The sequence below is a fragment of the Aotus nancymaae genome, unplaced genomic scaffold (assembly GCF_030222135.1).
Source record: "Aotus nancymaae isolate 86718 unplaced genomic scaffold, 86718_ANA_hifiasm-v0.15.2.pri h1tg000062l, whole genome shotgun sequence".
Taxonomy (NCBI): domain Eukaryota; kingdom Metazoa; phylum Chordata; class Mammalia; order Primates; family Aotidae; genus Aotus; species Aotus nancymaae.
The window spans coordinates 44,979,689-45,262,976 of NW_026988476.1; the positions used below are offsets into that span (position 1 = coordinate 44,979,689).

A 283,288-nucleotide genomic window follows, 5' to 3' on the forward strand; every position below is an offset into this window, starting at 1 on the left:
ACAAAGAAAACTAAGTTATGTTTTCAAAGCAAAATGTAACCATTACACATCTTCAAAATATAAAAGTAAATTGGATGAACAGTATTAGGGGAAGAAATGAGAGGAGACAAGCTAGAGGAATAAAAATGGGGGTACTGATAAGAAACCAAGAAATATTATCTATAGTAAATGGAAGAAGAGATAAAGTTACTGTCTTTAAAGTGGTAAAAATGGTCGACAGAGGCCAGGCACGGTGGCTCACGCCTGTAATCCCAGCAGTTTGGGAAGCTGAGGTGGGAGGATCACTTGAGGTCAGGAGTTCAAGACCAGCTTGGCCAACATGGTGTAACCCCATCTTTACTGAAAATACAAAAATTTGCTGGGCATGGTGGTGGGCATCTGTAATCCCAGCTACTCAGGAGGCTAAGGCAGGAGAATTGCTTGAACCGGGAAAGGGAGGTTGCAGTGAGTCCAGATGAAGCCACTGCACTCTAGCCTGGGCAACAGAGCAAGACTCATCTGAAAAAAAAAATTAGAGGCAAAAATATTGTCTATAGTTATTGATAAGGAAAATAAAACTTTGAGGGTAGAATAGTTGTACCGATAAAAATTTTGAACTACATTATTTTCTTTATATTTTACAATAATCTTAGATTGAAAGAAAAGTTGCAAAAAATAGTACAAAGATTTCCCATATGCCTTTCATTCAGATTTCCTTCATGTTACCATTTTACATAACCATACCTCAATGATGGAAACCAGGAAATTAACATCCATACACTGCTATTAACTAAACCTTAAGACCCTCTGAATTTCACTAGTGTTTTTTTCTCCCTATCATGCTTTTTCTGTGCTAGGATTCAACCCAGGAACCCATAACTCATTTAGCAGTCATATATCTTTAGTCAGCACCAATCTGGGAGAGCTATTCGGTCTTTTCTGGTCTTCCGTAACTTTGACGCTTTTGAAGAGTAAGTTATTTTGCAGACTGTTTCTCAATTGGGTTTTTCTGACGTTTTCTCCTTATTAGAGTGAGGTTATGCATTTATGGCAACAAGACCACAAGTGATGCCGTGCCCTTCTCAGTGCCTCATATCAGGTTGGGCCGTGTATGATGTCAAAATGGCTTATTGCTGTTCAAGTTAACCTTGATCACTTGGTTAAGATGGTGTCTGCAGTGTCCCTTCACTATAAAGTTACTATTTTTCCTTGATAATTAATATCTTAGGAGAGATGCATTGAGAATATGCTCATGTCTTATTTTCTCCTCACTTTTGCCCTCTTTAGCATCCATCAGTGAGTCTTCTTTGCCTAATCATGCATTTTCGATTCCTTGTTCCTCTCACATTAATTGGAATTCTTTTGTAAGGAAGAGTAGTCTACCCAATATGTGGCAATTATTTTATTTTTTTTGAGACAGAGTCTCGCTCTGTCACCAGGATGGAGTGCAATGGCACAATCTCAGCTCACTGCAACCTCTGCCTCCCAGGTTCAAGTGATTCTCCTGCCTCAGCCTCCTGAGTAGCTGGGACTACAGGGCATGTACCACCATGCCCGGCTAATCTTTGTATTTTTAGTAGAGATGAGGTTTCAACATGTTGGCAAGAATGGTCTTGATCTCTTGACCATGTGGTCTGACTGCCTTATCCTCCCAAAGTGCTGAGATTACAGGCGTGAGCCACCACACCCATCCCATATATATGGTATTTTTAATTTTTAACTTTTTGCAGAGACAGAGTCTTGCTCCGTCGCCCAGGCTAGAGTGCAGTGTTATTATCATACCTCACTGCAGCATTGAATTCATGTGCTCAAGGGATCCTCCTGCTTTAGCCTGTCAAAGTGCTGGGATTCCAGGTATTTATTTATTCAATTATTTGTTTGTATCAGTATGGACTCATGCATATTTATTTTATTCTATGGGTCACAACTTAATAATGTCATTATTTATTTTCTTGCTCAATTTGTTCCAGCTTTCTCTATCAGGAGCTCCTTCAGGTTGGTGCCTGCGTCCTTTTGATGTTCCTTTATTAGTTTCTGAGTACTTCCTTGCTTTCTGTAACCAGAAGATGTTCCAGGCTCATCTTTCATTTTTCCTGCCCCAGCCCTGGATTCAACTATTATTTTCCAAAGATACCTGGTTCCTTTTATTAGAGAATAATAGATCTATCTATCTATCTATCTGGCTATCTATCTATCTATCTTTATATGTGTTACAAACCACAAGTTCATTGTTATTCCTGCAAATCTAATCCAACACCATAGCAATCCTTCTAACCTTTCCCCTTTTAATTGGTAACTTCCTTCTGGAACCTTGAGAAATGTGACTTTCAATATCTACAGTATATTTACTTACTTTTCTATACTGGTGTATACCTACAGTCATTTCAGAATTGTTTATTAACTAGAGTACAGTATTTATATAGTTTGTCTTTGGCCTTATATTATCCAATCAAAATACTGTTTTGGTAAAGTTATTTAGGTTATTTCTTTTCTTCCTTACTCTTTTCAGTGAAGTTATTTGCAATTCAATTAATTTTTTACTATTTTATGCTACTTTGGGTTTCCCCCAATCCTCGTTGATTTTTTTTTTTGAGACAGGGTCTTGCTCTGTTGCCCAGGCTGGAGTGGAGTGGCATGATCATAGCTCATTGCCACTATAGCGTCAACCTCTGAGGCTTAAGCCATCTTCCTGCCTCATCCCCTCAAGTAGCTGGGACTACAGGTTTTCACATCACTCCTGGCTTTGTTTTTTTTTTTTTTTTTTTTTTGTAGAGACGGGGTTTTGCCATGCTGCGCAGGCTGGTTTCAAACTCCTGGACTCAAGCGATGCACCTACCTTGGCCTCCCAAGGTGTTGGGATATGAATTCCAGCCATATTAGATTCAGGGCCTACTCTACCCTAGTATGGCCTCAATTTAACTGATTATATTGGCAATCACTCCATTTTCAAATAAGGTCACATTCTGAGGTACGGGAGTTAGGACTTCAACATATTGTTTTAGGAAGGATGTAATTCAACCCATAACAGTAACCTATGTCTTTAGTTTCTGGCTTAATCTCTCTGTATTTCTTCTGAACAAACAAATTCAGTAAGTTCTTAGTTAAGGTCATTGATAGGCTCTTGGAAACTTCAACTTTAAGTGAAATGAAGTATAACAAAACCAATTTTACTATAGGCTAATTGATATAAATAAGCAAAGCTCTACACAAAATTTCTAAATTTCTAATCACAGAAACATCACCAAACTTCTAAATAAAGATCCCAAACACTTTTTTTTTTTTTTTTTTTTTTTGGAGACGGATTCTCGCTCTGTCACTCAGGCTGGTGACAGAGCAGGTGCAGCGGCACAGTCTGAGCTCACTGCAACCTCCACCTCCTGGGTTCAAGCGAATCTCATGCCTCAGCCTCCCAAGTAGCTGGGACTACAGGCATGTGCCACCACACCCAGCTAATTTTTCTGTTTTTAGTAGAGATGGGATTTCACCATGTTGGTCAGGCTGGTCTTGAACTCCAGACCACAGGTGATCCACCCACCTGGCCTCCCAAACTCCTGGGATTACAGATGTGAGCCACCACACCTAGCCTCCTAAACACTTCTAATAATAAACATTGAAATAAATGTGAGTTATATTTAGGAAAGAGGAAAACAAACAAGATAATTGCTGGGTGCAGTGGCTCACATCTGTAATCCCAGCACTTTGAGAGGTTGAGGCAGGAGGATCGCTTGGGCCCAGGAGTTCGAGACCAGCCTGGGTAACAGGGAGACCCCATCTCTATAAAAAAGAAAAAGAAACATATTAGCCAGGCATGGTGGTACATGCCTGTGGTCCCAGCCATTTGGGAGGCTGAGATAGGAGGACTGCTTGGGGCCAAGAGGTCAAGGATGCCGTGAACTCTGACAGTGTCACTGCACTGCAGCCCGAGCAAGATACTGTCTGACAAAAAAAAACATAATTATCCAACTTTTGGTGAATCGGTAAGTGATGCCAGGTTAAATCAAAGAATCCCTAAAATGGCATCATAGTGATGGTGGGTTAAATCAAAGAATATATGTTTGCAAAGGGAAATTGTAAGGAGCGCCTCCTCCCACCACACAGTACAAAAAAATCACAAATATGGTGGGCTCCCTGAGTCCTTTGACACCACATTGTTCATCAGGCATGTGTATGATTATCATCTATTTCATGAATTTTTATTTTACAAAAACTTGTCTTCATTCATTCACTCATTTTCCAACCTGCTCTTGCCAGCTCAGGATCACAGGTGGCCCAAGTCTATCCCAGCAGCTCAGGGGTCAAGGTGTCCTGGACAGGACACCATCCCATCACAGGGTGTGCACACTCACTCACTCATCCTGGCCAAGTGAGACATTCCAATTCACCTAAAGGGCACAACTTTGGGATGTGGGAGGAAAGCGGAGCATCCAAAGAAAACCCACGCTTACCTGGGGAGGATGTGCAAACTCTGGCACAAAGACCCCAGCTGGGAATTGACTTTTTTCCTCTCGAATCTTATAATGAAACAATGTTGAAGAAAAAATGTTATTCGAGGAACTGCTATACATGTATTTTTTCTTATATTCCTTATTATATGTAGGCTAGCATACTACCAGTGCTCTCTTGCATGTTATTTTTTCACTTCAGAGTATATCCTAGAATCTACTGATATCGGCTTTATACAGAGACTTTCCTCATTCTTTTTTTTTTTTTTTTGAGACGGAGTTTCGCTCTTGTTACCCAGGCTGGAGTGCAATGGCGCGATCTCGGCTCACCGCAACCTCCACCTCCTGGGTTCAGGCAATTCTCCTGCCTCAGCCTCCTGAGTAGCTGGGATTGCAGGCACGCGCCACCATGCCCAGCTAATTTTTTGTATTTTTAGTAGAGACGGGGTTTCACCATGTTGACCAGGATGGTCTCGATCTCATGACCTTGTGATCCACCCGCCTCGGCCTCCCAAAGTGCTGGGATTACAGGCGTGAGCCACCGCGCCCGGCCTCCTCGTTCTTTTATAGAGCCACTTAGTACTTTATGGATGAGCCGTAGTTTATTCAGTCAGTCTCCTATGATTGAGCATTTAGATTTGTAATAACCAGAAATGATGTAATGAATAACTTTGTGCATATGTATATTTTTCACATTGTTAGAACTATGTCTTCAAGATGATTCCTAGAAGTGGTATTGCTGGGTCAAATTGCATATATAGTTTTGTTAGGTATTGTGAAATTCTCTTTGCAGTTTGCATTTCCACCAGCAACGTGTGAGAATGCCTGTTTCCTCACAGCCCGCAGGATTATCACCATAGTTTTTTTTTTTTTGCCAATATGATAGGTGAATATCTCAGTGTGCAATTTGCATTTCTCTAATTATGAGTGAATCTGAACAGTTTTTCATATATTTGAAAAAGATCTTGCCCATTTTTCTATTAGGTTTTGGTCATTTGCCCCTTTACTTTTTAAACATCTTTATCAACGTCATAATATACCATAAAATTCACTCCTTTCAAGCGTAATGGTTTTAGTGTATTCATAGAATTCAGAATCCAAACACAATCTGAGTTTAGAACATCTTTGTTACCCGAAAAAGGAACCCTGAACTCACTCCCTATTACCTCTCATCCCTCAGCTTTATGCATTTACTGACCTACTTTCTGTCTCTATGGATTTACCTATTTTAGACATAACATATAAGTGAAGTCATACAGCATATGCTCTTTTGTGACAGACTTCTTTCACTTAGCATAACATTTTCAAGGTTCATCCACGCTGCAGTATGTACCAGTATTTCAGTCTTTTTATTGCTGAATAGTCCATTGTATGAATAGACATATTTTGTTTATTCGTTCATTAGGCAATAGACATGTGGGCAATTTCCAATTTTTGCCTATTGCTAAAAGCACCATTTAGAAAAATGTCATTTTTTGCTCTCTGATTTAGACAACAGTTTTAAAATCTACTAAATTTTTGATATGCACTCGGGCCTATTTTGGGGCTTTCTATTCTGTTTTACTGGTCTATTTATGTGGTACTATCACATTTTTAAATATAGAAGATTTATAGTATAGTATATTTTTTGCTTGATACGAAGTCTCACTCTGTCACCAGGAGTGTAGTGGCACGATCTCGGCTCTGATTCTCCTGCCTCAGCCTCCCGAGTAGCTGGGACTACAGGCATGCGCCACCAAGCCCAACTAATTTTTGTATTTTTTGTAGAGATAGGGTTTCACCACGTTGGCCAGGATGCTTTCGCTCTCTTGACCTCATAATCTGCCTGCCTTGGCCTCCCAAAGTGCTGGGATTATAGACTTGAGCCACTGCGCCTGGCCAGTACGATACCTTTTAACGTCCTATAGAGCTACCCAGCTCTTAAGCTTTTCTTGTGTTTTCCCAGCTATTCTTGGATATCTGTTTTTCCATGTAAACTTTGATATCGACTCATCTAAAAAAGTTTATTAGTGGGCCGGGCTCTGTGGCTATAATCCCAGCACTTGGAAGGCCAAGGTGGGACCATCATGACCAATGTGGAGAAACTCTGTCTATAATAAAAATGCAGAATTAGCTAGGTGTCGTGTCACATGCCTGTAATCTCAGCTACTCGGGAGGCTGAGGCAGGAGAATTGCTTGAACCCGGGAGGCGGAGGTTGTAGTGAGCTGAGATCGCACCATTGCACTCCAGCCTGGGCAACAGGAGCCAGACTCTGTCTCAAAAAAAAAAAAAAAAAAAAGCTTATTAGTATGACATTAGGTTTTAAATTAAGTTAGCAAAACTGACATCTTTATATTGTTGAGTCATCCTATGCAAGAATAGGAGCTGTCCTTCCATTTATTCAAGAAAGTTTTTGTGTCTTTCAGAAATGTCAAATTGCATTTTAAAATGTGCTTGTTTTTTAACTACTTAGGGACTGTACTGAGTTTTTTGGAACGTGATACCATGCAAACTGGATAAAATACATGTCACATTGTCTGCAGAAAAAAGACCAATATCTTAAATGCTAATCTGACTTGCATAGTAAGTAATGTTTTAAAAGCCTGTAGCCTGATTGACCAGTGCCTTTGATGAAGTTTTTATCAATCTCAGCTGTAGAAGGATGCTTTTGGCAGCCAGGAAATGCCAGAAATACAGGATTATTTTCTTTTTTGAATCTTCCTCTCTGTGCTCTGCAGGAAGCCAGATCTTTCCCACCTAAACCATAAAACTTCTTAAGATAAACAGTTTCTCTCTTCTTGAAGAGGGGGAAAGGGAGGCTGATATAACCAGTGGTGTCAGTTATCTGAGATAAAAACTGTCAGAATAAAGTGAAGGAGAAAAAGTAAGCATGTAAGTGTTTATAGCCAAGACAGAAAGCCCTTGGAATAGATCAGGCGTTGGCTATATTACAGAGAATTTACACATACACACACAACACATACACACAAGTGAGGGGATGACAGAAAAAGAAACTTATCAAGCCATAGAGAACAAATAACTGAGAAGTATAGAACAAAGACACTCAGTAAGCCACCCTAGCTAGAGAATCTTTACCAAGGCCTCCTCTGCAAATCAAGTCTGGTGTTCTGAGCCAAAAGCATCTCAGTACATTAGATTTCTAATCAGTTGTAACATTTAACTATTTAGGAAATTTTATCTATTGCTGGTATTCAAATTATTTTGAGAATACTGTTTACTGCGAGTCCTAGTTTAAAGATCTGAGAAGGCTATATGAAAAATGCAAATCTGGCTAGTCCCTACTGCCCATGAGTCCCTGGATCAGGGATGGACAGTTTGCATTTCGTTTATCTAGACTCATTGTGTCTGGAAGAGAGAAAGGAACACTGACTATATGACTGATACTCCGAACAGAGGGTTTACCTCCAAACCTCACCTGCAGGTCAGGCAGAGTAGGATTTAGGTGAGCTCATTAGTCCTAGACACAAGCTCTGAAGTTGTAGGATCAAGAGACCACCCAAAGAGGCTGACTTCCACTTGTAGATCTGCTCCTAATTTGCAGTGCAACCAAAAGCAAACCCTTGCTGTGTCTTGTTTTCCCTTTCTGAGCTCTCAGATGGGAATGATGATGTGTGCCCTACCTACATTTCTGGCATTTAGGAAGAGGAGACAACAAATGGGAAAATGCATTAAACTGAATTAAAAGTGCTATCTAAATGTAAGAGTGATTCAGTGAATTGTGTTCCAGCATTCTCCAATGTTCTAGTTAGGAAAAAAATTAACAATGAGGTAGCTTTCAAACATATTTGTCATAGAGTTAAAAAGTATCCACTCACTTCGTGGCTGAGTCACTCTTCCAACCTCTGTTGTATGCAAATTAGATCATTTTAAAAGAGCTGGGAAACCCTCTGTTCCACAAGCTGAAAAGACTTCCAAGCTCCCATAACTTGGCAGACAGGCTTCGGGTTGTGGTTGTCCCACGTGGCTGGCAGAGTGGGCTGAGGATGAGTCAAAGGAGAAAAGTTATTGTCCCTTTGGAAAAGATTTTGTAGGCTCAGAGAAGTAGTGTCTGTTATATATAACTAGGGAACCAATATAATTAAGGAAAACCTCACATTTTTGTCTGTCCCTCTTGCTGTAAACATATTTGTTCTCTGAGTTCAGGCCCATGGATAGTAAGCATCGTTTGGATAATTCGATACTTGGAAGTATTTTATGACATAGAGATTTGTGAAATAATTCTCTTACACAAAACCCCAAGTGAAATCTTATGCAGATAAAATAATTCAAACAATGACCTATGCTGTGACAAAACCATCACTGCCTACACTGGAAACTGTTCCAGCTGTTTCTCTTGGTCTGAATTGGCTCCAAGTAGACAGAGCCTAAGATAAAATGGCAATGCTGGAAATACTGGTCTAGGCCCTTGGTCTGCTATTTCAGGGATCTTTACCAACTTAGAAGTGTCCCTTTTTCTAACTTCTATCAATCCTGGAACAGCTTTTTTTTTTTTTTTTGAGACAGAGTCTTGCTCTTTCGCCCAGGTTCAACTGCAGCGGTGTGATCTTGGCTCACTGCAACCTCTGCCTCCTGGGTTCAAGCGAGTCTTTTGCCTCAGCCTCCCTAGTAGCTGGGACTACAGGCACGTGCTACCACGCCCAGCTAATTTTTGTATTTTTAGTAGGGGTTTCACCATATTGGGCAGGCTGGTCTCGAACTCCTGATCTTCTACTCTACCCTTCTAGGCCTCCTAAAGTGCTGGGATTACAGGCATGAGCCACCTCACTGGCCTGCTCTTATCTTTTACTATGAATACATGTGGGGTCAGAAGTCTTTTCCTTTGTATTAAAATTTCAGTCTTTTAAGTATGGAAGTGAAAGGCCTTATTTGCTATTAAGATAAGTTCAGTCATCAGAAAACAGGTGGGGGCATAATCGGTTCCTCTTGAATCTCACCATTCCTGCTATGGGGACCAGCCCGGAAAGGGAACGACATTTAGTCATTTAGGAGACTTTAGGGTCACTTGTTATTTGGGATACAAAGGCAGAGAGGAGGAGCTCTCTCACCTTCCTCCAGGGTCTGCTGCCTTATCTGGTCGGCCATCCTGGGGCTGCCTGGGGCTTATCCCAGGTAGTCCTTGAGACCACACAGACTCTGGTCCAATCCCCGCCATGGAACCTGCATCCCATGTCCTTCGAGCTCTTCTAGGCCTCCCTAGCTCATCTCTAGTCTCTCTTTCCTTTTCTCTAAGACTCCCTAAAGGGCCTCAGAGCCCATCCCCATTGTGCTTCTCCCTCCCCAGGGCCACCTGGTCGGCTGCAGCCTCCCCACTCCCCACCCACCCAAACTTCTTTATGGAGGTCATAGGACTGTTACCCAGCAGCGATGTTATCCACAGACACAGGGGCCAGAGCTCCCACAGCTTTCGGCCTTCTAGCACCTAGATGCCAAACTGAAGAGCAGCAAGAGGAACACTTTACAGTGCAAGGCACAGGCAGGGTCTCAGGTGAGTCTGATTGCAGAGAAATTGAGCCTCGCAAGACGGAGATTGGGAATGGGAGCCAGGTCATCAGCAGGCGTCAGGCTATGGCTGTGCACACACGTGTGCGGGTGTGGGCAGGAGTTCATCCGAGGGGAACAGGACACCAGAGAACGCTGTTGGCAATAACTCTGGATCTTGGAATACCTAACAGAGACAAAAGAAAAACCTAAAAGCTTCCTTATGGCTAGGAAAACACTTCCCATTACACTGTTTACAGTCTTCCCCCACTTACCACTTATTCTATTAAATATAAAATATATTCGAATTTGCTTATCAGAAATAACGTTTGATAATTTGATCAGCTTTCTTAGTGTGCTGCACATATATAGGGTCTCCCCAATGGCTAATGATTTGCTGATAACCTCTCTATCTCTACCCACCTTTAGATCCACAGCTGCCTGCTGGCAGCCTCCCCTCTGACGTCTCCATGATCCTGTTTCTGTTTCAGAGGCGGCACCAGCTCTCATCCAGCCGCCCCAGTTAGAGACGTAGGTGTGGGTCTACACTCATGTCTGTGCCCTTCCTGCCCTTCCCTCTCCAAAAACAAGGGCAGTTCGGCCTCCCTGCATCTCTGCATCCCAGCTTCATGCTGACTTCAGACCACCACTGTCTCTACCCTGTGTCAATGGAATGCTCGCCAAACAAATGTCTGAGCCCGGTCTTGCTGCAGCTGGAGAGAGAGAATGAGCTTTCGAAAGCGCACATCCCATCATACCACCCTCTGACTTGTAATTTTTGAATAGTTCCCCCATCGTTGATAGGATACAGATCAGATTCCTTTTGCGGTCAAATCCCTACTATTTCTCTCAAAATAATCTGCTATTTCACCCATTGAGAATAACTCACAATGGTCTCTGATGATCCCTTGTTTAATTTTACTCTTTCTTTTTCTTGGGCCACACGCACTGCTGAAAATTAGAGGGCTGGTTCCAGTTCAAAGCCTTCAGCTGGGCTGAGCTCCATCTGCAGTCTATTAACCCTTCTGATCGCATTTTGTTATTCTCCTTGCACCAGAAAAAACAAACAGATGCCTCTCCCACAGTCTATGCCTTCCCCTCAGTGTCAGAGGTTGGCTCCCAGGTGACCCCCTAGGACCTCCTCGGCAGTGGCCTTACCCTCTCAGTTGTCCTGTCTCAACACTCCTCGTGATTTCTGGCCATTTCTTTCTTTTTTTTTTTCCTTTTTAAAATTTTTGAGACAAGGTCCCACTGTGTTGCCCAGATTGACCTCGAACCCCTAGGCTCAAGCAATCCTCAAGCCTCAGCCTCCCAGGTAGCTGAGACTACTTGGCCTGCCCCACCATGCCCAGCTACCGGCTGTTACCCTCTGATAAACCACCCCGGTGCCCATCTGCCTTCTCTGTTCTGGTGATGATCTTTTAAGGTTCTAGATCCAGCACTTCATACTGGATGCTGCTTCCCAGCTCTTCCCAATGTTTGCTTCTGCCCACAGCTTCCGTGACCTTCAGTATGGAACACCTCAGTATTGTGGGGACCACCTCAGCACGGGGGGCGACTCTCAGCAAACTTCCTGCCTCTGTAGGAGATACAGTGGCACACTCAGGTGTGACTTGGGGGCTTAGCCCACCTCTACATAATCCACATCAGCCTCTTACCGGAGCCACCCCTAGTAAACATATATCCTAAGTGATAGTCATGTGCTTACAGTGGAAACACAGCTCCTCCTCCAACCAGACCACCATCCTCAAGCTTCTGAGTGTAAATATTATTTTATTTTTGGTGTAGGCGTTTTAATCTTGCTGTGCATATGTATTTTCTAAATATTCTACAATTTGTATATGTTCCATTTCAAATAAAACAGAATAAGTGATTTTAAAATTTAAAGAGGTAAAAGAAACTATAAGAAAACAGAAGCTTTAAATGAGGTGGTTTCAGCCGGGCACGGTGGCTTACACCTATAATCCCAGCACTCTGGGAGATAGAGGTGGGCAGATAACTTGTGGTCAGGAATTGGAGACCCGCTTGGCTAACATGGCAAAACCCCGTCTCTACTAAAAATACAAAAGTTAGCCAGGCATGGTGGTAGGCACCTGTAATCTCAGCTACTTGGGAGGCTGAGACATGAGAATCGCTTGAACCTGGAGGGGCAGAGGTTGCGGTGAGCTGAGATCGCCCCACTGCACTCCAGCCTGGGTGACAGAGTGAGACTCCATCTCAAAAAAAAAAAAAAAAATGAGGTGGTTTCAAAAGAAGACATTGATTTTATAAAAGAGTTAACAATTAAATACATGCCAGAGTACTGCACACACCTTTGGAGAACAGAAGACACGTAAAGTAGTTCCAATCTTCAACACCAAATAAGTTAATTAAGTCTGAGCATTGCTTCATGTTTGTTGGCCATTTGTATATTTTCTTGTGTTTTTTGCTTCACGTTTTAGGTTCCATGGTACGTGTGCAGGAAGTGCAGGTTTGTTACATAGGTAAATGTGTGCCATGTGGTTTGTTGCATAGATCAGTCTATCACTTGGTATTAAGCCCAGCATCCATTAGCTGCTCTCCCTACCCCCGGCCCCCACTGAGAGGCCTCAGTATGTGTCTCCCCAACATGTGTCCATGTGTTCTCATCATTTAGCTTCCACTTATAAGTGAAAACGTGGTGTTTGGTTTTCTGTTCCTGCATAAGTTTCCTGAGGATAATGGCTTCCAGCTCCATCCAGGTCCCTGCAAAGGACATGATCTAGTTCCTTTTTATGGCTGCATAGTATTCCATGGTGTATATGGACCACATTTTCCTTATCCAGTCTATCATTGATGGGCATTTGGGTTGATTCCATGTCTTCGTTATTGTGAATAATGCTGCAGTGAACATACGCTGGAATGTATCTTTGTAACAGAATGATTTATATTCCTTTTGGTATATATCCAGTAATGGGACTGCTGGGTCAAATGGTATGTCTGCTTCTGGGTCTCTGAGGAGTCACTATCTTCCACAATGGTTGAAATGATTTCTAAGGGTAAATTTTAAATTTCAAAAAGTGACTAAGTTAGAATGCTGTTTGAATTTCAACATTTGTCTTTCCTGGAAGAACTTCTTCCTAATCTCTGGGGTTCCCTGGAGGAAGCAAAATAATTTAGCAATACCACCAGGTGAGCCACTTGTAGCTGCATCTCAATTCCTTTACGTTGTGTGGAAGTTTGGCCTTAGGCCCACGGATTCCAATGCTGTCCAGTATGGTAGCACCAGCAATATGTGGCTATTTGAAATGTGGCCAGTCTGAATTAAGATGTGCTGTAAGCATAAGGTACACATTGGGTTTTGAAGACAGTACCAAAAATTGAAAATATCTCATTAATAATTTTATATTAATCACATGTTCAAATGATTTTTTTTTTAAGATAGCTTTTTGCTCTTGTTGCCCAGGCTGGAGTGCAATGGCACAATCTCGGCTCACTGCAAGCTCGGCCTTCTGGGTTCAAGTGATTCTCCTGCCTCAGCCTCCTGAATAGTTGGGATTACAGGTGCCCACCACCATGCTTGGCTCATTTTTTGTATTTTTAGTAGAGATGGGATTTCATCATTTGGCCAGGCTGGTCTCGAACTCCTGACCTCAGGTGATCCACCTGCCTCAGCCTCCCAAAGTGCTGGGATTATAGGCGTGAGCCACTGTGCCTGGTCTGAAATAATGTTTTGGATATACTGAGTTAAATAAAATAGATTATTATAATTAATTTTATTTCTTTTTATATTTTAAAACATGGCTACTAGAAAATTTAAAATTATGTTGCCTGCTTTATGTGACTATTAGATAGTGCTGGGCTAGTCCTAAGATACAGTTGAAGCCTCAACTGTGTCTTAATATATCTTCCAAAGGCTTGCAGTATGCACTGCATGTAACTCCCTTCCCCTACCTTGTCAATGCCTATATTAATAATTAGAGGTCTTGACAATAAATCCCAAATTCCATTTCACAGTGTCCCCAGATGCAGATGGGGCAAGTATATAGATTGAGGCCCTGGGGGAAGCACAGATATTCCAGAGTCCTAGTAGTGACAGAGTTAAGAGAGCTTTCTTTTTTCTCTTCTCACACTTCTTTTCAAGGGGTAGTCAGGAATAAACCGCTACAGAATTCCTCATAAAACCACACACCATCACCATCTATTCACAAGCATGATCCCCGTTCCAACAAACAGCAATACTAAAAAAGCAAACCCAGTTGGCTGCTATCCATTAATCACTGAGAACTTGGTTATCCCTTCAGAGGGCTAAACATAGGATATTTCACTGTCATCAAGTCTAGAAGAATATTTATGCTACACTTGGACTTAATGCCCAGTGACTGGGTATTAACAAAGTCATTAATCTGGATAGTGTTTTCAAGTCTAGCATCAGTGAAAATCCCGTTTGTTTAAACTGAGATTATCTTAGTTCACTGTGCTCATTACCTCTTATTAGTTTGAGAAAATATGCTTGAATTTCTCATTTATAAAATATTCTTGTTACAGAAAAACAACTTTCAGGAAGGCATGATGTTTGCCTTGATAGTAATTGGTTATTTTTCAGAAGAGAACTTCAGTCAGGACCTTAATAATGAATAGAGTGTAACTTATGAATCTAGAGTTATGGCTTTAATCTTTGGTTAATTTCACCAGGAGAAAAAACTTTGTTTCAGGGTTGTGTGATTGCACAGAAACTTTCACTTGCTTGGGCATCTGGAGGCCCTCCCTTGCGCTTCTCTCCAGAGATTTAAAGTAGGTCTAAACACATCTGCAGAGAATGATCACTAGCTCTAAGCTGTGAACTGCTTTCTTCCCTTCACGGCTCTAGTCTGATTTGGATCCACCTCATAATCCTGACCATGGTTTCACTGGAAAGACACCAATCCTCGCAATAAAAGGAGCAAGTATGGCTTTTCATTTCTCTTTATATAAGAAGCAAGATTATAAGGATAAGTTGAATATAATTTCAGGCCAATGCAACCTTGATGTATTGAGAAAAATACCATCAAGAGGAAAATACTGAGAGTAGTGATTTGTGAATTTATAGCTGCTGAAGTGAAATCCTACTGGCTGTTGTTAGCATTAATTTATCTAGCAGGTCTTTTATTAACAAAGAGTGGAACATGGAAGTGCACATTATAAAATGAGATATATTTAAGTGTTTTTCAAGGTTAATCTCCATAATCCTTAACTTTCCTATCCTTAACCTTTACCTTGTGTGAAAGGCAGGGTTTTCCAGGAATGATCTAGGAAATACCTCATCCTCCTAATCTATGCTGTTTATGAACGTGATAGGATCTTGGTCCCATGACTGTGTTCTGCCTATGGTACAATTATCTTTTTTGAGACTGAGTTTTGCTTTTGTCGCCCAGGCTGCAGTGCAGTGGCACGATCTTGGCTCACTGCAACCTCCGCCTCCCGGGTTCAAAAGATTTTCTGCCTCAGCCTCCCAAGTAGCTGGGATTACAGGCACGCATCACCATGCCCAGCTAATTTTTGTATTTTTAGTAGAGATGGGGTTTCGCCATGTTGGCCAGGCTGGTCTCGAACTCCTGACCTCAGGTGATTCACCCACCTCAGCTTCCCAAAGTGCTGGGATTACAGGCGTGAACCACTGCTCTCAGCTGGTACAGTCAATTTTTGAAAAGGAAGACCATTTAGGTAGGTGGGCCTGATCTATTCAAATAAATCTTGAAATGCAGAGCACTTCCTTTGTCTGGTGGCAGAAGAGGGCAGCCGAATGGGAAATGAGAGATTTGAAGCATGAGAGGCATTGTTGGCTTGAGGAGGGAGAGGGCCAATCCATGAGGAATGTGGGTGACATCCGAAAGTTAAGATTGCCCCCCAGTTGCCATCCAGCGAGAAAACAAGGACTTCAGACCTGCAGCTACTAGGAATTGGATTCTGTCAATAATCCGAAAGATCTTGAACGCAGGCAAGAGCCCAGACACCTTGATTTTGGCTTTGTGAGACCCTGAGCAGAGAACCCTAAGCTAAGACCATGTGGACTTGTGACCTACAGAACTCTGAGATAATGCACAGGTATTGTTTTTAGCTGCTAAGTTTATGGCAATTTGTTGTGCAGCCCAAGAAAACGGATACATCTTGGTAATTTGTTGGATTCCATAGCTTTTTGTTGTGGTTCATAAATCCACTGAGTTTACAAGCTGTGTGGCCTCAGGTGTATTACTTGTCCTTGAACCTATAAAACCTGTCTCACTGAGTTTTTATGAAGATTAAATGAGATCCACATAAAGTGTTTACTGCAGAACCCAGCACTCAGCAGGATCTCAATCAAGCTCTACCTCTGCTTGAATATTTATGTAGTCCACAACGTCCACCTAAATAGAGCTCCTGCACATTACTGCCGTTCCAGGCACATATGTGCTCCCAAATGGAGTCTACACGCAAACAGTATTTTAAAGCTCAAATGCATCAAATATTTGCATTGGGAAATGAACATATGAAAAAGATGTATACAAAATTGTCTTTGTCCTCAAACTGCCCAGAAGTTTGCAGGATGGAATTACGTAAACAAAGAATTGTAATGCAATGTCATCCGCACTAGTATATACCAACCGCCGAGGCCACAGCACCTTTCCACTGTGTCCAGAAAGTGGAGCAACTTATCAAGCAGACATGAGAAGTGAAACCATTCAGGCGGCACCGAAGAGTCTGCAGTGATTAGGGGCTGGAAGGACTCTGATTTGGAGGGGAACCAAGGGCGTCTGTAGTGAGGTATGATGGAAGGTGGAACTGAGACATTAGGCTGAGGATGGACTGCATTCCATGCGGACCTCCATGCTAATGGGTTTGTGCTTCCTGCTTTTGGCTCTGGGGCGCTCTTAGATTTAGTCACCTGATCAAATGTGTGTGCTAAAAAGGAAACATTGGTTGTGATGAAGATGAGTGGAACACAAACAGGAGGCTAGTGTAGTAACAGGCTTTAACTTTCAAAGAAAATACACAAAAATATCCTGAGGCTCTTTCTTCATAGTGAGGTCCTGACATTCTAATGCCTTAGTTTAATATCATTTATAAAATAAATGTCTGCCATGATGAACAGCAAAGCAAGGACTTCTTGTACAGGTGGGGCATGGTGTGGGTTAGCTGCTGCCCAGGCTGGCTAGAACAGGAAGGGTGGAAGGAGAGGGCTGTGGCCTGAGCCCTCAGTATTAAAAGCTATGGTCTGGACTGTGGCAGAAAGAAGGGGCTGGAACAGCACCTTCCTGGGCTGGCTTGAGTGGGTGGGCGTGGATTCCCTTCTAATTGAGAAACTACTTCTCATGCCTGAGAGAAAGGAGGAAAAGACACTTTGTTCTGAATTAACACTTGGTAACTCTTTTTCGCATATAAAGGACGTTATAAATAGTGGTTGGCTACAAGACTGGCTTCTTTGATTCTTTGATGAGCAGCAAGATGCCTGAAATCTAGTTCATTTATAACTATTATTTTTATTTTCTGGATATTTCACTAACAGTTAGACTTTTGGAATATGACCTTTTTGTACAGTGGAAATTGATGATCTGTAGTTGAGAGTTTATAATCATGTTAGTTCATCAGGTAATAAGTTTAGGATCATCTTGAGAATTTAACCTGTTGCTGTAAAGAACTAGACCAGAAGACATCGCCCAGAGTACTGACTTGGAAACATTTCTATTTAAAAATGAACATTGTTTTTTTTTTAATCAGAATAGAACTTTATTTGTGGACTCAAGATTTTAAAAGATGACTTTATACTTTAAAGTGTGCAATAAATTTTGATACATCAATCTTGATATATATATTTACCATATCAGAAGATTTTAAAAAGTCAAATAGTTTGTAATCAAAATGAATTGTGTTTAACTTGATACTTATATGGAATAACTTCAGCGTTATAAATAAAAAACTAAAACAAATACCATTTAAATTTGAGTTCTGATGAAATGCATTTGTAATACAATCTTATGTTAAAAATTTTTAAGCAGAGATTGTAGGCTAAAGTAATATGCTTATAATTTCTAGAAACATACAATGTCCTTTCTTTATGAAAATGATCCTACTGACTGTCCAGCAGTAGAATGCGTTTGAGACACTTTTCTATGTGGGATAAGGGGCTGCGTTGCTTGATACAGATTCCTTCCAGACCATGAGCCCCCAGTGGGAGACGAAGGGGATGAAGGTCTGCAGCTGGGGAAGGGTGGGAGTGACTCTCATCTCATTAACACCATCTTCTATGAGTCAGTTAATCATCCAAATGAGCATCAGCCAGATAAAAAGAAAGCTTCGTATCTTCTTATGCTCTGATATTTCACAAAAGTGATATTTAAACAATTGTGGCAATATCCTGTTCCTAACAAAAATAATTTTCACATTCCATTCTACATAATGAGGACATTTCCAAAATGCATTGGCCCACATTACTATTACTTTGCTGATACGAAGAAAATGAATTATGATGGTAAGATCCATATATAGACACATGTGTACCTATGTATATTTATGTATTTATTATCAGCTATGTTCATACTTCCTTGTCTCTTAGAAGTCACTTTACTTTTAAATGATTCTTTGGGAGCCTGGTCAGTTTGCACACCTGACAACACAATCTGATGGTCAGCACAAAGCACCTTCTGATTGTGTAACACTTTACAGCATACTTATCGCTTTCTCATCTTTCTAGAACTTGACAGTCTGGCATGACAATGAGGGTGGGCATGATTATTCTCATTTGACAGATGAAGAAACACGAGTCCAGAGAGGTTAAGTAAGCTGCTTCAGTTCACACAGCTGGTGAGAGATCAAACCAGAACTATACCTGGTGCCCATGCCTGACTGCTGGTTGACAGTGGTGAAGACAAAACGCAGGGTGCATTAATCTGTGAATTGCTTCCTCTAAACCATGCTGACGATGTGGTGTTTGGAAAGTCGAAAGTGGTTTTGCTACTGTCACATTTCAGATTTCTAACAGATGCTAATGAGGGCTCATCATGTTATACCCCAACAAACTTAAACCAAGAAACGGAAGTTATTTTTACAGTTCTCACAGGGTGTATATATATATAAAATATAAAATATATATATTATATATATAAAATATATAATATATATATTTAAGAAGATTCATAGCATATATTACAATTATTCCTAAATCACCAAGATACTATACTGAGAAATAGCCTTCATCTTTTTAAGACCCATTTTCTATATAATCATGCCAATATAAGGATGAAACAATATAAGTATGAAATATAAATACAGTCTTGGCACACTTATCTTTGCAGGTGCGCTGGAATCTAGAACACTTTCCCTTTTACCTCCTCCTGCTTACCCCTACTTTTGATTGTTTTACAGATTCACTGACACATCTGTAAGTTCCTTGAGGATCAAGACTCAGCCAGATTTCTCTGAAGCTGACAGATCTTACCCCAGGGCATAGCACAGCGCTATGCACATAGCGTTCAATAAACATTTGATGAATGCATGTACACGGTCTTTATGTATTTCAGTTTGGTTAAAGAAGGATTCAACCTATAGCATTTTGCCTACAGAGTTTTGGATCTGTAATAAAACATTGTCTTCATAGTAAACAGTATTTTCAAAAAGCATAAGAAATATAGTAATAAATTTAATACAAATTCTGCATTATATCAACTCTTTGGTTATTTTAAACAAATCATTTGGTTTTTTTACTCGAGTGATACTAAAAATATAAAAATGCCACTACAGAAATTAGCTTAATCTGTAAACATAATAAACCCTGTAAACATACATTTACTACATAATTGTACAAGTGTAAAGAATGACTAGTAAAGGCAAGTGCTATACACTTCATTCAGTTCTTCAAGGCATATTTAGAAATACTGCTTTGTGGATCTTTAATGTTTGAAGAAGGAATTCTTCTAACTACACTAAAATATGAAAAAGTGATGACTATACCAATGATCATAAGGATATGCAGGCAAGAGAAAGGCCTTAATACTTTTTACCCATTGCAAAAATGACTTGCCTCACATGTCTTATGAATCACCTGTTTAGTAAAAACTGCATATTAACAAAAAGCCAAATACTTTGAAAGTGAAGAAGTAAACTGTTTTTCTGCGAGTTAGTTGACTAGAAAAATAGATAACACACTTTCCAAGGTTTTCCCAAACATCTAGGCAGTAAGGTGCATAAGGCAGGTCTACAAAATAATAAATAGCTGCGAATAGCACTAAATATATTGTAGCTTATGCAATAGTATTTTTTTTTCCAAATTTCAGTTTTCCATCTCAAAATGCATCAACATTTTCACACATGACACTTATCACAACTATTTCACAGTTATAATCTCAGTAGTTTAAGAAAAAACTGCCTGGCAGATACTATACAAGAGGTAAATGTTATGGACAAAATTCACTATTTAAGTCATATGGGATTTATATCCTATTGTGTGAACTCTAAAGACAGAATGAAACAACTGTGTAAATGCAACACATTATTTAAAAGTGATTAAAATAAAATTGTCATACTATTTCTTCAAATGCTTTTCATATGATTTTCTTCAAGATCTGGGAAGAATTAATGGCCAGGTTTTAGTAGTTCCCTGGAAAATTTTAAGTCATGATTTGGCTTATAAAATTATGGCAGTAAAAACACCATAGACTGTTATTTGTAATCTAATCAACTCCATCAAAACCCTGAGTGTTTTCAATTGCCATCTGAAGTTTATCCCATAATTCTTCAAATGATTCATAAGGTGGCAAGTCCAGGCGATTAAAGCTGAAAGAACAGAGAGGAACTGGTTATCAGAGACACTGACAAAGCAAGTACCACCACAGCAAACAGCAATACTGCTCTTCGTGATGAGTACGTTCCAACACCACCAAAATAGGTCTTTTCATCAGGGCTAGAAGATGTAGGACTGGGTTCTAGGCATGGATGCTCCACACGACTCCTTGTGGAGTCCTGCCTCTACCATGTCTTCCAAATGGCTGAGTTCCTCTACCATTTCCACCTCCAAAATGGAATGTTCCAGCCCCCCTTGGGACAACCCATCACTCATCACTCAGTTTAAGTGGGCCTCTCTGACCTTCAGCTACCTGGATTTCAAGCCCCGGCCAACTTGGTAACACAACACTTGTTTGTTGGGTCAGTGTTACCGCCGCCTCCTTATCCATAATCTACACCCGCCACCATAATAACAGAGGACATTAGCCCTGCTGTAGCTAGACGAACAATCAGAGGAACCTCACTCTCTGAGGCTTTGTTCTATCAAGGTCCAAACAACTGCTTACCAGGTATGAGCTCTTGGCAGCTTTTCAGGAGTTCCCCACTGTTCAACTGTAAACAACTGTGGTCCGTTTGAACCTACCAGGAAAAATTTATTTGATTTCATTTACTCTCTATAGGGATCTCCAGGCATATCAAAATTTTTCTACTGTAGAACCTATACATACAAGGAACTAATCTGGTTTATTCATATTTTAGAGATGAGGTATCCCTCTGTCACCCAAGCCGGAGTGCAGTGGCATGATTCAAGCTCACTGTAGCCTCAAGCTCCTGGGCTCAAGCGACCCTCTTGCGTTAGCCTCCTGAGTAGCCAGGACTACAGGGGTGCACCACCATGCCTGGCTAACTTTTAAAAAATTGATTTTATAGAGATGGGGGTCTCACTATGTTGCCCAGACTGGTCTGGTCTTGAACTCCTGGCCTCAAGTGATTCTCTCAATTCAGCCTCCCAAGTGTTGGGATTACGGGCATGAGCCACCATACCCAGCCTTCTAATGTGGTTTCTTTAAACTCAAGAGATGAAGTCCTGTGCTGCATGGCTTCACTGTTCAGCCATGAAATGAGGATTCCTTGTCTATCAGTCCGTTTTTCATATCACACGTGGAGTGGCATGTCTGACAATGCTTTTGCTGTTTCCTAGCTCTGTACACACTACACTTCCATATACAATCCCCCTCATAGGTACAAAGAGTAAATAAGCATTTTCTTTCTTTTTTGAGTACCACTGAAAATAGCTTTAGTTTTTTTGAATTATATAAATGATCTGGCCGACTTTGGGCACACTACCTATGAGTTAGCCCTGCTAATTAAAAAAACAAACAAACAAACCAGAATCCCAGCACTTTGGGAGGCTGAGGCAGGTGGATCACTTGAGACCAGGAGTTCGAGACCAGCCTAGCCAATGTGGCGAAACCTCATCGCTACTAAAAATACAAAAATTAGCCAGGCGTGGTAGTACATGCCTGTGGTCCAGCTACTTGGGAAGCTGAAGCATGAGAATCTCCTGAACCCGGGTCGTGGAGGTTGCAGAGAGCTGAGATTGCACCACTGCACTCCAGCCTGGGCAACAGAGTGAGACTCTGTCTCAAAACCAAACCAAACCAAAACAAAATCCCAGAGAGTAGACAGATGGAAACCAGAGACTGGGAAGGTTGTAGCGGGTGGGGGAGTGAAGAAAGTGGGGATGACTAATTGGGACCAAAAAGTAGTTGAAAAGAATGAATAAGACCTACTATTTGCTAGCACAACAGGGTGACTACAGTAGAAAATAATTTAATTGCCGGGCGCGGTGGCTCACGCCTGTAATCCCAGCACTTTGGGAGGCCGAGGCGGGTGGATCACGAGGTCAAGAGATCGAGACCATCCTGGTCAACACGGTGAAACCCCGTCTCTAATAAAAATACCAAAAAATTAGCTGGGCATGGTGGCGCGTGCCTGTAATCCCAGCTACTCAGGAGGCTGAGGCAGGAGAATTGCCTGAACCCAGGAGGCGGAGGTTGCGGTGAGCCGAGATCACGCCATTGCACTCCAGCCTGGGTAACAAGAGCGAAACTCTGTCTCAAAAAAAAAAAAAAAAGAAAATAATTTAATTGTGCATTTAATAATAACTAAAAGTATAATTGGGTTGTTTGTTACAAAGGATAAATGCTTGAGGGGATGGATACCCCATCTACCCTGATGAGATTTTTACTCATTGCATGCCTGTATAAAAATATGTCAAGGGCTGGGCGCAGTGGCTCATGCCTGTAATTCCAGCACTTTGGAAGGCCGAGGCAGGCAAATCATGAGGTCAGGAGTTCGAGACCAGCCTGTCCAACATGGTGAAACCTTGTCTCTACTAAAATTACAAAAAATTAGCTGGGTGTAGTGGCAGGCGCCTGTAATCCCAGCTACTTGGGAGGCTGAGGCAGGAGAACCACTTGAAACCAGGAGGCAGAGGTTGCAGTGAGTTGAGATTGTGCCACTGCACTCCAGCCTGGGTGACAGAGTGAGACCCATTTCAAAAAAAAGTTGGGATTACAGGAGTGAGCCACCACGCCTAGCGGACTTAAAATACTTTTTATTGGCTATCTAATATTGCATTGTAATTTTAACATTTTGAAATAACTTCTACTTCTTTCTATAAATATATAAGAATTTATTTATTTACTTATTTATAAGAATTTATTTATTTTAACACAAACAACTCTGGCACTATGTGTGGGATATTTGCCCCAAATTTGAAACAGTGCATGAAATAATCAGTGGATGGTTATAGGCCTGGGTTACATAAAAGAAGGAAGAGGCCAGAGATGGAAAAGAGCATTTGTTTGCCCTGCCTTTATTCTCTACTAACTGGTTAAGGTAGAGAAGATAAAGGAAGGGGAGTCAGGTGAAACCATGAAAAAGAAAAAGGCTACGAAGTCCAATTAGGCAAGGAATGACTGAATGGGTTAGCGGCAAAGCTAACCACTTTGAGTGGTTACTCTAGGTAGAGAAGGAGCAGCTGCTTGATTTGTTCCGCAAACACACATTAATGAAGCTTAGCAAGCTGACCAGATTTGACATGGAGAAGGCAAGGTTTAGCAATCTCATCAGATGGCCAGCTTCTATTTACATAAAAAAATTCAGTTTAGCAAATTCCTAGGCAACAGTCCCCAACTTCTAGTCCCCAGGACGATCCTAATCTTACTCGTTGTTCTGAATTGGGCTCTCGCTTTGGCTGCATCTTTTCTAAAGATTTATTCTTGGATTCTTGGTGTCCTTAAAAACAAGTAAGTATCATTCCAATATAAACGGAGTATGAATCAATGTGAGAAAAGTTGCTGTGATCTACACCAGAAATGGCACTTTTAAACAAAACACACCTACAGTTTTATACATCAACCAGAAAACAATTTGACAGAATACATAGAAGCTTACTTTATAGAAAACTGCATTAATTATTCTGAAAATCAAGAGATATGTGCAGTCTTATGCCCAGTCCTGCTGCTTCCCCCAATAAATGAAAAACTGTAGCCTAATGAGATTCTCCACCCCTATCTTGAAAGGAAAAAGAAAAAAAAAAGATTTCATCATTAAATAAGTTTGGAAAACAATGCTTTTGTTTTCTTCTGACAGTAAAGGTTATACATAAGTCCTGAAAAAATCCATTTAACTTTGTTTAGTACAGCATTTCCTCAAAGGTATTCTACTATGACTCTTTTTTTAAAAAAAATACACTTACTAACATTCTGTGGAACTTCAAATGCTATCCTGAACTACCACATTAGAGGTCATGCTTTTTCTTTTTTTTTGAGACAGAGTCTCACTCTGTTGCCTAGGCTGGAGTACAGTGGTGGGATCTTGACTCACTGCAACCTGCACCTCCTGGGTTCAAGCAATTCTCCTGCTTCAGCTTCCTGAGTAGCTGAGACTACAGGTGCACACCACCAAGCCCAGCTAATATTTGTATTTTTTGGTAGAGATCGGGTTTCACTGTGTTGGCCAGGCTGGTCTTAAACTCCTGGCCTCAAGTGATCTGCCTGCCTTGGCCTCCCAAAGTGCTGGGATTACAGGCATGAGCCACCCCTCCCAGCCAAGGCAATGCTTTGTCTGTAACTGAAGCATACTGGGCATAGAATTTGAAGTTAAAGAACAGAAAGTGACTCAAGTCGTCTGATGATTCTAGTTTTCTCCTTTATTATCTGACTAGAAGGTGTAAATATATTTTAGCCTACTCCACTGTCTCTAATGATAACACTTTCAAAAGCTTAATTCTTTTTAAAATTAAGCTAAATGTTAGTAAATGATAAAAGCTTGAGGATTCATCAGCCATGAAAGAGACAATAGGCATCACTCCCTTTTTTAATGATCTATGGAAAATCCTTACCATATAGTTCAGCAAATCCGTTCATAGGCACCCGAGATGTGCCAGTGACAAACTGAAGTAATCTTATTCTTTTTTCTGAATCCATCATTAAAACAGCCTGAATAAGATAAAAACATAATTTAGGGAACAGCACTGAAAAAAGGGTAAACAAATAATCCTAAAACGTAAGCAATCAGAATTTAGTTAGAACATTAATAATCCCTTACTAGATTTGCATATTTCTTTTAGTTAAATTTTTGTTTATGGGTGGCTTACAAAGTTCTTGGAAACTTTATTTCTAAGGCTATATGGCAACTTTTTAGAATGGGATTATAACCTAGTAAACTAAAAACATTTATTTTCAGATATGACTCAAGGCTTTTAAAAATCATATGCTGGGTACAGTGGCTCATGCCTATAATCCCAGCATTTTGGGAGGCCGAGGCGGGTAGATCACCTGAGGCCAGGAGTTCGATACCAGGCTGGCCAACATGGTGAAACCCCATCTCTACTAAAAATACAAAAATGAGCCAGGTATGGTGGTGCAGGCCTGTAATTCCGGCTACTCGGGAAGCTGAGGCAGGAGAATTGCTTGCACCTGGGAAACAGAGGTGGCAGTGAGCTGAGACTGCGCCACTGCACTCCAGTGTGGGAGACAGAGCGAGACTCTGTATCAAAAAAAAAAAAATTATATTAACATTATTGAATGGCATACATATTTTTCTATCAGAAATTTTAAAAGAGACATCCAAGAGTCCCTAGGAATACCCTGCAGGTTATTACAAGTTCTTTCAGAGTCCCTACTTTAGTAGGAAACTAAGCAACTGTCTCTGCCTGTCATTCTACTTACTACCTTCTGGACATTTTACTTACCTAGTAATAGTTATAGACCCAGCAGGTGCATGTATACAGTACAAAATGAAAGATAATTTTTGCTGGTCTATATATTTTTCCTGTGTCAGTTATATGTAATCCACCAGTACAGTGAATCAAGAGTTGACTTAGATATAATTAAATCTATCAAAAAGTAATTTACAAAAATAGAGGTTTCCAATTACCTTCCAAAACCATTGTATAACCTGATGATTTGCGCTGTAGCCATTTTTATACTTGGTATGTTCTCTCCAGTCATTCACATCGACATCTCCCAGTCCACACATAAGAAGCTACGTGAGGAATGGCAAATCATAAACAAGGAAAATAATGGGTTCAAAATTCCTGTTTTAATATAAAATGTTAGGAATGGTGTATCTTACCTCTAGTTCATTTTCATCAAAAATTTTGATGAGATCCTGTGGTATGAGTTCAAAGAATCCCTAGAAGAAAGATGCATTTAAAAACCTGATGGGCGGGGCCAATGGCCTTTCCTATGCTTCAGCTTCTGGGTTCCAATGGAGGAATCGCACATCCACACAAGTTTCTACCACTACACAATCACGGGCTCTTCCCTGAGATCTCAATATTGGTCAGAAAATGTACATGTGCACATTCTGTTCTCTCTCATTTATTCCTCAAAGTGGCTATTTTCAAACTCTCTATGGCCAGGCGCGGCAGCTCATGCCTGTAATCCCAGCACTTTGGGAGGCCAAGGTGGGCGGATTGCTTGAGTCAAGGAATTTGAGACTAGCCTGGGAAATATGGTGAAACCCCATCTCTACAAATACAAAAATTAGCCAGGCATGGTGATGTGCACCTGTAGTCCCAGCTACTGGGGAGGTTGAGGTAGTCAAGCCTGGACGACAGACTGAGATCCTTTCTCAAAACAAGAACAACAACAAAAACCAAATTTCCCATCCTTCTCAAGTGTCCATATCACCCCTTCTTTACAGTAGATAAGTTCTATTTGGGAGAAAACAGAGGCAAGTGGCCGGGTGCGGTGGCTCACACCTGTAATCTCAGCACTTTAGGAAGCTGTGGTGGGTGGATCATGAGGTCAGGAGTTCAAGACCAGCCTGACCAACATGATGAAACCCCATCTCTACTAAAAATACAAGAAAAATTAGCCGGGTGTGGTGGCACGCACCTGTAATCCCAGCTACTCAGGAGGCTGAGGCAGGAGAATCGTTTGAACCCAGGAGGCGGAGGTTGCCGTGAGCCGAGATCGCGCCACTGCACTCCAGCCTGGGCAACGAAGTGAGACTCCGTCTCAAAAAAGAGAGAAAAGAAAAGAAAAGAGAAGCAAGTATGCATGATGGAACTCCCTCAAGCTTCTCCATCCCTGCGTCCCAACCATCACCAACACCCATCATGGCCTCCTTCCCACTGCATTGGAAGAGAGAGGTGCCACCTCCTCTTTCAGGCTAGGCCTGCACCTGTGTTTCACCTGCTCCTCAGGGAGGTCATCTTACTAGATCTCTTTCTCTTTATTGGCTTACTCTGTATGCATTAAAATTTGTTAAAACAAAGCAAGCAAACAAAAACCCTAATGACTCTTTTTCCCTTCACAGCCAAGTTCTTGGCAATGCCATGCAGTTACCAAATCCACTCACTCACCTCCCATCTAACCCTCAATCCACTGCCATCTGACCTCTACACTACAGCTTCCTTGAAATCGTTCTGGAAAAAGTCAAAGACAGCTTCGTAGCTATATCAGATAAACACTTTTGATTCCTTATCATAGTTGACTTCTTTGCAGTATGATTAAAAACATCTTTGCTACTGAAACTCTGTCTGCTCTTGATACCCTTGTCTGCCTTTGTTAATTTCCTTTGCAGTTTCCTTCCCCCTACTCCGCCCTGCCACCATGCTCTAAACTGTCTATTCATAAACCTTCCATTCAAAACAAGAGTTAAGATGCTGGTGTTCTCAGATCTCTCTCCACATGTGAGGCCATCCACTTTCACTGCCCTTTCACATTTTCCATCTTACCGAGTTCACCGCTTCACAACACATAGGCAGATAATCCCCAAATCCATACATCTCTACCCTTTAAGTCTCCCTTCCTGAATGACATTCAAATGCACAGGCAGCTCTTATCACCACCACTATCTTCATTCCCTTACCATTCCTATCTCAGTTCCCTCACCATTCCCTTAATTCCTTACCATTTCTCACCAAGATTACTGTAGCACTTTCCCGACTCTGCTGGGAAGTCTGCTACTAGTCTTGCTCTCATCTAACTCGCTCTACATAGCACTTCCAGAATGATCTAAAACGTAAATTGAATCTTGGTGTTTTATTGGTTAATAGCCTTTAATGCTACCTTCCTTCCCCGTCCTTGAAATTCAGAGAAAACTCCAAACTCTACTGATTCACACAAAGGCCTTTTATAAGCTGGTCTCTTAGCTCTGCAGGCCTATTGATCCCCTCTTGCATTCTCTCAGCCAGCATACTCAACTGCCTGTGGGTGGAGCCTACCTTATTGCCAGACTTCACACACACTGCTCCTGCTGCTTAGAACTGCATTTCCCTCCTCTCCATGGTTGGCCAACCCCTCTAGTCCTTCTTTGTCCCTTCCTTTCCCCCTCCCTGATTTGTACTTTTCTTCTGTGCTCTCCTAGCATTTATGATGCTTGCTTCTGTTCATTTCACTCTTTTTGTCTTTTCTTTTTTTGAGACAGAGTCTTGCTCCATCGCCCAGGCTGGAATGCAATGGTGCGATCTCAGCTCACTGCAACCTCTGCCTCCCAGGTTCAAGAGATTCTCCTGCCTTAGCCTCCTGAGTAGCTGCAATTACAGATGCATGCCACCATGTCCAGCTAATTTTTGTATTTTTAGTAGAGATGGTGTTTCACCATTTGGTCAGGCTGGTCTCAAACTCCTGACCTTGTAATCCGCCTGCCTCAGCCTCCCAAAGTGCTGGGATTACAGACGTGAGCCACCGTGCCTGGCCCCATTTCACTCTTTACAGAATGCGTCCCTTGAGAGCAGGACCTATGCCTTTTGGCCTGGTACAGCACCATACATACAGTATTCAATACTGAATTTATGGAAAAGTATGTGATACACACACACACACACACACACACATTTTTTAGAGACAAGGTTTCACTCTGTCACCCAGGCTTGAGTGCAGTGGTGCCATTATAGCTCATAGCTCACTGTAGTCTTGACTTCCCAGGTTCAAGTGATCCTCCATCCTCAACCTCCCAAGTAGCTGTGACCATAGGCACAAGCCACAACACAAGGCTGATTTTTAATTTTTGGTAGAGATAAGGTCTCCCTATGTTGTCCATGCTGGTCTTGAACTCCTGGGCTCAAGCGATCCTCCTGCCTCAGCCTCCTCAAGTGTTGGGATTATAGGTGTGAGCCACTACGCCCAGCCAGATACACATTTAACAGAAGATGTTAAGTTAGCTTAATAAATAAGGGCTCTGACAATCACTTATATGCCTACCAATTGGGGAAGTTTAAATAACATATTAATTTATATTATGAATAAAATATAGCCACAAAGAAAGGCAGCTATATGTCTCCACATGTAAATATCCCCAACAAATATCTGATTAAAAAAAGAAAGTAGGCTGGGCATGGTGGCTCATGCCTGTAGTCCCAGCTACTGGGGAAGCTGAGGCAGGAGAATCGCTTGAACGCAGGAGGTGGAGGGTGCAGTGGGCCAAGATCGCGCCGCTGCGCTCCAGCCTGGCAACAGAACAAGACTCTGTCTCAAAAAAAAAAAAAAAAAAAATAGAAGAAAGTAAGTCACAAAACAAAATGTATGAGGTGATCCTATTTAGAAAAACAAATATGTCACGCTATCCCTATAGCACTCTTGTTCTTTTACTGTCCTATGGTGAAGGGAATGGAATTGGGAAAACACCTGGGGGAAGGGGACCTTTCAACGTCTATTGTCTAGACTTCTTGAATGAATGAATGGAATAGTTAGTTAATACAAAAATATAATTTAGAATGATTTCACAAAACAAGCCATATACTTATTTTTCTCAGATGTGATGAGCCCTAATATTTGAAACTTATGGGTTATACTGTGAAATTATGGAAGAGCAAATAAAAGAAAATAATTACCTCTTTAAAAGCAGCCATTTGCTTCTGGATTCGGTTTACAAATCGCCACTGTATTACAAGACTAAAAAGAAACATTTCATTTTCACATGAACCAAGACAAAATTCGGAGGCACAATTATTCCAGTTAGAAGCAGAAACCAAAGACTAGCTGAGCCCAAGACAAAAGCTGAATATGAGTGCTTGCTACCGCATTGGGATAGAGGGAGAAAAAGACACAGATTCTGGCCAACGGGACAGAGGAAGATGGTAAGAGGAGTCTTTTTGGAATAAAGTATAAAATTACGTCCAATAAAATACTTACTAATAAAATACTTACTAAATATATTCCTTTTTGTTCTTATTGGTGACAACTATTTCTGATCCACCATTTTTCAACTCATGTTGGTGTGTCTAAAATTAAACACAATGCCTTGATACGTTATTTTAGTGAGAAAAATTTCTAAAGTATACATATTGTAGTTATACAAGAAACCTGGTGTTTTAAATTAAGTCCAGTCAAAAGTTAAAAGCTAAGAAAACTTAAAATATTGGTTTTACTGAAATAAATATGGAACAAGTCAAATGTCAAAGAAAGCACAAATTCTTGCTGAGAGACAGCTTTTGTTACTGGAAAATAAGTGTAAAAGTAGAGCATAGAAAAGTATTAAGCATATGTATTAACATCTAAACATTTGTTTCACAATTTATGTGCCATTTTAACTGATCAAAATTCACAAACCTGTCCAAAAAGTTCTTCATCTATGATAAACCTAAGGTCCAATTCTGTTGGGTCATTTTCAAGAATCCATCTTAGAGAATTGTAATATTCACTATCCTAGATAGGAAAAATGACAAATTTAAAATTTGTATATATAACACAACTGAAATTGCAAAAACCAGTATGCACAGGGTCTGAATAATTGGGTAAAAGACAAGAGGTCAGATGGACATCATTTGCTTAAGCATATACACATATTACAAAAAGAGTGGATGACAGGTAAGGGCAACAATAAAAATGCGTGCATCAATCAATCAATCAAGTGGTGCCTACTTAAAAGTTCAGAATCTATGTCTATGTGGAAGCAGTGGAGGCACAGATTTGATTATCCAGTTAAAGGAGTGAATCGAAAAGTTTCAGATAAAACCTAACTTCTGTGGATATTCAGGAGCACTTAGCACATTCCTCACATGCCTATGTGACTATGTGTGAAATGTTTTATTTATTTTTATTTTTTAATTTAAATTTTTTTTGAGACAGGATCTCACTCTGTCACTTAGGTTGGAGTGCAGTGGCGTGATCATCACTCACTGCAGCCTCAACCTCCTAGGCTCAAGTGATCCTCCTACTCTGGCCTCTCAAGTAGCTGGGGCTACAGGTGCGCACCACCATGCCTGGCTAATTTCTGTATTTTTATTTGTAGAGACAGAGTATCACCATGTTGGTCAGGCTGGTCTCAAACTCCTGACCTCAAGTAATCCACCCACCTCAGCCTCCCAAAGTGCTGGGATTATAGTTGTGCACTACTGTGTTCAGCCGTGTGTGTGAAATGTTTAAGTAGCTATAAGGAGGCCATTATTTATATCCAGCCAGAGTTAAAGAAATATCTCTAAATAAATATAGAGGCTCAATGAACCAACTCAAATAACTGTGCAATCTTAAGATTAATAAAGAATCACACTGTTTGTGCTATAAATATGTAACAAGAAAAGAATAAAAAATGAACTTGGTACTAAAGAAGATGCCCTAGAATTCATATGAACACACATTGTGTGAAGCTATTCAGCAGCACAGGAAACAACATGGCTATAGTCAAGGGGTTGAATCCTTGGGCTTCTGTTTCTTTCTAGGAGCCTAACCATAATGCTTTGCCTTTCGACTGCCATTTAAAAAATATACACCATTCATCATAAAACATCATATTTCAAATACTAATTCAAAAGATACGTAACTTGTATAACCTGTTGAAGTATTTAGTGGGACGTTTACTGAGATCTATAACTTGATAACTATAACTCTGAAATGCATGAAAAAACTAAGATAGGTTGATGGATAGACAGACAAGTATGTGATAAACTAAATCTAGAAAATAAGGCAATTGTGAGTAGTGGATATAGAAGTGTCCAGTGTAAAATTCCTCCAACTTTATTATACATTAGAAAATTTTCATAGTAAAATGTTGAGGAAAAAGTTCATTTGTATTTTGAAACATGATAATTTATTAATTTCCATATCATTAAAATCAACTTCTTCAAATTGCTCAAGTTGCTTGTTAAATTATACTTCCTCTATACTATAAGTGAAAAAGACATACCACAGATTCCATATCATGAAGGGTTATTGGTTTGTGAAGCATCATCTTGTAAAATGGGCGGATGAAAAAACCTTGCAAAAAACCAAATACATTTAGGATATTACCAAGTGAAAGAAAACAGGTAATTACATTGTAAAAAGTTTATACTTAGTACTAACCATCCAGCAGTTTGCCATGATAAACTGCCATTCCAGCTACCCGACCAATAAACTTGAAGTAAGAGAGGTGATCTTCGTTACACAATCCAGAGTTTGGATTTATCTGTAGGGTATAATTGTCCCTGTAAAGACAATTCCATTTAAATACTCCATTTGAAAAACTTTAATATGACAAATAATTATAAAAAAACTTCCTCTTTTAAGAATTGTTTACTACTGAACCACATTCCTCCACTGGATTTAATGGTTTTAAAAATAGTAATTTCTGCAAAGAAGTGGAAACAAACCAAATGTCCTTTGGCAGATGAATGTTTACACAAAGTTTTTTTTTTTTTTTTTGAGACGGAGTATTGCTCTGTCCCGCAGGCTGGAGTGCAATGGCATGGTCTCAGCTCACTGAAACCTCCACCTCCCAGCTTCAAGCGATTCTCCTGCCTCAGCCTCTGAGAAGCAGGGACTACAAGCACCTGCCACCACACCCGGCTAATTTTTGCACAGTTTTATGTTGGCCAGGCTGGTCTTAAAATCATGACCTCATGATCCACCCATCTAGGCCTCCTAAAGTGCTGGGATTACAGGTGTGAGACAATGTGCCCGGCCTAAACAAAGTATTATATGTAAAAATAATGGAATATTATTTAGCCTTAAAAAGGAAGGACATTCTGATATATGCTACAACATGGATGAACCTTGAAGACATCATGCTAAGTGAAATGAGCTGGTCACAAAAGGACAAATAGTGAATGATTCCACTTATGTGAGGTACCCAGAGGAGTCAAATTCATAGGGACAGAAAGTAGAATGGTGGCTGTCAGGGAATGAGGAGCACGTGCTTTCTGGGTACAGAGTTGCATTTTGGGAAGATGAAAAAAGAAAAAGTTCTAGAATTGGATGGTGCTGATGGCAAGACAACAATGTGAATGTATGTAATGACTCTAAATTGTGTATTTAAAATAGTCAAAATGATAAATTTGATGTAATGTGTATTTTACCACAACTTTTTAAAAAGTTACTTCTGAAACATTAGTTAAAATTGCCCTTTTCTGGCATGACATACATTTTCCTTGTATCACATGACTCTTACTTCTAAAACCGTGATTTTTCTTTTTCTGCATATAGTCATTGTAAAGTTACTTACGTAGCAGAATATTCAAACAACCCATAATAAGGGTTAAACATTTCCTTTGAGATCAGGAAGAACCATTCTCTGGCAACTCCTCCATAATCCAACCCCTTTTCACCATCAAACTCAATCCACAGTCGAGCTTTGAGGAAGTCTGCTCTCTTGACACCCATAATTCTCCGGTAAGAGTCCTCGAGAACAGTTGCTCGGCGAAGTTTCATTTCAAATTTGTTTGGAATGTCATTCTGAAAACCCAGAGGAGAGACTTATGGTTTAAATCAGTTCAACATAGTAAGAAACCTGTCTCTCATAAAGTTATAACATTCCCTCTACACCCTGTGTCTAAAGTCTCTTTTTCCTTATGTAATATACTCAGGGCAAACACAAGTAGGTATATTGTCTTGCTTTCCTCAATGGTATGAGAGAGTTCCTGCATTTTCTCTAATTACTTACTAATATAGACCTCTTTCTATCTGAAGGAGCTTTTTCTTTTTCTTTTTTTTGGAGAGAGCTCTGTTGTCTAGGCTGGTGTGCAGTGGCGTGAACATGGCTCACTGCAGCCTCGACCTCATGGGCTGAAGCGATCCTCTTGCCTCAGTCTCCTAAGTAACTGGACCACAGAAGCATGTCATCATGTCTGGCTATTTTTTAACGTTTTTGTACAGGTGAGGTCTTGCCATCTTGCCATCTTGCTTCAATGCTAAATTGAAGCAATTTTCCTGCCTTGGCCTTCCAAAGTGCTGGGATTACAGGGATGAGCCACAGTACCTAGCCTAAAGAAGCTATTGATGGTGATGGTAATGCCCCCATGAAGGCATTTCATTAATAGACCTTTTCATATTAAGTTCCAGTGAACACCGTTCTGTGACCTCTAGGATAGCCAATGCTGCTAGTTGTTGCCTGCCCATTTGTTCAGGGTTTTCCCTATCGCTGCCTTTCCTCCCTGGAGTCTATCCTCTTTCACTCATTAACAGATGCTAACTCTTACAGATTGCACCATATATGGTTTGGCTGGGTCCCCACCCAAATCTCATCTTGAATTGTAACTCCCACAATTCCCATGTTTCCTAGGAAGAACCCAGAGGGAGATGAATGAATTATGGGGGCGGGTCTTTCCTGCACTGTTCTCGCGGTAGTGAATGGGTCTCACGAGATCTGATGGTTTCTTTGTACAAGCTCTCTCATTGCCTGCTGCCATCCACCTAAGATATGATGTGCTTCTCCTTGCCGTCTGCCATGATTGTGAGGCCTCCTCAGCCATGTGGAACTGTCCAATAAACCTTTTTCTTTTGTACGTTGCCCGGTCTCGGGTATGTCTTTATTAGCAGCGTGAAAACAAACTAATACAGCCAGGCATGGTTCCCCTGGAATGGGGGGTTAACTCATTTAACCTTATAACAACACTAGGCAAAAGCTACTATTATTGTCTTCATTTTACACATAAAACTGAAGAAGACAACTTACGACAGTCTTAACTCCTGAGTCGGTGCTCTTAATTAATGGAGCTACATTGCCTCACTAATCTTTTGTACATTCTTTGCTTACGTGACAAATGTACGTAACTATGCTTTAGGCCCACCTTACTGTAAATTTTACGAAAGACACGTCTAAATATTTCATTCCTCAGTACTTTATGGGCAAATTTCCAGGGGAAACTAGTAAAAGAAAACATGCCATCAACATTCTGTCACCTCCAAAAGAGAAGGTTAGCTCTAAGGGAAAAAAAATTTATTCTCAATTTATTTAGAGAAAATGGGAAGCCCTATAGAGACATGATAATGTTAGCAGTTGATATAAGCAATATAAGCATGATACGAGCATTTACTCTACTGCTTATGTCATTAAAAAAATGGTTAGCTTGCAGAAAAGCACTTTTAGACTGGATACTAGGCAGCTGGAGCAGGTAAGCATTTATCAAAGGCCCACTCTGGGCCAGGTGGTATTGTAGTAGCCAAGGACGGGGAATAAAGGGAATACAAACAGGCTGTAAAATGTTGCTTCCTCAAGGAGTTTCTAATCTGGTGCATATGTGAAAAACAAGTGTAAATGCTGCTAATTCTGAGACTTAAAATATGAGGACAATTGCTGATGACAGAGATGTAAGCAGTGTTCTGCAGGGCATAAAAGACTGAGCTATTGACTTCAAATGAGGCAATCAAGAAGGCTTTGAGAGGAAGTCTTTAGACAGAGAGAAAAAGAGGGAAGGATGAACAGCATACATGAGGGGTCTGATATATTTAAAACCTAGAGAGTACAGAAGGAGATGAGTGAGGAAGGGAAAGAAAGCAGGGATTATTGTGAAAAAAATGTGAAAAAGTAGTCTGGGGCCAGAGGGTGGACAGTGTGAATGCAGTTGAGAAGAGAGTTTCTGAGCAGGGGAGCCACACGGTCAGATTGCTGGGTTCTCATAAGCTGATGGGACAGGGTATAAAGAACAGTTTTAAGGAGGAGAAACAAGAGGCACACTGGTCAGTTAAAGAGCCCTGGAAAAGCTCAGTGAGAGAAGACAAAGGGATGTGTGAAGGAACAACAGCAGTGGAAGAAGAGAGGACTACAAGAGAAACTTCCGTGTTTGAACTGAGTAGAAGACAAGTGCATGCATTCTGGAATCTTGCCCTGTGTTCAAATTCTGACTCCACCATTCACTAGGTGTGAGACTTTGGGCAGGTTACATGTCTTTTCTAAGGATTAATTTCCTCATCTATAAAATAGGAATAATAATAATGATAGCTACCCACATGGAGTTGTTTCAAGACTTAATGGGGTAATGCATTAAAAATGCTTATACAGTATCTGGCATATGGTAATTATTAGCTATCATTATTCCTAACTACGAAATGTTGAGGATAAGGAAGACGGAAAGGTTAAAGACAGCACATGGCTTTCAATCGCTGGTTTTTAATTTTTTTTTTTTTTTTTTGAGACAGAGTACTACTCTGTCATCCAGGCTGGAGTGCAGTGGTGTGATTATAGCTCAGGGCAGACTTGAACTTGCGAGGTCCAGTAATCCTCCTGCCTCAGTCTCCCAAAGTGCTGGGATTATAGGCATGAGCCCCTGCACCTGCTGTTTTTAATATTCTTTATCTCTGTTTTGGTGCTACACTTTCTGACATTCTAAGTGTTCTTGATGTTCTGCTCTTTTGCTGTGATGTGCCTAGATACAGATTTTTAAAATCCTGCTTGGGCCCTTTTATTAATGTGAGAATTCATATGCTTAGCCTTCTCCTCCTCATGATCTTGGTCCCCTCCTTCTGGAATGACTTCATGTCTTTTAACCTTTCTTTTGTATGTTTATCCCTTACATACCTTTGTTGCATTCTGGGTCATTTCCACAAAAATTAACTTCTCTCTTAATTTTCTTAATCATTAATATGATATGTCATGTTGGTTAGGAACACGGGATCTGGGGCTAGACCACTTGGCTTTTCTACTTAATCATGGGACTTGATCACATTACCTATTCTCTCTGTGCCTCAGTTTCCTCATCTGTGAAATGTGATAGTACTCCCTTCCTTACAGAGTTATTGTAGAGATTAAATGAATAACATATGTAAACTTCTAAGAATAATGCCTAGTATGCAGTGAGAGATGAATAAATATTATTGCTTTTTAAAGTATTTTTTTATATTTTGTATTTCTGTATTTTGTAGCCTGTAATGGGACTGCCTCCCATCTCTTGCTGCCTGGAAGACATTAACAATTAGATACTATAACATGTGTCAAACACTCAGAGTGGCAAAAATGGAGACGCTAATGCTTCTATTCCCCTAGCATATTCTCATTAAGAATGAAAATATTTACCAGAACAATAAATCAGCAAACATTTAAAATCCCAAAGTCTAGAAGGAGAAAAATTTCCAGGGAAATTTTGACTCAAAGTTATTCTTTCTTTCTTTTTTCTTTTTTTCCGAGACAGGGTCTCACTCTGTCACCTAGGCTGGAGTGCAGTGAAGTGATCTCAGCTCACTGCAACTTCCACCTCCTGGGTTCAAGTGATTCTCCTGCCTCAGCCTCCTGAGTAGCTGGGATTACAGGCGTGCGCCACCACGCCCAGCTAATTTTTGTATTTGAGTAGAGATGGGGTTTCACCATGTTGGCCAGGTTAGTCTCAAACTCCTGACCTCAAGTGATCCACCCACCTCAACCTCCCAAAGTGCTGGGATTACAGGCGTGAGCCACTACTCCTGGCCCAGAAAATTATTCTTAAAAACGAGTTTAGAAAGTTGATGCTATTTATGGATTTTAGTAAGGCATAAAATATTTAGTCTAAAAAACTACCATGTTTTATTTTTGTTAAAAATTTGGGTGAAATTTTGAGGTAGCCAACCCACTATCTTGAATCTTTGTGAAAGCAGGCTTCTGGCTTAGAATGCAAGAAAGTATAACCCAATATGGCCACCTAGTGGTAGTATTCCTAAAGTGCAGGCAACGGAGGACAGGATGAGCAAATTAAGAGAGGCAATAAAACTAATAGACACCAACAGAAATGAAATAGATGGGCAGATGATAAGTTTAGTTCCAAACATGTTGCATTTGTGGCTATGGGCAAAAGTGTAGTGAACATAACTGATAAGCATAAGGAGACAAGTCACAAGAGCACAGTTCCACTCATGATTGCAGGTTTAAATTATGCAGAGAGATTACATTTGAAGCTGTAGAGAATGAATGACTATTGCTGGAAAAAAACAAAGTCATAAAAAAATTCAGAGACCTCCAACACAGGAAAGATTAGCTTAGAGGATAATCGCCTGAGCCACTCTTGCTCAGATTCTACAAAGATCAAGCCCCACAAACTCCACAAGGACACCCAGGTTAGAGCTCTGGAAAGCAAATTTTAATGCCATTATTCTGTATTATAAAATGTCTTGAAAAATAAAGACATAAAGTAATTATGATCTGTAGTGATATATCACAGCTACTCAATGAGCATCCTTTTACTATGAAAAACTTTTCACTCAAAGTTGTTACAAATATAGAACAAATTCTTACTTTAAAAATACAAAAACATTTCCCTTTACTTTCCATCTATGTATTGACGACTCTTAAGTATTTTTTACAAACATCACTAACCTGCTTCTTCAACTTTCTTCGGAAGAACTCATACTTTCTTTTATAATCCCTGGAGTACGGCACTGCCTTCAGTTGAAAATTTTGGAAAAATAAAGAAGTTTAGGTTGTTTTTATTCTGGAACAATTTTTAAAGTTCCCTGCTGGGCATTTTATGAACATAAGTTAAGGGCATTAAAAGAAAAATATTGGGAAAGAAAAGTTTAATTAGAAGAAAAACAAATACAAAACTTCAAAATGTTTAATTTCTCTGTTTAAGGTAAAATTGTATTCAGCAGTTCCTATGACTGTAATTTTCATCATGCAATATTCTAAAATGTAACATGCCAGAAACAGGAAATTTCTTCCAAGTAGAGAAATATTAGAAAGAAAAATTTCCATTTCTAAAGAGACTTTCAAAGTGATTTCTCCATTAAAGGAAAAACGTGAATAGTGTACTTTTTCCTTGAACTCTGGGAAGCTGCCTTTTTTGGCCCTTATTTTAAAGGACTACATGTTGAGATACTAAATAGTAATAAAAAGACTCTATCTTCAGTTTTACTTATTTTTACGAATTAGAAAACATCTGAATAAAAATGGAAAAAGTGGCTATAAAAAACGATAAAAATTATCCTATCAAACTGACTCAATAGTACAATTATCATACACGGTAATATTTATACTTAAATGTGGATGTGTCTTTCATACAGGCATTTACAATTTTTTTTTTCTTTTTTTGGTTAGATAGAGAGTATCACTCTGTCACCCAGGTTGGAGTGTGGTGGGGCCATCTCAGCTCACTGCAACCTCCGCCTCCTGGGTTCAACCGATTCTCCTGTCTCAGCCTCTCAAGTAGCTGGGACTACAGGTGCCTGCCAACAAGCCCAGGAATTTTTTTTTTTTTTGCATTTTTAGTAGACAGAAGGTTTCACCACATTGGTCAGGCTGGTCTTGAACTCCTGACCTCAGGTGACCCACCCGCCTTGGCCTCCCAAAGTGCTGGGGTTACAGGCATGAGCTGGGCCCGATTTCTATCAAAAAGTTTAAGAATGACCCAGGAGTGGATAGGGTGCTGCTGCGTCCTCATCCAGATACACTCTCTGCTCCTCTCTGATTTGTGGAGGACTGTCATCATTTTTGTTCAGACACTGGCAGGCACCAGACTGAGCTCAGCAGCCCACACTGCCTTACCATTCTGACTGTCTGGCTCACTTGTCTCCCACAGTTATTGCACAGGGTAAGGGTAATGACGTCGTAGAATCTTTTCAAATAACGGAGACTTGGAGTATGGGAAATAGGGGAGAGGAGAGAATGGCCAATGTGCTTTCTTCTCAATGCCTGTAGGGTTATGCCCTTGACTATCTGCTCTTGAAGAGACAGGTGAGAGGACAGTCTCATCAGAGCACACTGGTACAGAGAGACTTACTGGTCCAGTTATTGCTACATTCTGCAACCGAGGATCTTCCCATTGTGTTCTTTTTATATCTGAAGGGTAGAAAAAGAAAAAAGATGTTCTTTCTCACACATAAAATTTATTATAAAAAATAACATAATGAAAAATCACATTGAACATACTGTGATTTATGTAGAAGATTCTTCCGTCTGTGTGAGTTCTCTCTTCCCATCCTGGCTATAATTAAAAATGTATTTCAATTATTTTAGGATAGGGTTTTAGATGTATAGATAGAAAAATAGCACTGATTGTATGGTTAATTTAAATTGCATATTCCATTCCATTCTTAGAAGGTATCAACATTTTAATAATAAGATTAATTATAGCTGATAAAGAACTACTATATCCCAAAATACAAAATATTTGAGATAGCCAAGTAAGAGAGGTTAGCATTTCTATACACTTACAGGTAAAGGCCCTAGATCACTGGAAGTATCAAGTGCTGTCTTTCCTCTCAGATGGGCTGGAATTTTCAATCTTGGATCTTCCTTTTGTGGTAGAGTAAAGAAAGAACAACACACACACAAATTTCAAAATAATGAAAGTGTCAGTCTATTACCATGTTTTCTAATATCAGTGGACATTTAAAATATTCTCTTGTAAAAGTCCTTTTGTATTTTATTTCCTAAATATGTGACATAATATTTTCTCCTTCTGAAATCTATCATTCTTAGGCTATAATATCAAAAGGAATAAGGATCAGTTCTCAGGGGTCACCACTAACTGGTCACCTCTTTGCCCCACTCTTTATGAAATGTGTCACTCTATAGGGTTTTTCTCTATGTAAAAACTGGTAAAAGAGTGGGGCATTAAATTGGACCACATGATATTTCTAAGCCCCAGAACATGCATTTTGGCAGCTATCTGTTCAAGTTGATTCATATTTTTGAATAACAGGAAGGTAAGCCCAAAAAGGTTATTAAAGGTCAATTCAGAATGTTAAAAATGTGAACAAAATTCAGTTTATTTGGTTTAATTTACATATGTTATTATTTTAATATTATTAATTTATTAAATAACTTTAGTATTATTTAAGGTATGCTGGTCTTTTAATAATTAATTAAAATCTATTCATCTACTGCTAATTTTGAGTAATTTTTCTAGTGGTAAGCCCCAAGCACTAAACAACTTTAAGCCTTACCTTAAAATAAAAAGCTTGTTCTACCTAGCCTCACAAGGTTTTCTGATATTAAATGAGATATGGATTCAAAAGTTCTTTGGAGCTAGAAAGCCTCATAAAAGCAAAGGATTGTTCCTACATATCTTCTTAAGCATTTATGGCTAGTGAGCTAAAAACTGGAAATAGGAAGTAAACATAAGTATCTCCATCATAATCCAAACCAATATTAAAAAGAGGGGTAAGTATGTTCCTGAATATAAATAATATTATTAAGAATTCAATACACCTTTCAATGAATACTAGAAAACATCGGTTATACTAATATACACTGAAAGATGATAAGGAACTATACATATGAGATGATTATTGTTGTTATAAATTTAAATGGAAGAGTATCAAAGTTACCCAGGTGGTGGTTTTAGTGTTGTGGTCAATAAAGAAAGGCCTCCCATTTGGTGCATGCCGGACTTCCCAGCCTTTAGGAAGGAATCCTTGCTCAGTTTCAGATGGCTGGGTCACCTGCTGGCCTGAATCACTTGTGGAAGCTTGTGACTGAGGGCCCACAGAACTCTGGCTTGATGTCAGCTGATTGGTCTCCACTGTGGCCTAGCATATTTATGAAATCATATTGTAATATTTTATAGAGAACTCACAAATAGCAGCAGTTAAAAAGGTAACTTAACCTGCAAATGCAATACACATCCTCCTTTAAAGAGACTCTAAACATTTGAGGCTCATTTTCAAATGTAGTTATGGCATATTAATATTTTCCCAACATTTTAATAATGTATTACATTTGATAACATTTTTCCAATAAGCTATTTTGTCAAACTTGATTTTAATAATAATTTATAATTTCTCAACTAATTCTCAAGCAGTGAGATAGCAGTTAACAGTCTGCTGTGGGTGCATCTGACTGAGGGAGCGAGGTCCACAAGCTCAAGCCCTAGCTGCAAGCGGAGCTCTGGTGCCTATAGTAGGAGGTTGTCTTTATTCTCCCAAAACTCATAGGATGGGGGATTCCTCATTCAAATGTCAGGCAGACAAAATGAATGACAAATATCTACCACAGAAGTGGATAACTGAAATGTAATACAGTCATATGATGGAATATTAGTAGTTAAGAGAAATCTATAAATAACAACATAGAGCTTTAAAACAATGTTAGGCAAAAAAAAGATGTAGACTTATGGGGCCACAACATCAATTAAAAAAAGTTTTTTTTTTAATTGAGCAGCACCTCATTCTATAAAATGAATGTTCCCTCGTTGCAAAATTAGAAACACAGGCATATAAACAATATTTTACTTTTTTTTTTTTTTGAGATGGCGTCTCACTGTGTCATCCAGGCTGGAGTGCAATGGTACAATCTCCGCTCACTGCAACCTGCGCCTCCTGGGTTCAAGCGATTCTCTTGCCTCAGCCTCCTGAGTAGCTGGGATTACAGGCACGTGCCACCACGCCCAGCTAATTTTTGTATTTTTAGTAGAGACAGGGTTTCACCATGTTGGTCAGGCTGGCCTTGAATTCCTGACCTCGTGATCTGCCCTCCTCACCCTCCCAAAGTGCTGGGATTATGGGTGTGAGCCACTGCACCCAGCTAATTTTAATTTACATTTTCTAAGTGCTTTAAGTATATAAAATAGGCTAGAAGAATACACAACAAATTCAAGACTGTGGTTCCCCCTGGGGAATGGAACCAAGAGCTTGGCTAAGAGAAATTTAGGTTAATCTGTAAGACTTTATTTTTAAAAATAAAATGTCTAGGAATTAATATGGTAACTTATTAATGATGGTAATTCTGAATAAAGAATATGTATATCTGCTATATTATTTTCCAGACTTTTCAGTGTTAAAAAATTTCTCAACAAGAGATACGGTAATAAGAGAAAATAAGTATTTTGCTAAACACTTAAAAGGAAATATTACAGGTGAAACTGTTGCCAAGGGTGAGGTGTTATCAGCATAAATTTCTTTGATGCCAATCACCAAGATTATGTTTTAGTTAAAATAATGATCTTAACTATTCAAATTATAAAAATACCCAAAGACCAGATTATTTGCTTTTTCCTCTTATTCTCATTTGAACTTGTTTTATATAATAACAAGTGGTAATTTGTGTGTATTAGAGATTCACAGGAAATGGTGGACACTTAGCATCAGTGTCAGAAAATAAATAATTAGAAGATGCTACAGCCAGGCACAGTGGCTCATGCCTGTAATCCCAGCACTTTGGGAGGCCAAGATGGGTGGATCACCTGAGGTCAGGAGTTTGAGATCAGTCTGGCCAACATGATGAAACGCTCTTTCTACTAAAAATACAAAAATTAGCCTGGCATGGTGGCACATGCCTGTAATCCCAGCTACTCTGGAGGCTGAGGTAGGAGAATCGCTTGAACCATGGAGGAACAGGTGCAGTGAGCCAAGATTGCACCATTGCACTCCAGTCTGGGCGACAAGAGTGAGACTCCATCTCAAAAAAAAAAAAAAAAAAAAAAGAGATGCTAGAAGTATGCAGTGTATACTATAAAGTGATGCAATAGTTTACATAGGGATGTGACAGTTTAAATCCTGTAAGAAAGTAAATTAATAGGTTGCACGGTACCTGTACAGTGGGCTTTGTCCAAGTAGTTGTTCTGGAATTGTGATCTACATAATATGATCTTCCTCTTTCATCTTGTTTTTCTTCCCAACCTGGTGGTAATCCAGATGAAGTAGGCAAAAGCTAAAGTGAAGAATAACAGAAGAATTAAATATATCAAATTTAAGAATCCTTCTATTTCCCCCAAAAGTTCCCTCAATCCCCTTGAATACTCTCAGCTCAAGCAACCACTCATCTGCTCTCTTGCTAGTTTTGCCTTTTTTAGAAATATATATATATATGTTTAAAGAGAGCACATATATATATGCTTATAAACATATATGTTTATAGTGACACCTTTTGTCACTTTCATTACAATGACAGCAATATCCTAAGAGGTTTCTCTGTTGCAAGTCTTACTTCCTTAAGTCCATTCTCCATGCTGCATGCTGCAGGTTCAGAGCATCCTGCACTGCACAGTCAGTCCTGTCCTGGAGCTGAAACCCATGACAGCACAGAAAACAATGTTTCCTGAGCACCACGACCTGCCTCTATGTCTATAGAGAGAGAGAGAAAGAGAGAGAGAGAGAGAGAGAAGCAGAGAGAGACAAAGTCTTTCTCTATTGCCCAGGCTGGAGTGCCGTGGTATGATCTTGGCTCACTGCAACCTCTGCCTCCTAGGTTCAAGCAATTCAAGTGCCTCAGCCTCCAGAGTAGCTGGGAGCACAGGCATGTGCCAACATATCCAGCTAATTTTTTTTTATTTTTAGTATTGACAGGGTTTTGCCATGTTGGCCAGGCTGGTCTTGAACTCCTGGCCTCAAGTGATCCACCTGCCTTGGCCTCCCAAAGTGCTGAGATTACAGGCATGAGCCACCATGCCTGGCCAGAAGAATTAAATATTAATAAGAAAGAATCCTTTGAAAAGCACCACATCCCTTCTTCACTACTTGCTCGCTTTAAAACAAATTATATTTTATTTTATTGAACTAAAAACCATGTATTATAATGAAAAATGGGTAAATTATACATCTTAATTTAGTGAAATAAGCCATATTTTAAATATTTTAAAGTGTGCAAAATAAAGTGTACAGTATTTCACTTGGGGAAAAAAAACCACTAGAACCAACAATAATGATGAGAGTGATAACAACCCTAATAAAATATGCCAATAACAAGCACATGCTAAGTGTTTAACACAGATGTCATTTTCTTCCCACCTGAATTTTAATGAGATGATTGCTAATATTGGCCCATTTTACTTGTGAGTAAACAGAAGCTTAAAATATGGAAGTAACTTGTTACTACACTTGATCTTAGCCAAAATGCCAAGATGTCATGGAAGTAACTTGTTAAGCGACATTGCTTGTAAGGAATGGAGCTGAGATTTGAACCCAGGTAATTTAGCAGCAGAAATCATACTTACCTGCTGCATCAGCAGTTACCCATGCTTTGTTTCTCTAAAAGCTAGGAGACGCTATTTATCATAGTTTGTTACAATTGGATAAAGAGAGGTCTGATTATTTCTAGGCTTACTTAAAATAGTTCTAAATCCAGGCTGGGTGCAATGGCTTACCCCTGTAATCCCAGCACTTTGTGGGGCTGAGGTGGGCAGATCACGTGAGGTCAGGAGGTCGAGGCTAGCCTGACCAAAATGGTGAAACCTCATCTCTACTAAAAATACAAAAAAAAATTAGCTGGGTGTGGTAGCGGGCACCTGAAATCCCAGCTATTCAGGAGGTTGAGATAGGAGAATCGCATTAACCCTAAAGGCCGAAGTTATAGTGAGCCGAGATTGCACTGTCGCACTCTAGTCTTGGCAGCAAGAGTGAAACTCCATCTCAAAAAAACAAAAATTCGCCGGGCATGGTGGTGGGCACCTGTAGTCCCAGCTACTTGGGAGGCTGAGGCAGGAGAATCGCTTGAACCCAGGAGGCGGAGGTTGCAGTGAGCCGAGATGGTGCCACTGCACTCCAGCCTGGCGACAGAACAAGATTCCTTCTCCAAAAAGAAAAGAAAAAAAGAAAAGAGTCCTAAATGTGGCCTTCCTATTGTCATTTTGAACCAGATTAACCCTGGTTTGGTGTGGCTCCCTAAGGTGGCTTACAACATAAGAACCATCACCACCAGTCTCCACACTAAAGACACCGCTAACTAGATACACAGCTCTATGTACGTTGCTGGCAGTTGTGATGAGCTGTTAGATCACAAAATGATGGATTTAAATGCTGTCCAGTTCTATAAATGTCCATCCGCTGGTGAATAGATAAATGTAGTGGATATATCTCTACAATGGAATACCATGCACTAATACAGGCATGCAATAACATAGATCTATCTGAAAAACAGCATACTAAGTGAAAGATGGTGGACACAAAAGGCTACACCCTACGACTCCCTTTACATGAGATTTCTAAAAAAGGCAAAACTATAGCGATAGAGAGCAGATGAGTGGTTGCTTGGGACTGAAAGTAGGCATAGGGATTCAGGGAACTTTTGAGGGTGACAGAAGTTTCTTAAACTTGATTGTGGTGATGTCTGCTTAACTGTATAAATTTATGAAAACTATTTATTTGCATGATCAAAAGTGGGTAGATGTTATGGTATGTAAATTATACTCCAAGAAAACTCTTAAAAAAACAAAATCAATGTACTGAGGAAAAAAAAGGCATGGAAACAACTTTTCTGGCACGTAAAATATAAATCATCTTGCGATTCTACTGCTCACCTGGTGCACCTAAAGTTGTGTCTTGGGTGAATGTCTGTGAGTCAGTGAGAACTTCCACATATGCATTGTATAAACGACATTATAAGGTGCAGTGGGAAAAATACCATGGAACTCAGCTTGAGCGGGCTCTGATCTAATGGAGGAGGCTAGACAGGGGACAGTGAGCAAGAGTAAGGCTGGCAAGGGTCGTCTTTCAATGGCATCTGTCCTCTTGTTGATGGTCAGTACTGACTATGGCAATGGATGCGCATAGGTGGGTGACCCCTCATTCCTCGGCACAGGATCTATGTCCCTCTCTTAGTGCAGGGTGTTATTTACACAGATAAACCACTTGTGGGCTCCGGATTTTGGAGCCTCTGCATTCCTGTGCTAGAACATAACCCTACTTTTTAAAGCTATCTAGATGGCCATTCAAAATTCCAGATGGTTGGGGAAGAAAATGAGAAAGCCATTCCAAGCGGGGAAATGGAATGCACACAAAATCAGAAGAGGGAGAGAATCAGGACATGGGAACAGTCTCCTTGGAAGAAAAAGCACAGACGAATGAAAGCAGCAGGAGGCTTCTGTTGGGGGAGAAGGAGGGGTAGGCTGAAGAGGCTGGGAGCCTGGGAGTTTTGCTCTGGTTTAAAAAACAAGCAGAGTGAGCTGGGCCTGGTGGGTCATGCCTATAATCTCAGCACTTTGGGAGGCCAAGGTGGGCAGATCATGAGGTCAGGAGATCGAGACCATCCTGGCCAACATGGTGAAACCCAGTCTCTACTAAAACACAAAAAATTAGCCAGGTGTGTTGGCACGCACCTGTAGTCCCAGCTACTGGGAAGGCTGAGGCAGGGGAATTCCTTGAACCTGGGAGGTGGAGGCTGCAGTGAGCCGAGATCGCGCCACTGCACTCCAGCCTGGCGACAGAGTGAGACTCCATCTCAAAAAATAATAATAAAAAAATAAAAAATAAAAATAAAATAAGTAATAAATAAATAACAAGTAGGATCTCTGGAAAAGAGAGACAAACTCAGAGTAGCGAGGCTTGTGTCAGGAAGCGGATGGAGGCAAGGTTAAGGTCCAAGCTCCCACCTAGGCTGTGGCTGGGAACAGCACTGAGCAGGAAGCAGACGCCTCAGTAGACTGACGGATGCGATACCTCAGGGAAGAAACAGACCAGGGACTGATAAACTCCAACCTGGCCACTGGGTGTGTCAACGCCAATGGACACCTGAGTGATGAAATCCTGGCTATGCTTCGGGTACAGGGCAGACATGGCTGCTGGATGCTGTGTGCATGCGCAGAGCATCAACAACTGGGTACAATGATTCTGAATTGTATGCTGCATGCAGCGACCACCTCTAGCCAGTACAGTGCTTCAACCAACAAGCCCAGATACCACCCACAGTCAGCGGCATGCAGAGACTTTGCTTTTAACATGGGAGGGACAGTTTTGCACGTTTTGTCTTTAAGGCCCTACTCTGAACATCACCACCTGGGGCCTAGATTCTGTGCTGTACAGGTTCCCTGTAAGGCAAGTGTTCACACTCAGTCTTCCAAAATAAAAATAAAAAGAGAGGCTGAGTTTTATATTTTTTATTAATTGATGGAAGAGGGTAAAACTCACCACAGGAAGTGTAGGTTGTTCCTCAAAAGTATAGGCTTGTAAGCTGCCTCTTCTGCTGGAATGATTCTTGTAAAAAACAAGACAACAGATTAAGAATACCTTGAGATTTGTGATTTGCCTTTGAGTGTCAGCTAAGGTAGTGAGGGTAAGCATGACAGGGCAGAAGAGAGAAGGCTGGCTAAGACGCAACTGTTGAGACTGCAGGCTGAGTCACCTGGTCGCTCTCAGCCCCCTAGGTGGACACCTTCACACATCCAGCTACCATGCCCTCAGTGCTGGACTGCCTCCTGGACACCTTCTCTTGAATGTCTTAACAGAAATCATTCTCAAATACACTCCCTCTATACTTTAGTTCTAGTTTTTCATTTTTTGTTTTGAGACGGAGTCTCGCTCTGTTGCCCAGCCTGAAGTGCAGTGGTGTGATCTTGGCTCACTGCAACTTCCACTTCTGGGTTCAAGCAATTCTTCTGCCTCAGCCTCCTGAGTAGCTGGGACTACAGGTGCATGCTGCCATGCCTGGCTAATTTTTGGATTTTTAGTAGAGATGGGGTTTCAGCATATTGACCAGGTTGGTCTCAAACCCCTGACCTCGTGATCCACCCACCTCAGCCTTCCAAAGTGCTGGGATTACAGGCGTGAGCCACTGCGTTTGGCCTGTAGTTCTAGTTTTAGAGTTTTAACTTCAAGTTTTCACCTTTTGTCACTTTCATTACAATGACAGCAATATCCTAAGCGGTTTCTCTGTTGCAAGTCTTACTTCCTTAAGTCCACTCTCCATGCTGCACGCTGCAGGTTCAGAGCATCCTGCACTGCACAGCCAGTCCTGTCCTGGAGCTGAAACCCATGACAGCACAGAAAACAATGTTTCCTGAGCACCACGACCTGCCTCTTCCTGACTTCTTCAGCTACTTCCCACTTTGCAATCTACCCGTTGGACATTCTGGACTACTTGTTTCCTGGAAATCTCATGTTATTTTTTTCCTTATGTTTGTATATACATGCTATTATCACTATCTGAAATATCTTAGTTTTGTTATCTAATGACATCAAAATTTACAATGCACATGCAAATTAAATCAGAAGATCTGTTGTAGTCCTGTTTATAATAGTACTGTAAACAATCTAAAGTCTTTGAATAGGAGACTGGTGAAATAACTTAAGGGTTACTTGTACGATGGAATATGCCAGAGTTTAATGATCGTTTCAATTGGTTTTTAAAGGAGTACATCTATATATACTGAAATGGTTCAATGTCTAAGAGACAGCAAGTGGAAAAAGCAAGTTACCAAAAAGCATATTTAAGATGATCTTAGGTTCAAAAATCACCTACAAATATGTGTGTATGTATGCATGTTTACGAATATATAGAAACAGTGTCTATATATGTATGCAAGTTATTTATCACCAGCAAATCAATATCATTTATTCTTTAGGTCTTTGACCACTAATAGTGACTGAGGGAGCATACATTAGGGTAAGATGGAAGATTTAATTTTATTTATTTATTTATTCAATTTTTTTTTGAGACAGAGTCTTACTCTGTTGCCCAGGCTGGAGTGCAGTTGCACGATCCTGGCTCAGTGCAACCTCCACCTCCCGGGTTGAAGTAATTCTCCTGCCTCAGCCTCCCAAGTAGCTGAGAGTACAGGCACACGCCACCACACTCAGCTAATTTTTTTGTTTTTAGTACAGACGAGGTTCTGCCATGTTGGCCAGGGTGGTCAAACTCCTGACCTCAAGTGATCTGCTTGCCTTGGCCTCCCAAAGTGCTGGGATTACAGGCATGAGCCATAATGCCTGGTCTTGTTTTATTTTATACACCTAAATACAATTTCAATTTGTAACCATAACCATACAGTGCTTTAAAAATATTTTTTTAAATAGGTAACACTCGTATATGTTATAAAATTCAAAAGGCACCTGGGTAACAATACTATACCCAGTCTCTACAAATTATTATTTTTTTAATTACTCAGGGTACAATGGCATGTGCCTGTAGTGCCAGCTACTCCAGAGGCTGAGATGGGAGAATCCCTTGAACACAGAAGTTTGAGGTTGCAGTGAGCTATGATCATGCTTCTGCCTTCCAGCCTGGGCGACAGAGTGAGACCCTATATCAAAAACACAAAAGGTACAAGCAATACATATCCTGTTCATTCTCTGTCTCTCTTCACAGGCAAGCAACATTACTAGTTTCCTGTTTAGTCCTCAAGTAATATCATACATTCCTAGCATACCAAACATATTGTTCTGTACCTTGCTGTGTTTCATTTACCAGAATCTCTTAGGGATTGTTCCATCAGACATATACAGTCAAGCCCACCTTGTTCTTTTCAGTGGCTACATAGTATTACACTGTATGGGTGCCATGTATGACTATAAGTAAAAAAAAAAAATACCAGGAGGAAAGGGAATGGGATCGCATGCGATTTATTACCAGCAAATCAATACAATTTATTCTTTTTTTTTCCTCTTGAGACAGAGTTTCTCTGTCGCCCAAGCTGGAGTGCAATGGCGTGATCCGGCTCATGCAACCTCTGCCTCCTGGGTTTGAACAGTTCTTCCAGCTCAGTCTTCCGAGCAGCTGGGATTACAGGCATGCACCACCACACCCAGCTAATTTTTGCATTTTTAGTAGTGATAAGGTTTTGCCATGTTGCCCAGGCTGGTCTTGAACTCCTGACCTCAAGCCATCTGCCCACCTTGGCCTCCCAAAGTGCTGGGATTACAGGCATGAGCCACCATGCCTGGCCTAATATAGTTTATCCTTTAGGTCTTCGACTGACCAGAACCACACCCCCATGAAAAAAATGAAATGAATGGAAGACAGGACAGACAAATAGAAGAAAGCAAGGGCAGGAGGTAGGCAGGCGGATGTACTCGTGGATATTCATATTCACATACAACTATCTACAGTGAAGGTTCTTGAAGAAGATGCTAGAGCAGAAGTTAGCAAACATTTCCTGTTAAGGTCCAGACAGTAAATACTGGCTGTGGGCCATATGGTTGCTGCCGTAACTACTCAAAATTCAGACGATGTAGTGTGAAAGCAGAGATGGGTAATACCTAAACAAATGATGTACCTATATTCCAACAGTATATTATTCATAACAGGCAGCTGCTGATTTGGCTCACTGGTTGTAGTTTGCTTGCCTCTGCACTAGAATATAAGTCACATGAAGGCAGGAGATACTGTTAATTTTACTTACTGATATAGCCCCAGTAACTAGCATATAGTACCTTGCATATATGTGATCAGCTCTCAATAAATACTAACTGAATAAAGGCAGGGTAACCTCAACTGGAAATGACAAATAGCATCCTCAGAGAATGATTTTTGCCTTCTACTGAATCTCCCTTGATGATACAGACTGTACAGCTAGCCATGAAGTTCTCACTGTGGAAGCATATGCTGGAATACTTCATTCTGAACCCTATGGAAAGCAGTTTTTACAGTGGTGGCTGAAGTGAAAATGTCATCTTATCTCTTTGTTTAGTCAAAGTACATCAGTTCTTATTCATATATACCTGTTGGTGACATCTGTGATATAATGTTAAAACTGCAGGCCAGATGCAGTGGCTCATGCCTGTAATCCCAGTACTTTGGGTGTCTGAGGTGGGTGGATCACTTGAGGCCAGGAGTTCAAGACCAGCCTGGCCAACACGGTGAAGCTCTGTCTCTACTAAAAACACAAAAATTAACTGGGTGTGGTGGTGTGCATCTGTAATCCCAGCTATTCAGGAGGCTGAGGCACGAGAATTGCTTGAACCCAGGAGGTGGAGTTTGCAGTGAGCTGAGACAGTGCAACTGCATTCCCATCTGGGTGACAGAGTGAGATGTCTCAGAAAAAAAAAAAGAAAGAAAGAAAAGAAAAACCAACTTCAGCATAACTGAGAAAGAGAAAAGTAGTCCCTAACATCCAGGAGCTGGTCTGGCACTCATAGGTAAGATCAAGACAAAATCAAGCCCACTCTGTAATCATGGCTGAATATAGACAAAACATGAACATTGTCCAAGCCACCAAGTACCAAACATTTCCCTATTCTGGCAAACGTGAGTGACTATTCTACTTTGCTAATCACAGCTTTAGCCTCACTACAGGGAAGATTTGAGATACAAAATCACAGAATTATCCCTGCCTCCTGACAGCATCTCATGTAGAGCAAAGTCCTGCTTCCTAAAACCCTCTTCAAAATCACCTAACATGAGCCCAAATCTTTTAAGTCTTTTCTAACATTCTGTTATCAAAATACCAATGGTGCATGTTCTCCTTTGCTGAAATAAATAAACCCAACTTGTTCAATGACAAATGTGTCCCTAGTGATTTCTGACTGGAGGGCACTGACATAATGGAAATTTGGATGCCTTGACTCTGGTCCATAATATTAATGGGGATATTTGAAAAATGACCATGCTGTAAAGTCCTAAGGTCCCTGACATATTATTGCATTTAAGACAAAATTTTACATAAAAGTTAGTTGTTGAATGGTATAAAATGCATAATATAAAACACTGAAACCATAAACAAATCTAAGAGCATCTTACTGAGCTGGATGCTGGCTGGCTTGTGGCTGAATTTCCAAAGATGGTGAGTCTGGCATTTAATTCTTCTGCAAGGTGAGCTGGAACATCCAAGTTACTTGATGGTGGAGGTGATGGGAAGGCCTGGCTGCTATACATGGTGGCTTCATCTTCTCTTATAATTTCCCAGTTCTAAAATGAACAGAACAAGCTTGAGCCACACATACTTTAATCTATTGCTACAGCATGTGTCTACCAAGGAGAACTAGGAAACCACTTATACCTCGGAAGACTCTCGGTTGTCAACACTTTCCGTTTCCTCGGATATTTGCCGCCTGGTGGTAAATGCACGCTGTGCTTGCAGTTGAATGTTGCCATTCTCAGCATCTGTTAGGTTGTCCCTATATTGGAAGTATAAAAAGCCATCATCTATGTCTTAAGTAGTTAAAATGATTGTCAAAGATTCTGTGATCATTGAAAAAAAATCTACATGATATCAATAAAAAAATTTATTGTTTTTGACCAAAGGCCAAAATGAGAGAGCTTCACAGATTATTTCCTTATGTTATTTTGCCATGTTATTACAAGAGAAATAGAGTTACACATACATTTTGTGAATCAGATAGTACCTTTTCTGGAAGTGGTCTTAAGCCAGGAGTAGAGTACTCCCTGCACCAATGTGATGGGCAGAATGAAAGAAGGTGTAAGGACTTTATAATTAAAAGCTTGGCCGGGCACGGTGGCTCAAGCCTGTAATCCCAGCACTTTGGGAGGCCGAGGCGGGTGGATCACGAGGTCAAGAGATCGAGACCATCCTGGTCAACATGGTGAAACCCCGTCTCTACTAATACAAAAAATTAGCTGGGCTCGGTGGCGCGTGCCTGTAATCCCAGCTACTCAGGAGGCTGAGGCAGGAGAATTGCCTGAACCCAGGAGGCGGAGATTGCGGTGAGCCGAGATCGCGCCATTGCGCTCCAGCCTGGGTATCAAGAGCGAAACTCCGTCTCAAAAAAAAAAAAAAAAAGCTTAATGATTTATGAATCACATATCTATTAGGAATGGTATCTGTTTTTGGTAATATACAGTCACAAGCCTAAAAAAGTTAACAGTAAAGATTTGTCTAGGTTAGGAGAGGTACAATAAATCAGACTGGATGGTTAATGAGGAATACAAAAATAGAAAGAATGAATAAGACCTAGCATTTGATAGTGTAACAGATGACTACAGTCAATAATAATTTAATTTTACATTTAAAAACAACCAGAAGACTATAATTGGATTGTTTGTAAGAAAAAGGATAAATACTTGAGGGGATGGATACCCCATTTTACATGATGTGATTGTTATGCCTTGCATGCCTGTATCAAAACATCTCAGGTACCCCATAAATATATATACCTACTAGGGACCCACAAAAACTTAAATAAAAAAAATCAGATTGAACACCCTTGAATATAAATAGAATAATTTATATTATTCTAGTTATTTGCATTTACTATAACCAGACTATCAGATCAAGAATTTTGTTCAAATATTTAATAATAAAATTATTGTTAATTTATTTAATGCCACATGAGCCCACGCTAGTTAGAAGACCAGTTCTTACTGTACTGCAGCTGAAGAAAGCGTAATTTTGACACCTGGTTCTAAGGGAATGCTTCAGTTTTTTTTCCCCCTAAATATTTGATTTTGGCTACCTGAAAATGACATCAGCCACAATGAAAGAAATGTGATTCTGCTCAAGTAAGGCTTGCCATAATGCTGAGGTATGCAACAGGGCAACTCTGCAGAATTTCATAGTGTCTTCAGCTTTGTAGTCTGTATGTCACTCTGTGAAGATTGATGCTTCTGTGCCATTAAGTACTTGAACTGCTGATTTGTTTTTAAAGGATTTGAGAACAGAAAATGTCTATGAAAGTGCTTGGCATATATCAGATACAAAATATCAAAGCCAAAAATTAGGAGGCTAATGAACACATTAAAAAATTACAAGTATGTTTCAAACATAAGATTAAAGGAAGCCTTCATAAGACTCTATGGAAGAAGAAATGGAAGGGGATTTGAGAAAAAAAATGAATAACGGGAGATTTTATAAGCGTATATACAGTTTTATGATAATAAAAGAAAAATATCACTGAGAAGACATAAGTTAGAATATGTGATCTGTGCATGCTGGAAGTTATGTGGACATTGAGCAGGCAGTAAAATAGGCATTTAATAAAAGACCTTTATTATTGAGTCCTTTATATTTTATAAATAATTTATATTTTAAAAATAGAGTACTGTAGAAATTAACATTTTATTATACTTTAATAACAAACTACAAAAATTCTTCAAGACTTCTAATTCAGCCTAAAAAGACAAATGTACCATTTGTGGCTACATAACAATTAAATATATATTAAAATTAAGAGGCAATTAAAAGGGTAATATCTATGAATCAAGTATTATTAAGTCATTAAAAAAAAAAGAAACAGCAGAGTTAGGACTTTTTAAGTCCTGGGCCATAAAAATCCTAGGATCCTTATAGTTTATGTATCACTATACTGTTATGAATCCATCTGAGACATGACTTCAGAGTGAAAATTAGTAGTTAAAGTATTCCCAGATTAAAATTGTAAAAGCCATCAGCACATACTGAGGGGTTGGTCTTTTCCACTGTGTTCTTCTAGATTCATGGTTTACATAGTAGGTCCTTCCAAGGATATCCTGCCTTTCTTCCCACCCTGGAGGTAGAGGAGAAGGTTCTTGTTGTTGCTGCAAATGGCAAGCAGCATCTGGTTGGTCCAAAACAACCCAGCCAGGCTGAAAAACACAATAGTAGCCATTAAGTTTATGCTTGATTTTTTTAACCTTATAAATTATATGCTAAAGGAAATTTAAAAAGATTTTTTATATTAAGTTCTAGAAATTATGCATAGACAGAATTAACAATCCTCAACTTTTAAGACCATAATATAAATATTTTATGATAATAAAGACTTTCTTGCAAAAATGATAACCATTTAATTTTTTTTTTTTTTTTTTTGTGATGGAGTTTTGCTCTTGTTACCCAGGCTGGAGTGCAATGGCGCAATCTCGGCTCACCGCAACCTCCGCCTCCTGGGTTCAGGCAATTCTCCTACCTCAGCCTCCTGAGTAGCTGGGATTACAGGCACACGCCACTATGCCCAGCTAATGTTTTGTATTTTTAGTAGAGACGGGGTTTCACCATGTTGACCAGGATGGTCTCGATCTCTTGACCTCGTGATCCACCTGCCTCCAGCCCAACCATTTAAGTTTTGTTTGAAATTGTCCAAAAATTTTTCCAAAAAAACCTTTAAAGGCAAATGCCTATAAAGTTTCCACCAGGTTCTGCCTGGGTGACAGAACCAGACCCTGTCTCAAGATAGAACAACAATAAACCAAAACTTTAAAACAAATCTATTTAAAATTTTCCTAACAAAAAATAAAAGTGAGGTGATAGATTTAATTTGCCTGATTTAGTCATTCTGCATCATAAACACACATCAAAATATCACATTGTCCTCTATAAATATATACAATTACTGTTTGTCAGTTCAAAAATGAAATTTAAAAAATTTAATAAAGGACAAAAAAATCTTTTAAATAAACAACAGTGGAAAGTTGGAAATAAAAAGCACTGAGAAATTGAGAAGCATAGTTTAAGTTACTGGTGCAATCTCAGGCTATTCTCTAAATTGTAAGCTGAATGACGGGCAAGGATTATGTGTTATTGGTCATTGTCTTTCCCGCAGAGAAAGCACCTTGCTTATGGTAGAAATCAATAACTATCTGAGACATGGAAAAAATTATTAGATAAAGGTCAAATACATAGACGGGCAAGATAGGGAAGGGCAAATGATTTTGAAATAATTGCTACAGTGAACTCTCTAGTGATGGAAAAGTCATTGTGATTCCCTTGTCTGATTTTCTCTCTCTCTCCTCTGGACCGAGGCAAGCCATTTTAGTCAAGCCATAAAACAGCCAAATAAAGATTTTTTTTTAAATGCACTGGAAGTTTGGTTTCTCAGAGACTAACAAGAGGCAAAATTAACACAAAGCCCTAGTTAAGCCTAAAGTAAGGAAGTGGTAGAAAAGAGTAGCAAGAATTAATGCTTTCATATGGGAAACCTCATAAAAGAAAAGGCAGTAGGTAAAAGATTTTATTAAATACTGACTGGTTAGGACAGCATTCGAAACTGAAATAAACTGGTGAAGAAAACTTTAAAATGCTCCCAAAGGTACACAAAGGAAGACCTTAATAATGGAAAGACATGGTCTGATCTTGGCTGGGAAGATTCAATCTCACAAAGGTGTAAATTCTTCCTAAGGTAATCTATAAATTTGCCAAGATTCCAACACAACTACATTAGGATTTAAAAAAAAATAGCCAGGCACAGTGGCTCACATCTGTAATCCCAGCATTTTGGAAGGCTGAGGTGGGTGGATGACCTGAGGTCAGGAGTTCAAGACCAGCCTGGCCAACATGGTGAAACCCCGTCTCTACTAAAAATACAAAATTAGCCTGGTGTGGTGGTGCATGCCTATAATCTCAGCTACTCAGGAGACTGAGGGAAGAGAACTGCTTGAACCTGGGAGGTGGAGGGTGCGGTGAGCCGAGATTGTACCATTGCACTCCAGCCTGGGCAACAAGAGTGAAACTCTGTCTCCCTCACCACCCCCCTGGCCAAAAAAAATAAGGCAATTCTCAAGTTCAAATAGAAATATAAACAAGCAGCAATAAGCAGCACAATTCTAAAAAAGAAGAGCAAGAAGTGAACATCAACCCTACCAGATAAAGCATATTATAAACGACAATAATTAAAGCTGTGTGGCACTGCATGCATCAACAGGCAGCTCAACAGATTTGCCCAGAAAGAGATTCAACTTTATTGGAATTTCAGCCGGGCACAGTGGCTCACGCCTGAAATCCCAGCACTTTGGGAGACCAAGGCAGGTGAGTCACTTGAGGTCAGAAGTTCCAGACCAACCTGGCCAACATGATGAAAACCCATTTCTACCAAAAATACAAAAATTAGCTGGATGTGGTGGCAGGTGCCTGTAATCCCAGCTACTCGGGAGGCTGAGGCAGGAGAATTGATTGAGCCCGGGAGGTGGAGGCTGCAGTGAGCTGAGATCGCACCACTGCACTTCAGCCTGGGTGACACAGCAGTACTCTCTCTCAAAAACAACAACAACAAACAACATTTATAGGAATTAAGAAGATGATAAAGACATTTCAAATCTGTGGCAAAATAGGCAAATTACTTACAAAACGGGCACCCATTTGGGGAAAAACTTCACTTGAATCCCTACCTCATGCCTTATATCCGGATAAGTTACAGACTGAATAATATCTAAATGTTTAAAAGTAAAACTAAAAAGTATTTCTAACAAATTTTTGGAAATTTTAGAAATACATTTTAAGAGTGGGACACTGTTCAGCATGACACCAAACTCTGAAGGCATGAAAGAGAAGATCCATAAACTTGACAACAAAACACCCAAATTTGTATATGGCCCAAACTACTAAATAACAACAAAAAACAAAATAAAACAAAAACCCACAAATAACATATAACGTAAGTAAATGACAAAGTGGCAAACGTTTTTGGTACTTTGATAATAGACACAGAATAATCTCCTTATATACACAGAGTTTCTGTTCTAGGCCTGGAGAACGGCAATACATGACTGCTATGTGACAGGCAGTGGATTGCTTAGAAGATGGAAGATAATTCTTCTATGTTGGAAGGCTAGACCTGAAAATGAGGGCTCAGGGAAAAGAGCTGGGAAGGAAAGGAATGTTTTTTGGTAGCAGGGAGAAATGGATAGGGGTTTCTGCAGCAAGGCTGATTTATTTTGGCTAGCTCTGTATAGAAGGTGAGGAGTGTTGGGGGAGGAAGATGACAGAATAAATTATTTTGGGAAAAAAGGTCTGGATGGGAATTTTTCTTTCTTTCTTCTCTCTCCTCATAGGGTCCCATTCTGTCACCCAGGTTGGAGTGCAGTGGTGCTGTCACAGGTCACTGCAGCCTTGACATCCTGAGCTCAAACAATCTTCCCACCTTAGCCTCCCGAGTAATAGGTGCGTACTACCATGCCAACCTAATTTTTTATTTTTTGTAGAGATGGGGCCTCGCTATGTTGCCCAGGCTAGTCTCAAACTCCTGGGCTCAAGCAATCCTCCTGCCTTGGTCTCCCAAAGTGCTGGGATTACCAGCATGAGCCACTGTGCCCAACCTTGCTTTTTTTCTTTTTACCTCTTTTATAAGAATTTGTATCTCTGTTTTTTTCTTTTTATGGCCCAAATTCCATTCTCTTCTTTCCCTATATGCTCTTACTTTGTCTGCCCATCCATGTTTATCTTCCTTCTTTCTTTCTTTTCCTTTGATAACATAGCATCTAGCATACCTAAAAATTAGTCTTACATATATTGAATCAGATTGTATTTTTCTGGTTTCAATCCCAAAAACATGTAAGTTAAATTTTTATATTTCACTCTTTTGAGAAAACATAAGCTTAACATTTTTTGGTTGCATATAATCAATGATTACTTTCCTTTAAGATTAATATAATTTATTAAGAAAAGAGTTCTCACTACTGCTGTAAAGGATTATAAAAATAGTGCTAGAAAAATGGTACCAAAAGAATATTTCTTTTAAAGCTTCTTAGAGATTTATGTCTTAAATGTCTGCTGATTGTATTTATATTATCTGAGTAAATTCAAGAAGAGAAAGAATAAAAATTAATTTATTAAGGGCTTTTAAAAAACGGTCTCAAGTTTGTGGAAGTACAGTTGTGCAATCAAATACTGTTTAGAATGACTGGATAGGATGCCTCTACACAGTCAATTTTTTGGACAGGATGCCTTCCTATTAAATGTGTATCAGCTGCTATTCTCTATAAAATAACTTTCTAAGTATCAATGAACCTTATTTAATTTCTAACCTCAAAGCCAATATGTAATTGCCCACAATTTAATCAAGTCAAAGAGGGTCAGAAAGAAAGCATTCAGAGGTATAACCAAGTTTACGTGTTAATTTTGTAAAACACATACAACTAACCCTAAAGTTGTAAGGGGTACAAAAATCAAATATTACATAATTATCTACTATAGCAATACTTTCTACAGAATACAGACTACCTAAGAGTCAGCTTCATTTCAATATTAAAATTGTTTTCCTTAAATAGTAGAATTTTATATATACAGTCACAAACTAGCTGTCAAAGGACTAGGCAAGACTCCTCTAGTCATTAGCTACACAGATTCATGTGTAAATAAGCACAGAGTCATGCGTTTGAATTCCTAGGGCCTTTCATAAATAAACTCCTACACGCTTACATCTCCTGAAATTATAAGGTGCACTCTGAGGGAATTCAAACATTGAGACATGCGACCGCAAAATGAAGTGAAGTAGTTCTTGCCACAGAAACCGAACTGTGAATAAGGTCCTATGATGCGTGCATGTGGGCAAAACTTGGAGCAGGTTACTAAATAATGAAATGCTGTTAAAATTTTTTAAGTTACTAAACAAATAATTTTTTTTCTTTACAGCAGATATCCTTCATTTCAAACAGAATTCCATTATGCAAGATACTCTGATACACCAAAAAACCAGGTAGAGAAACTTCCATTGAATAAATACTTGAAAACTTTAAAAAGGATTATTATATGAAAATTAGAGAAAAATAAATAAGAAAAAAGTTAATCAAGTAAGTGAAGATACAACTGAGAGGAAAACAAGTTCTTTGATCACCAAACTAAGGGCTATCTATACTCTCTGATTTGAAGAAAAAAGTTTTTTCTTGGCTCATGCCTGTAATCCCAGCACTCTGGGAAGCCGAGGTGGGTGGACAGTTTGAGGCCAGGAGTTCAAGACCAGCCTGGCCAACATAGTCAAACCCCATCTCTACTAAAACTATAAAAATTAGCCAGGCATGGTGGCACATGCCTGCAATCCCAGCTACTTGGGAGGTTGAGGCACAATAATTACTTGAACCCAGGATGCGGAGGTTGCAGTGAGCTGAGATTGCACCACGGCATTCCAGCATGGGCCATAGAGGAAGACTCTGGCTTCCTCTGGGGGGCGGGGGGGGAAGTCTTTCCTTCTGTTAAAGATTTACCTGCAAAGCAAAATCTTATTAGTGCATTTAAAGATTTCCCAGAAAGCTTTGTTGCAAATTCACTCCCTGTTCTAGAGCTTTCTCTCTCAAGGTACACAGGTATGTGAGGTAGAGCCTAGCCCCTGGGGAAGGCCCTTAGCTTTTCTTATGGAGACCTAAGCAGGCCCTCAGTCAAAGAGGCAAAAGTGTTAAGCAAGGCACCAAAAAAGACCCTCCAGAGTAATTTGGTGCCATATGCTGTGTATGTTCAGTGACTGCTGTAGATACAGTTTGGCTGTCCCCACTCAAATCTCATCTTGAACTGTAGCTCCCATAATCACCTCATGCTTTGCGGGGGACTCAGTGGGTAGGAGGTAATTGAATTATGGGGGCAAGTTTTTCCCATGCTGTTGTCAAGACAGTGAATAAGTCTCACGAGATCTGATAGTTTTATAAAGGGCAGTTCCCCGCTATATACTTTCTTGCCTGCCACCATGTATGCTGTGCCTGTGCTCCTCCTTCACCTTCCACCATGATTGTGAGGCCTCCCAGCCATGTGCAACTAAGAGTCCATTAAACCTCTTTTTCCTTATAAATTACCCAGTCTCAGGTATTTCTTCATAACAGTATGAAAATGGACTAATACAGCATTGAATAAATGATACTTCTTTATGACGATAATGTGCTTTTAAAGGGAACCTCTAAGAGCAGGTATTTTTTTGCCCCCTTTTCAAATCATAAATTTTTCAGCAGGAAGAAACCCTCAAGGTCATCTGGTGCCATCCTGTCACTCTGCAAACAAGATTCTGAGGTTCAGAAAAGTTCAATGACTCACACAGGCCTGGTTAGATAGAATGTGCAACTAGAATTCCAGTCTCCAAACCTTATCCAATTCTATTCGAAATACATACGTCCCACCTCCTATTTGATTACTCCAGATGCATGTAGCTCTACACAAATCTTGACTTGAACTTTCCTCTCCTCCTGTCATCCATGAAAATTGTTAAATACTACTTGCCCCACATACATAAAGCTCTTTATTAGATCACTTAAATTCTCCTTGCCCCCTAATTCCCCTCCTTTCCTATGAGCCCTCCCACCATAATAAAATTATCAATGGAACTAAAATTTCATAAAGCAGTTCCTAATTAGTGGAGTCTCCTCAAAATGTCCATATATTTAACTTCAAAATACTAAATTGTATTCTCACTTTAATGGAAAACATGACGTTTTAGAAAGCTTTGAAAAACTAGATTTATATTCTATTCTCTGTTTCTTAACCTTTAAGAAGGCCATCAATAATTATGGCCATTTATTCTACAGAAATATCCTTAGAGGAAAGAAACTATTAATGAATGCTTATGTGAAATAAATGTCCAAGTAAATAATTTTTATTGCACACATAACTTCATTCAATAAAGTATTGTTCTTTAGAGTATGGTAAAATAAGAAATTAAATTTTTTTAGTTTAACCAAATATTTATAAAATCTCACCTCTAATTCCTCAGCCTGTTCTGCATTATCGTCTTCTGAGCCATTGGTTTTAGGTAGATAAGTCATTTTTAGTCTCAGATAACCTTTAACTCTTGATTTGTGACTGTAGAAAAGAAAATAAATATTCATAAAAATTTAACACCAGGGAGAAAAGTATTCAATTAATAAGAGTTTAATGAACCCCCAGTAGCTAGCAGGGGGTCTACAAGGGGAGGCTCAAAGACAAGCTCCAGGGCAGAAGATATCCAGGGAAAGGAAAAGAAGGTGGAGAAAAGGAAAACATATGTAAATAAATAATTGTTAGGCTACAAAGAACATGCTAAGGAAGTTTAAGTAAATGAACAGAGACAATGTCAAAGAGAAGCTGGCCTTTGAGTTGGGTTTAGAAGATTGGGGAGGATTCTTACCTGTGACAGCAGAGGAAAAGGCATATGAGTGGAGAAGAGGGCAAGATCCAGGAAACAGATGGGAAATTTGGCATGCAATTAAGGAAATGACAGTAGTTGAGTTTGGCTGGATTAAAGGATTTATAAAGGAGACTACAGGAGGTAGGGATGGTCCAGAGGTCATACAAAATCAGAGAACTTCAGACTTTATTTTGTAAACCACTGAGCATTTTGAGATGTGCTTTAGGGGTATTAATTTGGCCATACTGTATTGGATGACAGAAGAGTAGAAGGTAAGGCCTGATAGTCGTCTGAAACCTGCTACATCTCTTTGGCAGCTGTTTGAATCTGCCACATGTCAATTTACCTAATCTATTTTTATATTGTATCACCTCTTTGAATAATTACTTGTCTAAGCTAAAGGCTGCTGCCTGCTGTAGTAATACTTTAAATCTTTTGAAAACCTGTCTTTCACAAGCTGCTGCTCCATTTTTTTTTTGAGATAGCACCTCTCTCTGTTGCCCAGGCTGGAGTGCAGTGGCTCAATCATGGTTCACTGCAGCCTCGACCTTCCAATCTCAGGTGATCTTCCCACCTCAGCCTCCCAAATAACTGAGACTACAGGCATGCGCCACTACGCCCAGCTAATTTTTGTATTTTTTTGTAGAGACAGGGTTTTATCTTGTTTCTCAGTCTTGTCAGGAATTCCTGGGTTCAAGCAATCCACCCACTTCAGCCTCCCAAAGTGCTACAATTACAGTGCTTTCATAAGTTTTTAATTTAAGGCTTAATTCTATCTATTGCCCTCACCAATTCTAGCATCCGATGATTTACTTAAGAAATCTTTGCTTGTCTCAGCTTTCTATATAGATTTTTTGGGGATGATTTTTACAGTTATCAGATATGTAGCAATTACCCTATGTCTTTCTAGACAAGAGTCCTAATCCTTTTATTCTGTCTTCAAGAGATTACCTATCCCTACTCCAAAGCCTCCCCTAATCTTTTTAGCTCTTCTCTGTATAGTTCTCATGGATTTGGCAAATTTAGTGTATCCTTTCCTGAGTAGTCAGTGAAATCCTCGATGCTTACTTCCAAGGCCACTAATGTGGCTTGTGTCTCCATATTGAAGGAGATGTGAACACTCTGACTTGTTGCTATAAAAGATGGATACAGAGAATGTGCTCAGAATATGTTTTTCTGAAAAGTTTCTCTACAGTTGTATGTTTCATGTCTTCTCAATTAGAAAATAAGCCTCAAGGTTTTGACTTAATGGGGCTCAAACAAATTTAGGAATGTAGGACATTTCCTACCTGAATAAAGTTCTTTCTGCACTTGCAGTAATATTCGGTGCAGACAGAAGCAGCAAATTGTATTTTTTAAAGACAAAGACACAAGAGAGCATTTGACAAACTGAAAAGCAGGCTACTAGGACAATCAAATAAGAAAAAACAACTTAGTTATTCTCAGTATACAGATGTCACAATCTGTCTAAAATTAAAGGACGCAAAGAGACTGATATTCCAGACATCTACAAAAATTAAATGTGACTTCCTTTATAGAAAGTAATTTTGTTTTAATATTTATATTACAAACAGTAATTAAAAAAATTTTTTTTAAGTGAAAATTTTTACTAAGTTCCAATAGTACATTTTGAAATGCATTTTATAGTTTAAGAAACAAGACAAATGCTGTCGCTTTCACAGATGTCCTTTCTCTGCTTTAGTTTGACCTTTTAGACAGTAAATCCACACACCTTTTGACTAGATTTTACTTCACAATGTAGTATAGAAGATCAAAAGGAGTTTTAGTTACAGCTTAAATTTAAATTTTTTTGGTAAACATCAAGTAATTTCATTTAGGAAAATGGAATTATAAGCATGCTATTTGGGTTTTAAATTCCAGTCTTATGTTATTTTCTCTAAATATTTGAGTCTTCTGAAATACTTTTTAAAGTAGGCAAAATATAGTTAGGTTTTTCTGAAACTGGCTTTGTGCACTTCGAGTTGGATAATGGTTTTAGATGAATTCATGTTTGTGATTTTTTAAAGCATAGTATTATGACAATATGACATAAATTTTAAGATAAAAAATAAATATAAAATAATGACACATTCTAGCCTTCTAGTCTGATAAGTATTAAGAGGACAAATCTTTCCCAAAGAAGTGTGATCACTTTCTGTATTTTCAGAATGTTTTGCAATGTACATATAGTACTTTTTAATCAGAAACAACAATGAAGCTTTTAAAAAATAATAACATTTAGAAGTAGCTTATTTATAGAAGTTTAAACCCTGAATTTCTAATGAGGCTACTGTAAGGTGTAATGAAGAGACAAAAAACTTAATATGCTTTTATTTTATATTTACTGACCTTCTTGGGTGAAGAACAAAATCCTTAAATGTATATGGTCTCTCCATTCTTGGATTTTCTGTCTAGAATAAAATAGTGGGTTTTCAAAATATATCTATAACACCAAAAGCATGTACTTTTCAAGAATCACCTAAGGCATAATTGAAGTTAGAAGTGAGAGAAAAAAAGTAGCTTTAGTTTATCCAATGCTAACTTGACAGTACTTTCACTTTTCTGCCCAGGAGGAAGTGCAGCTGGCATCACAACTTAAACGAAAATTAGCTGAGCAGGTGGGTTGTGGAGCCAAAGGAGGGCAGAAGAGAATAAGCAGAAAAAACAATATAGAGTGGCTAGTACATTGACATCTCAAAAGAATGTGGAATATGCACATGTCTGCAGGCTTGGTTAGAGCACGGAGATAATTGCAGGAGATCAAAAAAGTAAATAGCCTGGAAAGTAAAAATGGATTAAATATATCACTAAAAGCTTATGGTCTTGCACCCTGTTTAAAAAAAAAAAAGCTTATGCACTGGGAAGACTATAGAGAGCTAGTAAATATAACTCAAAAGACTGAAAACTAAGTGTTTTTTCTCTTTCTTTAAAGTTCAGCAGCTGTTAGTTTTTATTATCCTCTGCTGTTTTGCATTGTTAATTACCCAGTCTGCCTTGAAACTCTTTTCTTAAATTCTCATGACGTTATTTCACTTGGTTCTTTTCCTGTTTCCCCTTGTCTGCCTTCTCTTTCTTTTCTGATCCACTCATGTTGACTGAGGGTCAATGGATGGCCCTCAGTTCTTATGTCTTTTATAAGGAAAGCCCTTTATTCTCAGAGATTCTGCTGTTAACCTGTACAGTGATAACTCTCAATCCTTCTAGTTCCTTTTCCCTAAATAATTGATTTTTATCTCTCTGTCAGCAGTCCACTTTAAACTTTTTTTTCCTATCAAAACTCAGTATGTCCAAAAATATATTTTTTTAACATTTCAAAACAAAACGGACTTTCTTCCTCACTTTTCCACGAGATGCCACCTTTATCTTCCCAGTTCAACTTGTACTATCTTTACTTTTTGCTTATTTTCTTAGGCCTCCATGTCAGGCATGTGATTCAATAATGTTCTATTTTGCAGTGTTTCCTGAATCTGTTCTCCTTGCTATATGCTTAGTTCTGATTCTTAGTGTTTTATGTTTCTATTGTTGTAAACTATCTTAATTTTCTTCTGTGAGCTTAGGCACTCCTCACTCTAGTTATTCAGCAGAATATTTTCAAACTAATCTTTTTTACACAATGCTTTCCATGAGGTCAACAAATATCAGAAATTATTTATTTCTCACTGAGGTTCATGTATGAAAATCTTGAAAATGGAAACAGAAAATTGAAATGAGTTTTTAGAAAAGAGTATGCCTAAAATACAAAAGTAATATACATCTGATAAGTAAATTATTTACACTAACTATATTGTATATATGTAAGTATTTATTAAAAAAAATAAACACAAAAGGAAACTCATGGACACCTATACCAACCGGTAATGGATAAAGTGGAACATCCACTTGACCTAGGAAATCATCTCTTGTCTATAAGAGAAAGAAGAAAAAATATAATTAGTAATACACTCAATTTCTTTAGAAGATTTTGATGAGACAGTGCCACCATTCACAGAAAACGTAGATTTTTTTTTTTTTTAATTAAATCCTATGCAGCATTACTGGAAAATAAAATGTGGTACAACTTCTGATAATAGCAGAGTACCATATCTTAGATTAATTCTTCTGTGGATAACGATTATATTATGTGACAAAATACCAAAACAGCTATTTCAAAGTACAACAGAATGACCCAAAACAAGCAGAAACTGGAGGGAAGTCAATCCTTCAAAGAAGAAACTACACTAGGTAGGATTCAGTATTTATATGGCTTTTCCTCTAGCAGTATTCCACAGTTCACATAATGCAGACAGCCTAGAACTTAAGCTGAAATCCATACTATTACGGGCTTGAGGAGTCAGAAGGCCTAGTTTGGGGCTGACAACATATCTAGAAAAAGAGGAGAAAAATCCCAGAAAAAAAGAAGCCACCAGAGTTCCTCCAAATCTAAATATTATAAACTCTTACCCAAATCCCTAGTTTAACCCTGAACCAAACAAGTGAAAGGCAACAGCTAGAAGACTGAGAGGGCTGAGCACTGATTTCTGCTGATGTTCACCAAAAGGGAAGCAGAGTTTGGAGTTCAACTATGTTAACTAGCTGGAACAAAAATCAATACTCTTGACTGGGCACGGTGGCTCACACCTGTAACCCCAGCACTTTGGGAGGCCGAGGCAGGCAGATCACCTGAGGTAAGGTGTTTGAGATCAGCCTGGCCAACATGGTGAAATCCCATCTCTACTAAAAATACAAAAATTAGCCAGGCATGGTGGCATGTGCCTGTAATCCCAGCTACTTGGGAGGTTGAGGCAGGAGAATCGCTTGAATCCAGGAGATGGAGGATGCAGTGAGCTGAGACCGTGACGCTGCCCTCCAGCCTGGGCAACAGAGTGAGACTCCGTCTCAAAAAAAAAAAAAAAACACTCCTCAGGGAAATATAATAAAATTCATTGTCTCTATTAGTTACTATATTCATTGTCCAGCCTATAATAAAAAAAAAACCACTAGATGTGCAAAGAAATAAAAAAATGACCCAGTATCAAGAGAAAAAGTAATTAACAGAAACCAACCACAAGATGACCCAGATTGTGGAATAAGAAGACAGGGAAAATAAAGCAGCTATTATAAAGATATTCAAAGGACTTAAAAGAAAAATAAGGCCATAATGAATGAAAAGATGGGTAATCTCTGCAGTGAAATAGAAACTAAAAATGAATCAAATGTATATTTTATTTTATTTCATTTTATTTTTGAGACAGAGTCTTGCCCTGTTGCTCAGGCTAGAGTGTAGTAGTGCAATCACAGCTCATTGCAACTTCCACCTTCTGGGTTCAAGTAATTCTCCCATCTCAGCCTCCTAAGTAGCTGGGATTACAGGAGTGCACCACCATGCCTGGCTGTTTTGTTGTTGTTTTTTTTTTTTTTTGTATTTTAAGTAAAGATGGGGTTTCACCATGTTGACTAGTCTGGTCTTGAACTCCTAACCTCATGTGTTCTGCCCACCTTGGCCTACCAAAGTGCCTCCCAGAGGAGACAGCCACCTGGTGGCTAACTCCTGATATGATGCACTGAGAAATGCTTGTGCCCTTCTCAGTGCATCATATCAGGTATCAGACACCACACCTGGCCAAATATATGAAATAAATGAAAGAAAAAAATTCAGTGGATGGATTTAAAAGACGATTGAAGATGACTGGAGAAAAGTAACATGAACTTGAAGATACAGAAACAGAATTTATTTATATGAAAAATAAAGAGAACTTGAGGAAAAATTTCAAGCAGTCTGACACATTTAAAACTAGTGTTCCATAAAGGGGGATGGATAATAGGGCAGAAAAATATCTGGGGAAAAAAACAGCCAAAATATTCACACATTTACAAAAACACAAGCTGAGATAGTGAATAAAGTCAGTGAACTGAAGCAGGATAAATGTAAAGAAAACACAGGTAGGTATATCATTATTAAATGCTGAAAACAAAAGATAAACAGAAAATCCTGAAAGCAGCCTAATAAAAACAATACATTACACACAAAAGAATAAAAATACAAATAATGGTTGACTTCTCATCAAAAACAATGGAAGCCAGAAGAAAACTGAATGGTATCTATAAGTGCTGAAAGAAAAAAAGTACCAAGAATTCTATATCTAGGAAAAATTATCCATCAAAAAGAAAAGAAAAAGAAAAATACTCTTGGATAAAGTTGAGATAATTTGTCATCAGCAGACGAATTGTTGGCACTACATAATATGCTATAGGAAGTTCTTCAGGCTGAGGATAAGTGGCACCAGATAGAAATTCAGATCTAAAGATACGAGTAATAAAGAGCAAAATGGTAAACATGTGGGTAAAGTTTTTTTTTTAACTACCTTCTCAATTTCTTAAAGAACAAATTGTTATATACAGAAAAAATTAAATCGCTACACTATGGGTTTAAAAAATGCAGATGTAATGCAAATGACAACATTGTGCAAAAAATAGGTGCAATAATCACATCTATGTTGTTGCAAGACTTACATTTTATATAAAGTGGTATGATGAATAGCAGTTAATCATTAATTGACTGAAGAACTAAGAAGCCCTGAGAAGAGTTAAAATGGAATACTGCAAATATCTGACTAACCCAAAATAAGGCAGGAAAAGAGAAACAAAGAAACAGATGAGATGAACAGAAATAAACTGCACATTCTGAGTACTAAATCCAGCCATATAAATTATGACAGACTAAATAGTCCAATTAAAGACAGAGATTGTCAGGCTGAATAAAAATGCAAAACCTAACTATATGTTGCCTATAAAAGACACCTATCATTATTATTTAAAAATATTTTATTAAATATTTTTCATCTTTTTCACTTTTTTCCTTTTCTTTTTTAAAGAGACAGAGTTTTGCCATCTTACCCAGGATAGTCTCAAACTCCTAGGCCCAAGCAATCCTCCTGCCTTGGTGTCTGAAAGTGCTAGGATTATAGGTGTGAGCCACTGTGCCCAGCCAACTTCTCATTTTAAAATAATTTCAGATTAAAAAAAAATTGTAAAATAGTATGAAGAATCCTCATGTAGTTTTCATCCAGATCCCCTAAAAGTTAACTTCTTAAATAGCCATATTTTAATGATCAAACTCAGAAGTACTATTAACTACTCTAAATTCAAAATTCACCAGATGTCTGATTAATTTTAGTCCAGAGTCCAATTCAGATTCACATACTGCATTTAGTAGTCCTGTCTCTTTAGTATCTCTTAATCTGGAAAGTACCTTAGTCTTTCTTTGTCCTTCATAATCTTGACATTTTTGAGGAGTACTAAGTAGTTATAGAACATTCTTGTAATATTTCTTCATGGTTGAATTTAGATTATGTATTTTTTGCAAGAATACCATAACGGTGATGCCTGTGCCCTTCTCAGTGCATCATATCAGGAGGCACATGACACTGATTTATTGCATTACTAATGATATTAACTTCAATCATTTGGTTAAGGTGCTGTCTTCCAGGTTTCTCAATATTTTCCCCTTTGTAATTAACAGTATCTTGTGGGAAAATCCTTTGAGGTTATGTAAATAGCCCATTTCTCGTCATATTTTTGCTCACAAACTTTAGCATCCACTGATGATTCTTATCTGCAACAATGATTACTGTGGTGCTTGCCAAATGCTGACTTTCTATTTCTACCATTTCCATTATTCTTTCATATTAATTAATTATAGCTCTGCTGAAATAATTTCCCCCTTCCTCCCATTTATACATTCTGCCACTTATTTTTATCATCACAAACTTACTGATATTTATGTTATATTATAAAATATAATCCATTACTGTCACTTATTTTTTTATTCAAATTGTCCCAGATCTGGTCATTGAGAGTCACTTCAGGTTAGTTTTTTTGCATTTCTGACATCTCCTCAATTTTTTTGTGTACTTCCTTACTTTTTGGTACCACAAAACATTCCATATTCAGCATATGCTTTCCTTATCCCTGCCCAACAATCAGCCACTTCTCCAGAGAACCCTGATAAATTTTACTGGAGAATCATATTCAAATACAAAGACCTGGGTTCAAGGTGCTTATTACTTTTAGGCTCAAGAAATGACCTTTAAATGCAAATACACAGATAAATTGAAAATAAAGGTATGAAAAAAATAATCAGGTATACAGTAAGTATAAGTGGCCATAATATCAGACAAATTAGATTTCATGATGAGGAGTACTGTCACAAATAAAAAGAAACATTTCATTGAGAAAATATACTTTTTCTAAGGGAATAGAAATGTAATTAGCCTTCAAAAACTTCTCAAGGTCTTTACAAAAGTTCCATGTAGCTAACCACTTCTCTTTATTTCTAAGAAACTTGAAGTCTTAAGTGTTCAGTGTTATTTCCAATAAAGTAAATAACTAAAGAAAAAAAAAAAAGAAACATTTCATAATAATAAAGAGATCAATTCATAAAATATTACTATAAGTCAACAACATGAATCAATAATCAACAGAAAAACTATCCAATTAAAATGGGCATAAGACTTGAACAGATATTTCAAACAAGAAGATAAATGAATGGTAAATGTTATATGAAAGGATATTTATCACTATTAGTAATCAGGGAAATGCAAATTAAAATCACAATGCAGTACCAATTCAAACCCCCTGGAACAGCTAAAATAAAAAAAGTCTGACAATAACAAATATCGGTCAGGATGTGGAGCAATAAGAACTCTCTTAGAGAGTTAAACATATACCATTATATGACTAAGAAATTCTACTCCTTGTATTTTCTTGAGAATAAAAACAAATGTCCTCTAAAATACTTCTTCAAGGAAGTTCACAGAATTTCATTCATAACAGCATACGCTGGAAATAACTCAAATGTCCTTTGAAAGATGAAACTGTGGTATATGCAAGCAATATAATTAGCAATGAAATGAAATAAACTTACACACAAAATAAGATAGATAAATCTCAAAGAAAAGTTTTTTTTTTTTTTTTTTGGAGACGGAGTTTCACTCTTGTTGCTCAGGCTGGAGTGCAATCTTGGCTCACTGCAACCTCCACCTCCTGGGTTCACACGATTCCCCTGCCTCAGCCTCCTGAGTAGCTGAGATTACAGGCATGTGCCACCACACCCAGCTAAGGTTTTTGTATATTAGTAGAGAGGAGGTTTCACCATGTTGGCCAGGCTAGTCTTGACCTCCTGACCTCAGGTAATCCACCTGCCTGGGCCTCCCAAAGTGCTAGGATTATAGGCGTGAGCCACCATGTTGGCCAGTAAAGTTTGATTATAAAAAGAAGATATAAAAGAGTACATGCTGTCCTATTTAATTTACATGAACCGTAAAAGAAACAAAAATGGAAGAACTGGAAGAGTAGATGACAGCAGAGCAAGAATTAACATAATAAGTGAAAGTCCTAATACCAAACAGTAAGTATCTCCCCAACTTTTTTCTTTGTTTCACTTGGCTTCTAGAATACTGGCAGACAAATGTATATTTCTCAGGAAAGAAAATTCCTCTCTGGAACAACTAAGCAACCCAATAAGACAGATTTACAGATATTAAAACCTGGAAGTCTTTCAATAAAATGACTAATTCTCTCTGCTCACCCCAAAGTGAAGTCCACGAGTCAGTAGATGCCCATGAACAAAACCCTTCCAGTAAATACTGGAATCTTATACATTATGGACAGTTAAGGACTACTAAATATTTGGGGAAAGTTTATAACATGAAACACATAAAACACATAGCCCTAAATCAAAGAAGTGAGTCTGATGAATAAGAATCAGTCAAATTGCAAGAAAAATACTTCAGAAAAAAACATAATATTCTCAGAGATAAGAGAAGGTGAACCATCTGTCAAACAAAATAGGAGGCTGCAAAAAAGAAGCAATTAGAGGACAAGAAATATCTCTTAGAAATGAAAAATATAACTCAAATAAAAACTTCAAGATAGAGTTAGAATACAGAGTTAAAAAAATTCTCAGAAAGTAGAACTACAAGACAAAATAATAAACTATAGGAGCCTACAAATAAGGAAATGACAGGAGAAAATTTAAAAGTCAACATTGAAATAATAGGCATTCCAGAAAGAAAAGAGGAAAGGGAGGAATTTATCAAAAAAGCATTGTAAGTAACTGCTTGAACTCAAGGAAGAGAACATTAAGAATAAAAGGGTCCCGTGAATATTAAGCAAAGCGCATGAAAGAAGAAAAGACTTGCTGCAAGGCACATCATTGTGACATTTCAGAGCACAGAGATAAAGAAATTCTAAAAGCTTGGAGAGTAACAAAGTAGATAATACACAAAAGATAAAAGAGTAATTCCTCCAAAATAATGAGAGAAAAATATTTCTTAAGTCGAATTCTATACTCAGAGAAACTATCTTTTTCAATTATGATGGTAGAATAAAGACACTTTCAGATACTGGTATTTTCATTTCAGATACTGGTAATGGAGGATATGCTTCACCAAATGAGCGAGTGTGCCATGATATGGAAGATGCAGGGAATTCAAGATAGGAGAGAAGCAAAGAGGAATCTCAGAAAGACAGGGAAAGGAAGTCTCAGAATAACAGTTATATAAGACCTAGAGAGCAACCAGTGCATACTGGAGTAGGAAGACAGCTACAAGAGACATGTTTCCTAGAAGAACAGGGATAATCATATCTACTAATAGGGTTTTGTGAGAATTAAATAAGAGAATACAAACAAAGTGCTTTACATAATATCCAGCACATAGTAAGTAGTAAATGTTAGCTAACATATATTTAAAATACTGGAGTATATCATGAAATCCCTGCTCCCCTTTCCCTAGACCAGTTCGTGGACATTTCAAAGACGTATATACTAGAAAAGGAGTATGGCTGGAGACTAAGGCCTAACAGATTAGCTTAGTTTAACATCATATTCCTATTTCAGGACATGAGTTGATAATTTTTGAAATGGGCAAGTTAGCTTTTAATGATGTTTTCAAGGCTATAATGTAGTATGTCTCTTTTATTTTCTTTTTTCTTTTTCTTTTTTTGAGATGGAGTTTCACTCTTTGTCCAGGCTGGAGTGCAGTGGTGTGATCTCAGCTCACTGCAAACTCCGCATACTGGGTTCAAGCGATTCTCCTGCCTCAGGCTCCTGAGTAGCTGGGATTACAGGTGCATGCCACCACGCCTGGCTAATTTTGTATTTTTAGTAGAGACAGGGTTTCACCATGTTGACCTGGGTGGTCTGGAACTCCTGACCTCCAGTAATCCACCCGCCTTGCCCTCCCAAAGTGCTGGGATTACAGACGTGAGCCACAGCGCCCAGCTAGTATGTTTCTTTATTCCTGTTTTTATCACAGGTAGATGTTATACTTCATAAGTCTGACCTGTAAGAAGTTATAAGTGAATAAGTAAAATATAACAAAAAATAGTAAAATCTCAACCAGGGGCCAGTGTGGTGGCTAATGTTTGTAATCCCAGCTTTGAGAGGCCAAGGTGGGCAGATCACCTGAGGTTGGGAGTTTGAGACCAGCCGGACCAACATGAGGAAACACCATTTCTACTAAAAATACAAAATTAGCTGGGCGTGGTGGCACATGCCTATAATCCCAGCTACTCAGGAGGCTGAGGCAGGAGAATCGCTTGAACCCAGGAGGCGGAGGTTGAGGTGAGCGCCGAGATTGGCCACTGCATTCCAGCCTGGGTAACAAGAGCGAAACTCGGTCTCAAAAAAAAAAAACAAAAAACAAAAAACTCAACCAGGATGACTGAGGAATAAAATATTTGGGTAATTGAATTATCTAGTTAACTTAGGTTTAGGTTTAACCAGATTTAAAAAAGAAAATATTTTTCTTGGTTCAGTCTTATTAAATAGTCTTGTCCTGAGTAAACAGAATACACTGAGCATCTGTATGTTTGATGATTTGTGACCCTGCAGTGCTTAAAAAACATAGCTATGATCAACTGTCACTAGAGTAATACAGGCACAGAACAGGGTTTCTCACCTTGGGCACATCTGACAATTTGAGCCAGATAATTTTGTTGTTGAGGCTGTCTTGTGCATTGAAGGATATTTAGCAACATTCCTGGCTTCTACCCACCGTGTGTTAGTAGTACCCACCCTCCAGTTATAACAACCAAAAACATTTTCTGGCTATACCAAAGTCCCCTGGGTGGCAACATCATACTGCTACAGATTAAAACCGAATGTTCCAACAAATGTGCAAAAGTCTCTCCCTAATTTTGGTTCTTAAAAGTAACAGCTTTAGGTAGGAAGTGGAGCAACATGACCAAATAGAAGCCTCCACTGATCATCCTCCCTGTGGAAACACAAAATTTTAAAACTACACAAAAAAGTACCTTCATAAAAACCAAAAATCAGGTGAGGAATCACAGTATCTAGTTTTAACTTCACATCACTGAAAGAGGCACTGAAGAGGGCAGAAAAGAGAGTCTTCAATTGCTGACACCCACCCCCTCCACCCCTGGCAGTGGCTGCGTGGCATGGAGAATCTTGGCACTTGGGGTTGGGAGAGCTCAGAGATCGTGAAACTTTGCATCGGAACTCAGTGCTGCATTGTCATAGTGGAAAGCAACACTAGGCAGAACTCAGCCAGGGTCCGTAAAGGTAGCATTCAGACCAGCCAGAGCCAGTGGAGAAATGTCCATCCTAGTGGTTGGAACTTCAGTTCAGGCAAGCCTCACCACTGTGAGCTAAAGCACTCTGGGGTTCTAAATAAATATGAAAGATAGTTTATGCCCCAAGACCTGCAACTCCTAGGTAAGTTCTAGTGCTGTGCTGGGCTCGGAGCCAGTGAACTTGGGGGCAGGTGATCTAGTGAGCCACCAGGTGGAGTGGCTGAGGGAGTGCGTGTGCCACCCCTACTCCAACCCCAGGCAGTGCAGCATGCAGCTCTGAAAGAAACTCCTTCCTTTTGCTTGAGTAAAGAGAAGTCTGTCTTACAAACTGGATACCAGCTCAGCCATGGTAGGCTAGGACACTTGCTGACGAAAGAGCCTTGGGCCCTTAATAATCAGCAGCAGTAGCCAGATGCATACATTGTGGGCCTTAGGTGAGACTCTGAGACATATGGGTTTCAGGTGAAACCCAGCACATTCTCAGTTGTGTTGGCTATAAGGAGAGACTCGTTCTGCTTGAGAAGAGTAGAGGAAGAGTAAAGAGGACTTGGTATTAACAGTTTAGGTACCAGCTTGGCCACAGTCTGGTAAAGTACCAAGCAGGCTCTTGGGATCCCTGATGCCAAGGCTTGGTCCTTAGATGGCATTTCTGGACCTTCCCTGGGACAGAGGGTAGACCATTTCCCAGAAGGCTGAATTCCAGGCCTGGCAGCATTCACCACAAGCTGACTGAGAGCCCTGGGGCTTTGAGGAACACTGGTAGGGGCCTGCAGTACTCCCCTCAGCCCTGTGGCAGGAGTGGCCATGGGGAAACTGCCTGAGGAAAGGGAAGGGAAGAGTGGGAAGGACTTTGTCTTGTGGTTTGGGTGTCCACTTGGCTGCAGCAGAATAGAGTACCAGGTAGATTCCTAAGCTTTCTGACTCCAGGCCCTGACTTCCAGATGGCATCTCTGAATGCGCCCTGGGCCCAGGGTAACTTGTTGCCCTGAAGGGAAGGTCACAAGCCTGGCTGCCTTCACCTGATTATAGAGGCCTAGGGCCTTGGAGCAAACAGAGGTGGCAGCCAGTGAATAGTTACAGCAGGCCTTGGGTGAGACCCAGTGCTGTGCTGGCTGCAGGTCAGACCCAGTGCAGTCCCAATGGTGGTGACCACAGGGATGCTTGTGTTACTCCCTAGTAGCCTCCGAGTAGCTGGGATTACAGATGCCTGCCACCATGTTCGGTTAATGTTTGTACTTTTAGTAGAGACTGGGTTTCACCATGTTGGCCAGGCTGGTCTTGAACTCCTGACCTCAAGTGATCTACCCACCCTGGCCTTCCAAAGTGCTGGGATTACAGGCATGAGCACATGCCTGGCCCCAAGGTGGTACTTCTATGAGTGCAAGAGCCATGGCATTACTGGGCTTGGAGTGTCCCCTAACACACATATGGCCGCTGCAACCAAAACTTAGATCACAACACCCAAGTCCCTTTGAATACCTGGAAAGCCTTCCCAAGAAGGATGGGTAAAAATAAGCACAGACTATAATAAATACCTAACTTTTCAGTGTCCAGACATTGGCAAACATCCATAAGCATCAAGACCATCTAGGAAAATATGACCTCACCAAATGTGCTAAATAAAGCACCAGGGACTCATCCCAGAGAGGGAGATGTGACCTTTCAGACAGAGAATTCAAAAGAGCTGTTTTGAGGAAACCCAATGAAATTCAAGATACACAGAAAAAGAATTCAGAATCCTATAAGATAAATTTAACAAAAGATATTGGGAGAATGGAGCAGAAATTCTGGAGCTGAAAAAAGCAACTGACATATTGAATAATGCATCAGAGTCTGTTAATAGCAGAATTGATCAAGCAGAAGAAATAGTGAGTTTTATGACAGGCTATTTGAAAATTCACAGTCAGAGGAGACAAAAGAAAAATAATAAAAAACAATGAAGCACACCTATAAGATCTAGAAAATAGCCTCAAACAGGCAAATCTAAGCGTTATTGTCCCTAAAGAAGAGGTAGAGACAGAGATTGAGGTAGAAAGTTTATTCAAAGGGATAATAACAAAGAACTTTCCAAACCTAGAGAAAGATATCAAGTACAAGAAGGTTACAGAACACCAAGCAGATATGACCCAAGTAAGACTCCTCAAGATATTTATTAACCAAATTCCCACAGGTTAGGGGTAAAAAATGGATCCTAAAGCAGCAAGAGAAAAGAAACAAGTAACACATAATGGAATTCCAATACATCAGGCAGAGGAGTTTTCAGTGGAAACCTTATTACCTAGGAGATAGTGGCATGACATTTGAAAAGTGCTGAAGTAAAAAAAGTTTACCCTACAATAGTATATCTGGCGAAAATGTCCTTCAAACGTGAAGGAGAAATAAAGACTTTCATAGACCAATGAAAGCTGAGGGATTTTATCAACACCAGACCTGTGCTACAAGAAATGCTAAAGGTAGTTCTTCAGTCTGAAAGAAAATGATATTAATGAGCAATAGGAAATCGCTTGAAGGTACAAATTTCACTGGTAACAGTAAGAACACAGAAAGACATAGAATATTATAATACTGTAATTGTGGTGTGTAAACTACTCATATGTTAAGTAGAAAGACTAAAAGATGAACTAATCAAAAATAGTTAACTACAACAACTTTTTAAGATAGAGTGCAATAAGATATAAATAGAAATAACAAAAATTAAAAAGCAAGGGGACAAAGTTAAAGTATGGAGTTTTTATTAGTTTTCTCTTAGCTTGTTACTTTGTTTATGCAATCAGTGTTGTCATCAGTTTAAAATAATAATTTATAAAATATTTGCAAGCCTCTTGGTAACCTCAAATAAAAAGACATACAAAGGACACATAAAAAATTAAAAGAAAGAAATTAAAACATACCACCAGATAAAATCACTTTCACTAAAAGGAAGACAGGCAGGAAGAAAAGAAGGAAGAGACGACTACAAAACAACCAGAGAACAAATAATAAAATTGCAAAAGTAAGTCCTTAGTGAACAATAATAACACTGAATATAAACAGACTAAACTCTCTAATCAAAAGACATACAGTGGCTGCATAGATTAAAAAAACAAACCAAGACCCAACAATCTGCTGCCTACAAGAAACACATTTTACCTGTAAAGATATAAAGACTAAAAATAAAGGGATGGAAAGAGATATTCCATTAAAATGGAAATCAAAAAAGGGCATGAGTAGCTATAATTCTATCAGATAAAATAGACTTCAAGACAAAAACTATAAAAAAGACAAAGGAGGTCATTATATAATAATGGGTCAAGTCAATAACAGGATATAACAATTATAAATCTATATGTACCCAACACTGGAGGAGCACCTAGATATAAAAAGCAAATATTATTAAAGATAAAGAGATAGACCCCAATATAGTAATAGCTTGAGAATTCAACATCCCACTTTGAGCACTGGACAGATCATCCAGACAGAAAATCAACAAAGAAACATCAGACTTCATGAGCACTACAGACCAAATGGACCTAACAGATATTTATAGAACAATTCATTCAACTGCTTCAGATTACACATTATTCTCAGTGCATGGATCATTCTCAAGGATAGACCATGTATTAGGCCACAAAATAAGCCTTAAAACATTTTTAAAAATTGAAATAATTTCAACTATCTTCTTTGACCACAAAGGAGTAAAACTAGGAATAAGTAACAAAAGGAATTTTGGAAATGATACAAAAACATGGAAATTAACTAGTATGCTCCTGAATGAATGACCAGTGGGTTGATGAAGAAATTAAGAAATATATTAAAAATTTTCTTGAAACAAATGATAATGAAAGCATAACATACCAAAACCTCTGGAATACAGCGAAAGTAGTACTCAGGGGAAAGTTTATAGCTAAAAGTGCCTACACCAAAAAAGAAAAAAAAAAACTTCAAATAAACAGCTTAACAAGTACATCTTAAAGAACTAGAAAAGCAAGAGCAAACCAAACCCAAAATTAGTAGAAAAAAAGATATAATAAAGATCAGAGCAGAAATAAATGAAATTGAAATGAAGAAAACAACACAAAAGAGCAACAAAATAAAAAGTCAGTTTTTAAAAAAAGATAAACAAAATTAATAAATCTTTAGCTAGACTAAGAAAAAAAGAGAGAAAACCCAAATAAATAAAATCAGAGATGAAAATGGAGACATTACAACTGATACCACCAAAATTCAAAGGATCATCAGAGACTATGAGCAAGTATATAAAATAAATTGGAAAATCTAGAAGTAGATAAATTCCTAGACATATACAACCTATTAAGATTGAACAATGAAGAAATCCAGAACAGGACAGACCAATAACAATGAGATTGAAGCTGTAATAAAATGTCAGCAAGGAAAAGTCCAGCACCCAATGGCTTCACTGATGAATTTTATGAAACATTTAAAGAACTAATACCAATACTACTCAAACAATTGTGAAAAACAGAGGAAAAGGGAATACTTCCAAACTCATCATATGAAGCCAGTATTACCCTGAGACCAAAACAAAACAAAGACACATCCAAAAAAGAAAACTACAGGGCCACATCTCTGAGAAGTGTTGATACAAAAATCTTCAACAAAATACTAGCAAACCAAATTCAACAACCTGTTAAAAAGATCATTCATCATGATCAAGTGGATTCATTACAGGGATGCAAGGATGGTTCAAGATACGCAAATTAATCAATGTGATACATCGTATCAACAGAATGAAGTACTGATCATAAACAGAATGATCATTTCAATTGATGCTGAAAAAGTATTTGATAAATTTCAACATCATTTCACAATAAAAACCCTACAAACATGGGTATGGAGGGAATACAGCTCAACGTAACAAAAGCCATATATGACAGCCCCATAGCGAATATCATACTGAATGGAAAAAAAACTAAAATCCTTTCCTGTAACATCTGGAACATGATAGGAATGTCCACTTTCACCACTGTTATTCAATGTAGTAAGGGACATCCGAGCTACAGCAATCAGGCAAGAGAAAGAAACAAGAGGCATCCAAATTGAAAAGGAATAAGTCATATTATCCTTGTTTGCAGATGATATGATCTTACATTTGGAAAAATCTAAAAGACCATTAGAACCGATAAATAAATTCAGTAAAGTTGTATGATATATAATCAACACACAAATATCATAGCATTTCTATAGACCAACAGTAAACAATTTGTAAAAGCAATCAAGAAGGCAATTCCATTTATGATAACTACAAATAAACAACCTAGGAATTAACCGAAGAAGTGAAATATCTCTACAATTAAAACTATCAAACACTGATGAAAGAAATTGAAGAAGACATAAGAAATGGAAAGATATTTCATGTTCATGGATCAGAAGAATCAATATTGTTAAAATGTCCATACTACCCAAAGCAATCTACAGATTCAAAGCAATCCCTATCAAAATACAAATGACATTCTTCATAGAAATAGAAAACGCAATCCTGAAATTTAGACGGAACTACAAAATACCTAGAATAGCCAGAGGCATCCTAAGCAAAAAGAACAAAACTGGAGAAATCACATTACCTGACTTCAGATTATATTATAAAGCTGTTGTAACAAAAACAGCATGGTACTGGCATAAAATCAGACACACAGACCAATGGAACAGAATAGAGAACCCACAAACAAATCCATTCATCTACAGTGAATTCATATTGGATAAAGGTGCCAAGAACATCCACTGGGGAAAGGACAGGCTCTTCAATAACTGGTGCTGGGAAAACTGGATATCCACATGCAAAAGAATCAAACTAGATGCCTATTTCTCATCTTACACAAAAATCAAATCAAAATGGATTAAAGACTTAGATCTAACACCTCAAACTATGAAAGTAATAAAAGAAAACTTTGGAGAAACTCTGGAGACATTGGAGTGGGCAAAGATTTCTTCAGTAATACGCCACAGGCACAGGCAACCAGATCAAAATGTACAAATGGGATCACAACAAGTTAAAAAGCTTCTGCACAGCCCACAATAAACAATCAACAAAGTGAGGCGACAGCTCACAGATTAGGAGAAAACAGTACTACCATATAGTCTAGCAATCTCATTACCAGATATTGAAGAGACATGTGCACTTCAGTGCCGAAGAGAAATTTCAGCACTGTTTACAAAAGCCAACATTTGGAAGCAACCAAAGTGTCCATCAACAGATATATTGATAAAAAATGATACACAATGGAGTACTATTTAGCCATAAAAAGAATGAGATCTGGTCATTTGCAACAACATGGATGGAATTGAAGGTCATTATGTTAAGTGATGTAAGCCAGGCACAGAAAGACACACTTCACATGTTCTCACTTATTTGTGGGAGTTAAAACTTAAAACAATTGATCTCACTGAGATAGAGAGTAGAATGAGGTTACCAGAGGCTGGGAAGGGTGGTGGGGTGGAGGAAGTAGAGATGATTAATGGGCACACAAAAAAAATGGTATTTGATAGCACAAAAAGGTATCTATAGTGAAAAATAATTTAGTTGTATTTTTTTTTTTGGAGACAAAGTCTTGCTCTGTCACCCAGGCTGGAGTGCAGTGGTGTGATCTCAGCTAACTGCAACCTCCACCTCCCGGGTTCAAGCAATTCTTGTGCCTCAGCCTCCAGGAGTAGCTGGGATTACAGGCATATGCCACCACACCCAACTAATTGCTTGTATTTTTCAGTAGAGATTGGGTTTCATTGTTTTCTCTGGTCTTGAACTCCTGAGCTGGCAATCTGCCCACACTGGCCACTTCAAGTCTGGTCTTGAACTCTTGAGCTCAGGCAATCTGCCCACATTGGCCTTCCAAAGTGCTGGGATTACAGGAATGAGCCACCACACCCAGACTAATTGTACATTTAAAAATAACTAAAAGAGCATAATTCTACTGTTTGTAACAGAAGGGATAAATGCTTGAAAAGATGTATACTCCATTTACTCTGATGTGATTTTTACACATTGTATGCCTGTATCAAAATATCTCATGTACCCCATAAATACATATGCCTCATATGTACCCACAAAAATTAAAAATTTTAAAAAATTTATTAAGATATAATTCACATGCCATACAATTCGCCTACTTAAAGTGTACAATTCAATTTTTTTTAGTATTTTCACAGAGTTATACAACTATTAGATAATCAATTTTAGAACATTTTCATCACCCACAAAGAAAATCCATACACATCAGCACTCACTCCCCATTTCCCCACCCCTCTTTCAGTCCTAGGCAACCACCAGCCACTTTCTGTCTTTATGGATTTGCCTACTCTATATATTTCATCTAAGTGGAATTATAGAATACGTGGCCCTTTATGACTCACTTCTTTTACTTAGCATGTTTTCAAGATTCATTCACACTGTAGCATTTCTTTTTTTATTGCTGAATATTACATTTTATGGATATAACACATTTTATTTATCCATTTTTCAGTTATTGACATTTGGGTTGTTTCAACTGTTTGGTTATTATAAATAATGCTGCTATGAACATTTGAGTAAAACCTTTTGTATGAACATATGTTTTCATTTCTCTTGGATAGGTACTGAGGAATAGAATTTGCTAAAAATCTGCCAGACTGTTTCCCAAAGTTGTTTCACCATTTTACATTTCTATCATCAGTGTAAGAAGATTTCAATTTCAATTTCTCCTCACCCTTACCAACAATGGCCTGTCTTTATGACAATACCCTTCTTACTGGGTGTAAAGTAGTCATTGTGGTTTTTTTGCATTTCCCTGACAGCAAACGAGGTTGGGCATCTTTTCATGTGCTTATTGTGCTTAACTTCCTAAAATCTCTTATACATCCTCCCTACAGCTTTCATCTCCATTGGAGAGGCAGTGCCTGGTCACCGAGGGACACAAAAAAACTCATCCCCTCCCATCTCCCTAAAAAAAATCACCTGTTTTTACTGCTCCATATTCCTTGTTCATTGATTGTCTTTGTGAGCAAAAGAACAAAAATCCCACATAATGAGAATGTTCTTGTCTCAAGTTTTAAATATTTTAAATATTTCTGGCAACAGTGTCTTTTTTATTTAAAGCCAATGATCTGAAATGAGCTTCTTCACTTTTACATAAAATGAAATGATCCCAAATACTGTATTTCCAATATTGGAAGAATGAAAAAATTTTCCAAACTAAAAGTCAAGATACATAGTCTCAGAAGGAGATGGAGAATCTGAAACTGGGAACTACCCTGGAAAGTCTGGGACATATGGTTGCTATAAATATAGGACAATTAGAGGTTCTTTTTCCACTTACAAAGGAAAAGTAATAGTTTTAAATTCATTCCTATGAAGGCAAGTCAGTCTGTGATGTTCATTAATATTTCCCTAGCCAACCAATTGTTCCAAATTCTGAATATCAAGCATTTCTTTGCAAGAGTTATTTCCTATATTTGAACTACATGCAGCCTACTTCATAAAAGAAATTTGCATTTGGTAAAATATAAGTAATTTAAGAATGCCCGAAAATCTGAAAAAGAATTTAGAACACCGGGTAATTTTAAACAGGACCACAGTTTAGTAAGTAAATAATACCTTTTCTAATATTATAATGACATGAATTTCAGTTTCTTAAAACAATTTTTAGAACATAAAAAGAAAAAATATCCAAATTGCTGTTTTTGTAAAAACTTTGTTTAGAACTAAAGATGCTCTAATTTTAGGAGGACAAATGTTATTAACTTTACTTAATAAGAATAAATAGTGGCTGAATGTTATGCTTTAAGAGAATCCAATGTAATAAAAAATCAGAATTTAAAAAACAGTCAAGTTAAAGTGTCACAACTTTTAAGAATATTTTGCTTTAAAAAGAGTTTCTATTAAATATGATTTATAGGCCGGGCGCAGTGGCTCATGTCTGTAATCCTAGCACTTTGGGAGGCTGAGGCGGGTGGATCACCTGAGGTCAGGAGTTTAAGATCAGCCTGGCCAAAGTGGACAAACGCTGTCTCTACTAAAAATACAAAAATTAGCCAGGTGTGGTGGCGGGCACCTAAAATCCCAGCTACTTGGGAAGCTGAGGTAAGAGAATTGCTTGAACCCAGGGGGTGGAGGTTGCAGAGAGCCAGGATTGTACCACTTCTCTCCAGCCTGTGCAAAAGAGTGAAACTGTCTCTAAATAAATAAATAAATAAGAATTATAAATAATTTCCCAGGGCAAATCTACTGCATAAAGCAAAGGATTATAGAAAGAATAATTTCTTCACAGTCAGAGGCCAACAAGATAGCCAAGGTTTTCTGCTGTAATATCAAACTTTTTGTTTCAACCATGCTTTTTAATCACTAAAAATAAATTTTATACCTGAACATGAGATATAGCATAGTTTATGGTTTTTCAATTTTCAGACTTAGCTATCAGCACTTTTCTTTCAAGATCATTTTTTAAAAGTAAATTTAAAATATAAGTAACACATATACCAAGTACAAAATCAAAAAGAAAATAAAAGAGTTCCTACCCTCCAGCTACCCATTTCTATCCTCTGTCCTTGCAAAAGGTGATAGCTGTTTATTTTTGTGCCTGAGTATCGCTTTAGAGTTTTCTCTGACATAGTGTTCTGCATCTTGCACTCCCCTACTTCAACATTATCTCTCATACTTTGTTCACATATTAACATATATATAGATGCTTTACCTTTTTGGTGGTTACATGGTATGCCATTATATGGAATACCAAAATTTACTTAACTAGTTCCCTACTGACAATTAGATTGTCAATCTGAATTGAGACTGACAATCTAAATGATTTCAAATCTTCTGCTATCACAAAAAATGCATCAACTGATAAACTGGTATATATCATTTTGCATATATACATAAAATAATTTTTATTTTGTGTAATAATAAAGACTACAGTAAACCAACCTGAAATAGAAACAGATCTCAGTGATTCATTGGATGCTACAGAAGGAAATACTTTTCTGAGTGAGCCAAGAAGCGTATATAAATTTAAACTACCTTTCTTCAAAGATAAGATCAAGATCAAAGATTTAAGATCAAGAGCCTTACATTTATATTAATATCTTAACCATTGCCAATAACAACTGTCTTCACAGAGCTGGGTTATAATGCTCTATGCGCAAATGTCATGGTTCCTCTGTATAGATCATACAATTCTAAAAAATAGAATTGGGGCAGGCAGTAAGAAAAGAAATTGAATTTACAGCCATAAAAATGTTCAAGCCATTATTAATCATATTATTTAAATTAAGCTAAGAGATCAAGAAATACTTGAGAGATCACAGAATACCAGAACAGAATTAAAAACTGTGAAGCTGAAACAGTAAAAGTGAAATTATCTGAGAACCTCTTTGTTAAAAGTGCAGTTTAAATTTCCATTCCATTTATAAGACATTAAATTTTTTATTCAAACAGATAAAAAGTGGGTATTTTGACACAGATGACATTCACACATGAATCTCTCAGAAAAATAAACAGAACTTACATGAATGGACCATGTATAGTATTTTAAAAATAAGGAACCATATTTTTCTGCTTGCTGAATAGTATTTTTAAAATAAGGAACCATTCTGCTGATATTTTTCTGCTTGCTGAATAAAAACTGTTATTTAAAATGAACACCCTTCCTCTCAAAATCCATACTGTATGGATTCATATTACATACTATAGATAGAAAAAAGGCTCATAAAAATCACTGTAAATTTAACTTAACTGTTTTCTAAGATAAACCAACCTTACTAAATAAAATTGCATTTGTATAGCTTCTTCTTTCCTGCTTCCTTATAAACTGTGCTTTATACTCTAATCTGCTTATTTAAAACATTTTCCTAAGAAGTTCAAGATTTATTGAGTCAATCTTTTTAGTATGTCAAGGAGGAAATGGAGTTAGATAAACAATTTAATCTGTGCTATAAAATCACAGTGCTTTGGAAACTGGATATCCTTGCATAAAGCAAGCATTACATGTCTTAGGTTTGTGATTTGCTCGGCCTCTAGCCTATCTGGTAGATTTGACTCTAAGACAAAAACTGTATAGCCAGCTCTCTGTATCTGTGGATTCAACCAATCCAGGATCAAAAATATTTGAAAAGAAAAAAATAACACAATAATAAAAAATAATACAAATTAAAAAACAATACAAGTATTTACACAGCATTTACATTGTATTAGGTATTATAAGTAATCTAGAGACGACAAAGTGTATGGGAGGATGTGTATAGGTTACATGCAAATTTTATACCATTTTATTTAAGGAACTCAAGTATCTGCTCATTTGGGTGTCTGTGGGGGTTCTGAAACCAATTCCCCTGCAAATACCAAGAGATATCTGTACTTCATTTTTTGATAATAGCTTCACACTACTTGAAATTCTACAGCCCTTAGAAACCCTCATATCTTTAAAAGGGACTTTTGCCTCATAGATTGGGGTGAGGTGGAAGTCAGGAGAAACCACTTTCTAAATCAGTTTCGGTTTGAGTTATTGTCCTTTGAATTTTAGTTTCTTTGGAGTTCTCTCTGATTATCACAGACTTGCGAAAACAGATGATTTACCCTGCCAAGTTTATCTTTACACGCTTTAAAGTTTCATTCGTAATTTATTGTGAGGATTTAAAAACACAAACCATTTTTTAATATGCTACAGGAAAGAAGGAATCTGAAGCAGACAAGACATAACAGGAATCAGAGGTTGTGTCCATATCAAATATAAATAGGATTTTTAAATTATTTCCAAAGTTAATATATTTCCAACACTTTTAGAAGCAATTTATACTGTATGCTCCTAAACTAGATGACTTCTAAAGATGAGAAAAAGGTTTTGCATTTATTTCAACTTACTTTCCACCTCTAAAAAAGGGAGGGGCTCATCCCATTGTTTCAAATTTGTATTTCTGAACAAAGGAAAATAACAAGAGGACTAAGTGGATAAAGTTATAATTTAGTCAGGAAATACCCAGAGCTAGGTTACTGCTAATATGGATAAAGCTCTCCCTTTCCGAAAGAAAAGTATTCACTTTTGACTGAAAATAGAGATTCACACTTCTGAGCACCAATAAATTATGATATTAATTTTTTTCTTTTTAGAAATGTCTGCCAAGCTACTAGGGAAAGGAAAAGATAACTTTCGAAGAGATGGAAACTAATATTCTCTGGAGAATTATCTCTGCAGTTTAAATGAGAAATGAAATTAGCAGATGGCTGCTACTATTACAAAAGATATAGTGCCTTCAATTCTAAGAAACCAAGGAACTGAGCTGTGTACAATCTCGGATATTCAATTTAAAAACAAGTAAGTGTGAGAAGGTGAACTTTAAAACAGATAAACAGGAAACCATCTCTTTAAAATGGATAAAAGGAAGCTGTAGTAGCCGAGGAAAGCTGGAGGCTCTGCGTCCAACCTAATCTAGAATTTCAAGATTCAGACTGAATTTCAGTGTGTGTTAGAATCACCTGATAGACTTTTTAAAGGCAGATTGCTGGGCTATTCCCCCAGAATTTCTGATTCTGCTGATCTGGGATGATGTGTGAGAATTTGCAGTTCTCAGGTTTTACTAATGCATCTGGCCAGCAATATACCTTGAGAAACACATCTCTATTTAATGTTTGGAGAAACCAGGAGGAGTAAGCAATGATTGTTAACAGCTGAAGATAAATTAGCAGGCCATCTAGCGCTGGCCATAAAATTGGGATACATTTGGTTAAAACAAGCTCAAAAGTTTATTTCCTACAGAACTCTAGGAACTTAGATTTATTAGTGTGCATCATGGTATTCCAAGATGTAACATGTGGCATTATACAAACTTATCTGCCAATGGAATAGGTTTTATATGAGGCATCTTACAGACTGGTGAGGACCATATTTCAAAAATACTCGTCCAGAGGAAAAACTAAATTCCTTGGTGTGGGATTCTTGTTTGTTTTTTCCAATCTGCCTTGCAGCCTTCTATTCTTCTGTTAACAAGAGCCACCCAGTAGCTGCAATGATCCTATATTTTGCCCTCTCAAGCTCACTTGGCACCCTCTTTTTGGAAAGTTTATTTTTCATCTCTGCCTGTGTAAATCTTTATCTACTTGTAAGATCCAGCTCAATACCATTTTATTTTTGGTTTTATTTTTATTTATTTGAGACAGATTCTCACTCTGTTGCCCAGGCTGGAGTGCAGAGGCATGATCTTGGCTCACTGCAACCTTCACCTCCTGGGTTCAAGTGATTCCCCTGCCTCAGCCTCCCCAAGTAGCTGGCATTACAGGCGTACACCACCATGTCTAGCTAATTTTTGTATTTCTTGTAGAGAAGGGGTTTTGCCATTTTGGTTAGGCTGGTTTCAAACTCCTGGCCTCAAGTGATTCACCTGCCTCAGCCTCTCAAAATGCTGGGATTACAGGGTGAGGGACTGCGCCTGGCCTCAATGTCATTTTAATTCAAATTTACCTGATGAGACTAAATTGCTAATTTCCTCCTCTGTAATTCTACTTCATCTTGTATCGATTTTTAACATCTGTATTATAGTACTCTTGCACTCCAACCAGACTGTAAATTCCTTGAGATCAACAAATATTAGTGTCCAGCTTCTAGCGTCAGACTCCAGGTTAAGTGCAGGACGGTATTTCTGATATCACGGAGCCTCCAGTCTTGCATGGCTGACAAACATACATATAATTAAAACCTATGTAAAAACTATAAAGTACAAAATTCTATTCATGTATATAGAAATGTTAAGGAAACCTTTTTATATTTATGAATATAAGATTTATAAAAATTATCATGTTAAACATGATTGATATGGCATGGCTTAATGGAAAACTTTGCTGTATCATCTTTGTCTCACTTAATGACTCCTCTGTAAACACTGGCTATTTGGACCCGAGGAAGTGCTCTAGGATGTGGAGGTAATTTTCCAAGAAGGAAACAGGGATAGTTCTGGCATTACAAAACCACATCAGGAGTTGTGACAGGAAATACTACAATATCAAAAGAAGATGGTATCCAATTTTCTTTGACTTTTCAGGCACTAGATTCTTGAAGTCCCACTTTGTCCATTTCAAAAGGGTATGTTCAATTTGGAGCAATAACTGTGAGGGTTAAATGACCTGCTCAACTCCCTGCAGTCTGTCTTCTTCAACCTGGCCTTGAATTTAGCTTTCTGCCAGCAGTTTGACAGCCTGGTAATGTTTGGGCTCCAGACTGGTTTATTAATTCCCTGCCCATGTGTCCTCCCGGCTTTGACTGTGGCTTATGTTCCTGCATCGTTTATTGGCTTTCCTGCCCCAGGCAGTGAATTGTGTTTGCTTCAAGTTGTGGGAAGTTGTCTTCCTTATGAAGGGGTGATCCACACTTTCCCCTACGCTTTTCCCCAGCTTTCCACATCCGGTTCCTGACCTTTCCTGCCCTCTAGTGGCCACGAGCCACACTCCCATCCTCAGCTGTGGAATCTGCACATAGTAAGGTTTGATAGATTACAATATTTTATGTGAATTTCTATTATTCAAATGCCATGATATTATAACCCTGATCTTCTGTTGACATTACCGCACAAATAATAAACACATCCAAGAGAGGTGAAATCCACAACTCAAGTGGACTTAAAACTCAGATAAAACTACCCCATTTAATAGTTTAAGTATAATCTAAGAATGTTTACACAGTGTTTCAAAGGAAGGTTAAAAATAATTCCTAAGTTTTTCCATATAGTGTAAGGCCTACCAACACACTGCACATAGATGGAAGTCACTATTTAGCTCATCATTTGGTTGTTATATTTATTGCTCCAGATTCCGATTACAATCATTTTCAAAGGTAACTGAATCTAAAAGTTATAAACGACTGAACTTCATATTCAATTTTTTGCTATGTATTAAACAATATTAGCATTAGTGGGCCTGAAAAACACTGTTAACAACTCAGGCTTTATGAAGGTTTTCAGTCTATAGACTTTACTGAAGTTATCCTCCTGCAAACTTCCTTAAATCATGGCAAGCAACCTTGAAGCTTACAATCATTTCAACTCTCTGATCCTTCTTCAATAATTTCACAACATCTTATATGTGTTCTTTGTCTTCTGTGCCGTCACAGACTGCCCCATCAGAAGTTGGGATAACGTCTTCTACTCTTTTGTATTTCACAACAAAGAACTTTTCTTTTTGAGACAAGGTGTTACTCTGTTGCCCAGGCTAAATACAGTGGCACAATCGTAGCTCACTGGAACTTGAACTCCTGGGTTCAAGTGATTCTCCCACTTCATCCCCTGAGTACCTGGGACTATAGGCAAGCGCCACTACACCTAGATAATTAAAATTATTATTTATTTATTTATTTTTTATAGCCACAGGGGTGTCACTCTGTTGTCCAGGATGGTCTTGAATGTTAACATGATCCTCCAACCTCAGTCTCTTAAATGCTGGGCTTACAGGCATGAGCCACTGTGCCTGGCCAGCAAAAGACCTTTAAAAAGCAAAATCTGTTTGTTAGATTTTTAGCAGTCTTTTCCCTTTTCAACAAATAGTATTAAGCACAAATGATGGACACTGGTCAGTGAAAACAAAGATTTATTCTCAGTACAATAAACACATTGCAAGAAGTATGTGTAAAGATTGTACATATGGGCAGAGAATATTTCCAAAAAACAAACAAAGTAATTTTCTTCTTCTTCTTCTTCATAATTCTCTCTCTATCTCTTTTACAAACCTTGATACAAGACTACATTATGCAGTGGCAGAATAAAATGTTTTCTATAAAAACTTTTACTTTTTGAAATGAATAACCTTTTCTTAGTTTTTAAAAATATATTTCAGAAGTAGAAACTGATTATTCTTATAATCTGATTACCTGGTTATCTGATCAAATGTAAGTTTAGCTGATCTATAAACAGCTTTTAAGATTTTTCCCAGGATTGAAAACTCATGTAATTTTTACTGAAGACTACAACATATCAATGAAAACAGGAAAAAAGGGGATGTGGGTTACTTTGCTTAAGAAAATAACTCAACGAATCCGTTTAAAAACAATATTTTCTTGCTTAAACATTAGGGCGGGTATCAGTAGAGAAAAATAAGGCCATTGGAATGGGGTTCCACTCCTTCAGCCATAACCACCTAGTTCTACAGCTTTAGGCGCCTTCCTCAATACACTGGATCATTGTGAAAGTACAGGGGTATTAATGTCTTGCAGCTCGAGACCTAATGTTCTAGGGGAACCCTGTCCAACAGAACTTTCTGCACTGATGGAAATGTTCAGTACTACCACTGTCCAATGCAGGAGCCAGTAATCACATGTGGCTATGGAGCACTTGAAATGTGCCTACTGCAGATGAGCTTCTGAATTTTAAATCCGATTTAATTTAAGCTAATTTAAATCTCAATAGCCACACATGGCTACTGGCTACTATACTGGACTGTGGGGCTGTAAGAAATTTTTTAGTAAGAAAGTACCTTCTGGCTTTAAGATCTTCTTTTGAGTTCTTGCTATCTCTAAGATTCAGACATGTCCTCAAAGCTGAATGATGCCCCACCACGCTGCATTCAGAATCATGACGCCACTTTTTAAAAAAAACTAGTTTGACTCATCTAAGAGAAGGCTCAGAAAAGCTTTTTTAGGATGCTTCTGGACAAGAACTCATCGTAAGGAAAGGAGGAGGAACCAGGGCCCAGTGGGACACAGCAGGACTCCAAAGTGACAACAGGTGTGCTGCATATGCCTGCAAATACTGCTCCACAGGACTGGATTTGTTCAAGAGTGCATGGGAGCCATCCCTGGGAACCCCAGAAATACTGAACAGCACTTTATTGCTGCTTGGGATCTCTCTTGAGTAGAAGAGAAGAGCTAAGTCAGTGAAATTTTGCTTATAACTGTTATTTTGTATCTACTGGTCCCTGCAGGCTGGTGAAGTTTGGAAAACAGATTATATATAGTAAATAAACAGATTTGACTAGCTTGCTCCAAAATTAAGGTATCAGTATATTTCAGCAGTTTTACCACCTGTTGCTAATATTTATAAATAACACGCCAGGGTCATACCCAAATTAACTTTAGAAGGTTAAAAAATATCCTAAGAGCCAAATACATAATTACTTCCAGTAAAGGGAGAGACAGCTATAAGAGAGCTTTACAAAAGCCCTAACAGACTGACAAAATTGAGTTGCTTATATGAATCATATAAAATTGAGTTTTTATGTATGTTTCAAAGAGTAACTATATAAATGTGAAATTAGAATAGCTGAATTACTTTGCTTTTACCCTGTAAACAACTGCCAACTAAACATTTTAATATGAAGATAAAGCGACACACTAGGATATAGTTCCCATTGCAAATGAATTAATAATATTTTGTCAAAAACATGAGGCAAAAACGTTGATGATACCTAGAAGATAATCTGATTCCTAAAGATCAACAGTAAGATAAAAACCAAGCTATAATGTGGTTTTTACAAAATAAGATGTTTATTTTAATGTTTTCACATATAATAAACTCATTTAAATAAAAATAATGCTATTATTAAAAACTGGTATCTTAACTTTTTTTAATTTTTAATTTTTGTGGGTACATGATAGGTATATGCATTTATGGGGTACATGAGATGTTTTGATATAGAGATGAAATGCATAATAAGCACATCATGGAAGATGGGGTACCCATCCCCTCAAGTATTTATCCTTTGTAGTATCTTAACTCTTGAGAGCTCTGGAAATTCTTTAAAAACTGAAGAAAAAGAAGTCTACCATTTTATGTTTAGAAATTCACTCTATCAATGGGATGAGATCATCTCTGTAAGTCAAAATTTTCAGTGAGGAATTAAAGAAACAAAAGAGTTAGTTTTAGAACTACCAATTATTGGATATTTGATGTGGGGCTTGTGGCCCACGGGACTTTCTAGCTGCTCATTATTTACTCCTGTTAATTGCTGTATAATTCTTATTTCTGTCCTTCTTCAGTACATGTAGTGTTGATACTGTCCCTAGGAATATAGATAATCAAAATGTGTGAGTATAAGTAAAAAGAATTGTGGCTTAATTGTTGATAAGGCTTTGGCAATCCTGTATTCCTTTGAAAACAAACTTTGATCTTTGCTCTGGTTTCTTATGAAGAAGTGCTTCCCCAGATTTGTGGTTTGTGTATTTTTGCATGACTTTTTAATAATGTGTTCTTTTCATGCATTTCCCATTACTTAACTTTTCATCTGGATTCATAATTACCTATATGATTCTGTTTCTACATATATAAAACAATTATTATCATGTGTTACATATCATGGCACTTACAGTTTACAGTGTGCCTTCAGATACTCTCACAATATGATAAAGTAGATAATGAGAGCTACTCTTTATAGAGCATCAAGTATTTGCCAAAAATAAAAAATTTCCAGTACTTAAAACACTGCTGCAATGTTTTACACATTTCATATTATATAAATATAAAAATCAGGATTTGCAAAAGCTATAATAGGAATTAATACAGTTATTTTAACAGAGAGTATGTTTTCACCGCTGCCCAGGAATGAGTAAGGTAGCTATCCTAGATGTTTGAACCCTAAATACAGTGCGGCAATGAAGGCTGAGATAAGATGTGGTTAGATGATAAATTCCAAATCTGAACTCTAACCTCTTGGTTTTAGGTTCCAAAGGAAGGCCTCAATTATATTGGTAACACGCATATGTTATCAAAAGTTAACTGATTAAAGAAACAGAAAATCCTATAGTAAATAACCGACATGCTCCGTCCCAAAGAGAGGTAAATATAAGAAAACAGACAAATTAGACAGACACAAGTCAAAGGAGATGCATGCATCTTGAACTTTGTCAGTACTAGAATGACATATTGACTTAGAGATTTATCCAGCCAAAACAGTTTAGAATTAATGTTAATTCTGTTAACATTAACTTTGTCATGATTACATGGTGGTTTTATATACATGAAAGGTTCCTAAACATCATAGATGCATTTCAACGTGTTTATGGGTAGAACATCATGTATTTTTTTTTTTTTAAAGATGCTAGAAAAAAGAAGCGAGGAAAAGACGGATAATGTAATCAACAAAATGTTCATGTATTTTAGAACTGGATGAAGTATACATGGGGGTTCATTCTTTCTACTTTTGTGTTTGAAATTTTCCCTAATAAAAAGTTTTAAAATATTAGGGAAAAAACTAGTTTATAATAATGTAGGTAGTTTATAACATTTATTAAATAAAAAGAATATAAGATGAAATTCATAAGTTATAGGAGGCAGAACACAAAGTATGTGTTAATCAATAAAAGTAATCAGAAAAAAAAAGTAATTATAAATCACAAGTTGGAAGAAAAGGAAGGAAATATTTGAGAGTACTTAGCCAGGCATGGTGGCATGCGCCTGTAATCCCAGCTACTTGGGAGGCTGAGGCAGGAGAATCTCTTGAACCCAGGAGGTGGAGGTTGCAGTGAACCAAGATCATGCCATTGCACTCCAACCTGGGTGACAGAGTGAGACTCCATCTCAGACAAAAAAAAAAAAAAAAAGGAAAAGAAAAAAATATTTGCAAGAGAAACTGATGCTCTGGTAATGTTTAATAATAATTCCTAAACTTTGTTTTCACTCCACAACGGCGATAAGAAAACAGTTGATTACGGACTATACGTTCTTCAGAGTGTAAAAGTTATTCATCAGATTGTAGTCAGCCCAAACGGAATTTTTCCTTTAGACAACTCTTTTTATTCTTTCTGATGCTATTTTTACCAATCTTTTCCAAGCAGCTTTATCCTGTAGGAATCTCCCCCTGCCTGATGAAAGTCCTTTTGGCTAGTGGTAGTAGAAAGGTGCTTTAAAATACATAATAGAGTTGAGTTTTGGTTGAAGTATGACATTTACTAGATTTGTGATTTTCCGCAAGTCACTTAAAAATTTCTGAGCCGGGCTGGGCGCGGTGGCTCACGCCTGTAATCCCAGCACTTTGGGAGGCTGAGGCGGGTGGATCACGAGGTCAAGAGATCGAGACCATCCTGGTCAATGTGGTGAAATCCCGTCTCTACTAAAATACAAAAAATTAGCTGGGCATAGTGGCACGTGCCTGTAATCCCAGCTACTCAGGAGGCTGAGGCAGGAGAATTGCCTGAACCCAGGAGACGGAGGTTGCGGTGAGCCGAGATCGCGCCATTGCACTCCAGCCTGGGTAACAAGAGCGAAACTCCGTCTCAAAAAAAAAAAAAAAAAAAAAAATTCTGAGCCTTTCTACTTATTTCTAATATGGAGATAATCACTATCTCAGACAGTTTTCTAAAATGTGGCATATTAAATACACTACTGTTTTAAACTTTTACAAATATAAGGCTAAGAGTTTCAACAAGAATACATTGGCCGGGGGCGGTGGCTCACATCTGTAATCCCAACACTTTGGGAGGTCAAGGCGGGCGGACCACCTGAGGTCAGGAGTTCGAGACCAGCCTGGCCAACATGGTGAAACTCCATCTCTACTAAAAGTACAAAAATTAGCCAGGTGTGGTGGCGTGTACCTGTAATTCCAGCTGCTCGGGAGGCCAAGGCAGGAGAATCGCTTGAACCTGGGAGCCAGAGGTTGCAGTGAGCCAAGATCATGGCACCGCACTCCAGCCTGGGCGACACAGACTGTCTCAAAAAAATAAATGAATAAAAAATAAACAAAAATTTAAAATTAAAGAAAGGGAGAAACTTGGAAGAAATCATTCAAGAAGTAGATTAAGGAGGCAAAGAAATAGAAAACAGGAGAGAAAAGAAAACTTTAAGGTCAATCCAGGAAGTGCAAACTTTGAGTAACAGGAATTCTAGGAATACAGAACACAGAGAAAAAGACAGAAAATGTTCAAAGAAATAATATCTGACTTTTAAAATAGGCATGTGTTACCTTGATAAAAGGTAAAAATTAATTAAAACCAATACAGGCAGTCAAATAGCTCAATGTTTAGGTGTTCACCTGCCTGAAGTAGGTATATAAATATTATTATATATTATACTATATTGTTGTACAGTTGTTTTCTATGGATTATGCTGTTTTCTCATTTCAGTTATAATCTATTCAAATCCAGGAAGAATATTTGCGACTTACGGCAGGCACATATTCTATTTCTGATAAATACTTGCTAACCTCATTTGCTTTGAAGATGACTTGAGTTTCCAGTAAGCTCTGCGACTCTTTAAGAAGGTTCAGTCTTTCAGCCTTGTTACAAAAGTAAAGGTCATTCCTAGCTGAAACAGTTACTTAAAACCCCAGGAACTACTCTGAGAATCCCAGCTCTTACATCAACTCTAGAGGAAAGTCATTTTATAAAACAATGATAAATTGAAAGCTAGTAAAATGGCCTTTGTCTGAATACCCTTAAAGATCTCTGTCCATTCAATCTTCTTTTTAGAAAACTTAATCTAAGCCTCTATCCAGACACATAGTTATACGGTACCAGTTAGTGGAATATGTAGGCTATGAATCAGACTCCACTGTGGAAACTAATCCTTGAGTCACGATCATAATATTCCACTGGCATTCACCCCAGGGACAAGGTATTCATTTAAGAGTGCCACTCTTCCATGCAAAGGATGAAGCTTCAAGTAGCTCCCACTCATCATCACAGTCATCCCTCAAATATCCTAGTTTGGTTATCTGTTTGTGCAAGGCCGTGTGGTCACCCTCACCTATCAGGATTCTGCAGTCATCTCTACCCCATTCCAAAGGGTCCCTAACTTTATTCATTAATTTAATAAATACTTATTGAGTGTCTATTTTGAGCTAGTCATTTTCTCTATTCTAGGGATATAGCAGTGAATAAGACAAAAAGTCCCTAATTTAGGGAACCGTATTCTAGTAAATTTGAGCCCAGAAAAAAAATTTGCTTAATCCATTCTCCAGAATCCTTCTCTAATCAAGTCTAGTGAATTCGCATTTGCCTGCCTGCTTGTCTGCCTACTTATTGCCATATCTCCATCTTTAACTTTTTTTCTGCTGCACGTGCACTTGGTATCTGAAGTATTATTGATGTTTTCACTGAATTACTCATAATAATAGCCTTAATAATGGCATTTCAGGGACTGAATGGATTCTTCAACTTTGAACTGTATTACTGTTCTCATCAAAGAATGGCCTTAAGACTTACTTCTCAAAGTGTGTTTGGGGAATAAGCAGCATTGGTATGATCTGTCAGAAACACAGAAATCTCAGGCCCCCACTGAGACCTACTGAACCAGAACCAGAATCTGCATTTTAATAAGATCGCCATGTTATTTACATGCACGTGAGAATTAGAAAATCACTGGTCCAGCTGACATCTTAATATAGCCATTCCCTAATTCCTTAATAAAGCATTAGAGGGCAGCCTACAAGTCAGACACAGCAGTGCACCTGTAGTCCCAGCTACACAGGAAGCTGAGGCAAGAGGATTGATCGCTTTTGCCCAGGAGTTCAAATCCAGCTTGTGCAACATAATGAGACCTCAATATAAAAAAAAAAAATTGAGAGGAAAATAAAAGGAAGAAATCCTGGATAATATTATTTTAGATATATCTGTACTTAACTTCAGGTATAGCTATACTCAACTAAACTTAGTTAAAACTGAATTTAAAGACATTGTGTACTATCCTATCAACATCTTGCTTGGGTAATGTATTTTTCTACTAAGGTAATCAAAAGTGTTTCATATTGTTGTGGTTTTATAACACCTCTAAGTTAAGAGAAGGCCTACTCTCTTTTACCCCAGCAGACATCCTAGAGCCTAACTAGAAATGCCATAAATTTACTTACTTGTTCAAAGTGTTCTTTATTATGACTTGCCCATGAATCAAGCTACAAGGTACACATACCCACTAGCTGGTTGCTCTTCTAAGCCCTCAGTTCTGCTGCTCTTGTTCTATTCCAACAGTTTGCTTCAATCTTAGTGTGGGTAAAATTGCTTTTCAAAAATTGCTCCCATGTTGAGAGTCCTTCTCAAAACACCTCATTGACCTGGGACAAATCTGCTCATCCCTTGTTTTGAAATTCTTATATCTCTAAGTATCTGTCTTCTTCTGATCACGATCTTCCAATTTTACACAAGGAACAAAGGATATTGACCCAGATGTGTGAGCAAAACTTCGGATATTTCCAGGATATGCTGACAAGACAATTGGTTCTCTTTCTCAGCACTCACTTGCTCCTTCTGCTAACCACCTTCCTGACCTCAGCACATTGCCTGGCCTCACCCAGAGACTCTGCCAAGCCCCTTCTGCCTACACAGACTCTTGTCCTGGCTTCTCCTGGTCTGTCTTGCTTTCCTGTCTTCCTGATGTAAAGGGAGAGTGGATACAGAGGATGAGGCCTCACAACCGCTAGCACATGGTAGGCTCCACAGCTTGGAAGAAGCCAGTGACATACATAGAGTTGCCTATTCTCCAAGCAGTTTCTGGGAACAGGCCTTAAAACCTTGACTTGTTTTCTGCATGGAAGCTCGATTTTGTTTTGTCTTATTTTTGGTGGTAGAGAGGGGACTGAGAAAGTTAGACTAATGCTGTCCAAAATGAGTTATGAATATTCATAAGTGATTTCAGGTTTTCACTTGTAATTTTCTGTTTCCTTCATTTGATTTTGCTGAATCTCCATTTCAGTTTTTACTGACAATACTCACTTATTCTATAGTTCCAAGGTGAAAGAACAGAAGACTATAACCTTTTTTTTTTCCTCCAGGAAAAAGAGACTGTGTTCTCCCTGTGACAGGGAGTTTGTCTTATACATCTTATATCCAGTTCACATGTGCCTTCTGCATAACAATCACTAAATATTCCTTGCCTATGCTATCTCATGCTTATTTTATAACACCAAGCAAGCAACCTATGCTGGCTGTTTCTGCTTCCTTATCTGTTTCATTGTTTCTTCAACCTAGCTTTTAACCCTGCACACTCCTGAGCCTACTCTTGCTAACGGACCTCCTATCTGCCACATCCAGTGGATACGTATGTCTGCTGTCCTCCTTTCCTTGCCCTTCACCCATGCCTCCATGCTCTCTTGGCTTCCATAGTGGCTCTTCCTTAGTCTCCTCTTTATCCCTACTTCTTCCACCTCACCAAAGTTGGTGGTCCCCAGAATTATAATTTACCCTCCCTTCTCATCTCACTGTATGTTTTCCTCATCTGAGGCTTTGACTTGTATGTGTTCATTCTTATCTGAGGCTTTGACCATACTCCTAACTCACAATCAACATTTCCAACTCTCACTTCTCTCCTGAGCCTTGGTCCTGTATTTCCAACTGCCCTACTTGAAAGGAGCACTACCAGGGCAGCCTCTGAGGCACATAAACTTATTATGTGATTTCGTCTTCACCCTCCCAATCTGGCCCCTCTCTTGAATTCTCCATCTTAGTTCATGACATCACTGTTAACCTAGTCATCCAAGTTAGGAAAACTTTAATTCATTTATAATCCATGACACCATGAAAAATTATCTTCTAAAAACTTTAAAGAGAGCACTTCACACTCTCAAACGAAGACTTCCCTTGCCCCACTACTGACTATCAGCAGAAGACCAGCTTCTTTGTCTTCAGCATAAAGCGCCAGGCCTAATGGGACTCCAGCCCACTTCTGGCAGATCACCTCCTCCTGCATCCCCAGGTCACCCTATGCTTGAGTCCCAGTGGACTATTTACAGTGTGAGAATCTTTCACATCTCTAGCCTAGCACATGCTGCTGCTGCTGCTGCTACCTACAGCAGTGATTCTCAACAGGGGACAATTTTGCCCCTAGAGGACATGTGGCAATGTCTGGAGACACTTTTTGACTGTCATACTGGGAGAAAGGGGTGTTACCAGCATTTAGTGGATGGAGGCCAACATGCTGTTAAATATCCTACAGTGCACAGGATAGCCCTCACTACAAAAATGTCCAGCCCAATATAATAATGCCGAGATGGAGAATCCCTGCCCTAGAATCTCTTCGATTTCTCTGCCTGATGAACTCCAGTTCACCTATCAAGATTCGGTTCAAAAGTCACCTCCTCTAGGAAACCTTCCTCTGCCAACCAGGTCCTCTCTCCAGAAAAACAATGTCACATCTTTCTACTTTCTCATACACAACTCTATTTAGTACATCACATATTAGACTGAAAATTTTTATGTTTACCAGCATGTCCCTATTACTAGAATGGGAGCTCCCCTAAATAGAGACTGTATTTTATTCATCTTTTATTTTCAGTGCTTGGGACAATGCCTGGCACTCAAATGTGTACTGGATGAATTAATTAAACAAGACACATCTACAGAGAATACAAAATATTTTCAGGCAAACAATTCAGCATTCTGAACCTCTCTGAAATGAATGATTCCTCTATTCTAAAAAACATACATGTACAAATATACCTTTTTCACCAACTTTCTAAAACTGTCATTAACATTGTTCCATCACATTTTAGAATATTTATAAATTACGCTGGTTTTTATAAGGGCTGCTTAAAATAAATTTAACAAAATCTCTCTAAATATTCTGCTAAACTTAGTAAAATGGGGATTGGAAAATAATGGAACATTAAAATAAGCATACATTTAAAACACCTATTTTAGGAAGAATTAAATAAGAAAATATTGAAATGTATAATCTTGAGATTAATGTTAAAGGCTTTGAAATAATTAAGACATAAGTTTATTATGGTTCTACTGTACTAGGCATAAGCAATTTACTTATTTAGAATTAAGTTGCAGGTAATAAAAACTTTTATAACAAAAAGAAAAAACATAAAAATATTTCTAATAAAAATATGCATATAAGCAAAGAATGGAAGACATTTAAACTTGGGCAAAACGCTAATGCACATTAAAAAGAAGGTACTGAAATCTCTGAGCATACTGATAACATAACACAGGAGATTCAGAACCAAACAGATGGGGGAAAATAAAATAACAGTAGAGAAAACTAACTATAGATTTAGAAATCTGAAGGGCAATAATTTTTATAACTGTATATGAAGTACCTTAGCTCCTTAACCTGCTTCTTGATTGAACTGACAAACTATTACACATACTGTTAAAATATCAAATATTTATTTTCAGATCAAAAGTCATTATATAGCCTTTACAAAAGTAATACTGTATTTCAAAAAGCATATATAATAAACATATGCCAGTTGCTGTTACCTTGTTTGCTATGCCTGAAATAAACATTATTATGCAGACAGACTACAAAGTCTCATCTTCACTCTAAGCTGTAAACACAGAACACAGCCAGTGTCTCAGATACAGGTAAAGTTCTCCCTAGATTTAAAAAATTAGTCATTAATGAGCTGTTGATTATAGAAAGCTAGAAACTCAATTTTATACTGCTAGAGACTGGGAGCTAAACATATAAGAAAAGAATTTGTAGACTCTCAGTGATTTAGAAACCAGGGTCTCTGACCAAAGCAGTGATTTAATTTCACGGCTGCTCAGTACAGATAGCTGACATTACTAAATGCTACTCTAATATCAACTTGTTAAATGTGAATCCAGACTCAGCATATCAGAATACTAACCCAGACTAACTGGAGTCATGGGAAATATTTTGGGAGCTGTTTATTTATAAATGAGTTACAATATACCACTATAATTAGATTAATATATAATTATTGATAAACACAGGATTATTTCTAAAATCCATTATTGTTGCCACTGCTATATTTAGAAAAAGCAACACTAGAATCTTCTTCATAAAATAAGCCCTTGATTTATCAATTAGATCTATTTAGATCTAGTAAACAGTAAATTTAACTGTCACTATATTCTTTATAATGCTTTTATAAAGAGAAATATAATAAATATTAAAAGAGGGGACAATTTAAAGCTTCAGCAAACTGCACACTTCTGAACTATTTTATAATCCAATCATCTACCAAAAGATAGAATCTGCACAGTTATACATTTGATTGTCACAAAAAAAAATTTAAGGTAGCTTACCTAAGTATAACTAAAACCAATAAAAATGTATGTTTTTAACAACGCAAAAGGCATTTGATCCACATTTCATTAAAAAACACATTTAAAATACTGTTTCAAAAGCATCCACAACAAACTATAATTATTACTACAAAACAAACTATTTCAAGATATTTCTGTAAATATTTTGACATGAATTACTCCTTTCAGGTTATTTCATTAAGTGTAAAATAAATTTATAAGTAGCATTAATTTAATCAGCAAACTATTAATATGTTTCTTTTCAGTGCCACTTCTTTTTTCTTTTAGGAGAGGAAAGCAGTTGAATGGATTATAAAATATAGATCAGAATTTGAAATCTGATTTTTTTTATCCTCAGTAAAGTAGTGGCTTACATTAACATCTGGGCATTGGTAACAATTATTGTATTTCCCAGATTTCAGAAGAGAGAAAATAAACTAGCGGTTACTATATTATTCACCTAAATCTATTTATCCAAAAGTTTTTTTAAAAAAATGTTTAATATACATATTGTTACAAAAACACAGATAAACAGATATGGTCCCCACCCCCCAAACTATTATGTACTGTCATGTAGAATCACTTTAGTTAGAAAATTTTTAAATTTCCTGGAATCTGGTAAAACATTCCAAATACAGAAATTTAAAAAATCTATTTCAGTTCAAACCATTTTAAATACTTTGGAAAGGCCAAATTACATAAAGAACTCTTGGCAAAGATTCATAAGAGTTAAATTACTAATAAAATAAAGCTGAATTGTCAAAAAAACAAATAAAAAGGTAAATAGAAAATTATGGGAAATGCCTAGCAATTTAAACAAAATTCAAAAAGATTAAAACTTAGAATTCAATATTGTTGAAAGAGTGAGTTACATTTTAGAAGGCAGTATTAACTTGTGGCTAAAGAAAAAATAGGGTGGAAACAAAATTCCTGTGGTTAAGGGTATATACAAACGCAAATGCCATTTATTTTTCTTCTGCTTTAAACATGCAGCATAATAGTTTTTATGAATGATCTTAGAAATACATGTATTTTAGAGATATAGTTCCTCTATGACCATTTAAAACAAGATCTTCACATTTTGATATGGGTTTTTGTTTAATATTTTAAATAAGCATTCTAAATTTTACTCTATTTCATAATGATTAAGAAGGAGAGAAAACAAAACGATCATTCTGAAAATAGGAATAAAATACTGAGTTACACAATAGAATACTACACCATTTAAAGAAAAAATATGCCAAGACAAAATGCTATAAAATAGATTGTTATTCAAAGTTTGTTTTTATGTTACAGAAAAGTTTTACAGCTTAAATCACTTAGGAAGATTTTTAAAAATACACATTTTGTACATTGGTAAAATAACAAACAGAGTAAAAAACTACGCATAGGGTTCTTGAGATTTACAAATATAAAATTCAAGACTACAAAGTACATGCTAGCTAAGGACTGGGAAAATATATAAAATTGCTTAGTTGTAATAAATTTTATCCAAATATTTCATTAAGTTATTCTCATATAAATTAACATTTACCAAGACCAAAGGAAACTTACCTTACAAGAATTAGACAGTTCATTTGTGCAATCTCTGTTGCTGTCTCTTGATAAATTATCAACTTTACCTTCATTTCCAGATGCAAACTTTATGAGTAACTGAGATGGTCCCCCTTTAGAACAATTGTGCTTAAGGCTGGATAGACAGGAAATATTTGGATAAGCTCCTCCCAGTGAAATACTTCTTTGTAAAATACCATGATTTTTGTTCATCTGTGAATCTGGTCTTTCCAATTCTCCATTGATATTTATTTGATAATCAATGTTTTGGGAGGATGGCAAACATGCAGATGTCTTATGCATGAGCTTAATATACTCGGAATCAGAATGAAGCTTAATTTCTGACATTTCTGGTTTATAATCGCCATTTGTTGTTCCACAATCTAATGTAGTTGCTTTTTGTTGGGTGAAATGCACTGAAACACAAGAATATCCTTCAGATGACTTTTCACAGGCAGTCTGTTTGGGAGTATTATTCAAAATAACAATTTTCTTTTGTAACAAGCCCTTCCTGTGAAGCGGCCGTATGTCTCTTACTTCTCCGGGGGTACAAACTGTTTTAGATAACCGAAGTCCATTGACAGCTGTTGAAAGAAATCCTTTAGCACCAGTGCCATCCTCATTATGTGCAATTTCATTAGGAGAAATAATAAACTGGTGTGAAGTTTGATAGGATCCTTTGCTCAGAAGAGTACATGGACTTGTTGGAGAAGTCGGTGGCGTATCTGAAGGACTCCTGGGAAAAATGACTAAGGAGGAGCAACGTTTTAGAGGAATTTTTGTGTTCCTGCTCACTGGCAATTTCATAATCTCTAACCCATGTTCCAAGTCATCCTGGACAAACGGATCTGTACTTGTACTTCTTGAAAAAATTTCACATGGAGTAGTATTCCTGTTTGGTACACTTCTATTGGAGGTGCTGTCAGAAGATAAATTTCCACCCAAAAATGTATCATCACTTGGTGGAAAAGTATAACTACTACTGTCACTGATGACACTGTTAGTGTATGAACCTCCACTTGTGATACTTGTACATGACCCAAAATCACTACCATTGCTGCTGTAGGACCCATTATCACTGGCTGAAAAGTTACTAAGGCTACCACTACAAATGGCAGGACTGCTTAAAAGGTTACCATCATTCACAGCATTCAATTCATTATCAGCCACAACACTGCTGTAAACACCATCCTTCAAGATACAAGTAAATGAAGAATCATCACTGTCAGCTAAGACATTGCTAGACTGAAGACATCCACTGTACCTTGTGGGCTGTAGTGAAATCTGCAGACAGCTGCTCTTTTTATTAACATTTTCAGATGAAGGAACGGATGATCTTTCTTGAGACTGAACGTTTCTCTTTATTAACGGAGCTAGTGCAGTCTGTCTGGGAGTCAGCTTCATTTGAACAATGTTAGATGCTGAAATCCGTGTTGGTCTTTTGAAGCACATGTGAACATGGCTATCCAAGTCATCTCCGGAGGTTTCTGACAAAGGATAAGTATTGCTTCTTCTGGCTGCAAAGTGCAATCGTAAGCTCTGTGCCATTTGTTCTCATTTCCAAACATGTTAAAGGCTGAAAGTCATAACAAATATCTCTGTCCGTAGACAGGCTAGAAGCAGCTGCATTGCATCAAAAGAAAAAAATCATTTGTGGTGCCTAAAAGAGCTATTAAGTAGTAGTCTTTATCCTAAGTAAAACATTAGATACCAGATATCATAGAAATAAAAAGACGGCCCATTCCTGAGACTGACGTTTCCAAAATGTCTTGAATCGCTTGTAGTCAAAATGCCTTCACTTACAAAGCACTTGATTTCCAGCGACCTTTAAGCTGAGCTCAGCTGCAGCACACTGACTCAAACACAGCCAACCTTGTTTCAATTATACCTTCTCCAATTTGCATGAATGAGTAACACAAGAACAACAATCTTCTAACATTTCAAGCTGAAGCAGTATTTTTTCACCCTAGCTCTACTAAATGAACATTTAACTATGTGAATCGCAGTGCCTATACTTTCTCCAGCCGACTTTGACCACTAATATTTTTACCCATAGGTATAGAATTACAGGAAGTTGGTAGGAACGGAACCCCATGTAATTAAGCATCAAATCAAAGATTGAATTTCCAAATAGTAACCATACTAGGAATCTAGTCAAGTTATAAGGACTGTTAATTTTTTTTTTTAATGAGTGAATTCAAACAGTTGTATAATTTTAGAAATACTAAAACTTTGGGATGAATTAAAACTTTAGCACTACATCAAACAGATAGACATTTTAGCTTTCAAAGTGCTAGTTATATAAAAAGTGAAAGCTTAAGGGCAGAACTACAAAATTAGCCTAGTAATACTATTGCAAAAATGAAGCATAGGTTCAAGAAAAAATAGGTTAAGAGAAGCTTAAATAAAAGAAGCTGTCACTAAGCATTTTCTTCTGTAATTTTAAGGCCTTTTCCAGCCAAGTAGAACAGTCTTTAAATGATGCCATTTATATTTTGACTATGAAAACTCTGCCAAGAAATAGCCTAAGCAAACACTCCATTAAAAATATATGCAGATTAGGAAAAAAAAAAATTTACCCCAAGATAGTTTGAACACACAGGATATTTTATTCCACTGTCTCTGCAATTCATTCACTTAAGAGAATGTGGAGTTAAGTAAAGAAGTCAAAAAAGGATTTAACACATCGAATAAACATATCTCAATGCCAATTCTGTTCTGAAAAACTCTAAGAGCTCTTTGCTGGCCCCTGCTGGTGCTCTGAAACAATCAATTTAGCTGTTTGATATCTATAAAGAAATACAAACCATGCTGCACATTTCTTTATATAAACAAAGTACATACTTGTTTACATTTTTGAGAACTTGCCCTGCCCTGAGGTGGAATTACTTACCAGTGCTGATAAAGCTCCCACAGTAGAGAACAGTGGACTGTTTGTCCTTTTAGAGGTTGTGATTTTGTATATATATATTTTTTGCTTTGTATTTATTTAACCTTTACTTTATTTTCAGTTTACTAGGCAATAAAAGTTTAATATTTTAATTTCTCTCCCAAATGTCATAGACCAAGGTTGGTATTCTATTTGAAAGAAATAAATTTATTTTTAAATAATACTCTGGGGTATATTTAAACCCCTTACATAAATTTTATAGCTGGAACTCCAGTAATAAATATATACTGGCTCATTCATAGGAAAGTAAAAGGTAAAATAGTTCAGTTGTTTATACCACATGGTATCACACCCAAGTTGTATTTTTCTAAGTAAGATTGTTTTCCTTAGTAAAAGCAAATATGTAAAACATACACTCATACTTTGTTAAAAAAATTGCTAAAGAGAGATCTGTTTTCAATCAGAATTTTCTGAACAGATTTTTAATCAATTAAGACACAACAAAATAGAAATATCTTGCCAATAAATAATCCTAAGCAAACATGCCATTAAAAATATATGCAGATTAGAAAAAAAGTCTACCCCAAGATAGTCTGAATTTGAATTTACTGAATTACAGTTGACTAGAATGAACTAGCACTGTGTTTTAGGATGTATATAATAGTTGGAACTTAGTAATTCAATTATTATGTTATTTTGGTTTTGTATAACTTATATTCTTTATGATTTTATAGACTTCAGTCAATATTCCATTAACTTCTTTCTGTTTTAAATAAGGAGAAGTCCTGTTTTACTCTGCCTTCAAATGGCTTCAGCTTTCTTTCTGGGATAAAGTGAGGGGTCTAATAATAACTCAAAGAATGAATATCTTCTAATACGCTAATCAAAAAAATCTAATTATTCATGCCTGTAGCCTAAAACTTCCAGGAAATAAGAAAAGCTCCTCTGATTACTAACATATAAAACAATAAACTCCAAGTATTTGGCCAGATTAATGTCTTCTCTTTGGTAAGCTTCACTGTAAGCATCAGTTCCCTGTCCTCTAACTAGATTTTAACTTTCCAGAGTGCACAGACCATAACTACACATTTCTTGTGATCCTCCTGAGCTTGTCCTGGGCACAAAGTAAGCACCAAAAGACACCAGATAGAAGGCTGGATGGATAGATGGATGGTGTCACCACAGTCACTCTGAATGCCTAATACTTTCTTTCAGGATTGTCGTTGTTGTTGAAGTTGATCCAGCTGCCACTTCTAAAGAAATATCAAAAAGTATTGCAGGTGGACAAGAAGGAATGGTGTGTGAAAAATTTACAGAGAGGGTTTCAGCCACGGAAAAGTGGGGTAAGAGGATCACATGCACTTCCTAGCACTCTAGTCTGCGTTTAAATTCTAGGGAAACTGAAAAGTTTGCATTGCTGGCTGAGGTCTGAAATTGCATAGGATCCATACTGCTATTACAGCAGTTGCATAGGAAATCAGGGAACCTGCTATAAAATGCAGTCCCTCAGTCCAGAAAATATCAAAACAGGATTATAACCCTAACCTTAAGTGTGGAAGAACTGGAGGGACATGGCAGCCCTCATCTGGAAAGAATCCATCCAAGTCCTGTATAGAATTTCATATTCTGGAATGAAACAGATAATGTCTTAGGACTGAAGCTAAGAACTCCACATTCTGAGCTGATGGTTACTGATCATTTCCACAGGAAAAAAAGAGACTATCTACATGGTATGGATAGGCTCTGGGTAATCTTAATCACCGACTGAACTCTGAAGGCCAAAGTCTGCTGTGGTGGTTAATTGTATTTATCAACTTTGATAGGTTATGGTACCCAGTTGTTTGGTCAAACACCAGTACAGATATTGCCATGAAGACATTTAGACATGATTAGCATTTAAATTAGTAGATTTTAAGTACAGCACATTACCCTCCACAATGTGTAGGGGTCTCATCCAATCAGTTGAAGGCTTTAAGAAGAAACAATTCTGCCTCAAGACTACAATGTAGAAACCCTGCCTAAGTTCTCAGCTTCCTGGTCTGCCCTGCAGATTTCAGACTTAAGTCTTATATATATGGAAATATATATATATATTCATATATTACACATAATTTCACATATAAAATACACGAAAAATAAATAATACATAAAATACATAATATAAACATAATTTATTGTTTCAGTTTCTCTGGAGAACCTTGACTAATACAACTGCTAAACGCAAGAAGCACAGGGTCTCCACCCAGAATATAGGTGGCTCCTAAAACCGGTGGCTGAATGTGTACAGGTGTATGTCTTAGACTGGTGACACAGTGCTAACTTTTGCTTTGGTGGGTAGAATTGTTTTTTAGGGCACATCATTCTGAAATGTTCTGTCATTATTGCCGCCACCACCACCACCACCATGACCATAATGAAATGACCATTTTATAACCCTCAAGTCTTAAAATTGGCTGGAAAGAAAGTGACATAAGCCTACTTTTTCTTGAAAGCAAATATCACTTATATTGGAAACGTTTTCCAGATGACTAAAGTTGTTCCTGCTTAATATTATACTTGTGTTCTTCACCCTGCATTTTCAAAGAGAATTTGCTAGGAAAATGGTACGTTTTAAATTTAGTTGTGAGTGCCTTAGCAGAATAAAGATGGGAAGACATTTACAACACAGATCACTTGTTGCTATACAGTCAGGTCTGTTTCTCCACCAATGCCTAAAGTTTCTATAACATCTCAGGTCATGGCTATACCTCTGTTATCTGCTAAGACTAGCAACAAATCAAAGGATGAGAATGAGACACACCACACTGTTCTAATTATCTATGGCTCTTTGTTTTGCTGGTAAACCGAGTATTTCCCATGCATAGAAGAGCATCTAACAAAGTAGATATACTCAATGTTATGTCTTAGCTAACACAAGATATACCACATCAGAGAGCTACAAACGTGTAATGAATGTTAAATAACACTTTATATTTTCATAGTCATTGTCTATGTATTTTCCAAGTATTTTCATAGTCATTGTCTCATTTTATCCTCACAATATGCTTATGAGGTAGGAAGGGCAAATACTGTTGCCCTCGTTTTATAAACATGAGAAGGTATTTTTAGAAGGATTGAATAATTTGTTTAGGGTTACAAACTAGTGCCACAAATGAGAGGCATTATAATAGAATTTCTGAGTCCTTGGTGTGGAAATTTATAATATCTTTCTTTTCCCCCTGAGATGGAGTCTCACTCTGTTGCCCAGGCTGGAATCCAGTGGCATGATCTCAGCTTACTGCAACCTCCACCACCTGGGCTCAAGCAGTTCTCATGCCTCAGCCTCCAGAGTAGCTGGGACTACAGGTGTGTGCAACCACACATGGCTAATTTTTGTATTTTTAGTAGAGACGGGGTTTTACCATGTTGGCCAGGCTGGTCTCGAACTCCTGACTTCAAGAGTTCACTTGACCTCAGGAATACCTCCTGATGTGCCTGCCTCAGCCTGTCAAAGTGCTGAGATTACAAGCGTTATAATATCTTGATTAATGTATTCTTTGTTTTTTCCTTTAATTAAAAGTTTTTAATTTTTTTTCATAGTTATCCATCTATAAATATTCAACTGTTAATATCAAAAGCAATGCTTTTTTCTTCCAACCTATTATGACACACTTTATAGTATTATATACACAGTAAATGCTCAAGGAATGTTAATTCACTGATCAGTGTTTGACAAACAGCAATTCTGGCAATTAAGAAAGAGTCATACTAATACTAAAGTCACTGGCAAAGTGAACCAGACAATTAAGCATGGCGGAAAGCACAGATGTGTGCCATCCCTCCTTGTGGACAACATGCAAATAATGCAAAAGAAATAGTTCACCAGTAATACACCCAACCATCAGGCAGAATTCACACTGGTATCAGTAGCAACAAGAAAAATAACAGTAATAACATGATCTAGCAATTCAACTCTAAAACACAGCTCTTAGAGATACACTCAGACATGTACGCAAGGAGACATAAAAATGTTTATCAATTGGTAACAGCAAAATACTGGAAGTGACACTAATATCTATTAAGGAGGATAAATACATAAATTATAGCATTATGACATTTGCAGAGGATAGAAAACTATGCATCACTGAAAGGTGTCATCACAGATCTCACATATATAACGCTAAGAAAAAAACGCACATCAGAGGAATCCCTATAGAGAAATGCTATTTTTATAAATTCAAAAATATGCAAAATAAACAATGTGTTTTTTTTTTTTTTTTTTTTTGAGAAACAGTTTTGCTCTTATTGCCCAGGCTGGAGTACAATCGCATGATCTTGGCTCACTGCAATCTCTGCCTCCTGGGTTCAAGCAATTCTCCTACCTCAGCCTCCCAAATAGTTGGGACTACAGGCACCTGCCATCACAGCCAACTAATTCTTGTATTTTTAGTAGAGATGGAATTTCACCATGTTGGCCAGACTGGTCTTGAACTCCTGACCTCAGGTGATCCATGTGCCTCAGCCACCCATAGTTCTGGGATTACAAGCATGAGCCACCACACCTGGCCAACAATGTGTTTTTTAGGCATATATATATATTTGATAAAAGTATTTAAAAAAGCAAAGAATGATAAATACAAAATTGAGGACAGTGGCTACTACTTGTGGAGGAAGAAAAGATGCTACTAAGGAAGGATTTAGGGAGAGTTTCAACGATTTTGGTAATGTTCTAGTTTTTAAGCTGAGTATAGTGTATACATATTTGTGTTATTATTTAAAACATTTATACAACCCCATTCAAAAGTGGGCAAAGGATATGAACAGACACTTTTCAAAAGAAGACATATGAATCCAACAAACATATGAAAAAATGCTCAACATCACTGGTCATTAGAGAAATGCAAATCAAAACCACATTGAGATACCATCTCACGCCAGTTAGAATGGTGATCATTAAAAAATCTGGAGACAACAGATGTTGGAGAGGATGTGGAGAAATAGGAATACTCTTACACTGTTGGTGGGAGTGTAAATTAGTCCAACCATTGTGGAAGACAGTGTAGCGATTTCTCAAGGATCTAGAAATAGAAAGTGCATTTGACCCAGCAATCCCATTACTGGGTATATACCCAAAGAACTATAAATTGTTCTACTATAAAGACACATGCACACGTATGTTCATTGCAGCCCTGAGTACAATAGCAAAGACCTGGAACCAACCCAAATGCCCATCAATGATAAACTGGACAAAGAAAATGTGGCACATATACACCGTGGAATACTATGCAGCCATAAAAAATGATGAGTTCCTGTCCTTTGTAGGGACTTGGATGAATCTGTAAACCATCATTCTCAGCAAACTGACACAAGAACAGAAAGCCAAACTCCGCATACTCTCACTCATAGGTGGGTGTCGAATAATGAGAACATGTGGACTCAGGGAGAGGAACATCACACACTGGGGGCAGTTGAGGGGGGCAGAGAGAGACAGTAGCGGGGTGGGGAGGAATAACATGGAGAGAAATGCCAGATATAGTATGCACCTCAAGTAAAATTAAAATTAAAATTAAAAAAAAAATTTATATTATGTGGGCTTCTTTGTATGTATATTTCATGATTTAAAAACAAAACACACACACAAACTCCACCAATACGAAGTGTAATTTGTTTCTAACCAGAAGGAACGAGTCTGGCCTACATGGTGAAACCCCGTCTCTACTAAAAACACAAAAATTAGCTGAGTGTGGTGGCGGGTGCCTGTAATCCCAGCTACTCGGAAGGCTGTGGCAGGACAATCGCTTGAACCCGGGAGGTAGAGGTTGCAGTGAGCCGAGATTGCGCCACTGCACTGCAGCCTGGGCAACAGACTGAGACTCTGTCAAAAAAGAAAGAAAGAAAAGAAAAAGAAAAACAGATCTATAGAGACAGAGGGGAAAAAAAGGAAAACAGTTTATATTTTTTTAAAAAAAGCAAAACCAGAGACAGAAAACAAATAGCTCGGTAACTAACCATATTTGATAATCAAATCAGCAACATCTGTCGCTCAGCCTTAATAATTAGATTGCTAGTCACTGATAGTCTCCTTTGGCAGCAACAATTTTTGCTTATTATGATGCTTATTAAGGATTTCATTGGCAATATCTTCAGTTACTAGTATAATTATCATTTCTTGAGGGCAAAAAAATATGAATGTAGTTTAACAATAAAAACAGGCTTTTTAAAAAAAGCTAGTTTCTTTGTTAGCTAAAAAAGGAACAAAACGGTTTAATTTTTCTGTTGCTTATAACTGATAAGCTTTGCACACATAACATTGTTTCTATACTTATCTGTTCAAATCTTACAGGTTTAAAATAAAAATGTAAGATGCAAAGAAAAGGGTTTGAGATTGGATCCTCAGAGACAAAATTAGGAAAAGGCTAGGACTTCAAGATAGTCTTCAGGAATTCAGAAATCAGAACAATTATTTTATAAAAAGAACATAAGGTTTAAGTTTGCTTTTTGTCTCTCTAAGAGCTGGCCATCCTTGAGAGGACTTTATTTGCCCATTCCTCATCAGTATAAAGAGGACAGATTTCCTCTGTAGAAGAGTGGAGATGAGAAAGTAGATAGGGTGTCCACTAGAGACAGATAACCCTAAGAAAGGCCACTGCAGTGAGGAGGCGCAACTGAAGGATATCTGGGCAAAGGTTCCCAGAGCCATGGACCAGGAACCAGGGGTCATGGGTGACTGAGACGGAAGGCAGGACAAAGGGGTCAGCTTTCTGTCCTCTCCTGCCACAAGAGGTCTTGAGTAACCTTATAGTATGTTGACAATCAGAAGAAGTGCTTGGGAGGAGAACAGAAGGGTAGCAAGTAGCACCAGGAGGAAAAAAACAAATTCTGTGTCCCTCACTATTTTGCCCAGAGTCTCCATAACCACCCTCAACCCATCTCTCAAATCCCAGACTGCTTACTCACTTCCCCCCGCTGCTCTCCTTAAACGTACTCTTACATCATTATTTCACACAAGCACAGTATAACTTACCAATCGATTTTCATCAAATACTTCAAAAAGAAGCCGGTGCTGCTGAGGATGGACCTAAGAAAGAAAAACACAGTCTTTATTTAAAAACAAGTAAACATCAACCCATAGATACTGAGAAATAAATGCTTAAAGATGTTGCCATTTGACCAGGCACTGTGGCTCACGCCTGTAATCCCAGCACTTTGGGAGGCCAAAGTGGGTGGATCAACTGAGGTCAGGACTTCGAGACCAGCTGGTCAACATGGTGAAACCCCATCTCTACTAAAAATATAAATATTAGCCAGGTGTGGTGGTGGGCACCTGTAATCCCAGCTACTCAGGAGGCCAAGGCCGGAGAATCGCTTAAACCTGAGAGGTGGTGACTGCAGTGAGTCAAGATTATGCCATTTCATTCCAGCCTGGGTAACAAAGCGAGACTCCAACTCAAGAAAGACAACACAAAACAGACAAACCAAAAGATGTTGCCATTTGCGAATTCCTACTATTTGGAATGTATTTTAAATTACATGAAATAAGAGCAGACTAGTCATGTGTCACTCATTTTCTACTAGTTTCACAATAACAACAAAGTGGATTTGGTTGTTTATTTTTCAGATTTTTCTAGTAGAACAAAAGGAAGTAAAAGAAAATTTCAAAAGATTATTTCGATGTTTGCAAATGCTTATAAAAACAGACTGGATTTTGACATCTTATGATTAGTTTTATTTACTTGTTTTTCATTTATCAGTTTAGAGCAACCCAAAATGGACATTTATTTTTTAGCAACTAGTATTCTAAATCCTTTTATTATTGACTTAATAAAATCACATGTTGCTTCTACTATATAAAGTACATAGCAGTCAAAAGTATACATTGAGTTTTCAATTAATGTTTAGATTTTGTAGCACATGAATAAAAATTACATGTAATATTTTATTTTTCAAAGCCAATGCTTGCATTTTTGTAGGAATGTTTTGATATCAAAATAAAAATCTAACATCAAACACAATCTTTAACAGTTTTTTTGTACCAGAGTTTAAAATGATGTATAAAAACATATTCACGTTTATGTTGATTTTTCCCCTACAATACATATATTATATTGAACACCATGATATCTTAAAATGTTGGTGTACATGTCAAGAGTATTGGCAGAAAAAAGTCCTGTATATGTGACAAAGATATCTAGATAGCTAATTCAGTTCTACTTTTTCTTCTGAGAACATAATCCTAGTTTTACTTACGGCCACGTTCCCAGGCTCACCACACTGTACACCTATTGAGGAAACCATTAATTTTTGAAAACTGAACTATAACCACATATTCAGTGAAGTGTAAAGTATACTAACCTCGGGGTGGAGAAGAAAAAAAGTATACTAATCTTAATTATATAGCTTGATAACTTCTTACATATGTATACTGTGTCTTCAAAACCCAGATAAAGATATTGCATGCTCTGTTCTATTCTATATATATATATATATATATATATATATATATATATATACACACATATACACACACACACACACACACACACACACACACACACACACACACACACATATATATATATATTTATTTTGTGTGAATGGTACCCTCTGGCATTGTTTAACATGGAGATCCTGAATATGTCTACCTAGAAATTTATCCCTTGTACCTAGAATGATCAATGAGGCCAACCTAGAGCCAGTCACTCCTCGGGAGATCTTTTCAGAGGTGGCTGACTCAGCTCGAAGAGATGTCCCTTTTGGTGCTTGCATTTATCTTTCCTGTCTGGAATGTGGTTAGGATAGCTGGCACTCCTGCAGCCATATTGCAACCATGGGGTAACCAAGGACAGACATGCCAAACATAAAGCTAGACATCGTGGGGATGGAAAAACAGTGTTAAGATGGCCAGGTGTGCTGGCTTACATCTGTAATCCCAGCATTTTGGGAGGCTGAGGTGGGAGGATAACTTGAGGCCCAGGAGTTGGAGACCAGCCTGGGAAACAGGGAGACCTGTCTATAAAAAATACAATAATTAGCTGGGCATGGTGATGCGAGCCTATACTCCCAGCTCCTTGGGTGAGGTAGGAGGACTGCATGAACCCAGGAGGCAAAGGCAGAGGTTGCAGTGAGCCAAGATCATGCCACTGCACTCCAGCCTGGACAACAGAGCGAGAACCTGTCTCAAAAAAAACACAAAAAACAAAAAACAAAAACAAACAGGCCAGGTACGGTGGCTCACACCTGTAATCCCAGTACTTAAGGAGGCCACGACAGGCAGATCACCTGAGGTAAGGAGTTCGGAAACCAGCCTGGCCACCATGGTAAAACCCTGTCTCTACTAAAAATACAAAACTCAGCCGGGCGTGATGGCATGCGCCTGTAATCTCAGCTGGTTGGGAGGCTAGGGGATGGAGGTTCAGTGAGCTGAGATCGCACCACCGCACTCCAGCCTGGGCAACAGAGCAAGACTATATCTCAAAAAAAGAAAGAAAGAAAATAAAAACAGTCTAAGACAATTGTTTTCAAAGATGATGCAGAAGAACTTCTGAGAAGATGTAACTAAGCTGAGATTTGAAAGATGGATAGAATTTAAATGAGAAGATATAGAGAACATGCACAGCAAGGTCATGTGAGAAACGAAGGCGGGGGCTGAATGAGCATGTTCTAAGGAGATGAGACTGACAAGATTCTTTTTTTTTTTTTTTTTTTGAGATAAAAGTCTCACTCTGTCACCTAGGCTGGAGTGCAGTGTCACCATCACAGCTCAGTGCAACAGGCTCAAGCAATCCTCCCACCTCAGCCTCCTGAGGGTCTACAGGTATGCACCACCATGCTCAGCTAATTTAAAAAATATTTATTGTAGAGACAAGGTTTTACTATGTTGCCTAGGCTCATCTTGAACTCCTGGGTTCAAGTGATCCTCCCCTCTTGGACTCACAAGAATATTTTTGTATTAGAGACTGGCAAGAAAAGTTCGGTTAGTTAGGGTAGAGCCAGGGTGGGAACACTGGAATATAGAAGGAGAGTTAAGACTTGATTGGTAGGGGGATCAAAGCAGTTTTAAAAGGAGAAATGACATGATTTAGGTCGCATCTAAAGATTATTTTCTCAGTGGTACACAAAATGAATTAGACTGGAGAGAGACCCTGGTGTCCACAGAAGCTGCAGCCCTAGTAACTCAGGCATGAAGTCAGCAGATCTTTGCTCAGGATGGCCCCAGTGGGTGTTGGGAGGGAGACGGGGCTATAGAAAACATTTTGAGGAAAAACCTCCAAACTATCAATGACTATCAAAGTACCTAGCACACACTGCAGATGTTTAATTAGTATTGCTAAGAAAATAATCTGCTGTCCTTGTTCAAACTCTAATTAATATCTGGAAACAGGATTCACTACCTCAACTATATATATATATATATATATATATATATATATATATATATATATACACATTTTTTTTTTCCTCACTCTGTCACCCTGGCTGGAGTGCAGTGGTGCAATCTTGGCTCACTGCAACCTATCCCTCCCGGGTTCAAGCGATTCTCCTGCCTCTACCTCCCAAGTAGCTGAAATTACAGGCGCTTGATACCACGCCCAGCTAATTTTTTTTTTTTTTTTAGCAGAGATGGGGTTTTACCATGTTTGTCAGGCTGGTCTCAAAACCCTGACCTCAGGTGATCCACCTGCCTCAGCCTCCCAAAGTGCTGGGATTACAGGCATGAGCCACTGCGCCTGGTCTATCTTTTTAATCTATCTTTCCTACTCCTACTTGGAGTCACTTACCTAGAAGACATTTAGGCCATCTTTATACCGTACTTAAAAGTTGTCCCCAGTGGTCTAAATAACAAAATCCAAACACCTGAGTATGAAATGATCCTTCATGATCTGAGTCCAATTTACTTTTCTGGGCTTGTGTCCTAAAATTGTCCTCCTGCCCAACCAAATATACATCTACTGTATACTCTAATCACACTGGAAACTCACAACTAACTGTTCCTTCCATTTTCTGATTTGTACTTCTGTGCATATCAAGATCTATCCACTTGCAACACCTTCTCCACTCTACACGTCTATGTTGTGGACATCATTCAAGCCCAGCTCAAATGCCAACCTCTCCCTACAGCCTGACCTCCCCATTCACTCCTACTCCTCTGTTTTCAAAGTAGTTGATCATGACTTACTACATTCTACCCTTTTTAAAGTTAATTGGGCATATGTGTGATATCTCCCTAGTGAATTATAAACACCACAGAAGGCTTATTCATATTGCCTTTTGTATTTCAGAAGCACATAATAAATGCAAAAATACAGTTTACGATGTGTAATGAGGATACTAATTAAAAATTAGCAACCTGAACATACACAGTTATCTTCTCTCTTGAGAGATTCTATTTAAATCATAGGCAAGAAGTTTGTAAAAGATATAAAACCATTACAGCAAAGAAGATGAGAGGGCCATCAGCAGCTGAGCAATTTCAAGTTTCCTAGCAGACAGATGAAGCGGGGATGGAAGTGATGATGGAGGGCAGAGGAAGCTGAAAACCATCAAAAGAACAGTGTCAAAGCAAAAGGGGCAACTGCTCTAATGACAGAATGTCTCAAATACCACCTTAGCTTCCAGATGGCACATGTACACACACACATGTGCGCACACACACACTCCCCCCCATTATTAGAGATTTTCTTTATGTCTGATTTCAAGAGGAGATTTAATGAAAATACAAGCATCAGGTTTTTTCCCTTAAAAAAATTTCATTTTAGTTTTGGGAGTACACGTACGAGTTGGTTCTATAGATAAACTGTGTGTTGTGGGGGTTTGTTGTACATATTATTTCATCACCCAGGTAATAACCATAGTACCCAACAGGTAGTTTTTCCATCCTCACCCTCCTCCTGTTCTCTCCCCTCAAGTAGGCCCCAGTGTCTATTGTTCCCTTCTTTGCATCCATGTGTACTCAATGTTTAGTTTCTACTTACAAGTGAGAATGTAGTGGTTGGTTTTCTGTCCCTGTAAGCATCAGTTTTAATATGGAAAATATAAAGGGTAACTAAAGCTGTCACATGTAATTGTTAAATGTTTATGCATTTTACCTAGAAAAACAACAGATGATTTTTCTATTTTATCACTGTTAAGTATGACTACATTACCAGAGATCACAGACATACAAATAGAAAAACTATCCTCAAAGGAAAAAGAGGTAATTTAGGAAACAAAGGAAAACAGTTTTAAAAACTATAAGCAGTGCCGGGCGCGGTGGCTCAAGCCTGTAATCCCAGCACTTTGGGAGGCCGAGGCGGGTGGATCACGAGGTCAAGAGATCGAGACCATCCTAGTCAACATAGTGAAACTCCGTCTCTACTAATACAAAAAATTAGCTGGGCACGGTGGCGCGTGCCTGTAATCCCAGCTACTCAGGAGGCTGAGGCAGGAGAATTGCCTGAATCCAGGAGGCAGAGGTTGCGGTGAGCCGAGATCGCGCCATTGCACTCCAGCCTGGGTATCAAGAGCGAAACTCCGTCTCAAAACAAACAAACAAACAAAAAAAAACTATAAGCAGTATCCCTAGAAATATTTAGGAATGTCTTGCATCCATAAAACAGAAACAAGATACTAAAAAAGGGAACTGGAAAACAAAAAAGAGGTGTTGGAATAAAAAATGACTGAATTAAAATAGAAGCACTTTAAACAAAATTTGTGGAAATCTCCCCAAAGGTAAAATGAAAAGCTAAGTTGAAGGGAAATGAGTGAAAATAAAAAAAAGGATTTTTTTGAACAGATGCAGTGAAAGAATTAACCTCTAATGCCCTAAAATAGAGGTTGTGCAAATTATGTCTTGTGTGCCAAATCCAGCCAGCCATCTACTTTTTAATATAATGGCCCACAAGACAAGAATATTTTTTGTATTTTCTAAATGGTTACATTTCAGATGGATATATAAATACCTACACCATAGCCTTGATTTTGCCTGCCAACCAACCCACAACATCTAAAATATTTACTATCTGGCCCTTTAAGAAAAAGTTCACTGACCCTTGACCTAGGCAGTCACTGTATGCTATCTATTAATTTCTCTCATGTATCTAGAATAGTACTGGTTAAGACTAGCCTTGAAAGATGTGAGAAAATAGTTACTCAAACCATTTTCTGATTCTGTGGTTCACATAAGGAATTTTGATTGAGAAGAACAGAAAATCACTCTAGGTGACCTTCCATCCAACTAGTTGGAGTCCCCAGAGGGAAGAAAATTATTCAATAAATTATTCACACAATTTCCACAGGTGAAGAGAAACAGTATTCTCAGATTGAAATGCTCACTGATATGGTTGGGCTGATATGATTTGGGCCCCACCCAAATCTCACCTGAATTGTAATAATCACCATGTTTCAATGGCAGGGCCAGGTGGAGATAACTAAATCATGGGGTGGTTTCCCCCACAGTATTCTTGTGGTCATGAATAAGTCTCATGAGATCTGATGGTTTTCAAAATGGGAGTTCCCCTGCACAAGCTCTCTTGTGCTACCATGTATGATGTGCCCTTGCTTCTCCTTTGCCTTCCGACATGACTGTGAGGCCTCCCTAGCTATGTGCATCTGTGGGTCCATTAAACCTCTTTCCTTTATAAAGTAGCCAGTCTCGGCTGTATGTCTTTACTAGCAGCATGAGAACAGACTCATCTACTTACCAAAGGCCTAACATAATGGATTGTTAAACTGTACATACAAGACATATCACCGAAATTTTAAAACACTGGGGTAAAGATAATTATTAAATTTTTTCAGAGCAAGAGAAGGAGAGAGGGAGAAAAAAGAAACGAGTATACTATCTTTCAACAGTAATACCAAATACAATTGTAAAAGATGATAAAGCAAGTTTCTAAGGAAAAATCATGTTCACCCAAGAATCCTATGAATGGCCAAACATAAGTTGGCTATTTATTCATCTATCATAGTTAGAAATCAGCTTGGAACATGCATGCATGAACTTTTTAAAAATATGGGGAAAATGACCAAATAACAAACAGAAACTGTTAAAAAGTGGGTAGCAGGATAGGAGGGAGGACAGAGCACCAGAATCTGTTGCTTTTCATTATAAGCCTTTTTATACTATCTCATTTTAAAACTATGTGCAAATTCTTTCACAAGTTTTTTTTTAGTTTATTAAAAATAGAAGCAAAACTGTGATCACAAAAAATAGAGTTTACAAGATATTTTAAGGAAAGGCAAAAGCAGAATAAAATAAAAATACCAGTGATAGACTTATTAAAAAAAGGGTAATTATGTTAGTCTATAAATACGTAAAATAACAGAGGAAAAAAGTTGCCAAAAGAGTATTCAATTTTCTAAAAAGAACAAAGGTGTTGATATGTATATGATTCTACAGTGTTCATAAAGGACCTGAAGCAATGTTGCCAAAAATTCTGCCAGTGGTTATAGGAACAAACAATACAGGTACATCTTTAAAATAGCTTTACTGGGTATAATGCACACAGCATACACTGACCCCTTTAAAGTATACAATTCAATGGTTTATAATATATTCATAGAATGTACAACCATCACCACAATTTTGGACCATTTTTACCATTACAAAAGGAAACCTTGTGTTATTCAACAGATGCTCCTCATTTTCCCTCAACCTTCCCAGGCAACCACTAATGTACTTTGTCTCCATAGATTTGTCTATTCTGGACATTTCATGGAAGTGGGCTCACACAATATGTAGTATTTTGTAATTGGCTTCTGATTTGGTTTGACTGTGTCCCCACCCAAATCTCATCTTGAATTGTAGCTCCCATAATATCCACATGTAATGCAAGGAATCTGGTGGGAGGTAACTGAATCATGGGGGTGGTTACCCTTATGCTGTTCTCAAGATAGTGAGTTCTCGTGAGATCTGATGTCTTTATAAAGGGCTTTTACACTGTTTTCTTGGCACTTCTCCTTGCTGTTGCCATGTGAAGAGGGATGTATTTGCTTCCCCTTTGCCATGATTATAAGTTTTTTGAGGCCTCCCCAGCCATTCATTTAATTGAATTGTGAGTCAATTAAACCTTTGTCCTTTATAAATCACCCAGTCTATGCTGGGCGCGGTGGCATTCATGCCTGTAATCTCAGCAATTTGGGAGGCTGAGGCGGGCAGATCACCTAAGGTCAGGAGTTCGAGACCAGCCTGGCCAACATGGTGAAACCCCGTCTCTACTAAAAATACAAAATTAGCTGGGTATGATGGTGCATGCCTGTAATCCAAGCTTCTTGGGAGGCTGAGGCTGGAGAATTGCTTGAACCCGGGAAATGGAGGTTGCAGTGAGCTGAAATTGCGCCACTGCACTCCCGCCTGAGCAACAAGAGTGAAACTCTGTCTCAATAATAATAATTAAAAAAATAAATTACCCAGTCTTAGGCATGTCTTTATGAGCAGTGTGAGAAGAGACTAATACAGCTTTTTTCACTTAGCACATTATTTTCAATGTTCATCCATGTTGTAGCCTGTATCAATACTTCATTCCTTTTTATTGATGAACAGTATTTCAGTATGTGTGCATACCTTATTTTGTTATCAGCTGATGGACATTTGTGCAGTTTCTAATTTTTGGCTATTATGAATAATGCTGCTATGAACACTGATGCACAAGTTTTGTGTGGATATGTTTTAAGAATACTGTAAAATAAAACTAGCATTAAAAAAGTTCAATGAATTAGACAAGTGTTTTTACAGGCATAAAACAATATATGAATAGAAAGTATTCTGGCATTTAAATTTAAATGTTTTATATCTTTCCATTTTATTTCTCTATGAAGATAGTTATTTCGAATCAACAAATATAAAAATAAATTGTAGATATATGGACATAGAGAAGAAACCCAAACAGTAAGAAAGGATATATAGTAAATTATAAACCTCTGTCTTCTTTGTCCCATTCCCAGAGCAAATACTGTAAACAGTTTCTTAGGTCCTTCCAGAATTATTTTCTACAAATACCAGCATGTAAGAAAGCATTTAAACATTTTTCTGGTTTTACACAAACAGTATAATCCTATATACAATGTTCTGTGTTTTTCTTTTTCTTTCCTTTTTTTTTTTTTTTGAAACAGAGTCTCACTCTATTGCCCAGGCTGGAGTGCAGTGGCATGATCTTGGCTCACTGCAACCTCCGCCTCCCAGGTTCAAGCGATTCTCCTGCCTCAGCCTCCTAAGTAGCTGAGACTACAGGCACCTACCACCACACCTGGCTTTTTTTTTTTTTTTTAGTAAAGATGCGGTTTTACTATGTTGGCCAGGCTGGTCTTCAACTCCTTGCTCAGGTGATTCACTTGCCTTGGCCTCCCAAAATGCTGGGATTACAGGCGTGAGGCATTGCACCTGGCCTTGTTATGCATTTTCCTTTCTTCATTTAATATAATCTGAAATGAATTATATATCAAAACCTATAAACCTGCCTCTTTTTAAACAGCCGATAAGGATTTTGTTGTATGCATGTATCGTAATTTACTTACTGCTGCACTGATGTGGTGTCCCACCTTCTTCCTAGCTAACAGGATTATGATTTTATTCAAATACTGGGTGACCATGTATGCCAGGGATACACAGCTACTCCTCTTCCCCAGAATTCTGATTCCTGTAAGCCTCAGGGTAACACCATTTTCGTTACCAACAGTGGGGTAGGAAATATGCACATCACACAATTCTGGCCCAAGAGAAAAAGATTCCAAGTCTTCTGGGGGATCTTCTGAAAAAAGGTTCTTCACTTTTTTTGTTTGTTTCTTTTGAGACAGTCTAGCTTTGTTGCCCAGGCTGGAGTGCAGTGGCACGATCTCTGCTCACTGCAGTCTCCGCCTCCCTGGTTCAAGCGATTCTCCTGCCTCAGCCTCCTGAGTAGCTGAGATTACAGGTGCTTGCCACCACGCTCAGCTAATTTTTGTATATTTAGTAGAGGTCAGGTTTCACCTTGTTGGCCAGGATGGTCTCGCTCTCCTGACCTTGTGATCCACCCACCTCGGCCTCCCAAAGTGCTGGAATTACAGGCGGGAGCCACCAGCCCTGGCTGGTTCTTCACTTTTTAAAAGAGATACTCAGCAAAAAGCTTTCCCGTTTAACCTCTGGTCATTATCGTGTCTTTGGAACTGCTATAAATATCTGTGACCACAGAGAGAGAGAGCCAAGAGAATCCCAGAGAAGCTGGGTCAAGCATAACTTCCTTCACCTGCTGCAATGACCAACCTTCTTTTATTCTTCTTATGATTAGAGATAACCAGTGTGCTTATTGTGTAAGGCAGTTTTAATTGTTACCTCGTCTGTAACTTGAAGCTGAAAGCATCCTAAACAATACAGTTTGTCACAGGATTCCCTCCTAAACCTTCTAGAGTAAGTGATCCCCCATCCCTGTATTCACTCTCCGGTACCCTGTGTTTTCTCTTCCATAAAGCTCAGCACACTGATAGTAATTTTGAGTTTCTTGTTCACACTAGTCCATACTAGACAGTAAGCTTTGTTGAGGGTACAGACTGTGGCTATCTCATTAACAAGCATAGCAAAGTGCCTGAGAAATAGGTATAGAAAAATATCATATCAAATTTGTGTATGTAGGTAGGTTTTTTTCCGATCCATAAAAATACGTAGAAAAATACACATAGGAAATCACAGAAGAGCACACTATCAGTGGTAGTTTTATAGAGATGAAATTACGGCGATTTTCATTTCTCTTCATAAAAATATTATCATGTATAAGTTACATTACTTCTATAACATATACACATGCATATATATACTTTATATGAATCTAATATATTGAGTATAAATGCTAAAGATATATATAGAGTACCCACAGAATGTAGGAAATGGGGTGAGGCTTTTTCCGATGCCCATGCACGATTCTTACGTGTGCACTTTACCTAATGTGTTGCACTTTTTTCCCTCTGAGCATATGAAGTGTAGATTTTTATTATAATTTGCTATTTTTTTTTTTTGAGATGGAGTTTCGCTCTTGTCACCCAGGCTGGACCACAATGGTATGATCTCGGCTCACTGCAACCTCCGCCTCCCAAGTTCAAGTGATTCTCCTGCCTCAGCCTCCCGAATAGCTGGGATTACAGGCATGTGCCACCATGCCCAGCTAATTTTTGTATTTTCAGCAGAGATGAGGTTTCATCATGTTGGCCAGGCTGGTCTTGAACTCCTGACCTTAGGCAATCCACCCACCTCAGCCTCTGTAATCACCCGCCAAAGCGCTGTGATTACAGACGTGAGCCACCACACCTGGCCATAATTTGCTATTGAGCACTAACTTCAACTTGCAGTTTCCTGTTTTTTAACTTATGAGTAACAGTTTTTCATAAAAACGTTTTTGAACTTCATGTTTTCTCAAAGATATAAAAGCTGCCTTCAACTTCTGACCACAATTTCCATTTGGCTGAATGCCCAAGAACCAAATTGTTGCTATAATATGTTATCTCAGCAGACATTTTTATGGCAAATACATTCAGTTGAAAATATTCTGAGCTATATAAAAACGATGATATAAATGACAAAGAGGAAAATAGAGTACCACACATCATAATGTCCTTTGTACAGAAGACATTTCACCATGTGTTTTCGGTTCTTTTTCTAGCTTAATGAATTAGTATTGATCTACACAAATTTATCTAGTTATCCTTATAATAAATTAGCAAAATTTTTAAATGAAACAAATGTGCAGCCTATGATCACAAAAATGAAGTAAATATTTGGTAAATGTTACTAGCTATAACATTTGGTAATAGTGAAGTTATGGAAAAAAAAATAAAAATAAGGATATGGCAGTAGAGTCCTAATCCTGATATATCAATTATAAATAGCTTTCTTTCAAGACAAAAATAAATGGAAAGACATCCTGTGTTCATGGATTGGAAGAACTAAATATTGTTAAAATGTCCATACTACCCAAAGCAATCTAAAAATTCAATACTACACCCACCAAAATCCCAATGGTATTTTTTACAGAAATAGAAAAAAAAATCCTAAAATTCATACAGATCTAAAAAAGACCCTGCATCTTGAGAAAGAAGAACAAAGCTAGAGGCATCATAGTTCCTGATTTCAAAATATATCACAAACTTACAGTAATTAAACCAGTATGATACAAAAATTAAGACAGACAGAGACCAATAAAATAGCCCAAAAATAAACTTATGAAATACAGTTGACTGATCTTTGACTCAGGTGCCAACCATACACAGAGGGGTAAGGATAGTCTCTTCAACAAATGGCTTAGGAAAACTGGATATCCATATGCAAAACAAAGAAATTGGCCCTTATGTTAAACCATACACAAAAATCAACTCAAATTAATTAAAGACATAAACATAAGACCCGAAACTGTAAAACCCCTAGAAGAAAACAGAGGAGAAGCTTCTTGACTTTGGTCTTGACAATGATCTTTTGGGTGACACCAAAAGCAGAGGCAATGAAAGCAAAAATTGACAAAGTGTGGCTACATTAAACTAAAAAGCTTCTATATGGCAAAGGAATCAATCAACGAAGTGAAAAGGCAACCTACAAAATGGAAAAAGTATTTGCAGACCATGTATAAGAAAAAGAGTTGCTCTCCAAACTCCGAAATTACATACAAAAGTAACTCCCATAACTCAATAGTAAAAATAAACAAACAAAAACCAAAAACAAACTGGCAGGCACAGTGGCTCACACCTGTAATCTCAGCACTTTGGGAGGGCAGGGCAGGAGGATCACTTGAGTCCAGGAGTCTGAGACAAACTTGGGCAAAACAGTGAGTCACTCCAAAAAAAAAAAAAAAAAAAAAAGAATTAAAAACTGGCTGGGTGTGGTGGCATGACCTGTGTTTGCAGCTACTTGGAAGGCTTGCGGAGAGGGGAGGGGTGGTCACTTCAGGCTAGAAGGTTGAGGCTGCAATGAGCCATGATTGTGCCACTACACTCCAACCTGGGTAAGAGTGAGACCCTGTCTCAGAAGAAAAAAAAAAAAATGCCACCAACAATAATATGGTTTGGCTCTGTGTCCCCACTCAAATCTCATCTCAAATTGTAATCCCCACATGTCAAGGGAGGGATCTGGTGGGAGGTGATTGGATCATGGGGGCAGTTTCCCCCATGCTGTTCTTGTGATGGTGAGTGAGTTCTCAGGAGATATGACAGTTTTACAAGGGGCTCTTCTCCCTTCACTTTCTCTTGTCTCTCCTACCACCTTGTGGAGAAGGTGCCTGCTTCCCTTTCATCTTCTGCCTTGATTGTAAGTTTCCTGAGAAAACTGTGAGTTAATTAAACCTCCTTTGTTTATAAATTACCCAGTCTCAGGTAGTATCTTTATAGGAATGTGAAACGGACTAATACAAACAAGGAACCCAGTTTAAAAAATGAAGTAAGGACTTGAGTAGACATTTCTCCAAAGAAGACAAACAAATGGCCCACCCTTTACGTGAAAAGGTGCTCAAAAATCACTAATCATCAGAGAGATGCAAATAAAACCACACCTGTTAGGATGACTATCACAAAAATTTTTAGATCTTTTAGATAACAAGTTTTGGTGAAGATGTGGAGAAACTGGAATCCTTGTACACTGTTGGGAGGAATGTAAAATGGTCCAGCCTCTATAGAAAACAGTATAAAGGTTCCTAAAAAAATTTAAAAGTAGAACTACCAGATCATACATCAACCCCACTTCTGGGTATGTAGCCAGAGGAAATAAAATCACTGCAATTAAAGTTATCTGCCCTACCACGTTTGTTATAGCATTATTCACAGAAGCCAAGATATGGAAATAACCTAAATACTCAATGAAGGATAAATTAAGAAAATGTGGCATATACATACAATGAGGCATTATTCAGCCTTCAAAAAGAAAATCTTGTCATTTGCAACAAAATGGATGAACCTTGAGGACATTACACTAGGTGAAATTAGCTATTCCCAGAAGAACAAATACTGATGATCTTACTTACATAAAGTATCTAAAATAGTCAAATTCATAGAAGCAGAGAGTAGGATGGTGGTTTCCAGAGGCTGGGGGTAGGGATAAATTGGGAGTTATTCAATGGGTGTAAAATTTCAGTTATACACAATGAATATGTTCTAGAGATCTTTTTGCAACATGGTGTTTATAGTTAATAATACTGCATTGTACACTGAAAACTAAAAGGGTAGATATCAAGTGTTCTTACTACAAAAAAGGAGGTGACAGGAAGAAACTTTTGGAGGTGATGGTTATATTTGACCTTGATTGTAGTGATGGTTTCACAGCTGTATGCATACGTCTAAACCTATCAAACTATATGTATTATATGTGTACAGGCTTTTTGTATATGAACTATACCTCAATAAATCAGTTAAAATTTTGTTTAAATGTCCTTATTTTTCTGGTTAACATCTCTAATTCAAAGGTAGTACTGACTTTCAAGCTTCCTTCCCTCCCTTTCTTTCTTCCTCCCTCCCTTCCTTCCCTCTTCCTTTCCCTTCCCTTCCTTTTCCTTCCTTCCCCCATCCCCTTATTCCCTCCCCCACATCCTCATCTCCTCTCCCCTCCCCTCCCTTCCCATTTCCTTTCCTTTCTTTCGGGACTGTCTCACTGTGTTGCCCAGGGTGTCCTCAAATTCCAGCTTTTTTTTTTTTTTTTTTGGTAGAGATGAGGTCTCACTATGTTGCTGTCTCACTATATTGCCCAGGGTGTCCTCAAATTCTAGCTTTTTTGGGGGAGGGTAGAGTTGGGGTCTCACTATGTTACTTAGGATGATCTTAAACTTTTGGGCTCATGTGATCCTCCCACCTTGGCCTCCCAACGTGCTGGGATGAGCAACTGTGCCAGGCCAAGTATTCTCTCTAATAGGAGAGTAAGATCATCAAAAATAATGGTAAATTTTAAAAATTATAACTTAAACAATAATATTAATTCCTCTAACAGATATCTATATTGTCTATTTCTACTTATATTGGTTTTAGTATATTTTGGCTTATAAGAGTTTATCTATTTTAACTAAATTGTTAAAATTATTGGCATAAAATTAGTTATAATATTACCTTTTAAAAAATGTCTGTAGGTTCCTGCCTCTGATTCCTAATATTGGTCATTTGGGCACCTTTCTCTCTCATTTAAGGCTAGCTGTGGCATACCAATTTCATTAATTGTTTTCAAAGATCCATTATTGGTTTCTCTACTTTTTGTCCATTTTCTTGTCCATTGATTTCCACTCTTATTTCCTTCCTTTTTTTTTTTTTTAAAGAACTTAAGGTGCAAGCTTAGATCAATGATTTTGAGTATTTCTTCATTTATATGTAAGTATTTAAAGGTATAAAGTACTAACACTGAATTAGGTTCATCTCACATTTTGGTGTGTTATGCTTTAATAATCAGTTAAATGCTTTTTAATTTTCCTTATATATATTTTTTGATCCATGGCTTATTCAAAAGCAACTTGCTTAATTTCTAAATATTTGTGATATTTCAGCTATATATATATGTTACTGAATTCTAACTTAAATCTGTTGTTCTCCAAGAACATATCCTGTTGAATTTCTTTTTTTTGAGACAGAGTCTCATTCTGTTACCCAGGCTAGAGTGCAGTGGTGTGATCTCAGCTCACTGCAACCTCCGCCTCCCAGGTTCAACTGATTCTTGTGCCTAGCCTCCCAGGTGGGTGCAACCACACCAAGCTGATTTTTTATTTTATTTTATTTTATTTTTTAGTAGAGGTGGGGCTTCACCATGTTGGCCAGGCTGGTCTTGAACTCCTGACCTAAAGTGATCTACATACCTTGGCTTCTCAAAGTGCTGGGATCATAGGCACGAGCCACCGCACCCAGCCAATCCTGCTGAATTGCAATCCTTTTAAGTGTATTGGAACTTGGTTTATGACCCTATATGTGGTCTACCTTGGTAAATGTTTCATGGGCATATATAAAGAGTGTGTACACTCTTCGGTATTAGCTGTAGTGTTCTATACATGTCAAATAGGTGAATTCGATTACCAGTGTTGTTCAAATCATCCATGTACTTACTAATTCTTTTTTGTCTAGTTGTTGTATCAGTTACTAAGAGAGAGGTGATAAAATCAACTATTGTGGATTTGTTTATTTACTTAGTTCTGTCAATTTTTGCTTCGTAATTTTAAAGATTTATTACTAAGTGCATACACATTTTAGATTGTATTCTTCTTGATGAATTTACCCTTTACAATAATGAAATTCCCCTTTGTTCTGGCAATTCTGTCCTAAAAGTCTAATTTGGCTAATGTAAATACAACCATTAGTATATTTTTTTCTGGTATTTGCAAGGTATCTGATATGGTTTGGAATTATGTCTCTGCCCAAATCTCATGTCAAATTGTAATCCTTAATGTTGGAGAAGTGGCCTGCTGGGAGGTGACTGGATCATAAGGGCAGATGTACCCCTTGCTGTTCTGGTGGTAGTGAGTGAGTTCTTATGAGCTCTGGTTGTTTAAAAGTGTGTAGGACTTCCCCCTTCCTTCTTCTCCTTCTCTGGCTATGTAAGACAAGCCTGCTTCCCCTTCACCTTCTGTCATGATTGTAAGTTTCCTGAGGCCTCCCCAGCCATGCTTCCTGTACAGCCTGTGGAACTGAGAGTCAATTAAACCTCTTTTCTTTATAAATTACCCAGTCTCAGGTAGTTCTTTATAGTAATGCAAGAACAAACAAATACAGAAAATTGGTACTGGGGAGTTGGGCATTGCTATACAGATATCTGAAAATGTGGAAGCAGCTTTGGAAGTAGGTAATGGGCAGAGGTTGAAACAATTTGGAGAGATCAAAAGAAGAAAGGAAGATGAGGGAAAGCTGAAACTTCCTAGAGACCTGTTGAATGGCTGTGACCAAAATGCTGATAGTGATAAAGACAGTGAAGTCCAGGTTGAGGAGGTCTCGGAGATGAAGAATCTTTTGGGAAGTGAAGTAAAGGTCTCTCTTGCTATGCTTTTGCAAAGAGACTGGCAGCACTGTGCCGCTGCTCTAGAAATCTGGAACTTTGAACTTGAAAGAGATGATTTAGGGTATCTGGCAGAAGAAATTTCTAAGCAGCAAAGTGTTTAAACTGTGGCCTGGCTGCTTCTAACGACATATGTTTATATGCATTCGCAAAGATGATCTGAAACTGGAACTTATATTTAAAAGGAAAGCAGAGCATATAAGTTTGGAATATGTGCAGCCTGACCATGTGGTAGAAAAGAAAACACCATTTTCTGGGGAGGAATTCAAGCCAGCTGCTGGACCTGAATGTTAATAGCCAAGACAATGGGGAAGACGCCTTGAATGCAATTTAGAGATCTTTGTGGCAGCTCCTCCCATCACAGCTCCAGAAGACTAGAAGGGAAGAATGGTTTCATGGCCCTGGCCCAGGGCCCTGCTACCCTGTACAACCTTGGGACACTGCTCTCTGCATCCCAGTCACTCCAGCTCCAACTATGAGTATAAAGGCCAAATATGTCTCAGGCCACTGCTCCAGAAGGTGCAAACCATAAGCCTTGGTGGCATCCACATGGTGTTAAGCCTGCAGGTATGCAGAGGGAGAGTTGAGGCTTGGGAGCTCTGCCTATATTTCAGAGGATGTATGGAAAAGCCTGGATATACAGACAGAAGCCTGTTGCAGGGGCAGAGCCCTCATGGAGAACCTCTACTAGGACAGTGTGGAGGGGAAATGTGGAAATGAAGCCCCCACACAGGGTTCCCACTTGGAAACTGCTTAGCAGAGCTGTGAGAAATGGGCCACTATCCTCCAGATCCCAGAATGGGTAGAGGAAAAAAAGCCACAGGCACTCAACACTAGGCTGTGAAAGCAGCCAAAGGGGCTGTACCCTGCAGAGTCGCAGGGGTGGAGATGCCCAAGGCCTTGGGAGCCCACCCCTTGCATCAGTGTGGCCTGGATGTGAGACACAGAGTCAAAGGAGATTATTTTGGAGCTTTAAGATTTAATGATTGCCCTGCTGGGTTCTGAACTTGCATGGGGCCTATAGCCCCTTTATTTTGGCTGATTTCTCCCTTTTGTAATGGTTATATTTACCCAATGCCTGTATCTTAGAAGTAACTTTTTTTGATTTTACAGACTCACAGGCAGAAGGGACTGACCTTGTGTCACATGAGACTCTGAACTGTGAACATCTCAGTTAATGCTGGAATAAGTTAAAACTTAGGGGACTGTTGAGAAGGGATGATTGCATTTTGCAGTGCGAGAAGGACATGAAATTTGGGAGGGCCCAGGGGCAGAATATGGTTTGGATTTGTGTCCCCACCCAAATCTCATGTCAAATTGTAATCCCATTGTTGAAGGAGTGGCCTGGTGGGAGGTAATTCAAACATAGGGGTGGACTTCCCCCTTGCCGTTTTTGTAATAGTGAGTGAGTTCTCATGAGATCTGTTTGTTTAAAAGTATGCAGCACTTCCCCCTTACCTCTCTTCTTCCTTCTCTGGCCATGTAAGATATGCCTGTTTCCCCTTCACCTTCTGCCATGATTCTAAGTTTTTTGAGGCCTCTCCAGCCATGCTTCCTCTACAGCCTATGGAACTGTGGGTCAATTAAACCTCTTTTCTTTATACATTACCCAGTCTCAGGTAGTTCTTTATAGCAGTGTGAGAATGGACTAATCTAGTAACTCTTTTTCTGTCCTTTTACTTTTAACCTGTCTGGGTCTATATACTCAAAGTGTGTCCCCTGTAAAAAGCATCTAATTGAATCTGGCTTTTTTGAAGGGAAATTAGTGACATGCTTGACTTTATTACTATCACTTTTTTATTTCTTTTCTGTTTATCTTTAATTCTTCTTTTCTTGCTTTTTTAAAATTATTATTTCTTGGTATTTCATTTTATTTCTTTTATTGGATTTTTATACATATTTCTTCCTTTTTTCTTTTTTTCTTTTTTTGAGATGAGTCTCACTCTGTTCCCAGGCTGGCGTGCAGTGGCATGATCTCGGCTCACTGCAACCTCTGCCTCTCAGGTTCAAAAGATTCTCCTGCCTCAGCCTCCCAAGAAGCTGGGACTACAGGTGCACAGCACCATGCCCAGCTAATTTTTGTATTTTTAATAGAGATGGGCACATTGGCCAGGACGGTTTCGATCTCTTGACCTCATGATCTGCCCACCTCGGCCTATCAAAGTGCTGGAATTACAGCTTACAGGCATTAGCCACCACACCCAGCCTTAAATTTCTATTTTAATTTCTTAGTAGCTGCTCTTAAGATTACACCATGCTTCTTTAAATTATCACCACTGTAACAGCCAGAGAACTGAACTACTCAGATTTCTTTAGCATCTCTTTCTCTTTTTTTTTTTGAGATGGACTCTCAGGCTCTTGCCCAGACTGACGTGCAGCGGCACAATGAGGGCTCATTGCAACCAACACCTCCCAGGTTCAAGCGATTTTTGGCTAATTTTTTATTTTTAATAGAGATGAGTTCCACATTAGCCAGGCTGGTCTCGAACTCCTGACCTCAAATGATCCACGCACCTTGGCCTCCCAAAGTGCTAGGATTAGAGGTGTGGTGAGCTACCACATTTGGCCTCTTTAGCATCACTTTCAAGAGAACTTGCTGCAATAAGCATAGTGGATTGACAGCCCAAACTGAGCATGCACATTTGAATCTACCTGCTGTGTGCCCCTTGCTTGCTCCTGGCCAAAACCTGAGCACAGCAGAGGTTCTAGAGCCCAGACAATCTTGCCTAACATTGGACTTCTCTAACAGATAACCTTTTCTTGATTTCCAATCAGCTTAAGGAAGACGGGAAATCAAGAAAAGAAGACCAGAGTACATCCTGCCCGGGCCCAACAGGCTCTGGATCTCCAGGACTCTGAAGTCCCATTGAAATCCCCACACACACAGCTAGGTGCCACTGCTGGTTGTTGCTACCAGAGCCAAAACATGAACCACTGGTAGTGATCTCACCACCTCCAGGAGCAGGGCTAGTAAATTAAAAAATGTCCTGAAGAAAGACTACCAGACTTGTAGCCACCACCTGGGGCCAATGCTCTCCAACTGCCATTTTATAGCTGCTGACACTAAAAGCAACATCCACTCCCCATAGCCACTGCACCCACACCTGAGCATTCTGACAAGGGCCTGGGGATTACTTCAGCCATGCTTACCATTCCCATGTACAACTCAGGGGCTTGAAGACAGGCTTGTCTAGTCAGGCTCCACCCTCAACCCTCCCAGTGTGCAACCCTCCTGATAAGACACTGGAGAATGACTATCCAAGCAGATTCAACCAACTAATAGTCCCAGTTGCCTGCTGGTTCTTGGATGCAAGGAGTTCAGAGTGATCTGGCAGCCACTGTAGGCTGTGGTTCCATGGGACCTTGCTGTGTACCCTGGAAAGAGTTTGCTTCCTTTGGGTCTTGAAGCTCTAAAACTGTAGAACTCAGAGTTGCAGGGATGGGAAGCACCAAGTCCTCCAGTGGATCACTGTAAAACTGTAAACTGAGCTATTCCTACTCTTCTTTTGTTCCTCAACCCCTGTGTACTTCCTGTTGGGAACACAGCCTCATATTGAGGTATCCGATTCAATGAGTAAACTGTATCCCAAAAAGCAGCACCCATCATTGCAGAGTATTGCCTTCAAATGGTAGTACAGTTGTGGCTTTAGTAGGCCATTCCAGTGTTCTGTGAGGCTTCTTGCTCCTGGTTGGTGTGGTAGGTAATGTGATCAATGGGCTTACTCATGCACCTCCTTTTCTATGAACTGCAGCCCTAGAAAAACAAGTAACTGTGTGGATTTCTATCCCTACAAATCATGCATTCTGTAAGCCCCCATGTAGTTGTGCTGGCTGAGTTCTGTGGACAGGAAGGGCAAGCACAGAGGCAGAAGAGGTATCTATCCATGTGAGGACACATGACTGGTCCTTAGGATGGGGCCCAATATAGTCAACTTACCATAAGGTGGCTATGGTCCTGAGAATTAAGGATCTGCTGTTTAATTTTCTTATAGTCTCTGTCTGGCTTTGATATTGGGGTAATGCTGGCCTCATGAATAAAATGGGACATTTCCCTCCTCTTCTATTTTTGGTAAGGCATTGTGTAGAAACGGAATTATTTACTCCTTAAATATGTGATAGAATTCAACAGCAAGTTATCTAGACCCGCGGTTTTCTTTGTTGGAAGGGTTTTAACTTCAAATTCAATTTCTTTAAGAGATGTAAGACTATTTAGGTAATCTATTTCTACTTAAGTGAGTTTTGGTAGTATGTATCTTTAAAGAAACTGATGCATTTCATCTAAGTTATTGAATTTATAGGCAAAAAGCTGTTCACAATATCCATTATCTACTTAAAATCTGTAGGTTCTGCAGTGATGCTACTTTCTAGTTTCTTAAGGTGGAAGCTTAATGATACAAGGCCTTTCTTTTTTTCTAACATAAGCATTTAATGCTACATATTTCCTTTTAAGCATTATGTTACCTACAATGTACATATTTTGATGTATTTTTGTTTCATTCTCTTAAAATATTTTCTAATTTCCCTTGAGAATTTTTATTTGACCCATGAGCTTTTTGGAAGTGATTAACTTCCAAATATTTGGGGATTTTCTATATACCTTCCTGTTATTGAAACTTGCTTTCATTCCATTATAGTCAGAAACCAAAATTTGCATGATATCTTTTAAAATTGGTTTGGGCTTTGGCCCAGATTACTCAGTAACTATTCTATGTGTACTTGAAAAGACATAGTCTCCTACTGTTGGAGTAGAGAGTCCACAGATGTCAATTAGGTAAAATCAGTTTGATAGTGTTCTTCAGGACTTCAGTATCATTACTAAATTTTTTTTTAATTTACATTTTCTACCAGTTACTGAGAGAAAGAAGAGTGCTAAATTATCCATATAGGATAATATATTTGCCTATTTTTCCTTTCAGGGCTATCATTTACTGCTTTGGGTATTCTAGTGCTTTGTCATTAGGTGCATACACAATTAGAATTCTTCCGGCTTCTTCAGGAATTTCTCCTTTTTATCATCATATAATGGTCCTTTTATCCCTAGTAATTGTCCTTATTCTAAGGTCTACTTTGTCTGACATTAATATGGCTACCTCAGTTTCTTTCGATTACTTTTGCATGGTATGTCCTTTTTCATCTTTCAAATTTTAACCATCTATTTCACTATATCTAAGTAGATTTTTTCTATTTTCCAGTTTTCTTGAGTTATAATTGACAAAAATTGTACATATTCAAGATACGCGTGATTTATGTACACTTTGTGAAATAATTACCACATCAAATTAACACATCTGTCACCACACATAGTTACTTACCATTGTGTGTATAGTGAGGCCACTTAAAATCTACTCTCTTAGTACATTTCAAGTGTACAATATAGTATTATTAACTATAGTCACCATGCTTCACATTAGATCCCAGAACTTATCCAGCTTACTACTAAAGGTCTGTACCTTTTGACCAACATCTCCCCATTTCTCCTATCCCCTCTAGCTTCATGGTTGTTTACACATCAGGTTAAGCCTAACATCCTATTACTGTATCATGGCTCAAACTGGAAGTATCAATATGGTTTCTTAACTCTTAAAAAAATAGCAATAGCTGAATACCTCTTTAATATGGTAAATAATAAAAAGCTATCCATGTTGGAGACATGCTAGATGCATTCCCACTAAAATTGAAAACAAGACAAATATACATCCATTGTTATTATGACTAAACATTATTAAACATGGGCAAGCCAATAATATTAGAAAAAAAAGATAGAAAGAAAACTTTGAAATACGTTGAAAATACATGATTCTAAGAAAAATGTAACAAAATAAGTAAAATAAAACAAAAGTAGAAATAAATAAATAACTCAACAACTTGGGAATTTAAAAACTCACCCCTAAGCAACATTTGTGCCAAAAAAGCAATCAAAACCAGACATTATCAAGTCTGGAATTTATTCTGGTGAAATAGTAAAAACAGAAATTTAGCTTCGTTTTTCTTCATATGACTATCCAATTTATTCAATACCATTTCCTCAAGAATCCAAAATTTCCAAACCGATTTAAAATGTTGTTTTTATGTCATACTAGATAGAGTGGGGAAAATCTTTCTTCAAACCAAAAAACCAGAGGCAACCTAATTGGTGCCGCTGGCTGGATCTTTGCAGCAACAGCTGCCTTGCCCTTAGTGTCAGCAATTTCTTTCCTTCAAATTCACCTTATTAAAATTGAACAAAACAAAACAAACAAAAATCTTTAAACATGAAGTACAGAAGAAGGGCTTCTGCTTTCCTTACTGAAATCAAGTACGGTACCACAGAAGCCTCCAGAGGGGCTGGTGTTTTGGGAATGATCTGTCATGTCAAATGCTGAGAACAGCATGAGTAAGATGAGATGAGATGAACCTGGCAGCAGGGAAGTCACTGGTGACCTAAATAACAGCAGTTTCATCTGAGTAACAGGGGTATGAGTTAGAGTAGAGTGGGTTAACGAGCATCCCAGAGAAGCAGAAATGATGAGGGTAGACAACTCTCCCATGAATGTTTCATATTCAGGTGAACAGAGAAACGAGTCAATAGCTAAAGGGGAATATGAGGTCAAGGAAGAAGATTTTAAGGATGATAAAAGTGGGAATAATCCAGAGGGGAAATTCCTGAAATGCATCTCTACCACTGCTCTGGTAGGGTTTCGATTCTGGCAACAGAAAGGACTCTGATACTAAATAGGTACAAGGAAACACTGTCAGTTTGAGGGCCCTGCTGAGGAACCAGGAAGTAACTGCTGACTGGAGTCTGCTCTGATGGTAAATGAGGCATATGGGGTGGAAAGGCAGCAATGTTAGTGACGTGTGCATAAAAAGAAATGTATTCACTTGATAAACCCTCAATGTGTTTAGTAATAAATGACTAGGAAGACACAAATATAATTTGCATCATCTTTATGAGAAAACACTGAATCTGCTCAACTGGAATCAGACTATTGTACAGTCTCTAAATCAGTTTTACTAGAATGAGATAATTCCAGTCTTTAGTTTCTCCATTATCTTACATTTGTGTTTTTCATAAAATAAATGGTTTTAGGACCATGTCATCCCCAATTTCAATTCCTTTTACATTTTCACAACTTTGGGCAAATCCTGAGATACATCTTCAAATATCAGAAACAAGAATTTATTATTCTAACCTCCTGAAAAAAATCTTACTTTTTCCACTTTAGTAAAATAAAATACATACTTACTCGGAATAGTATTTCTTCATTCCACTTTGGATTCAAACTCTAAAAAATAATAAACATAGAATAACATTTTTGTAATGTAAAAATAAAACAAAGTACATTAAAAACTTTTTGAATACTGCTAAGTCTAACCTTTTTAATGGTTTTTGTTTGCACACTTGTAAGAACTCCATTCATTGGGTCATACAATGTCACTCTCACATAAGGATCACTGTTAAAAAAAAAAAGAAAGAAAAATTTTAATTATTGTTTACCCCAACCTCAGATTACCCAAACTATAAAATTCACAGTTTTCCTTGTTAATTATATCTACAATGATTTCTTACATTTAAAAGTCAGGATTCTTAGGCAGGTAAGCAATTAAAGTAATTTTTGTATCTCGTTAAAAGCCTGAAGTACCACATTAGCGAAATACACAAACAATTAGAAAGAAAACCTTTTAATCACAGGCCTAATGATTATAACCTTTCTAGATTTTTAAAATTTGTTTTTTTTTTTTATTACATTCTTTCTTCTTTTGAGTTAAGATGGTTAATTCAATGATTCTAAGACTGGTTTTGTAAGACCTCAGGTTGTTCTATGTTATCTCATGGGTGTAAACTCTTCTTGTAAATTAAAGGCAAACTGCTTTCACTTAAAAAAAGTAACTATGGGCAGAGCACGGTGGCTGACGCCTGTAATACCAGCACTTAGGGAGGCTGAGGCAGGCGGATCACAAGGTCAAGAGATCAAGACCATCTGGCTAACATGGTGAAATCCTGTCTCTACTAAAAGTACAAAAATTAGCTGGGTGTAGTGGCACTCGCTTGTAGTTCCAGCTACTCAGGAGGCTGAGGCAAGAGAATTGCTTGAACCCGGGAAGTGGAGGCTGCAGTGAGCCGAGATCGCACCACTGCACTCCAGCCTGGCTACAGAGCAAGACTCCTTCACAAAAACAAAAACAAAAATTCTGTTATATATACCACTTCTACAAGGAGACATGGAGAAAGATCTTGTGATACATAGGTTTGCAAACCCCAAGACTTTGAACACTACTTGTCCATGGTTAAATTTCTATTTCCCTTGAGTATCCCAAGTACTCACCATTCTCCACGAAATCCCCTCCAAACTAAGCCAAACTATCCTTTCCCCAACGACATTTCCTCATACCATGTTACCAGACCACTTCCAACTTACTGGTATTTAACAGAACCTATCCCTACCCCTAATCTAGTGAGTCAGGAGTCCTCTGGTTTTCAGTCTAATCCCCCTTGTTCAGTTCTCTCCCACCTCCTCTGGAATCTTGCATCATCTGCTCTCGCTGCTCTCTTGAGACCTTTGGCATTTTCTTTGATCTAGGTTTTTCTAGGAATATAAATGTTTTTAAACTCCTCTTCCCCTTGACTTTCCCTCCCTTCTCCAGCAAACGAAAACACATCTTTTTCTTCCATTCTCAGTCAAACCATTTAAGAGAATAATCTGTAATAACAAAAACAAGAACACTTACATAGCAATTACTCTGTGACAGACACTGCTGTAAGCAGGTTTGGTATATTAATTCTTTGAATCCTTATAACCACCTATGAGGCAGGTACTATTCCTTTCTTTATTTCATACAGATAGAGCTAGTAAGCAGACAGCCAGGATTGAAACTCCAGCACCTGGCTCCAGAGGCCATACTCTTGCTTTTGTTTTGAGACAGAGCCTCAGTCTGTAACCCAGGCTAGAGTGCAATGGTGTGATCTTGGCTTACTGTAGCTTCCGCCTCCCAGATTCAAGCTATTCTCCTGCCTCAGCCTCCCAAGTAGCTGGATACAGGTGTGCCCCACCGTACCCAGCTAATTTTTGTATTTTTAGTAGAGATGAGGTTTTACCATATTGGTCAGGCTGGTCTTGAACTCCTGATCTTAGGTGAAGTGCTGGGATTACAGGGGTGAGCCACCATGCCCGGTCTATACTCTTAACCACTATAGCATACTACCTCCTTTTCTTCATTTCCTTAATTCCAGTTACTCTTCAAAACCCTAAGGTCTGTTTTCTGTCTCTTCCCTTCAGACTCACTCCTCTGAAAAGGCTATTGAAAAGTCACCAATCTTGTTAAAGCAATCAACATTTTCCAGATACTTATTTTTTTGGCTTCTTTACGTTATTAGATACTACTGACCATTTTATCTTTGAAACATTCATCTCATTTTGCTTCTACGACACACCTCTTCCAGTTCTCCTCATGCCATTCTGTTTCTTCGGTGGCTTACTTAGGCTCCTCTTCTACTGTCTGCCAGTTAAATACTGATGTTCCCTAAAGTACAGCGCCAGCCCTCTGCTCTCTCTACATTTTCCCTTTCCAATCTTATCCATGGTTTTTCCAACTAACTATATATTAATAAATATAAATATAAAATGTAAATGTAATTATATATCTATCCCTAATCTCACCATCTAGCTAGACAAACAGACTTGGATAATCTACAGACACTGTCTATTCAAGGACTTTGCCCTTTTTTTTCCTTTTTTTAAATTTTTTTTTGAGATGGAGTTTCATTCTTGTTGCCCTGGCTGGAGTGCAATGGCATAATCTCAGCTCACTGCAACCTCTGCCTCCTGGGTTCAAGCGATACTCCTGCCTTAGCCTCCCGAGTAGCTGGGATTACAGGCATGCGCCACCAAGCCTGACTAATTTTGTATTTTTAGAGTTTCTCCATGCTGGTCAGGGTGGTCTTGAACTCCCAACCTCAGGTGATTCACCCACCTCGGCTTCCCAAGTAGCTGGGACTAGAGGCACACATCACCATGCCTGACTAATTATGTTTTTTTTTTTTTTTTTTTTTGGTAGAAACAGGGTTTCACCATGTTGCCGGAGCTGGTCTCGAACTCATTGGCTCAAGTGATCTACCTGACTCAGCCTCCCAAAGTGGTGGGATTACAGGCATCAGCCACTGTACTCGGCAGCTCAACTCTCTTAAATTTTTAATTGTACATACTTAACGTTGACTTTAGGCACAACGTTGTACAGCAGATCTCTAGAGCTTATTCTTCCTGCTTGACTGAAGTTTAATGCCTGTTACTTAGTAACTTCCATTCCTACTCACTTCTTACCCCAACACATCAACCAGCATTCCCCTCTTTGATTCTATGAATTTGACTATTTTAGACATCTCATACAAATGGAAACATGCAATATTTGTCCTTCTGTGACTGGCTTATTTCGGTTAGCATGATATCCTAATAGTTAATCTGTATTGTCACATATTGTAGAATTTCCTTCTTTTTAAAGGCTGAATGTTAAACACTGTATATATATACTACATTTCTTTTTTTTTTTCATGTGAGACTGGTAATCTGCTTATGCTGTAACAAGCCTCAAGGGTGGCGCATCTTACACATGTGCATGAACACCCCGTCACGACACTTATAAACTACAAAAGGATCAATACTACATTTTTTTTTTGAGACAGGGTCTTGCTTTGTCACCAACGCTGGAGTGAGGTGGCACAAACATGGCTCACTGCAGCCTCAATTTCCTGGGCTCAAGTGATCCTCCCACCTCAGTCTCCTCAATAGCCGGGACCAGAGGGATGCATCAGCACACCTAGCTAATTAAAAAAAATTTTTTTTTAAATTTTAAAGCAACTGCTTGTTTGTAAAGGATTTTATTTCTCCTTCGCTTATGAAGGTTAGTTTGGCTGGATATGAAATTCTAGGTTGAAAGTTCTTTTGTTTAAGGATGTTGAATATTGGCTCCCACTCTCTTCTGGCTTGTAGGGTTTCTGCCAAGAGATCCACCGTGAGTCTGATGGGCTTCCCTTTGTGGGTAACCCGACTTTTCTCTCTAGCTGCCCTTAGTATTTTTTCCTTTATTTCAACCCTGGTGAATGTGACGATTATGTGTCTTGGGGTTGCTCTCTTGAGGAACATCATTGTGCTGTTCTCTGTATTTCCTGGACTTGAATGTTGGCCTGCCTTGCTAGGTTGGGGAAGTTCTCCTGGAGAATATCCTGAAGAGTGTTTTTGAGCTTGGATTCTCTCCATCACATTCAGGTACACCTATCAAATATAGATTAGGTCTTTTCACATAATCCCATATTTCTTGGAGGTTTTGTTCATTTCTTTTCACTCTTTTTTCTCTAATCTTTCCTTCTCATTTTATTTCATTGAGTTCATCTTCAATCTCTGATACCCTTTCTTCTGCTTGGTCGATTTGGCTACTGAAATTTGTGTATGCTTTGCGAAGTTCTTGTGTTGTGTTTTTCAGCTCCATCAATTCATTTATATTCTTCTCTAAGCTGTTTATTCTCATCAACATTTCGTCAAACCTTTTTTCAAGGTTCTTAGTTTCTTTGCAATTGGGTTAGAACATGTTCTTTTAGCTCAGAGAAGTTTGTTACTACCCACCTTCTAAAGCCTGTTTCTGTCAATGCATCAGACTCATTCTCCATCCAGCTTTGTTCCCTGGCTGGTGAGGAGTTGTGATCCCTTAGAGGAGAAGCGCTCTGGTTTTGGGTGTTTTCATCCTTTTTGCACTTGTTTCTTCCAATCTTTGTGGATTCTACCTGTGGTCTTTGTAGTTGGTGACTTTTGTATGGGGTCTTTGAGTGGACATCTTTTTTGATGAAGTTCTTTCTTTCTGTTTTTTAGTTTTCCTTCTAACAGTCAGGCCCCTCTGCTGTAGGACTGCTGGAGGTTCACTCCAGACCCTGCTTGTCTGGGGATTACCTGTGGTGGCTATAGAACAGTAATGGTGGCTGCCAGTTTCTTCTTATCTTCATACCAGAAGGGTACCTGCCAGATGTCAGCCTGAACTCTCCTTTACGAGGTGTCTCTTTGGATATAAGGGGGTCGGGGAGCTGCTTGAGGAGACAGTCTGTCCCTTATAGGAGCTCAAGTCCTGAGCTGGGAGCTCTGTTGTTCTGCTCAGAGCTGCTGGGCAGGTACGTTTAAGTCTGCTGCAGCAGAACTCATAACCACCTTTCTTCCCAGGTGCTCTGTCCTGGGAAGGTGGGGCTTTATTTATAAGTTCCTGACATGCTGCTGCCTTTTTTCAGAGATGCCCTGCCCAGCAAGGAGGTAGCCTAGTCACATCCGCCAGCAGAGGTGTTGCTGAGCTGCCGTGGGCTCTGCCCAGCTGCTGTGTGAACTTCCTTGTAGTTTTGTTTACAGAGGTACAGTTAGAACTGCCTCAGTAATGGCAGTCTGCCTCAGTAATGGCAGACTGCCTCGGTAATGGCAGACTGCCTCGGTAATGGCAGACTACCTCAGTAAAGGTGGATTGCCGCAGTAATGGCGCAACGCCCCAGTAATGGTGGACTGCCTTGGTAATGGCGGACTGCCTCAGTAGTGGTGGACTGCCTTGGTAATGGCTGATGCCCTTCCCCCGATTGAGCTGGATTGGCCTGGGTCCAGCTGCACTTGCTGCGAAACTCTCAATCCAGAGCATTTCAGATTGCTCGTCTTTGTTGGGATGGGACCTAAGCTAGATCACCTGGCTCCCTGTTTCAGTCCCCTTTTTTTCAGTTGAATGGGCAGCTCTGTTTACGAGGCATTCCAGGCGCCAGTTGAAACGGCCACCCAGATTTGTGTGAGTTGTGCAGAGACCCACGGTGCCAGCTGAAACAGCCGTGCTGGAGACTCATGGCACTTTTCAGCCAGGTAATCTTCTGGTAGATTCCCTGTGGGCAGTAAAAACTCATTTGGAAATGCAGTGATCATTTACACTCTGCATTGTTCCCACTGGGAACTGCACTCCAGAGCTGTTCCTATTCAGCCATCTTGGATCCAGCTCCCCCCATTTTCTCTTTATTGATTGGCCCTTGTTTTTATTATTTCTTCCTTCTACTTACCTTGGAATTAATTCACTCTTTGTTTAATTTATTAAGGTCAGAACTCAAAACATTCATTTATATCTTGCTCCTTTTCTAAGTTAAGCATTTTAAAGATATAAACCTCCCTCTGAATATAACTTTAGCTACATCACACAATTGTGATACTGCTGTATTTTCATTTTCATTCAGTTCAAAATGTTTTCTTCATTGAAATATAGATTATTTAGAAGTATACTGATTAAATTTCAAATATTTGCAGTTTTTCTAGATCTTAATATTATTGTTTTCCAATTTAATTTCATTGTTCTCAACATCTCGTATAAATTTCAATTTTTTGAAAATTTCTGAGACTTGTCCTATGGACCCAACACATGGTCTATGTTGGTCAATGTACCATGTGCATTTCAAAAGAATGTGGTTTATTGTTTTATGGCCCAGAATACTGGGGCAGATAGACACTAGGGCGGCTTCTATTATCCCCACCTCCTGATGTTCATGCTCTTTGTGTTCCTCTCCTCTTAAGCATGGGAAAAATCTATATATTCTAACCAACAGATTATGGCAAAGGGACAAAAAGTGTGTGATTACATTATACATAAGATTGTAACCCATCTTTCTAGGAGACTCTTTTGCTAGCTTTGAAGAAGCAACCTGCCAGCTTGTGAACTGCTGAATGGCAAGGAGCTGAGATGGCCTCCAGCTGACAGCAAGAAATGGAAATGCTCAAACTGGGACCCTGCAAGGAACTGAATGCCATGAGCAAACACATTACCTTAGAAGTGAGTCCTTCCCCAGGCAACTCTCAGATAAGACCACAGCCCTACCAATACCTTAATGACAGCTGAAGTGAATTCCTATCATTTTATATTGCATCAGCACTCAAATGTTAAGTTGGACATTTTTATACCAGAAGCAGGTCTTAGTTACCCTTAGCATAGTTTCCAGTTCTCTACCTCCTCTCAGCTCCTCAGTGTGGTCAATCCAGATAACTACCTTAACAATTGCTTACTGGTAACCAACTCCCTAAGGAACAAGTAGATTCAACCCACTTGACTTGCTCCACCTACCCCACAACCCCAAGGACTGAATAAATATGCCACAGTAACCACCTCTCCGTGATGGTTAATACTGAGTGTCAACTGGATTAGACTGAAGGATGCAGAGTATTATTCCTAGGTATGTCTGTGAGGGTGTTGACAAAGGATATTAACATTTCAATCAATGGACTGGGAGAGGTAGACTCATCCTCAATCTGGGTGGGCACCATCTAATCAGCTGCCAGGGCACCTAGAATAAAGCAGGCAGAAGAATGTGGAAGGACTTGAGTTGCTGAGTCTTCTGGTCTTCGTCTTTCTCCAGTGCTGGATGCTTCCTGCCCTCAAACATCAGACTCCAAGTTCTTCAGGTTTTGGACTCTTGGACTTACATCAGTGATATACCAGGGGCTTTTGTACCTTTGGCCGCAGACTGAAGGCTGTACTGTCAGTTTCCCTACTTTTGAGGTTTTGGGATTTGGACTGGCTTCCTTGTTCCTCAGCTTGCAGACAGCCTATTGTGGGACTTCACCTTGTGATCATGTGAGTCAATACTCCTTAATAAACTCCTCCTCATATATACATCTATCTTATTAGTTCTGTCCCCCTAGAGAACCCCAATACAGATTTCTCAGAGCATGACTTCATGAAATTTGTGCCTGCTTACTCTAAACCCACCAAACACAACTCCCTGAGGGAAACATGCTTGGAAAATGCCCTGGCCCCCAATAAAAGCCTCAACCCACAGGTCCCTTGCACTCTTTCTCCTGTCCCTCCTCCTCACTAGTTGAATGTGCATGTCCAGATGGCTCCCCACTTCCTGTCAGTCCTGAGAGGCATGCTGCCTTCTTCTTTCTGGCATCTGTAAGTAATAAACTGCTGTTATTTCATGTGTTTTGTTGAATTACCTCTTGTGTCTCACCTGACTGATAAACTCAACCCTAACTTCTTTGTCAGGATTCTCCTAGAGAGTGGCTATCTGCTATTTCAGTAGAAATAAATTGAACACAGGTCAGACAAGAGCCATAAGGGCATCTGCCAGGATATGCAAGTTATATGACAGGAACACCTGGACATGAGTCAGGCACTTAGGCATGAGGGCACCTGCCAGGATAAAGACATACCGTGAAAGGCACACTGTAAACATCTACATCCAAATTCATAGAGTCTCATCAGGGTAGGGCTAGAGTTTACAGCCACTCTCCTGGAAGAGACTTCAAGACCAAATTAGAAAAAAAAATACAACAGCAGCTTTGCAAGACCCTGTAACAGAGGACCCTGTAGGAGAGGACCCAGTTAAACAATGCAAGAACTTCTGAACCACGGAAACCATGAGAAAATAAATGTATGTTCTTTTAAGCAACTATGTTTGTGGTAATATTATTATGCAGCAATAAACAAATACAGCCCATATATGGTCTATGCTGGTGAATGTACCATGAACACTTGATAAGAAAGTTGTTAGAAATAGTGTTCTTAGGTAAAAGTTGTTCCTAATATTGTTCGAATGTATGTTTTTGTTGATTTTTTTTTATTTAGTTGTTTTATCAACTGTTGAAAGAGAAGTGTTAATGCCTCCAACTATGACTGGGATTTTTAAAAATCTCCCCTTTAATTCTGTCAAATTTTGATGCATATTTTTCTAAGTTCTTTTAGCAGGAACACACACATTTACGATTGCTATATATTCCTGATTGAGTTCATTTTTATCATCATGAAATGTTTGAATATTTTTGCATTGAAATCTGTTTTATCAGATATTGATATATCCACTTCAGTCTATTTATGCTCACTGCATGGCATATCTTTTTGTGTCCATTTTCTTTCAACTTAGCTATGTCTTTATATTTTAAGTGTATCTCATAAGACAGTATATAGTTAGGTCTTTTTTAAAAAATTTATACTAACAATTCCTGCCTCCTATTTATTTTAATCCATTAATGTTTCATGTAATTATTGACATAACTGGATTTAGGTTTACCAGGTTTATTGTTTATTTTCCATGGCCCTGCCCGTTCCTTTTTTTTTTTTTTTTGAGAAAGAGTTTTGCTCTTGTCACCCAGGCTGGAGTGCAGTGACATGATGTTGGCTTACTGCAGCCTCCACCTCCTGGGTTCAAGTGATTCTCCTGCCTCAGCCTCCCAAGTACCTGGGATTACAGGTGCCTGCCACCAAGCCCAGCTAATTTTTGTATTTTTAGTAGAGATGGGGTTTCACAAAGTTGGCCAGACCACTCTGGAACTCCTGACCTCAAGTAATCACCTGCCTTTGCCTCCCAAAGTGCTGAGATTACAGGTGTGAGCTACTGCACCCAGCCTCTTTTACTTTTTTTTGATCATTTGTTCCTCCTTTTCTGGCTTTTTTTTTTCCTTTAATGGAGTTTTGCTCTTTTGCCCAGGCTACAGTGCAATGGTGTGATCTTGGCTCAATGCAACCTCTGCCTCCCGGGTTCAAGTGATTCTCCTGCCTCAGACTCCTGAGAGGCTGGGATTACAGGCATGAGCCACCACACCTGGCTAATTTTGAATTTTTAGTAGAGATGGGGTTTCACTATGTTGGCCAGGCTGGTCTCAAACTCCTCACCTCAGGTGATCTATCTGCCTCAGCCTCCCAAAGTGCTGGGATTACAGGTGTGAGCCACGAGGCCTGGCCTCTTTAACTTTTTTTGATCATTTTTTCCTCCTTTTCTTTTTTTTTAAAATTTTTAAATTTTTTTTTTTTTGAGACAGGGTCTCACTCTGTCACCTAGGCTGGAATTCAGTGGCATAATCACAGCTCATTGCAGCCTTGACCACCTGGGCTCAAGTGATCCTCCCACCTCAGTGTCCTATGTAGCTGGGACCACAGGTGCATACAATCACACCTGGCTAATTTTTTGACTTTTTGTAGAGATGGGGTCCCACTTTGTTGCCCAGGCTGGTTTTGAACCCCTGGGCTCAAGTTCCTGATTTTTTTCAGTTTTTCAAGAATTTCATTTTAAAATCTACTGTTTTTTCAATCTGTAATTCTTTGCATTTTTTTTTATTGGTTTCTCTGGATATAGCAATATACATCATTAATTTTTTATTCTACTTACACTTAGTATTGTACCATTCTACTAAATAGGTCCATAACTCATACCGGTTCCATCCTTTATGTTATAGTTGTTATATGTATTCCATTAACATACAACATAAATCCTACAAAACAATGTTGTTAGCTGGGATTTCAACAGGCATATGTCTTATTTTAAAAAGGTATGATGATAAAAGCAAAACATGTTTTGTATATTCCCAGATATTTACTATTTTTGATGTTCTTTATTCCTGAGGACCTGAGTGTCCATCTGGTTTCAATTTTCTTCAGCTGATAAGATATCTACAAAGAAGGTCTGCCAACAATGAATTCTCTAGCTGTCTTTTTTTAGAAAATGCTGTCATTTTGTCATCTTCCTTAAAAAATATTTTCACTGAATATAAAATTATGGATTGACGGTTGTTATTTTATTGTCCCATTTTTTCTTGTCTCCATAGTTTTGGGTAAGAAGTCAGTAATTAATTGAATTACAGTTCCCCCATGTGTAAAGGGTCATATTTTCCTCTTTTGTCAAGATTTTTCTCTTTATTCTTGGCTTTCAACAGTTTGACTATTATGCACCTCATTGTGTTCTTAGCATTTATCCTGCTTGGTGTTTTTTAATACTATATGAATTTAATCAAATTTGAAAAAAAAAAAAAACTTGGCCAGTTTTTTCTTCAAAATATATTTTGCCTTCTTCTTTCCCTCCCCTCTCCGACTGTAAGATATTATCTAATGATACCCACATTAGACTGTTAGATATTATCTAACAAATCCCCAAGGCTCTGTTCTTTTGTTTGTTTGTTTCTTTCTTTTCTTTACCTCCACTCTTTGTCTCTCTCCTCTCTCTCATCTTCTAGCTAGGTAACAATTTGTACTGATCTATCTTTAAGTTCAGTTTTAATCTTTCCTCTTCTCCATTTGGCTGATAAATCCACCCAACAATTTTAACTTCAAATGCTGTATGTTTCAATTCTAGAATTTTCATTTTTTTATGGTTTCCATTTCATTTCCTATTTTTTAAAATTTATTGCAGGCATATTTTATTTTCTCTACTGAAAAATGCCTTCTATTTTTCTGGTTCTTTTTAGGTAAGTAATTTTGCATTATATCCTGGACATAGATTATAAATGTTAAGTTTTGGAGACTGAATTTTGCTGTTTTTGTGTGTGTATGTATGTGTGTGTGTGTGTTTGCCTCTTTTATCATTGCAATGGTTTGAATATTTGTACGCTCCAAACTGCATTTTGAATTTTGATTCCCAATGTGGGAATATTGAAAGATGGGTCTTGGTTGGAGGAATCTGGGTCATGGGAGCAAATCCCTCCTGAACAGGTTAATGACCTCCCTTGGGAGTGAGTGAGTTCTCATTCTATTTGTTCCTCTCTATTTGTCAAAAAGAGGCTGGCACACCTTCCCCTTACTTCCTCTCTTGCCATGTGATTTCTTTGCGTATGCAAGGTCCCCTTCCCCTTTCTGCCATGACTTTAAGCAGCCTGAGGCCCTGACTAGATGGAAAACCCCAATCTTAAACTTTCCACTCACCAAATCAACCTCTTTTCTTTACAAACTACACAGTCTCAGGAATTCTGTTACAGCAACACTAAACAGACTAAGACAATCATGCAATTAATTATCTTGTTTGGACAAGAGCCACAAATCCTGTTTTTGTTTGCTTTTTGAGACAGGGTCTCACTTTGTCACCCAGACTGGAGTACAGTGGCACAATGTTGGCTCACTGAAGCCTCAACCACCCAGGCTCAAGCAATCTTCCTCAGTCCCCCAAGTAACAGGAAGTATAGGTATACGCCACCGTGCCCAGCTGACTTTTTTATTTTTTGTAGATATGAGGTTTCATCATATTGCCCAGGCTGGTCTCAAACTCCTAAGCTCAAGCAATCCATCTGCCTCAGTCTCCCAAACCCCGTTTCTTAGGCTTTGTTCAGAGCTTTTGCCTTCAGCTGAGTTGCTGAGCTCTTCAGCTCTCTCCCTTCCAGAATCCTTACCATTGCCATGCTTTCTTCAGATTCAGAGATTCAGCAAATTATCAGTTGGAAATACTATTATGCTACTTTCCACAACAATTTGCTAATACTATTTGATATTTATTTATTTATTTTCTTGAGACGGAGGCTCATTCTGTTGTCCAGGTTGGAGTGCAGTGGCACGATCTCGGCTCAGTGCAACCTCCACCTCCTGGGTTCAAGTGATTTCTGGCTAATTTTTGTATTTTTAGTAGAGACAGGGTTTCACCATGTTGGCCAGGCTGGTTTGGAACTCCTGACCTCGAGTGACCCACCTCCCTCAGCCTCCCAAAGTGCTAGGATTACAGGCGTGAGACACCACACCCAGCCCTATTTGATTTTTAATTGAATCAAAGATTGGATTCTGCTACTTTCCCAGGCCATGAAGACTACAATTTTTCCACGTTCTGATTCTACCTGCCCTCAGACCAATTTATAGTATCAGGAACTCAGTACCATTCCCTTCTTCCAAACACGAACTTCCCACCAGAATCTGCCTGCTCTGTTCACTTTCCACTGGCTTCAGGTTGCTGCTTTTTGTACTAAGTCCAGAGTTTATGGTTGTCATCTGCTAAAGAATTAGTCTGTTAGAATTTTACAAATTTCCAGAAGCAGAGTTTAATAACGTATTCTATAATAATTGCTATCATTTGTACTTCTGCCTAATTTCACAAATTTAGTAATTCAGACACCAAGAGATTTAATAAACCACTAATTGGAAATATTATTGTTATACTTTCCACAACAATTTACTAATACTATTTGATTTTTAATTTAACTAAAGTTTAGAAAAAATTAATTAACAAATGCAAAGTTTTAAAATTATAAGCCACATTGATATACTTACCTAGCTCCCAATATATCCTTCTTGGCAAGGCCTATTCCAGCTATAACTTTTACTCTCACAATTCGTGAATTTTCCTAAAATACAAAAATTTAGATTTAATTTTTATGTACTTATAAGTTAACTAAGACACAATCTTCTAAAAAATATTTATCAAATAAAGTAATTAGGATATTAAAATTAATTGAAGAATTTTTCAATAATTAATTTGGTTAAAAGTTACATAGGAAAAAAGAAAATTATTTGTAGATGACCTGATTATTTACAAAGATAAGCAAAAACTTGAGTCAAATTATTACACTGAATAAGAATTTATCACTGTGTCCAAGAAAATCTAAAGCCAAAGTATTGCAACTAATATGAATTTCTAATTATTGCTTTCACAAAAGTGAAAGTTCATCATCATTTGGTTTTTGGGTTTTTTTTTGTTTTTTTTTTGAGACAGAGTCTCACTCTGTTGCCCAGGCTAAAGTGCACTGGCGTGATCTTGGCTCACTACAACCTCTCCTCGTGGGTTCAAGTGATTCTCATGCCTCAACGTCCCAAGTAGCTGGGATTACAGGCATGCACCACCATGCCTGGCTAATTTATCTACTTTTAGCAGAGACAGACTTTCACCATTGGCCGAGCTGGTCTTGAACTCTTGTCCTCAGGTGATCTGCCCGCTTCAGCCTCCCAAAGTGTTGGGATTACAGGCATGAGACACTGCACCCAGCCCATAATTATTTGTAATAACGACTTAGAAAAGGTTATTTTAAAAATCCCATTAAACAGACAACAGAATATATAACAATGTTGTATTGTAATGTATCAAATATTAAATATCTTTGATATGATGGCATGGAGGTTTGATAAAGAGGGTCTTAGATTCAAGAGATACAGACTGAAGTGTTTAGGGATAAAGTAGCATAAAGTTTGCAACTTACTTTCAAATAACTTAGCAAATAAAAAATTGAACATGACCATGCTGTGTCTATGTGTGTATAATACAAATAAAGAAGAATAAGCAAAATGTTACCAATTTGTGGATTTAGTTCTTGAGTATTCAGGTGTATACTGTACTATTTATACTACTCTTTTAACTGTTCTGTAGGTTTAAAATTGTTCAATATAAAAAGGTAAGAAAAAATTATAAAACATTATGCATACTTTTTTTTTAAAATTCACATTACAAAACTGTTAGAAATAAAATAAGAAATATAAAAACCTTCATAGATAACATTATAAAATATTGCCAGGCATGGTGGCACACACCTATAATCACAGCACTTTGGGAGGCCAAGGTGAGAGACTCACTTGAGCCCAGGAGTTTGAGACCAGTCTGGGCAATATAACAAGACCTCATCCCTCCAAAAAATTAAGCCAGCCATGGTGACTTGTGTCTGTCATCTCAGCTACTAGGGAAGTTGAGGCAGGAGGATTGCCTGAGCCTAGGAGTTTGAGTTTATAGTGAGCTATGAACACCACTGCACTCCAGCATGGGTGACAGAGCAAGATCCTATAAAAAAATTTACAAAATATTGAAGAATATAAACAAGACTTCAATAAATGGAGAAATCCACTGTGTTTATGTGTGAAAATATTTAATATTATATTTTTTCTCCAAAGTAATCTATAAATTTAAAACAATTCCAACAGCCTCTTCAAATTTTTTCATGGATATTTATAAATAATTCCAAAATTCATATAGAAGAGTAAAAATGAGTAAAGAAGTAAACGATAACATTCAATCACTCTCTTACACTAAAATATAAAACCAAATTCCATATAAAGTCTAAAAGTAAAAGCTTTTTAAAGCATTCATTAAAAATTTTAGAGTAGTTCTATATCATTTGGAACGATTAAAAAAATACAAATGCTAACAGCAAAAATTATTAAATTCCACAATAATAAAATTATATACCTTTAGTATGAGAAAAAAATATCATGTGCAAAATGAAAAAAATAAGGGGATATTTTAGATACTTCTTCCTGTAGACATATCTAAAATATATATACAGGATAGAAGTATCTAAAATATATATTATTGAGACAAATGATAATTACCCAGAATATGTGAAGAACTCCTAAAAATCCATATGTAAAATACAATTAACCAAGTATAAGATATCATGTAGAATGGCTAAGAAATATATGAAAAGATAATCTCACCAGTCAGCAGAAAGAACGCTAATGCACTGTTGGTGGGAATGTAAATTGATGGATCATTCTAAAGAGATGCTTGACATGCTTACTAAAGTTCTAAAACAAAAACCCAGGAACTCCATTTTTAGATGTTTCCCTAGATAAACGTACATCTACGTACACAAGGACTTAAGTACAACGGTGTTTACAGGAGCATTACTGAAGATCAACAAATGTGGAAAAGGAAGCGGAGCAAGATGGCCCATTCAAACCTCTAGTGACAGTCTCCACCAAGGAACATCAAATTGAAGCAATTTTCAAACAAGAAAGCACCTTCTTAAGAACCAAAAATCAAGTGACTGATCACAGTACCTAGTTTTAACATCATATCAAGGAAAGAGGCACTGAAGAGGGTAGGAAAGACAGTCTTGAACTGCCTACACCGCCCCTCCCACATACCCCGGCAGTGCAGTGTGGCAGCTAAGAGAGAATCTATGCCTTTGGAGGAGGAAGAGCAAAGTGAACGTGGGACTTTGCATTGGAACTCAGTGCTTCCCTGTCACAATGGAAGGCAACACAGGGCAGAAGTCAGCTGGCACCCATGGAAGTAGAATTTAGATCAGCCTCAGCCAGAGTGGAATCATCCATCCAAGTAGTTTGAGGCTGAATTTGGGCAAGCCTTGTCCCTGTAGGCTAAAGCATTCCGAGATCCTAAATAAACTTAAAAGGCAGTCTAGACCATAAGCACTGCAGTCCCTGAGCAAGTCCTGGTACTGTGCTGGGCTTGGAGCCAGTAGACTTGGGATGCACATGAACCAGTGAGACACCAACATGGTGGCCAAGGGTATGCTTGTGTCACCCCTCCTCCAACTTCAGACAGTTCAGTTCATAGCTCTAGGAGAGAGCACAGAGGAGACTATGTTCTGCAACTTGGATACCAGCACAGTCACAACAAAATAAAGCAGCAACCAGAGTCCTGATCCCCCATTCTAGGTCCTAGCTCCCAGACATTTCTAGACCCATCCTGGGTCAGAGGGGAATCCGCCACCCTGAAGGAAAGGACCTAGTCCTGACAGATTTCACTGCCTGCTGACTAAAGAGCTCTTGAGCCTTGAATAAAAATCAGGGGTACCCAGGCAGCAGTTGCCCCAGGCCTTGGGCAAGACTCAGTATTATGCCGGCTTTGGGTGTGATCCAACACATTCCCAGGCGTGGTGGCCACAGGGAAAGACTCCTGCTTGAGGAACGGAGAAGGAAAAGTAAAAAAAAGATTGTCTTGCAACTCGGGCACCAGCTCAGTCACAGTAAAATAAAGCACCAATCAGACTCCTAAAGTCACTGATTCCTGGCCTTAGCTCCAAGAGGGCATTTCTAGACCCACTCTGGGCCAGAAGGAAACCCACTATCCTAAAGGGAGAGACCCAGGCCTGGGAGGACTCACCACCTACTGATTAAAGAGACCTTGAGCCCTTAATAAATATTAGCAGTAGCCAGACTGTCGTGGCCACTGGTCTGCGCAGTGGTAGCCATGGGCAGACTCTGCTTGAGGAAATCAAAGGGAACAGTAAAAAGGACTTTATCTTGCAACCTGGTTACCATGACAGTCCCAGTAAAATAAGCACCAAGCAGATTCCTAAAGTGCCTAATCCCAGGCCCCAATTCCTTGACATCATTTCTAGACCCACCCTGTGCCAGAAGGGAATCTACTGCACTGAAGGGAAAGACCTGGTCCTGGCAAATTCATCTCCCGCTGACTGAAGAGCCCTTGGGTATTAAACAAACACAAGCAATAGCCAGGAAATAGTTACCACAAGCCTTGAGCAAGATCTGGTACTGTGTTGGCTTCAGGTGTGACCCAACACAGTCCCAGTGGTGGTGCCCACAAGGGTCCTTGTGTCACCCTTCTGCCAACTTCAAGCAGTTCAGAACACACAGAGAGAGACAGACTCATTCCACTTCTTTGGGGGAGAGTAAGGGAAGAGAACAAGAGTCTCTGCCTGGTAATCCAGGAAATTCTCCCAGATCTTACCCAAGACCAGCAAGGTGGTACCTCTATGAGACTACAAGAGTCATAACATTACTGGGCTTGGGGTGCCCACTAATATGCTCACATACGGCTTCAGTGACCAAAGACTTGGATCACAACATTAAATTCCTTTTGAATACTTGGAAAGCCTTCTCAAGAAGAATGGGTACCGATCAGCCCAGACTGAAGATCTGAATAAATGCCTAACTCTTTAATGTTCAGACATTAATGAACACCCACAAGCATCAACAACATCCAGGAAAACATGATCTCACCAAAAACAAACTAAATAGGGCCCCAGTGACCAATTCCAGAGGGACACAGATATGTGAACTCTCAGAGAATTCAAAATAGCTGTTTTGAGGAAGCTCAATGAAATACAAGACAACACAAAGAAGGATCTCAGAATCCTATCAGATAAATTTAACAAAGAGATTGAAAATCTCTTTGATTCTTATAAAGAATCAAGCAGAATTCTGGAGTTGAAAAAATTAAATGACAAACTGAAGAATACATCAAAATCTCTTGATGGCAGAACTGATCAAGAGGAATAAAGAATTAGCAAGTTTGAAGACAGGTTATTTGAAAATACACCGTCAGAGGAGTAAAAATAAAAAAAGAATAAAAGTAACAAAGCATGCCACAGAATCTAGAAAATAGCCTCAAAAGGGCAAAGTTAAGAGATTTTGGGCTGGGCATGGTGGCTCATGCCTGGAATCCCAGCACTTTGGGAGGCCGAGGCAAGTGGATCACTTGAGGTCAAAAGCTCGAAACTCTCCTGGCCAACATGGCAAAACCCCGTCTCCACTAAAAATATGAAAATTAGCTGGGTGTGGGGGCGCACACCTGTAATCCCAGCTACACAGAAGGCTGAAGAATGAGAAATGCTTGAATCTGGGAGGCAGAGGCTGCAGTGAGCCAAGATTGTGCCACTGCACTCCAGCCTAGGCAACAGGGTGAGACTCTGTCTCAAAAAAAAAAAAAGTTATTAGCTTTAAAGAGGAGGTAGAAAGAGAGACTGGGGTAGAAAGTTTATTTCAAGAAATTGTAACAGAGAACTTTCTAAGCCTAGAGAAAGATATCAATATTCAGGTACAAGAAGGTAGCATATTTAACCCAAAGAAGACTACTTTAAGACATTTAGTAACCAAACTCCCAAACGCAAAAGATAAAGAATGGATCATAGAAGCAGCAAGAGAAAATTTAAAAACAAAACAAAAAACAAAGAAGCTCCAATACGTTCAGCAGCAGGTTTCTGAGTAGACAACAGGCCAGGAGACAGTGGTATTATTTATTTAAAGTGCTGAAGGAAAAAAATCTTATTCTAGACCAGTATGCCCAGTGAAAATACACTTCAAATGTAAAGGAGAAATAGAGACTTTCTCAGACAAACAAAAGCTTAGGGATGTAATCAACATCAGACCCATCCTTCAAGAAACGCTAAAGGGTGTCCTACAGCCTGAAAAAAAAAAGAACCTTCAGTCTGAAAGAAAAGAACCTACAGCCTGAAAGAAAAGGAAATTAAAAAGTAATAAGAAATCGTCTGAAGGTACAAAATTGACAGGTAACAGTAAGTACACAGACAAATACAATATATGACAACACTGTAATTGTGGTATGTAAACTACTCATATATTGAGCAGAAAGACTAAAAGATGAACCTATCAATAATAATGACAACAATTTTAAAAGACAGACAATATAAGAAGATATAAATAGAAATAAGAAAAAGTTAAAAAGCAAAGGGGATAAAGTGTAGAGTTTTTATTAGTTTTCTCTCTTCCTGTCTGTTTTTACAATCTGAGTTAAACTGTCATCAGTTTAAAATAATGCATTATAAGGTGTTAATTGCAACCCTCATGGTAACATCAAGTTAAAAAACCTACAACAGATACATAAAATATATAAACCAGGAAATTAAAGCATACCACCAAATAAAACACTTTCACAAAAAAGTCCATAAAACAACGAGAAAACAAATTTAAAATGGCAGAAGTCCTTACTTATAAATAATAACAATAAATGTAAATGAACTAACCTCTCCAATCAAAAGACATAGAGTGGTTGAATGGATTAAAAAACAATCTGTTGCACACAAGAAACACACTTCACCTGTAAAGACACACATAGATTAAAAATAAAGGGATGGAAAAAGATATTCCATGCCAATGAAAACCAAAAAGAGCAGGAATAGCTGCATCAGATAAAACAGATTTTAATATAAAAACTAAAAAAAGAGACAAAGAAGGTTATTACACAATGATAAAGGGATCATTTCAGCAAGAAGATAAAATAATTGTAAATATATATGCATCCAACACTGAAATATCCAGTTATATAAAGCAAATATTATTAAAGCCAAAGAGTGAGCTAGACCTCAATACAGTAATAGTTGGAAATTTCAGCATTCCACTTTTGGCAATGGACAGATATCCAGATAATAAATCAACAAAGAAACATTGAACTTAATCTGCCCTATGAACCTAATAGACAGTTATAGAACATTTGAAAAACAAAATTGAAAAACAATACACATTTTTCTCCTTGGCATATGGATCATTCTCAAGGATAAACAATATGTTAGCCACAAAACAAGTCTTTAAAAATTCAGCTAGGCATATTGGTTCATGCCTGTAATCCCAACACTAAGTCAAGGTGAGAGGACTGCTTGGGCTCAGGAGTTCAAAACCAGCCTGGGCAACACAGTCAGACCCTATCTGTTAAAAACAAATAAAAAACAACAAAAAACAGGCAACATAGTGGCCCTGTCTTGAAAAAGAAAATAATTTAAAAAATTAAAATCTTAAAAGTATCTTCTCTGACTACAATGGAATAAAACCATAAATCAATAACAAGAGAAATTTGGAAATAACACAAACAAATAGAAATTAAACAGTATGCTCTTGAATGACCAGCAAGTCAATGAAGAAATTAAGAAGATATTAAATAATTTCTTAAATCAAGTAATAATGGAAGCACAGCATAGCAAACCTATGGAACACAGCAAAAGCAGTACTAAAAGAGAAGCTTATAGCTATAAGTACCTACGTGAAAAAGTAGAAAAACTACAAAAAAAAAAAAAAACTAGAAATGTATCTTAAAGAACAAGAAAAGAAAGAGCAAATTAACTCTAAAATTAGAAGAAAAGAAATAATAAAGATCAGAGCAGAAATAAATAAAATTGAAGCAAAGAAAATAATACAAAATATCAACAAAATGAAATGGTGGTGCTTGAAAGGATAAACAAAATAGACAAAACATTAACTAGACTAAGAAGGAGAGAAGGCCCAAATAAATAAAATCACAGATGAAAAAGGAGACATTACAACTGATATCACAGATGTTGAAAGGGTCATTAGAGACTATTAGGAACAACTATATGATAATAAATTGGAAAACTTAAGAGAAATGGATAAATTCCTATACACATACAACCTTCAAAGATTGAACAATGAAGAAATTCAAAACATAAAAAGACCAATAACAAATAATGAGATTGAAGCTGTAATAAAGTCTCTCAACAAAGAGAAGCCCAGGACCTGACGGTTTCACTGCCAAATTCTACCAAACATTTAAAGAATTAATACCAATCCTACTCAAACTATTACAAAAAATAAAGGATGAGGGAATACTTTCCATACTCATTCTGTAAGGCCAATATTACCCCAATATCAAAACCAGAAAAAGATCCATTGAAAAAGACTACAGGCCAATATCTCTGATAAACCTTGATGCAAAAATCCTCAATAAAATAGTAGCAAACCAAATTTAACAACACACTGAAAAAATCATTCATCATGACCAAGTGGGATTCATACCAGGGATGAAAGGATGTTTCAACATACTCAAATAAAAGTGATACATCACATCAACAGGATGGAGGACAAAACCCATATGATCATTTCAAATGATGCTAAAAAGCATTTGATAAATCCAGGACTTGAACTCAGATCTGGACCAAGCAAATCTAACAGATATCTACAGAACCCTTCACTCCAAATCCACAGAATATACATTCTTCCTAGCACCACATCACACCTACTCTAAAACTGACCACCATAATTGGAAGTAAATCACTCCTCAGCAAATGCAAAAGAATGCAAAAAGTTACAAACAGTCTCTCAGGCCACAGTGCAATCAAATGAGAACTCAGGATTAAGAAACTAATTCAGAACCGCACAAATTCATGGAAACTGAACAACTGGCTCGAATGTTGACTGCATAAACAATGAAATGAAGGCAAAAATAAAGATGTTCTTCAAAACCAACGAGAATAAAGACACAATGTGCCAGAATCTCTGGGACACATTTAAAGTAGTGTCTAGAGGGAAATTTATAGCAATAAATGCCCACATGAGAAGCAAGGAAAGATCTAAAATCAACACTCTATGGACAAAATTGAAAGAGCTAGAGGAGCAATATCAAAAAACTCAAAAGCTAGCAGAAGACAAGAAATAACTAAGATCAGACCAGAACTGAAGGAGATAGACACAAAAAAACCCTTCAAAAAATCAATAAATCCAGGACCTGGTTTTTTGAAAAGATCAACATAATAGACCACTAGCCAGATTAATAAAAAAGAAAAGAGAGAAGAATCAAATAGATGCAATAAAAAACGATAGAGGGGATATTACCGATTCCACAGAAATACAAACTACAATCAGAGATTACTACAAACAACTCTATGCACATAAACCAGCAAATCTGGAAGAAATGGATAAATTCCTGAACACTTGCACCCTCCCAAGCCTCAACCAGGAAGAAGTTGAAACCCTGAATAGACCAATAACAAGGGCTGAAGTTGAGGCAGGAATTAATAGCCTACCAACCAAAAAAAGCCCAGGTCCAGATGAGTTCACAGCAGAATTCAACTAGACATACAAAGAGAAGCTGGTACCACTCCTTCTGAAAATATTCCAAACAATCCGAAAAGAGGGAATCTTCCCCAAATCATTTTATGAGACCAACATCATCCTGATACCAAAATCTGCAGAGACTCCACAAAAAAAGAAAACTTGAGGCCAATATCCATGATGAACATAGATACAAAAATCTTCAATAAAATACTGGCAAACTGATTGCAACAGCATATCAAAAAGCTTATCCATCATGATCAAATAGGCTTCATCCCAGGGATACAAGGCTGGTTCAACATATGCAAGTCTATAAACGTAATCTACCACATAAACAGAACCAAAAACGAAAACCACATGATTATCTCAATAGATGCAGAGAAGGCCTTCAACAAAATTCAACAGCCCTTTATGCTAAAAACTCTCAATAAACTAGGTATTGATTGAATGTATATCAAAATAATAAAAGCTATTTATGACAAACCAACAGCCAATATCATATTGAATGGGCAAAAACTGGAAGCATTCCCTTTGAAATCTGGCACTAGATAAGTATGTCCTCTCTTACCACTCCTATTCAATATAGTGTTGGAAGTTCTAGCCAGAGCAATCATGCAAGAAAAAGAAATAAAGAGTATTCAATTAGGAAAGAAAGAAGTCAAATTGCCTGTATTTGCAGACGACATGATTGTATATTTAGAATACCCCATCATCTCAGCCCAAAATCTCCTGAAACTGATAAGCAGTTTCAGCAAAGTCTCAGGATACAAAATCAATGAGCAGAAATCCCAAGCATTCCTATATACCAATAACACACTAAAGGAGAGCCAAATCAAGAGTGAACTGCCATTCACAAATGCTACAAAGACAATAAAATACCTAGGAATACAACTAAAAAAGGATGTAAAGGACCTCTTCAAGGAGAACTATGAATCACTGCTCAAGGAAATAAGAGAGGACACATACAGATGGAAAAACATTTCATGCTCATGGTTAGGAATAATAATTATTGTGAAAATGGCTGTATTTCCCAAAGTAAGATTCAATGCTACCTCCATCAAGCTACCTATGACCCTCTTCACAGAACTGGAAAAAAACACCTTAAACTTCATATGGAACCAAAAGAGAGCCCACATAGCCAAGACAATCCTAAGCAAAAAGAACAAAGCCAGAGGCATCACGGTACCTAACTTCAAACTATACTACAAGGCTATGGTAATCAAAACAGCATGGTACTGGTACCAAAACAGAGATATAGACAAATGGAACAGAACAGAGACCTCGGAGGCAATGCCACACATCTACAACCATCTGATCTTTGACAAACCTGACAAAAACAAGCAATGGGGAAAACATTCCCTGTTTAATAAATATTGATGAGATAACTGGATAGCCATTGTGCAGAAAATAGAAACTGGACCTCTTCCTGATACCTTACACTAAAATTAACTCCAGATGGATTAAAGACTTAAACATAAGACCTAACACCATAAAAACCCTAGAAGAAAACCTAGGCAAAACAATTCAGGACATAGGCATAGGCAAGGACTTCATGACTAAAACACCAAAAGCATTGGCAACAAAAGCCAAAATAGGCAAATGGGATCTAATTAAACTCCAGAGTTTCTGTACAGCAAAAGAAACAATCATTAGAGTGAACTGGCAACCAACAGAATGGGAAAAAATTTTTGCAATCTACCCATCTGACAAAGGGCTAATATCCAGAAGCTACAAAGAACTAAAACAGATTTTCAATAAAAAAACAAACAAACCCATTCAGAAGTGGGCAAAGGACATGAACAGACACTTTTCAAAAGAAGACATATATGAGGCCAAAAAACATACGAAAAAATGTTCATCATCACTGGTCATTAGAGAAATGCAAATCAAAACCACATTGAGATACTATCTTATGTCAGTTAGAATGGCAATCATTAAAAAATCAGGAGACAATAGATGCTGGAAAAGATGTGGAGAAATAGAAACACTTTTACACTGCTGGTGGGAGTGTAAATTAGTTTAACCATTGTGGAAAACAGTGTGACAATTCCTCAAGGACCTAGAAATAGAAATTCCATTTGACCCAGCAATCCCATTACTGGGTATATATCCAAAGGATTATAAATCATTGTATTATAAAGACACATGCACACATACCTTCATTGTAGCACTGTTAACAATAGCAAAGACTTGGAACCAACCCAATGCTCATCAATGATAGACTGGACAAGGAAAATGTGGCACATATATATTATGCAGCCATGAAAAAGGATGAGTTTGTATCCTTTGTAGGGACATGGATGAATCTGGAAACCATCATTCTCAGCAAACAGACACAAGAACAGAAAATCAAACACCACATGTTCTCATTCATAGGTAGGTGTCGAACAATGAGAACACATGGACACAAAGAGGGGAGCATCACAAACTGGAGTCTGTTGCGGGGCACCAGGGGAGGGACAGTGTGGGGTAGGGAGGTTGGGGAGAGATAACATGGGGAGAAATGCCAGATATAGGTGACAGGGGGATGGAGACAGCAAACCACATTGCCATGTATGTATGTATGCAACGATCAGCATGATCTGCACATGTACCCCAGAACCTAAAGTACAATAAAATACACACACACACACACGTAAACCTGACTACGGATAGAACATAGCTCAACACAATAAAAACCAAATATGACAGACCCATAGACAGTATCATGGTAAATAGGGAGAAACTGAAAGCCTTTCCTCTATGATCTGGAACAAGATAAGGATGTCTACTTTCTTTCCTTCTTTTTTTTTTTTTTTGATGGAGTCTTACTCTGTCACCCAGGCTAGAGTTCAGTGGCACAATCTCAGCTCACTGTAACCTTCGCTTCCCGAGATCAAGTGATTCTCCTGCCTCAGCCTCTCGAGTAGCTGGCACTACAGGTGTGCGCCCATATACTCAGGTAATTTTAAAAACAAACAAATTTTTAGTAGAGATGGGGTTTCACCATGTTATCCAGGCTAGTCTCAAACTCCTGACCTCAGGCAATCCACCTGCTTTGGACTCCCAAAGTGCTGGGATTCCAGGCATGAGTCACTGTGCCTGGACTCCCCAACTTTCACCACTGTTATTGAATATAGTACTCAAACGATTCCAAAAAATGGCTAGAAAAATGTCCTAGCTAGAGCAATCAGATAAGAGAAAGAAATGAAGGGCAGCCAAACTGGAAAGGAAGACATGAAATTATTCTCATCTGAGGATGATATGAACTTGTATTTGGAAAACTTAAAGACTCCACCCAAAAGTTATTAGAACTGATAAACACATTCAGTAAAGTTGCAGGATACAAAATCAATATATATATAAAAAAGCAGCATTTCTTTTTATTTAAGAAATCAGGTATTATATCAGTAACATTTTTATATGCTAAAAGTGAACGATCTGAAAAAGAAATCAAGAATGTAATCCCTTTTACAATTGCTACAAATAAAATTAAGTACCTAGGAATAAACTTAACCAAAGAAGTGAGAGATCTCGACAACGAAAACTATAAAACACGATGAAAGAAATAGAAGACAACACCAAAAAAAAAAAAAAATTTCAAGTTCATGAATTGGAAGACTATGTTTAAAATGTCCATAATACCCAAAGCAATCTAAAGATTCAATGCAATTCCTATAAAAATACCAATGACATACTTCACAGAAATAGAAAAAACAATCCTAAAATATATGAAATTACAAAAGATCCAGAATAGCCAAAGTCATTCCGAGCAAAAAGAACAAAATGGACTCAAATTGATTACTGGATTTTAAATTATACTGCAGAGCTATAGTATCCAACACAACATGGTACTGGCATAAAAAGAGACATACAAACCAGTGGAACAGAATAGAGAACAAAGAAGTAAATCTATACATATACAGTAAACTCCTTTTTGACAAAGGTGCTACAAACACACAATGGGGAAATGATAGTCTCTTCAATAAATGGCACTGGGAAAACTGGTATCCACCTGCAGAAGAATCAAACCAGACCCCTATCTCTTGTCATATACAAAAATCAAATCTGTAATCCCAGCACTTTGGGAGGCTGAGGCCAGTGGATCATGAGGTCAAGAGATCGAGACCATCCTGGTCAACATGGTGAAACCCCGTCTCTCAAAATACAAAAAATTAGCTGGGCACGGTGGCGCATGCCTGTAATCCCAGCTACTCAGGAGGCTGAGACGGAGGTTGCGGTGAGCCGAGATCGCGCCATTGCACTCCAGCCTGGGCAACAAGCGCGAAACTCCGTCTCAAAAAAAAAAAAAAAAAAAAATCAAATCAAGATATTGAGGAAACTCTCCAGGACACTGGTCTAGGCAAAAATTTCTTGAGCAATACCCCAAAGCACAAGCAACCAAACCATAAATGGACAAATTGGATCACATCAACTTAAAAAGCTCCTGCATCGGCCAGGCGCAGTGGCTCATGCCTGTAACACAGCACTTTGGAAGGCCGAGGCGGGCAGATCATAAGGTCAGGAGATCAAGATCATCCTAGCTAACAAGGTGAAACTCCATCTCTACTAAAAATACAAAACGTTAGCTGGGCATGGTGGAGCACGCCTGTAGTCCCAGCTACTTGGGAGGCTGAGGCAGGAGAGTTTGCTTGAACTGAGGAGGTGGAGGTTGCGGTGAGCTGAGATCATGCCACTGCACTCCAGCGTGGGTGACAGAGCGAGACTCTGTCTCAAAAAAAAAAAGAATAGCTCCTGCATGGTAAAGCAAACAATCAACAAAGTGAAAAGATAGCCAACGGAATGGGAGAAAATATTTTCAAACTATCCAACAAGGGACTAATTACCAGAAAATATATGAAGCTCTAACAACTCAATAGGAAAAACTCCAATAATCTGATTTTAAAATGGGCAAAAGATCTGAATATATATTTCTCAAAAGAAGACATACAAGTGCAAAACAAGTATTTGAAAAGGTTTTTGATATCACTAATTAGGAAAGTGCAAATCAAAACTACAATTTGGTATCATCTTATCCCAATTAAAATGGCTCTTAGCCAAAAGACGGGCAATAACAAACTCTGGCAAGAATGTGGCAAAAGGGGTATCCTTATACTCCATTAATGAGAGTGTAGATTAGTATAACCACAATGAAGAACACTATGGAGTTTCCTCAAAAAAGTAAAAATAGATTATTTTATGTTCCAGCAATCCCACTGCTAAGTATATACCCAAAGGAAATGTAATCAGGGCATTGAAGAGATATCTGCATTCCCACATGTATTGCAGCAGATCTGGAATCAGCTTGCAATCATCAACAGAGGAACAGATAAAGAAAATATGGTACGTAAACTCAATGCAGTCCTATTCAGCCATAAAAAAGAATGAGATTCCGTCATTTGCAACAACACAGTTAGAACTGGAAGACACTATGTTAAGTGAAATGAGTCAGGCAGAGAAAAACAAACTTTGTACATTCTCACGCATTTGTAAGAAGAGTAGTGAGACCTGGAGGAAGTGGATGAGCACAAAAATATAATTAGATACAACGAGTAAGACCTAGTACTTGATAGCACAATATGGTGACCACAGTCAGCAATAATTTGTTGTACATTCCAGAATAACAGAGGGAGAACACTTAGAATGTTTGCAACACAAAGAAATGATGAAAGCTTTAACTAATATATACCCCATTTACCTGGATGTGGTTATCATACATTGCATGTCTGTATCAAAATATCTCACGTACCCCATGAATATATATACTTACTGTGTCCATAAAAGTTAAACATTTTTTAAAAATTTAAAAGATCAACAAATATGAAATGTGATAGCACAAGAGATAGCAAATTAACAGATTCTATTCTAAAATGATTCCACTGATAAGTAGCAGCTTGTATGTCTTTCTCAGAAGAGGTCTGAGTGGGAGAAAATATATATATCATAGATTACTTATTTTAACCTTCTTCCTTCTAAAGATTTACAAACACCCCTGTTCCAGGAGATCTTGCTAAATAACTAAGATATAATCGTGGCTGCAGAATGGTATTTCAGTCAATGATGGACAGCATATATGATGGTGGTCCCATAAAATTATTATACCAAATTTTTACTTTACCTTTTCTATGTTTAGATATGTTTAGATACACAATATTTATATTGTATTACTACTGCATACAGTATTCAGTGCAGTATCATGCCGTAAAGGTTTGCAGACTAGGAAAAATAGGCTGTATCACACAGCCCTGCATGTGCAGTAGGCTATACTTTCTAGGTTTGTGTAAGTACATTCTATGATGTTTGCACAATGATGAAATTGCCTAATGATACATTTCTCAGAAGGTATATCCGTTGTTAAGCAATGCATGACTGTAAATGAAATATTCTACTAATTCTAAAACTCATATGGTAAATTAATATAACACAAAAAAACTCTGACTGGAGATGCTAGATAAAAATAACTTTCTTCCATCACCAAATAAAATTAAATAGATAGCTGATCTTGCAAAAAAGAAGGGAAATCCTCAGGTATGAGCAATAAAGATGGAACTGAAAACGAGAGAAGAAAACATGTAAGTTGAAATTTCAGTTTTCTGAGGGGAAGGATTCCCAAAAATCAGAGACACTTATGGATTACTCTTTTTTTTCTGGAAGGTCACTGAATAAATAGGCCGACTGAAGTATTCCATTTGCCCTGACGGTCAAATTCTTCCTATACCAGTTTACTGGTAAGTAGCCATACTACATTGCATAGGTAGAAATCTCCAAAACTGAATTCTTCAGATTAAAAATCTCTTCTGTGATAACTTAATTAACAAGCACAATTTCTCTCAAGTGGTAGAGTATAACTGAAAGTGACAACAGCAAATAATGTTACTTATTTTTTCTAAGTTCAGACAGCAGTTCTAATTTACATGACCTTAACTGAGAAAAGAGATTATCATATATCTCTAAAAAGCAAATCCATATTCGTGGAGCTCCTGATATTAAACACCATCCATATTACCCTTGACTGAAACATTCCTCAGTCTCATGACGAAAATGTAACAAGCATTAATCAAAAACAATTCCAGGGGATTATAAATAACACAGCTATCCCAGATGCATTTAACTTTTAACCTTTCTCCTTGCATTTCCCACCACAAAATAATAATTTTGTACCACAAAAATCAGAATTAGTTATTTTAAATGCTATGATTAATTGATAAGAAGCTACACTGATTAAAAATCGCTTTCATAAAATCAATAAGGGCCACTTATTTTCATATTTGTATCGATTTTAACTTCATTTTATAATTTTATGCTAGAGAATTGTCAAAATTAGTCTTTTCCATCACTTTCATTTGTTGAGATTGTTATCTCTCACATCTTTGAAAAGGAGGGAAAGCAGCATAAATGCTGCAACTACAGAAAAAAACTCTTCAATAACTAGAATTCTGATAGTGAGTACTATTAACAGAAATCTGCATAGTGCTTAAATAAGTAAAAAAGGACAAAAGTTAAACACCCTTTCCTTAATCAAAACAGGGATAAAATTATACCAGACCAGGGCTCTTCACTAAACCTTGAACCTTCCCTCTTCCACTCATGAGTAAAGAGAGCTTTATTGTTTTTGAAAATAAAATAGAAAGTTGCAAACTATAGGCAAAGAGATGTGGCTTTTTTGAATGATAAGGAGAAACAAATTGGTAATGTGGAGTAATGGTTATCTATGCAGGCAGCTTCAGTAATTAAAACGTAGCTTCTTAGGGCTGAGATTTTCTCCACAATTCATGAAGACATCTACTAACTGCTCTTCCAATTCCCTGTCAGTGCAAAAAAACCAGGAACAGGAAACGCAGGGCTGTATGTCTTTCCATTTCTCACAGGTCTTGGGAGATTCATCTTTTGTTATTCTTCATCTTTCTCCCATTCCTCTCCTGTCCCTCACCCTCGGAAGTCTATTTTTAAAAAATATATACACCTCATTTTTACTTATCTCTGAGTTTTTATACAAGCTGGATTCCCTTACTCCTTCACTGTTAAAGTCCTATATCATCTGAGCAGAATCCTTTGAAGCCATTAAAAAAGTAATTTATTATTACAACAGAACAATTACATTAATTGAAAAAATAACAATGCTGAAATCTATTCTATGGCAACTAAAAACATACACAGATAATAAGTATTAGAAGAAAATATGCAAAAATAAAAATAGACATTAAAGTAATAAGAGCGTGAAAGTTTTTACTTGTTAAACATTTTGTAAATTTTACATTCTATTTTTTTCTTTAAAGAAAGTTCTGACCTTTCTTCAAAGCCCACGTCATCTTTTCTAAAAGCCTTAGTTGAAATTAACTTTCGCTTTGTCAGAGGCTCATTTATGTAGCATTTACCACATACTATCTTGCATCTGAGGCTGTAAACTTTATGCCTTTCTCTACTTTTAAAACTGAGATTTTGGAAACTTATCTTTTAACTTTTTAAAATTATTATTATTTTTTTTGAGATGGAGTCTCACTTTGTCATCCAGGTTGGAGTGCAGTGGTGCGATCTTGGCTCACTGCAACCTCCGCCTCCCGGGCTCAAGCAATTCTCCTGCCTCAGCCTCCCGAGTAGCTGGGATTACAGGCATGCACTACAATGCCCGGCTAATTTTTTTATTTTCAGTTTTGCCATGTTGGCCATGCTGGTCTCAAACACCTGACCTCAGGTGATCCACCCACCTTGGCCTCCCAAAGTGCTGGGATTACAGGCCTGGCCATGTTTTCATTAAGATATCCTCTACAGAGGATATCTCTGTAGAAACCAGCAGAATACTTGGCACACAGTAGGGGCTGACAAATTCTGGATTAACAAGAAACCTTTCTAAAGTAGCTGAAAATAGGAGTACAACTAAAGGCAGGGAAAAGTTTACCCAATGAGCCCTTAGCCCCATCCCCCAACTTGGGTCTGAAAATATGAGCCACTAGACCTGTACCCACCGAACAGAAGATTCCTCTCCGAGGAAACTGGGTGATGCAAGGAAAAAAAATACTATAAATAGTGACATATGAGAATCTCACAATGAAATGGTAGGTTCGGATCATTCTATTGTAAGAGTCTCCAGTCAACAGTACCTGCCCCTCATACAGAGGATGTAAGCCACCAAATAAAGCAATACATTTGGAAAGAAGAAAACAAGAAATTAAAGAAACAGCGGATCCAACACAGAAGAGATCAGGTGAATTCTCAGTCACAATGATGGCAAATGGATGCCCACAGATGATGGCTACACAACAGGTGTAGAGAACAAACAGTCCAGATGGAATGCAACATAGCAAGAGGCTGTCTTCAACAAGGACAAGGAAAAGGAAATGGCTAGCATTCATTTTTTAGTGTGTTTAGGGTGTGTGTGTGTGTGCGTGTGTGCGTATTTTTACTTCAGAGTGGTTTTAAAGCTCTGTCCAACAGCTTGCAATTAAATTTGTGACATACAGAAAACAAAACCAATAAAAAAATGTGTAATAAATAATTATAAACATGGTATAGTGATTCAGATGTGAATGAATATTTTGTGTTTACCTTCTTACCCTATGTAAGGTAAACACAAAATATTCAACAAAAAAAAATGCTAGGGAGGTATGTATATTTTTTCCTTTTTTTTTTTTTTTTTTTTGATATGGAGTCTCACTCTGTCACCCAGGCTGAAGTGTAGTGGTGCGATCACGGCTCACTGCATGCAACCTCTGCCTCCCAGGTTCAAATGATTCTCCTGCCTCAGCCTCCCAAGTAGCTACAGGTGCCCGCCACCACGCCTGGCTAATTTTTGTATTTTTAGTAGAGACGGGGTTTCACCATGTTGGCCAGGCTGGTCTCAAACGCCTGATCATGGGTGATCCACCTGCCTCAGCCTCCCAGAGTACTGGGATTACAGGCGTGAGCCACCATGCCCAATCTCTATTTTTTTTCTTTTGAGCAACATGCTACATCACTTATGGCGACCATATTTTCCAAACTAAAAATTGGAACCTATGGATTGACAGCAGTTTTTTTCTTCTGGCATGTAAATTTATTTGAAACAGTCTATAAAAATATAAATGGAAGATCACCCATACTGAGAAATAAAATCAATCAGAAGTGTCCCTGTAAAGCTGGAGTCTATGATATCCATAAGCATAGCTCAAAGTTCTTCAGGAGTTTTTGACAGTAACAGCCATAATAAAGAAGAAATATCCAGAATCATTTAGGAGCAAGCAGTAGTTCTCAAAGTGGACCAGAGGTATGAACATCACATGGAAATTTATTACATATGCAAGTATTCAGGCCTGCACTTACTGAATCACACACTGTGGAGTATTCTGTATTATAACAAACTCTTCGGATGGACACTAAAGTTGAGAACCACAGGTATAGAACATGGAGGTAGGAAAGGAAACTGCTATAGTTAATGCAATTATGGAAGTATTCCTCGTTTAGAATACCAGACTTTATTCAATCAATACTATATAACTTCTAAGAAAGAACAACTCATCATTACTTTACATCTTATCACAACTTTTAAGTGTGATAGCACTGTATCTGTTTATTTATACACAAAGTATCTCTGAAAGGATACACATGGAGCTGATAATCTAGGTTACTATAAGGCTGGGAGACAGGAGTAGGAGGAAGGCTTTGGCTGAAACTTCAAATGTTGCTGAAAGGCTGTGCAGCAACTAGAACTTTCACATACTATCAATGGGAGATTAAAATGGTACAATCGCTTTGGAAGACTGATGGGCAGTTTCTTATAAAGTTAAACATATATAATATGATCCAGAAATTCCATCCCTAGGGATTTACATAAGAGAAATAAAAATATATTTTTATGAAAAGATTTGTAGATTAATGTTCACCATAAGTTTATTCATAATAGCCCACAGCTGGAAACAATCAATGTGTCCATCAAAGGAGAATGGATATATTCATACAATGAAATACTATTCAGCAAGAAAAAGAATGAGCTATTGATACAAGCAACCACGTGGATGACTCTCCCAAAAAGAATCAAGACACAAAAAAACACAAAATGTACATTCCATTTACATGAAGTTCCAGAACAGGCAAAAGTAATCCATGGTGATAAAAGGTTGCCTATGGAGAGTAGAGGGGTAGAAGTGACTGGAAGAGAACCCAAGGGAGCATTCTGGGATGATGGAAATTCTATATCATAATTGGGTCATTGCCTTTACATGTTAAAAAACCATCAAATTGTTTATTTATGATATGCGTATTTCACTCTTTGTAAATTTTACTCTTTCCCACCCCCATTCCATCAAAGAAGGCAAAATCAATACATTTTCACACAAAAACAAAAACTGAGAAAGCTCAATTCCAACAAACACTCAGTAAAAGAAATTCTAGGGCCGAGCACGGTGGCTCACATCTGTAATCCCAGCACTTTGGGAGGCTGAGGCGGGTGGATCACCTGAGGTCAGAAGTCCGAGACCGGCCTGGCCAACATGGTGAAACCCTGTCTCCACAAAAAATACAAACATTATCCAGCTGTGGTGGCCGGCACCTGTAATCCCAGCTACTCGAGAGGCTGAGGCAGGAGAATTGCTTGAATCCGGGAGGTGGAGCTTGCACTGAACCAACATTGCACCATTGCACTCCAGCCTAGGTGATAAGAGTAAAACTCCATCTCCAAAAATAAAGAAATTCTAGATGATCTACTTTGGGCAGACAAAGTGATCCCAGATGGAAAGTTGAAGAAGCAGGAAGAAATACATAACTAGCAAACAAATGTTAAGCATATGAGGAACAAATATTAATTATGAAAAATAATGTTGATGATGATGATGGTTTGTGTGCATTTGATTTCCACTCCACCTGGTATCCAATTCCAAGTCCCTAACATGGTATGCCCGCCTTGCCTGATCAGGCTGTCCTCTCCAGCCTCATCTGCTGACACTGTCCCTCTTGTTTTAGCACTCCAACCTTCATGTTAGTCTCCAATCCATCTTTTGCACATGTGGTTCTATTTACTTGGAAGGCTTTTTGCCCCGCTCTTCACCTGCTAACTCCTGTTCATCCTAAGTTTCAATTTCCTTGATACTTTCTCCCTTCTCCACACCATACAAGATTAATTAATTTTCTGATATATATATATATATATATTTTTGAGACAGAGTCTTGCTCTGTTGCCCAGACTGGAGTGCAGTGGCTCGATCTCGGTTCACTGCAACCTCCACTTTTCAGGTTCAAGCAATTTTCCTGCCTCAGCCTCCCAAGTAGCTGAGACGACAGGTGTGTGCCACCATGCCTAGCTAATTTTTATATTTTTGGTAGAGACAGGGTTTCACCATGTTAGCCAGGCTGGTCTCGAACTTCTGACCTCAAGTGATCCACCTGCCTCAGCCTCCCAAAGTGCTGGGATTATAGGCATGAACCACTACACCCAGCCTGTTATATATACTTCCATTTTACACTGTTTTCCTTAATAATACTTACAAAACATTCATGTGTGATAATTTAATGTTTCTCTCTCCCTCTCAGCTATAAAGTCGGTAAAGTCTATTGTTCGTCATTATACCTCATGCCCTGACCCACATGCCTGATACATAGTGTTCATCAAATATTTGCTAAGCAAACACAGAAATCAAGTATTTCAGAGGTCCACCTAAAACCTATAACAAGAAAAGACAGAAGATGTGGAAATGAGAGCCTAAGAACAATTACAAGTTAATTTCGCACACATTCCATTCGTCATCTTCCTGAGAAAAAGCCTCTTCTGTTAAATTATTTTTTTTGGGTATTAGCAGCAGGAAAGCGGAAAGACCACGTATTTGGTATGAAAGAGATCTGCGTTTCAATCCCAGATCTGCTACCTGCTAGGAGAAGGTTCTCAAACAAATCAGAATCTCATATTCCTTATCTCTAAAATGGGGATAACACCTCCTACCTTTGCAGTAATGTTGTGATGATTATAGCTAAAGTGTGAAAAAATCTAACCTGGTGCCTGGCATAGAGCGGGTGTTAAGTTAAAGGCAGTTGTTATTTATTAAGGTTGACTCTTTTTCCCAAAGGAGAATACTTTCACTAAAGCATCTTTATTCACTGCCATGATTGTTCACATTACTCTCTTCATTGCCCCAACATATCTCACATCAGTTGAAGCCAGACATTTGAGTCCAGCCATGAGTTATAATAATGGGCTACAGAAATATTTACCCCTCGACTTTCAAAAAAGTAGTGTCAAAATGCTTATTTGTTTGCGCTGTGCCTTTCTCCCCGCATTTATCTCCAGACTTCTCCTACCCCCTCCCCATTCATTTATCCTCTTAAAACTTTGATAAGATTGGCAAGGGGGCCAGAATAAATGAAGTTGTAAGGAAGACGTAACATCAATTGCCACAGAATTCAGCAGAACAATGGGCTTAGCAATTCAAATCAGCGCTCTGACTTAAAGATTCAGTGCTGGAGTAGAACTCATGATAAACTCAGAAGCAATTGTGTTCAGCTGGTTCCTGCATGTCTCCAAATGCTGTAGAATATTTCTGAGACAGGTAAGGGATGGGAGAATCAGCAGACTTGAATGTCCTGCTCTGACTGATGTTAAATAATTATGCAAGATTCACCAAGTAAGTGACAGGACCAGAATTCTAACCCAATAGAATCCCATTTTCTATACCTCTGCACACCCTAAATGATTTATTTACAAGGTCCCTTACAGCTCAAAGATTCTATTCCTATGTGATATGAATTTCTAATTACCTATAAAAGAAATTATAGTTCCTTCTCTTCTTCCGTTCCTGGTGCAGAGCAGTCAACCACAGCCACTACAGGCAATGTCTGTAGGGTTGGAGGGAATTTCACAGAGGTGCATGGTTCACATGCTCACCAGCATGGGGCGCTACGGGAGGAGGGAGATGCCATACAGAGATCAGAAGGGCATCAGAGGGGTGCCCACTGGCAAGGGTACCCAGGAGGGGAGGAGAGCGCTGCATAGGGATGTTGCGTAGAGAACAGCAATATTCCCTCTGGCATTCAAGGATGTGAAGAGCTGAAGTGGCAGAGGAGATGTCTGCATGGTTGGGAAGCTAGTTACACTGAACATATAGTAAATGAATAAATAAATATATTAAGGATAATAAAAGTCAATTTTTTTCAGTTATGAAAAAAATTTCAGTACTTACGGCTATAAAGGAACTAAGGTATTAAGACATGGAAAAATTAGTATGAAATCATAATTTTAAAATATATGTATTTACAGATTGATATAAAAATAGCTATAGATCTATGTGTATACTTTATGTATGTGTGTATAGTACACATACACACATAAACACACACACATACACTTCTTAACTCTGTTCACTGAGATGGTCCAAGAGTATATCCCAGTAACAATGAGCACACCAAACACTCAAATTGTAGCATGTTTTAAAAGCAATTTTATATTAAATAGAAACAGTGCTCCTCGGGAAAATGGCTGACTGAAGACAGAGCTGAGCCAGGTAAAATACAAGAGACGCCTACAACGACTGCCAGAAAGTAATAAAGTGTTCAAGAATGATGCAGACTTGTTACAAGGACCTAGGAACCTCCTTGAAAGGGCTCTCACTGGACAAACTGGGACGGTACGAGCAATAAAGTACTTAATGACAGTAACTGATTACAACCTGCTGAATAAAATGGGATTCCACAAGTCCATGCTGATATTAATAAATGAGAGGAAAAAGAAAGCTCTTCTTACGTAGAATGTCAACTAATATAGATGGAAAGAAAACAAAATAGTGGTGTTTGCTTCATCTAGAATTCATCCATGGATGCTAAAACTGAGGATGAAGACTTGATGAGAAAATAGGATATTGGCATAATCTTACAATATGTTCCCCTCAAATACTATCAATTATAAAGAGAAAAATGGTGACATTACGGAGAAGAAACCTGTCAGATACCAAGGTGACCAAGTGATCAAGGTTATTACTGAGAGTGTGGGGACAAGTCAGTATCAGTGTGCCCAGGTGTGATGCATGGGAAGAACACAGCATCATTTCTGTGATTCCTGCCCAAAGAGTGGGACCCGAACATGGTCACAAGGAAACACTCAACAGACCCAAAATAAGAAACATCATAGGATGTACAGCTTGTCCTTCTTAAAACTGTCTAGGATAAGAAAAACTGAGGAACTGTTACAGATTAGAAGAGACTGCCAAGTAAATGCAATATATGTTTCCAGATTGGTTCTTAGACCACAAAAGGAAAAAGATAAATTATTAGAACATTTATCAAAATTTGGATGGTATCTGTGGATTGAATGGCACTGTGTATCATTTCCATTTCCTAGCCTGGAGAGTTGTATGGCTGTTATGCAGGTAAGTATTCTTGTTTTAGAAAAATACACACTAGAGTATTTAGAGATGATGGGGCATTGTATCTGCAGCTTGCTCTCAAAAGGTTCAGAAAAAGATGAATGAAAATGGCAAAAAAGAGTGATGGAACAATTGTAGTGAAAAGGTTAACAGTTGGAGAATCTGCACTATGAGGATGCTGGAGCTCTTTGTGTTACACTTTCAACTTTTCTGTTGGTTTAAAATAATTTTGAAATAAATTATTTTTAAAATACACTGTATTTATTCACTTCTTTGGTCCCAGGGAAACCCATGAAGAATATTTTATAATGATCCTGGAATTAAACAGTTGCAAAAAAGCACTAATGGCAAAAACAATGCATGAAAGATTGGAAGTGATTACTAATACAGCTGCTGCTTAAACTATACTTCTCCTCCTTTGTGTGAAGTACATAAAGGTTTGGGAAGTTTGTTCCTTGAGTGAGGGTCAGTTTCTGCTCAGCCTTACTGGGTCCAGAAGTATCAGAATATACCCTTCTTAGTTACCCTGTTGCTTATGTATTGCAGCTGCTGCCACCAGGGGCATCTATTCTTCTGTATGTGCAAACTGCACTCTCCATACCGGAAGTGGAGACTTTAAACTCTTTCCTTTTTATTTCCTTCCTTCTTTTCCTTGCTTCAGTCAGGCTTTATTATAGGATACAAAAACTGTTCTCGATTTTGTTTTTTTTTTTTTTGAGTCTCACTCTACCACCCAGGCTGGAGAGCAGTGGCATGATCTCAGCTCACCACAACCTCCACCTCCCAGGTTCAAGCCATTCCCCTGCATCAGCCTCCCGAGTAGCTGGGATTACAGGCACGTGCCATCACACTCAACTAATTTTTGTATGTATGAAAAAAAAATATATATATATATTTTTTTAGTAGAGACAGGTTTCACCATCTTGGCCAGGCTGGTGTTGAACTCCTGACCTCAAGTAATCCGCCCACCTCAGCCTCCCAAAGTGCTAGGATTACAGGTGTGAGCCATCACGACCGGCCCATTCTCAATGTTTAAAGAAGAAAGAAGCTAATACAGGGGATTAGATGCTTACAAAAATCTTTGGAAGAGCTGGAAGAGTAGGCACGAGGCTGGACTTCTAGAGCAGGGGCCCCCAACCTTAGTAACCCGCCACACAGCAGGAGGTGAATGGCAGGCCAGTGAGCAAAACTTCATCTGTATTTACAGCCACTCCTCATCTATAACATTATCTCCTGAGCTCTGCCGCGTGTCAGATCAGCAGCAGCATTAGATTCTCAAAGCAGCATGAACCCTTACTGCGCATGCAAGAGATCTAGGCTGTGTGCTCCTTATAAGAATCTAATGCCTGATGATCTGTCACTGTCTCCCTGTCTCCCATTACCATCACCCACACACGGGACCGGCTAGTTGCAGGAAAACAAGCTCAGGGCTCCCAATGATTCTACATTATGGTGAATTGTATAATTATTTCATTTTATATTACAATGAAATAATGAGAGGAGGAGAGTGCACAATAAATGTAATGCGTTTGAATCATCCTGAAACCACCAGCCCTCACCCCAGGTCCATGGAAAAACTATCTTCTATGAAACCAGTCCCTGGTGCCAAAATGGTTGGAGATAGCAGTTCTAGATCAGAAACACATAAGACCAACCCACCCAGGAAGCTACTACCTCCGCCTCAGTCAGAAAAGGTGATCAGGAGCCATCACCAGAACTGATGAGTTCAAGAATATAACCAATCTTGATGGTTATATTCTTGAACTCATTCTAGAAGCCACCACCACCCTTACTTCTGTGACTTCCTAGCAATACGTAAAAAGCAAGTTATCAGATATTGGAATACTTATGCAGAAAAATTCAATGTTTGCCTGACTGTGCTTTTGAGCAGAAAAAGCCAAAGAAACAAAACAATATGCTCTACCTCATTTCTACTTCCCAAATCCCAAGTAAGTGCACCTAACTGGGGAGCCTATCTTGGATACAGACTAATAATTTTGAGGGAGTGTGGGAAACAGTGTTTAGTTTTCCCGCCTCCACCTAACTGGGAGGTGCATTAGAAGGAGGTGGGAAGGGATGCTGAATTCCAGTCCACATCCATGACACTGATCCCCACTAAAGACTGGTGCATATTATTCTCTACTGTTAATTTCAAGTGGCTGTCAGAGCAAATCTGTTATAAATTATACTACATTTCCTCCTTGGTTTGTTAATGCTTTAATAGCAAAATTTTGCAGAAGCAGCCAGGGCCATCTCTTATTATAAGCCACTTATATATAGAAGAAGAGTTAAAACTCACTGAAAACTGAGAGAAAGGTGGCTGGGCGCAGTGGCTCACGCCTGTAATCCCAGGACTTTGGGAGGCCGAGGCCGGTGGATCACAAGGTCAGGAGATTGAGACCATCCTGGCTAACACAGTGAAACCCCATCTCTACTAAAAATACAAAAATTAGCTGGGCGTGGTGGCTTGTGCACCTGTAGTCTCAGCTACTTGGGAGGTTGAGGTAGGAGAATCGCCCGAAACTGGGAGGTGGAGGTTGCAGTGAGCTGAGATCGTGTCACTGCACTCCAGCCTCAGCAACAAGGTAAGACTCCATGTCAAAAAAAAGAAAGAAAGAAAGAAAGAAACAAGAAAAGGGAGAGAAAGGTATTATGATTTACATTTTAGCACACTTCGTGCTAATAGGCTCAGACACTGTGACTCAGCAGCTATTCACTATCTACTGATTACAATTGTTTCACTATCTTCTACCCCATTTCAAATTATTTTTCTCCCTGTTTTAGTTCCAAATTTAAAATAAGAATCATCTCCTTTTGTTGTAATAGAAAAGCACTTTACTTTTAATCAACAGCAGAGGGCTGCCTATTTCCAGATTAGTCTGTGAGTTTTAGAAGTGACACAGCTGCAATGCTTCCTTCCTTTAACAAAAGGGGTGTGTCTGTGTATGTGTGTGTGGGGGTTCCAATCCACCTTTTACTTTTGTGATGGACCAGAAAATAAAAGGCAAATGATAGTAAAGAGATGGCAGCCACCACAACAAAAAAAGTGACTTTTGTCTTTCCCTTATCCGAGGCTGAGACTGTTTTGCGTCTCTATCCCTGGTCTAGCACAATGCATGGTTCAGAGCAAACGGTAAATGAATGTCTGTTGAATGAATAATCCAATTACAATGGAAGAAGTGGAAGACTCTTCATCACCATATCTCTTATCTTCCTATCTTGCTCCCTTCCACAAAATAGACAGAGGGGGATAGAGGAAATTAGAGTCATGGAAATGACAGTGAGAACTCCCATAATGTGAATGGGATAGGCCCCAAGCCATGAAGTATAAATCCTTCAGCAAGTTCAGGAAATCCACATTTCAAAGGGTGGAGTTTCTGGCCTTTAGCCCCAGTAGCTTACTGACCACCCGCGAACTGCCACACTTAGTTTTATTTCAGCTAGGCAGAGAGGTGATGATTGAAAACAGAGAAATTAATAAAGCAGATAATTAAAAACACTGATCATGTAGCAAGAGAGAGAAAACAGTTGGTGAATGACAGCTTTGGCAATATTTTCACTAAGATCAACTGGCTCTGCTGGAAGGAGGCGAGATGAGAAATCTGCCATTAGCAGGGCCTACCTGTGAATAACAACAGCAGGGAAAGAAAGTCCAAGGCCAGCCTGATGGGGTTGGACATGAGCTTGAAGTTATCTGCATTGGGCAGTGTAGGTAGCAAGCAGGGAAATCCAACTTATAAGAAAGCGATCACAGGTGAAGTGCTGCATCATCTTCTGATCTCGTCTACAGAATAAAGCGCCCATTAGCTAGAATGTTATCTTTAGCTGTAACACATTGACTATGGTTTCTGAGGGACTATAAGCCGCCACCATTTGTCCATCATCACTTTGTTTCCCTTCTGGCAGCAGTAACTAGGAAATTAAATTCTAACCGCATCACGTAAGCATTTTCAAAATACCCTGAAATAACTTCTCTGCATTAAATTTCCCACCCTTTATAAACAAAGAACTCTCAAGAGAAGTGTAAAACTTTTGACGACATCAAGTTACCAAGAGAAGGAAATATACAACTTAAATATTACAATATCTAAGCAAGCAGCATAAATTAGGCTGAGGGATTTTCTGTTAATTGGGTCTAATCTTGATAACAGGTACAGGTGGCAGCTTAATCAGCCAACAAGAACGCAAAAAATTTGAATTTTTTTTTGACTTGTAATCAGTCCCACTGTTACACTATATACAACCTTTTCATGTCCCACCCATTTGCATTTTTGAGACAATCTCCAGGAATACAGAGAAGCCACATGTATCATTTCCGACGGAACAGCCTTTCCAAATGGTGTTACAGTACTTTTAATAAGCATAAGACATAACCACTATGTTATTTAGCTGAGAAGAGCCAGCTCTGCCTTCTTCAAATCCCAGAGCTTAGTTTTCAAAGGGAACGGATGTAGTAACTTCTTTATGAGGTATTTATACATTTTTGACTTTACTTTTTAATATCAACGATGACCGGTGAAACCAACCATGAACTTCTCACACTTGACACTTGTTGCTAAGGAGGAAGAGAAAAATTTACGTTCCTGCTCTCCCAATCTTGTCTCTAGTTAGAGAATTAAAAAGGATTTCAGATAAAGAAGAAAAAACCAAAACAGCAAATGACAATTGACTTAGAACTCTCCAGACCGAAGTCCGTAAAGTTAAGTTGGCCGGGCCTCTGCCAGGGGTAGCAAATCAACAGCGGGGATGCTGCGACCGTCTCCCCACCCCTAGGAGCCCTGCATGCCCGGCGCGGGTGGCAGGAAGGGGCTGACGCAGTGCTGTGCGTCCCCCGCCGGCCGCATCGCCCCCTCCTCAACACTTCCTGAAGGAAACCGACAAGGAACGCGGCTGCTGCTTCGGAGAGAGGGCGGTGTGGACCCGACAGACTCGCTTCCTCCCGCTAGCTCCCAGCGCCCGCGCGCCGGGCCGCCCCCGCAGTCCCCGCGGCGCCTTGCGCGCTCCCCGCGCTCGCGACGAGGGAGGAGGGGCTGACAGCGGAGCCTCCGGCCGTGGCCACTGCTGCTACCTCCCCGGGTCGGGCTGCTGAATAGCCCAAAGGGAAGCCCACCCCGCAGCCCCGCGGCCTCCGCACCTCGTCCTCCAGGAGTCCGAACACCTCCACCGCGCAAGTTGCCATTTCCGAACGCTTTCCGCAAACCGGACGCGCTTGCCCCAGCACAGGGCAGGCAACTGTAGAGGAGGAGGAGGAGAAGCGGGAGGAGGCGGGGAAGAGTTGGAGGAAGAGGAGGAGGCGCTCCCCCGGCGACAGCAGCGCCTCCCTCGGCGAGAGGGCGCTAGCGGCACCCGGCAGCGCGGCGGGAAAAGGCTGGCGGGGCGCGCTCCTGGGGCTGAGCGGGGGCGCGCGTGGCGGGGCTTGGGCAGTGGGAAGGGCGCGCGTGGCGGGGCTCAGGTGGGAGGAGCGCGCGCGACGGGGGCCAGGGCGTGGGGAACGTGCGTGGCGGGGTGCGCAGTCGGTCCCCTCCCCAAGAGGGGGTGGGTGGTTGACGGCCCTGCGGGGGAGCCGGGAAGCGCCGGGAAGCCAAGCTGCAGTGTTCCTCAGCAACAAGTCTCGGTGAGATCCGACCGGGAGCTCGGCCTCTGACTAGACGCCTGGGAATCCGTGAGCTTAATACCCACTTAAATCCCAAGCTGAAAATTACAGTGCTTTCTAGTCGGTGAAGGCTGTCGATTCCAGTAAGAAGCTGGACTTTGGGACCTCCGGGGAAAGCCAGAGCGTGGCAGCAAATGGGGAGGCCTGGAGGGATCGCAGCAGGCTTTGACTCGGGATCTGAAATTCTCTCCCCAGGATTTGTAAACACTGCCAATTCCTAAGCTATTTGCTGTCCTGTGGTCTGTCCACCAGTAACGTCCTAACCTGACCAGGAGTTGAGCCATTTTAAAGCCCACCAGTGACGTCCAACCTCCAGGCTGACTCTCAACCTGCTTTATCTGAGCGTTGACGTGTACCTCTACCAGACAGCAGTGAAGAAGGGGGAAAAATAAAATGAACTAGGACCTCCTGTAGAATAACTCCTTCTGTGGAATAAGGTTATGGAATTATCATGCTTTTTTTTTTTTTTTTGAGACGGAGTTTCGCTCTTGTTACCCAGGCTGGAGTGCAATGGCGCGATCTCGGCTCACCGCAACCTCCGCCTCCTGGGTTCGGGCAATTCTCCTGCCTCAGCCTCCTGAGTAGCTGGGATTACAGGCACGCGCCACCATGCCCAGCTAATTTTTTTGTATTTTTAATAGAGACAGGGTTTCACCATGTTGACCAGGATGGTCTCGATTTCTTGACCTTATGATCCACCCGCCTCGGCCTCCCAAAGTGCTGGGATTACAGGCGTGAGCCACCGCGCCCGTCCTATCATGCTTTTTAATATTCCTTACTGATGGGCTTTATAGTTCCATGATTACTGGAAGACCGTCACCAAATAAGACATCCATAAGAGTCTGGGTAAAATTATTAACATCTAGGCCAAAATTTGTATCTTTTTTTATGCATTTGCAGAAATTTGCAAAATTCTATAGTCTCAAAATCTAATTTTTATTTTCCTCAATGATTTCACAATAATTCTAATTTATTTTTAACAGTTTAAAATGCTATGTGGGACCAAGGCTATAGCCCATATTACTGGCTTGTTACATAAGATTTTGTTGTACTTGGCTGGGCGCGGTGGCTCATGCCTGCAATTCTAGCACTTTGGGAGACCGAAGAGGGTGGATCACCTGAGGTCAGGAGTTTGAGCCCAACCTGGCCAACACAGTGAAACCCTGTCTCTACTAAAAACACAAAAATTAGCTGGGCGTGGTGGCAGGCACCTGGAGTGTCAGGTGCTCCGGAGGTTGAGGTAAGGGAATTGCTTGAGCCTGGGAGTGGAGGTTACAGTGAGCCGAGATCTCGCCATTGCACTCCAAACTGGGCGGCAGACCAAGACTTGTCTCAATTGTTGTACTTTATGTTCGGCAGTGTCCATTTCATTCATATAATATCATGTATCAGAATTCTGTTAATATACAATTCAGATTTCATCTGTCACTTAATCAAACATGACTATAAAATTACAGAATGGTAAGGAATTGTTGGCTTACCTAAATCTAAAAAGCCATGAAAGCATTATTTTATTTTATTTTATTTTATTTTGTTGTTGTTGTTGTTTGTTTGTTTTTGAGAGAGTCTTGCTGTATCTCCAGGCTGGAGTACAGTGGCGTCATCTCAGCTCACTGCAACCTTTGACTCCCTGGTTCAAGCTATTCTTGTGCCTCAGCCTTCTAAGTAGCTGGGATTGCAGGTGCACACTACCATGCCCAGCTCATTTTTGTATTTTTTGTAGAGTCAGGGTTTCACCATGTTGGCCAGGATGGTCTCAAGCTCCTGACCTCATGATCTGCCGGTCTCGGCCTCTGAAAGTGCTGGGGATTACAGGCGTGAGACACCGTGCCCCGCCAATTTATTTTTTAAGCTGTTGAGTATCTGTGGGGTTTGTGGGGTAAGAATAAAATAATCTGAAAATATTGTGTGACCTTCTATTTTGGGAATAATATTTTCCTCATCTCTCATGATATACATTTTTATGTTTAATTTTAAGTCAGTTAAGTCATTTGAATTTAAGTTAATTCAATGTCATCTCAGGGCACAGTTACAAACAGGTGTGTAAACAACTTACGTTACTGCTACTAAAATTTAATGAATATATGATAAGTATACACAGCCTAAAACTGGTAATTTTTTAAAAAATGAATAAATCCCCAAGGGATTATAAAGTAAAGCAAATTGGCCACTTGATGTAGCTAATAGGCATTAGTGACGATACTTCTGAAGACCGCTGATTTGACTCATGATTTCTTATTCTGTCATTCTGAATATGAAATCTTGGAGAATTAAACAGGCAGCTACCAATACAAGTTGAACCAGAGTAATTATTATATCCCAGTCAACAGCTAGGAGGGGACCCTGAAATTAAAGGAAGTTCAAATAGAGATGGTGATATCAGCTGGTTGTCCAATAACCAACTACCATTGAGAAAGCTGTTTAGAATGGAGAACTCTTGTTCTGTACATATCACTCAACTGCGCAGAACTCTAATGAAGGCGTTTTGCCCACCTAGGCTGCCTTCAATTAGGTTTATGTTGATTTGGTTTGAGTATGCGTATAACCATGTGAGAGGCATGTGTGAAGAATGTGATATGGTGCATAACAATTTATTCTGTGCCTCACACTTATGCTAGGGATCATCCCAAGTCAAAGCCCAGGCAATTCTAGCAACCTCCAATGGCATCACCCCTTCCATGTCTTGTTCTTGTGTCTTTTCTCCCTTCAAATCTGCCTTTACATGAGCCTCCAGACTGATTAAAGACTAAGAAATGAATGAAAACCAGTAAATCTGGTCTAGACTTTCTAGCAGTGTATGTACCTAACCCTTTTTAACTCTGCCTGTAGATTTCACTGTGATGCAGAAGTTGAAATTGTTTCTAGTTTTTAAAATATCACCCCTTGGGATAAAAATCTGAGGCTGAATGTAACAATATGAAAGGTAACGATATGAAATGTACTTTAATGTTGGTAATTAATTCCCTAAGGGATACAAAAAAAGTCTTGTTCAGAAGTTCTCCTTTAATTCTCTCACTCTTAATAACTGCTGGCTGCTTCCTTTCTAATAGTTAGTGTTTGAGATGTTTAAGGTTCGTTTTTTCTTCCATTGCACACTCCCTGGATGTCATCCATTGCCATTGCCATTACCGTGGTTTCGTCTACACTCTTTGTAGAGCCCATCTCAGATTCAGAGCTTAGTAGAGCAAGACATGTTACTATTTAATTTTCTGAAATCAACTAAGTTTCTACCTCCAGTGGTAGAAGACATAGTCCTAATCAATTCATTGGTCTTCCCTGACCCTCTTTTTGCTAAGCTGGATTCTAATTTCTAATAGGCTGCTGTGCTCCTTCATCTTCATGATGAAGGTTCTCATCACTGCCTCCTGGCATTAGTAGATGTATCCTTGTGTCTGCTGGCCTCCAGTTTTGGACGTCTTTATCAAGTAGAATTACAATGTCTGTCTGATAGTAATTCAAACCAGTAATATTTAAAGACTCATGTTATGTGGCTCTCCCATGTAAAAGTCTAGACAGTGGGCAGGCCAGGATTAATAGGGCTAGTTTGCCTTGCCAAAGCATCAGAAATTCAGGGATTTTACAGCTCACTTCTCTAATGTTTGTACGTGTGACCCTTATCCTCATAGTCCAGAGAGTGGCTCAGACTTCGACCGTTACATCCATGTTCCAGGTAACAAGGCAGAGGAAGGAGTAAATCAGAGAGTTCAGGTATCATGCTTATCTTTTAAAACGCCCTCCCACAAGAGGTGGGAAGTAGTCAGCCAGGTGCAAGGCACTGGGGCCCAAGTGTATTCAGGAAGGATTTACTTGGTGTAGTGATGATGGCAGAAATGGGAAATTAGTTATTTGTAGAGATGATTGATCCAATAAGTGAATATATGAATGATAACAAGAACCACATTCTTTACTGTTGAAGAAGGGAGTTACAAGAATGGAAAGAGAAAACTTGAATGAGTCTTCTGTTATAATGAAATTGGTGGTATTGATATGAACTCAAAGTTTTTAATATATGTAGACAGCATAGAAATAAATGTAGATATAAAACTCTACTGCATATGCATACACACACACATGCACACACACACACAAATATTTTCTACATTTGTACACTAAGAGGGTCTGGGAACAGTGACACCCCAAAAGCAATGAGCATATCTTGCATCCATATTTTATCTTTTTTAGTAAAAGAAACCAGGGCTCCTGCTGGGTGTGGTGGCTGACACCTGTAATCTCAGCACTTTGGGAGGCCGAGGCCGGCTGATCACGAGGTCAAGAGATTGAGACCATCCTGGCCAACATGGTGAAACCCCATCTCTACTAAAAATACAAAAACTAGCTGGGCATGATGGTGCACACCTGTAATCCCAGCTATTTGGAAGACTGAGGCAGGAGAATCACTTGAACCAGGGAGGTGGATGTTGCAGTTAGCCGAAATCGTGCCACTGCACTCCAGCCTGGTAACAGAGCAAGTCTCCATCTCAAAAAAAAAAAAAAAGAAAGAAAGAAAGAAACTGGGGCTCCTTGGAAAAATGGCTGATTCCAGGACTAGGACAAGGCAAATAAAAGTTGAGCCTGAAACATCTTGTTATACCAGAAAATAATGAAAATAACGATGGAGACAGATCAAAAGGACACAGGAACCAACCTGAAAAGGTTCCCACTGGCCAAATATGGACTAACTTGAGCACCAAAATAAATTATGATAGCAACAGACTATAATCCAGTGAATATTTCCAATACCGTGAGTCCATTACAGATATAAATTATAATAAATGAGTAAATTCAAAGTTTAGTGACAAGTGAGATTTTTACAGGGTTCAATGTATCTTTCCACAAAGTACTTAGTTACATAGTGGAAAATCCTGAAAGACTCCACCTTAATCAAAAGATCAAAGTGAACATTAGTGTTGGGAAAAATCAGAGTCTTGCAAACCAGTGCTTTTCCTGCATAACTTGGGTCTAATCATGAGAAAAATCCAATTTAAGGAATGTACTACAAAATACTTGCCCTGTACGCTTCATAAGTGTCAAGGACATAGAAGTCAAGAAAGTTGGAGGAACTGCTCCAGACTGACAGAGATTAAAGACACTGCATTATGGTTCTCTAAAGAAACAGAACCGATAGGAGTCATATATATATAAAGAGATTTATTATGAAGAATTGGTTCACACAATTATGGTAGCTGGCAAGTCCAATATGGGCAGTGTGGGCCTGCAAGCTGGAGACCTAGAAGAGTGGATGGTGCAGATGAAGTCCCAGGGCCATCTGCTGGAGAATTCCCTCTTGCCCAGGGAGGCTGGTCTTTTTGTTCTCCTTGGACCTGTAACTGATCGGAGGGCAACCTGCTTTACTCACAGTTCACCAAGTTCTCCGATTTGACAAAAGTAACCATCACAGACATGACAAAGGCAACTGATGATTCTGAGCCCTATTGCTATAAAAGACATTATTTGAGCATTAGCTGAAACACGAATGTATCTGAGGATTAGATTATGTAATATATGAATGTTAATTGCTCAGTTTTGATAAGTGTATTATGGTTATGTAGATAAATATGACTTTGTAAGAAGTAAATGTGAAAGTATTAGGAGGTGATGGGTCAACAGGTCTGCAAAGTACACTCAAATAATACAAGAAAAAGTTCTTTGAGGTAAATTTTCAAACTTTTCTGTAATTTAGGGTTGTTTCAAATTTTTTAAAAAAGAAGCAATAAAATTGTGCTGGTTAAAAATAAATGTCTTCAATAGGGCAGGCATGGTAGCTCACACCTGTAATCCCAGCACTTTGGGAGGCCAAGGCAGGTGGATCACTTGAGGCTGGGAGTTAGAGACAAGCCTGGCCAAAAAATACAAAAATTAGCCAGGTGTGCTGGCTCACACCTGTAATCCCAGCTACTCAGGAGGCTGAGGTGGGAGAATTGCTTGAACCCAGGAGATGGAGGTTGCAGTGAACAGAAACCACACCACTGTACTCCTGCCTGGGCGACAGAGTGAGACTCTGTCTGTCTGTCTGTCTGTCTGTCTATCTATCTATCTATCTATCTATCTATCTATCTATCTATCTATCTATCTATCTATAAATAAATAAATAAATAAATGTCTTCAACAGAAGGAACAAGGGCCCTTTGGAAAAATGGCTGGTTCTAGGACTGGGGCAGAAAATGTACAAATGAGCCTGGGGCATGTTTAGTGCCAGACCCAAAGAGAGAAAGAGGTGAAAGAGGGAGAAAGAGAAAAAGTGATCAAACCCATGTCAGAGATCTCTCAATGGCCAAAGCAAGAGCAATTTAAGCAACAAAATAAAGTAGTATTGGATTGTAACCCGAAGTGTAAAATAAACAGATAAGTCTGTGCTGATATAAATAAATGATTAAGTAAGTAAGGGAGAAGAATTATCTGTGCAGAATTCCATATACATTTTAATAGAGATTATAGATACTCTGTGTGTTGACTAATTGTATGTGTCAATGTTGGCTGCCAATGTAGCTGGTAAAACATTACTTCTGGGTGTATCATTGAGGGTGTTTCCAGAAGAGATTAGCATTTGAATTGATAGACTGAGTAAAGATTACCCTTACCAGTGCTGGCAGGGGGTAGGGGGAGGGCATCATCCAAACTTTTGAGAACCTGAATAGAAGGAAAAGGCAGAGGAAGGGAGAATTCTTCCTTCTTGAGCTGGTACATCTGTGTTTTCCTTCCCACCTTTGGACATCCATGCGCTGGCTCATGGGTCTTCAACCTCAGGAACTTACACCAGCAGGCCTTTAGATTCACACTGAATTATTTATCACCAACTTTTCTCATTCTCCACCTTCGAGACAGCAGATTATGGGACTTGCCCTCCATAATCGTGTGGAGTAATTTCCCTTAAATCTCCCTATATCTATAGAGATAGATATGTAAATGCACAGACAGGCATGTAGACATGTCTATAGATCTGTGTAGATATATAGATATCCTATTGGTTCTGCTTGTCTGAAGAACTCTGCCTTCAAGGAGGGGAGTATCACTCCTCGCTGCTTCAGTGTGCCTGAGCTTAGTGACTTCCTTGTAGAGTCCAGTATGGAAAGCAGGTGAGGGAAATAGTAACTTTACAGTGGAGATACAAGCTATGTGATGAGGGGATCAAGGACAACATCAGCAGTGATAAGTCATGTTCATAGTCTTTCCTAACATGATGATGGTTTATCATGGACTGAGAAGGGTTCTTTAACTCTGTAGTCTTCCTGTTAAAAAAGCTTTCACCCTAGTCCAATGAGAAGAACATCAGGCAAATCCCAGTAGAGAAACATTCTACACAAAGCTAACTAGTACTCCTCAAGATTGTCAAGATCCATCAACAACAAGGAAACTCTGAGAAACTGTCCTAGCCAAGGGGATCCTGAGGATACATAGTGTTTAAATGTGATGCAGTATCCTGACTGCAATCCTGGAACAGCAAAAGAGCATTAGGTAAAACTAAGAAAATCTGAATAAAATACGGATTTTAGTTAATACTTGTTCATTGATTGTAACAAATGGACCATACTAATGTCAGATGTTAATAATGGGAAACTGGGTGTAGAATATAAAGGAAATCTTTGTACTATCTTTACCATTTTTCTGTAAGTCTAAACTGTTCTAAAAACAAAAGTTTATCAGATTAGATAGATCTTAATGTTTTTTGAAAATTTTTAAGATTTTCTGCATTATAGTTTGACATATTTTGCAACATGTATTTCAACATACTTTATGTTTTTCCTTGCTATTGTAAATATGATGTCTTCTTTAAATTTTCTAATAGTTTAGTGCTGGTGTGCTGGAATACAACTGAATTTTGTATATTTACCTTAGTGTTAAACAAATTTGCTGGACTTTGTTATGTCTAAAATAATTCTTTTCACTTTTAATGTAGAAGTTCCTTAATATTTTGAATAATTTCATTTTTTCCTTTCTAATCTTCTTAGCTTACATTTCACTTTCTTACATTAGTATCCTTAATACTTAAATAGTCATGGTGATAACAGGTGTAATTGTCATGTTCGAGGTTTTAAAGAGATTGATATTTGCTGTAGGGCTTTGCTTTTTGTTTTCATTTTTGGGCTTTTTGTTTTTTTGCTGTTCGTTTTTTGGTTAAGAAATTCACTTCTATTACTAGTTTGCTAAGATTATTGATCATAAATGGATGCTGGATTTTATTTAGCAATGCTTTCTTCATCTCTCGAGATATTCTTTGTTTTCTTTTAATCTCTTAGTGTGGTAAATTTTGTAAATTATGGTATGATAGTTAAATTTATGTGTCCATTTGACAGGGCAAAAGGATGCCCAGATAACTGGTAAGATATTATTTCTGAGTGTGTCTGTGAAGGTGTTTCTGGAAAAGATTAGCATTTGAATCAGTAAACTGAGTAAAGAAGATTACCCTTACCAATGCTGGTGGGCATCATCCGACGTACTGAGGATCCAAACAGAATAAAACGGGGGAGGAAGGGAGAATTTGCTCTCTTCTTGGGCTGGAACATCCATCTTCTCTGCCTTCAGACATTGGAGCTTCTGGTTCTTGGGACTTTACACATGCAGTGGGAATTATACATTAGTTCTCAGACCTTTGGTCTTGGATTGGAACTACACCACCAGCTTTCCTGATCACGCCTCTAGCTTGTAAACTGCAGATCATGGGACTTCTCAGCCTCCATGATCAAGTGAGCCAGTCCTTCATAACAAGTCTTTTTATACATGTATGTACTACCGGTTGTCTTCCTGAAGAACCCTAATACACATGGCAATTAATTATGGTAAATTTTAGAATTAAGGACATGGTCATTCTAGATTTTCCTAGTCTTTTCAGGTTTTATTTTAAATAATTTTCTTTTCCTCCTCACTCTTTTCATGAGTATGTTAAAATAATTAATTGGGAGGTCATTAGGCTCAGATGACTCCATTACCTTGGGATCCTTCCTAAGCACATTGAAGCCCAATGTAAACAGTAAAATGTAATGTAAGCTTAACCAGTCAGCACCCACCAATTAACCTCTAACTGGAGACTCTACCAGATAATACTTAAGTAAGGCAGTGCCTTGCTGTAGCCAGTTAAGTTATTTCTTTACTTCCACATTTGGCCTATAGAACCTTCTTGGCCATGCTGCTGGGGAGGAGCTCTCTGAACCTCTTCTGGTTCTGCGTGCTGCCCAATTCATGAATTGTTCTGTGCTCAAATAGACTCTTTAAAACTTTAATGTGCCTATGTTTATCTTTTAACAGTTCAAATCTAAATACTAAAAGCTTATTGTGATAATGGCAGTGGAGAAGGGTATTTGGTGTTTTGTTGTCACTCTAATGGAATACATAGCTGTTCTCAGTTTACCTTCAATCTCTGGCTGAGGTTCCATCTCTAAGGGCTCCTCTGGGTCACTGGCCCTTTCTCAACCATTTTCCACCCTCTTTTAGAATTGTGAAAACTTCCAGATGCTGTCCTCTAGTACTTTAGAAACAGAGATCTTGGGTGCTGGACTCCAGCACACTGTCAAATTATGCCATATTGTCATTTCTACTGCAGCTACTGCTGCAAGGCTCTCCTAGGAGAGCTGCTTGGGGTTTATCATCTCATAGGGCTCCTGACAGGAAGTGGTGCAGAGCACATTTTTCTTTAGAATAGAACAATTATTAGGGAATTTGTAATCACTGCCTCTTGATACTCTGCAGTGAAACTGTAGGCAGTAAGTAGAGTCCCAGAGACTCATCTATATCTTCATCTCCAACTCTCTTCAGGGTAGGAAAACAGGCTTCATTATCATTCATTCTACCCAAATCTGTTGCTTATGGCATCAACTTTGGCTCTTGGTACTCAAATGCAGGCTTTTGAAATAAAAGTTTTATTGAAAAAAACCTTTCTCTCAACATTTTTTTTTTGAAGCAGAGTCTCACTCTGTTGCCCAGGCTTGGAGTACAGTGGTGCAGTCTTGGCTCACTGTAACCTCTGCCTCAGCCTCCTGAATAGCTGGGATTACTGATATGTAGCACCATATATGGCTAACTTTTGTATTTTCAGTAGAGACAGGGTTTTACCATGTTGGCCAGGCTGGTTTTGAATACCTGGCCTCAAGTGATCTGCCTGCCTTGGCCTCCCAAAGTGCTGGGATTACAGGCATGAGCCACTGCACCTAGCATCGACATATTTTTTTCTACCAGGAGTTTCAAAGCTCTATTTTAAAACTTATAAACTGAGCACTGACTCACCTTTCTCTTTTCATTTCTGTAGTAACAGTTCTAGCCTGAGGGCAGTAATCAGAAAGCCTCACTGCTGTCTGACTGGAGCCAGAGGAAGGGTGGCAGGATATTCCAGGAACATAAGCAGTTATCAGCAATAGAATTTCACAATAACTTGCTATTGCTTCCACACCCTTATCTCTTACCTAAGCTTCAGACATGTATTTCCCACAAACTATATCTGCCTGGATATCATGAAAAAATATCAAATTAAATAGATCTGAAAATGAACTTGTTGTCATCCTGTATTTTGTGTCTTGGAAATAGCATTATTGTCTATTCAGTTGGAAAGGCTAGAAACTTCTGAGTATCTTAAAATTCATACTCCCTGCTCATTCCTACAACTTCTTCCTATCACCAATTTGTTATACAATAGAAATTCTTTCCTTTTCTACCTAAGAATTTTTTTCTCATCTTATTGGTTTCCATGGCTAATGTCAGTACACCCATCATTGTCTGGTAATTGGCCCAGACTGGTAGCTTTTTGTCTTTTTTGTCTCACCCTGTATCTTCTGAGACAAATGTTTGTATGCAGTAGTTTATTTTGATACACACTCTCAAGCAGTAGTGTGCTAGACTCAACTCATACCTGCCTCCACGGTGCAATTGTGTACACCTCTATCCAACTGCAGATTTAGTGATGTCTTGTTGGTAGCCTGAAATTAACCATGGTGTGAGTATTTATACCATAGAAATCAGCAAACACTACAAACCAAGATAATTTCTTTTTCCTGGAGAGGCAGTTATTAAACATATATTGGCACATGACTGAGTCTAGAAAACATGAGTGAGGGACTGAAAAGAGTAAAACAAGGAATGGCATAAAACCCAGGCAGTGATTTTAAAAGTTTTTTAGTTTCATTTACATTATTAACTTGATTTGGGGCTTGGTATCACTAAGAACCCTTCAGGAGCTATACAGAATGTGTCTCAGAATTGTTCTACCAAGAAAAGAGTATTTATTCATTAGTTTTAATTACCCATTGGACAGGGGTTATTTCATAGGATGTTAATATTTGCAGATTTTCTTGTGTATTGAATGGCTGAATAGGCTCCTAGAGTTATGCAACAGAAGTGACAGTGAGGCACAGGGGCAGAAAGTGAAATATAAATTAAGCAACTAAAATGAGTTGCTGTCTGGTTACATCTCTGTGCCTTTGGTTGCTGCAGCAAGGACCGGAGTAAAGGTTAATTGAGAGGATATGAGGCAGAGTGCAAGAGGAATCTAATACATGTGCAGATCTGCCCCTTAGTCCATTCTGCCAAAGAGTCTTTGAGGTGTGTCCAGTTTTTAACTTCTCCAAAAGACTTGATAGACAAGGGTTTGTAGGATAAGCTGCAGCATCTACTGTGTAACTGGTCTCAAGGCCATAAATGATATGCATTATCTCTCTCCTACCACCCACTCTCAGTTTTCCCATTCTTGGCCAGCACTTCAGCAAATCTAGATTATTGCCTGGTGTTAACTCATATTTTCATTCCCCTAAAAATATGACTTGATAGTTGTGTTAAACTTATTACATCATGGTTCTAATAATTGCCCATTTAGAGTTGTCATTGGACATGCAAGTACTAAAATATGCCCCAGTGAATCCCCTGAGTTCCAAACATACTCTTTCTTGTCTTTCTGGTGTAACTCAAGCATAGCTCCTATACCTCCCTGCCAATATGGTAATTACTATGTTTTTCTGTTGGTCCACTAACATGTGAAGCTCAAAGTGACCAAGTGGTGGTCATAGCTTCCAGTACAGTGGCACCCCTGCTGTGTCTCCTGGAAGAAGCATCTCTTCTACCCCATACTGGGAACTAGGATTCCTAATTCAGGAGTACCTAAATTGTTTTGTAGTTCTCCCTGAATTAGTCTGGGAGTTCCTTGAACGTAAGAACCGTGTTTATCTTCCCATCGGACATGTAGAAGCCAGTCAACAGTTATATGAATGAAAGATGCTATTTGCCAGAAACAGGGAAAAATGCTATGTAACACTGATTTTTTCCCTCATGAAATCTTCATATTTATGGATTCTACGCTGCTGCTTATTGCATATGACTCAATTCTATAATAGATAAACCATATCTATACCATTAATATGCCGTAGTTCAAAACCTTTGAGCAAATGCTGTAATTTTAGCTCTCAAATATAAAATAAACTAACAAAGTACATTCCATTTCAATTATTAACAATTTTTAAGTGATAAAATGAAAAAGTTTAAAATATCAATATTACAAAAGTGTTGCCTTTCTACAATAACTTAAGCTTTTAGTTAAAATGAGTAGCATTTGGAATTTGTCTGATATTTTCCTGAGTTATTAAAAAAACAAAGATAATAACTCGAAATGCAAAATGCTTTATATAGTTCCCTAGAAAAAGAAAAGACATTATGTTTCTGGGTTCTTTTACCCTAGCAATTTTTTTTTTTGAGAGAGAGAGTCTCACTCTATTGCCCAGGCTGGAGTGCAGTGGCAGGATCTCGGCCCACTGCAACTTCCACTTCCTGGGTTCAAGCAATTCTCCTGCCTTAGCCTCCCAACTATACCCTAGCTATTCTTAATTCTGAATAAGAGAATGTATCTATAAAAGTGATTTTTAGTTAAATATTTAAGATATTGCTTCCATTCTATTCTAACATACAGAGTAGAAGCATTATAAATTAGGATTTCTACTAAAGATCTGGTGTTTCTACACTTTATTTGAAATGACTCAAATGTGTGAATGAAAATGAGATTATCTCCTTATGAGACCAAGAAGAGAAATTTGCAAGCAATTAGAAGTGCTCAATATTATTCTATAGGTAATGTAATATGTACTTTATATGTCTTTATATGTAATATTTCTGTGGCAAATAAGTAGTTTTTAAGTTACCTAAAGTTTCAAATGTCTAAATCATTTGAGAAAATGGTCTTCAAGTTTTTCTACCAAATACAGATTAACATTTTAGGTTTGTTTTTAAAAGATGATGAGTGATAAATGGCTTGAGGGCTTTGGAGGAAGCCGCTTAGCTTACAAATTAAGCTAAAGGTCCTGTCTACCTGTACAAACTTGTTTAGCTTTTAGTTGAAGACTCTGAAGAGCAGATAAATATTTTGCAAGCAATTTTCATGATACATTTGTAGCATCTGAATTCTTCCTTTTTCTTTTGACTCATTTCTGAGACCAAAACTAAAGTAACTTCTGCTGTGGTTTGAATATGTCTCCCAAAGTTCATGTGTTGGAAATTTAAACCTTAGTGCAACTGTGTTGAGAGGTGGGATCTTTAAGAGGTAATTATCAGCGGGGCATAGTGACTCATGCCTGTAATCACAGCACTTTGAGAGGTTGAAGCAGGAGGACTGCTTGAGGCCAGGAGTTTCAGACCAGCCTGGGCAACATAGCAAGACCCTGTCAGTAAAAACAATTTTTTTAAAAAATAGAATAAATTAGCCAGGCATGGTGCTGCATGCCTATATTCTTAGCTCCTTGGGAGGCTGACGTGGATCACTTGAGCCAAGGAGTTCAAATCTCTGTCCATTTTAAATTACCCAACAGATATTTTGTTATAGCAGCACAAAGTTTGAGGCAGATATTGTTGAGGTTAAAGTACTATCTGTCTCTGGGTGCGGTGGCTCATGCCTGTAATCCAAGCACTTTGGGAGGCCAAGGTGGGTGAATCACTTGAGGTCAGGAGTTCAAGACCAGTGTGTCCAACATGGTGAAACCTTATCTCTACTAAAAATACAAAATTAGCCAGGCGTGGTGGCACATGCCTGTAATCCCAGCTACTTGGGAGGCTAAAGTGGGATAATCGCTTGAATCCAGGAGGTGGAGGTTGTAGTGAGTCGAGATTGCGCCATTGCCCTCCATCCTACGTAACAAGAGTGAAACTCCATCTCAAAAAAACAAACAAACAAAAATCACTACCTGTCTAGTGTATGATAAGAATACAAAAAACAACTTGGCATATCCTATTGAGAATACATAGAGAATCAAAGAATTTTAGAATAAGAGGGCATTCCCTCATTGTATGTTTTAGGTAATGCCAAAGGATATAAAAGTTTTTATTGCAGAATAGATACAAAAATATTGAGGGCAAATGTAATTTTTTTCTCTCTGTTCAAGATTGAGCTTTTTTGATCAATTTTGTTTAGAAATGTCTTCCCTATTACGTGAAAAAGTCATATGAAACAATGTAAACTCTATATGACCCAATTGACATCCATAGGTGAATAACTTAAATAAACTGTGTATATTGATACTGTATTTTTCCATAAAGCTGCTGAAATGTATAAATTAGATGAGTATGCAACATAGCATCACAAGACAAAGTGTCGAAGCAAAAACCAAGAACCAAGTTGAAGAACAATGTATATACTGTTTACTGTAGTGAATTGTGCCCATCAAACTTATAATGATGGCTACTTCTGGCATAGTGGAGGGTGCTAGGATTTGGGGAATTAAAATAAAAAGTGACTTTTGCCTTATTTATAATGTATTCATTTTTTTAAAAAATAATGTTTTAATTTTGTCTTATAAAGTATTAATTAAAACAGTGAAATAAAATAATTGTATTAGTCTATTCTGATGCTGCTATAAGGACATGCCTGAGACTGGGTAACTTTTATTTTTCGAGATGGAGTTTTGCTCTTGTTACCCAGGGTGGAGTGCAATGGCACAATCTCGGCTCACTGCAACCTCTGCCTCCTAGGTTCAAGTGATTCTCCTGCCTAGCCTCCCGAGTAGCTGGGATTACAGGCCCCCGCCACCATACCTGGCAATTTTGAATTTTTAGTAGAGATGAGATTTTACCATGTTGGCTATGCTGGTCTCAAACTCCTGACCTCAGGTGATCCCCCTCTTTGACCTCCCCAAGTGCTGGGATTACAGGCATGAACCACCACACCTGGCCTGGGTAATTTATAAAGGCTGGAGGTTTAATTGATTCAAAGGTCCACAGGACTGGGGAGACCTCAGGAAACTGTTGGAAGAGGAAGCAAACATGTCCATCTTCACATGGCAACAGCAAGGAGAAATGTGGAGCAAAAGGAGGAAAATCCCCTTATAAAACTTCAGATCTCATGAGAACTCACTATCACGATAACAGCATGAGAGTAACTGCCCCCATGATTAAATAACCTCCTACTGGGTCCCTCCCACAACATGTGGGGATTATGGGAACTACAATTCAAGATGAGATTTGGGTGGGGATGCAGCCAAACCATATCAATGAATGAAAAATACTGTTACTACATTAATAAAGGGTTTTAATAAAACACATAGAATACTAGATGATATTTATCTGTTATATGACATATTTATATATTTTATGTAACATATTTATCAGGAGTAATCTAGCCAAAATTACTCCTGATAAATATGTTACATAAAATAAGTAAATTTAACTAAAATTACTCCTGATTCTTATTTGATAATAATATTGCAGGGAAGCAATTTTAGAATTAGTAAGAACCAGAGAGCTTTTTAGGATAACTTAAAATTTCTTTTTTCTTTTTTTTTTTGAGACAGGTCTCATTCTGTCATCCAGGCTGGAGTGCAGTGGTGCAATCATGGCTGCAGGGCTCAGATGATCCTCCCACCTCAGCCTCTTGGGACTGTGTGTACTACAGGTACATACTAGCATGCCTGGCTAAATTTTGTATTTTTTGTAGAGATGGAGTTTTGCCATGTTGCCCAGGCTGTTCTCAAACTCCTGTGCTCAAGTGATCTACCCACCTCTGCCTCACAAAGTTCTAGGATTACAGACATGAGCCAACCATGCACAGCCTCTTCTGGAAATTTAAATTTTTGGTGTCGATTCTAATAAAGGACTTAATAATATCAAGACAGGCAACTCGATAAGAGAGGCAAAATACTTAAACAGGCACTTCACAAAGGAGGATATTGTAAGGCCAGTTGCCTTGCTGGGAGCCAAATGGACACACCCTTCTGTCTCTGCGCCTGAAAACTATGTCACCATTCTGAGTGCATTACTCATCATCTGCCCTCTCCACGTGGGCTCCCCACACCCATTTCCGCATTCCAATCTCAGTCCTGCACTCATCAGCAAACTATACACCTGCCGAAATTTTGAAAAATCCTGCCAAAGACCTGCCTTAAGGCAGCTTGCCCCTTATGTCCTCAACCAGCCCACTTGCCAGTAGCCCAGCTTGGCTGCCAATGACGGCTCACCTCGTCCATGCTCAGTCCTTTCATAACCAATGAGACTACGTCCACTTTGTTTCCCCTGCAGCTGATCAACTACCTCCACTCTCTATAAAACCCCACGCCCCAAGAAGAGATGCGCGACTTCTTTGGCCCCTTTCCAGGATCATAGAACCTCGCCCGGGAGCTGAATAAATTGGCTTTTAATTTCCTTACTCCGGTCTCCATTTCCTCATTTAACTCAGCAAGAAACCTTATAGATATCTAATTGTTCAATGAACATATGAGGAGAAGGTGCTCAATCATTAGTTGTCAGGGAAATGCACACAATGAGATAGCACTACTCACATATCAGAAAGGATACAAAATCTAAAAATGACAATACCACATGTCAGCAAGGATCTGGGGCAACTGAAAGTAATCATCTGCTGTTGGGAATGTAAATTGGCATAGCCTCTTTGGCAAGCTATTTGGCAATAGTCTACTAAATCTAAATAAGGTGTTTACCTTATCCCCCAGCAATTCCACTCTTGATGAATGAAAACATGGGTGACCCAAAAGACATGTGCAAGAACATTTATTTGTAGCTTTGTTTATAATATCTCCAAATTGGAAACAACCCAAATGTATATCAAGGGTATAATATTCATAGAGTGGAATACAATAGAAAAATCAGAACAAGTTACTGTTATGTGCAACAGTAGGATACGTTGCTGCATGACAGATGAACCTGGCAGCAAAAATGTAAGTATATGCTTAAGAATGAACCTATGGGCCAGGCGTGGTGGCTCACGCCTATATTCCCAGCACTTTGGGAGGCCGAGGCGGGTGGATCACGAGGTCAAGAGATTGAGACCATCCTGGTCAACATGGTGAAACCCTGTCTCTACTAAAAATACAAAAATTAGCTGGGCATGGTGGCGCATGCCTGTAGTCCCAGCTACTCGGGAGGCTGAGGCAGGAGAATTGCTTGAACCCAGGGGGCGGAGGTTGCGGTGAGCCGAGATTGTGCCATTGCGCTCCAGCCTGGGTAACAAGAGTGAAACTCCGTCTCAAAAAAACAAAAAGAATGAACCTATGGTCTAAGAGGAATGTGTGTTCAGAGTTCTGAGCTAAGGAACCTGGGAGTGGTCAACCCAGAGTTTCACTCCTTTTCTATGAAGGATATCTGAACCCCTAGTCCATCCCTTGGAATGCAGGCTGTATATGGGATTGAGGCCCTTTGTTTTGGATTAAATGAAAATCGCTAGGTGGAAGTTGCTAGAAAGAGGACACCAAATGAAAATGCAATGTAAAGTGCATGCTTTTAACAAACAGGAGTGGTTCTCCTGTGCAGCTGCTGCCACTGGACCACCCCTATTTGTAAGTTCTTCCAATAAACCCTACGTCTCATTTGCTGTCTCCACCTCTCTTCTTCAGCCTCTCAGACATGATACCATCCCTATTGGGGGCAATGTGGGTCTGGCATGACAATCGCACAGACATAATGTTGAGCAAAGGAAGGTAGACATTAAAGCATATGGTATGGTTTCATTTAAATAAAGTAAAAAATGGGCAAAACAAATTTGTGATAGAAGTCAGAATAGTGAATACTTTTGGGAGGCAATGACTAGTAGATCACATGAAAACCCTAGGACACGGACAATCTTAATCTGGGTGCCAATTAATGTGTGCATTCACTTGGTAAAAGTTCATTCAGCTGTATACTTAGGACCTGTGCAGATTTTATGTGTTATCCTTCAATTTAAAATGTTTTTAAGGCCAGGTGCAGTGGCTCACACCTGTAATCCCAGCACTTTGAGAGGCCAAGACGGGATACCATGAGCTCAAGAGTTTGAGGCCAGCCTGGGCAACATGGTGAAACCCCATCTCTACTAAAATTACAAAAAATTAGTTGGGTATGATGGTGGGTGCCTGTAATCCCAGCTACTTGGGAGGCTGAGGTAGGAGAATCGCTTGAGCCTGGGAGGCAGAAGTTGTAGTGAGCCAAAATTATGTCACTGCACTCCAGCCTAGGCTACAGAGTGAGATCCTGTTTCAAATAAATAAATAAAGTAAAATAAAATGTTTATAAAATAAAATCTCTAGCAGAGTCACATGGACACAGAAGGCAGTTAGTGCTAAGTTATCCCAAGGCTGGCCCCTAACATTGGGAGTTCCCCTTCTGAGGTTCCGAGAGCTCTTCTAATTTCTTTCCTTCCTGAGAACTGGTTGTTAAGTTATTTTTTGATTCGCTTGATCATTGCAATAAAAATCTCCCCCAACGTAATGAGTTTCTTATTGAGAACCACTTGAATTTCAAGAAGAAATTGATATTATTCTTCAGATAAACAGTCCTGCTTTTTATAAAAAAAGAAATACCTTACATATTAAGGTGGCAGAAAACATGTATCTCTCTTATACGTGATAGAAACCTAACTGAGTACTATGGAATGTTTAACCATAAGCAAGAAATTTATATAACTGGCATCTCTACTACAAGGGAATGCCTTCTAACTTAATAGCAATAAAATCCAGATCTAAGATCAGAATTAAAAGAATAACATCCACAGTGGCAAGGGCGGGGCTGGGGATCTCTTGCCAGTTACTACTCTAGAGCACACTGATCAATATAATTAACTGATCCTTAATATCCTTAGTACAACCAAGAACACTAGAATGTTTAAAATTACTAACTTATGAGGAGAGTTCTTCTAAAGAGGGTGCATTCTGTTACAAGAAAGTCCCTTTTGTTCTGCTGAATACCTTGATAGGTTTAGGTATGCAAAATGAGCCTAGAGCTAAATTTGGTATTGAAGAGTTGAATTGTTCTGCATTTTAAGGAAAGAAGACATTGGAGCTCCTAGTATATTCAGTGAGGGAATGGAGGATGGAGAAGAAAAAGAAAAGGGATGACATGAATCTAGCGGAGAAATGGACAGAAAAAAATAAATAACAATCAAACCCTGGTTGTACACTCCTTTAAGAGTAAGGGTGTTTAACATTAAAGTTGTTTGCATTTTTACAACAAAAGCTCCTTATCTGTCCCCAAAATATTTGATCATATTTATTAAACATACAAATATCTCTTTTGTGTATGTTTCTTTTAAAGGTTGGTGTGATGTTCAGCAGACAGCATAGAGTTCAATATATACTAGAGAGTGAAATGACCCATAAACTGAACCAGAGTTAGTAATAGAAACATATAAACATGAGTACATCTAGCGTTCAAAGAAATCTAAGGGATTGCTTTGAATTTCTATAGATCCTGGAATAATCATTAAAGTCACTCTTAGTATAATTTCATGGGCAAGGAAAACTTCAATTGCTTATTGTGTACACAAGCCTTTACTGGGCTAGGTGCAGTGGTTCATACCTATAATCTCAGCATTTTGGGAGGCCAAGGCAGGAGGATCACTTGAGCCCATGAGTTTGAGACCAGCTTGGGCAACATAGTGAGACCCCATCTTACAAATATACATATTTTTAATTACCTGAGTGTGGTGATGTGCACCTGTAGTCCCAGCTACTCAGGTGAGGTGGGAGGATTGCTTGAGCTGGAAGGTCAAGGCTGCAGTGAGCTGTGATGGCACCACTATACTCCAAGCTGGGCAACAGGTAAGACCCTGTCTCAAGGAAATTAAAAAAAGAGACTTTACTAAAGGCTAGATAATAACAAATAACCAAAGGGAAATAAACACATCATGTAACATCAAACTAGATTGTCTGGTTATTATGTAACTATAATAGGTCTATTGGCTGATGTGCATGGTAAGCCAATATGCCAAGACACCAGGTTGCAGCAAAGAGGTTTAATTGTAGCGCTGCCACATGAGGAGATGGGAGGAAACCTCAAACTCCCTGAAGAGGTTGGGAGTAGAGTATAAGGGTTTTGGAGTAAGCCAAGGCATGAAGATTGTTGCTTGGTTGAAGAGTGCATGGTGAAGTCATGGTTCAGAGAGATGAAGAAATGATAGTCTCATGCTGATTCAGTTACTCTACAAGGGTCTTAAACTGCTTGGCATCAGCTGTTCTGCTGGAATTCAGGTTCTGCTTAAGCAATTCTTAAACGAAAGTATTAGGACTCTAATGTCAGAAATTGTATCTATTGTAAACAAAAGCTTTATGATTCTAGGGTCAGGAATCCTATTTATAGGTATAATGGGGGTTCAAATGGCCAGTATCTAGTGTGATATGACTTTGAGTAACAAGGAAGTGAGTTAACTTGCGGACTGATTACTGCTTAATTATAAATATTTCTGTCCAGAATTCTTGTAAATCCCCTGAGGGTGGTATATTAGTCCATTTTCTTGCTGCTGAGAAAGGCATACCCAAGACTGGGAAGAAAAATAGGTTTAATTGGACTTATAGTTCCACATGGCTGGGGAAGCCTCAGAATCATGGCAGAAAGCAAAAGGCACTTTTTACATGGTACCAGCAAGAGAAAAAAAGGAAGAAGCAAAAGCAGAAACCCCTAATAAACCCACTAGACCTCATGAGACTTATTCACTGTCATGAGAATAGCACAGGAATGACCAGCCCCCATGATTCAATTACCTCCTCCCCCTGGGTCCCTCCCACAACATGTGGGAATTCTGGGAGATATAATTCAAGTTGAGATTTAAATGGGGACACAGCCAAACCATATCATTCCACCCCTGGCCCTTCCAAACCTCATGTCCTCACATTTTGAAACCAATCATGCCTTCCCAACAGTCCCCCAAAGTCTTAACTCATTTCAGTATTAACCCAAAAGTCCACAGTCCAAAGTCTGATCTGAGACAAGGCAAGCCCCTTCCACCTATGAGTCTGTAATATCAAAAGCAAGCTAGTTACTTCCTAGATACAATGGGGGTTACAGGTATTAGGTAAATACAGCTGTTCCAAATGGGAGAAACTGGCCAAAACAAAGGGGTTACAGGGCCCATGCAAGTCCGATATTCAGTGAGGCAGTCAAATTTTAAATCTCCAAAATGATCTCCTTTGACTATAGGTCTCATATCTAGTTAATGCTGATGCAAAAAGTAGGCTTCCATGGTCTTGGGCAGCTCCACCCCTGTGGCTTTTCAGGGTGCAGCCTCTCTCCTGGCTGCTTTCACAGGCTGGCATTGAGTGTCTGCAGCTTTCCAGGTACACAATGCAAGCTGTCAGTGGATCTACCATTCTGGAGTCTGGAGGACAGTGGTCCTCTTCTCACAACTCCACTAGGCAGTGCCCCATTAGGGACTCTGTGTAGGGGCTCTGACCCCACATTTCTCTTTTGTACTGTCCTAACAGAAATTCTCCACGAGGGCCCTACCCCTGCAGCAAACTTTTGCCTGGGCATCCAGGTGTTTCCATACATCTTCTGAAATCTAGGCAGAGGTTTCCAAACCTCAGTTCTTATCTTCTGTGCACCCACAGGCTCAACACCATGTGGAATCTGCCAAGGCTTGAGGCTTCCACCCTCTGAAGCCACAGACTATGCTGGCCCCTTTCAACCATGGCTGGAGCAGCTGGGACACAGAGCACCAAGTCTTTAGGCTGCACACAGCATGGGACTCTGGGCCTGGCCCACTAACCATTTTTCCCTCCTGGGCCTCCAGGCCTGTAACGGGAGGGGCTGCCATGAAGGTCTCTGACGTGTCCAGGAGACATTTTCCTCATGATCTTGGGGATTAACATCAGGCTTCTTGCTACTTATGCAAATTTCTGCAGCTGGCTTAAATTTATCCTCAAAAAATGGGTTATTTTCTACTGAATTGTCAGGCTGCAAATTTTCTGAACTTTTATGCTCTGTTTCCCTTTTAATACAGAATGCTTTTAATAAAACTCAAGTCACCGTTTGAATGGTTTGCTGCTTAGAAATTTCTTCCACCAAATACTCTAAATCATCTCTCTCAAGTTCAAAGTTCCACCGATCTCTAAGTCAGGGGCAAAATACCACCAGTGTCTGCTAAAATGTAACAAGAGTCACATTTGCTCCAGTTCCTAACAAGTTCCTTATCTCCATCTGAGATCACCTCAGCCTGGACCTTATTGTTCATATCACTATCATCGTTTTTGTCAAAGCCATTCAACCAATTGCTGGGTGGTTCCAAACTTTCCCACTTTTTCCTGTCTTCTTCTGAGCCTTCCAAACTGTTCCAACCTCTTCCTGTTAACCATTTCCAAAGTCACTTCCACGTTTTTGGGTATCTTTTCAGCAATGCCCCACTCTACTGGTACTAATTTACTGTATTAGTCAATTTTCATGCTGCTTATAAGACATACTGGGGACTGAGAAGAAAAAGAGGATAAATTGGACTTCCAGTTCCACGTGGCTGGGGAGGCCTCAGAATCATGGCAGGAGGTGAAAGGCACATTTTACATGGCTGTGGCAAGAGAAAAATTGAGGTGAAAGCAAAAGTGGAAACCCCTGATAAACCCATCATATCTCATGAGACTTAATCACTATCATTAGAATAGCCTGGGAAAGGCCAGCCCCCATGATTCAATTACCTCCCCCTGGGTCCCTTCCACAACAAGTGGATTCAAGTTGAGACTTGGGTGGGAACACAGCCAAACCATATCAGGTGGCTTCAATGACTTGCTCACCTGAGCTTCCAATTCTCCATCCAATTGCATTCAGCTTAGACTTATCTCTTAGGAGATGAATCCTGGACACCTATTGTTTCAGTTAAGAGGCTTTCCACCTCAATTAACAGAAAACCAACTCCAAACCTTAAAAAGTGAAGTTGGCTATATAACCAAATGCCTTGATGTAAGTAGACTTCAGGTACAATATTGTCATTGCCAGACAGGTTCGTCCTGTCCAATGCACAGACAAAATCAATCTGCTGAGATGGCAGCATTGCAGTAGAGAAAAGGTTTAATTGACATGAGGCCAGCCCATGAGGGAAAACTTGGCTCAAATCAGTCTCTGAAGACTTGGAGTTTAGGATTTTTAGGGAATAGGTGATGCTGATTGTTTGGGGATGAAATTGTAGGAGTATGGAAAGTAGTCCTTATGGGCTGAGTCTGCCTCCGGGTGGGGCCACAGGATTACTTGAGTCATGAGTTCAGGTGGGGTAAATCTGAAAAAATCTCAAAAAAAAAAAAAAAAAAACAAGTATAGGTTCTATAAAAGTGATGTTATATAGGAGCAATTGGGAAGGTCACAAATCTTGTGACTTCTGGCCACATAACTCCTGAGCAGCAAGGGATTAGAAACTATGCCTACATTTTAGCAGAGTTCAGGCCCCTCTCATAAGGCTAAACTTGAGTCCATTTATTAGTTTTACAAAGGCAGTTTAGTTTGGGAAGGGCTATTATCACCCCTGCTTTAAGGTTAAACTATAAATTCTCCCCCTGGTTACCTTGGGCCACACCCAGGAAAGACTGAGGATAGCTTGGCAGTCAGAAGTAAGATGGAATCAACTATGTCAGATTTCTCTTACTGTCATAATTTTGCAAAGGCAGTTTCAACATGATCAAAATTCTGGCTTGATTTTCTTGCAGTGTTTGAGAGTCCATTCTCCATGTGTAGGCTTTGTTCTCAGGCTGGCTTCCCTCAAGGACACAAATTAAGCAACAGGCTCCTTTGCTTACATTCAATGTGGAACAGTGAGAGCTACTTTCCGTCATTATCACTCAAATGTAAAGAACTTTCCCAAAGGCTATCAGTAGCTCAAATTTTATTGGTCAACACTGAGGTACATTCCCATTCCTAAACCATTTGTTGGCCAGGGATGAGATTCCATAGTTAGTTTACCTTAACTAGTCCTTACTTTGTGAGCTGAGGATGTTGTTAGTTTCCCCTAATCCCAAAGGTTGGATAAGGATGGATACCAGAACAAAATTGGGGATCTATAAGAAGGAAGGTGTGGGAAATTGAATACAGGTAGGCACAAAAATATCCACTATATATATTTTCTGCCTGTCTTAATTCTCACATAATTATTCTTTTGATTTTTGTGGTCCAACTTCACTGGCTTTCTTTTGGGTCATCAAACGTGCTTTGCTCCTTGTCACCCAAAGGTCTTTGTCTTAGCCTGGAATTCTCTTCTCCCACTCTCTTTTCTGGTAAAATGCAACTCATTTGTGGCCTTTCCACTTAAAAGCCATTTCTTTCATAAAACCTCCCCTCAGCCCCTTCTACCTTATGTCCTTCTTCTTCCAACTCAAACTAACTTAAGCAAAAGTAGAATAGAGTCAATTCTTATTCTTCACACTAGTTATGTTCTATCAGGTTGCCCTAAACACTGCATCGGTGAATACTGAACCATTGCTCCTAGAGGATATAAAAGGTTAGGTTTCAGGGAGCCTCTAGTCACAATTTTTTCATCAACGTATCAATACATACGTGGGGAATGTTCCCATGTAAGGCCCCTCGGAATTGGGCCTTGCCATATGGTGAGCTTGAGCCTGAACACAGTTTCCTGTTGGAGGCAGTTGAGCTATGGGAAAGCTGAACTGAAATCAAAGGATATATGAAAATAATTTTACTAGACCATGATGTGATACCTATGTGGTCTGAGAAGACATTGTGTCTATTTTCTGTTCCTGCATTTATGACTTTGTTTACCCACTATTGTGGGGTCCTGTGCTTGTTCTTGTGACTGCTGTTTGCAAAGATAATAGGTTTACTGCTTCTCTGGTGCCTTGTATAGATCATTAACTTCTTATCCATAGGTTTCCTCACCCTGGTAATGAGACCCACCTGTACGACCTGATAATGAGACCCACCTGCACGACTTAATTGTATCCGATATTGTATCTGATTTTACTATTGTGTTATCTGCTGCCTAAGCTTGTATCCTGAGGACTTTTTGTTCCCTTTGATGTATGAGATAATGGTGTCTGTTCCTGCAAATGAAGTAGGACAAAGATATATATACTAACTGTGCAAAATAAAATTGCTGTTTAAGCAGTTGCTTACTCAGTCCTCCAGACCCCGCTTTCTGTCTCTCTTTTCTTCCACGCACTCCCCTATTCAGGTTGGAACTCTCCTGCTGGCCAAGAGTCCCCGGCGGACGTGCTGGCCTCTCGGGAACCCAGATACATAACCTTGTTTTATGTGTGTTTTGGTTTAAAGACATCTCATTTAATACCTATTGTTGATTCATTAACATTGAACTACCAACATGCTAACTCATGCCTGAACAAAGCTTTTCTAACCCACATATTTTCTCTGTAAGGCACATCCCAGTTTTGTACTTAGGAACACTAAACAAAACAGCACTTTAGCACTAAGCTCAAGGGCCATGTTAAACTGTGAAATCACCAAAAATCACAAAATGTGAAAAACTTGGCACTAAAGATTGCAAAAAGGACATTTGTTTACAGTGTGAGAGGTCAAGTAATACATCAGAGGTCTTATTGAATCTCAGCTGGAAAATGCGCATCAGGTGATTCAAATTTTTCACTACTTTGCACCTGTCAATGAATGATTGTAAAAGCGCTGTTGGAGCTCAAAAAGCAATATCCCATAGTATGGCACTGTGGCATGCTGAGTGCTTTGAATTGAAGGAGAACCAAGGTCTCAGTGACTTTCACCTGTGCTCTTGTCTCTTGCCCTTCTCCCCTAAAGAACAAGAGGGAGCTCTCTCTGATGTTCCCTTATCTGTCTAAAAATGGATCCTCCAGAAGGGACTCATTTGTCCTGTCTCTGCAATCTTATTATCTAGGGAAGATTAACTATATCACAGGAGAAGAGACTAAATGTTGGTACTTGCCCAGATAGACTTTGTCAAAAGTTGCCAACTATTCTTCTTTTTTTTTTTTTTGAGACAGGGTCTCATTCCCATCGCCCAGGCTGGAGTGCAATGGCACAATCATGGCTCATTGCAGCATCTACCTTCCAGCTGAAGGAATCCTCCTGCCCCAGCCTCCTGAGTAGCTGGGACCATAGGCATGCACCTCCACACCCAGCTACATTTTTCTTTTTTTGTAGATATGTGGGATTTTTCCACATTGCCCAAGCTTATCTCAAACTCCTGGCCTCAAACAATCTGACTGCCTCAGCCCCAAATGCTGGGATTACAGACAAGAGCCACTGCTCCCAGCCTACCTATTCTGAGGGTTGCTACTTGAGATATTTTCTCTGTGTAACAAGACAACTTTGTTCACTATACATTTCCTCCACTCACCCTCTCATAATCTGTCACCACCTCCTCACAGAAGCCTCAAGCCCCTATTTCTTTCTGTAGCTCAGGATGCTATAAAAGCTTTGACCATCTAGCCCTTCTTTGAATCTTGTAATTTATGAGGCTCCCACGTGCATGCACGTAATAAACTGTATGCCTTTTCTCCTGTTAATCTGTACGCTGTCAGTTTATTCCAGAGACTCAAATTATCAAACCTTCAGAAAATAGGGGTAAGGTTTAAAATTACCTTATAGTTTCAAGAGTCTTAATTTGGGGGTTACAAATATATTTTAGCAGGTAGGCAAATTTGCAAATACAGCATCCACAAATAATGAGGGTGATGTTTAATATTATGTGTCCACTTGATGGTAGGATGCCTACGTAGCTGGTAAAGTATTGTTTCTGGGTGTGTCTGTGAGAGTGTTCCCAGACGAGATTAACATTTGAGTCAGTAGACTGGGAGAGGAAGACCCATCTTCATCAATGTGGGTGGGTACCATCCAATCAGCTGCTGGAGAGGCTAGAACAAAGCAGGCAGAGAAAGGTGGGATAAGCTGGCTTGCTGAGTTTTCTGGCTTTCATCTTTCTCCCATGCTGGATGCTTCCTGCCCTTGGACATCAGACTCCAGGTTCTCTGGGGACTCTTGGACTTACACCAGTGTTTTGCCGGGGGCGCTGTAGGCTGCACTGTCAGCTTCCTTACTTTTGAGGCTTTTGCACTCAGTCTGAGCCTCTACTGGCTTCCTTCTTTCTCAGCTTGCAGACGGCCTGTCGTGGACTTCGCCTTGTGAACATGTGAGTCAATTCTCCTTAAGAAGCTCCCTTACGTACATACCTCTACATCTATCCTACTAGTTCTGTCCCTCTGGAGAACGCTAATACAGTGAGAATCAGTTGTGTGTTGCTGCATATACCTGGATAGTCCAAGAAAGTAAATCTGATTCTAGGCATGACTAGACCTAAGAGTTTCAAGTCTGTCTCTCTGTGTTCCATTCCTCTCTTGCCTCTTCCATGGCTTTGTTCTTGAAGAGGCTCTCTCTACTCAGCAGCACAACAGCTACCAGTAGTCCCAAGTCTAGGTAGTTCTTAGTTTCCCCCTAAACACAGAAGACAAAGAGGCCATTTATCTCCCCAGCTGTATGTATTTAATCTAAGAGAAGAGTCTGATTGGCCTTTCTTTTACCTGTTCCTTCCTCTAGGGCAGGTGCAAGTGTGTTAGCCCCAGCTGAACTGCATGAACAGACTCCTCATTGGGAAGAGGGGCGCTGTAATCAAAAGAGAGGAAAAGCAGCACAGTTGAATCTAATTAGCAGGCATTAATTATACCTGGAACTTTTTAGAATTCTGTGAAATGAAAAATGTTCCTTAAAAAATAATTTGAAGGGTGTAATTTAAATATATGTATTTTTTCATTTGGCATACCACTTGAAAAGTGTTATGTATGAGGCAGGCACTGTTTTAAGCAGATTGTTGATTCTATCAACAACCCTATGAGATCGGTCTTATTTTGACTCTGTATCATATATGAAGAAACAGAGGCACAGAGAGGTAAAGTGAAGCATTCCCAAGGCTACAGGACCAGAAAGCGGTGGAGCCAGGATTCAAACCTAGGCAGTCTGACCACAGACCTGTCCTCTCATTCGCCATACTATGCCCGCTAACTTAGTTTTTAAAAATCAGAAAATAATTCAAAAACAGCCATGCACACAGATCAAGTATATCTTTTTTCCCCAACTTTTATTTTAGATTAAGGGGGTACAAGTTCCCTTTTCTCTGCAGCCTTGCCAGCATCTGTTATTTTTTGACTTTTTAACAATAGCTATTCTGACTGGTATGAGATGCTATTTAATTGTGGTTTTGATTTGCCTTTCTCTAATAATTAGTGATATGAAGCATTTTTTCATATATTTGTTGGTTCCTTTTATATCCTTTCTGGAGAAATGTCTGTTCATGTCTTTTCTCCATTTTTAATGGGATTATTAGTTTTCACTGGTTTAATTGTTTAAGTTCCTTACAGATTGTGGCTATTAGACCTTTGTCAGGTGTGTAGTTTGCAAATATTTTCTCCCATTCTGTAGGTTGTCCATATAATTTGTTACCTGGGCATATTGTGTGATGCTGGGGTTAAGGGTATAAAATGATCATGTCACCCAGGTACTGAACCCAATAGTTTTACAACCCTTGTCCACCCCTGCCAGTAGTCCCATCTGTATTGTTGCCATCTGTACGTCCATAAGTATCCAATATTTAGCCCACACTTATAAATAAGAATGTGGTATTTGACTTTCTGTTCCTGCATTAATTCACTTAGGATAATGGCTGCCTCCATGTTGCTGCAAAGGGCATGATTTTATTCCTTTTTTTATGATGCCATAATATTTCGTAGTGTGTATGTATCACATTTTCTTTATCCTGTCCACCATTGATGGGCACCTAGGTTGATCCTAGGTCTTTGTTATTCTGAATAGTGCTGCGATGGACATACGGATGCATATGTCTTTTGGTAGAACCATTTGTTTTCTTTTGGATATATACCCAGTAAGGGATTGCTGGGTCAAATGGTCTTTTGTTTTCAGTTTTTTTGAGAAATCTCCAAACTGCTTTGCACACCGGCTGAACTAATTTACATTCTCATCAACAGTGTATACATGTTCCCTTTTCTCTGCAGCCTTGCTAGCATCTGTTGTTTTTTGACTTTTTAACAATAGCTATTCTGACTGGTATGAGATGGTATTTAATTGTGGTTTTGATTTGCCTTTCTCTAATAATTAGTGATATGAAGCATTTTTTTTCATATATTTGTTGGATACTTCTATATCGTTTTTGGAGAAATGTCTGTTCATGTCTTTTCTCCATTTTTAATGGGATTATTAGTTTTTGCTGGTTTAATTGTTTAAGTTCCCTACAGATTGTGGCTATTAGACCTTTGTCAGGTGTGTAATTTGCAAATATTTTCTCCCATTCTGTAGGTTGTCCATATAATTTGTTAATAACCTCTTTTGTTGTCTGGAAGCTCTTTAATTAGGTCCCACCTGTCAATTTCTGTTTTCACTGTAATTGCTTTTGAGGACTTAGTCATAAATTATTTCCCAAGGCCAGTGCCCATAATGGTGTTTCCTAGGTTTTCTTCTAGTAGTCTTATAGTTTGAGGTCTTTAATTTAAATCTTTATTCCATCTTGAGGTAATTTTTTGTACACAGTGAAATATAGAGGTTGAATTTTATTCTTCTGCATATGACTAGGCAGTTATCCCAGCACCATTTATTGAATAGGGAGTTCTTTTTCCATTGCTTATTTTTGTCAGCTTCATTGAGATCAGATGGCTATAGGTGTGCAGGTTTATTTCTGGATTCTCTATTCTGTTCTATTGGTCAATGTGTCTGTTTTTGTTGTGGCCTTATAGTATAGCTTGAGGTCAGGTAATGTGATGCCTCTGGGTTTGTTCTTTTTGCTTAGGATTGCTTTTGCTATTCAGGCTCTTTTTTGGTTCCATATGAATTTTAGAATAGTTTTTTTCTAGTTCTGTGAAAGATGATATTGGTAGTTTAATAGGAATAGTGTTGAATATGTAGATTCCTTTGGCAGTATGGCCATAATGATATTGATTCTTCTTACATGTTTTTTTTTTTCTTTTTTTGAGACGGAATCTCCCTCTGTTGCTCAGGCTGGAGTGCAACCTCTACCTCCCAGGTTTGAGTGATTCTCCTGCCTCAGCCTCCCAAGTAGCTGGAATTACAGGCATGTGCCACTATACCTGGCTAATTTTTGTATTTTTAGTAGAGATAGGGTTCTGCCATATTGGCTAGGCTGGTCTCAAACTCCTAACCTTAAGTGATCCGCTTGCCTCTCTCTTTCAAAGCACTGGAATTACAGGCATGAGCCACCATGCTTGGTGATATTTATTCCTCTGATCCATATTCATGGCATGTTATTCCTAGGTAGAGTGTGTGTGTGTGTATGTGGCTATTGTAAATGAAATTGTGTTCTTAGTTTGGCTCTCAGCTTGAATGTTGGTATATAGAAATGGTACTGATATTTGCACATTGATTTTGTATCCAGAAACTTTACTGAAGTCATCTATCAGTTCCCTAATCCTTTTTGTAGCGTCTTTAGGGTTTTCTAGGTATAGATATACTGTCAGTGAAGACTTCTTTTTTAGTTTGAATGCCTTTTATCTCTTTGCTTTGCCTGATTGCTCTGGCTACCTAAGGTTTTTTGTTTGTTTGTTTGTTTTTTAATCAAGAAGGAATGTTGGGTTTGTGTGTTTGTTTTGAGACAGAGTCTAGCCCTGTTGCCCAAGCTGGAGTGCAATGGTGCAATTTCAGCTCACTGCAACCTCCGCCTCCTGGGTTCAAACGATTCTCTTGTCCCAGCCTCCCAAGTAGCTGGGACTACAGGCGCCACCCAGCTGTTGTTTTTATTTGTAGTAGAGTCGGGATTTCACCATGTTGGCTAGGCTGATCTTGAACTCCTGAGCTTGTGATCTGCCTGCCTTGGCCTCCCAAAGTGCTGGGATTACAGGTGTGAGCCACTGTGCCTGGCCAGGTTTTATTGAAAGCTTTTTCTGTGTCAATTGAGATGATCATATTGTTTTTGTTTTTAATTCTGTTTCTGTGGTCAATTACATTTCTTGAATTGTGTATGTTGAACCAAATCTTGCATCCCAGGAATGAAGTCTACTTGATTGTGGTGAATTAACTTTTTGATGTCTTGTTGGATTTGGTTTGCTAATATTTTGTTGAGGATTTTTGCATCTATGTTCATCAGGGATATTGGCCTGGAGTTTTCTTTTTCTGTTGTGTCTTTGGCAGGTTTTGGTATCAGGGTGATGCTTTGTAGAATGAGTTGGGGAGGAGTCCTTCCTCCTTTATGATTATTTTTTAATAGTTTCAGTAGAATTGATGTAAGCATTTTGTACATCTGGTAGAATTTGGCTGAATCCATGTGGTATAGGGTTTTTTTGGTTGGTAGGATTTTTGTTACTGATTCACTTTCAGAACTTCATACTGGTCTGTTCCCAGTTTCAATTTCTACCTGATTTAATCTTGGGAGACTGTGTGTTTCCAGGAATACCGCCATTTCAGCCAGATTTTCTCCTTTGTATGCATAGAGGTGGTCATGATAGTCTCTGAGCATCTTTTGTATTTCTGTAGGATCACTTGTAATAACCATTGTCATTTCTGATTGTGCTTATTTGGATCTTCTCCCTTTTTATCTTTGTTAATCTAGCTAATGGTCTGTCAATCTTGTTTATCCTGTCAAAACCAATTTTTGGTTTTGTTGATTTCCTTTTTTTTTTTTGACATGGAATCTCTCTCTGTTACCCAGGTTGGAGTGCAGTGGCATGATCTTGGCTCAATGCAACCTCCACCTCCTGGGTTCAAACTTCTGCCTCAGCCTCCTGAGTAGCTCAGATTACAGGCATGCGCCACCAAGCCCAGCTTTTTTTTTTTGTATTTTTAGTAGAGACTGGTTTCACCATGTTGGCCAGGGTGATCTCTAATGCCTGACCTCAAGTGATCCCTCCACCTTGGCCTCCCAAAGGGCTGGTATTACAGGAATGAGCCACTGGTCTAAATTTCACTTCGTTTTGCTCTGATTTTAGTTTTTCTGCTAGCTTTGTTCTTGTTTTTCTAGTTCCTCTAGGTGTGATATTAAGTTATTAATTAAAGTTTTTTTCTGGCTGGGTGCGGTGGCTCACACCTGTAATCCCAGCACTTTGGGAGGCCAGGGTGGGCAGATCACCTGAGGTTGGGAGTTCAAGACCAGCCTGACAAACATAGAGACACCCGTGTCTCTACTAAAAATACAAAATTGATTCGCTTGTACCTGGGAGGCAGAGGTTTCAGTAAGCTGAGACCACGCCATTGCACTCCAGCATGGGCAACAAGAGCAAAACTCCATCTCAAAAAAAAAAAAAGATTTTTTCTAACATTTTGATGTAGGCATTTAGTGCTATCAATATTCCTCTTACCACTGTTTTTGCTGCATCCCAGAGATTTTGTTATGTGTGTCTCTATTTTCATTTATTTCATTTATTATTTATTTGATTTCTGCTTTAATTTCATCGTTTATCCAAAAGTCATTCAGGAGCAAGTTATTTAATTTTCATGTAACTGAGGTTTTGAGAGATTTTGGTATTGATTTCTATTTCTGTTCCACTGTGGTTTGAGAGTATGGTTGCTATCTTTTTGAATTTATTGAGGCTTGCTTAAGTATATCTTGATATTTTGCCACTTCTATTTAAGAGCACATTCTAAAAATATTATGAATATGGCAAAGCATATTGCCCTGCTCTGGTCCCATTTCTTCCTCTTCTCTCCTCCAGAGGCAACCACAGCTTTTTTTTTTTTTTAATTTTTAGTGCATATGCTTGTATCCATAAAGAATACACTAATTATTGTTTGTATCTCTAAATTAAACATAGTGTCATAGTTTATAGGTTCGTTTTCAACTTGCTTTTTAACAGCATTTTTTGAATTATACAATTTGATACATGGAAATTGAGTTTATTCATTTTCTCTGTTGTTTATTATTCCATTGTATGAATAAAAGAGAATTTACCCATTCCCCTACTAAGAAGAGTTAGAATAATTTTGATTTTTTAAAACTAAACTACTTAATTGCTATAGTTTTATAGTGCATCTTGACATCTGGATGTCTGGGTAGTGCCAGTCCCCTTCAAAATGTCGCTACTATTTTTAGACCTTTACTATCTGAGTTTTAGGATTGCCTTTTCAGATTACATAAAAACCCAGCCATGAGTTTGATTTTGATTGGAATTGTATTGCTTATGCAGGTTAATTAGTGATGAACAACATCTTGATGGCGTTAACTATTCCTACTTAAGAACATGGCTGCCAGATGTAGTGACTCATACCTGTTACCCAGCACTTCGGGAGGCTGAGGCAGACGGATCACTTGAGGTCAAGAGTTCAGGACCAGCCTGGCCAACATGGTGAAATCCCATCTCTACTAAAAATCCAAAAAATTAGCCAGGCATAGTGGTGCCCCTGTAATCACAGCTGCTTGGGAGGCTGAGGCAGGAGAATCACTTGAACCTGGGAGGTGGAGGTTGCAGTGAACGGAGATCATGCCACTGCACTCCAGCCTGGGCAACAGAGTGAGACTCCATCTCAAAATAAAAAAGAACTTGGCAAACCTTTCCATTTACTTAGGGCTTCTTTAAACTTCAATAAGTGTTTTAAATAGTATCAATAGAGGTTTTGCATATCTTTTGTGGGATTTATTCATAGCTATCTAACCAGCTTGGTTGCTTCTATGAGTGGGATCATTTTCTTTAATAACATTTTCAGATTGTTTGCTGCTACACTATGGAAATGTTTGCTGCTATTGTGTGGAAATACAATGAATTTTGAATATTGTGCTTAAACCCACATTGCTGGACTCTTTAGTTAGTTATCATGGTTGTATTATCTTGGATTTTCTGTGTAGATAATCATGTCCTCTATGAATAGTTACCTTGTGCTCTTTCCTTCCAATCCTTATATTTTTTTCTTGTCTTACTACATTGACTGGTTCTTTCATGACAATTTTGAATAGGAATAGTGATGGTGGGCATCATTGTTTTATTCCTGAGTTTGAAAGTATTATTTCTATTGTTTTATGATTAAATATGGTATTGCCTATACATACCTATGTTTTATACAGACCAGCAATTTTCCTTCTATCTCAAGTTTGCCTAAACTTTTTTAAAACTTTGACTAGTTGCCATCTTTAAATTTAGTAACTGGATTGAAAAAATATATTTTAAATACTCTTGAGATTTTTCCCACATCATTTGCTAATTTCCTACCAACCAAATCACAGACTTATAAGCATAATACATCATTTCACTTGGTGTCAATTAGTAGAATTTTTTTTCCTGCATTTATAAGAGGATTATATTGTGTTTCTCCTTTAATCTGCTAATTTGGTAAACAACATTATTAGGTTCTCCTTGCATTTCTGATACAAATCCTATTTGATCTACAGTAACATATTTATTTGTAATCACTCTCATGCCACGCACCCATTCTATTAAATCTAGTGGCAGATCATACTGCCCCTTTCTTCCTTCAAAATATACTCTTAATCTGACCACTGCTTACCATCTCTGCTATCTGAATTCAAGTCATCTTCATCTGTTGCCTGGATTGAGTCATGATCCCTTCCCAGTCTCTCTGCTTCCACACTTGCCTCTTTATAGTGGATTCTCAAATTGCATCTGAAATGATCCTTTAAAAATGTGTTTGATAATTCTCCTTCTCTACCTGAAACCTTCAGAAAACTTCCCATCTTCCTCAGAGTAAATGCTGCAGTCCTTTCAAGGGCCCACATCTCCTGTTGCTCTTTGCTGTTCCTGCTCACCCCAGGCACACTCCCACCTCAGGGCCTTTGCACTTGCTCATTCCTCTGCCTCCGCCTGGGTAGTTCTCTCTCACAGATGTCTATGTATATTCCTATGTTTACATAGTTTTGTCTGTGTATATACTAATAGATGTCCACACATAGATTTTATGAACATACATTTAAACACATCTATATATGTAAACCTACACATACCTCTCAACTCTCAGGTCTTCTTTGACCAAACATCACATTCTGCATAATTCTGATAACACTATGTAAAACTGCAGTCATGTTCCTCTGCTCCTTTACCTCCTTCCCTGTCTTATTTTTCTCTGTAGCAGTGATTGTCATCTGACATACTATGTATTTTGCTTATTTGTTTGTTGTGTTTATCCCTAGTTCGAATATTAATAGTAACTTTAAGGTGGCAGAGATGTTTGCCTGTTTTCTCCATGATATCCCTGGCGCAACACAGTCACTCAGTAAATGATGAAGGAATGAAGAGATTATTGTTTATGCTCTGTTGGTCTCAAAATCTGCCTCCGTCCCTTCTCATTGCTGGATTCAGTTTAACAATATTTTACTTAGGATTTGGGGAGCTGTGTTTCTTACTGTGAATGACTTATAGATTGATCATATTTTGTTTTTCTTCCTCTTTTCCCCTCAGCTGTTTAGGAAGTTATACATCTTGTTTTTGTTTTTGTTTTTGAGACAGAGTCTCACTCTGTCGCACCAACTGGAGTGCAGTGGTGTGATTTAGGCCCACTGCAGCCTCAACCTCCCAGGCTCAAGCAATCCTCCCACGTCAGCCTCCTGAGTAGTTGGGACTATAGGCACATACCACCATGTCCAGCTAATTATAAATCTTATTTTTATTCCTTTGATAGTTATCCTTAATATGTTAACATGTATTATAGACTTAAAATACAAAAGTAACCATTTTTCTAGTCTCATCCAGAATAACACAAGAACCTTGATATCAGGCCCTCCCACCTCACATGTTCTGGTTGCTGGTAAGTTGGTTCTACCTTGTAGACTGTCAGTGTGACTCACATCCAAAGTGTGTCCTAGAACTATTATAAAGTAGACACATTCCTTAACTCTTCTTCTCCTTTCTGCATTCTTGCATAGTTTCTCCCCCTGAGTAGAGTTTCATCTGAATCTGTACACTCTGGTTTTAATGCCTTTAAATCTTTTGCTATCAGTACCTACTGTCTATCACCTACTGTCATGAAAAAAATTTTATTAGCCTACTCACAATAACCAGTATGACTTAGAGTGTTATACCATCCAGGAGGAATTACATTTCAAATAAACGTATCAATAGATCATAAATGAGGAAGCTTTAATAAAATACTTATTTATCTTGTCAAGGGCTCCCTTGCCACTCCTAAAAATATGTGATATGAAGCCTGGACACCATAGACGTTGTGCTGACAAAATGTAAAACAGCTGGACATGGTAGCACTTGCTGTGGTCATAGCTATTTGGGAGGCTGAGGCAGGAGGATTGCTTGAGCCCAAGCGTTTGAGGCTGTGGTGAGCTATGATCATGCCACTGTATTCCAGCCAAGGCAGCATAGTAAAATCCTGTAGAAAAAGAAAAAAAAAAGAAAAGAAAGAAAAAGTAATATGTGTTGCTAACTTCTTTTACACATTGCTTTTGCTTCATCAGTAAGAATTATGAAAAACTCATTTGACCTTCTCAAATTATTTTTCCCCTTTGCTATTTCTTATTCTTCACTGCTTTTCTCAGTAATATTCTTTTTGACATTTGCTAGCATTCAAAATATTCTGTTATCTCTGCATCTGTAATACAATATGAAACCAATATATCTTGCCTTCTTAGTTTATTAATGTTGATATGAATTTTGTCAAACCTGTACATATCTTTTTAAATCCAAACAAACAGCTGAGCAGCAACAGATACTTCATTTTTGTATAATAACATTTAAATATCTAGTGTCATAAGTTTTTTTTTTTTTGAGATGGAGTTTCGTTCTTGCTGCCCAAGCCAAAGTGCACTGGCATGATCTTGGCTCGCTGCAACCTCCACCTCCCACATTCAAGCGATTCTCCTGCCTCAGCCTCCCAAGTAGCTGGGATTACAGGTGCGCGCCACCACACCCAGCTAATTTTTTTCTATTTTTAGTGGAAATGGGGTTTCACCATGTTAGCCAGGCTGGTCTTGAACTCCTGACTTCAGGTGATCTGCCTGCCTCGGCCTCCCAAAGTGCTGGGATTACAGGCATGAGCCATTGTGCCTGGCTAGTGCCATAATTTTTTAAAACATTGCTTACATATTTTGACAAAATGACACAATCTTAAAACTGCCCAAGTTAACAATTAAAAATGACCCAGTGCTTAAAACTACCCAAGTTAACAATTAAAAATGACCCAGTGCTTAAAACTACCCAAGTTAACAATTAAAATTTAATATTATTTTACTTATACTTTTTCATGTAGCATCACACTCTATTGATTATTTAAAGGACACCCTAGAATGTATTTATTTGTTTCTTGTTTTGTTTTTTGAGAAAGGGTTTTGCTATGTTGCTTAGGCTGAATTGCAGAGGCTATTCGCAGGCCTAGTCCCACTACTGATCAGCACAGGAGTTTTGACCTGCTTCATTTTTGACATTGACTGGTTCACCTCTCCTTAGACAAGATTTCCCCAACCCAGGAGGTCACCATATTGATGCCAAACTTAGTGCACACACCTGATCAATGTAGCGTACTATAGCCTGGAATTCCTGGGCTCAGGTGGTTCACCCCAGCCTCCAAGTAGCTGTGACTGCAGGTGCATGCCACCACACCCAGCAAGTCAAGGGCAACAACTCTATCCAGGATGGAGATTCCATCCCCTCACCTGCTCTCGCATGTTTCTGCAAATCCTACCTTTATTTCCTGCATTATTAGATTTTCTCTCTCTACTGGGTATTTTCCCCCATTAGCACACGAAATACCATTAATGTCGCTCAAGAAACAACTACACAACAAAAAAGCATCCTCACCTCCCAGTTCTCCTTTACAGCAAAACAAAAATAAAAAACAAAAAACAAAACCCAAAACAAAACAGTCTACGCTTGTTTCCAAAAGCTTTCCTCTCTTCTTTCTTTCTGAATCTCTTTTTAAACTCATTGTGAACTTATTTCAAATGGTACATAGTTATGTAACAAACTTTTTTTTAGAATTTTAAGAATTTTTTTAAAATGTGGGGTACCAGTGAAATAAGATTTAACAAAAATGTTTATTGTTGCTGAGGCTGCCTGTATTTTTTATTTTTATATATATTTGAAAGTTTTCCACAATACAGTGTTCCAGGAGTGTGCATTGGAGTCTCTCTAACACTCTTGCCCCGTTCACCTCGTCTCCCCTGTCCTCCATGTGAAATCACTTTAGTTTTTTATGTATCATTTCAGTGCAGATACAAGTAAAAATGAATGTGCTTTCTTTTCCTTCCTTTTGACACACAAGGCCTCACTCCCTCACTCCACATGCAGACTTCTGCAATTTGCTTTCATCATGTTACAATGCATGTTAATATGTTACCTTGTTTGATTCATGTGTGTGTGTGCATATGTGTGTATGTGTAGTACAAAGGGTTGTGCACAATATTTCTTTGCTTTTCACTGAGACAAAGTATCAGATGTAAGAAGTCATGTTTGCTCATTTCTGCTTGCCAGCATAATTTCCACAATGCCCCTGACTCTGTGACTTTGTTTAGCCCTCCAAAGGGATGCTCTATTTTTATTTTTATTTTACTTTTTTGAGACCAACCTGTTTTGTCCAGGTTGGAGTGGAGTGGCGCCATCTTGGCTCACTGCAACCTCTGCCTCCCGGGTTCAAGCGATTCTCCTGCCTCAGCCGTCCGAGAACTGGGATTACAGGCGCACATCACCACGCCCAGCTAATTTTTGTGTTTTTAGTAGAGACAGGGTTTCGCCATGTTGCCCAGGTTAGTCTCAAATTCCTGGGCCTAAGCAGTCCACCTGCTTTGGCCTCCCAAAGTGCTAGGATTACAGGTGAGCCACCGCACACGGCCAATGCTTTGAAGACAAAATAGGATAGGGCACATGGCTCCCAAGTCTCTTGCCTGAGTCAACATATTCCTTAAAAGTTAAATGACCCTAGTCTTTGCCTTTGCCTACACATAAGATAACATCTGAGGCCAGGGGTCGTGGCTTATGCCTGTAATCCCAGCACTTTGGGAGGCTGAGGCAGTGGATCACCTGAGGTCAGGAGTTCAAGACCAGCCTGATCAACATGATGAAACCCTGTCTCTTAAAAAAAAAATCTGAAGGGTTAATGGTACACCTTTGTCATCTATAGCCAGATGTACTCTTATCCTCAGACTCTGATGTGATTCTGTCTTAATGTAACTTCTGAGCACATACCGAACCTTACTATCAATGGAAACACGGCTTCAGAACTGTCCCACAGACCCTTCTGACTCTCTCTGGCTGTAGTCCTCAGTAAGACTTCTGAATACAATGAACTTTAATTCTTTAAAAGCTTGATTTTTGTTTTCCTTTAGCTGACAATGTTGAATCATCTTTTAGTCCGGAGTCTACCTCGGATGAACATCTAGGACTTTCCTTCTTCGTCCTCTGGCCTCCTCCTTCTCTACCAGGAACCCTGGTTTTGTTCATCTCACGCTTCTCCCTCAGGCCCAGGCATTGTCCTGGAGTGCTGGAGTTTGATCTCTGAAGTCCTTTGTCTCCCTGGAGCAGCAGTGGACACGTGGTAGAGCTTTTGCATCTCAGGAAGGTTTCATTCCTGCAGGTCCTGAGTAGTGAAGCTTCTCTGAGACAAAGCTTTCCTTTGCAGGTAGTGACAACTTCTCGTAGCAATCTTTGCTACAAAATCTCACCAAGGAATTCTTTCCATTTGAAGGGAAGTGGGGGAAGGGGGAGGGTGAAAAGGAAATGTGGATGTAAAGAAGAACAGAGGAAGATAGAAGTCAAATCTAGCCACCTATTTTAACTTTTAAAATGTTTGGATCAATTTTTACATTCTTTCTATCATTAACTTCTATTTCTGTTTATAGGAAATTTTATAAATACGTAATTGTTTTATAACTTAAAATGTTACTTTTTCACTAAAACCAGCATCTGGAATTATTTTTTGCTTTTCCTTCTTTTTTTCTTTCTTTCTTTCTTTTTTTTTTTTGAGACAGAGTCTCACTCTGTCACCCAGACTGGAGTGCAATGGCGTGATCACGCTTCACTCAGCCTCACCTTCTTGGGCTCAAGTGATCCTCCCACCTCAGTCTCACAGATAGCTGAAACTACAGGCCATCACCAGCACATCTGGCTAATTTTTATATTTTTTGTAGAGATGGGGTTTTGCAATGTTGCCCTGGCTGGCCTCCAATTCCTGGGCTCAAGCGATCCTCCTGCCTCGGCCTCCCTAAGTGATGAAATTACAGGCAGGAACCAGTGCACCTAACCACTTTGTGTTTTTCCATAAATGGTTTGCTATTTTCTGTAGGAATTTCTTTTGGTATTTTAATCATACTACCTTAAATCTGTGACTAAATTTGGAAAGATGCCATCTTTCTCACTGTGTTAATTGTTTTCAACCCAGAATGTGATACGTTACTGCTTTTGCTCAACTCTGCCTTTACCATGATATTGTTTGATTAGATCTAGTTGGCACTTTGTTAGGTTAATTGTATAAATGCCTTAGCACCTTAGCATGGCTAACATATACTGGATCGTTCAAAAGAAATTTGATAAGCAAAGAAAAAAATCAGAATCAGAATAACATATGGATAGAAATTTTTTAACCATTAAGAGAGTTTGATTAATGATGCTAACAATCCTGACCAGTTTTACTGGGTCGAAGATTCCCATGTCCTCAGATAACACCATTGTATTAATAGATTGACCGGCATGCACAGGCTCTGTTAGGACCCCTTATCTTGTGGTCAGGTATTTTGATGCACATACAGCTTGTTTCTCTGGACTTACATGATTTCTCCTTAGGCTATATTATTTTGTGGTTCGAACCTACTTAGGTTAGGGCTTGGCTGTGCATGGTGGCTCACGTCTGTAATCCCAGCACTTTGGGAGGCTAAGACAGGCAGATTACCTTAGGTCAGGAGTTCAAGACCAGCCTGGCCAACATGGTGAAGCCCCGTCTCTACTAAATATACAGAAATTAGTTGAGTGTGGTGGCAGGCACCTGTAATCCCAGCTACTTGGGAGGCTGAGGCAGGAGGATCGCTTGAACCCAGGAGGCGGAGGTTGCTGTAAGCCGAGATCGCGCCACTGCATTCCTGCCTGGGTGACAGAATGAGACTTTGTCTCAAATAAATACATACATACATACATACATAAAGATGTAAAAATACCTACTTAGGTTATTAGGGCTGCCATGTAAAATATAGGACAGTTAAGTTTGAATTTCAGATAATAAATAGTTTATTTTAATAATAAGTATTCTTAAATACTGCATATTTGAAGTTTATCTGAAATTCAGATTCAACTAGAGATCTCTAACATTGTTCCTAAATTTGCCAACCCTACCCTAGGTACTACCATTCAGTTTTACTTTCTGGTCTCAGGGTTATACCTACTTCGGAATTAATGTGCTGGTTAGTGAAGAACATTTTGTGGCTGGTCAAGTAATAAAAATTGCATATTTGAAGCATCCAGTGGCTTTCAATATACACTTTCTAGAATATGACACATCAGGACAGAGACATGAGTCCCATCTTCACATCAGTGGTACAAACATATTGCCCCCATTCCAAACTCCACTAAGCAGCCTGGTTTCTCGTAGTATCCCTGCGTGGGAACACGTCCTTCCCTGTTTCCCCCTGATTTTCGTGGTAGCTGTCCCTCAGCAGTGCCCTCTTGGTTTGTGTAAGACCTCTGATCCCTGGTTTGTGTGAGACGTCAGACGTCCTTACTGTCTGTGGCTTCCTGCCATCCTTCCCCACTGCTGGGCTCTCTCACACTCCTTCCAGCCTAAGTCTTGTTCCCATTTGCCCCATGTGATCTTTAAGAGCTCTGTGCCTCAGTCAAATTTGACTGTGAGAAAGAGATAAGAAGCCCCTGACACTCAGGAGCTGCCCTGGCACCCATAGTCAGGCCGGTGCGTTCTGCTGAACATAAACCGTTTCACAGAACACCAGCAAGACCATCCTAGGACCAGGATGAATCAAGAGAGAAATGAGACCACTTTGCGATTAGGTCTGAACGTGGACAAAACATGAACATTTTCCTAGCCACAAAAACGACCAAACATACCCCTATCCTGCCTAATATGAGTGCCTACTGCTGCTTTACCAATGATCAGCTTAGATTTACTTTAGTCTTCCCTCCTTCTAGATGAGATTCATTAAGATGCCCAATCTTAGAATTACCTCTGGCTCCTGACAGCCTCCAGTCCAGAGGAAAACTCCTACTTCCTTAAACTCTACAATTACCTAGCAAGAGCCCAAATCCTATAGTAATCTTTTAAATACCCCACGGTGACAGAGGCATGCCCCAGGGTGTGTGGTCTCCCCCGTTGCCTGGAGCACTAAACCCAACTTTTCAGCTGCAGGGGTGTTCCTGGGGGTCTCTGGCTGCAGAGCATTAACACCACCCAGCAACCCATGATTCGGCCTCCATAGTTGTGCCAAACCCCTATGAACCTCAGTAGGGAAGGCACCAGGTTGAAGAGACCAAAGAAGAGACCCAGAACCAGTGTGGGGCTTGTCTTAGAGACTTGCATACAGAGAAAAGAGCCCAGTGGTGATAGAATAGTCCAGATAACTGCAGAGCCCAGTGGCAGCAGGCTGAGCAGGAAAATCACGACTGCCTGCAAACAGCACGCGGTTCATGTAGCATTTTCACTTAATACTCTCCCCTTAACAATCTCCACTTGGCAGTCTTCATTCACCCCAAAACTCTGCGCCTCAGTCCACTGCATGGCCTGTGCTCCTTGGGATGAGATGGGGGCTTAGATGTTCCTCCTAAACAAGGAATGAATCTCTGGGTTGGCCACTCCTGGATTCCCTAGCTTTGAGCACACAGGGAGGTGTATGTGCCATACAAGGTCAGTCTCAGGGCATGCTCAAGTTACTGCTGTCAGGCAGCTTTACCTTTAAATAGTATTCAAAGCCACTACCAGTATTGGGCAAATGCAGTGGGCATTTTGTCAAGATGTAGGCTGTGTGGTGGTCCCCACAGGTACCTTAGCTCTGGCTCCTGCCTCACCAGTAGGGGTTTGCGGCTGGTTTAGAGGTGAGCTGCATGTCTGCCCACCTATCAGAGATCAGCATGGAAGATGGCATCACCATCCCCCCTCAACCAACACCACCTGGCTGCTGGGGGCTGCTCCCCACTCTCAACACTGCTGGTTTCACTATGATTGGGTGGAGCGAATAATTCTAGAAGAACTAAGTGCACGGCGGGCATTAACCACCTCATTTAAGAACAGTGGTTTTAGGTCTGGGCGCGGTGGCTCACGCCTGTAATCCCAGCACTTTGGGAGGCCGAGGCGGGTGGATCACGAGGTCAAGAGATCAAGACCATCCTGGTCAACATGGTGAAACCCCGTCTCTACTAAAAATACAAAAAATTAGCTGGGCATGGTGGCGCATGCCTGTAATCCTGGCTACTCAGGAGGCTGAGGCAGGAGAATTGCCTGAACCCAGGAGGCAGAGGTTGTGGTGAGCCGAGATCGCGCCATTGCACTCCAGCCTGGGTAACAGCGCAACTCCGTCTCAAAATAAATAAATAAATAAAATAAAATAAAATAAAATAAAACAGTGGTTTTATACCTCTGTCCTCAAACTCTAGAGTAACAGACGTTTCCTTGGTGGAAGTATCCACTTCTTTCTCAGTGATCAAAGAAGCGTAAGAAGAGATTTAGGCTCGGTATATAATCAAAGTGGGCACAGGAGCATCTATATTATTAAAGTTGAGGGGGGAGTAGTCCCTGTCTAGGTTATAAAGCTGAAATGGGCAGCCTCAAATACCTACCAAAGTCCAGAATTTCACCACACGGATATGATAGTCTTAAAAAGAGTCAGGAGATGCCACGCCCTCCTGAGAATCGGTTCTGATTATCATATCTATGAGGTGAACTCCTGTCTCTGGCTCCAAACATAAACCTACCAGAAATCGTCATCCTACACCTAGCAGTACTGGCTGGATTTCATTTTTTAAAAATTACTGCTGCCTGCTGTCTTGTTCCCACCCTATCTGAGAACTTGAGCCCTCAGCCTCTGTTAGGGGATGTGCTCACTTGACTTCTCAGTACACCAACACGGGTCTGTCTGTCTGATAACAGATTCCAGCTGGTTTGTTGCTGGCAGCAGGGTCCAGCTGCCCCGATCTAGAGAAGCAGCTCTCCTATCCATGGCTTTGTCCCTGTGGCCCTTGCCCTTGTCTCCATGGACCTGGCTCACCTGCTTTCTTGGAAGGACCCATCCAATATGGGTCCATCCTGTGGACCCATCCGCCGGATAGTACTGCCCCTTTCTCTCTGTTCTTTGTGCACCACCATTTCCTTTGTTCTCATCTTCTTTCCTACCCAGTTTACGTTTTCTCCCCCTTTGCTATGTCTTTTCCTCACCTCACTATTGTTTCATCTGAATTTTCTAGTGCTAGTAACATTCAGCTTTTGGATGGGAAAATAAGTCACTGCATTACTCAGAATAAACTAGATGATCTCTAAGTTTTCTTTGAACACTACAATTTCGTCAGCCTTTGGAGCAACTGTTCTCCCCAAGTTCTACCTGCTAAATAAATAATCCAGTAGACCTTTCACTTTAGTCAGTACTTGACTCTATTTAGAGTTAGTTTAGGAGACAGAATAATGGCTCATAAGTTTCTCAGCCTCACTAATAAGCAAAGAAATTCAAATGAAAGCAACATCAGAGATTGTTTTCAATACATCAGACTGACAAAGATGAAAAATATCAATAATTCCCAGGGTAGAAAAAGTCAGTTGGCTGGTACTTTAGAATATATCATTCTGGAAAAGAATCGGGTACACGTATTAATATTTTAAATATGCGTATTCTGAATTTAGGACTTTATCTTCAGGCCAAATAAGCAAAATGTATATAAAATAATGTTAATTGCAGCACTGCATATAGTAGAAAAATTCACAACTACCTAAGTGTCCACAGTAGGAGGGGGTTTATATGGTATATGCATAATACTATGTAGATTAAAAAATAGTAAGATAGATAAGTGATTCTCAACCCTGACTGCACCTGTTCATCTCCAGAAGCACTTTAAAAAACTCACAATTCCAGGACCCACCCTCAGATGTTCTGATTGTATGTTTGAGAGTGAGACCCAGTATTTGCATTTTTATAAAGTGCGCTAGGTAATTCTAACGTGCAGTCAAGTTTGAGAACCACTCAATGCTTAACAATATTTGAGACGTTTCTATCAACTCTAACAAGAAAGATGCCGATGATACACTGCAAGTGAAAAAATTAGGTTACTTAATTTGTTGATTATGATTTGTTAAACTGAACTAAAAATGGCCTGAGAAGGACTCTGTACTTCTATATTTGAGTCCTTGTGGACAAACTGTAATCTAACTTAATTGGCAGACAAGATTGAAAACCTAACTTAGGAGTATGTACCTATAACAATAGTTCAGTCTTGACCAATCCCAACAGCCATACTTCAACCACTCATATACTGCTGAGTGTTCAAACTGTGTTCAAGTAAGGTCAATGCCAAACTGTAACCTATCCAGCTGTTTCTGTACCTCACTTCCAATTTCTGTACATCACCGCCTGTTTGTTTTTTTGTCTATAAATCTTCTACCATATGGCTGTACTGGAGTCTCTGAATCTGCTATAGTTCTGGGGGTCGTGTGATTCATGAATTATTTATTGCTCAGTTAAACTCCTTTAAATTTAATTTGGCTGAAGTTTTTTTAAATTACATTTATTAACAAATTATACATGTGCAAAATATAAAAGCTTATAGTTACTTCTGAAGAGTAAAATACATATTTGTAGTGTATTTTCAACCATTATCATCTGTTTCTTTTTTTTAAAAAAACTCTCTTCTTTTTGAAAAAATAAAAAGACAGTACAGGCTGAAAATGCTGAGAAAAAAATGAAGTCTGGCTTCAGATGGCTTCTGATTGCCAATAGGGCCTTCCATCCTAAACCAGGTTTTATTTGCGTGGCTGACAACAGCAAAGTGTGTACTTAGAGACAATACAGTCATTGCATTACTTTGTTCTCATGCTACTGAAAAGAACTACCTGAGACAGGGTAATTTATGAAGAAAAGAGAGTGAGTTGACTGACTATTCCACAGGCTGTATGGGAAGCATGGCTGGGGAGGCCTCAGGACACTTACAGTCGTAGCAGGAGCAGGCACATCTTCACATGGTGGAGCGGGAGAAAGTGCGAAGGGGGAAGTGTTACACACTTTTAAACATCCAGATCTGAGAACTCACTGACTGTCCTGAGAACAGCAAGGGGGAAATCCACCACATGATCTGTTACCTCCCACCTTTCTCCAACAGTGGGGATGACAATTCACCATGAGATTATGGTGGGGACACACAGCCAAACCTTATCAGTCATTTTTTTTAATTGCATTTTAGGGTATGGGGTACATGTGAAGAACATGCAAGATTGTTGTATAGGTACACACATGGCAGTGTGATTTGCTGCCTTCCTCCCCATCACCTATATCTGGCATTTCTCCCGATGCTATCTCTCCCCAACTCCCACCCCCTGCTGTTCCTCCCCTATTTCCCCCTGACAGACCCCAGTGTATAGTGCTCCCCTCCCTATGTCCATGTGTTCTCATGGTTCAACACCCGCCTATGAGTGAGAACATGCGGTGTTTGATTTTCTGTTCTTGTGTCAATTTGCTGAGAATGATGGTTTCCAGATTCACCCATGTCCCTGCAAAGGACACGAACTCATCGTTTTTGATGGCTGCATAGTACTCCATGGTGTATATGTGCCACATTTTCCCTGTCCAGTCTATCATCGATGGGCATTTGGGTTGGTTCCAGGTCTTTGCTATTGTAAACTGTGCTGCAGTGAACATTCGTGTGCATGTGTCTTTATAGTAGAACGATTTATAATCCTTTGGGTATATACCCAGTAATGGCATTGCTGGGTCAAATGGAATTTCTATTTCTAGGTCCTTGAGGAATCGCCACACTGTCTTCTACAATGATTGAACTAATTTACACTCCCACCAACAGTGTAAAAGTGTTCCCATTTCTCCACATCCTCTCCAGCATCTGCTGTGTCCAGATTTTTTAATGATCGCCATTCTAACTGGCGTGAGATGGTATCTCAATGTAGTTTTGATTTGCATTTCTCTAATGACCAGTGATGATGAGCATTTTTTCATATGTTTGTTGGCCTCATGTATGTTTTCTTTTGTAAAGTGTCTGTTCATATCCTTCACCCACTTTTGAATGGGCTTGTTTGTTTTTTTTCTTGTAAATCTGTTTTAGTTCTTTGTAGATTCTGGATATCAGCCCCTTGTCAGATGGGTAGACTGCAAAATTTTTTTCCCATTCTGTTGGTTGCCAATTCACTCTAATGACCATTTCTTTTGCTGTGCAGAAGCTGTGGAGTTTGATTAGGTCCCATTTGTCTATTTTGGCTTTTGTTGCCAATGCTTTTGGTGCTTTGGTCATGAAGTCCTTGCCTATGCCTATTTCCTGAATGGTTTTGGCTAGATTTTCTTCTAGGGTTTTTATGGTATTAAGTCTTATGTTTAAGTCTTCAATCCATCTGGAGTTAATTTTAGTGTAAGGTGTCAGGAAGGGGTCCAGTTTCTGCTTTCTGCACATGGCTAGCCAGTTTTCCCAACACCATTTATTAAACAGGTACTCCTTTCCCCATTGCTTGTTTTTGTCAGGTTTGTCAAAGATCGGATGGTTGTAGATGTGTTGTGTTGCCTCCGAGGCCTCTGTTCTGTTCCATTTGCTATATCTCTGTTTTGGTACCAGTGCCATGCTGTTTTGATTACTGTAGCCTTGTAGTATAGTTTGAAGTCAGGTAGTGTGATGCCTCCTGCTTTGTTCTTTTTGCTTAGAATTGGCTTGGCTATGCAGGCGCTCTTTTGGTTCCATATGAAGTTTAAGGTGGTTTTTTCCAGTTCTGTGAAGAAGGTCATTGGTAGTTTGATGGGGATAGCATTGAATCTGTAAATTACTTTGGGAAGTAAGACCATTTTCACGATATTGATTCTTCCTAACCATGAGCATGGAATGTTTCTCCATCTGTTTGTGTCCTCTCTTATTTTGTTGAGCAGTGGTTTGTGGTTCACCTTGAAGAGGTCCTTTACGTTCCTTGTTAGTTGTATTCTTAGGTATTTTATTCTCTTTGTAGCAATTGTGAATGGCAGTTTGTTTTTTATTTGGCTCTCTTTAAGTCTGCTATTGGTGTATAGGAATGCTTGTGATTTTTGCACATTGATTTTGTATCCTGAGACTTTGCTGAAGTTTCTTATCAGTTTCAGGAGATTTTGGGCTGAGACGATGGGGTCTTCTAGATATACAATCATGTCATCTGCAAATAGAGACAATTTGACTTCCTCCTTTTCTATTTGAATACTCTTTATTTCTTTTTCTTGCCTGATTGCTCTGGCTAGAACTTCCAATACTATATCGAATAGGAGTGGTGGAAGAGGGCATACTTGTCTAGTGCCAGATTTCAAAGGGAATGCTTCCAGTTTTTGCCCATTCAGTATGATATTCACTGTGGTTTTGTCGTAAATAGCTTTTATTATTTTGAAATACATTCCATCAATACCTAGTTTATTGAGGGTTTTTAGCATAAAGGGCTGTTGAATTTTGTCAAAGACCTTCTCTGCATCAATTGAGATAATCATGTGGTTTTTGTCTTTGATTCTGTTTAATGTGATGAATTACGTTTATAGAATTGCGTATGTTGAGCCAGCCTTGCATCCCCGGGATGAATCCCACTTGACCATGGTGGATAAGCTTTTTGATGTGCTGTTGCAATCGGCTTGCCAATATTTTATTGAAGATTTTTGCATCTATGTTCATCATGGATATTGGCCTGAAGTTTTCTTTTCTTATTGATTCTGGTTTTGGCATCAGGATGATGTTGGTCTCATAAAATGATTTGGGAAGGATTCCCTCTTTTTGGATTATTTGGAATAGTTTCAGAAGGAATGGTACCAGCTCCTCTTTGTATGTCTGTGTAGAATTTGGCTGTGAACCCATCTGGACCTGGGCATTTTTTGGTTGGTAGGCTCTTAATTGCTGCCTCAACTTCAGATCTTGTTATTGGTCTATTCAGGGTTTTGACTTCTTCCTGGTTTAGGCTTGGGAGCACACAAGTGTCCAGGAATTTATCCATTTCTTCCAGGTTTCCTAGTTTATGTGCATAGAGTTGTTTGTAATAATCTCTGATGATGGTTCGTATTTCTGTGGAATCTGTGGTGATATCCCCTTTATTGTTTTTTATTGCATCTATTTGATTATTCTCTCTTTTCTTTTTTATTAATCTGGCTAGTGGTCTGTCTATTTTGTTGATCTTTTCAAAAAACCAGCTCCTGGAAGGGTTTTTTGTATCTCTCTCTCCTTCAGTTCTGCTCTGATCTTAGTTATTTCTTGTCTTCTGCTAGCTTTTGCGTTTTTTTGATCTTGCTCCTCTAGGTCTTTCGATTTTGATGATAGGGTGTCGATTTTAGATCTCTCATTGCTTCTCATGTGGGCATTTATTGCTATATATTTTCCTCTAGACACTGCTTTAAATGTGTCCCAGAGATTCTGGTATGTTGTGTCTTCGTTCTTGTTAGTTTCAAAGAACATCTTTATTTCTGCCTTCATTTCATTGTTTATCCAGTCAACATTCAAGAGCCAGTTGTTCAGTTTCCATGAAGCTGTGCGGTTCTGAGTTAGTTTCTGAATTCTGAATTCTAACGTGATTGCACTGTAGTCTGAGAGACTGTTATGATTTCCGTCCTTTTGCATTTGCTGAGGAGTGATTTACTTCCAATTATGTGGTCAATTTTAGAGTAGCTATGATGTGGTGCTGAGAAGAATGTATATTCGGTGGATTTGGGGTGGAGAGTTCTGTAAATGTCTATTAGGTTTGCTTGTTCCACGTCTGAGTGCAAGTCCTGGATATCCTTGTTAATTTTCTGTCTTGTTGATCTGTCTAATATTGACAATGGGGTGTAAAGTCTCCCACTATTATTGTGTGGGAGTCTAAGTCTCTTTGTAAGTCATTAAGAACTTGCCTTATGTATCTGGGTGCTCCTGTATTGGGTGCGTATATATTTAGTATCATTAGCTCTTCTTGTTGCATTGATCCTTTTACCATTATGTAATGTCCTTCTTTGTCTCTTTTGATCTTTGTTGCTTTAAAGTCTATTTTATCAGAGATGAGAATTGCAACTCCTGTTTTTTTTTTGCTCTCCATTTGCTTGGTAAATCTTCCTGCATCCCTTTATTTTGAGCCTTTGTGTATCCTTGCATGTGAGCTGGGTTTCCTGGATACAGCACACCAATGGGTTTTGGCTTTTTATCCAATTTGCCAGTCTGTGTCTTTTGATTGGGGCATTTAGCTCATTTACATTTAGGGTTAATATTGTTATGTGTGAATTTGATCCTGCATTTTGTTGCTAGGTGGCTGTTTTGCCTATTAGTTGATGCAGTTTCTTCATTGTGTTGATGCTCTTTACCATTTGGTATGTTTTTGGAGTGGCTGGTACTGAGTGTTCCTTTCTACGTTTATTGGCTCTCTCAGGAGCTCTCGTAAAGCAGGCCTAGTGGTGATGAAATCTCTGAGTACTTACTTGTTCGCAAAGGAATCTATTTTTCCTTCACGTATGAAGCTTTGTTTGGTGGGAAATGAAATTCTGTGTTGAAAGTTCTTTTCTTTAAGGATGTTGAATATTGGTCCCTACTCTCTTCTGGCTTGTAGGATTTCTGCTGAGAGATCTGTTGTGAGTCTGATGGGCTTCCCTTTGTGGGTAACCCAACTTTTCTCTCTGGCTGCCCTTAGCATTTTCTCCTTCATTTCAACCCTGATGAATCTAATGATTATGTGCCTTGGGGTTGCTCTTCTTGAGGAAGATCTTTGTGTTGTTCTCTGTATTTCCTGCACTTGAATATTGGCCTGCCTTGCTAGGTTGGGGAAGTTTTCCTGGATAATATCCTGAAGAGTATTTTCCAGCTTGGATTCATTCTTTCTGTCACATTCAGGTACACCTATCAAATGTAGATTAGGTCTTTTCACATAGTCCCATATTTCTTGGAGACTTTGTTCATTCCTTTTTACCCTTTTTTCTCTAATCTTGCCTTCTTGTTTTATTTCATTGAGTTGATCTTTGACCTCTGATATCCTTTCATCTGCTTGGTCAATTTGGTGGTTGAAACTGGTGCATGCTTCGTGAAGTTCTCGTGTTGTGTTTTTCAGCTCCATCAATTCACTTGTATTCCTCTCTAAGTTGTTTATTCTTGTTAGCATTTCGTCAAGTCTTTTTTCAAGGTTCTTAGTTTCTTTTGGTTGGGTTAGAACATGTTCTTTTAGTTCACAGAAGTTTCTTATTACCCACCTTCTGAAGCCTAATTCTGTCAATTCATCACACTCATTCTCCATCCAGCCTTGTTCCCTTGCTGGTGAGGAGTTGTGATCCCTTGTAGGAGGAGAGACATTCTGGTTTCAGGTATTTTCATCCTTTTTGTGATGGTTTCTTCCCATCTTTGTGGATTTATCCACCTGTCGTCTTTGTAGTTGTTGACTTTCAATTTGGGTCTCTGAGTGGATGTCAGTCTGTTGATGATGAAGTTATTTCTTTCTGTTTCTCAGTTTTCCTTCTAACAGTCTGGCTCCTCTGCTGTAGGACTGTTGAGGTCCACTCCAGGCTCTGCTTGTCTGGGGATCACCTGCAGCAGCTGCAGAATAGTAAGGGTTGCTGCCAGTTTCTTCTTCTGCTATCTTTGTCCCAGAAGGATACCCGCCAGATGTCAGTCTGAGCTCTCCTTTATGAGGTGACTCTTTGGATATATGTGGGTCAGGGAGCTGCTTGAGGAGACAGTCTGTCTTTTCTAGTAGCTCAAGTGCTGAGCTCAATCCAGAGTGTTTCAGATTGCTGTTTTTTTGTGGGGGTGGGACCAGCCGAGCCTGATCACCTGGCTCCCTGCCTCAGAGCTTTTTTTTTTGTTGAACGGTCGACTGTGTCCCAGGTGTTCCAGTCACCTGTTGAAAAGGCACCAGGATCTGTGTGATTTCCCGTGTGGCTACCCACTGCACCAGCTGAAACAGCTGCACTGAGATTCGTGGCACTTTTTTGCCCAGGAATCTCCTGGCCTGGCTCCCTGTTTCAGTCCCCTTTTTAATCAGGTGAATGGGCAACTCTGCCTTCCTGGAGCTCCAATTGCCAGCTAAAACGGGGCCCAGACCCGTGTATTTTGTAATGAGAACCACGGTGCCAGGGCACCGGCAAACAGCCGCGCTGGCGAAACCAGTCTTGCTGGTGACCCGTGGGGCTCCTCCACCTGGGAATCTCCTCATCTGTGAGCAATAAAATCCATCTGGAAATGCGGCGTCCACTCACCCTCTGCGCTTTTGCTAGGAGCTGCAATCCTGAGCTGCTCCTAATCGGCCTTCTTGGATCTCTCCTCCGTATCAGTCATCTAAGCTCAAGTCAAAAAGCCTGGTTTGGCTAAGTAATTCATTATGGTGCCCTTCACCATGAATTTATGTTCTGCAGAGAGAAATAATGAAATGGAATATATACATTCATAAAGCAGATGCCATCTTGTATTTTAGAAACAAAATATTCAGACAATCATTTCTAAATTCATACATTAAAAGAGTGTTTGCATACTTGAAGAGTTAAACTTTGTAGAAAGTATCTCATAGATGAACTGGCTTGTGGGATTTACTGAACTGGCTTCAGTGGGATATACTGAAAATCATGATTTAGGGTTTTACCACATAGTAGAATTACATTACATTACACCTCTCCAGGCATAGTGGCTCATGCCCATAATTCCAGCACTTTACAGGCTGAGGCAGGAGGATGGCTTAAGAACAGCAGTTCAAGGCTATGGTGAGCTATAATCATGACCCTGCATTCCAGCCCTGCCTCGAAAAAAAAAATTGCAACTCAATAATAAAACTGATGTGTGTGTGTGTGTGTGTGTGTGTGTGTGTGTATCATTGATTCAGACTGATATTTCTTTCTCCCTTCCTTCCTTCCTTGCTCTCTCTGCCCTTGAGAAAACAAAAACAAAAACAAAACCCTCCAACCAGTTTTCCCAGGGACAGTCTATTGAAGAGCTGATTTCTACATAATGCATAAACTATACTATTCATGAATTTAAAAAAATAACTTAAACTCTCAGGAGATATCATAATTTTCTTTGTTATTTCTATTGTATACAATCTTCAGAATGATGAGGAGACTAAGGCTCTATTCACAATTATATTCAGCAGCCAGGAATGGTTAACTATCTTCCTTCTCCCAGTGAAGTGCAAGAGAGAGCAATCACGCAAGTCAGGCTAGTAATGTCCCCCATCAGATGCTATGGTTCCTCCTGCCTCAGTAGAGGAAAGCAGCATGGTTTTGTACTAGGTTATGGGATGAAGGCTGGGATAAATTTTCTGGTTTTTCTGAGGTCAATCTTCTAGCAAGACTTACTTTATTTTAAAACTTTTTTAACCTAATTTTTTTTTGAGACAGTCTTGCTCTGTTGGCCAGGCTGGAGTGCAGTGGTACCATGATGGCTCACTGCAGTCCTAACCTCTCAGGCTCAAGTGATCTTCCCACCTCAGCCTCCTGAGTAGCTGAGACCATAGGCATGTGCAACCATGCCTGTCTAATTTTTCAAAGAATCTTTTTTTGTAGAGATAGGGTTTCACCATGTTGTCCAGTCTGGCCTGAAACTCCTGGGCTCAGCCCATCCACCTGCCTCATCATCCCAAAATGCTGGGATTACAGGCACGAGTCACCGTGCCTGGCCAGCAAGACTTACTTTGCTTCAAGTTTTGTTTCCAGAACATTAGGCACCAATTCTCAATATAGAATTCTAACTACAAAAGTCACAAGTTATAAGGGATTTTTGAAGCAGTCATTCTTTATGTCCATCTGTGTCTTTCTTTCTCTCCACTAGCATGAATAATTTGGAGTTAACTATAGAGCAAATACTTAGGACATTAATCCCACATGATTCAGGTTCAAGGTGAGAAAAAAGGAGAAAGTGCAGTTCTTGCACCTTGATGAAACACTTTATTCCATCTGCAGAAGTGGCTGCGGCTCACATGTGTGACTCATGTTGGAACAGTGGACTCACATAATAGCATCACGTGCTGGCAAAGGGTTCAGACAACAAGGCAGTTATCTCATTCTGCTGATGCAATCCTGGAATTTCCTGAATTGGAAAACAATTTAGGACCAAAAGGGAGAGACCCTGGGCTGCTTGATTAGGGCATCACCTTTAGCTAATTCTAACCATCCTCCCCCTACTTTATTTTTAATTTTTTTAGCATTTTTCTATTTCCTTCTTTCCTTAGGTGTGAGGTAATAATACTAATTGGTAACAGTTACAGTGTGCCATTGTGCCAGGCACTCATCTAACAGTTTTACTCTTAATTGTCACAACAATTCTAGGAGGCAGGCATCCTATTTTTTCAGATAAGGCAACTGAGGTGCAAAAGTCCCGTGTCATTGCTTTAGGTCACACAGGAGAAAATGTAAGGATCTTCTCTTTGAGATTTACACCTGAGGATCTTTGCTGTTAGTGATAAGATTGTCTAAGTCTTCCAAGGAGTCCCGCTCTTGGAAAGACCATGACTGCATTAAGCTGTGACAGACGTTGCTCCCTCGGTGCAGTCAATGGCTCTGGTCGTCCAGTTTTAACCTCTGTATCAGAACTTTGTTTAGATTATATTTAGCATTTTTTATTTTTCTACTGTTGTTTCAGATTCTTCTTAGTATTTTAAGATTGTCTTTAGTGTTTTACCAGAAAAGGGTTCCCCTACCCTTGCTTTTTAGGATTTAAGGAGTGTATCTCCTTAAATTTTTTATAGCGTTTATTTGAAAATGCTGTAAAAACTGCATGCTTTTTACAAGTGATTGTGATTCTTCTACTCATCCCACTGCCACTGGGTCGTGGGGTTCTCCTATCCTGCCCACCTCCACTGTGCTCTCCCCTGTGGTTAGCCCCCAACACAACCCCATGTCTTGTTTGCTGGCTCTGGGTACTTATTTGTTAACTTATTTTGTATGTTAAGATTATTTTCAGATAATAGCATATGGTCAGGTCTTAATCATTTTTTTATACCACATTTTTTTGTTCTGGATATAATACCAATATATATATAAATAGACCTAGGTGGAAGGATTGCTTTAGGCCAGGAGTTCAAGACCAGCCTCGGCAACAACATAGCAAGACCCCATCTCTATAAAAAATAATAAAAATTAGCTGGATGTGATGATGCATGCCTATAATCCCAGGTACTCGAGAGGCTGAGGTGGCAGGACATCTTGAGCCCAGGCGTTTGAGGCTATCGCACCACTGTACTCCATCCTGGGCAGCAGATTGAGGCCCTTTCTTTAAAAAAAACAGACAAGGAACATATTAGTTTGATAAGTATCTTTAGCTATCACACAAAAAGTGAATATATCCTTCCCATTCTATCATCATACAGGAATGGAGAGAACCATAAATATGTAAAAACCTTAGAGCCATATTTATGATGGATTCCTTTAAGCCCTGGGCATTTTGGTGCAACAGTTCCACCTGGCAGCTACACCAATCCCAACCACAGCAGGAAGGGAAGAAACACAGATCCACTACAGATTGATGGTTCAAACTTACTGCCTGGATGCAAGGTGCCCAGAACAGGCATTTCTAACCCCTTCTAGCAAGGGATGAAATTAAAGACCTTTTATTACTTTTGAGACAGAGAGTTCAACTCTTGGTCTCACATGTTCCTGCAATTGTAGAATATTTTGAAGATTAAAGTTATGATTCTTTAACATCACCTGTAGTTCAGGGGCTCAGACCACTGTCCTCTTAAATCTGATACAAGGCAAGTGCTACTTCAAGACTCTTTTCTTATCTGTCAAGGTTTACCTTTGTGTAAAAAAAAAAAAAAAAAAAAACCCAAAGAAAACAAAACAAAAAAACCCAGACATGTCATGCCAAGCTCATGAAGGATAGATAGAACTCTGTAGACAAATTGTCTATTATCACAGATATGAAATGAACCCAACACAATTGATGCTTTATTGCTTATTTGAAGATAAATTCCTGTTTCTCCCACCTCTTCCTCTACCCAGTACATTTTAAATGTAATCAGTAGACCTAACCAGTTAAGAGTACCCATAAATGAGGATACTAATAGGACTTAGCTGATTTGTCCCACAGAATCCTGAAAATGCTCATGAATTGGAAGTGCCAGGAATCTCAGAGGGCAAGACTGTGTAGAATGTGTGTGTGTGTGTGTGTGTGTGCGTATTAAGTGAACTTGATAGCAATAATTTACACATACCCTAAGAATGACCCTGTATGGCAGGTGCACCTGAATGCTGTTCAGAGTTCCAAGCTAAGGAATCTGGGAGAGGAACTATCCAGAGATTTATTCCTTATCTATAAGGAACATCTGGGCCCCATCCTGTCCTGTGGAATGTAGGCCGTACAGAGCATTGAGACCCTTTGTTTTGGGTTGAATGAAAGTTTCCAGGTGGAGATTTTAGGGGACAGGGGCTAAGTGAAAATGCTATAAAAACTGCATTGTTTTTGCAAGTGATTTTGATTCTTCTGCTTAGTCCACTGCCACTGGGTTGTGGGGTTCTTCTGTCCAGCCCACCAACACTGTGCTGTCCCCTGTAGTTAGCCCCCAACACAACCCCATGTCTTGTTTGCTGGCCCTGGGTGTCTTCTTTGGCCTGTTGAACCTGGTGCCATCCCCACTGGAGTCTATAAAGATTTGGTGCAAAAGTATGTAAATAGCAAAGTCCGGGGACTGTTTGAAGGCCTTTATATGCAACAGTTAGATTCCCAGGTTACTATACACACCACAAGTAGTCAGGTCCCACCTCTTCCCAATACTAGTAATGGAAGGGATATTTTGAAACTGAACCAGGAATAGAGAAGAGTGAAGATGAAATGACTCATTTAAAACAAATTCAGTGATCTGCGTTTGAAATGGTAAAGCTTTTTCAAGTTCCGTGACTGAATTTCAAAATAACAATAACCAATCATACAACCACAAGCAGGAGGTGGAGAGATGAACAACCTCAGAAAAAATACAGTGTCTCTCTAGAGACATTTGAGGCAGGAGAATAGTGTCTGGAGGCAGGGAATCTACCGCGCAGTCCCCCTGACTTCCCAAAACTAAATCAAAGGAAAACCGCGACTTTCCACATCTAAGTAACAAAAGGACCACAGGCTACTCCCTTTGCAAACCACCCTTTCTTTTCTGAGCAGCAAAGGAATAATTGAAAGTACTTCTGATTACTTGCTTTCCGCAATCAGAGTGATTGCTAACCAAGTCTTCATTTGCATAGAAGTGTAACTTTGTAACTTCACTTTAGCCTCTGATTGGTTGCTTTCTACAACCAATCAGATGTTTGCAAAGAGTGTAACCTTTGTAACTTAACTTTAGCCTCTGATTGGTTGCAGAGCAACCAAAGCCTCTGATTGTGGGCCACTAATTCATTTGCATGAGGCGTACACCAAATGGCAAATGGAAACCTCTAGAGGGTGTTTAAACCCCAGAAAATTGTGTAAGTAGGCTTTTGAGCCCCTGTGCTTGGGCCACTCCTGCTCTGTGGAGTGTACTTTTGTTTTCAGTGAATCTCTGCTTTTGTTGCTTCATTCTTTCCTTGCTTTGTTTGTGCATTGTGTCCAATTCTTTGTTCATGATGCCAAGAACTTGGATACCCTCTACCAGTAACACGTTGACCTTTGGGGTTACATGAAGAAAAAGTCAGCTGGCCTCCTGATTGCCCTAGAGTGTGCTATTCAGTCACACTTCTTGAATTAGATGTAAATATACATACAGTCATAGCGATGAAAAACACTGAAAATGAATTTACCAAAATTTATGAAAAAACTGCATTGGAAGGATGGATTACGGGAAGCTGAGGGAGTGTAACTCCTCTACCATAATAATAGATAACTTGGATAACTTCTAAAATTGATGAATAAATAGCAAAGTTGCATATTTAGAAATATGAAGGTAATGCTAGAACATGACAAAATTGAAAACAGTTACCTCTAAGGAGCAGAACAAGATGAACAAAGCAGAGGATCACTGTTTTTTATTACATACTTTTGATGGTTATATGAGTTTTTAAAACATTATGGACTAGTTATTACTTTGAAAGTGATATGTTAGATAGTTTTTAGTACATTAGATTATTGACTTTTCAGTTAATAATTTAGAGGTTGCATACTTTGATTTAACATGTCGTATATAAAATAACCTTGTTCCCTTCCAAAAGGAACCATATTGTCTTCTTTCAGGATGCTTCTCATACAGCAGTTAACTCTTTAAGGGAAAAGAGAAATTTCCTGGAAGGAAATTCCAGGAAGACATTAGAACCCCAGAAGGAAAGTGAGAAGGCTGTCTTTCAGTATATGCATCACTTTCTCTATATGAGCTGGAATATCTTTGCAGTAAATGGCTATTACCTTTTTAGAAACTGAAAAGCAATTGCTTTGTTATTTAAGAACATTGTTGAGATGTAGTTTGAGGAGATAAACTGTGGAATACCCTACAAACAAAAAATACCTTCCTTCCTCATTAATTATGTGGGGTAAAAACACTCTTTAAACCTGTTTTTAAAACACATTATCTTGGCCGGGCGCCGTGGCTCATGCCTGTAATCCCAGCACTTTGGAAGGCTGAGGCAGGCGGACCACAGGGTCAGGAGATCGAGATCATCCTGGCCAACATGGTGAAACTGAGTTTCTACTAAAATTAAAAAAAAAAAAAAAAAATAGCTGGGCATGGTGGCGTGCGCCTGTAGTCCCAGCTACTTGGGAGACTGAGGCAAGGGAATATCTTGAACCCGGGAGGCAGAGGTTGCAGTGAGCCTACATCACGCCAGTGCACTCCAGCCTGGCAACAGAGCAAGACTCTGTCTCAAAACAAACAAACAAAAAATTATCTCTTCTACAATATTAGGTAATGCCCCAGGCAGAAATCAAGACCAGTTACAGATACAATAGGGAAAATCTCCCTGGTCAGGAGACATAGGTCTGGCTTAAGTATTTGGTTATTTGGTACAAAGAGTAATATTGATTATTTAAAGATTCCTTTGAGGAAAAATGGAATTCTCTCCAGAGTCGTCTTCTCAAGAAGTAACTAAATATTATGACCAAAGTGGAGATCTGAAGGAAACAAGCTGTTAAGCAAAGAAAGTCTTAAATTTATTCCACTTCCTCATAAATTTACCAAAACAAGTTTCAGTTCAGTGACTAACACATTCTTGTCTTTCCCTTTAAAAGTGTTCTCCCAGTTCAAGTAGGGATTCTCTTTAATGAGATCCAGACTATAAATGATCTTAAAGCATAAGAAATAACTAAATGTCATGAGGAAATTTCTAGGAATTTTGATAAAGCCTTGAAACCATGACTTTGTCTAACATCCATCCTTCTGCAGTGGCTCTGCAAGACCTAACAGTAGGGTTCATCAAATATTTTAAAAGTCATGACAGCATTCCTGAAGAAATATAACAGGTAAAAACAAAACTGTATCATCAGCAATAATTTCAAAGCAAAACAATGTCTCAGCTTGTCTCTAAAAGTGTTCTGGAACAGTATTTGGAGATTTCGACCTTACATTTTTTTATCTCCTAAAATGATACTCATTGTTTGCCTGTTGGATAATGGCATTCACTGTTGAGGGCAGACACTATCTACAAAGAAATAATTTAATGACAAGGTTTGTTTTAGTCCATTTTCTACTGCTTTAATAGAAAACCATAAACTGAGTAGTTTATAATAAACAGAAATTTACATGCATACTTTGAAGATATTCCAGGTATCTGGAATATCCAGATATTCATATATATCCAGATGGCTACAATAAAGTGAATAACATAATAAAGTAAGTCACACACATTTTTTGATTCCCTACTGGATGTAAAAGTTAAGTTTACACTAAACTATATTCTATTAAATGTGTAATAGCGCTATGTCTTAAAAAAGTACATACCTTAATTTTAAAATATTGATAAAAAATGCTTATGATCATCTGAGCCTTCAACAAGTTGTAATCTTTTTGTTGGTGGAGAGTCTTGTCTTGACATTGATGGCTGTTAATTAATCAGGGTCATGGTTACTGAAGCTTACGGTGTCTGGGCATTTTTAAAAATAAGATAACAGTGAACTTTGAACATCAATTGACTTTTTTTTTTTTTGAGACAGAGTGTTGCTCTTTCACCTAGGCTGGAGTGCAGTGGTGCGATCTCAGTTCACTGCAGCCTCTGACTTCCTGGTTTAAGCGATTCTTCTGCCTCAGCCTCCTGAGTAACTGGGATCACAGGCATGTGCTGTCATGCCCAACTAATCTTTTTGTATTTTTTAAGTAGAGATGGGATTTCACCATGTTGGCCTGGCTGGTCTCGATCTCAAGACTTCATGATCCACCCACCTCAGCCTCCCAAAGTGCTGGGATTACAGGCCTGAGCAACCACACCTGGCCAAGTCTTTTTGTGAAAGATTGCTCTGTAGCATGTGATGCTCTTTGAAAACATTTTTCCCACCGTAGAAAATTTTTCAAAACTGGAGTCAATCCTCTCAAATCCTGCCCTGCTTTATCAACTAAGTTTATGGAATAATCTAAACCCTTTGTTGTTACTTCAGCAATGTTCATAGCATCTTCACCAAGAGTAGCTTTCATCTCAAGAAACCGCTTTTTTTTTGCCCCTCTATGATAAGCAACTCATCTGTTCAAGTTTTATTAAGTGATTGGAGTAATTCAGTTACATCTTCAGCCTCCACTTCTAATTCTAGTTCTCTTGGTATTTCTACCACATCTGTAATTATTTTCTTTACTGAAGACTTGAACCTCTCAAAGTCATCCATGATGGTTGAGATCCACTTCTTCCAAACCCTTGTTAATGTTGAAATTTTAACACCCTTTCCATGAATCACAGATGTTCTTAATGGCATTCAGAATGGCAAATCTTTCTCAGAAGGTTTTCAATTTACATACATTTCCTAGATCCATCAGAAGAATCACAATCTATGGCAACTATAGCCTTGTGAAATGTATTTCTTAATTAATAAGGCTTGAGAGTTAAAATTGCTCCTTGATCCATGGGCTGCAGGATGGATCTTGTCTCAGCAGTCATGAAAATAACATGAATCTCATTGTTTGTCTCCATCAGACCTCTTGGATGACCAATAGATTCTATTGAAAATATTACTGTTCACTAACAATATACCCAGTCATCCAGGTACATTATTAATTAACAGTAATATTTTCAATAGAATCTTTTTTTTCTAAGTAGTAGATCACAACAGTGGGCTTAAAATAATCAGTAAACTATGCTGTAAACAGACATGCTATCATCCAGGCTTTGTTGTCTTATTTATAGAGCACAGGCAGAATAGATTTAGCATAATTCTTAAGGGCTCTAGGATTTTCAGAATGGTAAATAAGCATGGGCTCCTAACAAGAAGGTCAGCCTGTCCTTTGAAGTTTTGAAGCCGGGCATTGACTTCTCCTCTCTAGCTATGAAAGTCCAAATGGCATCTTCTTCCAATAGAAGGCTGTTTCATATACATTGAAAATCTGTGGTTTAGTGTGGCTGCTTTCATCAATGACCTGAGCTAGATCTTCTGGATAATTTGCTGCAACCTCTACATCAGCACCTGCCACTTCACCTTGCCCTTTTATGGAGATGGCTTCTTTACTTAAACCTCAGGAACCAACCTCTGCTAGCTTAAACTTTTATTCTATAGCTTCCTCACGTCTCTGAGCCTTCATAGAATTGAAAAGAGTGAGGGCCTTGCTTTGGATTAGGCTATGGCTTAAGAGAATGCTGTGGCTGGTTTGAAATTCTATCCAGACCACTAAGACTTTCTCCATATCAGCAATAATTCTGTTTCACTTTCTTATTCATATCTCTACTGGAGTAGCATTTTTAGTTTCCTTCAGGAACTTTTCCTTTGCATTCACAACTTGGCTACCTATTTGATACAAGAGGCTTTTGACCTATCTCAGCCTCGGACATGCCTCTTTCAATAACCTTAATCATTTCTAGCTTTTGATTTAAAATGAGTGATGTCCCACTGTTCCTTTCATTTGAACACATAGAGGTTATTGTAGTGTTGTTAATTTGTCCAATTTCAATATTTACGTTTCATGGAACAGGGAGGTCCAATGAGAGGGTCAGAGATGGGAAAATGACCAGTCAGTGGTACAGTCAGAATACTGATCACAGATCATCATAACAAATGTAATTACATAATGAAAAAATTTGAAATATTGAAAAATTTAGCAAAATGTGCCATGGAGACATAAAATGAGCATGTGCTGTTGGAAAAATGGAGCTGATAGATTTGCTCTATGTTGCTACAAACTTTCAATTTGTAAAAAAAAAAAAAGCACTATCTGTGAAGTGCAATAAAGTGAAGCACAATAAAACAAGTATGGTTGCATTTTGTTAATGATTCTAGAGGCAGGAAGTTCAAGATCAATGGGCTGCATCTGGTAGGGCCTTTTTGCCATGTCATTGCATGATGGAAGTCATCACATGGTAAGAGGGGGCACAAGACAGGAAATTGGGCCAAATTTCTCCTTTTTATTAGGAGCACTCTCCTGGGATAACTAACCCATTCTCAAGATAATGGCATTAATCCATTCATGAGGGCAGAGCCCTTGTGACCTTATCGCCTCTTTAAGGTTCTACCTCTTAATATTATCACAATGGCAATAAAATTTCCACATGAGTATTGGACCCCTCCAATACTCAACCATATAGCAAGGTTGAATGGATTTTTAAATTCACACTTGGCAAAGAGTCTGAAATCATAGCATTTTGTATTTGTTTGAGCCAAGACTTTGAGAGAGAAAAATGATTCAGTTTTTCATTCAAAGAGGGCTTGGTTCCAAACTTTAAACCAAATCATAAGATCAGAGTTTAGCTTTATAAAAAGTAACCATAGAGAAGGGAACAATACAGACTATGACTCATGGGCAATTCCGCTATCTTCCTTCTAGGCAGGAAAACCAAAGAAACTTTTACTGAGCTGGGAGAGAGGAATCGGACAAAGAGTAAGAGGGAGAGCAAGAGCTAGCGTGCAGCCTGGTCCCAGGCCCCTATAGTCAAACCCATGGTAGGGGAACTTGTTGATGGTGCTTGGTTCAGTCATCAGAGCAGAAGGAGTCTATGCCTCACTTTCCACGTGGAGCTGTAGGAGGGGACCAACACAGTGCACGGTGTGCTGTGATACTATGGGTAGCCTCAGTAGAGTAGAACTGGTGCCATAGTATGTTTGGTAGATGAAGAGAGCTTGAGTCAGTGCTGCATTGGTCTTCCATAACCTGGAAGAGATCTGTGAGTTCCTGCGTCAACCTCAAGTTGGGAGAAAAAACAGGGTGCACAGACCAGGTGTGCTACTTAGAGGCAGATGAAGAATAGCTGGTAGAAGAAGAAATAAAGAAATGTGGAATGCTATATTGAAGGCTTCTTTCTTGGACCCTGAATAGTTCAAAGAACTAAAGCTCTTTTCAGAGCATCAGGCAAAGTCATAAAGCAACTCAGGCCATAAGTGTGGAGGCTCAAGGGACATTTGGAAAGACTGGGCTTTGGAGAAAGAGACAAGATTTTGGAGCTAAGCTTGAAAGAGAACCTATTGTGAGTGATGCAGAAGCTGAGGCTGACTTGGGAGATAGGCGCAGAGTACACAAGGGGAGGACCACACCAGCCAGGGAGAGCCTCAGTTCAGGATATGCCTGTGGCCAGCCAAGGAGGATTCTGTCGCTAGCTGGGAGGAGAGGAGATTTCTGTTCAGGAATCAGCCTACACTTTCTGTTTCTCTTAAGGAAAGATACCTGCTTACCTCTGTTGATGTAAATCGAGGCCTACCATGCACACCTTGTACATCCCTGTGAGGGAGTGGTGCATACACAGGCTGGGATGAAATAATGCCCCTAGGGCTGTAAGATGCACTCTTCCTGCACAACTCTGTCTCAGAGCCCTGCCTAATGCATGCATTGAACTCATCATCCATCAATGGAGGCTCAGTGTGCATCATGGCTGAAGCTTCCTGAGGGTAGGGTCAGCAGGAGAATGAAGGAAAGCCACCAATGAAGGGATGGGAGATTATTACTGAAGGTCAAGCCCCCCCTAGGTAACCCTAAAGGGCTTGAAAAGAGAGATATTCTACACGGAGGCCTTCTTGGAAGTGAGGATATCTAGATCAGAGTAAACATCTTTGTGGGCATCACAGGTCTCCACAAAGAAAAAGAAATGAATTTGGAATTTTGGATAACTTGGAAAGTTGAAACCAAGTTACCAATTTTTTTCCCCAAAATGATATTTTTTGCCCAATGACTGTTCACCCATTAGAATGGCATTCTTTGCTTGAGGGAAAAACTGATTCAGCCAGTAACAAAGAAGGCAGTTGAAAGGCTGAGAAACTGTGTGTGTGTGAGATCTCTGTGTGCATGTGTGTGTGTGGTCTGTTTGTTTAAACTCAGAACAGGCATACTAGCTTGAAACCCTGTACATACAATAGGTTTGAAGTCAGATGCAAAGAAACGTAAGTTTATTTGTTGATAAAAACAGCCCCTCATTTCTTTTGGAAAAACATCATTTCTTTTGGAAAAATAACCAATTCAAAATTCAAATTTAATTCAAAGCCAAACTCGATGCTTAGACTTAAAAAAAAATCTCCTTTTCTCTTTGCCCCAGGGTTATTCTGTGAGTGCAGGTGGCAGGTGGCATGTACCCAGCACTGCACTGTGGAGAGGAGGGCCTGGGCCCCTGTGACCTCCACTCCTCGCTGGCCTCAGCTACGGTCTGTGTCTCCTGTGTGCACCACTGGCTGCTGCTCCTGCCAGCCTGTGCTGTGGAGGCTGGTGGTGCTTGTGCTCAACTTCTGCTCAAGGTGTCTGCCCTCCTCAACTGGAATCCAGTCTTCAGGGCCGTGGCCCTCTCACAGACCGTGCCTCCTGCCCAGAGGCACGTGGCCTCTGAAGCTCACCCAGAACACAGACAACCCCAGAATCCCCATGGAAAACCAGTCTCCTAGACTGCTGCTCTACTTCATTCCCTTGTCAGTGTGGGGCATTCTTTAAGGCAGTATCCTTCAAAATTTCCAGATGGAAATGGTGCATCCCTCCCCTGAACTGTCCCCAGCCCTAACCTCTGGAGGGGTCACCAAAGTCAGGTTCTTCCTCCCTACCTAGCCCCACTCACAGAGTTGAAGAGCCCCGTCCTCCTCAGCCTCTCTCTAAGATCTTCCTCCCAAACCAGGAAGGGTTTTATTGCTTTTTTGTGTGACAGGAAGTGGCCATGACCTCATATCCTCTACCCTATGGTTTACATTAAAAGTTCTCAACTTAGCCCTCTATGCTTTGGATCGAGATATTTAAAAGCAATGTTTTTGTAAGTTAAAAACAGAAAAAACCCTGTTCCATCTCAGATGGTTGGCCTTTGTCATCGGTATGCGGGTCAGCAGCCTGTTCTCCAGGCCAGCCCTACCCTGCCCCTTCCCAGCATTCTTGTCTGGGGACCCTGATGCTTGCAGACCCCACAGCAACTGGCTCTGGCTGGGATGGCCACTGTGAGATGCTAGCAGGAGATAAAAACAGGGGTGACAAAGGAGAAGTCTTGGTATTTCCCTCTACTTCCTCTGCAGGAACTGACCCTGTAGACGCAGCTTCCTTGTAGTAACGCCATCTCCTCCCTTGTCTTTCCAGTCTTGCTGGTGTTGTGAATCTCTGGGTGACGTTGCCATCAATTCTTTGGTTTCTCACCTCCTCCATTTAGTTTGTACCCAGTTAGCTAAGTAATTTTGTAATTTCTCTCTGTTACAAGCTCTTAAAGTGGTTTCTGTTTTCCTGGTTAGACTCTGACTGATATATCTAGCTCTCAAGACTCCTGCTTCTTCTTTTTTTTTTTTTTTGAGACAGTGTCTCACTCTGTCAGATCTCAGCTCACCGTAACCTCTGCCTCCTGGGTTCAACCGACTCTCATTCCTCACCTTCCCGAGCAGGTGGAACTACGGATGTGTGCCACCACACCTGGCTAATTTTTGTATTTTCAGCGGAGGCAGGGTTTCCCTAGTTTGGCCAGGCTGTCTGAAAACTCTGGACCTTAGGTGATCCACCCCCCTTGGCCTCTCAAAGTGCTGGGATTACAGGTATGAGCCACCACACAGGGCCATCAAGACTCTTGCTTCTGAAATGGGCTTTAAAAGTTCAACAGTGACCCTTTGCATTCCTGCTATAAAAATCCTAACTATTCTTAAGACATTTTTGCTGCCCAGAATGTACTCCCTGTATGATCATAGCGCAGAGTTCTCAGATGTTGCAATACTCATGTGATCTTTCTTTGATCCTACACCATGTGTCTTAACTCTTATTTTTGCAGATTATATCCCATTCAATAGCATCCCAAAATCTTCTGCTAACTTTCTGGAGAACCCAGGTTAATGAAGTAGTGGGGTGTATACTCAGTTGTAACAAAGCAGATTTTACACACTAACCAACATGGATGCAGTAAAGAGTTTTAGAATATCAGTGTGTAATGACTGGTAATGACTAGTTCAGCAAATACTCTAAAGTTCGAAGATCCAAAAGAGTCAACACAGAGGTCCCACAAATCAAATGTTGGGCCAGACAGGTGGTATATATGGGAAGGTAGGTCCTATGTGTTACAAAGGGAGCATAGGGACTGTGAAATCCAGAGAGGATGTGTGTGATCTCATAGGGAGATTCTCCACCCAGTGTCAAGTGATTCTGCCATCTGAGAATCGGGACCCAGTATGTGTAATTTTTGAATTTTTAAAGAGAAGCCAGAAATCTAAATTGTATGTGAAAATCTCATAATTTGTAAAATAATATCAATTACTTTAAATAATAGAATTACTTTAGTTAATATTAATTAACTAAAAATATTTTAAAACATTGTGCAAATTTAACAAAATCTGTCTTGAGCTACATAGGATCCCAAGTCACCAGCTTGCAATCTCTATCCCAATTTGACATTTTACATTGCAGCAATATACATGATGCATGCAAATAATGCTGCCTTAACATAAAAAAAACCTTGCAGACTGATGTTTTAGACTTACCTTCATAATATGGTGTATTTTTTGGAAGATTCTGATTGGTATGAAACTTATATCCTCTTTAATGGTGGGCCAGATTTGTAAAAATATCCAAAAATAACAATAACATGGATACGTTTTATAATCAGAAAAAATTTGGCCGACCATTAAAGGAGGATATGAAATCAAAATTTGGTGGGCCAAAATTTTTTTTTAATATTTACTTTACTTTAGGTGCATACTATGTCTGGCATTTCTCCCCTCCCCACTGCTGTCTCTCCCTACCCCCCCAACTGCCCCCAGTGTGTGATGCTCCTCTCCCTGAGTCCACGTGTTCTCATTGTTCAGCACCCACCTATGAGTGAGAGCATGCGGTGTTTGGCTTTCTGTTCTTGTGTCAGTTGGTGGGCCAAATTTTTTATCCAGAAAAGTATTCCAGTAACTTCCCATTGCTCTTGGCTCCCAAGCTACATATATCTAGCACAATGCTAGAGATTCAAAGACATACTCAAAAAAATCTCTGACTTCAAGAAATTCACATTCGACTCTTTCCAGGAGGTAGAAGGGCTATGACTGTGGCAGCAGGGCATTCCAGCCGCCTGAGGGAAGGAATGTAGAGGAGCCTGGTTCATATATTTAAAGCAGTATAGCCCTGTACTACATCTCAGATCTTATCTCTGCCAAGAAAGCTGCACTGTCTGTTTTTCTGCCTTTGTGTTTTGTGCATCACACTCCGCTTCAGCCTGCTGAAACATCACTTGAACTTCAAAACTCAAATACGCTGTATCCAAAACTGCTAATCTTTTGGAATTATTCTTTAAATTTCCATACAACATTTTGTTTGTATTTTGACATTATTTCGTACTTCGAAATACAGTTTCTTGAGTTCTTGTCTTAGTCTTCCTAGACCACAAACACACTTAAGGGATCATCTACATAGGGTATTTCAGCATGGTAGGGCCTAGCAGAATGGTGCACACAAAGTGGGCGCTTTTAAGATTTGTCTTGCTTAGAAGATGTATTCTCCATCTAGTGGTAAAACTGGAAAACTGCATGTAACTTTTGCCTTCTCTAACACAACTATGATGTAAAACTGGAAAAATACCAAATAATTTAAAAACGAAATAGTGCCTCATTGATACTACAGATTGTTCAAGTCTTAATCTACTTTGATAAAACTGTGAAAAAGTATGTTACTTTTCAAGCTGACATAAATCTTTTTTATAGCATTTTTTATTAAAACACTTTATCCAAGCTGGGTGTGGTGGTGTCTGTCTGTAGTCCCAGATGCTCAAGAGACTGAAGCGGGACTATCACTTGAGCCCAGGAGTTCAAGGCTGCAATATGCTGTCATCATGCCTGTGAATAGCCCCTGTGCTCCAACCTGGGGAACAATGTGAGATCACCTCTCTAAAACAAACAAAACTTTGTCCAAGAAATTTCTCTAGATCAGGGGTCACCAAACCCTGGGCCGTGGACCGGTTCTGGTTCGTATCCTGTTAGGAACTGGGTGGCACAGCAGGAGGTGAGCTGCGAGTGAGCATTACCGCCTGAGCTCCATCTCCTGTCAGACCAGCAGCAGCATTAGATTCTCATAGGAGCACAAGCAGTATTGTGAACTGCACATGCGAGGGATCTAGGTTGCGCACTCCTTATGAGAACCTAATTAATGGCTGATGATCTGAGGTGGAACAGTTTCATTCTGAAACCTCATTAGCCCCAACAATCTGTGGAAAAATTATCTTCTAAAAAACCAATCTCTGGTGCCAAAAAGGTGGGGGACTACAGCTCTAGATGATAAAGGATGAGAAGGACAATCACAAGATTCCTTTAAATAAGTTTACTTTTTATATCAATCTTAGACAAGGATTAGTCACTACTGATTTCTTTCTTTCTTTCTTTCTTTCTTTCTTTCTTTTTTTTTTTTTGAGACGGATTTTCATTCTTGTTGCCCAGGTTGGAGTGCATTGACGCGATCTTGGCTCACTGCAACCTCCGCCTCCCAGGTTCAAGTGATTCTCCTGCCGTAGCCTCCCAAGTAGCTGGGATTACAGGCGTGCACCAACATGCCTGGTTAATTTTGTATTTTTAGAAGAGATGTGGCTTCACCATGTTGGTCAGGCTGGTCTCGAACTCCTGCCCTCAAGTGATCCCTTCTCCTGGGCTTCCCAAAGTGCTGGGATTAGAGATGGAGCTTACTGTTCCTGGCCTATCACCACTTATTTCTGACTCATGACTAAAGGTAGAAATTCTCAGACTCTTCTGGTTCAGCAACTTGTATTTGTGGAATTCATGATCTAAAGGATTTTCTACAATATCTGGTTCTTAGTAGATTCAAGCTTATTAATCACTCAAGGTTAATTCCAGAAAAGTTAAGTCTAGCTCTAAAAATTGTACATTTTTACAGTAGTGTTTACAATATGATTGGCAGTAGCTTGGGGCCTTCCCAGGAATCTCGGGGTCTTCCTTGACTGAGTTTCATTCATTTGCAGATTTTGTATTCCAGTTTCTCCTTACTCTCCATTATCCAGGTTTAACAGGATTTCAGGGGAAAACAGTTCTTACCAGCAATGGTGTCTACCCTGGTAGTTGGAGACCTAGCTTTAGCATTGGTATTTTTATTTAAACTGGCTTCCTAAAAGAAGAAAAATGAAAATTAAGGTACTTTTGACATTCAGGCTGAAATAAAATGATGATGTAATGTTCTCAGAGGTTGAGTTTTTAAATGTCATATATTATGTAGACCAGCAATCCCCAACCTTTTTGGCATCAGGGACCAGTTTTGTGGAAGACAGTTTTTCCATGGACAGGGATGGGGTGGGGGAGTGGAGGCTGGGGTAGCGGTGGTGGTGGTGGATGATTCGGGATGAAACTCTTCTACCTCAGATCATCAGGCATTAGTTAGGTTTTCTTAAGGAGCATGCAGCCTAGATCCCTTGCATGTGCAGTTCACAGCAGGGTTCCCGCTCCTATGGAAATCTGATGCCTCCGCTGATCTGACAGGAGGCAGAGCTCAGGCAGGTGGTGCTCGCTTGCCTGCTGTTCACATCCTGCTGTGTGGCCAGGTCCTTAACGGGCCATGGACTAGTATGGGTCTAGAACCCAGGGGTTGGGGACCCTTGGTGTAGTCATTCTAGTTTTGTTCAGTTTGGCTCTTATATTCTTAAGCAAAAAATGTCTGGCATTAACTACAATTATTGTGGTACAGTTTGCCCATCGTCGATAGATTGGAAAACATGGCCGCCATATTTTGCAGTTCTTTTCATCAATAGGTAGAGAAACTACCAGTTTTCTACTAGTTCTCCACCTCTTGAAACTAGGTTGACCATTTGACTTGCTTTGACCAATAGAATGTGGCAGATGTGACAATGTCCAATTTCTAGAGACTCAGCTTCAAGGTGCTTAAGGGCCCTAAAATCACTGTGTAAGGAAAATGGTCTAGTCTATTGAAGAAGAGACAGCATGAGGAAGAGAACCAGATGCCACAGCTGACAGCTGGTGCCAACCGCCAGTCCTGTGAGGGAAGCTATTCGGATCTTCCAGCCCAGCTGAATGCAGCCAACTGAGTGAGCCCAGGCAAACCCAGCAGAGGAACTGTCCAGCTAACCCACTGAGCATGTGAAGTAAGATATTAGTCAAAGCCAAGCCATGGGGCCAGCTCAAATTCAAGGGAAAGGGAGATAGCTGATATGTGGAACTCAAAAGAACTTGCAGTTATTTCCATCCATCATAGTATCTATATTTTATTTATCTGTTGCTTTGTAACTAGCTATCCCAAAGATTAGTGATTTAAAACATCCACCACAAATGTATCCACAATTCTGCAGTTTGTGTTTGCTGGACTTAGGGCAGTTTACTGCCTGCAGCTGGGAATTCAAGATAGTTTTACGCACATGTCTGGTGTTTCACTGTAATGGCTGGGACATCTGGAGCTTGGCATCTTTCTCTCTCTATGTGCTCTATCCATCTCGGTAGCTGAACCTGTTTTCATGGCGGCTTGGGGCTCCAAGAGGGCAAAATTGGAAGCTGCCTGGTCTTTTAAGGCCTGTACCCAGAATCTGCACAGTGTCACTTCTGCTGCATTCTGTTTGTCAAAACAAGTCACAAAGCCAACCCAGATTCAAGAGGAGAGGAAATAACTTCATATCACAATGAGGGGAATAGAAAAAATTTTATGCTCATCTGTAATCTACCATAGTTTATTCTTTGGCCATAGATAATTTATGTTTATTCTACATGGAAAATATATTCATATCCTCTCAAGAAGCCCCAGTTGGATCTCTCATTCAATATGAAAGCAGTTTACTGTTCAGAATCTCACTATCTGCTCAGGTCTAGATGTGGATTAGACTGCTTGGGTGCAGCTTTTTCTCAGTCTGGAAGATTGTGAACTAATAATTCAAGTTATCTGTCACCATCACCACCCTCCCCCAACCCCACAAACCATGATGTGAAAGCAATGAGATAACTGTAAGAGACACTCCCATTCCCAAGGGGAGGAGATGGAAGGTACATGGCAGGCACAGGCTCTTTGCAGTTCTGAAATCCAGCCAGGCACATGTTGCCAGTTCCTGTGATTCCAGGGGCAGGACTGTTTCTCAATGAAGTCCTGTTTCTGCTCCTTGCTAATGGTCACTTAATTCACTGTATTTTGGCTGTTGGCTCCATCCTGAGACCTTTTCCCTTTTCCATGACAAATGCTTCATCTTTGCAGCTAATTCCTCAGTTGGCGTCTCAGTCATGGAAAGTGGGGTATCCAGAGGTCTCTCTTCATTTTGAATTGCTTTTGTTCCTTTAGTCTGTGTACAACTCCTTTTAAAAAGTGGGTTTTCTATATATTATAGCCTGTTCCATTAGGCAAGTCACACCTACATCCACACATCTCTTGGAGCGGGATCTCTCTGCTTTGAACTGTGAGGTCTTATAACAGGTCTTACAGCCCCACCCTCAATTTAATCTTGTAGACCAAGGTCACATTTTGCCAGGAGGTTCCTGACACCATTTCTTACATTGAGAACCCCTGGGGAGAGAGTTTTATTTTCCAGCTCAGCAATCTGTAGGCTGGAAATACTTTACATTCTCCTTGGAAATTGAATTGCTCTTCTTTTGGTTCATCTCTCCTTCTCGTGTTTTATCATATGCAGCTAAAATAAGCAAATTAGCCCCTTTGGCATTTGACTTGGAAATTTCCTTTAGCCAGATCAAGTTTCTATCTTCCATGTTACTGTAGTCATCAGCTTCACTAACTGTCCCCCTACTCTGAAACACAGATGACCGTCTTTGCAGCTTCCAGTAACAATGTCCGTGCTGCCTTGTCATGCTGTGATCCTTCTCCGTGGCTCAGTCTCAAAATCACCTGTGGTAGGCTTCAGTTACAGCAGCACCTTACTTCCAAAGACTAATTTCTGTTTTAGTTTGTTTTTAGTAAAAAATCACCTCAAAATATAATGGCTAAAAATAACTTTTTTTTTTTTTTTTTTTTCTGAGACAGTCTCACTCAGTTGCCCAGGCTGGAGTGCAGTAGTGTGATCTTGGCTCACTGTGACCTCTGGCTCCCAGGTTCAAGCATTTCTCGTGCCTCAGCCTCCTAAGTAGCTGGGACTATAGGCGTCTGCCACTGCGCCTGGCTAATTTTTGTGTTTTTTTTTTTGTGGAGACGGGGTTTGGATAGGCTGGTCTTGAACTCCTGAGCTCAAAGCAATCTGCCTGCCTTGACCTCCCAAAGTGTTGGGATTAGAGATGTGAGCCACTGTGCTTGGCCCATGTTTTTAATGTATCATGAATGAATGAATAAATAAATGAATGAAGTAACCAAATCTTACTGTAAAGGAATTTATAAGTAAACATGTTTACATTAACAGAAGCTATCTCAAAGTTTTAAGCAACTCTTGACTACTAATAACCAGGAATAATTAACAAAATTTGGAGGGGGAACTGGTCTTATTGTTGGATATAGCTTGCTGAAATGTTTAAAAGAAATGATATATTTAGGATTTGCTTTAAAATAATTTGGAGAAGTGGGAAAAATGGGTTGAGGTATAGATGAAATGAAATTGACTATGAGTGTATAGGAATGCTTGTGATTTTTGCACATTGACTCTGTATCCTGAGACTTTGCTGAAGTTGCTTATCAGGTTAAGGAGATTTTGGGCTGAGATGATGGGGTCTTCTAAATATACAATCATGTCATCTGCAAATAGAGATAATTTGACTTTCTGTTTTCCTAATTGAATACGCTTTATTTCATTTTCTTGCCTGATTGACCTGGCCAGAACTTCCAATACTATGCTTAATAGGAGTAGTGAGAGAGGGCATCCTTGTCTTGTGCTGGTTTTTGCCCATTCAGTATGATACTGGCTGTGGGTTTGTCATAAATAGCTTTTATTATTTTGAGATACGTTCCATCAATACCTAGTTTATTGAGAGTTTTTGGCATAAATTGCTGTTGAATTTTGTCAAAGGCCTTCTCTGCATCTATTGAGATAATCATGTGGTTTTTGTCTTTGGTTCTGTTTATGTGATGGATTACATTTATTGATTTGCATATGTTGAACCAGCCTTGCATCCCAGAGATGAAGCCGCCTTGATTGTGATGGATAAGCTTTTTGATGTGCTGTTGGGTTTGGTTTGCCAGTATTTTATTGAGGATTTTTGCATCGATGTTCATCAGAGATACTGGTCTGAAATTTTCTTTTGTGTGTGTGTGTGTGTGTGTGTCTCTGCCAGGTTTTGGTATCAGGATGATGTTGGCCTCATAAATGTGTTGGCAAGGATTTCCTCTTTTTCCATTGTTTGGAATAGTTTCAGAAGGAATGGTGCCAGCTCCTCTTTGTACCTCTGGTAGAATTCGGCTGTGTAACTGTCTGGTCCTGGACTTTCTTTGGTCAGTAGGCTATTAATTGCTGCCTCAATTTCAGAACTTGTTATTGGTCTATTCAGAGATTCAACTTCTTCCCGGTTTAGTCTTGGGAGGGTGTAAGTGTCCAGGAATGTATCCATTTCTTCTAGATTTTCTGGTTTATTTGCATAGAGGTGTTTATAGTATTCTCTGATGGTAGTTTGTATTTCTGTGGGATCAGTGATGATCTCCCCTTTATCATTTTTTATGGCATATATTTGATTCTTCTCTCTTTTTTCTTTATTAGTAGCAGTCTATCTATTTCATTGATCTTTTCAAAAAACCAGCTCCTGGATTCATTGATTTTTTGAAGGGTTTTTTGTGTCTCTATCTTTTTCAGTTCTGCTCTGATCTTAGTTATTTCTTGTCTTCTGCTAGCTTTTGAATTTGTTTGTTCTTGTTCCTCTAGTTCTTTTCATTGTGATGTTAGGGTGCCGAGTTTAGGTCTTTCCTGCTTTCTCTTGTGGGCATTTAGTGCTATAAATTTTCCTCTACACACTGCTTTAAATGTGTTCCAGAGATTCTGGTACATTGTGTCTTTTATTTCTGCCTTCATTTTGTTTTTTATACAGTAGTCATTCAGGAGCAGGTTGTTAAGCTTCCATGTAGTCGTGTGGTTTTAAGTGAGTTTCTTAATCTTGAGTTCTAATTTGATTGCCCTGTGGTCTAAGAGACTGTTATGATTTCCGTTCTTTTGCATTTGCTGAGGAGTAAAAACACCAGATTTCTAAATAACATGAGTCAAGAAAATCTAAAGAAATTAAATAATACTTTGAACTAAATGAAAATAAAAACACAACTTATCAAAATTTGTGGGATGCAGCAAAAGCAATGCTTAGAGGAAATTTATAGTGCTGAATGTGTATCTTAGGAAAGAAGAAAGATCTAAATTCAGTGATCTAAGTTTCCACTTTAAGAGACTAGAAGGCGGCAAATTAAATCCAAATCGAGTATAAAAATAATAAAAGTTACAAGAAGAAATCAGTGAGGTTTTTTTTTTTTTTTTTTTTTTAATATATATGAGGTCTCACTTTATTGCCCAGGCTGGCCATTAAAGGATCACATGGCCATTAATAGGATAATAAACATATACTATGAACAACTCTATGTTCATAGGTTTGATAAGCTACATGAAATGAACCAATTCCTTTAATGACACAATCTGCCAAAATTCACACAATAATAATCCATCTGAATAGGTCTGTATTTCTTAAAGATATTGAATGAATAACTGATATCAAAGCCACAGGCCCCAATGGGTACATTGGTAAATTCTACCACACAGCTAAGTAAAAAATTGTATCAGTTATCTACAATCTCTTTCAGAAGATAGAAGCAGAAGGAATACTTCGTAACTTATTATATGAGGCCAACATTACCCTAATACCAAAACCAGACAAAAAACATTGCAAGAAAACTATAGACCAAGTTCTCTCATTCAAAAATATTTAACAAAGTATTGGCAAATTCAATCCAACAATGCATAAAAGAATTATACATGATGACCAAGTGAGATTTGTCCCAGGTATGCCAGGTTGGTTCAACATTTGAAAATCAGTTAATGTTATCTATCACATCAACAGGTTAAAGAATAAAAGTCTCATGATTGATTCAATAAATATATAAAAAAAATTTGATGAATTATAACACCTATTAGTGATAAAAACAAAACAAAACAAAACAAAAAAACTTCTCAGTAAGCTAGGAATAGAGGGGACTTGACCAGCTTGATAGAGAATATTTACCAATATCTACCAAAATCTGACAGCTAGCATCATATTTTATGGTGAGAAACTCAAACCTTTCCCACTAAGATTAGGAGCAAGGCAAACAAGGCAAGGATGTTCCATCTCACTGCTCATTTTTAACATTGTATTGAAAGTCCTAGCTAATACAGTAAGACCAAAAAAAAAGAGGCAAAAGAAAAAGAATACAAATTGAGAAGGAAAAATTAAAACTCTTTCATCATGAATGACATGATCATCTGTAGGGTAAATGTGAAAGAATCAACAAACAGACGTCTGTAATTAATAAGCAACTCTAGCAAGGTTGCAAGATATGAGATAAATAAGGTCAATTGCTTTCCCATATATCTGTAATGAACAAGTGGAATTCAAAATTAAAAACACAATGTTATTTATGTTAGCACCTTTCAAAGTGAAATACTTAGGTATAGATGTAAAAAAATATGGATAAGCCTCTATATGAGGCAAACTACAAAACTGATGAAAGAAGTCAAATAACTGAATAAATTGAGATATATTCCATGTTCATTGATAAAGGAAGACTCAATATTGTCAAAATGTCAGTTTTTCTCAACTGATCTATAGATTCAGTGGAATCACAATCACAATCTCAGCAAGTTATTATGTTGATACTGACAAACTGATAATAAAATTTATATGCAGAGGCAAAAGTCCCAGAATAGCCAAGACAATTTGGAAGGAGAAGAACAAAGATGGAGGCCTGACACTACAAGACTTAAAGACTTGTTATAAAGCTATAGTGATGAAGACAATGTGGATTGGTGAAACAATAGACAAATACATCAATGGAACAGAATAGAGATCCCAGAAACAGACACACAGAAATATGGTCAACTAGTCTTTGTCAAAGGAACAAAGGCAATATGATGGAGAAAAGATAGTCTATTTAACAAATGGTGGAACAACTAAATATCCACAAGCAAAAATATGTAGCTAGACACAGACCTTACACTCTTCAAAAAATTAAAATAGATGACACATCCACACGTAAAATGCTAAACTAAAAAACCCCTAGAAGGTAACATAAGAGAAAAAATCTAGATACCTTGGGTTTGGTGGTAATTTTTTAGTTGTAATACCAAAAGCACAGTCCATGAAAGAAAGAACTGGTAAGTCTGACCTTATTAAAATAAAATAAAAAAAAAATTCTGTTATCTGAAAAACATTGTCAAGAGCATGAAAAGGTAAGCCACAAAATGGAAGAAAATATTTACAAAAGAAAATCTGGGCTGGATGCAGTGGCTCACGCCTGTAATCCCAGCACTTTGGGAGGCCGAGGCAGGTGGATCACAGGGTCAGGAGATCAAGACCATCCTGGCCAACATGGTGAAACCCTGTCTCTACTAAAAATACAAAAATTAGCCCTAGTGGTGGCGCACGACTGTAGTCCCAACTACCTGGGAGGCTGAAGCAGGAGAATTGTTTGAACCCAGAAGGCGGGGGTTGCAGTGAGCTGAGATAGCGCCACTGCACTCCAGCTGATGACAGAGTGAGACTCTCTCTCTCTCCAAAAAAAAAAAAAGCTTATAAGGGATTGTTACCCAAAATATACAAGAAAAAAAAAAAAACTCTTAAAACTCCACAAGAAAAACACAAACAACCTGATTAAAAAATGTGCCAGGCCAGATGCAGTGGCTCACACATGTAATCCCAGCACTTTGGGAGGCTGAGATGGGAGATCTCTTGAGCCCAAGAGTTCAAGACTAGGCTGGGCAACATAGGGAAATCCCATCTCTCCAAAAAATTAGCTGGGCACAATGGCACACACCTGTAGTCCCAGCTATTTGGGGGACTGAGATGGGAGGGTGGCTTGAGCCCAGAAGATTGAAGCTGCAGTGAGCCAAGGTTATGCCATTGCACTCCAGCCTAGGCAACAGAGTGAGACTCTGGTCTCAAAAAAAAAAAAAAAAAAAGTACCAAAGACCTTTACAGATACATCACCAAAGAAGAAATATAGATGGTAAATAAGCATATGAAAAGATGCTCCACATCATATGTCATCAGGAAAATGCAGATTAAAGCAACGCTGAGATATTTCTACACTTCTATCAGAGTGGCCAAAATCTTGAACACTGACAACACCAAATGCTGACAGGAACGTGAAATGACAGGAACTCTCATTTCTTGCTGATGGAAATGCAAAATGGTGCAGCCACTTTGGAGGACAATTTGGCTGTTTCTTAAAAAATTTAAACATATTCTTACTATACAATCTAATTGTACTTCTTGGTATTTACCCAAAGAAGCTGAAAGCTTATTTCCACACAAAAGCAGCACATGAATGTTCATACAAGCTTTATACATAATTGTCAAAACATGGAAGCAACCAAGATGTCCTTTAGCAGATGAAAGGAAAAATAAATGGTGGTACATCCAGACAATGGAATATGATTCAGCACTAAAATAAGAGTTGTCAAACTGTGAAAAGACATGAAGGAACCTTAAATGCATAGTAATAAGTGGAAGAAGCCAATATAAAAAAGTTACTTGCTGTGGGTTTGATTCTGACTGTATGATATCCTGGAACAGACAAAACAATGAAGACAATAAAAAGATTAGTGGTTGGCAGCCAGGGGCTGGTGGAGGAGGGGGAAGAATGAATGGGCAGAACACAGAGGATTTTTAAGGGAGCGAAAATACTCTGTATGTTACTATAATGATGGATACCTGTCTTTATACATTTGTCCAAACCTATTGAATGTACAGCAGCAAAAGTGAACCCTAGAAAACTATGAATTTTGGGTGGTCATGATGTGTCCATGTAAGTTCAACAATTATAACAAAGTTACCATGTTAGTGGGGAATGTTGGTAATGGGGAAGGCTATGCATGTGTGGTTTCATGGGGTGTATGGGAAATCTCTAATCTTCCTGTAGATTTGACTATGAACCTAAAATTGCTCTTAAAACATAAAATCTTTTTTTTTTCTTTTTTTGAGATAGAGTCTTGCTCTGTCACCCAGGCTAGAGTGCAGTGGTGCAATATCTCGGCTCACTGCAACCTCTGCCTCCTGGGTTCAAGCAATTCTCCTGCCTCAGCCTACCAAGTAGCTGGGATTACAGGTGCATGCCACCACGCCCAGCTAGTTTTTTTGTATTTTTAATATAGATGGGGTTTCACCATGTTGGTCAGACTGGTCTTGAACTCATGACCTCATGTGATTCATCCGTCTCAGCCTCCCAAAGTACTGGAGATTACAGGCATGAGCCACTGTGCCTGGCCAAAAAATAAAATGTTTTGAAAATATTCAGTGTAAGTGAAAAAAAAAATTCTACAGGAAAAAAAAAAACAAAAACCCAGAAATGGAAATGTGTGGAAGAGAGAAACCTAGGGTAAGAGAAGCCCATCACTGTAGCATGCTTTCTGCTTCAAGTGGCATTGAACTGTAAGTGGAGATCGCTTCATCTAGTCTAACCTCCCCACATTCTCAGGGAGGCCCTGAACAAGCACTGGGCCAGGGACCAAGCAGCCTGAATATTGGCCTTGACTCATTAATTTCCTCACCTTTCCAAATCCCACTTCCCCATTTGAAGACAGATTGGGGTGTTCTAACTTCCTTAAGATACAATCAGGCTCTAAAGCTCCAAAAATCAATATAGGCTGAGATGAAAATTTATAGAATGTTACAGAGGGGCTTAGGAGAAATTTTGTATTTAGGGTGGATGGAGAAACTAGGCCTCTTGTGGGTGGGTAAGGGTTCATCCAGAAGTGGGAGAAACTAGTTCCTTACTTTGCATTTAAGTTCAAAGCCTCAAATTGACCTGGGCTTTTTGTGATAGGTTAAAGGAAGTTATCTCCATAGTGCTCCATGGCTGTTCGTCTTCTGCCCTCTTCCTAAGGCGAAGCCCTCCTTCCATATGGAGGACCACCTCACGCAGATAAAACATAGATGCCCATCTGGTTTACAAATGCAAACACAGGCCTACTTCAAGATTTTCTTTAAAAGATTTATTTTAAAAATGTAAAAATAGATTTGCATAACATAATTTTACAAAGACTATAGTAGACTCCAGTCAGCAAGTTAAAAATAAAAGTATTATTTGTTTATTGAAATTGTTTGATTTGAGGCTGTTTCCATTTACAGGCTTACACACCAAAATAGTAGCTTAATCAAAGACTAGTTTAATGCAAATATTTGGCATCCTACCAGAAAGACCATAAGGCTATTGTCAAATCAGTTAAATTTCTGTTACAAGTAGTAAGGGTGGCCATCTGCTATGGTTGGCAAAGAAATTAACATGTTTCAAGATGCAAACACATCTCAGTCTCCCCTTACAGATCTCTAAGCAGGCGTCTTTGGCTATAGATGATTTGGGTCTAATATCTAGTCTTTAAACTGATATCCAGTGTCTTTAAATAGGCCAGAGATATCAGATAATGAATGTTTCATTTATTTGCTATTATGAAGGACAACAATTTCTTAGGTTAATGTTTTGTGCTTTTTTGAGAAAATCTATCTGAGAATCATTAGCATCAATTCAATTCAGCAAACATGGCTTGTGCCTTTGCTGTAAACAAGTCTTAGGGGTTTGTGCTTTGATGCAAGCAATGAAAGGGGCTTTTAAGGAGCTTTTGGTTTAATGGTGGACATGGATACATATGTATTTTCCCATACAAGGCAAAATGCTATCATAGAAGCCTGAATCAGGTGCCACCAGGCTTCTTGCGCTAGGTATGGATTGGCAAAGGCTTCCCCTCAGCTGGCACTTGTGGATTTTGAAGGAAAAGTATTTTTAAAAAAACGGAACAGCTTGGGTGAGACTTAGAAGCATAGCATTGTTGCTTTATTACGGAAACAGCAAGTGTTTCTGTTTGGGTAGGTAGAAGACCCCTCCCCCTCCCCCTCCTCCCCTCCCCACCCCCTTCCTTTCCTTTCCTTCTTTCGACGGAGTTTCACTCTTGTTGCCCAGGCTGGAGTGCAATGGCGCGATCTTGGCTCACTGCAACCTCCGCCTCCCGGGTTCAAGCAATTTTCCTGCCTCGGCCTCCCGAGTAGCTGGGATTACAAGCACCCGCCACCACGCCTGGCTAATTTTTGTATTTTTAGTAGAGACAGAGTTTCATCATGTTGCCCAGGCTGCCCTGGTACTCCCGACCTCAGGTGATCCACTGGCCTCAGCCTCCCAAAATGGTGGAATTACAGGCGTAAGCCACCATTACTGGCTGGTAGAAGACATTTGCTAAGATGAGGCTCAGAAAGTTGTTTGGGAATAGAGTGGGTATCTATTATGTTTGGCCTGACTTTGATTCCCCTTTTTCTGGAGACAGCACCCTGATTTTCCTTTAGGAAACTCCTCAGCTTGGCTGGGCGTGGTGGCTCACACCTGTAATCCAAGCATTTTGGAGCCCAAGGCGGGCGGATCACCTGAGGTCGGGAGTTCAAGATCAGGAAACTCTTCAGCTCATGTGACTTGAAAGGAGTCGATTGTGCAGTGCCGTAAATACCCTCCAAAGGGGCTTGGAGTTTGTGATGTGTCTTGCAAATATCTTATTTGCTGGAACACAGGGAATCATAACAAAGCTGCTTTTTAATAAAAAATGTTTCAAGTATATATACAGAAATAAAAAACATAACCCATTCCCAGATTAAACAATTAGCAAGGTTTTGTAAGACATTCTTCCTCTCTCCTCCCCTCTCTCTCTTATCAAAGTATTTCAGAGTGAATCCTGGACAGCCTGTGTTTTTTCTCGTTCATATATTTCAGTATACATCTCTAAAAATTATGGACATTTTCTCACAAACCAAATATCATTATTAACCTAATGATTCCTTGGTGTCAACAAGTAGCCAGTCCATACTCAAATTTTCCTGATTACCTCAAAATTGTCTTTTGAAGCTGGATTGTTTAAATCATGTTCTAAACAAGGACCACACATGGCATATAGCTTTTACAACTCTTAAATCTATCTTAATCCAGAGCAGCCCTCCTCACCCTGCTTTTCTTTCTTTGTGCCATTGATTTACGGAAGGAACCGTGTCAGGTGTCCCTTAGAATACTACCGAATATGAATTGGTCTGGTTCCTCCCCTGAGGTGTTATTTAAATTTTCCCTTTATTTCTTGTTAATTAAAATTACTTGATGCCTGCTTGTTTCACACTTATTAATAGTAATGCTGATACACACTGTAAAATTTTCTATCCAACTATTGGTTTCATCCATTGATAGTCTTTGCCTGAGTTGTGTATTTCATTAGGTCTCACAAAGTGGTGATTTTCTAATTTTATCATTCTCTTCACACTTATTACATGGAACTATTTTTTCATTGTTAATTTTTATGGATGCATAATATTTGTACTTATTTATGGAGTATATATGATATTCTGATATAAGTGAACAATGTGTCATGATCAAATCTGGGTAATTGGTATGTCCATCACACCAAGCATTTATCATTTCTTTTTGTTAGGAACATTCCAGTTATTTTAGTTATGTTGAAATATACACCAACTTATTGTTTTTGTCTTTTTTTGAGTCTGTGTTTCACTTTGTACCCAGGCTAGAGTGCATTAGTGCGATCATAGCTCACTGTAGCCTCCAGCTCCTGGGCTTAAGTGATCCTCCCACCTCAGCCAACCAAGTAGCTAGGACTATAGGCCCATGCTCCCACGCTCAACCAATGTTAAAAATTTTTTCTAGAGATGATGTCTCATTATGTTGTCGAGCTCAAACTCCTAGGCTCAAAGGATCTTCCCACCGCACAGCGTCCCAAAGTGCTGGGATGTCCGGCCTTGGAATCTTTATTAAAGAAAAATTTCCCTGTGCCAAGTAAAGTATTTAGTTATCTTAAAACAGTTGATACAGAGAAAAGACAAATTTTCTCATAATTGCCCATATTTAGGATACCACTTCTCTTTTCAAAAATAACCCTTCAAAACGGCAAAATAAAACAGATAAAGCCACATAGAACAAATTGTTACCTAAACAAATTATTGTAAGCAAACACCCCTGGGACCACCATCTAGGTGAGGGAACAGCACCGTGGTAGCCACCCCAGAGGCCCTCTGTGTGTCCATTTGTTCTTTTATAGTAATCACGTCTTTGCTTTTCTTCATGATTTGAATCAACCCAGGTGTGCATACATAAACATTATAGTTTGTTTTCACCTGTTTAATAAGAATTTTCACATAACTTTTTAAATGTCTTTTAATCTATAGAATCCCCTTCCATTGCTTTTCATTTTCTTGAAATTGGACTGTTGTAGAGTTTCTCAGACTCTGGTTTTACTAATTGTACCCCCATGACACAGTGTACCTTGTTTTTTTTTTTTTTTTTTTTGGACAAGGTCTTGCTCTGCCACCCAGGCTGTAGTGCAGTGGCATGATCTTGGCTCACTGCAGCCTTGAACTCTTGGGCTCAAGCAGTCCTTCTACCTCAGCCTCCTGAGTAGCTGGGACTACAGGCGTGTACCACCATATAGGGCTAATTTTTGTGGAGACAGGGATTCACCACGTTGCCCAGGCTGGTCTCAAACTCCTGGGCTCAAGAAATACTCCCATTTTGGCCTCCCAAAATGTTGAGATTATAGGCATGAACCACTACACCTGACTGATAAAGTGTGTCTTATCTATGTATTTCCTATAACTTGGTAATTAGGTATGTTAGCAGCTGAATGAATCCATATGGGTCTGCAGCACCCTCAATGCTTGCGTCCTCTGAAGAAAGAATTCCACTGAGTGGCGAACTCTGTGTAAGGCAGAAGGATGGACTGAGGCAGGTTTTAGAAATGGAGTGAAAGATTATTAAAAATCTTTAGAGCAGGAATGAAAGGAAGGAAAGTATACTTGGAAGAGGGCCAAGCAGGCGACTTGAAAGACATGTGTGTAGTCCGACCTTCTGATTTGGCGTTTTATATGCTAGCATACTTCCAGGGTCTTGCATTGCTTCTCCCAACTCCTTAGATCTTACTGGGAAGCTGCTGATCAGTTTCAGGTGTTTTCTATTTATTAAAAGCCTGCCTTTTCCTGGTGCTGGCTGTGACCAATTATTACTTTAGAAAGTTAATAACCATCTCACCATCACCTGAGGGTCATCCTACGCTCCTGGAGGTGTTGCTGGGAGCCCTGCTCATACCTAACTAGATGCCTACTGTAACAGGTATACAGGCTTGATTAGACTTAGGTTTAATTTTGGGAGGTGAGACTACTTTATTGTGAGTTGCGTTCTATAATTAGTAGGCATATTATGTCTGCTTATATCTGCTTTTATAACGTTAGTAGTTTGGCACAAAAGTAATTGTGGTTGGGTTGGGTGCAATGGCTCACACCTGTAATCCCAGCACTTTGGGAGGTCGAGGCGGGCAGATCACCTGAGGTCAGGGGTTCAAGACCAGCCTGGCCAACATAGTGAAACACAAAAAAATTACCTGGGTGTGGTGGCACGTGCCTGTAATCCCAGCTACTTGGGAGGCTGAGGAAGGAGAATCGCTTGAATCCATGTAACGGAGGTTGCCCTAAGCTGAGATTGCGCCACTGTACTCCAGCCTGGGCTACAGAGTGAGACTCCTGTCTAAAAAAGAAAAAAGTAATTGCAATTTAGTATTACAACTAAAAAGATGGAGTCTTGCTCTTGTCACCCAGGCTGGAGTGCAGTGGCGCGATCTCAACTCACTGCAACCTCCACCTCCCAGGTTCAAATGATTCTCCTGCTTCAGCCTCCCGAGTAGCTTGGATTACAGGTGTGTGCCACCACATCTGGGTAATTTTTTTATTTTTAGTAGAGACGGAGTTTCTCCATATTGGCCAGGCTGGTCTCAAACTCCTGACCTTAGGTGATCTGCCTGCCTCGGCCTCCCAAAGTGCTGGGATTACAGGAGTGAGCCACCACGCATGGTGGTTTTTGCCATTACTTTCAATGGCAAAACTACAATTACTTTTGTGCCAACCTAATAGCTGCTGACGCCCATCATTTAGTTCAACTCAATTCATTAGGGGCTGAAAAATGATGATACTCCATTTGTGTCATTCCTTCCTCATTTATTAGCTAGAATTTTTTTTTTTTTTTTTTTTTTTTTTTTTTTTTTTTGAGAGAGAGTCTTGCTCTTGTTACCCATGCTGGAGTTCAGTGGTACAATCTCAGCTCACTGTAACCTCTGCCTCCTGGATTCAAGCGATTCTCCTGCCTCAGCCTCCCGAGTAGCTGGGATTATAGGTGCCTGCTATCACACCCAGCTAATTTTTTTTTTTTTATTAGAGATGGGATTTCACCATCTCTAATGGTCAGGCTGGTCTTGAACTGTTGGCCTCAAGTGATCCACTTGCCTCGGCCTCCCAAAGTGCTGGGACGCTAGAATATTTCTCACTAGAGCACTCCCCCTTATCTATTATCTTGTTATCCACTGGTTCAGCTCACATAGGAAAGGCAGGATAAATATTTGTTTCTTTCTCTTTATCAATTAAAATAAGTTGATTATCTGTCATCCTCAAAAGGTGACCAGTTAATTTTTTAGGATCATTAAAACTCATGGACTTAAACATATTTTAAGTGTTTTGATCTGCTAGCGTTATCATTCTTACTGAGCTGACATTGTCCCATCTGTGACCACTGGCAGCTTATGTTGGCTCTTGAGAGTCTTTTCAACATGACCTCTGTAGTCTTTGGAAGCTTCTTTGCTGTTGTACACCAAGATGTTCCATGAGTTCATGCTGATACTTCCATTTCAAAGTCAGGACTGCAGGGTTTTTACTTAAAACTTACTTCTTACACAGGCATATCCTTGCTTCTGAGAATCCAGGGTCTCAGGGACCTAAGAACTGTAAAACTGGAGTATCGCACAATTAGTTTGCATTGTCTTGCACTACATCTACAGCAGTCTCAGTGAAATCACCTACTCTATCAACACACATCTTACTGAAAAGTTAAAAAGTTATTTGCATAGGTGCTTTCTACTTCCTTTAGTTGTATGTACATTTTCAGATGATGTGTCCAATATGTAGTGTATACTCTCTTCTCTTTAACCCTCATGTTGTCTTAGTATTCCAATAGGTATTTAACGCTCAATGCCAGTCCTTGGGTTGACTTCTCTTTAGTCATTTGGATGTCCAAAATTTGTTGTCTAGAAAATTCCTTAGGAAATGTACAAGAAAACAATATAGAATGCCTGTGTCTCACAGTGCACACAGAATGTCTCACCATCCACAGAGGATGGTGTCAAACTTAGATTTTTGCAAATCTGGTAAGTGAGAAGTGCTATCTTGGTGTCGTTTTAATTTGTATTTCTCTTACTATGAGTCAGATTAAGCATTTTTTTCCCATGTCTAAGTATTACTGGAAAGGACTCCTTAGCCAGACCCCAAGAGAGGGTTCTTGGATCTTGTGCAAGAAAGAATTAGGGGTGAGTCCACAGGAGAAAGTGAAAGCAAGAACAGACACTTTTTAAAAGAAGACATACATGAGGCCAGCAAACATATGAAAAAATGCTCATCATCACTGGTCATTAGAGACATGCAAATCAAAACTACACTGAGATGCCATCTCACACCAGTTAGAATGGCGATCATTAAAAAATCTGGAGACAACAGATGCTGGAGAGGATGTGGAGAAATAGAAATGCTTTTACACTGATGGTGGGAGTGTAAATTAGTTCAACCATTGTGGAAGACAGTGTGGTGATTCCTCAAGGACCTAGAAATAGAAATTCCATTTGACCCAGCAATCCCATTACTGGGTATATATCCAAAGTATTATAAATCATTCTATTATAAGGACACATGCACACAAATGTTCATTGCAGCACTGTTTACAATAGCAAAGACTTGGAACCAACCCAAATGACCATTGATGATAGAACGGACAGGGAAAATGTGGCACATATACACCGTGAAATACTATGCAGCCATAAACAATGATGAGTTCATGTCCTTTGTAGGGACATGGGTGAACCTGGAAACCATCATTCTCAGCAAACTGACACAAGAACAGAAAATCAAACACCACATGTTCTCACTCATAGGTGGGTGTTGAACAGTGAGAACACATGGACACAGGGAGGGGAGCATCACACACTGGGGTCTGTAGGGGGGAACTAGGGGAGGGACAGTGGGGGTGGGGAGCTGGGGAGGGATAACATGAGGAGAAATGCCAGATATAGGTGATGGGGAGGAAGGCAGCAAATCACACTGCCATGTATGTACCTATGCAACAATCTTGCATGTTCTTCACATGTACCCCAAAACCTAAAATGCAATAAACTATATATTAAAAAAGATAAAGAAGGAATAGCACTTAATAGACAGAATAGTGTACTGCCAAAAGCAAGAGGAGAAACGTGTTTGCCTTAGGTACAATGCTTGCTTGTATAGAAGATAACAAAGCAAAAAGTCATGGGGAAATGCACTCTGCCACAACAGTTTGTCACAAACGATTGCTAATCTTTATATAACTGCTGTCTTCTGCAAGAATCTATATTATTATGTTTAAAGCAAAACTTAAAGTTCTTTTGTTTTTAAGATATTGGGACATCAGGACATTTCCTGGGTCTGTTATATCCTGGGTCTGTTAAGTCCTGGGTCAGTTTGGTAGATATTATTAACCTGTTCCCTTAACCATAAATATCCTGTGGCTATGAATGTCTAACCTGTTGGGAATGTGGCCCTGCAGGTCTCAGCTTCATTTTCCAAGCCCCTGTTCAAGATGGAGTTGCTCCGGTTTGAACACCTCTGACACAATGACCATTTCTTTTTCTGTGAGCTGTCTGTTAATATCCTTTGTCCATTTTTCTATTAGATTTTGGCCTTCTGCCTCCCATGATTTTATGGCTTCTTTCCATGTTAGGGATATTACCCCTATATGGATATAAAGGGGTATGTATGTAATACAAGTTGCAATATCTCTTTCTAGTTTGTCATTTGTTGTCTGACATTACTTCTAGGGCATTTTTGCCTTGTGACTCTATATTTAATACCTTCTTGGGCTAGCCCTTCAGATATTTCTTTCTTTTCAGATTTTTTTTTTTGGCTATACTTACCTGTGTTCTCATTTTAAATGTATATCTAATTTTTCAAGCTCTAGAAAAGAGAAGAGTTGGCATTTTTGTTGGAATCACATTAAATGTATTAATTAACTTAGGGGGCATTGATGTCTTTATGATGTTGACTCTTCTCATCTAAGTTCTTTTTAAAAATTATAATTTAAGTCGTAGGGTACATGCGCAGAACATGCAGATTTGTTACATGGGTACACATGTGCCATGGTGGTATGCTGCACCCATCAACCTGTCATCTACATTAGATATTTCTCCTAATGCTAACCCTCCTCTAGGTCTCCACCCAAGCAACAGACCCTGGTGTTTGATGTTTTCCTCCCCGTGTCCGTGTGTTCTCATTGTTCAACTCCCACTTATGGGTGAGAACATGTGGTATTTGGTTTCCTGTTCTTGTGTCAGTTGGCTGAGAATGATGATTTCCAGCTTTATCCATGTCCCTGCAAAGGACATGAATTTATCCTTTTTTATGGTTGCAGAGTATTCCAAGATGTATATGTGCTACATTTTCTTTATCCAATCTATATAGGTATTTGGGTTGGTTCCAAGTCTTTGCTATCATGAACAGTGCTGCAATAAACACACATGTGCATGTGTCTTTATAGTAGAATGATTTATAATCTTTTGGGTATATAACCAGTAATGGGATTGCTGGGTCAAATGGTATTTCTGGTTCTAGATCCTTGAAGAATCACCACACTGTCTTCCACAATGGTTGAACTAATTCACACTCCCACCAACAGTGTAAAAGCATTCCTATTTCTCTACATCCTCTCCAGCATCTGTTGTTTTCTGACTTTTTAATGATCGCCATTCTAACTGGCATGAGGTGGTATCTCACTGTGGTTTTGATTTGCATTTCTCTAATGACCAGTGATGGTGAGCTTTTTTTTTTTTTCTGAGACAGAGTCTCACTCTGTCACCAGGCGCCAGCTGGAGTGCAGTGGTGCAATCTCAGTTCAAAGCAACCTCCGCCTCCTGGGTTCAAGCAATTCTCCTGCCTCAGCCTCCTGAGTAGCTGGGAGTACAGGTGAAGACCACCATGCCAGCTAATTTTTGTATTTTTAGTAGAGACAGGGTTTCACCATGTTGGCCAGGATGGTCTCAATCTCTTGACCTTGTGATCTGCCCACCTCGGCCTCCCAAAGTGCTGGGATTACAGGCGTGAGCCACTGTGCCCAGCCGAGCTTTTTAAAAATATGTTTGTTGGCTGCACAAATGTCTTCTTTTGAGAAGTTTCTGTTCATATCCTTTGCCCAATTTTTGATGGGGATGTTTGTTTTTTTCATGTAAATTTGTTTAAGTTCTTTGTAGATTCTGGATATTAGCCCTTTGTCAGATGGGTAGATTGCAAAAATTTTCTCCCATTCTGTAGGTTGTCTGTTCACTCTGATGTTAGTTTCTTTTGCTGTGCAGAGCTCTTTAGTTTAATTAGATTCCATTTGTCAGTTTTGGCTTTTGTTGCCATTGCTTTTGGTGTTTTAGTCATGAAGTCTTTGCTCATGCCTATGTGCTGAATGGTATTGCCTAGATTTTCCTCTAGGATTTTTATGGTTTTAGGTCTTATGTTTAAGTCTTTAACTCATCTTGAGTTAAATATTGTATAAGATGTAAGGAAGAGGAATCCAGTTTAAGTTTTCTGCATATGGCTAGGCAGTTTTCCTAACATCATTTATTAAATAGGGAATCCTTTCCCCATTGCTGGTTTTTGTCTGATTTGCCAATGATCAGATGGTTGTAGATGTGTGGCATTATTTCTGAGGCCTCTGTTCTGTTCCATTAGTTTTTATATATGTTTTGGTACCAGTACCATGCTGTTTTGATTACTGTAGCATTGTAGTATAGTTTGAAGTCAGTAATGTGATGCCTCTAACTTTGTTCTTTTGGCTTAGGATTTTCTTGGCTATGCAGGCTCTTTTTTTGATTTCATATGAAATTTAAAGTCATTTTTTTCTAATTCTGTGATGAAAGTCAATGGTAGCTTGATGGGGACAGCATTGAATCTATAAATTACTTTGGGCAGTATGACCATTTTCATGATATTGATTCTTCCTATTCATGAGCATGGAATGTTTTTCCATTTTTTTGTGTCCTCTCTTATTTCCTTGAGCAGTGGTTTGTAGTTCTCCTTAAAGAGGTCCTTCACATCCCTTGTTAGTTGTATTCCTAGGTATTTTATTCTGGTTGTAGCAATTGTGAATGGGAGTTCACTCATGATTTGGCTCTCTGTTTGTCTATTATTGGTGTATAGGAATGCTTGTGATTTTTGCACATTGATTTTCTATCCTGAGACTTTGCTGAAGTTGCTTATCAGCTTAAGGAGATTCTGGGCTGAGATGATGGGGTTTTCTAAATATACAGCTATGTCATCTGCAAATAGACAATTTGAGTTCCTCTCTTCCTATTTGAATACCGTTGATTTCTTTTTCTTACCTGATTGCCCTGGCCAGAACTTCCAATATTAAATTGAATAGGAGTGTTGAGAGAGGGCATCTTTGTCTTGTGCTGGTTTTCAAAGGGAATGCTTCCAGATTTTGCCCATTCAGTATGATATTGGCAGTGGGTTTGTCATAAATAGCTCTTACTATTTGGAGATACATTCCATCAATACCTAGTTTATTGAGAGTTTTTAGCATGAAGAGCTGTTGAATTTTGTCAAAGGCCTTTTCTGCATCTATCAAGATAATCACGTAGTTTTTGTCTTTGGTTCTGTTTATGTGATAGATTACATTTATTGATTTGTGTATGTTGAACCAGCCTTGCATCCCAGAATGAAGCTGACTTGATCACAATGAATAAACTTTTTGATGTGCTGCTAGATTCAGTTTGCCAGTACTTCGTTGAAGATTTTTGCATCGATATTCATCAGGGCTATTGGCCTGAAAATTTCTTTTTTTGTATGTGTCTCTGCCAGTTTTTCATATCAGGATAATGCTGGCCTCATAAAATGAGTTACAGAGGCACCCGTCATTTTCTGTTGTTTGGAATAGTTTCAGAAGGAATGGCACCAGCTCCTCTTTGTACCTCTTGTAGAATTTGGCCGTGAATCCATCTGGTTCTGGACTTTTCTTTGGTTGGTAGGCTATTAATTACTGCCTCAGTTGCAGAACTTGTTGTTGGTCTATTTAGGGATTCGACTTCTTCCTGGTTTAGTCTTGGGAGGGTGTATGTGTCCAGGAATTTACCATTTCTTCTAGATTTTCTAGTTAATTTGCCTAGAGGTGTTTATAGTATTCTCTGATGGTCATTTGTATTTCTGTGGGATCAGTGGTGATATCTCCTTTATCATTTTTTACTGCATCTATTTGATTCTTCTCTTTTCTTTATTAGTCTGGCTAGTGGTCTATTTTGTTGATCTTTTCAGAAAACCAGTTCCTGGATTCATTGATGTTTTTTGAAGGGTTTTTCATGTCTCTTTCTCCTTCAGTTCTACTCTGATCTTAATTATTTTTCTTTCTTTCTTTCTTAATGAGAGAAAGAAAGAGAAAGAAAATGGGGGAGAGAGAACAGAATTCTTGCTCTATTGCCCGGGCTGGAATGCAATCTAAAAATAGGTATTAAAAACCTCTTTTATGCCAATAATTGTGCTTAACAAGGGACACAGGAAGGAATAAGGGAAGAAAATAACAAACAGCCAACCAATATTTCATTTAAGTCTGTGAAATGCTATGCAAATGCTGAAGAGTGATTTACTTCCAATTATGTAGTCACTTTCAAAATAGGTGTAATGTGATACTGAGTAAAATGTATGTTCTATGGACCTGGGGTGGAGAATTCTATAAATATTCACTAAGTTTGCTTATTCGAGGTCTAAGTTCAAATCATAGATGTCCCTATTAATTTTCTATGTCGTTGATCCGTCGAATATTAACAATGTGGTGTCAAAATCTCCCGCTATTATTGTGCGGGAGTCCAGGTCTCTTTATAAGTCATTAAGAACTTGTCTTATGTATCTGGGTGCTCCTGTGTTGGGTGCATCTATATTTATAATCATTAACTCCTGTTGTTGTATTGATCCTTTTACCATTATATAATGTTCTTCTTTGTTTCTTTTAGTCTTTGTTACTATTAAAGTCTATTTTGTGAGAGACGAAAGTTATATCTCCTGTTGTTTTTTTTGCTCTCCATTTAATTGGTGAATCTTCCTCCATTCCTTTGTTTTGAGTCATTGTATGTCGTTGCTTGTGAGATAGATCTGGATACAGCATACCGATGGGTTTTGAGTGTTTATTCAATTTACCTGTCTGTGTCTTTGATTGGGGCATTTAATCCATTTAAACTTAGAATTAATATTTGTGAGTTCAATATTGTCATTTGATGCTGACTATTTTGCCCATTAGTTAATGTAGATACTTCATTATAGAGATACTCTTTATATTTTGTTAAGTTTTTGGGATGACTGATACTGGTTGTTCCTTTCTGTTTGTAGTGCTTCTTTCAGAAGCTCTTGTAAAGCAGGCCTGGTGGTGATGAAATCTCTGAGTGCTTGCTTGTTCGTGAAAAATTTTATTTTTCCTTCACTTGTGAAGCTTAGTTTGGCAGGATATGAGATTCTGGGTTGAAAATTCTTTTCTTTGAGGATATTGAATATTGACCCCCACTCTCTTCTAGTTTGTAGGGTTTCTGGTGAGAGGTCTACTGTGAGTCTGATAGGCTTCCCTTTATGGGTAATGTGACCTTTCTCTTTAGCTGCCCTTAGAATTTTCTCCTTTATTTCAACCCTAGTGAATCCAGTGATTATATGTCTTGGAGTTGCTCTACTTGAGGAATATCTTTGTGGTGTTCTCTGGATTAGCTGGAGTTGAGTATTGTCCTGCCCTACTAGGTTAGGAAAGTTTTCCTGAATAATGTCCTGAAGAATATTTTCCAACTTGGATTCATTCTCTTCATGACATTCAGGTATACCTATCCATTGTAAATTAGGTCTTTTCACATAGTCTCATATTTCTTGGAGACTTTGCTCATTCCTTTTTACTCTTTCTTCTCTAATCTTGTCTTCTAGTTTCATTTCATTAAGTTGGTCTTCGACCTCTGATATCCTTTCTTCTGCTTGATCAATTTGACTGTTAAAACCTATGCATACTTCGCAAAGTTCTCGTATTGTGTTCTTCAGTTCCATTAATTGACTTATATTCCTCTCTAAGTTGTCAATTCTCATTAGGATTTCGTTAAACTTTTTTCAAGTTTCTTAGTTTCTTTACATTGGGCTAGAACATGTTCTTTTAGCTCACTAAAGTTCCTCATTATCCACTTTCTGAAGCCTAAATATGTTAGTGGAACACACTTGTTCTCCATCAGGCCTTGTTCTCTTGTTGATGAGGAACTGTGATCCCCTGTAGAAGGAGAGGCATTCTGATCTTGGGTATTCTCAGCCTTTTTATGCTGGTTTCTTCCCATCATTGTGAGTTCATCCATCTGTCATCTTTGTAATTGCCTACTTTCAAATTAGATCTCTGAGTGGATGTCCAACTTGTTGATTCCCAGTGCCAAAATCTGAGCAACCCACTGCGCCGGCCAAAACAGTAGCATTAAGATTTGTGGTGCTTTTCTGCCCGGGAATCTCCATTCTGGCTTCCCTCTTGAGTCCCTTCTTCAATCAGGCAAATGGGCGACTCTGCCTTACTGGAGCTCCAAATGTTGACCAAAAGGGGACCCAGTCCCATTTACTCTACACCAAGAACCATCATGCTGGGGTGCCAGCAAAACTGCCATGCTGGCCACAAGAGTCACCCTGGCGACTCATGGGGCTCCTCTGCTGGGAATCTTCTGGTCCGTGGGTAACAAAAATTCATTTGAAAGTGTGGCGTCCTCTCGTTCTGTGTGCTTTCTCTTGGAGCTACAATCCCGAGCTGCTAGTGATCAGCCATCTTGGATCTCTCTCAATTATTTCTTGTCTTCTGCCAGCTTTTAAATTTGTTTCCTCTTTCTCTTCTAGGTATTTTAATTGTGATGTTAAGTTGTCAATTTTAGGTCTTTCTTCCTTTCTCTTGTGGGCATTTAGTGCTATAAATTTCCATCTAAACACTGCTTTAGCTATGTCTCAGGGATACTGGTACATTGTGTCTGTTCTCATGGGTTTCAAAGAACTTATTTATTTCTGCCTTCATTTTGTTATTTACCTAGTAGTCATTCAGGAGCAGTTTGTTCAGTTTCCATGTAGTTGTGCAGCTTGAGTGAGTGTTTTAATCCTGAGTTCTAATTTGATTACACTGTGGTCTGAGAGACTGTTATGATTTCTGTCCTTTTTTATTTGTTGAATGTTTTACTTCCAATTATGTGGTTGATTTTAGAATAAGTGTGATGTGGTGCTGAGAAGAATGTATATTTTGTGGATTTGGAGTGGAGAGTTCTGTAGATGTCTGTTAGGTCCACTTGGTCCAGAGCTGAGTTCAAGTCCTGAATATCCTTGTTAATTTTATGTCTCATTGATCTGTCTACTATTGACAGTGGGGTGTTAAAGTCTCCCACTCTAATTGTGAGGGAGTCTAAGTCTCTTTGTAGGTCTCTAAGAACTTGTCCTATGAATCTGGGTGCTCTTGTATTGGGTGCATACATTTAGGATAGTTAGATCTTCTTGTTGCATTGATCCCTTTACCATTATGTAATTCCCTTCTTTGTCTCTTTTGAACTTTGTTGGTTTAAAGTGTGTTTTATCAGAGACTAGGATTGCAACATCTGCTTTTTTTTGCTTTCCATTTGCTTGTTAAATATTCCTCCATCCCTGAATTTGGACCTATATGTCCAAACTTTTTGCATGTGAGATGGGTCTCCTGAATACAGCACACTGATGGGTATTAACTCTTTATCCAGTTTGCCAGTCTGTGTCTTTTAATAGGGGATTAGCCCATTTACATTTAAGGTTAATATTGTTATGTGTGAGTTTGATCCTGTCATTATGATGCCAGCTGGTTATTTTGTCTGTTAGGTGATGCAGTTTCTTTGTAGTGTTGAGGTTCTTTACAATTTGGTATGTTTTTGCAGTGGCTGGTGCTGGTTTTTCCTTTTGATGTTTAGTGCTTCCTTCAGGAGCTTTTGTAAGGCAGGCCTGGTGGTGATAAAATGTCTGAGCATTTGCTTGTCTGTAAAGGCTTTTATTTCTCCTTCACCTATGAAGCTTAGTTTGGCTGGGTGTGAAATTCTGGGTTGAAAATTATTTTCTTTAAGAATGTTGAATATTGGCCCCCACTCTCTTCTGGCTTGTAGGGTTTCTGCCAAGGTATCTGCTGTTAGTCTGATGGGCTTCCTTTTGTGGGTAACCCAATCTTTCTCTCTGGCTGTCCTTAACATGCTTTCCTTTGTTTCAACCTTGATGACACAATTATGTGTCTTGGGGTTGCTTTTCTTGAGGAGTATCTTTGTGGTGTTCTCTGTATTTCCTGCATTTGAATGTTGGTCTGTCTTGCTAGGTTGAGGAAGTTCTCCTGGAGAAAATTGTTTTCCAACTTGGTTCCATTCTCTCTATCACTTTCAGGTACAGCAATCAAATATAGGTTTGGTATTTTCACATAGTCTCATATTTCTTGGATGCTTTGTTTGTTCCTTTTCATTCTTTTATCTCTAATCTTGTGTTCACACTTCATTTCATGTAGTTGATCTTCGATCTCTGATTTCCTTTCCCTGCTTGATTGATTTGGCTATTGATACTTGTGTATGCTTCGTGAAGTTCTCTTGCTGTGTTTTTCAGCTCTATCAGGTCATTTATGTTCTTCTCTAAACTGGTTATTCTAGTTAGCAGTTCATCTAACCTTTTTTCAAGGTTCTTAGTTTACTTGCATTTGGTTAGAACATGCTCCTTTAGCTCAGAGTACTTTGTTATTACCCACCTTCTGAAGCCTACTTCTGTCAATTCATCAAACTCATTCTTCATCCAGTTTTGTTCCCTTGTTGGCAAGGAGTTGTGATCCTTTGGAGGAAAAGAGGTGTTCTGATTTTTGGAATTTTCAGCTTTTTGGTGCTGTTTTTTCCCCATCTTCGTGGATTTATCTACCTTTGGTCTTTGATGTTGGTAACCTTTGGATGGGGTTTCTGAGTAGACATCCTTTTTGTTGATGTTGATGCTGTTTCTTTCTGTTAGTTAGTTTTCCTTCTGACAGGCCCCTCTGCTGCAGGTCTGCTGGAGTTTGCTGGAGGTCCAGTCCAGACCCTTTTTTGCCTGGTATCTCCAGTGAAGGCTGCAGAACAGCAAAGGTTGCTGCCTGTTTCTTCCACTGGAAGCTTCATCCCAGAGGGGCACCCACCAAATGCCAGCTGGAGCTGTCTTGTATGAGCTGTCTGTTGGCCCCTGCTGGGAGGTGTCTCCCAGTTAGGAGACCTGAGGGTTAGGGACCCACTTGAGGAGGCAGTCTGACCCTTAGTGGAGTTCAGACGTCATGCTGGGAGATTCACTGCACAGAGCTAGCAGGCAAGGATGTTTGAGTCTGCTGAAGCTGCACCCACAGCTGTCCATTTCCCCAGGTGCTCTTTTCTAGGGAGATGGGAGTTTTATCTATAAGACCCTGACTGGGGCTGCCACCTTTTTTTTCAAAGATGCCCTGCCTAGAGAGGAGGTATCTAGAGAGGCAGTCTGGTTTCAGTGGCTTTGCTGAGCTGCGGTGGGCTCTGCCTAGTTTGAAGTTCCCTGGAGCTTTATTTATACGCCAAGTGGAAAATTGCCTACTCAAGCCTCAGTTATGTTGGACTGCCCCTCCTCCACCAAGCTCAAGAGTCCCAGGTTGACTTCAGACTGCTGTGCTGGCAGACAGAATTTCAAGCCAGTGGATCTCAGCTTGCTGGGCTCAATCAGGGTGCGATCTGCTGACCTAGACCACTCAGCTCCCTGGCTTCAGCCCCCTTTCCAGGGGAGTAAATGGTTCTGTCTCGGGCATTCCAGGTGCCATTGGGGTATGAAAAACAAAAACTCCTGCAGCTAGCTCAGTGTCTGCCCAAACAGCCCCCCAGTTTTGTGCTTGAAATCCAGGGCCTTGGTGGCATAGGCACCTGAGGGAATCTCCTTGTCTGTGGGTTGCAAAGACCATGGGAAAAGTGTAGTATCTCAGCTGGAATGTACCGTTCCTCATGGCACAGTCTCTTGTGGCTTCCCTTGGCTAGGGGAGGGAGTTCCCCAACCCCTTGCACTTCCCACCATGCTTCAACTTGCCCTCTGTGGGCAGTATGCACTGTCTAACTAGTCCCAGTGAGATGAAGCAGGTACCTTAGTTGGAAATGCAGAATTCACCCGTCTTTTGTGTTGACATCACTGGGAGCTGCAGACCAGAGCTGTTCCTATTTGGCCATCTTGCCAGGTCTCTCTCATCTAAATATGTTTTCCTGTTCCATTTGCTCTGGTCTACCTTGGGCCTTTCAGTAAAAGTGTTTTTGTTTGTTTGTTTGTTTTTTGTTTTGAGATGAAGCCTCACTCTGTCACCCAGGCTGGAGTGCAATGGTGTGTTCTCAGGTCATTGCAACCTCTGCCTCCTGAGTTCAATAGATTCTCCTGCCTCAGCCTCTGCAGTAGCTGGGATTGCAGGCACCCGCCACTGTGCCTGGCTAATTTTTGTATTTTTGTTGAGATGGTGTTTCATCATGTTGTCCAGGCTGGTCTTGAACTCCTGACCTCATGTGATCCACCTGCCTAGGCCTCCCAAAGTGGTGGGATTACAGGTATGGGCCACTGTGCCTGGCCAGTAAAAGTGCTATAAAGGTGTTTTTTTATATAAGTTTTATATATTACTTAAGTTCATCTTTGGATATTTTATCTTTTTTATTTTTAGCATAAAAAGGGTCTTCTCGTGCATTATATTATCTAACTGGTTATTGCTTGTATCTATGAAGGCTGTTTACTTCTGAATATCAAAGGCTTTTGAGTTAAGGATTGCTATGATGGCATTGCACAGAAATTACTACAGAAGTTATAAATAATTTGGTATTTCAAGTGAGAAATTAATTCATCAACCAAGGCAGGGTTAAGAGGGAGAGGAAAAAACAAATAGATATGTACCTTAAATGTATAGGACTTAGAAACTCATTTGATGTTGAGGAAAAGTGTGAAGGAAAGAGCCTGTGAGCTTTTTTTTTTTTTTTTTTTTCCTTTTGAGATAGAGTCTCACTCTGTCACCCAGGCTGGAGTGCAATGGCGCAATTTTGGTTCACTGCAGCCTCAGCCCTCTGGGTTCAAGCAATTCTCCTGCCTTAGTCTCCCAAGTAGCTAGGATTACAGGCATGCACCACGATGCCTGGCTAATTTTTGTATTTTTAGCAGAGATGAGTTTTCACCATGTTGGCCAGGCTGGTCTCAAAATCCCCATCTCAAGTGATCCACCCACTTTGGCCTCCGAAAATACTGGGGTTACAGGCGTGAGCCAGCATGCCCAGCCATGTGAGCTTTCAACCAATGACTGCAATAATAACATTGTTAACAGAAAGTAGGAAGAGAAGTTTGGAGAAAAGGAGAAGATATTTCAGTTTGGGCATTTAGATTTTGAGACTGGAAGTAAATATAGAGGTCAAATGTGAAAAATTAGATTTGGAAGCCATCAATCAGCTGTAGGAGTTTCTAAAATGACTAGGGAGAGAAAGAATAATAAGAGAAGAGCCAATGACAGAATGTTAAAGAATATCTATATTTAAATAATAGGTAGAGGAAGCTGGTCTCTGAAAGAGACTGAGAATGAGGGATCTGAGAGGTAGGAGGTGAATGAGAATACCACGTTCTAGAAACCAAAGGAGCAGGGACTTGGCTTATCCATTATAAAATTACCAGTACTTTTTTTTTTTTTTCAAGTATTTAAAAAGACCAGTGCTTCTTAAGACAGCAGTCTCAGAACTGTTATGAAGGTGAGCTAAGACTATGAAGGATTCAGTAAAGAGTTACGTTGACCAGGAATAGATTTGTGGTAGCAAATTTAAACCGTGTGTTTCAAATACGTGAAGTCCAAGTACAAGAGGTCTCATGATTTGAATGATTTATGTTGATATCAGTTAAACAAATGTGCTCAAACAGCTTGTTTTAAATTAAATATTTTACTAACACTTATTTCTTGTTTATTGCCATTAATTCAAAGTTCAGTGCTTTACCTGAATCTGGATTCATACTTTACCATCTGACAGATGTGTATGTGGTGGGGGTGGAGGGAGGCTTCAGATAAAATATAACATTTAACTGCTAAAAAGGACAGTAATTTTTCCCACTCTCAGATGCCTGTTCTTTCACATAGTATTAATGATAATTATAACCGCTTTGACTTAGGGTTTACAAAATATTGTCATATTTTACTAAGATTCACAAGATTCTCAGAAATAATTAGGACAGGGATTATTATCTCTTAAAGTGCAGAGAGGGTAAAAGAATGATAGAACCAGGTCCAGATTTAAGATGTTCTTGACTCCTAGCCTATAGGCATATGTTATGAGTTGGGGTGGAGTGTAGAAAATGTTTATTCTCGGTATTTTAAACAGAAAAGGATTTAATGCAGAGGATTAGGTGCTTACAAATACAGTTGGCTCTTCATAGCATGGGTTCCTCATCTGCAGATTGAACCAAATACAGTTTGAAAATATTTGGGAAAAAAACCAATAAATAATACAAAAAGAAAAATAATACCAATAAAAATAATACAGTATAACAACTATTTACATAGTATTTACACTGCATTTTTTTTCTTTGAGATGGAGTCTCTCTCTGTTGCCCAGGCTGCAGTGTAGTGGCATGATCTTGGCTCACTGCAACCTCTGCCTCCCAGGTTCAAGTGATCCTCCTGCCTCAGCCTCCCAAGTAGTTGAGACTACAGGTGTGCACCACCACACTTGGCTAATTTTTGTATTGTTGTAGAGACAGGATTTCATCATGTTGGCCAAGCTGGTCTCGAACTCCTGACCTCAAGTGATCCACCTGCCTCAGCCTCCTAAAGTGCTGGAATTACAGGTGTGAGCTACCATGCCTGGCTTGCATTAGGTTTTATAAGTAATCTACAGAAGACTTTAAGTACACAGGAGGATGTGTATAGGCTATGTGCAAATGCTATGCCATTTGCCATTTTATGTAAGGGACTGGAGCATCTGCAGATTTTGTTATTCCTGGGGATCCTGGAACCAATCCCTGCCCAGATACTGAGAAAAAACTATAAGTAGAAAAACAGACTTTAGACTTATCTCCTGAAATGACTCCTGGAACAACATGGTAGAGCTGATCATCAGGGTAATCACCCATGAGTTTGTCTCTAAAATTACACCAGAGAGCAGGAAACCACACTAGGAAGTTGCTGATACTGTTGGTACCATCACTGCACCACTTGACTGTCTCTTGACGTTCACAAAATTGGTGATTTCGCACTGGAACATGGACCTTCAAACTTAAGAATCACAAGAATAGACTCTAGTACACGGCTGCTAAAAGACTCTTATGAGCTTGCTTGCAAGAAAAAGTCACCAAAAAAGAAGTAGGAAGATGGCTTTTGCTTCATTTTTCCCCCTTCAGAGCTTTCAAGAACAAATCTTATAGATGATAGGTAATTATATCCAGAACATGGCTGTGAGGAAGTCTAGCAAATGTAGTTTTTTGCTTTTCTGCTCCTTCAAACAAGGAGGAAGCTGGAACAGAAATTGAGCAAGCCAATCCACATTTGTCACAGCAAACTTATTGTGTGTTCATTCAAAATATTGGCAACATAATGAACAGGCCAGAACCATGTGGCACACCACTAGAAATGCTTGCCAGATGGATATCATTACTAATATTCAAGTAAGTTTCCCAGGGTCATAGTTGTAATTGGCAGAGGTAAGACTTAAACCCAGGTCTGACCAGAATGCTATATTGCCTTTCAATTTGATCAGTAGCTCAGAATCCATCTACTCTTATTTCTGCCTCTCCCAACCCCCAAAGCTATGAAGGGGTATTTTTCTAGGCGCCTCTCCAGATTTACCAATCCCAATGAAAATGAGATGCAGATTGCCATTCTTAGGGTATGCGGGCATCCATTGATAGTTTTAAAAATCATTATGTGACTCTAACATTCCCCACTCCTGCTTAAAACCTTCTAGCAGCTATGTGGGCTAGAATTTGGATTTGTGTTGAGTGACAGAAGACTCAAAATAAGTGTGAATTAAACCAGAAAGAAATTTATTTCTCTCATGTAAAACACATCGAGAGGTAAGCAGTCGGGAAGAGTTGGGCAGATTCCCTCCCAAAGTTATCAGGCCTTGAGCTCCTTGTATCTTGTTGCTTCATCATCCTCAGCATGTGGCTTTACCATGAAGTCCGAGAGAGGCGCCTGAGTTCTAGCCATCACATTTGCATTCCAGCCAGGAGGGACAAAAACACCGCAAAGAAGTAGCACCCAAACCTTCTGGTTACATCTCTTTAGTTGAGCACTTGAACTGCAAGGGAAGTTAGCAGATATGGCCTTTTTGTCAGATGGCTATGTGCCCAGCTAAAATCAAGGACTTTAACAGTAAGGAAGAAGGGGAGAATGCATGCTAGTGGTAAATATTTGCCTCTGCTATAGTAACCTCATTGTATCCTGCAAAGACATTCACTGTGTCTTTTTCATTATATTGCAAAATTTCAAAATGGCAGGTGTCTCCTTTAGCACCTTGTACAGAGACTGACATATTTTAGGCAGTTTATCATCTGTTCAAAAAAAGTCCCATTTTTATTTTCTGGTGAAATTTTAAGTGATTTAAACATAAATATGATTAGGGTATACCTCTATGAAATGTGCTTGAAAAGCCGTGTAGAAAACAAAATTTTGTATTTAAATCTTAGTTCTCCTAATTTATCAGGGTATTTCCATGGAGAGAAGGGAGGGAAAAGGATTCAGGTAATCTGGAGGAAAGTTACAAACTACAGGTAAATCTAAAAGCACTAAAAATGAAAAGGAATTGTTGAGATAAAAGGATGGGAGGTTAAAAAGAAATAAAGAATTCCACAAAAATAAAACTCAATTCCAAATTTAAAACCAGAATGAAAATTCAAAGAAGCCACCAGATCATTCAACTGCAGTAGGTACAATGTGAACACATATCTTCAGTATAGCATAATGTTATGAAGTGGGGTTTGAAATTAAGATAATCCTGGCTCTTCCTGTTATTATCTCTGTTGCCTCCACCAGTTAATCTCTGAACTAAAATTTGCTCACCTGAAAAATAATATTCTCTAAAAATTGTTACGAGGATGTGAGGATATATGCAAACTATTTAACACTGGGTCTAATGCAAAGAAATACTCTATATATTACAGTAATATCACTCTCATGATACATTTATATGACTTTCTTCTCCTCTCCGAGATTAAGTACTTTTTAAAATCAAATCTTGAAAAATGCAGTCTGTTTCATTCTTTCTTCTTAGCAGATTATAGCAACAGGACTGGCATATATATTTTAAAAATTTCGATTATAAAATATTGATGTGATCCCATCCATAAGTTTATAAAGTATTTAAAAATTCATTTATAACAATGTATGTCAAAATAAATCTGTGTTTCAGATTTAACAAAATACAAAGTTTGGTCTTTTGTTATGCTGTAGGAGCTGAGGCAACTTGCATTTATGATGCTTACCAATATGATTCTTCAGTTCATAGTGGGAGGGAAGGCAAGATACCAGTTAACACCGGTAAACTTATGCTTAGTTCAGTAGATTTCAAATTCTTACTTCTTTTCTTCTACATAGCATGTTATACATATTGTTGGCACTTGCCAAAGAACATGTACCTAACTCTTGTGATTTTAAGCCCCTCAAAGGTGGATATAGGATCTTATTCATCTTATCTGGTTATTGAGATTTTGCAGTGACCACTACTGGTTGCCTCCCTAAGAGCAAGTCCCTAGTATCTTCCCTAGGTGATGGAACTCATTTAAGATGAATGACCACATGCTCCAGGAAACGGGCTCCTCTCCTAGCTATAAAGCATTAATTCAGGATCTAAGCTACGTAACTGGCCTTAGGGTTAGCCTTCGACATGGTTTCATCCATTGAGAGTGTGTGTATGGACTGCATAATGGAAGATTCTGAGATTTTTTTCTCTCTGATAAAAGGCCATGAGAACTGCTCTTACTATCCTGGTTGGGATGTTATGAGGGTATATAATATCTGAGCTGTGGCAGCCATCTTGAGACCATGAGGTAATAGACACAGCCAAGCAAAGGTGAAGATGATGAAACCAAAACACAGAAAAACAACATCTGGTGCCTGTAAACAGTGAACCATTGAATGAACCCATGAACCTCCTATCTCCAATATTAAGCTAAAAGTACATGTCCTTACGGTTTAAGCCAGTGTTGAGTTTTCAATTACTTGCAACCAAAAT

General features: G+C 39.1%; 1 protein-coding gene and 1 non-coding gene across 8 annotated transcripts; both read right to left on the reverse strand.

The window, feature by feature from the left end:
• Positions 1 to 17,334: 17,334 nt before the first annotated feature.
• NEDD4 (NEDD4 E3 ubiquitin protein ligase) lies at positions 17,335 to 179,876 on the reverse strand. Of its 7 annotated transcripts, none has more exons than XM_021673874.2 (29): positions 179,794 to 179,876; positions 150,364 to 150,437; positions 137,736 to 137,814; positions 137,607 to 137,645; positions 113,467 to 113,520; positions 66,438 to 66,488; positions 64,935 to 64,996; positions 62,179 to 62,281; positions 55,214 to 55,380; positions 52,859 to 52,976; positions 52,600 to 52,767; positions 48,054 to 48,119; positions 43,744 to 43,863; positions 41,544 to 41,744; positions 40,426 to 40,506; positions 40,141 to 40,195; positions 39,992 to 40,050; positions 38,590 to 38,655; positions 33,535 to 33,764; positions 32,397 to 32,518; positions 32,239 to 32,309; positions 30,666 to 30,761; positions 30,264 to 30,337; positions 29,948 to 30,008; positions 26,239 to 26,298; positions 26,041 to 26,148; positions 25,004 to 25,100; positions 21,159 to 21,231; positions 17,335 to 20,643 (listed from the first exon to the last, which is right to left on the reverse strand). In XM_021673874.2, exons 1-29 carry the CDS (start codon positions 179,836 to 179,838, stop codon positions 20,541 to 20,543), a joined length of 2,703 nt encoding a protein of 900 aa, XP_021529549.2. In that variant the 5' UTR covers positions 179,839 to 179,876; the 3' UTR covers positions 17,335 to 20,540. The 7 variants fall into 7 exon arrangements, with proteins under 7 accessions (XP_021529549.2, XP_064221778.1, XP_021529550.2 ...); XM_064365708.1 differs by lacking the exon at positions 179,794 to 179,876 and adding an exon at positions 178,282 to 178,302; XM_021673875.2 differs by lacking the exons at positions 113,467 to 113,520; positions 137,607 to 137,645; positions 137,736 to 137,814; positions 150,364 to 150,437; positions 179,794 to 179,876 and adding an exon at positions 103,574 to 105,589.
• Positions 140,907 to 141,010, reverse strand: LOC135270486 (small nucleolar RNA U13). Its single transcript, XR_010338659.1, has one exon. It is a non-coding gene; the product is annotated as a small nucleolar RNA U13 (small nucleolar RNA).
• Positions 179,877 to 283,288: the final 103,412 nt, after the last annotated feature.

Excerpts from the sequence above, each read along its gene's own strand:
- NEDD4 (XM_021673875.2), bottom strand. The coding sequence starts at position 105,121 with ATGGCACAGAGCTTACGATTGCACTTTGCAGCCAGAAGAAGCAATACT. Across the intron at positions 33,765-38,589 it reads GAAGAAAGTTGAAGAAGCAG|AATGACATTCCAAACAAATT; the intron begins GTTAGTGATGTT and ends CTGGGTTTTCAG. Across the intron at positions 20,644-21,158 it reads CTGCCAAGAGCTCATACCTG|CTTTAATCGCCTGGACTTGC; the intron begins GTAAGCAGTTGT and ends CTGTTCTTTCAG.